The 280563-nt window shown below is 51.8% G+C and overlaps 4 protein-coding genes, 3 long non-coding RNA genes and 1 other non-coding gene across 22 annotated transcripts; 3 read left to right on the top strand and 5 right to left on the bottom strand.

Annotated features, from left to right (window-relative positions):
• Window positions 1–3877: 3877 nt before the first annotated feature.
• LOC114108578 (uncharacterized) lies at window positions 3878–8737 on the bottom strand. The gene is made up of 3 exons (XR_003585501.2): window positions 8669–8737; window positions 7873–7925; window positions 3878–4020 (listed from the first exon to the last, which is right to left on the bottom strand). It is a non-coding gene; the product is annotated as an uncharacterized lncRNA (long non-coding RNA).
• Window positions 8738–8813: 76 nt separating this feature from the next.
• On the top strand, window positions 8814–49711 carry Fbxl18 (F-box and leucine rich repeat protein 18). Of its 4 annotated transcripts, XM_027919730.2 has the most exons (6): window positions 8814–8915; window positions 15517–15561; window positions 16782–16997; window positions 19428–20971; window positions 30049–30267; window positions 45287–49711. In XM_027919730.2, the coding sequence occupies exons 1-6, from the start codon at window positions 8898–8900 to the stop codon at window positions 45441–45443; spliced, it is 2199 nt and encodes a 732-aa protein (XP_027775531.1). In that variant the 5' UTR covers window positions 8814–8897; the 3' UTR covers window positions 45444–49711. The 4 variants fall into 4 exon arrangements, with proteins under 4 accessions (XP_027775531.1, XP_027775532.1, XP_071461357.1 ...); XM_027919731.2 differs by lacking the exon at window positions 15517–15561; XM_071605256.1 differs by lacking the exon at window positions 30049–30267.
• Window positions 18765–18837, bottom strand: Trnaa-ugc (transfer RNA alanine (anticodon UGC)). The gene has a single exon. It is a non-coding gene; the product is annotated as a tRNA-Ala (tRNA).
• A 37694-nt stretch (window positions 49712–87405) lies between the features above and the next one.
• LOC114078681 (uncharacterized) lies at window positions 87406–89711 on the bottom strand. The gene is made up of 2 exons (XR_011705458.1): window positions 89675–89711; window positions 87406–89251 (listed from the first exon to the last, which is right to left on the bottom strand). It is a non-coding gene; the product is annotated as an uncharacterized lncRNA (long non-coding RNA).
• LOC139702914 (uncharacterized) lies at window positions 88386–89333 on the top strand. Its single transcript, XR_011705459.1, has 2 exons — window positions 88386–88478; window positions 89185–89333. It is a non-coding gene; the product is annotated as an uncharacterized lncRNA (long non-coding RNA).
• Window positions 89712–89965: 254 nt separating the features above from the next.
• Tnrc18 (trinucleotide repeat containing 18) lies at window positions 89966–181751 on the top strand. 6 transcript variants are annotated; one of them, XM_071605516.1, is made up of 30 exons: window positions 89966–90342; window positions 92255–92684; window positions 115588–115743; window positions 118197–118322; window positions 118841–120460; window positions 129236–129338; window positions 129571–129776; window positions 130177–130323; window positions 130840–131030; window positions 132170–132596; window positions 133697–134689; window positions 139373–139548; window positions 140116–140252; window positions 140474–140602; window positions 142448–142619; window positions 144066–144426; window positions 147378–147653; window positions 152389–152631; window positions 162319–162749; window positions 167245–167397; window positions 168087–168228; window positions 169968–170085; window positions 170507–170582; window positions 170697–170805; window positions 173231–173347; window positions 174042–174206; window positions 174615–175993; window positions 179510–179746; window positions 179956–180030; window positions 180400–181751. In XM_071605516.1, exons 2-30 carry the CDS (start codon window positions 92498–92500, stop codon window positions 180604–180606), a joined length of 8859 nt encoding a protein of 2952 aa, XP_071461617.1. In that variant the 5' UTR covers window positions 89966–90342; window positions 92255–92497; the 3' UTR covers window positions 180607–181751. The 6 variants fall into 6 exon arrangements, with proteins under 6 accessions (XP_071461617.1, XP_027775540.2, XP_027775543.2 ...); XM_027919739.2 differs by having other exon boundaries at window positions 132167–132596; XM_027919742.2 differs by lacking the exon at window positions 115588–115743 and having other exon boundaries at window positions 132167–132596.
• A 1363-nt stretch (window positions 181752–183114) lies between these two features.
• Slc29a4 (solute carrier family 29 member 4) lies at window positions 183115–196769 on the bottom strand. 3 transcript variants are annotated; one of them, XM_071605487.1, is made up of 12 exons: window positions 196625–196769; window positions 194291–194590; window positions 193177–193365; window positions 192434–192562; window positions 192117–192230; window positions 191557–191685; window positions 189466–189540; window positions 187920–188164; window positions 186529–186664; window positions 186209–186396; window positions 185140–185380; window positions 183115–184216 (listed from the first exon to the last, which is right to left on the bottom strand). In XM_071605487.1, the coding sequence occupies exons 3-12, from the start codon at window positions 193352–193354 to the stop codon at window positions 184080–184082; spliced, it is 1572 nt and encodes a 523-aa protein (XP_071461588.1). In that variant the 5' UTR covers window positions 193355–193365; window positions 194291–194590; window positions 196625–196769; the 3' UTR covers window positions 183115–184079. The 3 variants fall into 3 exon arrangements, with proteins under 3 accessions (XP_071461588.1, XP_027775550.2, XP_071461589.1); XM_027919749.2 differs by lacking the exon at window positions 194291–194590; XM_071605488.1 differs by lacking the exon at window positions 194291–194590 and having other exon boundaries at window positions 189466–189535; window positions 191585–191685.
• Window positions 196770–237208: 40439 nt separating this feature from the next.
• Window positions 237209–275765, bottom strand: Wipi2 (WD repeat domain, phosphoinositide interacting 2). 5 transcript variants are annotated; one of them, XM_027956210.2, is made up of 13 exons: window positions 275524–275765; window positions 273251–273304; window positions 268582–268664; window positions 253770–253939; window positions 252833–252929; window positions 252302–252399; window positions 251789–251881; window positions 246628–246698; window positions 244296–244403; window positions 243068–243232; window positions 242181–242288; window positions 241058–241215; window positions 237209–240148 (listed from the first exon to the last, which is right to left on the bottom strand). In XM_027956210.2, exons 1-13 carry the CDS (start codon window positions 275595–275597, stop codon window positions 240036–240038), a joined length of 1392 nt encoding a protein of 463 aa, XP_027812011.2. In that variant the 5' UTR covers window positions 275598–275765; the 3' UTR covers window positions 237209–240035. The 5 variants fall into 5 exon arrangements, with proteins under 5 accessions (XP_027812011.2, XP_027812012.2, XP_027812015.2 ...); XM_027956211.2 differs by having other exon boundaries at window positions 241085–241215; XM_027956214.2 differs by lacking the exon at window positions 241058–241215.
• Between the last annotated feature and the right edge of the window lie 4798 nt (window positions 275766–280563).

Genomic DNA, 280563 nt, shown 5'->3' with positions numbered 1-280563 from the left:
CTCCTGCTAGAACAAAAATCTCTGGCCTGGCCTTCCCTCACTATGCCAGGTTACCCTGGGTTGTGAGATGCTTCTAAAAGGGTAGGGAGCTATTCTCCACTTTGCTGGGATGGTGGAGTGACAGCTTAGTGCCTGCTATACCTGGTGATGGATTGATTCACCTGGTGGAGGCTCAATTCTTGTAACATGGAGTGGGTAAGGAGGGCTCCTGGGCTACATCCCTTTACCACCCTCACCAGTTTCTTGGAAGAGTCCTGTCCTGGTGACTGACTTGGTCCCATCCAGTTCTGCACCAGCTACCTGCAGTATGGTGCTTTGGCTTAAGCTATCTGCAGATTTTGGTGGGCACAGCAGAGAAAGCCTGATGGGGTAGGGAACTGAACTGAGGTCTAGGATTCAGGAATGGATGGAGGATATCTGCCTCTAACAGTCCAAGGCTCATCCTCTAGGGCCCAGCTAATCCTCTAGGGCCCAGCTATAGAGGATGGGGATCACCTGGAGCTGCAGGCCGGCCTCCGACTTGGTACTGCTGCTGCTCCCCTTCTAAAGCTGATTGACAGCAAGGAAAGGGAGTGGAGTTGCAGTGCAGCTTCCGCTGGTAAGAGTAGCCTCACCCTGAGCAGTCTAGGAGGCCCACAGAAGGATTTAGGGAGATAGGGCCCTCTTGGCACTTCAGCTCTTTGAGGTGGTGAGTTTGCAAGGAAGTTCCATCTTGGGACCATTAACTGCCTACTATGCTGGACCTGAGGTTGCTGAGATAATCTGGCCTTGGAGGAACTGTCAATCAGAACAAGTACCCCACCCATCCATCCATTCACAAACAGATAATCAAATTTTTGTCCCAGATCTGGGGGTATACTGGAAAACAAATGTCCCCTGCCCTCATTAGGAATCCAGGGTAATGGGGGAAAGCATCAACAGGAATAAAAAAGTGAGTTCACAAATACAAGCTGTGATAATGAGAAGAGCAGAGGCTCTGATAAAGAATATAGCATCATGTCAAATGTGATTTCAAGGTATAGACATGCATCAGAACAAATTGTACCTCAATAAAGCTGACTTAGTTTTTGGTACTGGAGATTTAACCCAGGGGCACTTGACTACTGAGGAACATGGTACATCCCCAGCCTTTTTTTTTTTTTCTGCTACATTGCTGAGGTTGGTCTTGAACTTTTTTTTTTTTATGTGTATTTTTTAGTTGTACACAATACTTTTATTTTGTTTATTTATTTTTATGTGGTGCTGAGGATCGAACCCAGGGCCTCGCACGTAGTAGGCAAGTGCTCCAACCCCAGTCCCTGGTCTTGAACTTTTGATCCTCCTGTCTCAGCCTCCCTAGCTCACCTCATGGAAAAAACATTTTTTAAAAGCAACCATTTTGCCTTTTTTGGATAATAAGGTAACAAAGGACCATGGAACTGGGCCTTCTGAGATGGGGAGGCTCCTCCCAGGCTTCCTGGGGGAAGAATCCTTAAGGTGGCCTCAGGCCAGAGAGGGACCTGGGTGGTATCATTGCTGTCATAGGCATGACTTGATTGTGGACAGAGGTCTAGAGACTAGACAGCCCCCAGGGCAGAATGTCTTACCTATGCGGCCTTGGGAAAGAATCATCACTATTCAAGGCCCCCTTTGAGAAATGGGCACCTCACTAGCAGTAGGCGGGGCTATGGAAAGTGGTGTTCCAACAGTTTTTGCCTTTAAAGGCACCGGAAGTGCAACCCAGACACAAGACACTTTGGGCTTTGAGAATCCTCTGGCCCATCCCTTCCTTTCTGGGACAAGCAGCCAGGATGGCTATCTGAGTCTGGAAAACCCAGTGTCATCAGCATCCTCACCCACAGGGTTCAGAGTGAGGGAATGCCATATTGCCTCCCACTTCCTCTCTGCACCCACTTCACAGGTTAGGAGCCTGAGGCTTTGAGAAGACTGGTGGCTGATCTCAGGTTTTCCAGTTTGAAAGTGAGAAGCCTGGAGTCTCATAGGTTTGTCTTTGACCCTAATGCTTCTGAGACCCCCTCAGTGCCCACCCTACTCCGCCTTCCTGGTCAGGTCAATGGGCCTGAAGAACCAAGTTTTCCCACCCTTAATTCTTTGTTTTCCAGAAATGTGGACGCTCCACCCGCTGTTCAGCTTAGCTCTGCCTTGGCTGACTCCACAGCTGGGAAGGGAGGCTTCCCACTGATCTGGGTAGCGGGCGCCCCCAAAAGTTCACCTTTCTATGAGCTGAATCTCACCTCACCAGAAGGTCCCTCCTCCGCGAGGCATCCCTGCTTCTACAGAGCTGCACCCCCACAGACTGTTCAGAAGAGGAGAGTCCCAGCACATGCACGGATCCAGGATTTTGGGTCATCCCCCTCTGGACGCTTCTTAAAGGAGGGAGCCCAATGTGGTGGATGGAGGGAGCCTACTCCTGGTCATACGACTGTTGCAGGTTGGCTGTCTTCCCTCTGGGAAACTGAGGTTTGGAGGGTAGGACATTCTGGGGTGGCAGTGGCAGGATCTGAACACACTCTGGTGGAGCACAGGCTGTGGAGGAGTTTGCCTGCATTGCACCAGGAGAGGGGCAGGCAATGGGGCAGCACTGATGGGTGGCCACCCTGGGGATCCTCAGTGGTAAAGGCACAGAGGAAAGGATATCTTGTTTGGCTGGAGTCACCAAGAAACATAAGCTGGAATCATTCAGAACTCATGCCACTGACTGGTGGTCCTTTATCCATGCAGTCATTTTTCTTTCATTTTAAAATGAATGTCATTTATCGGATGTGCAACCTTTTTTTTTTTGTTCCAGGGATTGAACTCATGGGCATCAGCCACAGAGCCACAACCCCAGCCTTATTTTGTATTTTATTTAGAGATGGTCTCACTGAGTTGCTAAACTCCTCGCCATGGCTGAGGCTGGTTTTGAACTTGCGATCCTCCTGCCTTAGCCTCCCGAGCCATGCTGAGATTATAGGCCTGCACCACAGTGCCCAGCCCATGCAGTCATTTTTCATCCAACACACCTTTTTTTTTTTTGGTGCTGGGGACTGAACCCAGGGCCTTGTGCATGTGAGGCAAGCACTCTACTAACTGAGCTATATCCCCAGCTCTCATCCATATTATTATATAGTTTACTTTTTTTTTTTTCCTCGGGTACTGGGGATTGAACCAGGGTTGCTTTGCCAACTTAGCCTTGCTAAATTGCTGAGGCTGGCCTCAAACTTGTGATCTTCCAGCCTCAACTTGAGATCTTCTTCAGCCTCTAAGCTTCTGGAATTGCAGGTGTATGCCACCACACCCAGTTTACATTTAAAAAAAATTAATTTTTATTAGTTATTAATGGACCTTTATTTATTTACTTGTTTATATGCGGTGCTGAGAATCAAACCCCGTGTCTCACATATGCTAGGCAAGCGCTCTACCACTGAGCCACAACCCGAGCTTGTTTTGATATAGGATCTTACTAAGTAGCCCAGGCTGGCCTTGAGCTTGGGATCCTCCTGCCTCAGTCTTTTAAGTCTGCCATTGTAGCTGGGTGCCATTGCACCTGACCTAACATACATTTTGAGCAGCCCATAGTGCTAGGTGGGGGACCACTGTGACAAGGAGACATTTTTTCTTTTTTGGTACTAGGGATTGAACCCAGGGGCACTCAGACACTGAGCTATTTCCCCCAGGCTTTTTTTATTTTTTATTTTGAGAAAGGATCTTGTTTTGGGCCTTACTAAATTGCTGAGGCTGGCTTTGAACTTGCGATTCTCCTTCCTCATCATCCCAAATTGCTGGAATTATAGGCATGAACCACCATGCCTGGTTCCTTTTATATTTTTATTTTTTGAAACTGTGTGTGTGTGCGTGTGTGTGTTGAACTCAAGGGCACTTGACACTGAGCCATATCCCCAATCCTATTTTGTATTTTATTTAGAGACAGGATCTCACTGAGTTGCTTAGTGCCTCATTGTTGCTGAGGCTGGCTTTGAACTTGCAATCCTCCTTCTCAGCCTCCTGGGCAGCTGGGTATACAGGAGTACACCACCAGACCTAGCACAAATCAATATTTTTAAGAACAGTTTTATGCTTGTAGCAAAATTGAAGGGAAAGTACAGAGTTCCCAGTACTTCCTGTTCCCACGTACCCACCCACCCACCCACGGCCTCCCCTACTGCCAACACCCTGAGGCAAAGGGTTACGTTTGTTACAACTGGTGAAGATACATGGACACAATATTACCCAGAATCCCAGGTGTACATTACAATTCCTTTTTGGTGGTGCACATCCAATAGGTTTGCATACATTTCTTTTCTTTATTTTTGGTACCAGGGATTGAACCCAGGGGCATTTAACCACTGAGCGACATCCCCAGCCCTTTTCTATATTTTATTTAGAGATAGGGTCTCACTGAATTGCTTAGGCCTTGTTAAGTTGCAGAGGCTGGCTTTGAACTCACAATCCTCCTGCCTCAGCTTCTCAAGCTGCTGGGATTACAGATGTGCCCAGTTTAATAACATGAGTTTACCATTATGGTTTCCTACAGAGCAGTTTCACTGCCCTAAAAACCCTCAGTGTTCCACCTGTCCATTCTCACTACCCTCTGGCAACTGCTGATTCTTTGGTACTGGGGATGAAACCCAGGGCTTAATGCACACAAGGTAAATGCTCTATCACTGAGCTCTTCTCCCGCCCATTGATCTCTGTAATGTTCACAATAGTTTTGCCTTTCCCAAAATGTTCTACAGTTGGAATCAAAAAGTATGTTGCCTTCTCAGACAGTCTTCCTTCACTTAATAATATGCATTTCAAGGCTGCGGATGTAGCTCAGCTACAGAGCACTTGCCTAGCATGTGTGAGCATTTGCAATACCCAATATTGCAAATAAACAAGATAATGAAAAGCTCCTAAAACAAGACAAAAAAGAAAAGAAAGAAAAGAAAATCATAATTTCCTCCATCTCTCTCTCCTTTAGGTGCTAGGGATTGAATTTGGGCAAGTCAAGCAGTCTACCACTGAGCCCCATCCTGGATGTGTCCCCCCCACCACCATGGTACTGGGGATTGAATCCAGGATCCCATGCGCACTAGGCAAGTGATCCACCATTAAGCTCCACGTCTTTTCATGGCTTGAGAGCTCAAATCCTTCAGTATTGAATAATATTACATTGTCTGGAGGCACTATGGTTTCTCCATTCACTTAGTGTCATAGTTTGGAGCTGGAAGGTCTAGACCTCAAAGGTCTATGTGTTGAAGACTTGGTCCCCAGAGAATCATGCTATTGGGAGGTGGTGGAAACTAGGAGGTGGGGCCCGTAGGAGAAAGTTAGATAGGTGAGGGGCCCCTTGAGGGTTATGTTGGGATCTCAGCTGCTTCCTCTCTCTCCGGCTTCCTGGCTGGCATGAGGTGAGACTGGATGGAAATCCTCCTTTGTGTTGATTTATCTAGGTATTCTGTTCTAGCCACAGAAAGCTGATGAACATATCTACTGAAGGACATCTTGGCCACTTCTAAATGTTGGCAATTATGAGTAAAGCTGCTGCAGACATGGGTGTGCAGCTATTTGTGGGATAGGAAGGTTTCAACTCCAGCTACATAGTTTGCAAAGTACACTGTGCATTTGTGTGCTGCAGTGGGAGCTCAGGAAAGGATATGGGTCCTTCAAAATGGCTTTTGAGCTAGATGCGGTGGCGCATGCCTATAATGCCAGAGCTCAGGAGGCCGAGGCAGGAGGATCCCAAGTATCAGGTCAACCTCAGCTAGTTAGCCAGACCCTATCTCAAAGTAAAAAATAAAAAGGGCTGGGGATGTAGCTCAGTGGTAGAGCGCCCCTAGGTTCAATTCCCAGTATTGCAAAAAAAAATTGCTTCTATGGACACTCTGAAGGTAGAGATGATGGGGACTACTTTGGCTGTAGCCTGTGCCTAGCACACAAAGAGCCACCAAAGGGGAGGTGCAGTGGTTCGCTCTTCCAGCAGGCACTACTGAAAGCCCTGTCCCCAGACTCCATCCCTGGCTGCAGGCTCCCAGTTCCTTGAGCTTCTCTCCTCTCTACAACAGCTGAGGATGCTGAACTGGAGGGCTCTCTCCTTCTTGGGTGGGCTCCAATCCCTGCTTCGCAACCCTCAATGATCCACATTCTCCTCTGCAAGATGGGGATGAAGGGACTGGGGATTGGTGACATTTCCAGTGCCATCCCAACAGAAAGGGACAGTTACAAGCAGCAGCTGGGAATGTGGGCTTCTGTCATTTGTTTTTATTTTTATTTATTTATTTATTTTGTAGGTGCTGGGGATGGAATCCAAGGCTCGTGCATGCCAGGCAATGAATGGGAAGGGGGTGGGGATTTTCAGAGACCACCTGCTTCATTTCCAGCCTCTAACTGGGTTCTCAGTGAATTCCATGGCCCACTGCTTGGCCCTGGGCTCCAAGTTCTGTTCTACACTGGGGCCAGCCAGACACTGCTCTCAGACCATGATCTGTTGGGGATGCTGTGAAGCAGTGTCCCCAAACCTGTCCCTACGCCCCTGGAAAGGCCCACGAGAGGGTAGGAGCAACAAGCCATTGGCACCAGCTCCACTCTGGGGGTCCTTGAGCTCAATGCATATAGGTGTCCAACTTGAATATTCCTGCAATTGGGGCAGCCAAGGAAATGTTGATGGAGTGGGTGACTCCTTCTTCCCTAGAACCAGCAGCAGTAGTCTTAGTTCTAGCTTCTCTTGATGGACTTGCTCCTCTGCCATGGACACTCAGAAGCAGTATCTCATTTCATTAATTACTGATTTGGCCAACATCCCTGAAGGGCCGGCTAACTATCAAGCACTACTCTATTGGGGGACAGAAAATAAACAAGTTGCCATGGTGAAACACATACAAAATTACAGAAGGGATGGGTCCAGGAGGCTGGGAAAGAAAACATCCAGGGAAGACTACTAGGAGGATGTGACACTTGAGTTACTGAGAAGCACCATCCAGGAGCAAAGCATCATCCCCCAAGGATAACTCAGTACACTCGATGGCTGGGCAAGCATCTCAAGCTTTCACCATCACGGGACCAGGGAAGGTGAAAGGGTAGAGGGAGGAGCTGAAGGACAACTAGGGTCAGGAGGGCGGAGGCAGAGGTGGGCCAGAATTAGGTTCCAATAGTAAACAATGGGAACTCTCATGAACATGCCTTTTTTTCTTTTTGGTACCAGGGATTGAACTCAAGGATGCTTAACCACTGAGCCACATCCCCGGTCCTTTTCATTTTTTTTTTTTTTTTTTCTGAGACAGGGTTTCAGTAAGTTAGAGCCTCGCTATATTGCTGAGGCTGAGGCTGGCCTTAAAACTTGAGATCCTCCTGCCTCAGCCTCCTGAGTTGCTGGAATTCAGGCATGTGTCACTGTACCTAGCCATTAACACACTTTCGAAGAGACCTGGTCTTGAATGTTGCTCTAGCTGGCTTCAAGTAATCCTCCTGCCTTAACATCCAGAGTGGCTGGGACTACAGGTGTGTACCACTGAACCTGGCTACACCCATTTTTTTCTTTTCAATGTCTGAAGTTGTACTTAACTGTGGACTAAACTGGATGTTCTTTTTTTGGGGGTGGGGGGAGAGATACTGGGGATTGAATCCTGGGCCTTATGCACTCTAGGCAAGTGCTTTAACACTAAATTATATTCCCAGCCTTTTTTATTTTGCCACAGGGTCTGATAAATCGCCAAGACTACTCTCAAACTTTCAATTCTCACTCTCGTTAGTCTCTGGAATTACAAATGTGAGTGACCACACCCAAACCCAGCCCGCTTTTATTTATTTTTATTTTGAGACATGGTTTCAACTTAGGTTGCCCTGGCTGGCCTGGAATTTGCTATCCTCCTGTCCTGCCTCATCCTATCAAATAGCTGGATTACAGGTACTCACCAGCTTAAGGTAGGCTCTTGAATCCAGTATGACTGATGTTCTCAGGAGAGGACCTATGGGGACACGGAGTGGGGAGATGGCCAGGTGAAGACAGAGAAAGAACCTGGGTGATGCTGCTGCCAGACCAGACGCCAAGGATCTCTGGCACCCACCAAAAGCAGGGGAAAAAGCAAGAAAGGTTTGTTTCCTAGAGCCTTTGGAGGGAGCACATCCTTGTACCGATGTTATTTCGAACATGTGGCTTCCAGAAATACAAGTGGATACATTACGGCAGCCCTATAAAACCAGTGTCCTCATCCATACCCAGTTCTGACTCCAAAGCATGAACTTATTCCATGGAGTTTTAGCAGTAAGCTATTTTAAATGCAAGCACTAAGGGGGAAAGGCATATGTCCACCCATTCACGTACTCAGCAAATATTGACTCAGTGTCTGCTACATGCCAGAGTTAGTTCTAGGAATCCCATCCTTGCTTACCCGTTTATGGCGGTGGGGCGGGGGGGGCAAAAAGAAAAAAAGACACAGTAGATCGGATGGTGCCAAGAGCTATGAAGAAATGTACCACGGGATGGGGGCGAGTTTGAGTGGTGAAGGTGGGGAGCAGGCTATGCGATCTTTCGGAAGGAGACAGGTGGATTGCAATAGGGAGGACAGTGTAGACTGCTAATGCAAAAGCCTGGTGGTGGGGGCATGTTGGGCCGGCAGAAGGAGGCTGGGGTGGCTGGAAGGGAACAAGCAGAAAGCGGAGGGTTTGCAGAAGGCGCTCAGAAAGTAGGCGGAGGCAACTGGGTACCTACGAGGCTCAATGCGCCCTATTCCTCCGGAGGCGCCACACCCCAAATGGCGGCTCGAGGTCCGCTGTAGGCGAACGGAAGTGCGTATTGCGGACGCCGGAAGTTGTGTTCAGCCCCGCCCCTTGCCGGGTCTCTTGAGCCGCGGACGCGCCGGCTTCCAGCATCCTTGGCGGGGCAGACGGGAGGCCTCGAAGCTGCGGCTCCTGCGGCCGCGGCACGGCCGGCCGGCGACATGGCCAGCTCTGGAGAGGTACTGTCCGCGCCTGTCTCTGCTCTACTTCTGCCTTGGTGGTCTCGGCCGCTCTCGGTCCTTCTCATCCCACCTGACTCCTCCCTCCCGACCCTTCTCCCCGACCCTTCCCCTGCTCTTGGGCCCCTCCTCGCCCCCTCTCGCTCTCCTCCCAGGCCCCCGTCCTGCCTCCGAAGTCACAGATTATCAATTCCCGCTTGTGTTTACCATCCGGTTTCCAATCCCACATCCTTGATGGGCAAAGTGGCTCCCCTCATTCCGTCCCCTGAGTTTCCAGGCCCTTGCTCCAGGCCCCTGTCTCCTGCTTGGCCCTCGCAGCTCTGGGACGTTGCCCCTCCGTGCCCACTTCCAACCCTCTTTTCTGTTTCTGTTCAGTTGCAGTCCAGCCTCCTTCTCTCTGGAGTACTCTATCTGGAGTGTGTGACTTGGTGGAGAGTGATGGAGGGAAAGCCAGTTCACTTAGGGATTTAGGGCTTATCCTGGAATTCCTTCCCCAAACGCTCTACAAATCTGGGTCCGTTGGGGGATACCAGCACGATCTGTGATGTGGTGCAGGGTATTCTCTGCAGGAAAGGGCTAAACAGGGCTCATGAGCTGATTAGTAGCTTCTTTCTTATCTACATGTATACCTGGGTTTTTATCTATCGACTTCCAAAACTCAGCGGTGGGTTCACTTCTAAATCTTAGAAGCATATTTGAGTTCAAGCAGAGGTTCAAGTATTTCCCTCTGAGTGGATGGGACATGGGTATGTAGAAGATGGCTGTGCACGGAGGTGGGTAGGTGGAAGATGGCTGGGGTTTGCTGATAGCGCCTCTTTATTTGAAGTGAATTTGGCCAGAAGTGGCTCCTCTGGCCCCTTGATTGATGGGGAAGGGTGTGTGACCTAACTGCAGACTGTCCATTGAAAAGTCAGGAATCTTCAGTTCCCTCAAGAGTTCTGGGGTATCCTGCTGTATTAGCAGATGCCAATTAGCTGTTATGTGCTTGGGGGATCTGATACCTTGGTTTTATGGAGTGCTGTTTCAAAGGCCCCTTCTGTTCTTGAAATGTGGGGCTTACTGACCAGTGAGGCTGCTTTGTGGCAGCCTCCTCATGGGAGGAGAGGGGAGGTTGATTTTACCCAAAATATAGAGATCTAGGTCCCTTTTTTGAAGGGGTGGTCAAATTATTTATTGAGATTTAATTCATGTACACAAAATTCACTCTTTCAAAGTATACAATTCTATCTTGTAAAATAAAAATGCAACCTCTATAGAGTCTGTAGATTTTATGTCCATTTGTATACTTGGTATTCCTTATGGTATTTAGAACTTTGTTTTTTATAACTAGGGTTCAGCAAGTATTTATTAGTTGATCATTGTTGAGCATTTTTGCACATATTTCTAATAAAGTGTTCAATTCGGTGAATTTTTAAGAACTGTATTAACAAGGCTGTGTAACATCCCCACTATCTGATTCCAGGATGGGGTGTCTGACTTTGGAAGTCCTTTAAAATGCAGTTGCTTGAAGGGTGCACATGTGATCTCAGTAACTTGGGAGGCTGAGACAGGAGTATCGCAAGTTTGAGGACTGCCTCAGGAATTCAGTGAGAAAAATAAAAATAAAAAATAAAAGTGGGCGGGGTGGTGCATACCTGTAATCCTAGTGGCTCATAAGGCTGAGGCAGGAGGATTGCGACTTCAAAGCCAGCCTCAGCCAAAGCAAGGTGCTAAGAAACCAAGTGAGACCTTGTCTCTAAAATACAAAATAGTGCCGGGGATGTGACTCAGTGGCCTAGTGCCCCCGAGTTCAATCCCTGGTACCTCTCCCCACCCCCCAAAAACATAGGGCTGGGGATGTGGCTCAGTGGTCAAGTGCTCTTGAATTCAGTCCTTGGTACCCTGCCCCCCAAAATAAATAAAATAAATAGGGCTGGGAGTGTAGCTCAGGTAAAGCCCCCCAGGGTTCCATGTTCCATTCCTAGTACCTCTTTTCCCCAAATGCAATTGTCCAACACTGCACCACTTTCCAAGAACTAGGGCTCCTTTGTTTTTTTTTTTTATATATATATTAATTTTAATTACTTTGAAACAACATAATTTTTGTACCAAAGAAGCACCCATTATGATTGCTAAATTGTAACACCAGCATTTTATGTATCTGATCCAGCTGTGCAAAACTGATCAATTTTCTTTTCTTTTTTTGAAATGGGGGTGTCCTTTTGTTGCCTAGCTATTCTCAAACTTTTGGGCTCAAGGGATCCTCCTGTCCACCCACACCTGGCTTCATTTTTTTTTTGGACTAAGCTGAAGTAGAAATTCCAAAGATAAAAGAGAAGCTTAAAGGTCATGTTTATTAGCTAGCACCATAATTCTAGTGTTAGAATCTTTCCAGCAACCTGAAGAAGGATGTGGAAGAGTTGAGGTTAGGGGGATCTAATGGGTAGTTCTTAATTTGTGGCCCTGTTTGTGCCCCAGGGCAACATAGGGTCTAGCAAAGAAGAGTCTCTGGGGCTGGAGATGAAAGCAAAAGCTCTGGGATCAGATGGTAAAGTAAAGGAAGCTCCTCTGAACCTCAGAATCCGCGCATCCAGGGGGCACGCTGGAGTTGCTCCTGAACTGGGGGGTTTCTTCTTGCCAATTAGCTGTTATGTGCTTGGGGGATCTGATATCTTGGTTTTATGGAGTGCTGTTTCGAAGGCCCCGTCTGTTCTTGAAGTGTGGGGCTTACTGACCAGTGAGGCTGCTTTGTGGCAGCCTCCTCATGGGAGGAGAGGGAGGGTTGATTTTACCCAAAATATAGAGATCTAGGTCTTTTTTTGAAGGGATGGTCAAAACTACAGTAAAATCTTTTTTTGGTTTTGTTGTTGGTACTAAAGATTGAATCCAGGGATCTCTACCACTGAGCCACATCCCCAGTCCTTTTTATTTTTTATTTTGAGATATGGTCTTGCTTATTTGTTGGTGGTCTTGCTAAGTTGCTGAGACTGGCCTTGAACTTGTGATCCTCCTGCCTCAGCTTCTAGAATCACTGGGATTACAAACATGTACCACAACACCTGGTGCAATCATAGGTCCTCTTTTGGTACTGGGGATTCAACCCAGAGGCACTTAACCACTGAGCCACATCCCCAGCCCTATTTTGTATTTTATTTAGAGACAGGTCTCAACTGAGTTGCTCAGTGCCTCACTTTTGATCAGGCTGACTTTGAACTCGAGATCCTCCTGCCTCAGGCGTCTGAGCTCTAGAAATACAGGTATTTACCACCATGCAGAGCCCTTTCTGTGTTTTGAGACAGGATCTTACTAAATTGCTTAGGGCCTTGCTAAGTTGCTGAGTCTGGCCTGGAATTTGCAGTTCTCCTGCTTCAGCCTCCTGAGCTGCCGGATTATTGGTGTGTGCCACCATGCCTGGCCATATGGGTCCTTTTGTAATTCTCCAGGTTTTAGTCAGGTTTGGCATGCCATCTTAGTTCTGAGTCAGATCCATTTCAACCATGTTGCCAGAAGCAAATTTAAAGCCATTCGTGGTGGTACACCCCTATAATCCCAGAAATTTGGGGTATTGAGGCAGGAGGATCACAAATTTGAGGCCAGCCTCAGCAACTTAGTGAAACTCTGTCTCAAATTAAAAAAATAAAAAGGACTGGGGTAAAGTGCCCCTAGATTCCATTCCCAGGCCAAAAAAAAAAAAAAGGTAAGTCCAAGCAGGAACTGGAATATGATGTTGGGTGGGGATGGTAGGATGGTAAGGAGGGCATAAAGGAGTGGCTCTGCCTTCATTTAATAGCACTTCAAATGATTCTGCAGCAGGTGATCCTATGCCTCATCTGGTTCCGTGCCTCTTTCTCCTGGGCATTAAAAAATTCCCATTCAGTTGGGTGTGGTGGTGCATACCATAATCCCAGTGATTCCGGAGGCTGAGGCAGGAGGATTGAAAGTTTGAAGCCAGACTTGGCAATTTAGTGATGCCCTAAGCAACTTAGACCCTGTCTCAAAATAAAAAATAAGAAGGGCTAGAGATGTAGCACCATGGTAAAGTGCCAAAAAAAAAAAAAAAAGAAAAGAAAAATCCCTGTTCAAAATGGGCTGGTGTGGAGGTGCCAAGGACTCAGGAGGCTGAGATGGGAGGATCACTTGAGCCCACCCTAGGCAACATAGTGAGGCCCTGCCTAACCTGCAGTAAAATCCCTGTTCCAGGAGTGGTTCCTGGTGTAGTGGAGAAGCTATCACAAATTCCAGGCCAGCCACAGCATTTAGTCAGACCCTTAGTAACTTAGTGAAACCCTGCTTCAAGATAAAAATTAAAAAGGACTGGGATGTGGGCTGGGGTTGTGGCTCAGCGGTAGAGCACTCGCCTAGCACGTGTGAGGCCCTGGGTTCGATCCTCATCACTACATATAAATAAATAAAATAAATGTATTGTGTCCAACTACAACTAAAAAATAAATATTAAAAAAAAAAAAAAAAAAAAGGACTGGGATGTAGCCTACTGGTATAGTACCCCTGGGTTTGATCCTCAGTACCAAAAAAAGAGTTCAGTTAGTAGATTCCTCTCCCTCCCACCACCTGGTGCTGGGGATTGAACCCAGGGCCTTGGGCATATAAGGCAAGCTCTACCAACTGAGCTATATCCCCAGCCCCACAGTTCTTAGTTTGTGAAATAAAGCATGCACAAGGCCTTGAGTTAAATCCCCAGCACCACAAAACAAACAAATTGTGGGAGCCCATTCTTCTGTCTGGGTCCACACTCTTAGTGTCTTGCCTGTCCTAAGCTTCCTTTCTTGAGTGCATGGTGTGTTAACTTAGAGAAGTTGTCTCAGGAAGCCTGAGTTTGGACCAGGCTGTTGCAAACCCAGCAGCTACCTCCCAGGATGGGAGTGTTATGAACTGCTACCCAATGGTTTCTCCTCTCATCTAGGTGCATTAGTGCTGCTGAAGAATGTGGATGCTGTCCCCACAAGAAGCCTGAGGGGTCATGCTGTGGACTAACAGGCTACATCTTTTACTTGGGGTACAGCGTATGGGAAAGATGATCTGTGGAGTGTGCTGGGGCTGGTTGGAGGCAGTGGATTGCATTCCTGTGTACTCATGAGCACTGTTTATTTTGGATACTGGGGATTGGACCAAGGGGCCTTAACTGAGTCCCATCTCCAGCCCTATTTTATTTAGAGACAGGGTCTTGCTGAGTTGCTTAGGGCCTTGCTGAGTTGCTGAGGTTGGCTTTGAACTCACAATCCTCCTGCCTTTGCCTCCGGAGCTGTTGGGATTATAGGCATGTGCCCCTGTGCCTGGCATCATTTGAATTTCTGTGATTTCTAGATGGCTTTAAGAAAAATTCAGGGAGATGGGGATGTGGCTCAGTTAAGAGCACTTGCCTAGTATGTACAAGACCTTGGCTTCTATCCACAACACTGCAAAAAGAAAGAAAGAAAAAAAAAAAAGAGATTAACTATAGTAGTATGCCTGTAGGAATCTCATGATGCTGGCTTCCCCCCACCCACTACTAGGGATTGAATTCAGGGGCACTCTACCACTAAGCCATATCCTCAGGCCTTTATTAGTTTTTAAAATTTTGAGAGAGGATTTTACTAAGACTGGCTTTGAACTCAGCTATCCTCCTGCCTCAGCCTTCTTACTCAGGATTACAGGTGTGTGTTACCACGCCCAGCATTTTTTTGTTATTTATTTATTTACTTATTTTTAACAATGCTGGGGATCAAAAACACAGCCGTTCAAGTGCTCTGCTCCGAGGTACGTTCTCAGTGCTGAGGATTTTGTGATTTGTCCCTGTTCCCATCTCCCCATGTAAGCTCGCTGTGGCATTCTTACTTGAATAAGTCTATAAATTGGGTTTCAGGATGGGGGAGTCTTGTGATCTCACAGCCCCTCCCTCTTCAGCTTTGGCCCTCTCTGGAGTCTTCTTTGCTGATAGAGATTGTCCCTGCCTCAGGTGCCTGATCGGGGAATCTGGTCCTTTTCTTTTCCTTTTGGCTGAGGACCCTTTGAACCAGAGCCTTGTATGTGCCAGGTAAACCCTCTAACACTGGGGTTACACCCCCAGCAGGGAATCTGAGTTTTTAAGAGGTGCCTGGGTGATCCCCATGACTGGTCTAAATACTGTGCTAAGGGAAAGTCACTTGTGGTTGGAAACAGTAGGCCCAGAATACGACCTGGAGCATCAGTAGGCTTGAATTGATGGCTATCATCTACCCTTGTCACAGTGGAGATGGGAAGATGGGCCCAGGGAAAGGCTCCTCTGTCTGCTGCTTCCTGATATGGAGGGAAGGTGGAAGGCCTTATCCTGTCTTGATGAGTCCTTGAACTTTTGACCTTTGTGGTAGATGCCCTTCTGTACTGATTGTGTCCTTTGGTGTCCATTGTGGCTTCCTTTTCTAGAGGATGGGGGATTCTTCTTTGTTTGTAGGGAAGCTCAGGTGGGAGACCCTCTGGGGCACCTCTGGGGCCTGGGGAGGGCTGGGCAGGAGGTGAGGGATGGCACAGTTAGTTCCAGGAGAGCCGGCCCCAGTGCGGGGTGTGCAGTCAGGCTCTTCCTCCATGGGCTTCACAGTTGCCATGGCAGCAGCTGAGTTTCACAAACTCAAGGCTTCCCTCCCTACAGATGTGTGCAGGAAGCAGAGTGGAAGAAGGCCGACTACAGATGAAGGTTTGTGTAGACACAATTCCTGGAAAAGGCAGCAGAAGGGATGGTGGTGGGTGCTCTGCTGGGAGTGGTCATTAGGGAGGGGGGCTCTCAGCATTGGGAAGGGAAGGAACATGCTCCCCTTATGTAGTCTTAAGCACTCCTTTGTCCTTAATTTGGGAATTTCCTGTCACATTAGCAGAGGCTCAGCACAACCCCCTCCTAGTTGTACAAATCAGACAAGATTGGGCGTGTTCAGGGTGGTGTGGCCTTAGATGCTAGCTGGTTGTACAAATCCAAAAGGCCTTGAGCATTTGGACCACAGCCCCAGATTAGGGAAGAAAACCTTGTAGTTTGTCAGGTGTTTATAGCAAAGCAAAATGAAATGTGTGGATATCTTTTGGAGCTACCAAGATGAGTTTCTAACCAAGAAGTTTGAAAATTGGAGATAAGTTGTGCCCTCTTTATTATTTATTACTGTAAGATTTTTAATGTCATTAGTCTAGCCAGGCACAGGGATGCATGCCTGTAGCCCTGCCTACTTGGGAGGCTGAGGCAGAAAGATCTCTTCAGCCTAGGAGTTTAGCAACACAGCAAGACCTTGGGCAACAATAGCAAGACCCCCATGTCAAAATTAAAAAGTTAATAAAAATAAAAACGTGATTTATTCATCTAGTAGGTGCTGTTTTTTGGACTTGTATGTTTCTTTTTCAGTGATGGTTCCTCTGTTTTTACATACCCTAGTGATCATGCTTCCACAAGCCCTGTGGCAGGCATTCTGAGGACATGATATGCAGTGTCTCCTGTGGTCACCACAGCCCCCTGTGAGATTTAGACACGAGTGTCCTCTGTAGGCTTCTTGACAGTTCTCCTGGCCTAGGATCTGTAAGGGTAGAGCTTGACATCAGAGACTGGAGTTAGTAGCTTTCATCAGTGGGTCTAGGTGACTGGTCACATCCTTGAGTATAAAATATTTGAGAGTTGACTAGGTGACACCATTAGTGGAAAAAATCTCCTAAACACAGTGAACTTCTTTCTAATCTTTGATCCTGGTTTGCAGATCTAAAAGGGGTTTTTGAAGAATATCATTAATTCTTTGCTCCACAGTTATTTGGTTAAAGCACCTGCTTTTTCATGGACGGGGGGAGGGGTGCTTATTTGGGCTCTTCTCCTTAGCTGGGAAGGGCAGGCTGATAGTCACCCCTGGGGGTCCTGTAGAAATTTGATGTCCTCCTTATTTTTAGGACGTGTCCAATGAGGATGATGTGCCCCCAGCAGCGGCTGATGTGGCAGGTGGCGCCCACCTGCTGGGGTTTTCTGATGAGATCCTGCTGCACATCCTGAGCCACGTCCCTAGTATAGACCTGGTTCTGAATGTCCGTCATACCTGCCGGAAGCTCGCAGCCCTGTGTCTTGATAAGAGCCTTGTCCACACCGTGTTGCTGCAGAAGGACTATCAGGTGAGGTGGGCATCGGGCAGGAGGTTGGAAATAGCCGAGGTGCTGGTCTTTGGGTGCTGGCAGGGTCCTGTGCAGTTGGGAATTCCACCTCTCAACGCAATCTCCAGCATGCATTAAGTGACAGAAGCCAGGGCAGAAAAGTGTGGGAGGTAGGAGGCCTGCCTCCCATAGGGACCCAGGAGTGGACCTGCTAGGTGCCGGAGTGGTGCTGGAAGTCTGTGAAGCTGAACATGCAGCTCTGGAGGTGCAAGGTGTCACTGTGATACCCTCAGCAGTGTGAGGGAGTTGCAGTTACTTGTTAAAATTTCTGAGAAATCCCTGTGCTGTCCTGCTGAGTGTGGGCTCACCTGGGCGGGTCCAGGGCAACAGACATGGCCATACCCAGGCCATCTCACTGCACTGCAGCTGGAGGCCTTCTCCCCAGATGGGACTCGTGCCTTTTTTTTTTTGGGGGGTTCAGGATGGAACCTGGAGCCTTGTGTGTGCTCAGCACTTGCTCTCCTTTTTTTGGGGGGGGGGGTACTGAAAATTGAATCCAGGGGCACTTTGCCACTGAGCTGTATCCCCAATCCTTTTCTTTTTTATTGTGAGACAGGGTCTCATTAAGTTGCTTAGGGCTTGTTAGGTTACGGAAGCTGACCTTGAACTTGTGATCCTTCTGCCTCAGCCGCCCAAGTTGCTGGGATTACAGGTATATGCCACCATATCTGGCTCCCTGATTTTTTTTCCAAACAGTTTTATTGATATACGGTTTTAACGTACAATCTATTCATTTATTTAAAGTGTGCAGTTTAATGTTTTTTTGTATGTTACATTATTAATTTTGTTGAGTTGTGGCAAAATGTATGTAACGTATAGAGGTGCAGTGGCACACACCTGTAGTCCCACCTGTTTAGAAGGCTGAGGCAGGAGGATCACTTCAGCCACCCTGGACAACAGAGCAAGATGCCCCCCTGCCTCAAAACAAAGTGTAAGATTTGTCATTTTGATCATTTTAAAATTTTGATTTAAAATCCATAAAATTTACAATTTTAATCTCTCTCTCCTTTTTTTTTCTTGGCGATGGGGCCTTGTTTTGTGCCCAGGCTGGTCTCAAGCTTCTGGGCTGAAACGATCCTCCCATTGTAGACTCCTGTGCAGGTTCTGACTTTTTTTATTTTTGGTGCTGGGGATTGAACCCAGGGCCTGGCATATGATTGGCAAGTGCTCTGCCACTGAATTACACCTCTAGCCCTTTTATTCAAAATAGGGTTTCACCAAGTTGCTCAGGTTTGGGATCCTTCTGCCTCATTCATCCCCTTGAGTGGCTGAGATTGTATATGTTTGAATCTTTTATTTTTGTTGTTTTTTCCTTTCTTTGGGTACCGGGGGTTGAATTCAGAGGCACTTGGCCTCTGAGCCACATCCCCAGCCCTATTTTGTGTTTTATTTAGAGACAGGGTCTCACTGAGTTGCTTAGCGCCTCGCTATTGCTGAGGCTGGCTTCGAATTCGTGATCTTCCTGTTTCAGCCTCCCTAGCTGCTGGGATTACAGGTGTACACCACTGCACCCAGCCTGAATCATTTTAAAATGTATAATCCAGTGGCATCAAGTATACTCACAGCCTGTACAACCATCACTATTACTACCCACCTCCAGAATTTTTTCATCATTATAAACAGAAACTTTGGAACTATTACATAATAGCTTTTTGTCCCCCTTTTCTTAGCCTGTTTTTTAGCCTACTTTCTGTTTCTGGATTTGCCAGTTGTAGGTTTTTTTGTTTTTGGGGGTGCTGGGGATTGAATCCAGGGCCTTGTGCGTGCAAGGCAAGCACTCTACCAACTGAGCTACATCCCCAGCCCTGCCTGTTGTAGTTATTTCACATAAATGGAATCATATAAGAGTTGAGCTTTTGTGTGAGGCTTCTCTCACTCAGCATGTCCTTAAGATTTATCTACATTGTAGCATGTGTGAGAACTTCATTCCTTTTTATGGCTGAGTAATATTCCATTACATGGATAGACCACACCTTGTGCATCTTTCCTTTGTTGGTAGTCATTTGGTTGTTTCCATGTGTTGGCTGTCGTGGTACACGGTGCGACAAACTCACTGTGCAGGTGTCGGTTGGTTTCCCTGCTCCTTGGGTATATAGGTAGGTGTGCAGGTTCTCAATCATGGTAATTCTATGTTTAGTTTTTAGCAAAGTGCTTTCTACAGTGGCTGTACCACTTTCCATTCCCATGAATCTGGGGTCTCCTGACTACTGGCTTGCAGCAGGAGAGTTGGTAGGGAGGGGCAGGTAACTTCTCTTCCAGTCTGAAGCAGAGGGCCTCCACCGGACCCCCATGGCTCTCTGACGTTGTGGGGAGTGTGCACCTAGGGGCCAAGGAAGCACTTGGGTGCCTTTAGCCCCTTTCCTTCCTTTCCTGCCCATCCCTGTCCTGCAGGCCAGTGAGGACAAGGTGAAGCAGCTGGTGAAGGAGATTGGCCAGGAGATCCAGCAGCTGAACATGGCCGGCTGCTACTGGCTCTCAGGTTCCACCATTGAGCACGTGGCCCGCTGCCGTGGCCTGGTGAAAGTGAACCTCTCGGGCTGCCACCTGACCTCTCTGCGCCTCTCCAAGGTGCTCTCGGCCCTACAGCATCTACGCTCACTGGCCATTGATGTGAGCCCCGGCTTCGATGCCAGTCAGCTGAGCAGTGAATGCAAGGCCACGCTGAGCCGGGTGCGGGAACTCAAGCAGACGCTCTTCACGCCCTCCTATGGTGTGGTCCCATGCTGCGCCAGTCTCCAGAAGCTGCTTCTCTACTTTGAGATCCTGGACCGCACGCGCGAGGGCGCTGTCCTCTCAGGCCAGCTCATGGTGGGCCAGAGCAACGTGCCCCACTACCAAAACCTGCGCGTCTTCTACGCGCGCTTGGCCCCCGGCTACATCAACCAGGAGGTGGTGCGGCTGTATCTGGCAGTGCTCAGCGATCGCACACCCGAGAACCTGCATGCCTTTCTCATCTCTGTCCCTGGCAGCTTCGCCGAGAGCGGAGCCACCAAGAACCTCCTGGACTCCATGGCCCGAAACGTGGCCCTGGACGCCCTGCAGCTGCCCAAGTCCTGGCTGAATGGCTCCTCGCTCCTCCAGCACATGAAGTTCAACAATCCCTTTTACTTTAGCTTCAGCCGGTGCACACTGTCTGGTGGCCACCTGATCCAGCGGGTCATCAATGGCGGGAAGGACCTCCGCAGCCTGGCTAGCCTGAACCTCAGTGGCTGCGTGCACTGCCTGTCCCCTGATTCCCTGCTGCGCAAGGCAGAGGATGCTATCGATAGCAGTATCCTGGAGACGTTGGTGGCAGCCTGCTGCAACCTGAGGCACTTGAACCTCTCAGCAGCACACCACCACAGTGCTGAGGGCCCAGGCGGCCACCTCTGTCAGCTCCTGGCCCGGCTACGCCACCTGCGCTCCCTGTCCCTGCCTGTGTGCTCTGTTGCGGATGCGGCAGCCTGGGCTGACCGTGTTCCTGTGCAGCCGGTGATGCGTGCTGTGCCCCGTGGCTTTGGCAAGAAGGTGCGCATAGGTGTGCAGACCTGCCCCAGCCCCTTCCTAGGCCAGGCAGCCCCCCAGCCTTCCTCTGTGTTCTGGTCTCTTCTGAAGAACCTACCCTTTCTGGAGCACCTCGAGCTGATTGGGTCCAACTTTTCCTCAGCCATGCCGCGCAATGAGCCTGCCATCCGCAACTCCCTCCCACCCTGTAGCCGGGCACAGAACGTTGGGGACTCGGAAGTGGCTGCCATTGGCCAGTTGGCCTTCCTGCGGCATCTGACACTGGCCCAGCTGCCGGGGATCCTGACTGGCTCTGGGCTGGTCAGCATCGGCTTGCAGTGCCAGCAGCTGCAGTCCCTCTCGCTGGCCAACCTGGGCATGATGGGGAAGGTGGTCTACATGCCTGCCCTCTCGGACATGCTGAAGCACTGCAGGCGGCTAAAGGACCTCAGGTGAGGGGCCCTCGGCACCTCTGTGCCCTCTTCTGGCTCTTTGGAGGCCTTAGAGGCTGGTGAGAGGGAGCAAGGCAGCTCAACTGCAGGCTTGCAGCCAGGCTGCCAAGAGCACGCTTGGAGGTTCCCACAGAGGCCTGTCCCTGGGCTCAGAGCTTGCACACAGTGCAGGGCTCAGGAGGCTCTGCGCAGTAGCAGTCTAGCAGAGCCTCTTGGTGCTGGGGGCAGAGGTCTCTGCGCTTAGTGTCGCAGTCATTATGCTTGTAGTTTGAGTGATGGCCCCATGTGGGCTGCCTTGTGCACCATCTTATCCAACCCTCATGGCTGTCCTGCTGGGTGGGTGTGATTGTCCTCATCCATATGAACCACTAAGTCAGAGGACCAGGATTTGAACCTGAGGCCTTCTACCCAACTCTGTGATTCTTGGAGGATGTATAATGGTTAGTTAGGACCCGTGGGGTCAGGGCTTCTGGGGTGGTTGGCAGCATTTGTGGAAGCCCCAGATATTTGAAAATTCCCCCAAATTTATAGCAGCCAGGACCCTGCATGGAGGTGGGAGAAGATGAGGCAGGTGAGGGCTGCGTGCAGGTGAGGTGCTAAGGGACGTCGGCCAGGGGAGGGGGCCTACTGGCATCCCCCACAGACTAGAGGGGCACAGAATGGAGACAGTAGAGATTAACTCAGAAGCAGGACAGTCTCTAGGTGGAGGCCTGGGATAGAGTGGCAGGACCAGGCCAGGAGAGTGCGGGGAGGTAGAGGCCATAGGCCTCAGACTCACCTGAGGCCCTACGGGGCCGACTGGCACTTCTGGAGCCACCTGGAGTGGACCCACCCTGAGCAGAGCTGTGGAGCGAAGGGGCTCTTGTGACAGTTACTGACTTTTTTTTATTTACTTATTTTTTATTGACTTTTTTAATTGACTTATTTATTTTTTATTTTTTGACTTTTTTTTCTTCAATTGTTTGTTAGTTTTATTTTGTGTTCTACATCCTGTTACTTAAAGGATAAGAATTTGTTATCTTAAGACCTATTCGAAAATCTCAGCAGGTCTTATTTTGAAAAATCACCCAAAATGTGAAGGTAGCAAATCTAGTTCTACGAGGCCAAGAGGAGGGGGCAGGGCATAGGTAAATCAGAGGGTCCCTCTGCAAGTCTTCAGCTGCTGGGATGGGCAGGTGCAGGCAGCATGGGGCCATAGAGCCACGTCTTAGCCCATGTGTCATTGTCCCTAGAATGGTGTGCGCTTACTTCATATCTTTGCCAAGGGCCAGGCATCCAGCTGGTCATTCCCACAGTTGTCCCTGGAGGTTGGTGCCATCTCTGGTCCCGAAGCACGGCTGAGGCAGAAGTGCTGAGCTGAGTGTCTTCTTACCACCAGTCAAAAGCCAGAGCTTGACTTTGGCCCTCAGAGGGAAGACGGGGTGTCCATCGTAGACCTCTGCTCATTGCTCTGCTTGGCGAGATGTGAGCAGAAGCCGCAGGCGCTGTGCTGCTCCTGTCCTCCGCCTTCAGAACAGCCTAGCCAGTGTGCCCCGCCCTGTCACTGTCCTCTGAGTTCAGCCACGCTGAGGCTGTGTGTATCCCTGTGGAGTGAGAACCCAGGGCCGGGCCTGGGCCTGGGCCTTCCAGATGGCAGCGCAGGTTGCTCTGGGAGTGCGTATGGCTGGGTCTCAGCTTGCTCCTCAGCTCGCAGACGCCTGGCCCAGACCTGGGGCGTTGGGGGTGGGGTGGGGGGTGGGAGTGGGGCCTGGTACTCATGTTTGGGAATTGTGCATCTCAGGTGTGCTGACTCTGAGAACTCGGCTGCTAGGTTTCAGGCTCCTGTGGCTTAGAGTCGATGTTAATGTAGGTGTGGGTGTCCCCTTTTGCACTCAGGGAAAACATGGTGGCCAGGCACATGCAACTGTGCCCCCACAGCAGCTGACCCCTCCACCGCCTCTTGCCTTTGAGCCTTTTGGGCTTCCAAAAGGTGTGATGCCCTTCTCCTGTGCATCTGCCCCTGTGGTCACCAGGCATCCTGCCCTGTTTTCTATCTACTTCATCTCTGTCTAGTCTCCCACACTCGGATCTCGCTAGGTCTGAAACACCATGGCCTTGGCCTTCCTGCAGGAGCAGTGGCTCCCGTGGTCAGTGTGCCACGCAGGGTTGGAAGCTGCATATAGATGGCAGAATACATCCAGCAGATGGACCCCTGAGGGCGGCTGCTCTGCTACCCTTATTGCTTCTTGTGATTAGGTGTTGAACGGCTCCTACAGTCAGGGGCCCTGGTGAGCTTTGGAGTTCTGAATTGGCCAGCTCAGAGCTGAGGTCTTCATAGATCTTGTTTTGCCTTCTGCCAGCCCATTAAACTGCATGCATTTTCTAACTGGACTGCAGCCAAGCTGTTTGGTCATTATCAGGGAGTGTTTGATAAAAACAGAAACCAGCAAAAGTTAAGTCGTTCCAAGGAGTCAGAGCCCTAAAAGGCAGAGAATGAAAAGTGACAGATTTTCCCCAACCTGCTTCCAGAGCGCTTCCTGACAGTGGTCAGTGAGGTCAGGCCCGGGGTGCAGTCTGGCCCTGAGCAGTTGCTGTGGGGTCCTCAGCACAGAGATGGCAGGTGGCCATGGTGCTTGAACCCATAGACTCAACCAGGGTGGGGGGCCCCTGGTGAGAACTGGTCAGAAAGACGGGGAAGAAACAGCAGAGAACACTGAGGAAGCACATGAGGGGGACACATTGCCCAGGGGAGCAGCTGCCGTGGTGCAGCTGTGCCTCTGAGCTCATGTGACAGCTGCTAGTGCTTCTCACCTGCTTGCAGGTAATGACCCCTTTGAGATCCTCAACAGCCTGAATATAGTTTATCCTCACTTCACAGATGGGAAAGGTAAGGCCCAGAGAGTTAGGGAACCTGCCCAGCTTCACAGCTGCTCTGCATGCAGCTGGAGTGATTCCTGCAGAGGCAGCAATGCCACAGTGGTCACAAGGGCCTGTGGTTGAATGTCTTCTCCAGGATCAGGGCCATGTGTGCAGCATGAGAGGTGGCACTGGGGATAAGTGTTTTTTGTTTGTTTCTGAAGTCCCAGGGATTGGAACCAGGGCCTCCTTGAATATCCTAGCAGAGTGTGGTACCGCTGAGCTACATCCTCAGCCCTTTTGGTTTTTTGGTATGGGGATTGAACCCCAGGGACACTTAACTGCTGAGCCACAACCCAGCCCTCAGTAAATTGCTTCGTGCCTCACTAAGTTGCTGAGGCTGGCTTTGAACTTGCAATCCTTGTGCCTCAGCCCTCCCAAGCCACTGGGATCACAGTCATGTGCCACTGTGCCCACACAGCTCTCAGCCCCCCCCTCCTTTTTTGGCTGAGGATTGAACCCAAGGCCTTGTGCATGCAAGGCAAGCACTCTGCCAATTGAGCTATATCCCCAGCCCTCAGCCCCTTTCACTAGTTTCAAGACAGGGGAGTTCCCCAGGCTGTCCTTGAACTTGTGATCCTCTTGCCTCAGCCTCCTGAGTAGCTGAGATTACAGACATGTGCCACTTCGTCTGGCATAAACGCGTTTTGTAGGCCACCCTGAGAACCTCACTGTGGCTCATAATGGCATCTCTGTGCACAGACTCTAGCCTGTGCCCAGCAGCCGCAGAACCATGTCTGCTCTGAGCTGGGTACTGTCTGTTCAGAACAAACACCGGTTTCTGGCATGCAGCCAAGTGGCCCCGTTCCTCTGGATTCCTGCCTTCTGTGACAGGCAAGCCCAGGGAAGCTGCAGGGGGTGGAGCAGGTGGCACCTGCTGGCTGTGGGCAGGAGCTGCACAGAGGAAATGGTGTTCTGGGCTCATGGGAGGCTGGCACAGGCTCCCAGGGCTGCTGGGCACCTGCATTTCCCAGGGGAATGTTTTTCTGAGATGGCAACCCTTGGGATTCCAGACTGACCTGCTGGCTGCTGCTCCCCCAAGTATGAACATAAGCATTGTGCCAGCCTGGACTCCTGTTGGGAAGGAGGTGATGTGGGAACATGTTCTAACTGCAGAACGTGGCACACCTCCAAGGTGAGGGGGTCATGAGCAGGGCTCACAGGGGCACCTTCTTTCCCAAGACGTAGCAGGCCTTGCTTTGTGCTGGAGTATGGGTAGTGTTACCCCAGGTCACCATGGGTTGCCTGGCCTTGGAACCAGGACAGCATCTGAGCAGGGGCAAGAGAACCATGCCAGTGGCCCCTGAATACCTTTATGGTCTAGTGCTGCCCCTCACTTCTCTGGAGTGGACCTTCTTGTGTCCTCAGAGCTACAGGGAGACTCAAGACACCCCTCAGGAGGTGGGATTTGGAGGTCAGATCTTTTTGGCTGGAAAGGATCAGTACCACAGGCACCCTAAGACGAGGTCTGTCAGGAGAGAGACCTTTTCCTTACCCCTGTCTGACTCTGCACATGCCAGTCTCCCACCTTAGGTCAGTTCTCCCAGCCACCCAGAGCGCCATAGAAATGCCACCTGCAGGCCCTGCCACTATGCAGGGGAGGTGGGAAGGTGCAGATGTGCTGGCCCTGCTGTTAGGGGAGTGAGTGTGGACAGGATGCCCCCACTAGGCACATTCCTCCTGAAGACCTGTGACAGTGACACTCAGAGCAAAGAATTTGAAAGAGGCTGCCCAGTTGAGAAGTTTCAAAAGTACACAAACGTTGGCGGGTAGACTAAGGGCTGGCAGTGCGGACCTACATCGCCACCTAGTGGTCGACGTTACAAATGCTGCCTGGCCTCTTGCGTGGGAGGGAAAAGCCCAAGTTGACTGCTACCAGGAGTCAGAAAAGCCCAAGTTGACTGCTACCGGGAGTCACCCTGCCTCCGGGGTCTCTGCACCTTTCCCATTTACCTACTTTCAGATCTGCAGATGTTTATATATTTTTCTAGGGTATTTACTATATATTTATACCCTTGGACCACCCTGGATGGCTTGGAGAATGGACCTAAGGTGGGGAACTGGCATGTGTACAGTCAGGCAGGGGGTGACTTAGGATATTTGTTTTTTGTAGTGGGGATTGAACCCAGGGGCACTCAACCACTGAGCCACATCCCAGCCCAATTTTGTATTTTATTTAGACAGGGTCTCACCGAGTTTCTTAGTGCTTCGCTTTTGCTGAGGCTTTTTTTTTTCCTTCCCCTGTGGTGTTGGGGATTGAACCCTGGGCCTTATGCTTGTGAGGCAAGCACTTTACCAACTGAGCTATATCCCCAGCCCTGAGGCTGGCTTTGAATTCATAATCCCCCTGCCTCGGCCTCTGGAGATTCTGGGATTACAGGCATGCACCACCATGCCCGGCTCAGGTTTTTTTTTTTTTTTAAGTTGTAGTTGGATACAATATCTTTAATTACTTTTTATGTGGTGCTGAGTATCGAACCCAGGGCCTTGCCCATGCTAGGTGAGCGCTCTACTGCTGAGCCCCAACCCCAGCCCCTCAGGATTTGTTTTTTTAAAGATAAAACCAACATGCACAGCCCTGGGATTAATCCCTAGCACCCGCCCCCACCACATACACACAAATAGAACCAAAACCAAATAGTGTTCAGACATTTTCTCTAGAAAAATCAGCTCAAAATTCAAATCCAAAATTAGAGTGCCACTTATTAGCTGTCTGGACTCCACTGACATAGGTTACCCATGTGTCCTTGGGGAAGGGGACGAGAAGCCACATGGCCACGTTCCTGGGCTGGGTAGGTATCTGCTCTGTTTCTGGCTGTTGGGATTGGTCCTGTATCTCTGAGGACGACCCTCGTAGCATGGGACAAGGTTTTGTGGGGTGACAGAGCAGCCCTGCAGGGCTCCTTCAGCTGCACCTTTCCCATTTACCTACTTTCAGATTTGCAGATGTTTATATATTTTTCTAGGGTATTTATATATTATATATTTATACCCCTGGACCACCCTGGATAGCTTGGAGAATGGACCTAAGGTGGGGAACTGGTTGCGTGTATGCAGTACGCTCTTGCTTTTCCAAGTCATCCCCTGAAGAACCTGCATTTCCCCCAAGCTCAGTGTCAGCAGCAGCACCTTACTCATTTTCTAGGTGTTCAGTGGCTATGTAGGACCGGCTGGTGGCTCCATGTGGTGACTCCACTCAGAGATGGCCCTGCTCTTGGTAGTTGGGGCTTACTCTTAATTTTGCAGATCCCTCTCCTCTGTCCCTTGACCATGACCTGCTGGTGTTCCTGGGTGGTGGGATGGTGGAGGCTGTACAGCTTTGCAGACAGGGAGATGGGACGCTCACTGCCTCTTACCTGAGCCCTGGGGCCAGCCGTGTTCATGGTGTTGCTGTGTTCAGTGCAGTTCACACCACCTGAGTGAAGGGAGGTCTGATGGGGGCACACTGTCCCCAGTACAGGCTTGCTGCCATGTGGCAGTGTGGGCATTTCTCATCATGCCTTCTCAGGGATATCCCATGAAGTCATCCGCTTGGTCTGCTCTGTGCACAGTGAGACACGGGCCTCCTGGGGTCCCTGTGGGTCAAATTGTAAACAGTGGTGGGGTGATGGGGACTCTGTCTGCCCCATGACAAGCCTGAAGCTGTAGAGAACCTGTGTTCTAGGTCTGAAGCTAGGTGTTTGTAGGGAGATTGGTGCAGGCTTGGGCCTTGGGCACTTGCTAGCTGGACCTGCTTGACTGGACTCTGGGGCCTCAGAACAGCTTCCCCGTGATATGTGTAGTGCCCCCAATAGGGCCAGGCTTCAGCCGGAGTGTTGTCCTGCCTCCTACCATGCATGGAGTCTAGTGGTGGTGGTGGTGGCTCCTTTGGAAATGACTGATACAGGGTGTGGTAGCTTATGCTTGTAATTCCAGCAACTCAGGAGGCTGAGGCAGGAGGATTGCAAGTTTGAGCCAGCCTGTCTCAAAATAAAGGCAGTGGATGTAGCTCAGTGGTAAAGCACCCGTGTTCGATCCCCAGTACCACCAGGAAATAAAAAGAAAGAAATGACTGACCACTGCCCAGTGGCCTCCCTTTCAAAGCCCTCTTAAGACTTGGGTTTCATGTTCTCATGGTCAGACACCGGTGACCTCAGATGGATGAAGTCCCTTTTGGCAAAGGGAAGCCACTTCCTCAGGAAGTGTCCTGTTGTTTCCTTCTGCCTCAGCTTTCAGAAGGCCAGGGGTCTGGGTGCGCTGTGTTCTGGCCCAGCTCCTGGGGGCTGGCCCCCACCCTGAGCTGCAGCTGCCCACAGTCATCCCCAGGTACTGCCTGGCCAGCCTCTCCCACTCCTGCCTGCCTTGCACTGATGTCCCCTCTCCCTTTGCCACCTGCCTTGAAGCTGCTCAGTGGACCAGTAGCTCCCTCCGGAACAAACACAAGCTTTTTTTTTTCTTTCTGTTTTTGGTACTGGGTGTTGAACCCAGGGGCACTTTATCACTGAGCTACACTTTTTATTTTATTTTGAGACAAGATCTCAATAAGTTGCTGAGTCTAGCCTTGAACTTGTGTTCCTCTGGCCTCAGCGTCCTGCGTCTCTGGGATCACAGAAACCGGCCACCCGGACATAAGCTTTTGAAAGTGTGAGATGATGCACGTGCGTGTGTGCACGGCCTGCAGAGCGAAGGTGTCTCCGGCCCGCTCTCCAGAGACACTTGTTAGGTCTTCTCCCGGGACCGCGTTTCCTGTAGAAGGCACACAGGGGCCTCCTGAGGCTTCCTGGTCCTTTTACCATGAAAGGCTCTCTGTGCTGGCAGACACTGCAGCTCTGTCTCTCTTCCGTGTCTGTGTTAGTGTCCTGGGGCCACAGGAACACATGACCACAGACTGAGTGGCTTAAAATGGCAAACTCATGTTTACTCTTCTGAGGCGGAGTCTGGAATCCAGGTGCTGGCTCGGCTGGTTCCTTCTGAGGCTGTGAGGGAGAGTCTTTCTTGTGCCTTTTGTTTTTTTTTGTTGTTGTTGTTTTGTTTGTTTTTGAGTACTGGGGATTGAACTCAGGGGCACTCAACCACTGAACCCCATCCCCAGCCCTGTTTTGTATTTTATTTAGAGACAGGGTCTCACTGATTTGCTTAGCACCTCACTTTTGCGGAGGCTGGCTTTGAACTCATGATCCTCCTGCCTCAGGCTCCCGAGCTGTGGGATGCGCCACCGCGCCCTGCATGCCTCTTGTCTTTTGATGGTGACTGGCAAAGCTTGGTAGCTTGGTGCTCTGTGACTTGTAGACAGGTGCACTGCTCCAGGCCCTGCCATCTTCTTATTTGTATCTCTGAGCTTTACCTTGTCCCCCCCCCCCCGCCTTTTTTTTTTTGTGTGTGTGTACTAGGGGATCTAACCGAGGGGCACTTTACCACTGAGCTACATCCCCAGTTTGTTTTATTTTTTATTTTGAGACAGGATCTCACTAATATGCTGAGGTCTGTCTCCTAAGTGGCTGAGGCTGGCTTCAAACTTGCAGTCCTCCTGTCTCGGCTTCCTGAGTAGCTGGGATTACAGTTATAGGCGTGCATCTGTGCACCTGACTTTCTTATAAGGAACCAGTCATTGGATCTAGAGCAGACCTCACCTTAATTATCTGCAGAGACCCTGTTTTCACACTTGTAGATCCTGGGCTGGGACTACCCAGCGCACACCAGTTTTCCTCCCCATCTTCCTGGCTCTCAGCCTTCCTCACCCTGGTGCTCCTGGCAGCCTGTGAAGTGGCTTGGGTCATCAAGCTCCCCTCTGTCATGGCTGGAGCAACCCACCCCCACCCCAGCCCCTTAGGTTCCCACCCTTTCTTGCGGTTTGTTCATCTGTCTTTCCATCAAACTGAGCCCTGAGGGCCGGAATCACAAGTGAGTTCACTGCAGTGCATGAGGAAGGGAGGGTGCTGAGGGAGGCCAGGGATGCCCTGAGCCTGTCTGCACTGAGGGCTGGTGACCTTGGGTTGTCAGCAGTGCTGACTGCACTGGGTCACCCAGTTCTCCCAAATCAGGGTCTCCAGGGGAGCCCTGAGGCTCTGATCGCGCCCCCCCCCCAGCATCCAGGGACTGAGGTTTCGTGTGGGTGCTGGGGGGACCAGCAGCTCCCACTCAGTGCGTCCAGGAGCTCCGGTGGCAGTGCCACCCTGTGGTCCTCACGCCGCTCTCTCCCGCAGGCTGGAGCAGCCCTACTTCAGCGCCAACGCACAGTTCTTCCAGGCGCTGAGCCAGTGCTCCTCGCTGCAGCGTCTGTGCCTGGTGTCCCGCAGCGGCTCCCTCCAGCCCGAGGCCGTGCTGGCCTTCATGGCTCGTTGCCCGCACGTCGTCGTGTGCCACATGTTCACTGGCGAGTCCCTCGCCACCTGCAAGAACCTGCAGCAGTCGCTCCTCCGCAGGTGAGTGGCCAGCAGGCCTCTGACAGCACCGCCCTCCACAGACCCAGCGTCCCCAGTGCCCAGCACTGTTTGATGGGAACAGAGAGCGCCAGGCTGTGGTGGGTGGTCAGAGGGCCCGGCTTCCTTCTGCAGGGAGGACTCCTCTCTCTGGACATCCTCTTGGCCACAGGGTCAGTTTTCTAGGAGGCTCCACTCCCCTCTGTCCCCAGTACAAAAGCTGCTATGTTTTCGCACACATTTCGCCATAACTGTTTCTCTGGTGTATAAAATATACACCCCTGGGTTCTCTCTTCTATCTTTTATTTATTTATTTATTTATTTATTTGGGTACTGGGGGTTGAACTCAGGGGTGCTCAGCCACTGAGCCACGCCCCCAGCCCTTTTTATATCTTATTTTGAGACAGGGTCTCACTGAGTTGCTTAGGGCCTCAGCCTCCTGGGCTGCTGGGATCACAGGTGTGTGCCATCACGCTACGCCCAGGCCAGCTTTTTATTTTAAAATAATTTTAGGTAAGTAGTTAAAATAGGGTTTCTGAAGAGCCTTAATTCAGCTTTCCTAATGCGACACCCCGTGTGCCCCCACAGTTATCAGAACAAGGACGTCAGCAGGGCAGGAGCCATTTGAGCCACCTGAGAATTTGGTCCATTTCCTCCTATGTCCTTCCTCTCTCCCGCGATCCTATTTAGGGTCCAGTCCGGAGTCTCTGGTTGAATTGAGTTGTCTGTCTCCTTAGGCTTCTTTCTCCATGGCTATTCCCCCGTTGTTCCTTGTCCTTCATGACCTTGACACTGGGAGAACTGGTGGGTCATTTTGGAGCATGTCCCTCAGTTTGGGTCTCTCTGACATTTTCTTATGATTAGATTGAGAGTCGGCATTTTTGGCAAGAAAACCATGGAGGAGACTGGGCTTCTCGGTCTTGACACCTGGACGGCGTGGTGTTCTCATACCTTACCTCAGGCTCCATTGGCCTCCATTACCTGGGAAGGTGGTGCCAGTGAGGCTTCTCTGCTGCGAAGTCACTGTGTTCTTTCTTTTTTTTTTTTAAGTATTTACTTTTTAGTTGTGGTTGGACACAATACCTTGATTTTATTTATTTATTTTTATGTGGTGCTGAGGATGGAACCCAGGGCCTCGCCTGTGCTAGGCGAGCGCTCTACCGCTGAGCCACAACCCCAGTCCTCACTGTGTTCTTTCTAATGAACAAACATGTCATGGAGGGAGGCCTTGAGTGCAGATCCCGTGTTTCTTACCCTGCTTGACCCCCCAGTTTTAGCATCTGTGATGGATCTTGGCCTTAGTCCACTTGGGCTGCTATGACCGGGAAGTCACATGACAAGAAGGCTCGGTGGCTTAAATAACAGGTACTCAGTCTCACAGTCCTGGAGGCCACCAAGATTATGGTGTCTGGTGAGGCCCAAGAAGGGGGCTGCCTTCTTGAATCCTATCCTCACTTATGGTGAGGGCTTCTCCTCATGGCCTCATCTGGCCCTGCCACTTCCCAGTGGCTCCATCTCCTCACACCATCCTCTGGGGCTTCAGGTTTCACTTTGGAGGACACGAACATAACAGTCATCACCATGACTAATGATGATTTTCTGTGTCCTTCATTTTACGTTTAATTGGAACTCTACAGTGAGAAAGACCTTTCCCCCATTTTATTTACTCAGTTATTATGTCATATACCAGTGTCCACTCAGTGATTCTTTTTTTTTTTTGTAGCTGTAGATGGACAGCATACCTTTATTTTATTTATTTTTTTATGTGGTGCTCAGGATCGAGCCTCGGGTCTCACGTGCTGGGCAGGCGCTCTGCCACCGAGCTACAGCCTCAACCCGACTCAGTGATTCTTATTTAGTCACTGGGTTGGAGCCCACCGCTGTCACCGTGTGTGGCATTGTCTAATTGTCCTGGGGGTGCTCTCTTGTTTGGTGGATTGAGCCCAGGGCTTTATGCATGCCAGGCAGGCATCTCCCACATCTCCCAGTTGAGCTGCATCCCCAGCCCCTGGGGGTATTCTTTCCGTGGGTCTGCGCCCTCTTCATCTGACCCTTCCTCTTTTGGAGCACTCCCTGGCTCTCCGGCAGCTTGGATGTTCCCGCTCCTGTGTGCTTCCCTGCCTCAACCTGCTTGGCCATTTCTCTAAGGCTTGGGTTCCTCTTCCTGGACGGTATGTGTAGAAGCCAGGCCCTGGCAGCAGATTCGTCACCACTGCGGTGCCCTGCCCGGAGGGCTGAGTGGGCACAGCTACTTGTGTATGCACCCGTTACTTTCTTTCTTCCTTTCTTTCTTTTTGGTACTGGCGATGGAATCCAGGGCCTTGATCATTCCAAGCAGACACACCACTGAGCTGCACTGCGACCTTCCATAAGCAGTTTATTTTATCTCTCTCTTTTTCTTTTTTTTTTTTAACTTTTTTTGGTTGTTGTTTAGGTGACAGCATGCCTTCATTATATTTGTTTTATTTTTATGTGGTGCTAAGGATGGAGCCCAGTGCCTTTCATGTGCTAAGCAGGCGCTCTGCTGCTGAGCTACAGCCCCAGCCCTTATTTTATCTTATTTATTTATTTATTGGTGGTACTAGGGATTGAACCCAGGCCTCGTGTGTGGAACCCAGGGCCGTGTGCGCTCGGCCACTGAGCTCTGTTTCCCAGCCCACAAGCACTTTCATCTGAGCAGGGGTGTTGCCGTTTTGTTATATCAATGGGTAAATAGAAAATGTGCATCACGTTACTGTGTTGTCCAACTTCTCCTTGCTCGCTGTGTTCATTGCACACCGTGCACTCTCATGTCCATGAAGATGAGCCGTGCACACTGACCTTTCTGATTCTAGCCCAGGGTCCAAGCTCAGCACCACCCTTCCGCTTCCCGGCTCACATAACTTCTCTCCAGCAGCAGAAAGGCCTGGCTCTTGTCACCCACAGCACGTTTACCGATGTGTTCAGTCCCGGTGTGTGTGTGAAGTAGGTTCAGAATTGCTAACCACGTACCTGTGGAGAACATATTCGTGAACTGCAAACATATTTGTGTAGCATTTTGTCACCAGTCGTCCCGTGTCCAGTCAGAAGCTGTTCTCTAGGTACTTGGTGTTGTTCTTTGGTGCCTGCTTCAGAGCCGTCTCTACTTGCAGTAGGTGCCTTTGTTTCTGTTCACCATTCTGTTTGGTGTCAACTGCACATCATCGTTGAATGTGTGTAGCTGTTTGGGCCTGGGACCCTCACCGTATCCTCTAGCCCGTCAGTGCTGCTTGAGATGTGGGTGGCACAGTGGGGCTCCACCCTCCTCCTGCCGCCCCTCGCCAGGACACCAAGTCTCCGTCCTTTCTGTTTCTCTTGCACAGATGAGTCTTTTCTCCTGTCCCCTTCTTCCCTGTGTGCAATTTCCCCCTAATGCTCTACCACTGAGCTACATCCCTGTCCCAACATTTATTATCTTTTTCTTTCTTTTTTAATATCTTTATTTATTTGTGGTGTTCAGGATTGAACCGGGGTCTTGCACATGCTAAGCAGGTGTTCTGCTGCTGGGCTGAATTCCCAGCCCTAACGTTTATTATCTTAACCACTCTTCTTGAGACTTGGTCACACAATGTTGCCCAGACTGTCCTCAAACTCCTGGGCTCAAGTGGTCCTCCTGCCAAGGCCTCACGAGGGCTGGGATGTGACAGGTGTGCTACTTTGCCCGGCTCTGAGGTTTCTGCTGTTGATGGGTGTTCTGTTGTTTCCAGTCTTCCTCGGCCCCCACGAATATCTTTATGTGGGTTTCCTGTGTACACCTGTGCACCGCAGGTATTTTTGAAAATTTACCAGATTGGCCTCCAAAGCAATTCTCCTAGCCTCCACCCTCCCCCTCCAGCTGACTGTGGAACTCTGTCCACACCTCTGTGTCCCACCCTGCTGTGTCGTCAAGTTTTCAGGTGTGCCCAGTGTCCTGGGGGAGTGTGTCCTCCCATTGCCTGCATTGGTTCCCACTGAGCATCGTTGGATATGTTTTTTGACCGTTCATGTCTCCTTGTTTGTGATTGTCCCTGCAGATCTCTCAGGTACATTTCTGGCGGGTTTCTTTGAGTAAGAAGAAGGGAGCAAGTCCAGGGTAGCCATGCTTGGCTTGCGGCAGCAGTGTGGGTGCTCCCGTCAGGTGTCCTAGGGGTCCCTGTCTCCTTCTGGTGCTTCCTGCCTGCTCTGTCGCCATTGCTTCAGGTTGCTGTCCTGCAGTGGTGACCCCCTTTTACGCGAATCTTCCAGTTGGCCTTGTCCTTAGGCAGGTGTTAAGGCTGCTGGTTTGGATACAAAATGCAACTAAATAGGCTTTGAGCAGCTTTCTGGGTGTCTCACCAGAGGCTGCGGCTCACACTTGACTGTAGGAGTTGAGAAGGTTAGGAAACTCCCTGTAAACCCCACCCTGCTTGCTGTTGATGAGAGGAGCCAGGGCGCCTTGGGTCACGTCCCTGAAGCAGGAAGCAGGCACCGTTTGCCTGTGATTCATAGGAAAGCAATTGAATGAGGCAGGGTCCACAGGGCCCCCAATCAGCCATCTGCCCCAGGCTCCAGGACCCTCTGCTGCTTGTGCCTGCGCGAGTCCTCAAGGTCCAAGGTGCACTGTTTGAGGACTGTGAATGTCAAGTGCAGAAACTTAGAGTTTTGGAAATTCCAACTCGTAGCTGGAGAAGCAGTGGAATCTAAATGTCAAAATAATTGCCTGAGGAGCTGGAGCTGGGGCTGGGGCTCCGTGGTAGAATGCTTCCTGTGTGAACCCCAGGGTCCCATCCCCAGCCCTGCAAAACAGACAAGCAAACAAAAACCCTTTTACATTGTTTTGTACCCATTACTGCCATCCATCCTTAGACCTTTCCCATCTTCCCAAGCAAAAACTCACACACGTGAAGTAAGAACCCCACGTGCTCCTCCCCGGCTCCCGGCAGCCACCACCCTGCCACTCCTATGAGCTGATTCAGAGTCTCCTGAACAGGACTTGCACATTCCCCACACTGTGTTGTTCAGCCTGGGAGCAGGGCCTCCGGGAGCTAGCGAGGGTCTTGGTCCCCGCAGCTGGCATCTTCCTCTCCTGCCTGGCTGTTGTCCGGCCCTCTCTGGTGGGGCTGTGTCACTCACTGTGGTCCCTGCAAAGCCTCATCTGGTACTGTGCCGTGGAGCAGGACTTAGGCGAGCAGGTTATTCAGGGGAGTGGAGCCTTTGGAGAGACCACCTGAGGGATGCCGCCGGCTAGTGCATCGGGCAGAGCTCCTGAAAGAGATTTGAATGTGACCAAAAGGTGTGGCCTCCCTTCCCTCCTGTTCTGTGGAGAGAGACAGGAAGGAGACCCCAGCTGCTCCCAAAAAGAAGAGCCATTAAGGCTGGGTGCGCTCTGTGGAGTGAGGCCTGAGCTTGTCCCCAGTGCTGCGAAAAGACAAGATGAAAAGAAGAGCATCAGCCAGGAGGCCTTGGGTCGTGGGGCCTGGCAGCCCTGCTGGCTGGACTTCATGTTGGTCTTTCTTGTTTTGCGGTGCTGAAGATGGACCAGGGTCCTACACATGCTGGATGAGTGCTCACCCTTGAACCACATCCTTAACCCATGACTTTTTGGTTTTGTTTTTGGTGGGGTTCTTACTGTGTTGCCCAGGCCGGCCTCCGGTCCTGGCTTAGGTGATCCTCCCACCTCAGCCTCCCATGTTGCTCAGACTCCTGGCACACTGTGCTGGGCTCCTGGCACTGTGTTTGTGTTTTTTGTTGTTGTTGTTTTGTTTTACTGGGATTTACTTCCAGGGGAACTTTACCACTGCACTACATTCCCAGTTCTTTTAAATCAAACAAACAAACAAACAAACAAACTAATAAATAAATAAATAAATTTTTAAGTTGTAGGGGCTGGGGTTGTGGCTCAGTGGTAGAGCACTTGCCTAGCATGTGCAAGGCACGCGAGGCCCTGGGTTCGATCCTCATTGGACACAATGCCTTCATTTTATTTATTTTTATGTGGTTCTGAGGATTGAACCCAGTGCCTCACACGTGCCAGACGAGCAGTCTACCACTGAGCCATGACCTCAGCCCCAACTTAAAAAAATATTTTTTTAAAATTTTTTTAGTTGTAGATGGACATAATACGTTTATTTTATTTGTTTTGATTCTTATGTGGTGCTGGGGATCGAACCCAGTGCCTCACGCATGCTAGGCAAGTACTCTACCACTAAGCCACAATGCCAGCCCCAATTTTTAAAAATTTTTAGACAGGTCTTGCTAAGTTGCTGAGGGCCTCATTCATTTGCTGAGGCTGACCTCTAACTAGCAATCCTCCTGCCTCAGCCTTCCAGTCCACTGGGATTACAGATGTGCGCTACCATGCCTGGCGGTCTGGCACTACTTTTGATGTCCTTTTGAATCCATTCTATGAGTTCTGTATGACCTTCTTTTGCTTTAGACCTTGATTCTCCAGCTGTGGAACCTGGGAGCGAGGCATTGGCCAGAATGTTACGGCTCAGCCCCATCCATCGCGCTCCACACCTGGGCTCCTTGGGTCGGTGTTGGAGCAGATGTCTGAGGTGCCTTTTTGGGAGGGTCCAAGAGAGGGCCCAGGCTCTACCATGCTTCTCCAAGTGGGCCAAGGGTTTGTGGTGGCTGAGAACAGGGTAAGCAGGTGGCACTGCTGCCTGCTGGGTGCTCTCCTGCTCTGCTTAGTGTGCCAAGAGGCAGAGGCTGCGTTCTGGGTACCAGGTGCAGCCAGCCCTGCCCTCAGCGTGGGAGAACAGGGTGCCTCTGCCCCTCATCAGCTTGCAGCCGATTTCCACGTACTGGGTGTAGCTGGGAGGGAGCTGCCACCACAGCCCCAGGCTGACACCTCCCTGTCGGGTGTGTTCTGCTGAAGGGGCTTGGACCAGCCTCCTGGCTCCGTCCTGTTGCCCATGAGTGTGCCCTCAGACCAGGCTATGTGGACACTGTCAGTCCTGAGGGGTGGCTTTCCTGTGGAGATAGGAGCCTGCTCTGGGAGTTGCTGTCTTTCTTGGCCGTGTGTGCTTGGGAGTTTCCACAAAGCGCAGGGAGTATCCACGATCACCAAGCACTGTGGAGCTGTGCTTGTGTCAGGGACAGCCCTCGCGTCACCAGGGTCTGAACTTCCCCTGCTCCCTCGCAAAGAGGCTGCCTTGTCCTTCCGCTCCCCGGCTTCCTCCTTGCAGTGGACTGGAGCCGGAGCGGGTGCCAGCCCAGACCCAGGCTGCCGCCTCTCTCTGTTCGCGCCGTCCTGCTGCCTGGGCCTGCCCTCCCCTCCTGGCCTCCCTCAGGGCCCCATCTCCTGTGGCGCTCTTTCAGAGAGCACAGCACCTCCCGCCATGTGTCAAGGTCTTCGCCCCTTTGCACAGCTGGTTTTCGAGGCGCTTCCTTCCCGAGGCGCCCTTGTGCACTGCCAAGCACAGGCCTGGTGGTGGCTCCTGGGTGCCTGGGGTGCTGGTCTTACAGGGGCTGACAGCTGGAAGGGCCGTGATTCCTGCTGCTTGGTGCTCAGTGTCTGAGCCCAGATACAAGGTCGACCCTGGCCGAGGGGACATTTGGGTGAAACTGAGCAGGGCCTGTCAGCCCCTGTGTTCCGTGTGTCCCTGTCCTGCACCTGGCATGGTGCCACAAACCCATGGAATACTCGCTGCTGATGCAGAGGGTGAAGGCCCCTCCCGCTGCCACATCCCAGTGTGATCCCAGGTGCGCCACTTGGATGAGATCCAAGCACCTGTCCTTCCCCTCCTGGAGACTGGGGCCATGTTAGGGCTCTGGGCCAGACACGGCTTCACCTCTGTCCTTAAACCTCATGGAGAGCTGAGAGGTGAATGCCTCAGCTCTGGCGAACAGACGGGGAAACAGGCTCTGAGAGGTGAGACACGGTGCAGCCAGTGGTCACCTCGAAGGACAGCTTTCACACCCACAAGGAGGGGTCCTGCAGGGCCAAGTGTGCTGGTCCAGGCCCAGGTCTGCCCTCCTGCCTGCTGTGCTGGTGCCCCGAAGACAGTGGGAGAGACCTGTGGACGCCTCTGCTGCGGCCCCACTACCTGCAGGGCGGCCCCACAGCGGTCCCAGCTGCACCACAGGGTGTGCGCCAGCCTTTCCAAATGGGCTCCGTGTCCCCCCTGCCGGGCACCAGGGTCAGGCCCTCCCCGACCTGTCTGCCCGCCCCTGTGGCTGGGCTTCCTCCCTCTGGCACCAAAGGTGCAGAAGCTACAGCTGAGCCAGGTACTTCTCCGTGGGGTCCCAGTAGGTGGCGCTGTGGCTCTTGGCAACTGCACCCTGCTGTCCCGGTGCCTGCCCCAGACCCACTCCTGCTGGGGGACCCTGCGTAAAGGAGGAAGCAGAGCTTATTACTTTTTCTGATGCTTTTCTTTTTCTCACCCTTTTCTGCCTCAAGAGCTCAGAATTGCTGACCAAGAGAAGCTTCTCGCACCAGCTACTCTGCCATTTCCCTGTCCCTTTACCTAGTGGTGTGTTCTTGCCTTTATCCATGACTCCACAGCAGAGCCGACGTCCCTACAGCTTGTCACTGGCAAAATTGCCTCTTGCCAGGGTGGCGCCATCCTGCCTGTCCCCTCGCCATCTCTGGCTTCCCTCCTCACACGGCTTGGCTGAGGTGCTGCTGTGGTTCTGGTTGCGCTGTTTGCGGTTTGGTGCCAAACGCCAGCAAGGGCCTGCTGGTTTCTGGGTTAGGGTCCCACCCTGCCCTCTCAGGAGGCAACTCCCGCGGGTTGTCTTGTTTTCCCTGGTTGTGAAGCCACTTTCAGATGTGCCCTGGGTGGTCACAGCGTGGGAAGGCCCTTGTGTCAACGCTGCCCAGTGCCTGAGGCCATGCTGAGTCTGTTTTGCACTGGCCTTTGCTCTCCCAGGTTCGAAGCTCCTCCCCTGTGCCTTCTCCTGTCTTCCCCACCACGTGGCCCACGGTTTGGGGTTGCTGTGGCGGGTTTTTTCTGCCTGTTCCCCGCTCTTGGGCTTTCTCAGGGGCCCCAGCAGTGTGTCTGGAGGTGGGTTTGTGCACGTCTTTGTCAACAGGACTCTGGTGGCCACGGAAGGTTTCACGTCCTCCTGGGGGGTCTAGGCACACGAGGCTTTCCTGCTCCCACCCTAGAACCACCCCAGACCCCATGGGGTGTTTGCCTCCACCTCTCTTCTGGCCTCAGTGACACCTGCCTGGTGGCCGTGCCAGCCTTCGTCTCTTCTGTTCCGTGTCTGTCCTGGAGACTTGGTTCCTCTGGCCTGGCCAGATCAGTGCCCAGCCACCTGGCCTGCTGGCCTGGCCTGCGGTGTGGCGGGAGGTGGCCCCTTGCTGGAGCTGCCCTGACTCTGCCCCCCACTTCCCAGACACTGTGCTGCATGGGGCCCACAAAGGGAAGCTTCCGTGGACTCTCACTTGTGACTGTTTACTGTTGGGCCTCCTGGCTCTAGGGTGGGGAGGTCCCTGTGTCATCACCCCTGGGTTTCTTGATTCCTGATAGAGAGTGGTGACACTTTGGGGTGCTGGTCTGCATGGGCCACTGAGGTCTGGTGGACTTGCACCCCAAAGCTCACATGCCAGGGCATAGTCTGGACCTTTAACGCTGGCCTGAGGATCCTGAGCAAGTCCCACGTTAGAGGACTGGTGTGACTCTGGTCAGGGAAACAGTGACAGCCAGGTGTTCTGGGACCTTCTGGTGGTAGGGAATCACTGGCAGCTCTGTGCTCATCCTGGGTGAACCGTGACATGAGTGAGGCCACCAGTTGTCATGTGATGGCCTTCTCCCTGCCAGGCTTTGGTCTGGTTTTCCTCTGCAAACTCTCCTTTGGGTCTATTCATGGTGACTCCCATGTGTTTCTGGGCAGGGCAGTGTGGGTACTGGGGCAGCTGGTTGGCCTTCAAGTGGGGGCCTGGGGTCTTGGAGAGTCATCGTGAGCATCTGAGATATTCTGCTTCTTGTCTCCAGATCCTGCAGGAGAGATTGAGCCCAGAGTGTGTTATAGGCCTTGGAACTTCAGCCCCATAGCTGATGCAGTCACAATGAGGACATGCCGGCTCTGAAGCTGCTCCCAGGAGCACATGGGCTAGGCCCTCACAGGTGTCCAGATGCCTGTGCTATCACAGGGTCCTCACCCACTCGTCCCTGATGGCCATGGGTTCGATAGCCCTGGAGGCCCATGTGATCCTGCAGCCTCCTTCCTCCAGGATGCTCAGGAATCCCGTTCTGCCAACAGGAGGAGGCAGGGCCCACAGGCTGGTGTGACTCTGATCTAACATTCATATCACTCTGTCTCTGAGGCCCAGGTAAAAATTCTTTTCCCCAAGTGGCCCTGGAGTGTGTTCTCAGCCTGGCCTTTGCCACTGAGGCCGGAGGCGCTAACGTCACTGAAGGCCATGTTCCCTGCCTTCCCGGCAAGGCCTAGCTCGGGGCAGCCCTGGAGGCTGTACTCAAGGGCCGCCTGCTCTGACTCTGGGGGGAACGCAGAGGACTCTGTCTAGGTCTAGTCTGCAGCTGTGTTGAGACGTGAGTTTATGGGGGGGAGGGAGTGGATTATGTGGCAAATACTGAGGGCTTTAGAATTGAAAGTGGGTTTTAAAAGTGGAATTAGCGCAGTTTTTCAACTTCAGCTCTCCTGTGAGCTGCCTGGAAGGCTGATTGCACGTGCCCTGGGGAAGGACAAGGCCAGCGGGGTGCTGGGCCCACGGGGTGCTGGGCCGCAGGCTCAGCCAGGGAGCTTAGATGCAGAGCAGGATGCTACTGAGCTCTGGCTCCCTGGAGCATCCTCAGGAGGCCAGGGCTGGCAGGCCTCTAAGGGTGGCCGGGTACCCAGACCCCCCTGCAGCAAAGGCAGCATGTAGAGGCCACAGAGTAATGCTAGGCCTGACCGCGGCCCCTGGTTGCTGCTGATTCAAGGGAAGATGTTCACCAGGGACCTCCCATGGGGCCCCCGGGCCAGTGTGGCCATATCTGGTATTCTTCCTCAGCCACCAAGGAGTCAGTCTTCTGCAGTCTGAGTGTGGGGCCACAGAGGGTGGCCTGGGAATTCTTCCCTTGTCACTGGAGCCCCATTTTCCAGGTAAGGGACGGTGGGCTGGGTTGGGTAGAAGCCAGGTCAATGGTGACCTGGCTGCAGCAGCACCAAGTGTCACCAGAAGGTGCACCTTGGACGAGATGCAGGGGGCTTCCTTCAACTATCCTCCCTCCCCTGCACTGTGTCCCTCCTTTCCTGGGGTGTCATGAAGGAGTAACTCTGGGGGTGGTCTGGGAAGCTCCAGGCGTGGGTGGGGTAGGCGCAGGCTCTGTGCTCTCAGTGTGTGAAGTGTCTGGAGGGACACTGCCTCTCAGTGGCCTGTCTGGGTTGGGGCCTGGGTGAGAAGGTCCAGGTGGGAGTTGGGGGGGTCCCTGAATCTGCCTCACCAGCCCACGGCCCTCGGGAGGCCCCATCCTGGGGACATTTGCTGTGGACGCCCCGAGTCCAGCAGTTCCAGCCTCACGCTCTTCCCCGCAGCTTCCTGGCCATGGGCTCTCGTGCACAGTACCTGCTTTTCTGCTCCAGGCACCATGCATTTGTGACTGTTGGTGTGCAGCCTGCCATTTCTCCCTTAGTATCCAGGACAGGTCGTCGTATCTCATGTGGCAGGACAGCGGGGACCCACACGGTGTTTCCCCATGTCTCTCCCTCCCTTTTTTCTTTGCATGGACAGAAAAACTCCAGCTGGTCATTTTGTCACCGGAGGGACCGTTGGGCAGAAACCAGGGTATGGGCTGATTGAAGGTGTTCCTGACAGGATCCTGGGGGTGCACCGAGGGCCCAACGTTCCTGTCTGAGCTCTGTCTGAAGGGGTGCCGACAGGTGTGGTGTGTGTGCTGCTGGCCTTGCGTCCCCGCGTATTCATTCCTGAGTGGCCTTCTCTGGGCCCAGGCGGGAGCTGTGGACTGGCCTCCCACTATGGCCCAGCAGTGCCATCTGAGTCCCTTGTGGGTTGTCTTTTGGTTGTAAAAATCTTCATGCTCTTTAGACCCCAGTAACCCCATTTCTGGGATTTATTCTGAGAAAACACCTCAAAATACAGAAGAAATTATACTGTATTGAGTGGTGTTTATTGGTAAGAGTAAAAACCAAGTCCCTGTCCTGTGTTTGTATATGAATACACGACCCGTGGAACTCCGCATCCCATACAACACAAGAACGGGACTCTGCTGGGCACAGTGGCGCATGCCTGCCATCCCAGTGACTCAGGAGGCTAAAGCAGGAGGATCATGAGTTCAAAGCCAGCCTCAGCAACTTAGTGAGACCCTGTCTCAAAATAAAACATAAAAAGGGCTGGGGAGGGGCTGGGACTGGGGTTCAGTGGCAGAGCACTTGCCCAGAACACATAAGGCACTGGGTTCGATCTTCAGCACCATATAAAAATAAATAAATAAGTGAAAGTATTGTATCCATCTACAACTAAAATAATTAATTAAAAAAGAAATAAAAGGGCTGGGGATATGGCTCATTGGTTAAGTGCCCATGGGTTTAATCCCTGGTCCCAAAAAGAAAAGGAAATGGGATCCTAATTTGGATAAGTTGTGTGTGTATAGAATTAGGATACTATGTGTGTGTATATCTAATATGTCAAAATATACTCTACTGCCATGTATATCTGAAAAGAACAAATTTTAATAAGTCCTCAGATGGTTGGGGTAGTGGCTTGGTGGTAGAGCACTCCCCTAGCATATGCAAGGACCTGAGTTCGATCCTCAGCACCACGTATATAAAAATAAATAAATTAATTAAGGGTATTGTGTCTAACTATGACTAAAAAATAAATATTTAAAAAAGTCCCCAGACTGTGTCCAGCTAGGGCTTTGGCTAAATAGATGTGGTAGCCCTGCCAACTAGAGCACTAGCTACCAGGAAAGGCAGCCTCCAGGCCCTGGTGAATGCCTGGGTGTTAATTTCGGAGACCGTGGGGACCCCGCTGCAGGCGTGGTGTGTGGCTTGAATGGGATCCTGAAGGACGGCAAAACCACGAAGCAGCCGCAAGTGGTTTGTACTTTGATGTGTCACATAAGCCACAAGACAGAGTGGATGAGGAGACACAGGCGCCAGCTTCTGTGTCCCTGGGAGACACAGCCTGAGCTGTGTGCCACTAGCCCACACCTTCACGTGTTGCTGGTGATGTTTTCTTTCTAAACTAAATAGTGAGCTTAAGACAAACCCTGCATCTCTCAGCAATCATGGAGTGTGCAGGGAAGGCATTTTGGAGGGTGGCTGAGTGCTCTATTTAAATGGCCTGAACCCAGGGACACTCTGCCACTGAGCTGCACCTCCAGCCCTTTTAATTTTGAGACAAGGTCTTGCTAAGTTGCCCAGGCATCCCCTGGTGCCAAAATGGGTGGGTGGGTGGGGGGGGTTACGAGTATCTTTCTCGCATTCCTCCTGCCTCAGCCTCCTGAACAGCCAGGATTACAGACCTGTGTCACTGTGTGTGGCTCCCTGGCATATTTTTAGTGGCCTTAGGCAGAAGTTTTTCTTCACCATGATGCATCCTTGACAGGTATAATAAAGGGCAGAGAGAGGTGTGATTGAAGCTTGTCACACTGTGTCTGCCCGCACCTCACTGCATGTGGGGAAGGCTGGGACCTGCCCAGCTCAGCTGTGGCCGGGATTCCTGGAGGGCTCCATTCCTTACCTGTGAGGAACCAATCCTGTGCCCTCCCCCCACAGCAGCTCGTTCAGCACCCCAGTGACTCAGGGGGTTGGAAGGCAGGTGCCTTTAAATGCAGGTCAAAGGTTGGGGAGGGTTGAGGTCGTGGCTCAGTGGTGGAGTGCTTGTGTAGCATGTGTGAGGCATTGGGTTCGAGTCTTAGCTCTGCATATAAATAAATAAAAGGTCCATTGACAATTAAAAAAAAAAAACCATTAAAAAATTATTGGGTTGGGGAGATTTTGTTTCAAATGGGATAAGTTGCATGGTGGGTTTGCAGCAGGGACAACTGCAGTGTCATCTGCAAGGTTGGATCATGGACGCTGCTGCCAAAGAAGAATGCTGCATAGAACCGGGAGGTGTCCCCTGGTGCCAAAACGGGGTTTACGAGTATCTTTCTGGCAGGAATTTACAGAAGTCAACACTGTGCTGCCTCAGGTGGGGCCGTGTGCAGAGGCCACGGAGCTCCTGCCTCTAGGAAGGAAGGCGCTGGGGCTGCAGGGGCCTCGACTAAGTTTTGGCAAACGCCAAGGCTCTCTATTGCATGGGTTCCTTGTGCCCTGACCTGCAGGGTCATCTCACTCTGTGGACCCTGCAGTGTTCCTTCTTCTAGCTTGAGAGCCGTGTCCACACTGGGGTTGCTTTGTGTTGCCTTCGTGGGGGAGGGAGGGAGGGAGGGAGGGGTGGGGCAGGGAGGACCTGGGCCTGGCCTTGCTCCCGCTGGCTAGGGCCCCACTCTGCCTCTGGCCAGCTGAGAGTCCACCGTGGGCCTGTGGGGCCGTGGAGAGGGTCTTATCTGTCAGACTCAGCATGGTGCTTGGCACACAGTGGACACTCTGAACCTCACATATGAGTCTCCCCACGCAGTGGGCAGGGAGCAGGGCTGCTGTGGTCTGCCGTACCTCCTGTGGTTCTGGAATGGTGGCCCTGGCTTCACTTGTCTCAGAGCCTGTTGTTGCCTCACTGACCTCAGATCATCCTCCCTTGAGGGTGCCCCAAGGCTGTGTGGATTCGGCCATCTGTCCCTTCTTTGTCCGAGCAATGAGTCCTCACTGGCTCTGCAGAGCAGGAAGGGCCTCCCTGGGCCTCTGATCTCAGGAGGTCCTCTTCAACACCCAGAGAGTGTGCAGCTCCGGGCCCCTCCCTCTGGCTGGCTTGCATGCTCCTTCCCCTTCCCAGATCTGGCTGCCCCCAAAGGGCCCTCACAGCTAGTGTCTTTATCAGCTATGTCAGGGTGACACCAGGGGCCAGAGTCTCAGGGAGCTGCACGGAGCTTGTGTGCGGAGGGCAGGTGCCGGCAGCGCCCCCTCTCCCCCGCACCGGGCCCCTAATCTCCCACCTGCCCCTTCTAATGGTTTGCCTCTGGTTCAGTTTTCAGGCTGAGAGACCCGCGTTGAACGTCGTCATCTTCCCTCTGCTCCACGAGGGCCTGACAGATGTCATCCGAGATGTGCCCATGGTACACCTGGACGAGATCACCTTGTTTAAAAGCCGAGTGGCTGAAGAGCCCCCAAACCTGTGGTGGTGAGAAGCCCAGCCAGCACCAGTCAGCTTCCCTTGGTCTCAGTTACCACAAAGACGCCCTGCTGCCCCCTGCAGGCCTCCAAGGAGCCTGTGGACACTGGGACCCCGTGGTTTTTCAGAGGAAGAAAGTGTCTCTCAGGCCACCCCGCGGCAACCCCCTGGCTCCCCGTGTTTCCTCTTGCTTTCCTCTTGCATAGTATGGTTTACGTTGAGGGTTTGCGTTCTGGATGATGGAAGGGGACAGGCAGCCATCAGCAAGGGCAGTGGTTGAGCCGTGCTGGCCTGGGGCCTGGCCAGTTGCATCCCTTCCCGGGGCCTGCCTTGCTAGATCGTCCACTCTCCACGCCTGCCTGCATGCTGGGGTGCTGGGTGGGCTGCTGGCCCTGCCCATGCTGTACTTCAGCCATAGGAGTGTCCTTGCTCCTGTGTTAGTGTCCTCAGCCATCGGGCCCCATGGACAGGTGACTGCCCATCTATCGGGGGTAAGGTGGCATTTCCTTGAGGTGGCGGGATGTCCACAAGTTTGGTGGCTGCAGAATTGGGGTGCTTTCTACCATGAAGACATTAAGGCTGGGGTGGCTCAGTGGTAAAGCTCTTGCGAAGCATGTGCTGAGGCCCCGGGTTCCATCGCCAACACCACGAAAAAAAAAAAAGATGCCCAGCTATGTCTGAGAGGTGTTTCTCTAGGTGATGCCTGTACCCAGAGGGGACCCCAGGGCAGGGCTGCTGGGTGGGGCTCTCCTGGGCTAGGCCTTGGGAGCTGAGCTGTGACCCCAGGGGCCACGATTCGTGGCACTGGCTCTAGAAACTTTAGCTCCCCTGAAGTGCTGTGTACCTCGGAGGAAGCACATGCCCTTGGCTTTGTTAGAATAAACCCCAGATCGGATGCTTAAGGTTGGAGTAGTAGTCAGATCCCCCTGCTGCAGGTGACCTTATTTAGTTTTAGAAACAAATCCTACAAAACTGTTCCAGAAATGAAGAAGGTCCCTCCGGTGTCTGGGGCCTCACACTTGACTGGCTGGCCGCTGCGTTTGCTCCTAGGACTCCTGGCACCATGTCCCATGGCCGGGGGTTTCGGAGGGGCCCTGGTTGAGTCCTGTCTTCCTGGACTCCCACCCCAGCCGCATCCAGGATTGGTCCCCTGCAGCCCTGGTGTCACCTGATGCTTCCATTCTGGCTGCGGGGGTCTGTGCAGTGGCTGCTTCCCGATCCCCTGGGCTAGGGCTGCAGAGCCACCAGGCCCCCTCATTGCGGAGCTTCCACCCACACCCGCCTGCTCTTTTCCTCTGGGTTTCTGTTGCAGCAGGTTCCTGCACAGTGCAGTGGTGTCCTGCACGCTCCCTGCTGATGCAGAAGCAGGTAAACTAGTCCCTGGGTGGGGGCCGGCCTTGCCTAGGCCCTCTGGGCCAGCTGCTCAGAAGCTCTGCCCAGCCCAGGGATCCTGGGGCCCTCCCGTGTGGCTGGGGCCCAGCCTGGCACTTGCACTGATCCTGGTCTCCACAAGGTGTGAGTCCGGCCTCTCCCCTGCTCTTCCTCCTGTCTGTCCCTGCCCTGCCCCGGCAGCTCACTTTTGTGTGCACAGGTGGGTCTATGTCAAAGGCCCTCTCCCTCTGCACCGTTTTTCTTGTGTGAGGGAATCCTCACCCCTCTCTAGAGCACAGGTCCCCCCTATCCTGTCCCAGGCTACAGTCAGCCAAGGGACCTTTGCCTGCTGGCTAGACCTGGAGCCTTCACCCTGGGAATCCTGACCTAGCCTCTGAGAGCTGCAAACCCAGCCTGTCCCCTCCTGGCATTGCAGGCCATAGGACAGGCTGCCTGGGGACCTGGGGGCAGGGCCAGGGTCTCACACAGCTGTAGACAAGGGTCGGAAGGGTGGTGACAAATCCCACCCCACCCCGTTACTGGACATTTCTTTAGAACTTTAAACTGGCACCTGAAGGCCACTAGTGAGGGTGTTCAGGTTACATGCTGTGGGCCCCTGGGACTGGTGGCTTGTCCTCAAAGTGAGAGTGTGGCTGGTCATAGCCTGACAGGCCCAGGAGAGAGGCAGGTGACCTGGAAGGTCCTGGAACCTCAGAGGCCCTGTGACTTTGGGCTCTGACTGCCCTGGCCTGAGCCCTTCTTTGCTCTGCAGCTCAGCAGAGACTGTCTTTCCACTAGGAGTTTTTCTAAAAGGCTGAAGCTGTGTTGGGGATGTTGCCCGGGTGGCCTCTCCTTGGCAGCAAGCCACGTACCCAGCAGCATTAATTCATTCTCATAAAAAGGGCTGGGTGGGGCGGGGGCTGTCAGGAGCCGCTGGGGGTACAAGCAGCCTCAGAAAGCGGCGCCCAGGCAGTAGACCGTGTAGTGTAGTGTCCCTGCAACAGTCCTTTGACTTAGAGTGAGAATTTTCACTCCTGCCCCGAGACAGGGTCACAGATGTCAGCAACGGGCTTACTCTCTCTAAGTGCTGTTTTGGCACCGATATTAATTGCGATCAATATTTGGTAGCGTTTTACACTGGGAAGAGGACCCACCCTAATGTCCCCAGTTGGCAGGACTGGGCTATTCAGTGGTGGACCGTATGCTGCCTGCCAAGGAGCGTTGCCTGTGAGCCTGTGCGTGTGTCTGCACCTGCACACGTGCCCATGTGTTCATTGGTGCCCGTCTGTACGCATCTGCACACGAGTCTGCGTCCACTGTGTGCATGTATGTGCACGTGAGTTTGACTGGGGAGGTGGGCAGGAGGGAGGAGGTCAGTGCGTTTATTTCTTTGTTATTAAGAAGAGAAATCCCATGATCTGTGGCTGCCACCTCCGCCTCAGCCCAAACTGGCCACCCTGGTCTCCTGCCCTCTGGCAGGCCGTGTGTCCTGAGGCCCTGCAGCCTGCTCGGCATGGCAGCGTGCTGGCCCTGGGCTTCTGAAGGGAAGGCATTTCTGCCCCCAGATCCCCTTCCTGCCCCGGGGTGGCTTTCCTTATTTTTATAGCAAGTGATCTTGTCCAGAGACAGGAGCACTTCAGTCCTTCTTACCACAGGGATGTGGTCACCCCCTCTCCCCCCAATAGTGCCCTGCAGAGACCGTGCAAGGACCTGGGCTGGGAAGCTCGGGCTCGGGATTGCGGCCAGTCCAGCTGAGCTCCTCAGGCTGAAAGTGAGCTGGGCTTGTGCTGAGGGCCGCAGCTCCCTCGCCTGCTCCCTGCACCAGCACCCAATGCTGAGGCCCACTCGCTGGATGGTGCAGGGCTGGCCCGGGTCAGTCTGTTGGGCAGTGGAGCTGTGGGAGTTAAGGCTGAGCCTCTGGGGGTCCAGGAGCATGTCCCCAGCTGGGACGTGTGTGGTGGTGCTCCCTTAGGGAGGATGGGGGCAGCCCTCACCCCGGCTTGTGCTCCCCTTCATTGTGATCTGCCCCTCTCAGGATCTAAAACTCCCATGCTCCTGTGGGGGAAAGGAGACAGACCTGGGGTGAGCGGGGCAGTGAAGCCCAGAGCTGAGGCGCACCGTGCCCCCTGCGTGTGGCAGGCCTTGCTGCCTGCCCTTCTCGGAGGCCCAGCCACAACACCAGGGGCTCTTTGTACTGGTGTCATTTGCATTTGGGGGCACAGGGTTCTAATGAGCAGTTACCAGGGTCCATGGGGCACAATGAACAAGTATTCCACAGAAGCTTCCGCCTGGCGTCAGTCCCACGCAGGCTGAACGACATCGCCACAGTCACTCTGCTTGAGAGCCACTGCCACAGGCCGGGTGCTGACTGGTTGCATCTGCCACAGAGCCACAGAAGCTGCTGCTGCTGCGAAGCCCAGGGTGGCATGTGAGCGGAGCCCTGGCCACTGTGCTGTGGCCACGGCCTGTGTGAGCAGGGACGTCCGAGGCAAGCAGGAGCGTGCTGTGCATGTGCGCATGTGTGTGCTGTGCGTGGGTGGCATGCGTCCCACAGTGGCATCTCCCCAGGCTCTGCGCTGCCACCTGTGACCAGTACCAGGACCTGCCTGCGTGCTTTGCCTGGAACCAGCTGAACTCAGGGTGGATTTTGGGGGGGGGAGGGGCTGAGGCCTGTCCCTGGCCCAGGGGTCTCCTAGCGTCTTGTGGCCAGGTGCTAAACCACCACTCCTGCCTTCTGATGACCAACTCCCCTCCCTGCCCAGCTGGTGGAACTGCCCATGTGTGGCCTCTTACAGTGACACCCACTTCTAAATTTGGTGTTCTAACAAACTACATTCTGAATGGGTATTTTCATGTACATTTGTGGCATGTGGAAAATTTCAAATAAAGTGGACTTGATTTACACAGCCAGGCAGCCGTGTGGTCCTTCCAGTGGGGTGAGCTTTCACCTCAGACCCTCCCTCCCTGGGCCCGGGGGTCTGTTCACTTCTATGGTGGAAGGTGGATATGCTTGGGGGCCAGGGTCCCCAAACAGATGCATGGACAGAGATCAGAGACCCACAGCCCAAGGGTGGGGGCATCCGGAGGTGATGACTTGGCCCTGGCAGGCCAGGGATGCTGAGAAGGCGGGGAGGCCACGCTGTGCCAGCAGGACGGGCACCGGATACCGCACTGCGCAGGATCCACACTGCACAAAGGCTCCACTGGCGGGAGAGCTGAAAGGCAGGGCCAGGTCAGCTGCCCCCAGGTTAAGCATGTTTATTCACTTGTTTTATTATGTATATTTAAAAAACAAAGTCACCATTCAGTGACTTCAGAGGTATTAAGCACATTTGCATTACTGTGTGTTCACCACCACTCGCTTCCCGAACTTTCTCAATTTCCCCGAAACTGCAGCCCTGGCCCCGTTTAGCACCAGCTCCACTTGACCTGTTACCCCAGCCCCTGGCACCCCCGTTCCACTCCACCTTGTGACAGGGCTAGGATTGAACTGGGAGCTTCAGGCTTGCTGAGCAGACATTCTGCCTCCAGCCACCCCCAGCCCTTCTACTTTCTGTTTCTGAATCTCATGCTCCAGGGCCTCATGTAAGAGGCTCCTTCGCTGTGGGTCCCCTGGAGAGGGCAGATTTGCAGCATCAGTCTGAAGCAAAGCACCTTCACCAGACCTGGGCCCTTAGGAGAGGCTCTGGCCAGCACAGGGAGGAAGCGGAAGGCCCCAGGGCTGGCCCATAACAGAGTGACTGCAGGGATGTCAACGCATACCTTCTCCTGGCTTGTCCTCAAAGGAAGTGCTGCCCTCAGTTGAAATGGTGGCGCAGGGTCAGAGGCTGCTGTTCTTCCCAGTCCCATCCAAGATAGTTCTCCGAGCTCACCACGCTCCGCACAGCTCACTTCGGCCTGGGAGGAAACTCCAGGGAGACTGGGACTGGGGAATTGATCCCTGGGAAGGGTGGCTGGCACCGGAGCCCAGGCTGAGAGCCGCGAAATGTGCTGCCTGTTGCCTTGACAAAGTGGCCCCCAGTTCACAGCAAGAGAGCCATTCTGAGATGCTTCCAGCTTCTTCTTGGAGCTGGTCCTTGGGCAGCGTTGGCACCATGGATTGCCACTTCCACACTCTCTAGAGGTCCCACCAGTAGAGATTCAACAGTTGGGGACCTGCTGGGTACAGTGGCATACACCTGTAATCCCAGTGACACAAGAGACTGAGGCAGGACACGGCCTGACCTCAGAGCCAGAGTCCTGGTGGGCTGCTACGGCCCTTTGTTTAGCAGGTGACATGGGGAGGCCTTAGGGGTCAGCACCCTGCCCAAAGCTCAGGGCCAGGGTCCAGTCAGGTCTCCTGCAGTCCTGGAGTAGTCCCTGGACCTGAGTGTCACCTCCTTTCCCAGAGGCCGAGGGTCAGAGCCAGGCCTGAGTGAAGCCCAAGCTGCACCCCCGCACCCCCCAGAATGAACGGGAGAGAGAGGTCTTGCTCTATGGTGTTGGCAAAGGACACAGTGGCACGAGTGTGGACGGGTCACCTTGAAGCCCAGTGGGCCCTTCCCAGCCCCTCCATCTCCAGCCTCCCTGAGGGGACAGAGTTCCCATGGCTGAGGCTGAAAGGGTGTAGTGGCATCCCTACACAGGCACTGTGACCACCCCACCCCGTGTCGTGTTTCCAGGCTCAGTAGGTGGACATGCCACCCAGGGGTGGGGAGCGTGAGGACGCTGGGGAAGGGCTGTCGTCTGGATTGAGCTCGAGGCGGGGGCTTCTGTGGAAGGAGCACGGGGTCCCCTCCTCTGGGCCTCCCTCTGCTGTTACGTCTTATGCTTGTCTGACTTGTGGCACCTGGTGACACTCAGGCAGTCCTGGCAAGGGATTCGCTGTCCCCACTCCTCCCTATGGTTTCCTCTGTGCAGCTCAGAACCGCATGGTTCCCAGGGCTGGTGGCTTTCCTGCTTCCGCAAAGCTCAGGCTCCCTCTGTCTGGTGTGGGAGGGAGCAGGTGTCTTGCAGAGATGGGGGTGAAGGGTCCAGGAGTGCAGAGGCACGAGGCTGGCCTCTAGGGGGGCAGATGACATGGGCTGGTGTGTGAGATGCTGGGCAGAGATGGCCCAGGCACGCGGGGGGCATGCAGTTCACCACACGGGGCTGTCAGCAGCTGTGGCTCAGCCACAGACCCCCTGGAGGGTGACGGGTGTCCTCCACTCTGGCCGCCAGCCCCTGATCAGCTGAGCCAGTGGATCCCAAGAGAGGCTGCGGCCTGCTCAGGGAGGTAGTGTTCACTACTTCGGTCCAGGCCTGGCCGGGTCCCTCTTTGGGTAGGACCTGGAGTGGAGGCCAGGCCTGCCCGCAAAGCATGCACCCCTCTAGTCACACTCACACTCACACCCTCCTCCCATTCACACCCACCCACACATGCAGACACACCTGCTTACACATCTATCTTCACCCACACCCCCCCTCACGTAACATACACACACACACACACACACACACACGTTCTTCTTCACCCAGTCGGATGGGTTCAAATACACATCAGAGGTACATTCACAACCCCCACCGCTCACACTCAGCCTCATACATGTAATCCCACACCCATGCTCACACTCAACATGCACACACACACTTGCACACCTACACAAAGGAACTGGATGGATTTTTCACACCACAACCAGTCCAGTAAAGGTGAACTTTTCTATTATGTTCTTTCTGGAAATTCGAGAAGTTCAAAGTGATACCAGAAACACCCACATTTCCACCAGCAGACAGAGTGCCTGTCAATATTTTATTTTTTATTTTTTCATACCAGAGATTGAACCCCGCGAGTGCTTTATCACAGAGCCACATCCCCAGCCCTTTTTGTATTTTTATTTAGAGCCAGGGTCTCATTAAGTTGCTTAGGGCCTTGCTAAATCACTGAGGCTGGCCTCGAACTTGTGATCCTCCTGCCTCAGCCTCCCGAGTCCCTGGGAATACTCATGTGCACCATCACACACAACTGAAGTCTTATCCAGAATTCCCTGTCCACCCTTTCCTTTTATGAGTAGGTCTTAGAGGCCTCTCCGCCTGGGTTTTGTTGACCTGTCCCCTGATGCTGTCAATTCAGCTCAGAGATACAAATAGTTTGAAAATAAAATGACAGAAAAGGAGTCCTGGGGGTGTGGCTTGGTGTCAGAGAACTTGCCTTAAAAAAAAACACCCAAAAGACTTTGTGCATGAAAGGCCACTGTGTAGAAAGTAAGCTGGGTATAGCAGCTCAGAGCCTTCTTGGTTTTTGGTGAGCCTGGGCACAGCCTTGGGCTTGCATGTGGCCTTCTGGATTTCTAGGGCTATGGTGGACTTTTGCAAGGTCTCTTTGGACATCTTGTTTCTCAATTTTTTTCTTTTTGGAAAAAGTTTTCATTTTTAGTCTATTATTTATTGTCTATGTATTTATCTATTATTTTAGTTAGTCTATTTTGGGGTTTTAGTCTATTCATGACCTCTGGCAGTTGCAACATTAAAACACCTGCCTGTTACTGTGTTTTTTTGTTTGTTTGTTTTGGTACTGGGGATTGAATCCAGAGGCACTTCACCTTTACCATTCAGCCACATCCCCCGTCCTTTTTATTTTTTTATTTTGGGACAGGCTCTCACTAAGTTGCTAAGGCTGGCCTTGAACTTGTGATCCTCCTGCCTCAGCCTCCTGAGTTGCTAGGATCACAGGCTTGCTCCACCACACCCGGCCTGTAACAGTTTTTGATAAATGCACTTGGGAGAGGCTTTAGCACTGGAGAGTTCTGAGTTAGTTCAAATAGAGACAAAATTTTTGAATGAGGTCTTTCAGGGACCCACCAGACAGGCCAATAAGGCTTCAAAAGAACCCTAGTGCTGTCTTTCCTGGGAATCAGAACTGAGCCAGAGAGCCAGGGATTGGCGAGGGCAAATTACATCTCCACCAATCTCAGGGTACTTAACCAAAACTCCACTGATTTTTTTTTATTTTATTTATTTTTTTAGTTCTCGGCGGACACAACATCTTTGTTTGTATGTGGTGCTGAGGATCGAACCCGGGCCGCAAGCATGACAGGCAAGCGCGCTACCACTTGAGCCACAGCCCCAGCCCAGCTCCACTGATTTTATTTTCTTTCTTTGGTACCAGAGATTGAATCCAGGGGTGCTTAATCACTGAGCAACATCCCCAGCCCTATTTGTAACTTACTTAGAGACAGGGTCTCACTGAGTTGCTTAGTGCCTCGCTTTTGCTGAGGCTGGCTTTGAACTTGGGATTCTCCTGCCTCAGCCTCCCGAGCTGCTGGGATTACAGCCGTGCATCACCGTGCCTGGCTCTCAACTGTTTTTGTTCAATAGATGTTTGGCTTGATGCAATCCTCTGATTAATTTCCAGAGTTCTGAAAAAGCTGATTTTGATCAATCTTCACAGTTCTTCGGTTGCTTTTATAGAGGAGTGAATTTTCAAAGGTTCTTACTCTGTCCCTGCTGCTCACATCTCCTCTTCAGTCAGATTTTATAGTCCTAATATTCCTCTGGATAGATGGATCATAATTTATTTAGCCCATCCCCTGTGGTTGAGCATTTTGATTATTTTCAGGTTTGCAATTATATAAAACATGGCAAATTAATAACTTGTATATATTTCATCTTGCACATGTGCGAGGATCTGTAAAGTAAATTCCCAGAAGTAGAATTGCTGGGTCAGAGGGTACACAAGTTTGTGATTTTGATAGCTACTGCCCAAATGGTCTTCCAAGGGGACTACTGAACCAATTTACATTCCCATTAACAACATAAGAGCATGTATTCCCCCCATTTTCTTGCCAATAGAAATAGAGGGTTTTTCTAAATTTGATTTTACAAATTTGGTGGGCGACAAATAGTATCACAGTGTAATTTTCCTGAACATTTCTTTTATGGGCCAGAGCAAGCATTCTTTAATATGAATATTTTAAGGGTCATTGGGATTTTCTTCTTGATTTGTAAGCATTCTTTTTTTTTTTTTTTTGGTACCAGGGATTGAACTCAGGGGCACTCAATCACTGAGCCACATCCCCATCTCTATTTTTTTGTATTTTATTAGAGACAGGGTCTCACTGAGTTGCTTAGTGCCTCGCCATTGCTGAGGCTGGCTTTGAACTCTGATCCTCTTGTCTCAGCCTCCTGAGCCGCTGGGATTATAGGCATGCACCAGCATACCCAGCGATTTGTAAGCATTCTTCATTTAAGGGAGGCAAAGGAATTAATTTTTTTTTAATTGTTGGTAGATCTTTTTTTTTCTTTTTAATTTATTTGTATGTGGTGCTAAGAATTGAACCCAGTGCCTCACACATGCCAGGCAAATGCACTACTGCTAAGCCCCAGCCCCAGGCATGAATTTTTGTATAAACAAATGTATGTTTTCTGCAGAGAGCACTGGCCCATGTCTAATCCAAGTGGCTCAGGAGGCTGAGGCAGGAGGATAGAAGGTTCTAAACCAGCCTCAACACCTTAGAGACTGTAAGCCACCTAGTGAGAATCTATTTTTAAAATAAAAAAATAAAAAGGCCGAGGATGTGGCTCAGTGGTTCAACATGTTCCCTACGTACCTTAAGGAATCAGTTCTGAGGATGACTGCTTTAAAGCTGAAGTTCTCCTTAGGCCTGTAATTCCAGCACTTGGGAGGCTAAAACAGGAAAATTGAGAGTTCAAAGCCAGCCTCAGCAACTCAGTGAGGCCCTAAGCAACTCAGTGAGGCACTATCTCTAAATAAAATACAAAAAAAGGGCTGGGGATGTGGCTCAGTGGGTAAGCATGCTGGGTTTAATCCCTGGTACCAAAAAAAAAAAAAAAGCTGTGGTTCTTCCTGCTGCAGGGGCTGTGCGGGGAGGGTCCCAAAGGTCAAAACTATTTTCTCTCTGCCATTGAGATGTTGTTTGCCCTTTTTTTTTTTTTTTTTTCTTTTTTCTTTTTTGGTACCAGGGATTGACTCAGGGGCATCCGACCACTGAGCCACATCCCCAGCTCTATTTTGTATTTTATTTAGGGACAGGTCTCACTGAGTTGCTTAGTGCCTCCCCATTACTGAGGCTGGCTTTGAACTCCCGATCCTCCTGCTTCAACCTCCTGAGCCGCTGGGATTATAGGACATTGTTTGCCTTTTTGACTCTCAGAAGTTCTCCAGAGGCCACATGTCAACAGCGCCCTGTGTGCCTGGGCCTGGGTTTCTAGCCATTTCTTGCCTCCGATTATAGTAAATATCAGTCATCACAATCTGGGAGCCTGGGTCATGTCTAAGTGAGCAAATGCTTCCTGCAACCAAGGGCCTGATGTGCTGAAAACAATCTGTCAAACTCAGTTGGTGGATTCAGGGAGACTGGGGCACCCGACTCCCACAGAACCCAAGCAGAGGCCTTCACCCTCCCGAGCCTCACACTGGCCGGATTCCATCTCCTCCAGGATGAACATGGGAGAGCAGAGGTGGGTTATCTCCCAGCCTGCCAGGAGTCCTGTCTTCAGAGTCGGTGTCATCTGGCCTCTGGCTGGGCGACCTGACCCTGGGCCCTGGGCATGCGAGGGCTTTTGATTCCCTCTGTAAGATGGGCAAAGGAGGGACCCACCAGCATACAGTAAGTGCTCAATAAAACGAGCTACTGCCCTTGTGACCGGCCACGGGGCCACTGAGCTGGGCGCTGGCCAGCCTGCAGCTGTGGCTCCTCCATCCGAGGCCCCTCCTGGAGCCCCGCCCCCACGGGGTCCTGCTGTCCCCTCCCTGCCAGGGCCACACCCGCTGCAGCCCGAGGCCAGCGGAGGGTGGGCGGAGAACCCTAGCGGAATTCAGCAGTTGATGGCGTCATCGCCGCTCAGAGTGGACGGAAAACATTTCTGTGAACAACCCGGACTCCCAGCCCCGCTTCCCAGAAGCGCGATTATCTCAGGACAGCGCCGCTCCCAACCGAGAAGGAGCCAAGACGCCGTCCGCGCAGCCGCAGTGTCGGGGCGGGGCGGGGCGGGCTCTGCGCGGGGGACCTCAAATTCCTGGTTCCCGGGGACACTAATGGGGCACTAATGGGTCATCTGGCATCGAACGCTTTGTCCAAATAGCCTGTTGGGAAGTACAAACAGATGCCCCTCCCAGGAGATTTTTTTTTTTTTAACGCACAGCCACCAATTTATGGTCACATCTATGTGGGTGCTTGCCACGTGGCCCCAGGAAGGTCTCCCACTGGGAATAAAATGCCACTTTCTTGGTGTGGGTCTAGGTCCTGCCTCTTGGCACTCCGCCAGCACAGGTCTTTGTGGGGTTCAAACACACCTGGTGCGCTAGGCCTCCCCTGCCTCCCCTGCCAGCCTCCCCACCAGGCCTCCCCTGCCAGCCTCTCCACCAGGCCTTCTGAGGGGGCTGTCTCCTCTCTGCGTCCCTCCTGTGGTCCTCCTGAGGGTGGGCAGGGTCCACACTGACCCCAGGGCTGGGTACACTGTCTGGCTCGTGAGGATGCCGCCATCAGCATGGGAGAGCCTGGGAGAGCAGTGCCTTGGGGATTTGGCCTGTCCCTGCAGAGGCTGGGCTGGGGACACAGAGCTGGGCTACAGCTTCTCTCATTGGTCCACGTGGTCCTCGGGGTCTGAGGGAGGGCGGAGGTCAGAGGAGGCTGGGCGGACAGAGCCTCTGAGGGTCCTGGCCCTGCCCTGTCTGCTCAGAGAACACCCCCCACTGGGTGCTCACCTGTCCACGGCAGGCCTGCTGGGAAGCCCTGGGGACTCCACGACCCGACCCAGGTCCAGTGTCTGGCTCCTCAGCACCCCCCGGGCTTCACCCTGTCTGCTCCCCCCCCCATTCAGCTCTTGGGCCCAGCCCTGCCCCGTCAGGAGTCACCTGCTCTGGGCAGGCAGTGAGACCTCAGGGAGGCCCGGTCAGTCCCTGTGTGACTGAAGCTTGTGGCGGTGGAGCTCCCAGGGGACCGAGGGGCTGACCATCACAGTGAGGAAGGGACAGGGACAGCCCCAGGCCCCGGCTCCCTGGTTTGGCTCACAGCAGACCCACAGGGACACACACGGGAGCCCCGCTTTTCAGATGCAGCTCTGAGAGGCCTCCTGACAGGGTGCTTGAGGCTGGGCAGGACTGACCTCAGGGTCTCTGGCCCAAGTTTCTGGAATGCACTCCTGTGTGTGTCTGAGAAGTCGGAGGCCTGACAGGCCACGGGCAGCAGGGCTGGGCGTGCGGGGCCCTTGGGGAGGGGAAGGCCTGCAGGCCTCCGGCAGCCTCTGTGCCTCCGTGGGAGCCAGGACCACCAGGGTCTGAGGCTGGTGAGGATCCTGGCAGGACCATCCCTATCCGCTCCTGGAGGCAGCCTTCCCTGCCAGGCCACGCCCGCGGCACAAGGGAGGCAGAGAGGCCTTGGAGCTCAGGGCTCCAGGCTCCGGAGGTTGGGTTCCAATCCAGCAGCAGCACTGCACAGTGATCCCACACCCAGTGTCCCCATGTCCCCCTCAGTTTACCCAGCATTCCTCCTGAGGCGGGCCATCCCAAGGATTACCAGAGACTCTGCATTCATTCTGGGTCTACCTGTCTCAAGTCAGGTGTTGGGGGAGAGGGTTCTTTCTGTTCCAAGTGCTGGTGGGAGCATTAGGGACCGTCCCCAAAGTGACACCTTTTGGTGGACCAAGGAGTAAGAGGGGACAGGAGAACCCTGCCTCACACCCCAGCTCTGGAGGAAAGTGCACACGTGTATGTACATGTGAGAGAGAGAGAGTGTGTGTGTGTGTGTGTGAGCGACCTCCCCTGCGTGCCTGGGAGCCACGGCATGGCTTCTGGGTGTGAACAGGTGGACACCCTGACTCTCCCCCCTGCCCCTGTCCAGGGCTCACTCTGGCACCAGGTCACAGGCTGGTGCCCTGGGGACTTCATGGAGGCCACAGTGGGTGGATGGGCTGGGCCAGGTGGTCAGTTCCAGGTGAGCTCATGCTGGGTGTGGACACGACCCGTATCACCTACTGGACTGGACACTACATTGCTGCTATGAGACCATCCAGGCCTCTCTTCCCCTTGGTGATTATGTCCAGACAGTGATTACTACATAAGGCTGGGTCCCCAAGGCTCACGGGGACATGAGATGGACCTCCAACCAGTCCTGTATGTCCCTTATAGCTGGGTGCCGTGATGCGTGCCTATAATCCCAGCAACTCAGGAGGCTGAGGCAGGAGGATCACAAGGTTGAGGTCAGCTTCAGCAAATTAACAAGACTCTGTCTCAAAAATCAGAAAATAAAAAGGGACAGGGGTGCAGCTCAGTGGTAAAGCACCCCTGAGTTCAATCCCCAACGCACAAGCATGCCCACACACACACACACACACACACACACACACATACACAGAGAAAAGAAAAATCCCCAGTGGTCAGCGCTTGGGGGAGCAACAGGGGCGCCCCGGAAGCAGTGTGCACTTCTCCCTGCCGGTTACCAGGCAACTGGCTGCTGCTTATCAGTTTCCAGACAAACTCCAGCCAAATCCTGAACCGGCCACCTGTTTTTCAGTTTGTGGTTTAGGGGTGTATGTGTGCGTGTGTGTGTGTGTGCATGTGTGTAATTTTAGGAAGTGGAATGAACGTCGCTCGCTCTGGAAGAGGAAGATAAGGCTCCAATCTGCTGGAGCAGCGTCGTCTGTTGGAAAGAAATCTCTTTTAACGTGTGGGCAATTTTCCAGGCGGCTCTGTGGCCAGAGCGGGCAGCGCGCTCAGGGAGCAGGCGGGAGAGGCCCTTCTCCCCCGCAGGCCGGGCACCCCTCCAGGACGTGGCCTGAGACCTAGCCAGCCAGGAGGCCTGGACCCTGACCTGAGGACAGCCACCTCCCCCTACTGACCCCTCCCCACCCAGGGGATGCCATCCAAAGCTGCCTTTCCTAGACCTTCTGTCACTTTGGAAAACAATGGCTTGATCCTCGCTGACACTGGGAGGTCATTCCCTGGCTGAGTGCCATCTGGAAACTGCTCTGTCTGGCTTCTGAGGTGGCCTCCCTGCTCCACTGAGTCTGCAGGAACCCACTCTGCCTCCTGTGTCAGGATATGTTTGGTAGCAAAAATAGAAAACCTAGCTCAAGGCCGGGCACGGCGGAGCCTGCCTGTCATCCCAGCAGCTCGAGAGTCTGAGGCAGGAGGATGGCGAGTTCAAAGCCAGCCTCAGCAACTTAGAGAGGCCCTAGGCAACTTAATGAGACCCTGTCTCTAAATAAAATATTTAAAAAATGGGCTGGGGATGTGGCTCGGTGGTAAAGGGCTCCTGTGTTCAATCCTTGGTACCCAAAGCAAAAACCAACCAATCAACAAAAATGAACTCAAAACAGCTTAATAATAAAGGGAATTTAGTGTAATAGGAAAAAAATGCAACAACAGTAAGTAGACTTCAGGTCAGGACTGATCCAGCAGTTCAGTAGTATTTTTAAGAACTCAATTTAGGATGGTACCAGGCAAATAAATTATAGGGCCATGCCTATAATCCCAGCTACTCAGTGGATTAAGGCAGGAGGAGCCTATGTTCAAGGACAGCCTTAGCAATTTAATAAGACACTATCTCAAAACAAAAGATAAAAAGGGTTAAGGATATAGTTCAGTGGTAGAGCACCCCTGGGTTCAGTCCCTAGTATTGAAAAAAAAAAAAAAAAAAGGAAAAGAAAAAGAAATCACAAATCACAGTCTAGATGGGAAGACAGATACCATGCCAGTCCTGGCCCAGTGGCTCTGGAGGTGTATGCACACAAGATCATTACTGAAGTGAGGAAAGAAAATTATAGTAACACTTCTACTTAATATTTATTTATTTTTTTAGTTGTAGTGGACCCAATACCTTTATTTTATTGACTTGTTTTTATATGGTGCTGAGGATTGAACCCAGAAAAAAAGAATGGCCAGGCGTAGTGGGGCACATCTGTAATCCCAGCGGCTCAGGAGGCTGAGGCAGGAGGATCCTAGATTCAAAGCCAGCCTCAGCAACTAAGCAAGGACCTAAGCAACCTCAGCAAGACCCTGTCTATAAATAAAATCCAAAAAAAAAAAGGTGCTGGGATGTGGCTCAGTGATTAAGCACCCCTGGGTTCAACCCCAGGTACCAAAAAAAAAAAAAATTATTTTTAAAGCACTGGACGCCCAGATTGGGGCACATAAATGAGACGTGGGCTGCGAGGCCCTGCTCAAGATGTCTTTTCCCTCAGACCTCAGTTTGCCCCTCTGTGAAGTGGGACGCAGCAGCACCATCGTGGGCTCTTGGAAGGAGACTCCAGATAGGCCAGGAAGCAGGAAGCAGGCAGTGGGCGTCAGTTGGAGGTAGGAGCTCAGCATGCAGTAGGTGCTCTTCAAGTTGTGGCTGTCAGTCCCACAGGAGGGGGGACCATTGGGGAAGGGGGAGGTGAGTGGGTGCTGGGGCGCGAGGAGCCCCGAGCGGCGGCTAAATGGATCTGCGGATTAGCAGCACTAACCCCCCTGAGCTGGTGCCTGGCTGAAGAAGATCCCTGTCCCCCCGCCCCACCTGATCCACCTGCGATTAGAGCTGAGCAGGGCAGGCCTGGAGCCCAGGAGGTGACCCAGGACTGTGCGATCAACCCTACTGGCCGATGGCTGAAGAGTGCCACCCCACTGGCCCTGACAGGACGCTGAGCCAGGCCCCCAGGAGAGCCTTCTGCATCTCCCGGCCTCTGCGGTCACCTAGCTGGGAGGAAATGTGGGTGCACGGTGCTGCCCAGGGATGTCAAGATAGGGTTATCTCCCCTTGGGCCTTCTCGCTTCCCCCGGTTCTTTATCTTTTATGCAGAAGCATGAGGCTGTCCATCTCTGCGTGCCAGTTGTCACCATCCATTCATCCAGGGACATTTACACTTCAACGGATGCAGGGGCACATGTGTGAGCCGAGGCCTCGTTATCAATGCCAGCGACGCCCTCGGGCAGGGCCCCACCTGGACCGGGTCCTCCTTCTGCACCCCACCGGGCACTGCGAGCTGTCACAAAACAAGGAGAGTGGGGAGATTCCCCAAGCCACGCTCAGGGACACAAGCATGATCTCATGGTGGAACCCGCCTGGCCATGTCAAACTGTCCCCTGAGTCCCTGGTCAGGGAGCTCTTGAGGTGGCCCCAGAGAATGATGGGCACGTGCTGTTGTGGTCAGAGTCCCAGACCAGCCAGGATTCTGTTGTCCCTTCCCCATAAGTGGGATTTTATCGGAAGGACCTAGAGGACAGGACCCTCTGTCAGGGACCCTCCCCATGCCAGGGTCTAACTCTGTCTTTTCTGCAGCCTCTTTCTCCGACCTCGACCTCCAGGATTTGAATCTTTTTAAGAAATTTGGGGGCTGGGATGTGGCTCAAGCGGTAGCGCGCTCGTCTGGCATTCGTGCGGCCCGGGTTCGATCCTCAGCACCACATACAAACAAAGATGTTGTGTCCGCCGAAAACTAAAAAAAATTAAAAATTCTCTCTGTCTCTCTCTTTCTCTTTCTTAAAAAAGAAAAAAAAAAAGAAATTTGGGAGCCGGGCGTAGTGGGGCACATCTGTAATCCCAGCGGCTCTGGAGGCTGAGGCAGGAGGACGGAGGGAGTTCAAAGCCAGCCTCAGCAAAAGCAAGGCGCGAAGCAACTCAGGGAGACCCTGTCTCTAAATAAAATACAAAATAGGGCTGGGGATGTGGCTCAGTGGTTGAGCACCCCTGAGTTCAATCCCTGGTACCCCCCCAAAAAATTGGTAACAAATTATACACAATGTAAATGTCACCAATTTAAACTTGGTTGTGCGGACAGTTCGGGGACATGAAGCACGTTTACATTGTGCAAACCTCTCCGCTAGATCCATGAAACTCTCTCATTTTCCCAAACTAAAGTTCTGTCTTTGCTGGATACAGACTCCCATCTTTTCCTGGGCCCTTGACTCGCAACATGCTAGGAATCTAACAGCTCTCGGGACCTCATAAAATGAAATTCTGCAGTAACTGTCCTTTGGGGCTGGTTCATTTCACTTAGCTTCATGTCCTCAGGGCTTATCCTGTGGGAGCAAGTGTCAGGACGGATTCCTTTTCAAGGCTGAGTAATATTCCACCCTGTGGATGGACCACATTTCATTTATCCATTCATCTGGCAGTGGAGAGGATTTTAGTGTTGTGTGAAGCAGAATAAATCAATCTGAAATCATCTTCCATATGTATTTCTTTAAAAATTTTTTTAGTTTTATTTTTTAGTTGTTGATAGACCTTTATTTAATTTATTTAATTTTTCTATCTATCTATCTATCTATTTATATGCAGTGCTGAGAATCAAACCCAGCGCCTCACACATGCCAGGCAAGTACACTACTACTAAGCCCCAGCCCCAGCCCCCCATATGAATTTCTGATGCTTCAAGACTTTGTTTTCAAGCCAGTGGTGCATGCCTGTAATCCCACCGAGTCAGGAGGCTGAAGCAGGAGGATCACAAGTTTGAGGCCAGCCTCAGCAATTTAGAGAGGCCCTAAGCAACTTAGCGAGACCTGGTCTCAAAATAAAAAATAAAAAGTGCTGGGGATGTGGCTCAGAGGTAAAGTGCCTCTGGGTTCAATCCCCAGTATGAAAGAGAGGAAGGAAGGGAGGGAGGGAGGGAGGAAGATGACTTTGTTCTCAATACTCAAAACCAAGCTTTTCTCTCAGATGTGTCAAAATCTTCAAGTGGTTCTTCTCTGCAGTGTCCCTGCAGGAACTGCCCAGCTGGTGGGGCCAGTGCAGGCCCCTCTCCTGGGATAGGATGTTCTAGAAGAGAATCCAGAACATGGCCCCTGGGGGCTGGGCCTGCTGTGTCCAGTGCAGGGAAGCTGGACGGTCTGTGCGTGATGGAGTGGAGAGGCCAGGGCTGGAGGCTCCAAGTGTGTGACTGAGGCTGGGTCCCACCCCTCAAGGATGATACAGGGAAGGCTCCTGTGTCCCTCGCTGTCCCCTGATCACTGTACAGTCCAGGGAACTAACGTTGACCTTGCCCACACAGCCGGGTGGAGCCTGGCGGAGCTCTGTGGCCTGAAACAGGGACATTTCCTCAATGGCCGTGACGCACCCCAGCTGCGGGTCTGGCTTTGTGTTGGTCAGGCACTGGCCAGGGCCTGTGGCCACGGGGGCTCCCTGGGCAGGCACAGCAGCAGCAGCATCCCGAGGCCAGGCAGGGGAGCCACTGAGCCTCACCAGGCCCCCAGTCCTCGGCTGCCTCTGCGGGGAGCCTGGCCTCAGCCAGATGATGCAGCTCAGCCTGGGCAGAGCCCAGCAGCACGGGCCCTGGTCCCTCTTCTTGGCAGAGACCTGCAGAGGGCAGAGACAGAGAGACAGAAGGAGAGACAGAGACACGGAGAGAGAGAGAGAGAAATACGAGCACATGGAGCTGGACTATTGTCCCCGGGCAGAACCCGGCCTGGCACAGCCTGGCAAGCCTGGCCGGCGGCTGACCTGTCCCTGAGCCCCTCCCAGCCTGATGTGTGGCCACTGCTTACCTGACTGTGTCTGGACTTGACCAAACTCTCCTGGTGCCCTGGCCCCTCTGGTGGGGCGGGGCGGGTGGACACTGAGCGCAGGGAGTCGAGGGCAGGCTCCACCCCTCTGTCCTCTGTGGGTCCAATCTCTTTGATGTCCAGTTGAGGTTTGGGGCTCTACCTGGGGGATTCCAGGCACCTGTGCAGGGCTGACACTTGGCTGCTGGGAGGAGGGCCCAGGACAGGCGCTGGACCAGCCACCACTAGCACTGAACTGTGCCCAGGGCTTGTGGATGGCAGAGGAAGGGCTTGTCACACCCCTGGGCCACCATGGGCTGGCTGGGCATCACCCACTTGTCAGAGTGCCACAAACCCAGCCTGTCCAGGCAGATGGGGTGGGTGAGGCCCTGAGAGGCTGCGGCCAGCCCAAGACCACAGGCCGCCATGGGGCGGACTGGGCAGAACAGGACTCTGGCTCCTGAGCTCTTCCTCTTCCCAATAAATCAACAGAGAAGGTGACCCAGTGCCCCTAACCAGCCCCCTGCCACTGAAGACCCCTTCTGCTCCCCCTCCCGCATCCTGTCACAGGTTTAATTTAAAGCCACGAGGACAGTGGACCAGGCTGTGCTGGGCAGGACACCTGAGCTGTGCCAGGACTGGCTTGAGCCACCAGTCACTCGGCAGCTTTTGCCACTGCTGGGCACAGGCAGGGACAGAGTGGGCCCTGCCTCTCCCTGGGGACCCCGGGAGCAGGGGCGGGCGGGGGAGGGTCTCCTCTGGGTCAGCACTGAGGCCTACAGAAGAGGAAATGCCGAGAGGGACACAAGGTGGCCCAAATCATGACGGCACAGGCAGGGGTGAGAGAGTCCCCAGGGGACGGCAGCAGGAGAAAGGCAGAGCAGGGCTCTGGGAGGCCACAACCGCAGAATGTTCTGGAAGGCTTTGCTGAGTGGGGGTCAGCAAGACAGCGGAAGCTGGGAAGAACGTCCTGGGTGGGAGGAGCATGTGCAGACCCCCATGGAGGCCTGGACCTCCCGGGAGGGGCGCACACACGGGCAGTGTGACATGTCCAGGGGACAGCTGCCCAGGGGAGAGCCAGAGGCTGGGGGTCAGGGCGTAGCTGAAGAGGTGCTCAGAAGGGAAGACCGAGGAGCAGGACGTGGGGCCCTCCCTGGCTTTGGTCAGCAGGCCCGAGGGCGGTGGGGTCACCATAACCGAGGCAGGGACGGGGTGGGGGGAGCTGGGGCCTGTGAAGGGCACTGGGGGCTGGATGAGGCCCCCTACCCCAGTTCTGGGGTGACACAGGAGGGGTGGGGCCGGGAGGAGGGAGGAGGGTGGGTGTTCCGGAGGAGACCTGGGCCACTGTGGCTCCAAACCTCCACCATCCCACCTGGGAGACCCCACCCCACCCCACCCAAGCCTTGCTGGGGGATCTAGGAAGCCCAGGCGCAGTTGCCATGGTGATGGGACGTGTGGCCAGCAGGTGTCACCAGAGCCTGCAGAATCTGGAGGAACATGCATGGATGGGCAGGGGCACCCAGGGCCCCTCTCCTAGGACTCCTCTCACTGTGCCCAGAGGGCCTGCAGCCTCCCCAGAGCCAGGGGGGCCCTTCGACCACCTCTGCTAGGACTTGGGGACAGCAGCCCTGCTGCTGGGCATACAGCCAGGGCAGCCAAGGGCCCGCAGATTGGGGCAGAGCTCCTGGGGAGCGTCCCCTCTCCAGGCCAGGAGAACCCTGCCCACCACTGTGGGGCTCTGAGCAAGGAACTGCCCCAGAGCCTCAGTCTCCCCATCTGTGCAACGGAGGGCACACCCAGAGCAGGGCCCAGAAGAAAGGGCTTCTTTGGTCTACCCTCGGGGCTCGGAAGCATCTCTGGTCAGCTGGCACTTGATCCAGGAAGCCAAACACGGGGCGCAGGCCTGTGAGTTGAGCCCTCTGCAGAGGCCAAGATTGCATTTCTCACCCAGGGTCCCTGAACCTCCTCTCACGGCTCCTTGGTCAGAGCCTCCATCTAGAAAGTTAGTCTCCTGTACCGTCACGGGGACCAAGGGAGGTGGGAGGCCCCACCAGCCCTGGCTAAGAAGAAACTGGAAAGCCAGCCAGTCTCCGTGGCACACGCCTGTAATCCCTGCAGCTCTGGAGGCTGAGGCAGGAGGATTGAGAGTTCAAAGCCAGCCTCAGCAACTTACTGAGACCCTGTCTCAAAATAAAAAATATAAAGGGCTGGAGATGGGGCTCAGTGGTGATGTGTCCCTGGGTTCAATCTCCAGCACCAAAAAAAAAAAAAAAAAAACTGGAAGTCACCCCACCCCACTCTGGGCCCTTGTTGTGCATCCCTCTCTGACCATCAGGTGGGTGCCTGGCCTGGGGGCTCAGCGAGGCACCTTGGGTCCCCAGGAACCTCTTGACCCCTCCCCCAGATGAGCCCCAGGGCCAAGGCCCTGTGACTAATAATGGGAAAACCTTAGCTGGGCTGGGCGGGGCCGGGAGCCAGCTCACCCTGGAATTAGGGGAATCCACAGGGCTCCCCTCCCTCCTCCTCCTCCTCCTCCTCCTCCTCCTCCTCCTCCTCCTCCTCCTCCTCGAAGCTCTTCCTCCTCTTCCCCCTCCGCCTCCCGCCTCTCTTCCCTCCTCCCTGAAGGCTGCCAACCCTGAGGCCTGAGCTTCTCCTAGACGAAGGCCCTGCTGCCTCCATTAGCTCATTTTCTCCAAAAAGCAAATTAAAGAGGCCACAGAAGGAAGTGGGATGACAAGGGCCACTTCCCCCAAGTCACCGCCCCGGTCCAGGGTGGTGCATCAGACCCGGTGGCCTCTATGGCTCTGTCTGGGGTCTGGCCTGGGGGAAGAGGTCCTGGCTCTTGACCTTGAGGACCCATCTCTGGATTCCAAGTGCAGGAACTCAGAGGCTGTCCCTGCCCCAGCCACAGGAAGAGCTTTGGAGAGGTGATGGGGGATTGGCGCGGGGTGTCCCCACCCAGCCTCCTATCTGGAATGCCCCTCCTCAGCCCCTGCTCCTGCAGGTACTGCTCTGTCCCAAAGCCCCACTGGCCTGTGTTCCACACAGAGCATTGCGGTGGCTTTCTGCCTGACACCCTGTGGGCTGTCCCCTTGAAGGAACAGCGTGTACTCAAGACTCACTACACTTTTCCTAGTCACCGTATGACAGCAATCATTACCCCGGTAGAAATGCTGGAAAATACAGAAACATAAATAAATAAGAAACTAGAAAGCACAGGCACCCACCCCTGCCTCGGCAGCTCTGCATGACCCTTCCCCCAGCTGGCGAGAGGCCCCTGCAGGCCTGGGGAGGAAGCGGCACCTTCTCTCTGGACTCAGCAAATTGAGGCCCACAGTGTGTGGAGGGAGGCCCACGGGGAAGCCATGTCCTGGGCCAGACCCAGAAAAGACCCAAGGAGCTCTCATCTGTCCCCTGCCATGGAGGAGGTAGGAAGACAGGATTCCTGGGGTCGCAGAGTTTGTCTGGCTGGGGAAGTAGCTTGCAGACCAGGCCAGGGGACAGAAAGTGCAGGTCCACCCACCCACCACCCATCAGGTCCACCCACCCACCACCCATCCACCAACATGGCTGACAACCACTATGTGGGGTCAGAGCCCAGACAAGGGTTCTTGTGCACAGCGGGGTTCTGGAGGGAGGGCCAGAGGGGACAGCCCGTAGCACAGTGAGGGGAGCCAGACAGGGTCAGGGAAGAGTCAGCCAGATGTGACCTCAGCTGGAACCACCCTCAGCCTGGGCCCATGGGGGGGTCCTGGTAGGGGCACCTCTGAGCCGACGGCCTGGAGGCTGGTGCTAGTTTTGTGAGATATCTTTTAGTCCCTCATTGCTGTCTGAGTGTTCTGTGGCTGCTGTAACAAAGTGTCACCCAGCAGGTGGCTTACGTGGCAGAAAGGTACTCTCACATTTCTCGGGGCCAGAAATCTGGAATCAGCTTGTCTGTAGGGCCATGCTCCCTTGGGGACCTGTAGGGGAGACTCCTTCCCTCCTCTCTCAGCATCCCGGGGCTCCAGCAATGCGGGGCGCCCCCTAGCTTGCGGGTACATTACTGCAGGCTCTGCCTATGATGTTTCCTCCCCTCCTGGACCTGGGTCCACCCTGATGGCCTCATCTTAATGGGGTCACCTCTTAAGCTATGTGTGTGGAGCCTGCCTCATGGGCACGGGGCAGCCCCACAGAGCACGTGTCGCCTGGGCCAGGATGGAGTGGGCTGCTCTGGGGAAAGGGCTTCCTTTGTGCCTGGTGCTGAGATGAATGAGCTGCCCCCAGGGGACAGAGTAAAGACAGCGGTTCCACAGGGAAGGGCCAGGTGTGGCTGGAGACCACTCGTGGTAGAGCAGCCCCCTGGCCATCCCTAAATCAGCAGCCACTGGTGAGTGCTGGGCCCCCCACCCTCCCTGAGCACAGTGGAGGGACCACAGTGTCACCAACCTCCTGGGCTCTGCAGAAGGGTTGTCCTGGGGGTAGCTCCAGGGAAGGCCCCTTCCTTGCCAGGCCTTAGTGAGCCTGGGAGGGGACAATGGGAGGACCCAGTCTCTGGGCACCAAGTCCTGGGCACAGGTACCATCTCTTCTGCTCTCAGAGCCCCCAGCGCTCTGGGGACAGGGACCCATTTTCAGATTCCATTTCCTCCTGGTTTAGTAGAAGGAGATCAGAAAGGACAGAAAGTGCCAGAAAAGAAGGAAGAGCCCTGGATGAGCCACCCGAACCTCCCCCTTCCCCGGCTCCCCACCCGTCTGGGCAAACTCTGGCCATCTCTTTTCTTGGGTGAGAAAAAGAAAATTCAGTTCAAAAAAAAAAAATGTTTATGGAAAACAGATTCTGCATCCAGCACTGGTGGAGCCCGGGAGGCAGTTCCTAGAGGCCCAGTCCCTGTCTACCAAGCAGGAAGGGAAGGCTCAAGGTCATGCCAGCCCTGTCCTCTGAGGGCGGTCAGACCTCCTGGGAGATGGGCCTATGAGTGTCCCAGTCCTGCACACCTAGGTGGCTTCCAGCTATAGGAATTCACAGTCTCTCGATTCAGGAGACCAGAAGGTGGGCTGGTCCCTTAGACGGCTCTGAGGAAGACTGTGGTGGCAGCCCACCCTCTCCGTGCTCTTTGGCTGTGACTGTGTCACTCTGTTATTGCCTCCTTTGCCACACAACCTTTCTCATAGTCTCTGTGTCCTTTCCTCTCGTAAGGACACCAGTCATGGAATGTAGGGCCTGTCCTGAGCTCGTGGTGATCACATCTTGAGATCCTTAGCCAATTACATCTGCAAAGACTGTTTCCAAATAAGGTCACATTCTCAGGGCTGGGGATGGAGCTCAGTGGTAGAGCAATTGTCTAGCAGGTACAAGGCCCTGCGATCCATCCCCAGCGCCACATGCACGCTCACACACAAAGTATTATGCAAAGAAAGTCACAGGTGCCCAGCTGAGGTTCCAGCTAGATAGGAAGTTTTTGGGGGACACCATACAACCCTTCACAATGGAGAAGTTACAAGCGCCTTTCTAAGTGTCTGTGTCAGTGCCTATTGGGTAGAGCTGGGTACCCGCTGGCCCAGCAGCCACTCCCTTCTGTTAGCAGTGCTCCTAATTTCATTGCCGGAGGCTTCCTTTTCCCCTTCCTGAAACCAGACAGACATGAATCTGGAACTGCCTGGTCCAACTTGCCAGTCCTAGGAAGCTGAGAACCAACCCAAACCACAGACCAGCAGAAGATGGAGAGAAGCTGGGTTTGGATGACGTGTTGAAGGAGCTGGATCAGACTGTGCCTGAAATCTCCTTAGTCTTCCAGATACATAAGCAGATGAATTCCCTTTTGAAGCTGTTTCATGATGCTTGGCTGTCGCCTGTATTTAAGAGAGTCCCTACTGGCTGGGCCCAGTAACAAACACGTGTCATCCCAGTATAGGAGGCTAAGAAAGGGGGATCTCAAGTTTGAGGCCAGCCTTGGCAACTTAGGGAAACTTTGTCTCAAACATTAAAAATAGCTGGGGCTGGGGATGTGGCTCAAGTGGTAACGCGTTCGCCTGGCATGCGCGGGGCGCTGGGTTCCATCCTCAGCACCACATAAAAATTAAAAAAAAATAAAAAATAAAGATGTTGTGTCCACCGAAAACTAAAAAATAAATATTTAAAAAAATTCTCTCTCTCTCTCTCTTAAAAAAAATAGTTGGGGAGGACTGGGGCTGTAGCGCAGTGGTAAAGCACTTGCCTAGCATGTGTGAGGCACTGGGTTTGATTCTCAGCACCACATATAAATAAATTAAATAAATGTTCATCCGCAACTAAAAAAAATTTTTTTTAAAGTAGCTGGGGATGTACCTCATTTGTAGAGTGCCCCTGGGTTCATCTCTAGAATGGCAAAAAGAAAGTCCCTACTAATGCCATCGAGAGTCCCCTTTTACAGATGGGAAAGCAGACTCGGGGTGGTTAAGTTAAAGACCTGCCCCATGCTATAGGCAGAAAGTGACAGTTCCCCACTGGTATCTCTTTGGTTTGCTTGGGCTCTGGGAAGCCCAGTTCTTGCTGTTGGTAGCACCTGGATGTCCTTGTCTCTGGCTTCCAGGATTGGAAGCTTCTGGCAGGAGGTGAGAGAGGTCCATGCACATCTCCCCAGGCTCCTGACTGCCTGTACTGGTAACTTCACAGCCAGGAAGTTGGACTGAACTCAGGGGCACTCTACTCCTGAGCCCCATCCCCAGCCCTATTTTGTATTTTATTTAGAGACAGGGTCTCACTGAGTTGCTTAGCGCTTCACTTTTGCTGAGGCTGGCTTTGAACTCTCAATCCTCCTGCCTCAGCCTCCCCAGCCACTGGGATTACAGGTGTGCACTACCACACCTGGCTGAGGGTGAGTCTCGATGGAGGGTGGGGGGAGGAATTTTAATGTTCATCTTGAATAAAACAAGTGTGTTATCTGCTTAAAATAAATAAATAAATAAACAAACAAACAAATAAGCCAGGTACAGCAGAGCACACCTGTAATCACAATGACTTGGGAGACCGAGGCAGGAAAATCATAAGTTCAAGGTCATCCTTAGCAACTTAGTGAGGCTGTCTCAAAACAAAAAAAGTAAAAATGACAAGGTGCAGTGGCACATGCCTGTAATCCCAGAGGCTTGGGAGGCCCAACCTTCTTCCCCTACTGATTTTTAAAAATTGAACTAGAACATATACAGAGTAGAATGCTGAATCTTCAAGGTGTAGCTTGGTGCACTTTTACATATATGTAAGTGTGTTTTAAATCCTTAAACCAGCTATGGGGTAAACATTATTGTAAAACCAGCTAGTAGATAAGAAAACCAAAGAGGCACAGGGAAGAGAAAGACAATGAGGAGCATGCTGGTCAGCTTTCCATTGCTGTGACAAAATACCCGAGATAATCCATTCATAAAGAGAAAAGGTTTATTTTGGTTCACAGTCCATGCTCTCTTGGTTTCCTGTTGGTTTGGGCCTGTGGCAGCACAGTACATCATGGCAGGAGCACATGGCAGACATGGCGACTCACCTTATGGCAGCCTGGGAGCAAAGAGAGAGTCAGAGCCCAGTGTGGTGGCACATGCCTGGAATCCCAGCGACTCAGGAGGCTGAGGCAGGAGGATCGCGAGTTCAAAGCCAGCCTCAGCAATTTAGTTTAGGAGTTTGCTGGATTATCTTGTTTTCTCTTCTCCTTTCTATGCCTGGCACATGATAAGAGCTTTGTATAGTGTTATTATTGCTACTAAGTCATGAATCAGCCCTCTCTCCAACCATCACTCATTCATTTATCATCCATTCATTTCACAGAACTCTGAGTGTCTGCCCAGCCAAGGGCCAGGACAAAGACAAGCCCTCGGCCACTGAGTACCCCTCAGCTAGTCAGGGACCTGAGCCCCTTGTCCTCTCCAGAGCCTCCCTGTGAACAACCCAAACCAGCCTGTCGAGGCCATCAAGTGAGCTCAAGTTGCCTCCCTCAGGAAGCCCGCCAGTCTTTCTTTTTTTTTTTGGTACCAGGGATTGAACTCAGGGGCCCTCAACCACTGAGCCACATCCCCAGCCCTCTTTTTGTATTTTATTTAGAGACAGGGTCTCACTGAGTTGCTTAGGACTTCACTAAGTTGCTGAGGCTGGCTTTGAACTTGCCATCCTCCTACCTAAGCCTCCTAAGCTGCTGGGATCACAGGCGTGCACCACAGTGCCCGGCTAGCCCTCTAGTTTTTCCAGTGGGGTGCAGACCTTGGGCAGCAGGAACAACCCTACCTACGGTGCTCAGCCCAAATTGTGGGCCTCAGAACATGACCCTCAGAACATGCCATCGGGATAAAATGGTGGACTGTCCATGCTGCCATTCGGGTGGCTTGTTAGGCAGCAGTAGTACCCAGAATCCTCACCTCACAGAAGGGTCCTAACCATAGGAACTTAGGGGAGCCCTGAGCAGGCTCCAGAGGAGGAGGGAATCCAGCACAGCAGCCTCTCAGACCCTGGCCCCTGCCTGCGGCCCTTGGGTAGAAGCCCCTTCCCCTGGTCCCCGCCCCTGTGTGTGCCAGGGCTTGGAAACAAATCACCACGGCCTAAGTGGCTTCAATGACAGCAGGGCCTGGTCTCCTAGTTCAGAAGGTCAAGGTGTGTGCAGAGCTGGCTCCTTCCGGAAGCGCTGAGGGAACCTCTCCAGGACTTTTTTCCGAGGTGGCCGCAAGGCCGGTTGGCCTGTGAGCGAGCTGGGCTCTGGGCCTGGTCATCACCCCTGTGCTTGGCTGTTCTCTGTCTCCTTCGAGGACTTGGCCTTTGGATCTAGGGTCACCCTCCTCCAGGCCTTTCCATGATCCTTACCCTGGTGACACCTGGAAAGACCAATATTGAAGGCAAGCTCCCACCGTGAGTCGCCAGGTGGACGGGTCTTTTTTTTTTTTTGGAGGGGGGGACACCGTTCAGCTTGCTCCACCCCCTGGCTGTGGGCAGTAGGGTGGCCAACAGGGCCTGGCAGAGAGATTTCTGGACCGAAGGTGTTGAGAGAGAAAACCGGGGTAGTCCCCAGCAAACTGGGCCTGTGGGTCCCATTGACACTGAGGGAGGGTGGAGACCCCTGGAGGTGAGGACTGGGCTCCAGGTGGGCAGGGCCCTGCCCCCCACAAGGCCGCCTACCCGTGGAGCCTTGGGGAGCTGCGGGCTCCGAGTGCCGCAGTCTGTCTGGGCACACAATAACCGAGCCGCCACAAAGCCTTGTAGGTTCAAACAGCAACTCTTTATTCCCCAACTCTCACCGGCACTCCAAAGTAGCGGGTGCCCGAGGCAGCAGGATTGCCCTAATCCTAGAGCCGCCCTATTCCAGGGTCACCTTTCAACCATTCCCTCCAGCAAAATGCCAGGGTCATTCCGACTAAACTGTGGCTCTCAACATCCGAGTCCAGGCCTGGCTGTCTGTCCTCCTAGGTGCTTGGAGCTACTGCCTTCCCCTCCCTGGGCCTGTAGAAGGGGTGGCTGGTGGGGGTGTTGGGGGCTCACATGGTAGGCGCGTGTCATTCCTGGGGACATCTCCATTCCTGGGGAGATGTCAAGGGGTCTTTGGAAGCCTCTCACTTAGAACCAAATGTGGTGGCAACTAAAGCAGTAAGCTGGCGCAGCTGCTCGTCACCAGGCTCTGCCCAGGAAGCTGTGGGACCCTGGGGGAGCAGGGTTGGGCCAGCCTTGGCCAAGGGCAGAGTGCCCACCCAGATAAGTCTTTTTTTTTTTTTTTTGTATTTGAAAAAATTGTGCTGCAGAGGTTGAGATTGGAGGATTTAAATTCAAGGCCAGCCTGAGCAATAAAGGGAAATGCCATCTCCAAACCAAACAAAGCAAATCAAGACACCCACAGTCGGGCACAGTGGTGCCTGCCTGTAATTCCAGGTCCTCCCTAGTAACGTCGAAAAATAATAATAAATACAAATAAAAGAGCTAGGTGCGGGGGTGAGGTGGAGGTGGTGGTGATGCATGCCTGTAATCCCAGTGGCTTGGGAGGCTGAGGCAGGAGGATTGTGAGTTCAAAGCCAACCGCAGGCGCTAAGCAACTCTGTGAGACCCTGTCTCTAAATAAAATACAAAATACGGCTGAAGATGTGGTTCAATGGTTGAGTGTCCATGAGTTTAATCCAGTACATCCCCAAAATAAAATTAAAAATAAATAAATAAAAGAGCTTTACATTTTTTTTAAAAAAAATATTTATTTATTTTGGGTACTAGGGATTGAACTCAGGGACACTCCACCACTGAGCCACATCCCCAGCCCTATTTTGTATTTTATTTAGAGACAGGGTCTCACTGAGTTGCTTAGTGCCTTGCTTTTGCTGAGGCTGGCTTTGAACTTGCCATCTTCCTGCCTCAGCCTCCCAAGCCACTGGGATTACAGGCGTGTGTCAAGGTGCCCGGCTGAGCTTTTTGTTTTTTGCCCTCCCACGTTGCTGGGACCACAGATGCTTACTTCCACACCCAGCATGAGGCCCTGCTTTCCACAAGTGTCAAAGCACTTTAGGCTGGGCTGGGCTCTGCCATGCTCAGCTGGCCCCTCTGTTGGCTCAGCATTCCTGTTCCCCTTCCTTGGAGGCTGACACAGGGCACCCATGTGCCCAGGCTCACCCAGGCATGGCCCCACTGCACCAGGGGACCGTGGATGCTTCGGCATGTCACTCATAGAAATGCCCATTCTCCAGGTGAGAAGACTGAGCCCAGAGATGACAGGTTACCTGACAAGGCTACCTAGGGGAAGGGACAAGGGCGGGCCACTCTCCTTCTCTCCCATCGTGTAAGGGCTGGGCACAGCCACTAACTGACAGTGAGTTAAGCTGACATGTAATTTGTACTTTGGGTACGAAGATGTGGTCATTGCCAGCAGAGAACCGAAACCAGCCATGAATAATTCCTGCACTTTCAACAAAAACACCAATAAAACGAAAGTTTGAATAAATACCACTCAACCCAACCAGCCGTGAAAGAGGAAAAAAGGAACCTGGAATCATCTCAGCGAGGGCTGGGGATGTGGCTCGGTGGCAGGGTCTCAGTTTCCAGTACTGCAAAAAAATCAAATCAAATCATCAGAGCTAGGCTCCTGGGGGTGGAGGGTTCTTCTTGTGCGGACTGGACAGGCCTGGGTCCCCAGGAGCAGGTCTGCGAGCCACTTGGAGCTTCCTGGGGCCACTGTCCCCTGTGCTGTGGACAGAGGAGGGTCTCTTTGCCTGACCTCATGCAGGACTCTCCCCACTGCAGGCCCCGCATCCCACCTGCAAGCCAGGTAAGTCCTGCGGGAATCCTTTGGACCTCAGCCCAGCTGATGAGGCTGCAGGTTCCCACCCCTCCCAGGGGGGAGGGTGACCCTAGGGAGGAAGGAGGAGGGAGGAGGGGAAGTAGTCACAGCCAGAATGTGGTATTTGACAGTCATTTGCCACAGTGAGGAGCAGGGCTTAGACCCTTGGAAACCCGGCCCAGGGCCCAGGAAGCGGAACTGTTTCTCCACTCTGGCCTGTCTTTGGAGGAGGGTGCTTGGGTGCGGTGGCCTTAACTTCTCACAACTTCTCCTTCTCTGGCCCTGGCTAAGGGAACGCCTGGAGTCACAGCGGCTTCTAATTGGAGGCCTCCAGAGGATGACAAAGGAGGGTATATTCTTTCTTTCTTTCTTTTTTTTTTTTTTTTGGTACCAGGGACTGAATCCAGGGGTGCTTAACCATGGAGCCACACCCCCAGCCCTTCTTCTTCTTCTTCTTTTTTTTTTTTCAGAGAGAGAGAATTTTAATATTTATTTTTTAGTTTTCGGCAGACACAACATCTTTGTTTGTATGTGGTGCTGAGGATCGAACCCGGGCCGCACGCATGCCAGGCGAGCGCGCTACCGCTTGAGCCACATCCCCAGCCCTAACCCCCAGCCCTTCTTACTTTTTATTTTGAGACAGGGTCTCACTGAGTTGCTGAGGCTGGCTTTGAACTCACAATCCTCATGGCTCAGCCTCCCAAGCTGCTGGGATCACAGGTGTGTGCCAGCTCACCTGGTGGGAGCGATGATTCTGAGAGCACCCGGGGGTTGACATCATGCCTATCTACAAGGCTCAGTCTTCATTCTGTGTCGTGAGACCCCAATCTTTCTATGGAAGGGCTTCCTGTTGCATCCTGATGCTGGGTCAGGGCGGAGGGGCAGAGCCTGAGGTGGGTGTCATGGGTTGGGTTGGGGGACCTCAAAAAGATAAAGCCCTGACTTTTAGAAACTCAGAATGTGACCGTATTCGGCAAGAGGCTCATCGCAAAGTGTCTAGTTAGATGAGGTCACACTAGGGTCGAACACGCCTGTTAACCCTATGTGGCTGGCTGGTGTCCTTGTCAGAAGAGACACAGACCCCTGATGTGGTGCACACCTGTAATCCCAGTGGCTTGGGAGGTTGAGGCAAGGGGATGGCGAGTTCAAAGCCAGCCTCAGCAACTTGGTGAGATGCTGTCTCAAAATAAAAAATAAAAAGGACTCCCCAGTCCTCAGTAGCTCAGTGGTAGAGAAACCTGGGTTCAACCCCCAGGACCAAAAGGAAAAAGAGAGAAACACACAGAGACACACACGGGAAGAGGTGACACAGAGGGAAGAGGACCCTATGGTGGTGGAGGCGGAGACGGAGCAGAGCAGCTGTAAGTCCCAGGATGGTGGCATCCCTAGAGGCTGGAGAGAGGCCTGGAACAGCTGGCCCCTCAGAGCCCCAAGAAGCAGCCCACCCTGCTGGCACCTTGAGTTTGGACTTCAAGCTTTTAAACTGTGAGAGAAAAAGTTTCTATTGCTTAAAGCTGCCCGGTTTGTAGTCCTTTGTTACAGTAGCCACAGAGAGTGACATAGTTATCCTCTGTCCTGTCCTAATTGAGAAATGTCTGGGCAGTGACTTGGGGACAAGATTGATTATGGCCCATGCCATGCAGGTTAGGATACTATCCCTTGCCTCTCCCACCCCTGAACTGGTGACAGGAGGGAGAGGGGTCACCTGGGACCTCCAGGGCCCTCTGCTACCTGGACACTTGCTGGTGTCAGAAGACAAGAGCCTCAGCCACCCTTGGTAGGAGCGATGCAGGTACAGCACCCTCTCACTTGATCCCAGAGGAGGAGGCTGGCTGCACCCTACTTTATAAATAGGCGAATCAAACCTCAGAGAGGGGCAGCAGCTGTGCAGATCACACAGCAAGTGGGTGGCAGAAGCAAGGTGTAGACCGTGTGGCCCCACTGTCCTTGCTGGTCCCTTCCTGAGTCATTTGATCAACACTGCTCAGCAAGCGCAGCCTGGTTGGGATGCGCAGAACTGAGTTCAGTCCTGGCTCGGCCACTCCATGTGGCCGGGCATCTTGGGGCACCTGTGTCTCACTTCACCGGTCTCTGCAAAGGTTCCTCCTGTTTCCTGCTGACTTACATCCAATGGGACCCTGCTACCCCCACACCTGCACATGACCCTCCATGGCCCAGGCTTCCTGGAGCAAGGTGACCTCTTCCTCGTGGCTCCAGATTCCATGTGTGAATATCACAGGAACGACCTTGCTTTGGAAGTCACACAGTGTTACCTAATAAGTTTTTTTTTTTGTACAGGGGATTGAATCCTGGGGTGCTTAACCACTGAGCCACATCCCCAGCCCATTTTATTTTATTTTTTTATATAGAGGCAGAGCCTCACTGAGTCGCTCAGGGTCTGGCTAAGTTGCTGAGGCTGGCTTTGAACTCTCGATCCTCCTGCCTCAGCCTCCTGAGCCTCTGGGATTACAGGCGTGCGCCACTATGCCTCGCTCCTAATAAGGTTTTAAGACACAATTCCAGCTCCAGTTGGGGCAGTGTCACTTGTCACATTGTTATGTTGTGGAAGGGGACATTGCGTGGCCATCATTGAAAGATACAATGTGTAATAGCAGCCACTGGACAAGGCCAGGTCCCATGTCCCATGTGTGTTATTTTATTACATCTGGAAGTGGAATTGTGGTGTGGGTGGAGAGTTGAACTGTTCAACAAGACAGAAAAAAGAAAAAGAAGAAGAGGAGGAAGAGGAGGGAGGGGTGGTGGGAGAGGAGAAGGGAGGGTGGGAGGGAGGAGGAGGAGGGAGGGGTAGGAGGAGCAAAGAAGAACAGGTTTTAAGGGGCTAGATCCACAGCCAGCAGAGAGCTGCGGTGAAGTTCTGCCTGCTGAGCAGGGCCATGTGATGAATCTCACCATCAGCCATTCTCCATCCTGCAGGTCAGATCCCAACCTTGGAGCAGAGCTTGATGGGCAGAGAGATCCTCTGCAGTCTTTTTTTCTACCCAGCGTTACTCTTTTTAGTACTATCCCAAATATCCCTCTGGGGAATTGCCCCTCCTTGCTGTCAATGTGAAGCTAACCATGTCCCAACACAGACACAGGAAACCCAATTTTATAGGAGAGAATGGGGCCAATGGAAAGGGGAGTTAAATTGAGAGCAAGAGCCAGAGTAGGACCGACTGGTATGTCCTTGATCCATCCATTCCTGAAGGTGTTACATTTCTCGACTTTCAGCAGCTCTTGTTGAAAACAATTGTTTATCAGCCAGGTACAGTGCCACCAATTTGGGAGACTGAGGCAGGAGGATTGCAAAATTGAGGCCAGCCTCGGTAAGTTAATGAGGCCCTAAGCAACACAGCGAGGCCCTGTCTCAAAATAAAAAATAGGGGCTGGGGTTGTGGCTCAGCGGTAGAGCACTGGCCTAGCACGTGCGAGGCCCTGGGTTCGATCCTCAGCACCACATAAAAATAAATAAATAAAGATATTGTGACCAACTAAAAAATAAAGAAATGAAACGGGCTGAGGGTTTAGCTCAGTGGTTAAGTGCCCCAGGTTCAATCCCAGCACCGAAACCAAACAATAACAAAAACAGTTGGGGACCATTTATTGATAACACCCCTTTTTTCCTCTAGCCTGTAGTCCTAGAGGATTTGTCCCCATGCAGTGCTCCTAGGACCCTGTCCTCCTCCTCCTCCTTGGTGACACTCATAACCATTTTTTTTTTTTTCTTTTTCGTTTTCATTTTCTTCTTTATCTCTTTTAGTGGTACTGTAGCTCAAAGCCAGGTTCTTACACATACTAGGCACTATGGTATGCACTGTGTCCTCAGGCCTTGCATGGGAATTAACTGTCAAACAAATGTGAAAAATGAGGCTGAGGCAGGAGGATTGTAAGTTAAGGGCCAACTTTGGCAACTTAGCAAGGCCGTATCTTAAAAAAAAAAAAGATAAATAAAAATAAAAAGGGCTGGGATGTAGCTGAGTGCCCCTAGGTTCAATCCCCAGGACTGCAAGAATAAAATAAAAGGACTAGGAGTGTAGCTCTGAGTGGTGGTGGAGTTCTTGCTCTGGATTCAATCTCTAGTAACACACACACACACACACACACAGAAAAATAAACTCTGGAATGAGACACAGCCATAGGGAACTGTTAGCCAGTACAGTGAATGATCTGAATGCCGGGCTGAGCAGCATCTACATAAGGGGACAGCAGGTGGCCTGCTCCTATGCTTTTTTTTTTTTTTTTTAAATATTTTATGTACATTTTTTTAGTTTTCGGCAGATACAACATCTTTGTTTGTATGTGGTGCTGAGGATCGAACCCAGGCTGCACGCATGCCAGGCGAGTGCGCTACCGCTTGAGCCACATCCCCAGCCCCTCCTATGCTTTATTTTGGTCTGCAGGGTATTAAAAATAGTGCCAAGGGCCGGCCATGTAGCTCAGTGACAGAGTGCTTGCCTACCATGTGTCAGGTTCTGGATTTGATCCCCAGCACCGAAAGAGGTGGGGCAGGCAGGAAAAGAACTTGAATAGGCATTTTTGTTTTGAGTGCTGACGATTGAACCCACTGAGTTACATATATCTCCAGCCCCACTTCCTTTTCTTTTTTGAGTCAGGGTCTTGTCAAGCAGCTGAGGGTCTTGCCAAGTTGATGAGGTTGGCCTGGAAATTGTGATCCTCCTGTCTCAGCCACCCAAGTTGTTGGGTTTACAGGGGTGCACCTCAACACCTGGTGTGAATAGACATTTCTCCCAAGAAGATACACAAAAGTCTCATAAGCACTTTAAAAGAGGCTCAACATCACTGATCATTAGGGAAACACAAATCAAGGATGGCTACTATCAAAAACCCAGAGAAGAGCTGGACCTGGTGGTTCACGCCTGTAATCCCAGTGGCTTGGGAGGCTGAGGCAGGAGGATTGAGAATTCAAAGCCAGCTTCAGCAAAAGTGAGTTGCCAAGCAACTCAGTGAGACACTGTCTCTAAATAAAATACAAAACAGGGCTGGGGATGTGGCTGAGTGGTCAAGTGCCTCTGAGTGCAATCCTCAATACACCCTCCCAAATAAACAAAAAGGACTGGGGACATAGCTCAGTGGTACAGCACCCATGGGTTCAATAGCCAGTACTGGGGAAAAAATAAAGGAAGGTCATTTGATACCTGCTCCAACATGGATGAATCTTGAGGACATTATAAAATAAACCAGATACAAATGGACAAATATCACGATTCCACCTCTCTGAGGTCACTAGAGTCGTCAAATTTCTAGGGACAAAATAGAACTGTGGGTGCCAGAGCCCAGGGTTGGGGGGAACTGGGAGTTAGTACTTAATGAGGATAGTTTCAGATTGGGGAGATGAAAAAATTTTGGAAGTGGATGGTACTGATGGTTTCATGACAATGTGATTGTGTTTAACTCCCTGAGCGGCATTTCAAAACAGTCAAAATGGTAATTTTTGCTCTATGTATTTCACTACAGTTAAAAAAAAAAAGTGTCAAGGTGAACAAATGAGATGTCAAGGTGCAACTGTAGCAGACATCACCCAGATTCCCTAGTGCCTGACTCTCCTCCCCTTGGTCACAGGGAAGACTCTACTCCCCAGCACCCTTTAGTTGAGTATGGTCATAGCTATGGACTCAGGGCACTGGAGACATGTGACTCTGCACTGATCTGCCCTTGCCCTGCGATGGCTTTGCAATGAGGTAGACAACTTGTGAATTCTAATGACTTGGGCTGCTCAGACCAGCTGTCCTGGAAAGTCAAGCTCAAGCTGAACAGAGGACAAGCAGGGGACAAGGCATCTTTGTTTTACATTAAGCTGTTGAGATGTTGGGGATGTTTGTTACTGCAGCACAACACATCCTGAAACAATAGCCTCTCATGTGCAGGGGCAGATCTGATACTCCTGGGGGCGGTCCCAGGCTGGAGCTGCAGGGAGCCATTCCCTGTACCTACCTGTTCTCCGGTGTTCCTGCCTCTTTTTTTTTTTTAGTTGTAGGTGGACACAATACCTTTATTTTATTTACTTATATAGGATGCTGAGGCTCGAACCTAGGGCCTCACACATGCTAGGCGAGCGCTCCACCACTGAGCCACAACCCCAGCCCCTCCAGCCTCTTTTTTTTTTTAAATATTTATTTTTTAGTTTTCAGCAGACACAACATCTTATTTTTTTATTTTTTATTTTTATGTGGTGCTGAGGATCGAACCCAGCAACCCGCACATGCCAGGCGAGCACGCTACCGCTTGAGCCACATCCCCAGCCCTCCAGCCTGATTCTTGCAGGCACTTGAATCTGGAACGGTGTAGTAATCTGTTCAGGCTGCCATAATAAGGTACCACAGATTGAGTGGTGTAAACAATAGAAACTTATTGTTTCAAGTTCTAGAGACTTGAAGTTCAAGATCAAGGTGTTGGGTCTCAGAGGGGCTGGTTCCTCCTGAAGGCTGAGAGGGGAGGATCTGTCTTGGCCTCTTTGGAGTGTAGATGGTGGTCTCTTGTCCATGTTTTTCCACATCGTCTTTCCTCTATATCCGCCTGTCTCCAAAATTCCCCTTTTTTATAAAAAGACACCAGTCATATTGGATTGGGGCCTACCCCACTCCAGTATGACATCATCTTAATGAATTACATCTGCAATGACCCCATTTCCAAATAAGGTCACATTTTGAGGTATTGGAACTTATTGAGGTATATGAACATGAATTTTGTGGGGAGATCACTCATCCCATAAGAGACCACCTCCCAGAGGAAGGAGCTGGGCCAAGTGGGCAGGTCTGGGCAGGGATGCCCTGGGGGCAGCAGAAGGAATCAAGTGAGCAGGTCTTTTTAGCAGGAGTGACTCTTGAAGGTTCTTCAGAGATTTCCTGTGTTCACAGGAATTGGGTGTGCAAATGAGTGCGTGTGTGTATGTTGCAGGGGGTGGGTTCTTGCCTCTTGCTCATCTCTAGGGACAAGAGAGCAAGACAAGAAGAGACAGTGCAAGGACCCTGGGAAGGGGCTGTCAAGGTCTGATCTTTGGGGTTTGTTTTTGACTTTCTGCTGATTGTAGAAATGCATTGATGTGGGTGGGGGTGGGCACAGAATGGAGGCAGGCAGGAAGGCAAGCTTTCAAAGCCGTAGCCATGGGAAATGTTTTTATTTTCTGCTTGAAAGAAAATGCCAAAGAAGGATAAAAGGAAAAAAAAATAGGGAGGGAGGTGAAGAGAGTGAATGTATGTGAATGCTCGCACACGCACACGTGTGTGTGTGTGTGTGTGTGTGTGTGTGAGAGAGAGAGAGAGAGAGAGAGAATATATCTGGGAGCCCATTGGCCCAGCAACCTGGGAAGGGTCAGACCCTGCCATTCCCTCCTCTGACATGTTCCCACTGGCCAGGGGGCACCAGCCTGCAGAAGGGAGCTGGGCAGAGCCATGGCAGGCCTAATTGCTGCCACTCTGGCTGGGTGGCCTTAGGTTCCCCCACTTCTAAGACACACTCGGACCCGGAATGTGTGCAAGCAGTAGGGAGAGCCGCTGAGGGACACCTTGTGCAAAATCAGAAGGCCCCGAGGGAACCCCGTAATCCCAGTTACTTAGGAGGCTAAAGCAGGAGGATCCCAAGTTTGAGGTCGGTCTGGGCAACTTAGGTAGGACCCTGTCGCAAGATAAAACTTAAAAAGGCGGGGGCTATAGTTCAGTGGTAGAACACTTGCCTAACAGGATGGCCGTGGTCCTCCTGAACTCCAGAGGAATGCTGCCTTGGGTTAGCCAGACCTCACCCAATCTCTACTTGCCCCAGGCCAAACCAGGGACTCCCACCAATCTCGGACCTCCGTTGCCTCCCCTCCCCCCACCAGGGGTAGGAGAAATTCCACAGTAGCCAAGAGAGAGGACTGAAAGGATATAGGTGGGGGTGGCAAGGCAGGTGGTCAGCTTGTTAGGTGTGCTGAGGGGCTGGGAGTGTAGCTGACCGGTAGAGAGCTCAGCTTTAACACATATGAGCTAGGGGATCCATGCCCAGCATACGCACACGAACGCGCGCGCGCGCGCACACACACACACAAAAGTGGGGAGATGCTGGGGTTTCACCTTTCAGACACTCTGCCTGGCTTGGTAGATGATGCTTGCTGCCACTTTCCAGCTGTGTGATTGTCCCTTTTCCTTTCTGCCCCTCAAGCAGAAATGGATAGGACAGTAACCAAATCACAGGTCCAGGGGAGAGATGCCCAGGACATCCCAGGGAACTTTCAGAGACAGGAAAACAGGGGGGAGGGCTGGCAGCCCGATCCGGAGGCACCACGTGGGTTAGGGAGGTGGGAGGCGAGGAGGGCCTCTGGGGGCCGGGTTGGCAGTGGAATTTGCTCCAGAACCCTTAGCATGTACGGGCCTGCTGGGGAGGTGCAGAAGCCAAAACAAAGCAGGGACCAGGGGTGGGGGAGGGGAGTGGAACTTCTGAGAGACTAGGCAGCCCCCTCCTGGGACACGGACTCCCCACCTAGGTGCAGTGTCCCTCCCCAAACACACGTGCTGCCAAGCCCTCCATTAGTCACCCTGGCACTGACATACATAAATCCCATTAGTCACACCCCACACAAACTCGCTGCGGAACACACCCAGTCACACCCAGACAAAGACCGAGGCCCCCTAAGACAGAGGCCCGGCATGTCGGTGGGGGTTGGTTCCCCAGGGCCTAGTACAGTGCAGCGAAGCTCAGGCGCCGGACACATCCTTCCCAGAGTAGCCGATCCTCCTTTTCCAAAGCCCCACAACCCGCACACAGCCCCCAAATAGTCACAGTGCCCCACCCCCACCACAGATCGTCCCCATCCCCTGTGGGCACACATACCACAATAAACGCCCTTGGCCACCCCCTTCTTGTGTCTCTGGGGTGGGGGTAGGGCTGACTCTGGCCCCCTCCCCCAAGCCTGTCCTCGGACGGGTCTGGCAGGAAACATTCCCCAAGGTCACCCGAGCTCTTCAGCAGGCGGCCCCGGGAGCTGATTTATTGGCGGTTTATTTGGAGAAACGCTATCGCTCTCAGATTCCGGGGGGGGGGGGGGGGAACGCTCGCGGTGGACTTTAACCTTGGGCTGAAACCGCAGCGCTTTGTTTTCCGCGGCGCTTCCTGGGGCCTAGCAGGGGCGGCTCGGGCGGAATGTGGCTCTGCAGCCTCTCCGCTCCCAGGCTGCCGCCGGGGCGAGGCTCAAATTCCTGTGCGTCGGGCCGGAAGCCTTCAGTCCCTCCGAAAGTGCTTCTAGAAATTCTAGGAAGAAGCCGGAGCTCCTTGGGTGAGGGCAACCTCAGAGCCAGGTTTCCAACCGCCTCCCCCTTTGCCATCGCTTTTTGGGGTCATGTCACTGTCACCGTGAGACTTTGGGGGGGGGGGGGCACCAAGGCGGGGATGAATGCTTTTCTCTCCACGATTGTCCCCACCAAAAGCCCCCAAAGCCTCTTCGGTGGTGGTCGGGCTCTGTCGCGCGACCGGATTGCTCGGTTGATGTCGGGCACCCGTGGAAAGGCCTGTTCCTTGCCCCTCTAGCAAGAAAAAAAAAAAAAAAAGATAAAACTCTGACGACATTAAACGTTATTGTTGGAAATGTACTCTCTGGGGCTGCCTCCCTGACTAGGATAGGAAGACCGTCGCCCCCACCAGGCTGCCACCAGCGCAAACGACCGATTCCTGCTTTCTCCAAGGTCTATTTGCACCAAGGCTGAAAAGGGGTATCCTCGGCAGGGGGTGGCATGGCGCGGGGTTGGGAACCCGATAGGTCTCCGACACCGCGCCTGCAGTCATCCGGCTCATCTCAAGCTCCCCGCTGACCCCAGGCCCCTCTAGCGCCAGCAGAGGGATCCCGGGGTGCAGGACTAAGCAGGGTCCGAGGAGGTGGGTGGTCGCCTGAGCTGAGAAATCGCTCAGTCCTTGGCCCTGTTCTTGCTCCTCAACGACTGCAGGCGGTCCGTGCACCCATCCTTCATAGGAGGGTAACCGAACCTTCATAGGAGGAAGTGTCAGGCCGGGAGGGGGGGGTCCCCACCCCAAAGATGATCGGTGAAGCTCGGGCCACCTTGGGGTCCGAAACTCTGGTGATGGATGGTGGTGGCACTGAGTGGGAGGGAGGCCGTTCCCTCTCTGGCGAATGGGGAAATTCTGGCATGATTCCCTACGTTGAGTCGGGGCCTCCAGGCCGTGACCAGGAGAGCAAGGCGCTTGGCTTGGCGCGGGATGCGAGGCCAGCCCGGAATACCCGCGCATAAACAGCAGGAAGCAGGGCCGGCGCGAAGATTTATGGCAGCAGCCGGCCTGCGGCGCACCAAGCGCGTCTCAGTCCTTTCTGAGCCAGACAGTGGAGTGGAAGACCCGACCAGGGCCATAGGAAGAGGCCAGGGACGGAGGCGGGGCCGAGAAGAGCCAGAATCCGCTGCGGCCAGGCTTGGCGCAACAGCCCCGGCTTTGCCCGCCGTGCGCCCGGGTCTTGGCTGCAGCAGGGCTCTAGCGCCGCGTCCCTGGTCTTCCTGGTGGGTCCGGGCGTCCCTCGGCCAGGCGCCGAGCCGCTGCTGGGCCAGACTCAGCTACAGACAGCGAGGATGGCTGTCCCCAGTGCGGCCTCTCCGGGTTTTAGTGGCGCCCTGGCTGAGAGCTTCCCAGTTGCCGAATCTAGGACCTGTGGAAACTCTGGCCGAGAACACCCTGCCCCGGCCTCCCGAGCCGGCAGCCGAAACCGGAAAGCCTCGGGGCCCCTTTCTCTGTGGAGTCTGGATGGGCTCAAACCTTCCCTAGTCCTCGGGAAAGGCGGTTCGGGGCCAAGGGTGGGGCAGCTAGGGTGTCCGCGTTTTGGAAAGGATCCGGGCTTTTTTCAGAGGGTGTAGAGAGAACGTGTCCATGCTGCGACACCAAGGTGCTAGAAGAGCCAGGTTCAACCTTGAATTGGGCAGAATTGGGAGGCGAGGGCTCCCACGAGTCGGACCTGCTGGCGGCTGGCCCCGGTGCGGGGCTTGTTGCCTACAAAGGCACCGCAGGGGAGACAGCGGGCTCAAGGTTGGCTTGTCCTTTGGCTTTACAACAAAGGGGGAGAGTTTTGTTAGTTGGGAAGCGACCTGGGAATATACAAAAGGTCTGGACGGCCAGCCCGGGCCGAGGATAACCGCGCTGAGCCAGGCTCGCCTAGGTGGGTTCTCCCGGAATGGTGGTTTGAGGCTGCGTGGAGGTCCCCTCATCCCGGCCGATTTTCCGCCCAGTCAGTACAAAACACACACACACCCACTGCGTCAACACAGTTTTTGGCCACTGATCCCGCGGGTAAACAAGCTAGAGGGGGTGGGGCGTGGAAGATGGCGCCTGGACTTGTGGCCTGGGCAGTGGACACCCGCACCGCGCGCACCCGCATTTCACTTTAAATGTGGCCTACCAGGGCGGCGGGGGTGTATTTTCCTAGACCCAGAGGCCCAGCTAGGGTTGCACCCGAGGCTCCCCTGTGATGGAGCGGGTCTACGAAGGGGCCGAGGCTGCAGCCTCTACTCCTCTTGGGATCGGTCCCACGCCCCAAGATGGCTCCCGGCAGCTGTTTACTCAGCGGCTCCGGGGCACCAGGGCGCAGGGCCGAAGAGGGGGCAAAGAACAGGGCACGCAACGGTTGGTTCCAGCGGGCCTGCCCGCGTCCACAAGCGAGGCAGCCCCGGAGGAGCAGCGCGGGCAGGATCAGTCCTGTGTGCCCCGCCCCGCGGCCAGGATCCCGGAGCGGTCGCGACCCCAAGCCCGGCGCCTGGTGGCTAGAGGGCCGCGTGGCAGCTCGCGAGGGTGAAAGAGTGCATGGGGAGGGCAGCTCAAGGGGCTGGGGCGCACACATTCCAGCGGGGAGGGGGCCTCTTCTGTCCTGAATCGGGCCCTAATGAAATGCCAGCTCGCTTCGCCAAGCCGACGAGGCGCACACACTTGAAAAATGCAAACGCCATTGGCAAATCCAGGGCAAACAGGCAGAATTTTTATTAGCAACTAAATGATTTATGGCACACATACCCCGCCGTCACAATTACGGCGTCTTGGAGCATCCAGGGGTGAAAACATTAAACATTTATAAAAATAGGCCTTTGTTTTTTTCCACCCCGCAAGTCTTTTGTATTATTCCCCACCCCAACTCTCGCAAGATACATATTTTTTTCTTGAGCTATATTAAAATAAAACTATTCCAGATCCCGGGCGGGCTAAGAGGGTGGGGGAATCAGGGCCTGCACTCCTAATATTGGAGGGCGATGGGGGCGGGGGAAGCGCTGGGGACTCGGGCGTGGGAGGGCTTACTGGGAACCCACAAAGGCCTCAGGATAAGACTCAAGGGCGCTGGGCGCCCCCACACACGGCCCCTTCCCTTGCTCTGGCTTCCAGCAGTCCCGCGCAGCTCAACTGCATTTATTTTATTTCTGCAGTCGCCCCCCTCCCCTAAGGCACACAGACACAATACCTCCTTTCTCTAACCCCCCTCTCCTTTCGGTCTTTGCTTCTGGCCGTCCTGGGGCTGCACCGGGCATCTCCCGCCGCCCCGGTTGCCACTGAGACCCGCACGCCCAGCTCCAAGCGCGGACACCGCAGCTCGTTCCCCTTGGCTCCGGCTATTTTCGTTCCTTTCTCTCTTCACTCCTCCCTCCTCCCCCGCGGAGCTCCAGCTTCCAAAAGAGGGCAGCCTAGAAACCAGCGCAGGAGGATCCAAGAAGGGCAACTTGAAACTGCCCTCCTGAGGCCGAACTTTTTTCCTCAAATTTATCCTGGAATTAAATTAGACACCCCCAGTTCGCTCTCGAACCCTTCCCCCTTTTTTCTAAAAGTGGAGAAAAGAAAATAGAACGAACGGGCGCTAACTAGCTCATTTCCCCCCCCTCCAGAAAAGTTGCCTTAAAAATGGATTAAAAAAAATAGGAGCAATGCGAAAACGCTGAGTCCGCAGCGCGGGCTTCTCTTGTTTTAATTAAAATCCTATCACCACGGTTGCTCTCCGAGGCAGGATCAGCAGGATTTCTGCCCCTTCAAGCTTCCTTTCGAGGGTACGTAATGCCTAGCTGGACTCGGGTGCCTGCCGGGGCTGCGGAGAGGGTGCGGGGCCCCTAGGACTGTCCCTCCGGCAGGGTCCGCATTCCCTGCGCCTCTAGCCAGGTAGGTTTGCCGCGGGCAGCTCCCGGCTACTCAACCCAGAAAGGATTTTGCTGAAAGCGCAAAATAAAGTACAAAGTCTGGGGGATTGGGGCTCCCCTCCCCCTCTGGCCGCCGTGGCCAGCCTAGCACTTTTGGGCTTGGCTGCTGCTTCCTCTGAGCTCAACAGATTTTTTTTTTTTCCCGGTCTCGCCCTCCCTGGAGGGGGCGCGGCGGATGGAAGGCGAGAGAGGCCCCCAGCCAAGAGGTTTTTAATATTACACTTTAATAGGTTTCAGAAGGCCCCGTGGAGAAATGCTAATAGGCTGAAATGTCAGAATCGAGAGGGATTCAGCTTGCGCTCAGCCGATCTAATCCTTTTTTCTGCTCTGATTTTTTTTTGGGGGGGAAGGGGGAGGGGACCGCCCACGCCAAGAGGGGCTTCGGGGAGGGGCGCGCGTTGCAGAAGCACCGCAGCCCCGGCCGGGGCCAAGAAGGGGGCGCGCCCTGGCCCGCGCGCGTTTCTATAGGAACCCCCTTTAGGAGATTAGACTCACCCGCTGCCCGCCGCCGCGGCCTCTCCAAAATATTAATCAGTAACCATCTGACACTGCTTTTCAGGGAGGGACCCGCAGGCCGGGACAAGGAAAACGGCCTTCTCGCCTGCCCATCCCACCCGACTGCGCTCCTGGGGGAGAGGGAATGAATCGCTGCTTTGTTTTAAAAGGAAGGAAAAGGAAAAAAAAAAAAAAAGAAAGAAAAAAGAAAAAGCAGCCCTTGTCTGTTTTGGCGTCTCCACCGCGCGTTCTAGAGGCGCACCCAGGGGAGGTGGGGGGCCGGGGCGTGGGCACTGGGTGCAGTCCGCCGGGCCCCAGGCCCTTCCCGGCTCGCTCGGCTTGTCACCTCCTCCTGCGAGCAGGAAGCTGACAGCCGGCCCATTAAACCGCGCCTTGCAAAGCCCTGGATTGCGGCGACAACCATCTTCCTCTATTTTGATCACTCAGCCCAGACGCTGGAGGAGGGGGGAGGAAAAGGGAGGAGAAGGAGGAAGGGGGGGCCCGAGCTGGTGGAGGGGGAGGGCTGCCTAGAAACGGCCCGGAAAAATTCTCACCACCAGTTTTGATCATTCAGCCCCGCCGAGGGGAGCCTGGAAACTGCTGGAGCCCTGAGGTCCGTAATTGGTTTTATAGGAATGGCTGAGGGCCAAGGTGTTTACATGCGCGTGATGGGCGGCGCGCGCGGCCAATGCTCGGCGGCCGGGGGCTGGCCCTGGGGGGGGGGCGGGCGCCCGGGAACAATGCGTGTTTCTTCGCCTGCGAGGGCTCCCCTCCCCCAGCCCCCGCCCCCCCCCCCGCGCTAGCTTTTTTTTTTTTTTTTTTTTTTTTAGATCCAGCGAGAGGAACTTGAAAGGGGGGTTGTGTAATGTACCTTTTCCAATCCCGGGCTGTATATGGAGATTTGGGATTCTTTAAACCGGCGCTACCTGGATTTTATTAAAAAGCGGGGAGCTCGGCGGGAGGAAAGCTGGCTTTTCCGGGTGCTGCGGGAGCCGGGCCGCGGGAGGGCGGAGGAGTTGGCGCGCCGAGCGCTCGGCCCGGGGAGCGGTTTTCTACCAAAAAAAGGAAAGGCGGGCAAAAAGTGTGAGGCGGCTGCGGGTGGCGGAGGGGAGCGGCGGCCGCGGGATGGCGGGCAGCACCGGCGCCTAGCTGCGCCGAGAGTCGGGGCTGCTACCGGAGTCGCTGTCGCTGGAGCCCGGAGCTCGGAGCCCCGCCGCGCCAGGTACGCCGCTGGTCCTCTGGCTGCCCCGGCCGGGCGCGAGGGTCTCCAAACTTTGCAGTTCGCACCCCACCACCCCATCCCGCCTGCCCTTTGGGTTGTGCGAGGGTTCCCGAAGCTGTCCGGCTGATGGGGACGAAATCGGGGGCTAGGGGCAGAGGGCAAAGGGGGCCCTGGGAAGGTGAGGGCTGACTGCTGTTCCTTGGGCGCCCACCCGAGCCCCCAGTCCGATACAGCCTGCACCACACCGCCGAGGGGCGTCGGTGCCCGGCAGGCGGCAGAGGCGGGGGAGCCGGGGACGCCGAGACGTTTTCGATTATAGGCTGTTTTTAATTAAAAGCCGGAATTCAGCCATTTTAACTGCATTTAAGAGGGGGAGAGAAGTAGGGAAAACGCAGCGGAGCCTGCGGTTGTCCACGCCAGCTTCTTTACCATTGCCAGGGTGTTCCGGGGAGCTTCACCCCGACTCCCTCAAGCTGGGGCGCCTGGGCATGCTCCGAAGCGCTGGCTTTTAAAATAAAGCTTCCCTAAAAACATTATTTTAAAAAATCATTGGAAGCTCATCGCCTTCTTGAGACTTGAATCCTCGGATGTGACGATCTTAGATTTTTCCTAAGCAAACGCGGATCTGGTAACAAGAGCTTGATGCAAGGGAGCGAGGGGGTGTTTGAAACCCAAACCACGTTAAAATAGCCACCCTTAACAAAGTGGAGGAGGAGGCCGGGGGTCTGCAGCTAAGAGGGTCTGCAGCTTGAGAGGCTGGGCGCGGAGTTGGGGCGCGGGGCTGGTACCCAAGAGCGGGCGGCTTTGGCGCGATCCGCGGCTCCAGAGAGCCCCGGCCTCCCGGAATCGGGAATCAGAGCTGCGGCAGGCGGGCTGACGGACAGCGAGGGAAGGGTGGGCTCCAAGATCCCCTCCCGCCCCCACGGGAATCGGCAAACGACAAATCTTTTAAACAAACAGCTTGAAACTGGAACTACAGGGGGATTTACCCAACGCTGGGGGAGGCGCCCCCCAGCCGGCCCGCGCTGCGAAGGTTTTCTTTGTAGATTATTTTTTTGGGGTAGGAGAAAGCTAGGGTAGGATTGAGATCCTTGATCCCCTTCTTTCCCCTCTGACGCCCCCAAATCCCCCGCTCCAGGTCAAGTCCTCGGGCCACAGGATTCCCAGGCTGGGGCGTTGGAAAATGAAACCAAAGCTTGTTTTGAAGGATTCTTTCCAGTCCTCAGGCGAGAATGCCACGTCTCGGGTCCTCGGACTCAGGCTCTGAGACTCACGGTGACTGGACAGGGGCAACAGGAGGGGGCAGCGGGCCTCCTTAGAAATAATAAACCCGCTTCGCACCCTCCCTCCCGAAACAACAACAACAACGAAAAGCTCCAAACCAAACACTCATTTGGTGGCTCACAGGGCGAGCTCAGGAAAATCAAACTCAGAAAAGGGAGGCGAGGGCCCCAAAAGGTTAAATATTAAACTTTCCGGATTAGATAGTGACTTAGTGTTCAGGGAAACATTTCGAGCCGCTCATGAAAAGGTTTCACAGTTTAAAACCTCGAAGCATGTGACGCTCGGGAATAAAACACTTAAGAGGTTTGTATTTATGCTGTCCGGGTGCGGCTGGCCGAGTGGCCTTCCCCAGTTTCGGGAGGACCCAGCGGCTGCCGTGGTAGAGTCGGGTCTAGGGCACAGTGCTCCACCGGTCACTTTTCTGAGCCAGATCACCGGAGCCTGAAGCCGCCGGGAGTCGGAGCATGGAGTTTTACTTTTCGTGGAAAAGGGGCTACTCCCGATTTTATTTTTGGCCACCAGATCAGCAGCCCTAGACCCCGAAGGGCGAGGTGACTTTCTGAAACTTTTTTTTTTTTCTTTTTCTCCCCCCCTTGTCTTCCGTGGCCCGTCTCCTCTCCCTGCCAAGACGCCGTGTGCCCGGTCTCTCGAAACTCTTCCTGGCCACCCAAAGGGGCCCCACCACCGGTCGTCTGTGCGCCTCGGGCCACCGACCCGCTTCCGAGCGCAAGCCCCGCTGGCCGCCGCCATGCACACCGCGGAGCCCCCGCCACCCGAGGACTCTGGGACTACATCGAGGCCGAACTTTTAGATCCCACTGAGCAAGGCCGGCAGGCCAGGTGGGGGGCTGGCCGCGGCACTCCCGCGGAGGATGGATGGCCGAGACTTCGGGCCCCAGCGGTCCGTGCACGGCCCCCCGCCGCCGCTACTGTCCGGCTTGGGCATGGACAGCCACCGCGTGGGTGCGGCTACTGCCGGACGCTTGCCCGCCTCGGGCTTGCCCGGCCCGTTGCCGCCCGGGAAATACATGGCCGGCCTCAACCTCCACCCGCACCCGGGTAAGTGTCCCGCGCCTTGTCCACTCTTCCTGACTTCCTGGGATCCTGGGGAGGGAGGCCTGGGAAGATCATGGCCTGGGTTGGGCACCTCTCGGCTGGCCCATTGGTGCTGGCGGGCTCAGCTCTCAGTACGGGGGAATCCCTGGGCCTGGGGCAAGGCCAGTTCCGAGGCCCCGACCAAGAGGTGCTCGTCTGGTCTCCAGCGCGCCGGACCCGCTTGAGATCCAAGCGTCTGCCGAAATCATAGCCACCAGGGGCCATGCCAGTCCCAGGCTCCTGTGGCACTAGCCTGGGCTGGAGTTTGCGAAATCTGGGCGAGAAAAGAACAAGTCAGCCCCCACGGCCCATGAGACACCCGCTCCCCGAACTCGGATCTTTTTTCTTGGCAAACGAACGCCTTTCCCGACGCCCGTGGGCCCAGAGTTCTGCCCGCGACTCCACCACCAGTGCGGAGCCGCGGCTGGGAGATGCGGGGGGGCGGGCGTACGGTGAACCCAGCTCTGGGACCCCAGTTTCCTGTTGGCTTCTGCGGGTCTCTCTTCCAGGAGTGGGAGGGCAGTGACCCTGCGCCCAAGGGCTCGCCGCGCAGCAGGAACGCCAAGCCTGGCTGCTGCCTTTCTGAGCTTAGGGGAAAGAGGTGGTGCAGGGAGTGGATCCGCACGGAGCCTGGGCAGTGGAGGGGATACCAGGGGTCCAACAAGGAAAGGTGGAGGAGTTGTCCAAGAAGGCCCTGCAGCCTCCACCATCTCCCAAGAGGGACTCTTGGGCTGCGGCGGAGACTGCACTGGGCGGGCGCCGGGCAGGGAGTAAGCAGTTTGCCGAGCCGGGAGCCGGGCGCGATGGGAAGTGTGACGCGGGGCCGCAGACTTGCCCAGCCTGGGTGGGGGAAGACGGGTCCAAATTGCCCGGCTGTTTTCTGTGCCTGATGTTAAGGGAAAAAAGTCCACCTCTTCTCCTTCAAACTGAAGTTTAGAACTTTTACGATTTCCCGGGGAACTCCTGAAGCTCCTCTGGTCTTTGGTTTCTTGGAAGAGACACCTCGCCCCCCACCCCCACCACCGCCCGCCCGCCCACCCGTCTGCTCTCACCGATTTTGCTTCTCTCTTTGATTTTTCTCCTGGAACTTTTCAGGAGCTGGAGTCGCAGGGGCTCGGCGGGACAAAGGGCCTTTGTGAAGCCTCCTGCGGGGGAGGGGCAGGCGGAGATCCCCGCTGTCGGGGCACAAGGACCTGGCCCCCCCACCCCCCCACCCCTGCTGTGTGCCCCGCCTGGGTGCAGCGACGTGGACCAGGGTTTTCTTTTGAGTAGTGAGCTGCGTAGAGCGTGGGGCGCTGGGCACCCCCGAGACAGGAATTGGGGGTGGCCTTCCGGTATACAGGCCATCTGGATCATCCCCTTGTGTGCGCCTGGCAAAGCCATGTTGATGCGTGTGCAAGTTTGCCTGTCTTTTCCATTCCTCGGGTCATGCAGTCCGACCCGGGGTGCTGGCAGGCCCTACGGCCTGGCAATCTGATCTTGGATCTCCCTGGCTGGCCTGGCTTTTGCTTGTAGTGCCGGCCGCGGGAGATCTGGCTGGGACCTGGTGGAGGCAGTGTCCTCTTGAGAGTAGTGTAGCAGTCACTACTCTGGGAGCGCCTTTTGCTCACACTGTTCTACGGCAGCGCCTGACCTGGCCACTGTAGTCCTACCGCCAGACGCTCATTTGGTGGATGAGGAGGCCAACGTGAGAACCAGCCGAGGAAGTCCAGCTAGAGGTGACCACAGAGTCCTGCATTGTGGCTTCCTGCCCTTCCAACGGCTGGACTTCTGTAGGCTTGGCCGCTGAGGTCATGCAATAAAGGCGGGAAGGCCACCCCCATTCTTGAGGCCTTGCTTATCTTGGAGGGAAAAGTGGGATCCCATGCCCCACATCTCCAACTCTAGCAGTGGAAGGGACACTTGGACCCCAGGCCAATGCCCAGAGCTGAGCCCATACTAATCCCATTAGCTACCAGGTGGGAATTGTACCCCATTCACTGCTTGGGGTGGAGCCTGATTAGAAATTCCTCAACCCAATGCTCTCCCTCCCCTTTTTCCTTGTGGGGTGAGGTGCTAATTTTTCTCTTCCCCAGAACACCACCTTCTCTGTTCTTTGGCTGTGTGCTCCTTAGGTCTTGCCAGCATTATCAGCCCCATCTTTATTTGTTTGTTTTTGTACAAAAAGCTCAGAGAAGCTGAGTGATTTGCCCGGTGAGGGAGAGGCTTTGCTGGTTCCCTCGTGGAGTTCGGTGGAGGGGCAGCGGCCTGTAACCCTGGTGTGCATTCCAGGTTATTTGGAACTGCCCCTGGAGACCTCTGGAAACAGGAGGTGCTTTAAGCAGATTGGGTTTCTTCCTCTACAAGAGGTAAAGGCAAGAATGAATGGGGTTTGGATCAAAGCAAGGTGGCATTTTCCTTTCCTATAACCTTGAGTATTGATACAGTTTGAGCAGTAAATATTCACAGACTGGTCAGTGAAATGGATAAGTAAGTGACAAGCACCTGGGGGGCTGGGCTCTTTGCTCTGGGGTTGGGAGGCAGGTCACTGAGTCCTCATGCATTGCAATTAAAGAGCCATTAGCAGGATTTTGTACTTGGTTATTTATTCTCCCTGCCCCCACACCCTCGGCTGAAAGGGGGGTGGAACTCCAGTATCAGGATGGGGGAGGCCCTGCACTTTGGCCTGGCCAATGGACAATAGGGGGCCGTGGGCCTTCTGCAGGGCCCATCAGATCCATCTCTGGAATTCAGCCTGTCAGCCTACTGGGATTGATTTAGAAAGATTAATCAGGACTGGCTGGTGGAGTGATGGGATCCTGAAGATAAGGGAGATTGGCTGAGCTCTTCCTTCTCTGGTTAGAGGCATCAAGGGAGGTCTGGGGAAGGTTCTAGAAAATGGAAGGGCCTCTTGAGACCCCTGGCTCTTGCTGCCTCCTGGTTTCTTTAGTTCCCAAGCACAGTGCTTTCCTCTTTCCTCACTTGTTCATTTACTTAGCAAATAAATCCTGAGTGCTTCCTGTGTACCAGCCTCTGCTTGGGGACCTAGGACGCGGCAGTGAACCAAACAGAAGTCTTTGCCCCCGTTGGAGCACATTCTAGGGTGGGGGGGGGGCAGGCAATAAACACACAAATCACTGGAGGAAATAATTCTAAATAGGGACACAGGCCACAAAGAAAATAAAATGCCGAGGGTCTGGTTTGGCCCAAGGGTGAGGGGCAGGGTCAGAGGGCCTGACCTGGGTGATGGAGGGAGTGATCCTTTTTGTGTGTGTGAAGAGCTGAAGAGTTCTGTGAAGGTGACAGAATGCAGAATTCACAAGCCGAAAGCTTGGCCCAGGGAGAGTGGTTGAGAGCCGTCAGAAGACAAGATGGGGGAGGTGGGTCCTGACTCTCCCTGAAGGCCTCTAATGAGGTCTTGGAATTTTAAACTGTAGGAATGAGGAGGGACTCAAATGGAGGGACATTTCACAGAACTGGCCTGTACTCTTAACAAATGTCAATGGTATGCAAGACAAAGGAAGGCTGAGAACTGCTCCTGATTAAAAGACTAAAAAAAAAAAAAGTGACAGCTAAAAGCAGTTTACTGCCCTGGATTGGATCCTGGATCAGGGAAGAAATGGCTGTCAAGAAGATCATTCATGGGGGCAATTGACGAAATTGGAGTATGGACTGTAGATGAACCGATAGCATCAAATCAATAGGTTCCATGAAGTTGATAACTGCCCTGGTTGTGTAAGAGAGTGTCCTTGTTCTTAGGGAATAAGAATGCAGAATCATTTAGGAACAAGGGACACCATACCTACAACTTCCTTGCTAGTTCAGGAAGAGGAAAAAAAAATACCACTGAGATATACGTGTATGGATATGGGAGACGGTGGAAAATCAAATAACAGACCCGTTCACAGTTGTTGGATCTGGTGAAGGTCATATGGTAGTTCATTGTACTATCTCAAACTTTTCTCTGAATTTGAAATTATTCCAAAATAAGCATTTTAAAAAATTAAGCTGGCCACAGGCCAGATACTGATAGACAAGGAGAGAAGTGGGGTGACTAGTTTGAGGCGAGGAGATTGCAGATGAGAGTGACCAGGGAGAGGAGCTGGAGATAGCAAGGGTTCTGTCTGGTGGCTTGTGGAGGTTGGGCTGCTTCTCAGACAGTGAAGGGCAGGGAACAGGAAGGCCAGCCCCTGGGTTTTGGTTAGAGCTGCTCATGGGAGGGATGGGAGGAACAGTTTGGGGAGAGGGTGGGATGGGCGCATTCTTTGGAATATGGCTGGGTCAGGATGCTTTTGTCTGGTAGATTAGTCTGCATTCTAACCTGATTTTACTCCCACCCGGCCACATAATCATCCACTCAAACTCCAGCCCATCATCTGAGGTGCCCCAGCCCAGCTGTTAAAGGGATCAGTTAGAGCTGCTCTCTGGCCAGGTCTTGGGCTTCCCCAGGGCCTGTCAGGGCCCTGACCAGCAGTCAGTCAGAATCAGGGTCCTTTTATTCTTTTTCTTTTTGCAAATACTGGGGATCGAACTCAAGGCCTTGCCCCTGCTCTGCCTTTAAGCTACACCCCTACCCCAGGGCCAGGGTTCTTCATCACACCTGCTTCCTGCAGAGGTCTGGCATCTAATTTTGGAGGAAGAAAGGCCATCAGATTGGTAGCCACTAAATCTCTTTGCCACCTGTCCCAGGCCATGAATGTACCCACTGTTAAATCTGAGGTTCCTCATGAGCTAATGAAAGTGATCAACCCTTAGCTCAGGGGGAAAAAAAACCCCCAGAAAACAAATACCCGACTCATACATCCTTACTAACAATTTTACATATTTCTGAGCATGAGCCTGCTGACGCTCCTAACCCGCAATCCCTGATAATAGATTGCTTCATCAGGAGGCAGGCTGGTCTAGGGTCTGAGGTTTATGTCCTGCTCCTCCACTTACTGGGCATATATAGGACTCTGTAAGCCTCAATTTTCTCATCCATAAAGTGGGTTCATCAGTCCTGTTGAATTTGTTTGGTTCTTGTGAAGTTTGAATGAGCAAGCTCAGGCGAGGTCCCTAGCCCAGGTAGGGCCCTCTGCAGAAGTTCCAGTAAAAGTGATGGCTGTAATTACAGTGATCATTAGCAGATGATTCACAAATCCCTCAGGCTAGTCCAGACCTCTCTAAGGGCCTCTGGCTGGAGTACAGGTCTTAGACACAAGAATTCCAAACTGAACTCATTTTTTTTTTTCCCCTTTTCTGTTGCTGGGAATGGAACTCATGACCTTACACACACTAAGCGTGGGCTTTGCCACTGATCAACACCCCACCCCTCATCCTTTTTATTTGGTTTGTCTCCTTTTTTTTTTTGTACAATAGCTATACTCTAAAATGCTCCAATTTTGAGTGTTCAGTTCACTGAATTTTTACAAAATGGACACAACCCTGCAGCCACCAGCCAGCTCAGGTTTCTAGCCCTGGGGCGACTCCTGGGTGTTCCCTCTGGTTTACTACCTGACCGCCTGCCCCCAACCCCAACATCACTCTTATTTCTAGTACTGTAGTTTAGTTTTGCCTATTCTGGAACTTTCTGTAAATGGAATGATGCAGCTTGATCTCTCTCTCTCTCTCTCTCTCTCTTTCTCTCTCTCCCTTTTTTATTTCTGACTGCTTTCCCCCAATATTTATATTTGTGGTATGTAGCTGTACTTTGTAGTTTCTCATTGCTGTTTAGTATTCCACTCTATGAACATAGCACAATTTATCCAATCCCCTGTTGATGGACATTCAGGTTGTTTCCAGTGTTTTCTATGAGTAATGCTTCTGTGAACGCATCTTTGGGGACGTATATGTACACATTTCTTTGGATGTATAACTAGCAGCTGAGTCGCAGGGACAGGGGGTGTGCCTGGGCCCAACTGCAGTGGCTGTGGCTTTTCAGGGGGTTGTACATTTTACACTCTTGGCAACTGTGTGTGGGTTTCAGTGGCTCCGCATCTTTACCAATCCAGAATATTGTCACTCCTTTGAGTTCCGTCCACCCTGGTGTGCGTGTATTAGTATCTAATTGTGTGTGCATTTTAAAAAACTTCCTTTCCATTTTTTTTTGTTTGTTTTAAACTTCATTGAAGAATATTTCACATCCTGTCAGATTCACCTGGAGAGTGTATAGTCCTGCTTTGTGTTTAATATTACATTTTAAAATAAAAGTTATACATCATTTAAGAAGTCAAATAGTGTTGGAAGGGTTATAAAAAAAAAATGAGCCAGTCCGCATTTCCTCTCCTCACTTCTTTTAACTCGTTATTCAGTATTAACTAGTACTCTGGAAGAAGAGGATTTTGCATAGATTGCCTGACTGAATCCTGATTCTCTCATTTATTATGTGTGAGACTAGTTTCTTTGCCTCTCTGTCCCTTGGTTTTTCTCATTTGTAAAATGGGGGATAATAATAGCATAGTCTGTGAGATTGTTCTGAGGGTAGTTCCTGCAGGTAAAGCATTTAGAACTGTATTTGGCATATGATAAGCATTTAGTAATGTTCATTATGATAATTTTTTTTTGGTACCAGAGAAGGAAACTGGTGCCACTTAATCATGAGTACATCCCAACCCTTTTCGTTTTTATTTAGAGACAGGGTCTCACTAAGTTTCTTAGGGCTTTGCTAAGTTGCTGAGGCTGGCTTTGAACTCAAAATCATCCTGCCTCAGCCTCCCAAGTTGCTGGGATTATAGGCATGTGCCACGGTGCCTGGCCCACTATGATAATTATCGTCGTTACCGCCTCTGCCATTTCTACTGTACCGTCCTCCCAATGCTTATGAAATATGGTTTTGTTTAAATCAGTTTTATTGTTATGGCTTTGTAAATATTGTTCACATTTGAGCCAAGTGGTGTAATAAGATTAATTTCTTTTTTCTTCTGGAGTTATTAATTGCTTCTTTTAAAAAATTGGTTGGGGCTGAGGATGTGGCTCAGTGGTGGAGCATTTGCCTAGCATGCATGAGGCCCTGGGTTTGTTCCCCAGCACTGCAAAATAAATAAATAGAAAATTTGCCAGATGTGAGCAACTTGCCAGTTTGACACAAGCCTCAGCAACTTGGGCCCTAAGCAACTCAGTGAGACCCTCTGGTATGCCCCCCCCACCAAAAAAAAATTGTTGGGATTATTATTATTATTATTATTTTTTAAGAGTCTCTGGCTTCCAGTCTCTTGATATATTTTACATTTGGTCATATTTATTGGATCTCTGCCCCTTCTTTTCTTGGAGGTACCCTTCCTGGAATTTTCCATCTTCCTTCTCTTCTGGTTGGTTGGTCCTTGGGCCTGCGGCAGAACCATCCTCCTTCCAACTCTCTTTGCTCTGCCGTCATGTTGGACTCCTTATTTCCTGATTCCCACGCCTTCCGTTTCCTGTTTTACTTCCTGGTGTCCACTGAGCACACTCTGCAGGAGTTTTCTGTGAAAGAGGACGTGGAAAGCAAATCCTCATGGCCTGGCATGCCTGAGAAATGCCTCAATTCCTCCTCCACACTTGAGTGACATTTTGGAACTAATTTCCCCCAAGGATTTTTTTTTTTTTTTTTTTAATATTCCCCAAGGATTTTGAAGGCACATCCCAACAGAACTCACCTTCCACATTCCTATTTTTTAAGGAAGATGATACTATTTTGATGCTTTGTGGTTGTTTTGATGCTGCAGATGGAGCCCAGGGCCATTTTGATTCTTGATCTTTTTAGGTGAACTATTTTTTCCCCGTTTTCCAAATGCTTAACACTTTTCAGAACCAAATATTAGTGAAGAGCACAGACTCTGAAATTCCTGATTTGTGCTTCAGCCCTTCCTGGTATGTGGCTTGTATGGTTTAACCTAACTGCGCCTTGGTTCTGTCTGAAGTAGCTGCACTTGATGGTTGTCAGGTCTGACTGAGTTTGTATATCTGGAACGTTGCCTAGCACAAAATACGCCTCACTGTTATTATTACTGTTTTTCCTTGTACACTGTTTTTTAAAAAATATTTATTTTTTTAGTTGTAGTTGGACACAATACCTTTATTTATTTATTTTTATGTGGTCCTGAGGCTCGAACCCAGGACCTTGCACATGCTAGATGAGCGCTCTAGTGTTGAGCCCCAGCCCCAGCCCTGTACACTATTGTTTTGAAGTTTGTGCTAGGGGGTCCTTTTGCATTTGCTGTGTTGGGTGCTACAAATGGCCATGTCAATCTGGAATTTTTTTTTTTTTTTTTGTACTGGGGATTGACCTCAGGGGTGCTGTACCGCTGAGCTACATCCCTATCCCTTTTTATTTTTTTTATTTTTATTTCTCACTAAGTTGCTGAGTCTGAGTTCAAACTTATAATTCTCCTGTTTCAGCTTCCTGAGTCACTGGGATTACAGGTGGGTGCCACTGTGCCCAGTTTGACATTTTTATTGAATTATTATTTTTATTAGCAGTTTATAATTTGTACCCCCCCCTTTTTTTTTTTGCTGCTCTCTAGTACTACTAGTTAGATATCCTGAATCACCTGGACTGACCATTGAATTTCCTGTTTGTCTGCTTTCTAGATGTCCTCTATGATATCTTCTAGCTCTTTGATTTAATTTTTTAACTTGGCTATCATATTTTTAATTTCTAAAAGTTTTCATAACGTAGGTGTCCGTCCTTCCTCCCTCCCTTCCTTCATTCTGTAGTGCTGGTGATAGAATCCAGGGTCTCATGAATGCAAATCATGCATTCTCCTACTTGTTAGAAATACCCAGGTGTCACAAGAAACCAGACATGTGCTTGGAAGTGGGTTGGTGAGGCAAACATCATTCTTCTGCAGAAGGGCATATCCCAGAGGCAATCCGTGGAGCATGCACACCCCCGGCAGGCAGTCTGCCTGTTTTTATCCCCAATACAGTGCTCCCCCTTACCTTGACTGAAGGAGCTGGGATACAATCTACCCAGTTAGCTAATTTGAAAATTGAGGTAGGCAAAAGGAAGGGCTGTAATTAAAATGGCTACAGTTGGTTCCAAATTAGGCCAATACTATATTCTGAAAATGGACCACTGGACTTTATTTTTCATACACTGAATTATATCACCAGCCCCCCTTTTGTTTTTTATAACATCCTATTCTTGTTTCATAGATACATTAATTCTCACCATTTGAATGATATTAATTTATTTTTTTTCCATGGAGTTTTCTCATGATCTATTTTTTCCAAGTCTGTTTTTCTTTTCTTTTCTTTTCAAAATAGCAATTTGTGTTTTTTTTTTTTTTTTTTTTAACTTTTATTTTATTTATATGTGGTGCTGAGAACTGAACCCAGGGCCTTACATGTGCTAGGCAAGTGCTCTACCACTGAGCCACAACCCCATCTCTTTTCTGTTTGGTTTTTCATGTCAGAGACTTCAGTGGGTATCTACTAATTGACTCTCAGGTGTTTCATTATATTTAAGAAAGGGGCAGGGGGCCAGGTTTGTGGCTCAGTGGTAGAACGCTTGCCTGGCATGTGTGAGGCACTGGGTTCGATCCCCAGCACCACATAAAAATAAAAACAAATAAAAAATAAATATATTGAGTACATCTACAACTAAACAATATTTTTTTTTTTTTTAAAAGAGAGAGGCATTACAGGGCTGGGATGTAGCTCAGTGGTAGAACACTTGCCTAACATGCACATGGCCAGTATCTTCCAATCCCCAGTATCTTAAAAAAAAAAAAGGCACCACAAAATAGGTGGGACTTCTATTCAGGTGTGGGGCTTATTGACCGTAAAGAACTTTCCAAATATCTGTCTCTATTAAAAAGGCATTTTCTTTTTTTAATATTTATTTTTTAGTTATAGGTGGACACAATATCTTTCCTTGTTTATTTTTTATGTGCTGCTGAGCATCGAACCCAGTGCCTCACACATGCTAGATGAGCTCTCTACCCCTGAGCCACAACCCCAGCCCAGAATTTTCTTTTTGATTTTGTAAATTTCAAAGGAGATTCCTCCAGTTCCCAGCATGCCTAGCTTTCAGTCTGACTGCACCTCTCCCGAGAGCCGAGTGTGCCTGTTGGTTGAAGACATGCTTAGATCCCCGGCTGGCTATCTTTTGGTCCCCACGCCAGCTCTGAGAATTCATGCCCCCAGTGACTTTATCTTTCCTAGTAAGCAGAGGGCTCAATTGGGGGTGGGGGAGCCTCTAGATTCATCTGTGGGTGGAATCCGCTCCCTTGACTTCAACCACTGTCTGTGTCCTGACCATTAGAGGTGCCAGGGACTCTGGGTTGAAGTCTCAGGAATGGCTTGTTTCTTGATCCAATGCTTCAAGGACCATTTATTTATTTATTTAAAACGGGGGATTGTATGCTTAACCACTGAGCCACATCCCCAGCCCTTCTTTTCATTTTTTATTGAGACAGGGCCTTACCAACTTGCTAAAGCTGGCTTTGAACTTGCAACCCTCCTACCCCAGCCTCCCAAGCTGCTGGGATTAGAGTGTGCACCACTGTACCTGGCCTGCTCTTTCTTTTTAAAAATTATTTGAGGTACTGAGGATTGAACCCACGGTTGCTCTCCCACTCAGCTACATCTCCAGCCCTTTTAATCGTTTGAGACAGGATCCTGATACATTGCCCGAGCTGACCTGGAATTTGCGATCCTCCGGCCTCAGCCTCCCAAGTCGCTGGGATTGATCAGAGGCATGGGTGCACCGTGGCCCTGGCTGTCCCTTCCCCTCTCTAGGGGAGTCCTTCTTAGGGGAGAAGTTCAATCAGTGGGGACATCCTGTAAAATGGCGTTAGCATTGAGGATGTCTGGAGTCCGGGGGCTCAGGCAGGTGGGGGTTTTGCATGCCAGGCCTTGGGTGCTCCCTGGTATTGTTGTGATACCCTGTATTTAAATCTGAGCACCTATTTTGTGTGAGGCCTGGTATCTGGTAGGAGCAGAACAAAGTCCCTGCACGTAGGGGGCCCAGATTTGGTGATGGGAGAGCGACCGGACCTGAGCTGGGTTGCCCAGCTTGTGAGGTGGGTCTCTTCGCGGAGGAGCTGGGAGCTTGGCTGGAAGATGCTCACTGGGGGGTCGGCAGGGGGACTGACTGGAGATGCCCCATGGGTTGGGGAGGCTGGGTTGGCTCCATCTCCCTTAGGTCAGCCCCTTAGCCCTCCAGGGGGCCAGGTTGGCTGTCATCAGGCTTGTACAGTCAGCCCAGTCCCCTCAGACACCATCTTCTTGCTTCTCCGGTGGGAGCTTTGGATGGTGGCAGCAGCCACAGGTCCCCAGCCACAGTGCCAATGATGTGCAGGGTCAACCCCCCTTTACTTAGGGGGCTACCATGAAGGCTATCGGTGAGGCACTGGGCCCAGTGTCTTATTTGCTGCTTTTATTTTATTATTATTTTTGATACTGGGAATTTAACTCAGGGATACTTTACCACTGAATTTTGAGATAAGGTCTCACTAAGTTGCTGAGGCTGACCTCTATCTTGTGATCCTCTTGCCTGAGCCTCCCGAATCACTGGGATTACAGGAGGGTGCCACCGAGCACAGCTGCTTTCATTTTACTTTAGTAGAAAGTAAGGCACAGAGAGGTTGGGTCACTTGCCAAGGTCACACGGCAGCCGGCAAGTAAGGCATTGAAAAGCAAGGCCTGTTCTCTCTGCCAGAAAGCTGGGGGGGCTGTCTGGGAGAAGAGGCATTGGTAGGAATTTTTTCTTGCCTGTTCCCTTCATTGGCTCATTGTTGTTTATTTACTTGCTTTGGTTTTCGTAAATATGTCAATGTCAGAGTGCATGGAAATTACACGGAATGTAATGCTTACCACACTTGTTGCAGATTAGCTCTTGGCAGCCCTTCCCTTTGTTTTGCAGCATTGGGGATCAAACCCAGGACCTCCCACGTGGTAGGCAAGCACTCTACCCCTGAGCTACATCCCCAGTCCTTTGGAAAACCATTGATTGATTGTACTGGGAATTAAATCCAGCGGTGCTTTACCCCTGAGCTACATTCCAGCCCTTATTATTTTTTATTTTGAGACCCGGTCTCCCTAAGTTGTTTAGGGTCTTGCTAGGTTTCTGAGGCTGGCCTCAAGCTTGCAATCCTCCTGCCTCAGCCTCCCAGAGTCATTGGAATTACAGATGTGTGCTACCTCCCTCAGCTACAGTGGCTTTAAAAAAAAAAAAAAAAAAAAAAAAATATATATATATATATATATATATGTATATATATATGTATATATATATATTAGTTGTAGATGGACACAATATCTTTATTTTTATTTATTTATTTATTTATTTTTTAATATTTATTTTTTAGTTTTTGGCGGACACAACATCTTTGTTTGTATGTGGTGCTGAGGATCGAACCCGGGCCGCACGCATGCCAGGCGAGCGCGCTACCGCTTGAGCCACATCCCCAGCCCTATTTTTATTTATTTTTATGTGATGCTGAGGATGGAACCCAGTGCCTCACACGTGCAAGGCAAGCGCCCTATTGTTGAGCCACAACCCCAGCCCTACACTGCCTTATTTATTTATTTTTTTTAAGAGAGAGAGAATTTTAATATTTATTTATTTTTTTTTAGTTTGTCGGCGGACACAACATCTTTGTTTGTATGTGGTGCTGAGGCTCGAACCCGGGCCGCACGCATGCCAGGCGAGCGCGCTACCGCTTGAGCCACATCCCCAGCCCATACACTGCCTTATTTTTTTAAGGAAACTCATTATTGGTATTTAAACTCCCCATAATGCACAGATTATAAGTGTATGGCTCGATTAGTGTACCAACTAAACTCACCTATGTGATCATCAGCCAGGTTAAAAACCCCAGAAGCCACCTTTAATTAAAGACTTCTCCCTGGGGAGCCCCTAGCCTGATGGGTGCCCAGGGGTCAGCCTGTTCTTAGACTGAGGGTCAGTGGAGCTACACGGTACCATCTCTCACGTCTGGAGTCTCCCGCTTGGTGGTGTCACCCTGGGGAAGTCTGTCCTCTGTGTTCTGTGTGACCGAAGTTCATTCCCTTAGGGAAGGGTGTCCCATCAGATGACTGTGTCACTGTTTACCTTTCTGGCTGTTTGTTGTGGTTGTTTTCCACTTTTGACTGTCACTGGTAGGAAAATTCTTGAATTCTGTCTTCAATGCATATCGTACGTTAGCAGCAGTCAGAGTGTGGCTAGATGCGCAGGACTGTCTCCTGAGTGTCGCACCAAGTTCTCCTCTTTGCAGCTGTGTTTTAATATTTTTCCATCTTTTTTTTTTTTTTTTTTTACATTTTAACTATTCTGGTGAATGTGTGGGAAGTTTTCTTTTTTTGAGTGGTCCTGGGGATGGAATATGGTAGGCATACACTCTACCTCTGAGCCACGGTCCAGCCCTGTAGTCGTTAATTCACATTTCCCTGGTGGTTTAAGAAGGTGAATACCTTGCCATAAATTTACTAACTGTTTGGACTTCCTTATTTATGACCATCCTTTTCCCATTTGCATATCAAGTTGTATTTTTTCTTTTTTTAAAAAGATATCTTTAGCTGCAGGTGGACCCAAGATCTTTATTTATTTATTTTTTAATGTGGTGCTGAGAATTGAACCCAGTGCCTCACACATGCTAGGTAAATGTTCTACCACTGAGCCACAACCGCAGCCCTCAAGTTGTATTTTTCTTATTGATTTGCAAGAACTCTTTATCTATTCTGGTTACAAGCCATATTAATATAGATCTTCCATGCAGTGACTTGCTTTTTCTTTTACCTAGTTGTGTCGTTTGATGAATAGAAGTTCCTAATTTTTATATAATCTAGCATATCAGTATTAACTTCATGGTTAGTGATGCTTTTATGGTCTTTAGGAAATCTTTGCCAGTGGGCTGGGGTACAACGCAGTGATAGGGCACTTGTCTACCATGCGTAAGTCCCTGAATTTCATCTGTAGCAACATAGAACATTTATAGCAACACAAAACACACACACACACGCATAAATGAGTAAATAAAAAATAAGAAAGAGAAATCTTTTTTGGCACTTATAAAGTCTATTAGAATTTTTGTTTTATTGGCTTTTTAAAATTTTGTTTTTTAAATCCACTTATTTATGTGGACTTGATTTCTGTGAATGGTGTGAGGCAGTGGCCAAGATTTATAGCTTTCCCTTATGCACGAGTCTGTCTCTGGGCTGCCCTGTTCCGTAGGTCTGACCACACTGCCATGTGCCAAGTCCAAGTTCTGACTGACTCCACTATTGCAGGTATCTGTGTGTTGTGTTTTTTTCTTTTTTCTTTCTTTCTTTTTTTTTTTTTTTTGTGTGTATGTGTTTGTGCTGGGGGTTGAACCCAGGGCTTTGCACATTATAGGCATGTGTTCTACCACTGAGCTACATCTCCAGCCCCTTTAAAATTTTTTTTTTTTTTTTGCAGGGGCTGGGGTTGTGGCTCAGTGGTAGAGCGCTCGCCTAGCACGTGTGGGGCTCTGGGTTCCATCCTCAGCACCATCTAAAAATAAAATAAAGGTATTGTGTCCAACTACAACTAAAACAAAATATTTAAAAAATTTTTTTTTGCAATAGGATCTTGCTGAGTTGCCAGCCTGGCCTTGAACTTGTGAACCTCCTGCCTCAGCCTTCAGAGTTGCTAGGGTTACAAGTGTGTACCAGTGCGGTGGGGTCAGCAGTGTGTTGATACTTAATGGCTTGAGTCCTTGAACTCTGTTCTTCATCTTCAAGATTGCCTCTGCTATTCTCAACCCTTTGGGTTTCTGGAAAAAATTGTGATAATCACATGACATATTTACCACCATCATCATTTTTAAGCAGAGAGTTATCACCACCATCCATTTCCAGAACTTTCTCATCGTCTGGAACTCTGCACCCATTCCACACTAACTCCCACCCCTCCTTTCCTGTTCCCCTCCCCGATTTTCCCTCTCAGTGAATTTCACCAAATCCTCCTCTAGGTGGAATCATGTAGTATCTGTCCTTTGTCGTAGTTAGTGGTAGAACCTCCTTCCTTGCTGGGGTGGAGTGGCATTCTGTCGTGTGGACGGGTCGCATTGTGTTTCTCTGCTCATCTGTGGATGGGCACTGGGGTCGTTGGCAGCTTTGGGCTGTTGTGAATAGCGCTGCGGTGGACGTGGGGGTGCAGATATCTGCTCAAATCCCTGCTTTCAATGTCGGAGTCATTTCTAGAGCTTCTCCGTTGGTATGTGTGTACACACGCTCACACTCCGCGGGGTCTTGATCAGCACTGATTTCCCTGTCCAGATCAGCGTGGCTGCGTTGAGCGTCTCAGGCATTACCCACATGCTAATTCCCCCCACGAGGGCTGAGCATCTTCAGGCCTGGAGAAGGCCTGTGATTTACCTTCCTGAGGCTGGGACCGAATAGCTGGCTCTGTGCTCCCCATCGCTGGGCTGCTTCTCACTCTCACCCTCCACAATCAGCTAAAATTTTGCTGATTTGACAGATGAAGGTGACATCACCATGTTTTAACACTTCTTTGTGAAGCCAACGTCATTGAAGTGTTTCCTGATTTCGACCCTGTACAGGTCTTGCCCTATGGATTGCTTGGGATTTTTAGGAAGGACAAGCCAGAACATGGGTCCATTCTCTGGCTCAGTTTCTAGCAGTGTCATAGAAACATCTAAGCCAAGTGTCGGTGTTTGGCGGGAATCGGCTCTTTCCTGAGTAACAGCCCTGATTGGGTCATGCTGAAGGGTTCTCTTAGTCTTTTCTGACATCTTCAGGGATGTTCAGGGTGTAGTTGCTTGGAAAGGCCAGATCATTTTTTTTTTTTAAGGTGTACCAGGGATTAAACTCAGGGGCACTTGGCCACTGAGCCACATCCCCAGCCCTATTTTGTATTTTATTTAGAGATAGGATCTCACTGAGTTGCTTAGCACCTGGCTTTTTGCTGAGGCTGGCTTTGAACTTGCGATTCTCTTGTCTCAGCCTCCCAAGCTGCTGGGATTACAGGTGTACACCATCCTGCCTGGAGAGGCCAGACCATTTTTAAATGTAAAAGGCTGGGGCTGGGGGTATGGGTCATCCATAGAGTGCTTGTCTAGCATGTGCCCTGGGTTCCATCACTAGCATGGGGCAGGGGGTGAAATATATTTGTTCTGTATTTGGTAACAAAGGGGCCTTTGGGATTGAAGATAGGCAGCCACAGCCTAGTGGACGCTCCATGGCTTGTGTCTGGTGGTATTGCTGAGTAGAAAAGTATAGGTGTTGGAGTCAAAGTCTCTGTTTCCTTTTCCATAGAAAGGACAGGGGAAATGAAGCCCTTGGCAAGCCCCATATAGGCCTTGTGACCTTGTGGCTCCCCCCATTCTTAGATACTAATTGATCACTTACTGTGTGCACTGAGGATGAAGTCAGCTAAGACCCACATGGTAATGCAAACTAGGGCTAAATCCGGCTCACTTCCTGCTTCTGTAAATAAAGTTTTATTGGAACACAGCATCACTCAATAGCTTATTGCAAGCTGCTTTTCTTGGGAGCGGAGCCAATAAATAGGGAACTGAGGTCTCATCAGCAGTGGAAAGCACTGGAGAAACACATTCTGGGAAGGTGTGCAGTGGGTTGCAACTTAAAATAGGGTGGCTAGAGATGGCCTGGTGTCGCCTGAGCTCTGGAAGAGGAGTGAGGGTGTGTGTAGTAGGGTATGTGTATTTGCTTTCCTGTGGCTGGGTCCTTACTGTTTACCAAACCTCCATACCCACCACATCCTCATCCGGCTCCCACCAGCAAGGGCTGCAGGAGCCCAGTGCGGGAGTCCCACCTTCCCATGGTGGGAGACCCCCAGTGGATCCCTTCCCATGGTGGGAGACCCCCAGTGGATCCCTGAGACTGCAGATAGCAACGAACCCTACATAGACTAGGTTGTTTCTTATATATTCCTACCTGGGACAAGTTTTAATTTACAAATTAGGTACCCTAAGAGATTAAGAATAGCTATTAACAAAATAGAACAATGAAAACAATATACTAGAATATATTGTTGGGGTGAATGTGGTGTCTCTGGAAGTTCTGCACGGTACTCACCCTTCTAGGATCTGCATGATAAGGTGAAGTGAGGGGGACGGCGTGAGCACTGCGACCTAGTGTTAGGCAGAAGCATGGCTGCACTAAGTGATTGATGGGTGGGTAGCATATACAACCTGCATACGCTGCACAGAAGGATGATTAAGCTCTCCGTGGGAGTACAGCTAGATTGCAGGAGATTTCATCATCTTATTGCTCAGAATGGCATGCAGTTTAAAACTTATCAACAGGGAGTGGCAGTGCATACCTGTAGGCCCAGCTGCCCGGGAGGGGAGGCTGAGACAGGAGGATCGCTTGAGCCCAGGAATTTGAGGTCATCCTGGATAACATTGTGAGACCCCTCCCCATGTCAAACAGATAAACAGACTTATTGTTTCTTTCTGGAATTTTTCATGTAATATTTTTTGGGCCTTGGCTGAAACTGTGGATAAGGGAGGATTGCTGTATATAGCCTAGCTTGTGGAGGGGTCCTTAGTGGCCCCATCCATTACAAAGGCAGGATTCCACGGGCCTACGTCAGTGCTGTCTCACCACTTCTCTGCCAGGGACCTGGCATCCAGCAGCCCCTGAGAGAGCCCCAGCCCCAGCACATGAGAGCCCTTGCAGGGGGGAAGCACCTTGTCTGGACTCCAATTCCACTCCCTGGTCACCTGGCCAGCCCTGAGTCTCTGCCTGTGTCCCTCCTTGGAAATGCTGGACACTGTGACTAACTCCTTCCTTTTGTGGCTATGAGAAGGACACAAGCCAATCATGAGTGTGCTTGGCTCATCACCTTGCGTATAATGAAAGGGCTCCAAAAGTTGGTTGTTATTTTATTTATTTATTTAGAGGATTTTATTTAATATTCATTTTTTAGTTTTTGGCGGACACAGCATCTTTGTTTGTATGTGGTGCTGAGGATTGAACCCGGGCCGCACGCATGCCAGGCGAGCGCGCTACCTCTTGAGCCACATCCCCAGCCCGGTTGTTATTTTTATTGTTAATGTTATTGAATATTTGCGCAGGAGCAGAGACACCCAGGTAGATGCCCGTTGTGTCTGGGAGTCGGGGGGCCCTTGTTTGCCCCCACCTTGCAGAGCCCTTGGGTGTTGCTGGATTCATGTTCGTGGTGCACGGTGGAATGTTTAACTCCTGACTCAGGAGCTCCGTGAGTACCTGGTGCTTCCTTTCTGAGCCTCAATTTCGCTCTGTGTGATGCATTGACCTGTTTAGGATTAGAGGTCGTCCGTTCGATTGAATTTGGCCAAATGTGACTTGTTTCTGGAGCTGAGACTTTTTTATTTTCATACCAGGGAATGAACTCAGGGGCATTTGACCACTGAGCCACATCCCCAGCCCTGTTTTGTATTTTATTTAGAGACAGGGTCTCAATGAGTTGCTTTAGCGCCTCGCTTTCACGGAGGCTGGTGATTCTCCTGCCTCGGCCTCCCAAGCCGCTGGGATGTCAGGTGTGCGCCACTATGCCCGGCTGGAGCTGAGACTTTTGAGGGAGGAGAATGGTGACTTCTTTACTCCAGAGGCCTTGGCTCCGTGCTCACCCCTTAAAAAAGAGCAGAGCTTTTCTTTCCTGCTACTCACTGAAGTGGCCCCCACAGAGAGGTGATCAGATCCCTCCTGGGGACCTTCACAGTTAGGTGTACCTTCCCATCTCAGGGGGCCACAGTTGGGGGCTGTGGTAGGGAAGAGGCAGAAGCAGAGCCCAGGCATGGATGGGGGTGTTGTTGGCGTGGGGTCCTGAGCCTGGTGCTTGTGACACTGTAGGTGCCAGGCTCCATACTGACTTGGTCATTGGCTCAGTCATCCTGGACAGCCTCCTGAGTCTCAGTTTCTTCTTTTTTTTTTTTGGGGGGGGGTACCAGGGATTGAACTCAGGGGCACTCAACCACTGAGCCCCATCCCCAGCCCTATTTTGTATTTTATTTAGAGACAGGATCTCACTGAGTTGCTTAGTGCCTCACTATTAATAGCTGAGGTTGGCTTTGAACCCATGATCCTCCTGCCTCAGCCTCCTGAGCCGCTGGGATTACAGGCATGTGCCACTACATCTGGCCTCAGTTTCTTACTCTGTAAAATAAGGGGAACAGGAATTCCCAGGGCTGCAGGGGTGCGTGTGAGCCAGGATCCGGGAAGAGTTGTGAGGGCTCTGCGGGCAGTGAGATGTGGCTCTGGAATAGGAAGCCGGGCAGCGGTTGCATTTTATTTTTTGATTTTTTTTTTTTTTTAACAGAAAGGAAATTCACATAACACGAAATTAACTGTTGGGAAAATTGTACAGTTCAGTGATATTTAGTGCTTTCATAATGAGCAAACACCAACTCCCTTGTTTCACAATTGAGTTTTTCTTCTAAGCGAGGACAAATGGCATTTGGGTGGAGAAAGTGGCCCCACTTGGACCCTGACCTTGGAGGAGTTGCTTCTCTTCTCTGAGCCCCAGGTTTTGCCACCATAAATAAGAAGAATAACAATAGTGGCTGACATTACACGGCACTTGGTGCCAGATGATGTTCAAAGCATTTTACTGAATAGGAGCTCGTTTAATCTCGGCATCAGCCCTGGGGGGGCAGCTGTTACTACAATATCCACTCCTCACAGCCTGGGGAAATTAAGAAAATTACCCCAAATCACAGAACCAGTGGTCCTGAGAGCCAGGATCTGCCTCTCTGCTCTCTCCTGGTGATGACCTCCGCCGGATTCTCCCCGTGGAGACGGTGTCCACTCCTGCCCACTGTCTGTACTTTACGGCTCCCTTTACTTTACCGGAATGTTGCTAAATGAAACCTAAATTAATTAAAATACAATGAAATAAAAAAATGCAGTTCCTTCGTCTCCCTGGCCACATTTCAAGTGCTCAGTAGCCACACGTGTGACCAGTGGTTCCTGCATTGCAAGCACAGACGCCGAGCAGCTGTGGGCCCTGTCGGCCTAGCACTGTTGGATGTCATGTATGATCCCACCTGATGGACACAGAGGTGGTTTGCAGTTTGTGGAGGATGACAGGCAGGACGGTGGAGAAAGGGAACGCTGTATGTGTGTGTGTGTGTGTGTTTTCATGCATGCGTGTCGGGGACCCTTGTGTGACTACTCAGAAGGAGGCATTTAGATTTGAGTTGTTGGGCTCTGGAGCTGGTCTGAGTTCCTGTCCCAGCTCTGCTCGGGCTCTGTCCCCAGATGCATGCCTGTGTGACCTTGGGTTGTCAATCATCCCCTCTCCACAAAAGGCCTGGGTGAGGATTGGGTGAGTTGCTTTTCCAGAGGGGTTAAGCACCTGTGGTGCCAGGTGTTCATGCAGTTAGCTTGGCTGTTTTCTCTGCCATCAGTGGAGAGGGACAATTTGTTGTTGCTGGGTGTTAGGTTTTGACAGCCATTGGTCTTGGCTCTTAAGGTGTCAAGTAAGATAATTATGGTGAGCAGCTTGGCAGGAGGTCTGCAGTCACCAGGGGGCGGCCAGGGACCTCCATCAGGAAGCCAGGCTGGAGGGAAGGAAACCCCACCTCAGGGATTCTTTGAGAGGCCACTGAGCTCTGGTCCTGTCACTGTCCCCTAGACCTCTGCAGCCAGTAAACTGGAGGTGGCCACTGTTCGATTCCGTGGCAGGGTGTGAGCAACTGGTGGTCATGGGTGTTGGTACCACAGGCTCCTGGAGGGCTCCATTGAGAGTCTGGAGACACTGGCCACACGTGGCCAGGGGCAGCTGCCATCCTCACTCCAGCCCGGGGAGGCCAGGTAGAATGGCCCAGGGTGGCAGGTGGCCTTCAGGGTTTGTGGAGTCCCTCTGTGTGTCAGGGGCTGCCCTGACCTTCTGTCCACATCCTAATGTGTGTCTGGGCTCTGGCCCTGGGGGCATTAGATATAATGCTCAGCCTGTTGGCCCAAAGGGGATGTCCCTGGGGGGCCTGGCCCTGGGCACAGGATGTGTGGGAAGCAGAATATGTCCCACTGTCAATTAGGGAGCTGCTTGGTGGGAAGAGATGGGCATGTGACCGTGGTCAGATGACACAGGTGGTTCTGCTTGGACTATGTGGCTGCCGGAGGTCTTCTTGAGGCCCAGGGAAGGCTGAGGGAGGCCAAGGGAGGCTGAGGGAGGCCGAGGGAGGGCCGAGGGGCCAGGGTGGGTACCTGGGGTGTGCAAAGCCAGAAGTCTCCCTGATTGACATCCAACTGTGGTGGTGGGCACTTGCTTGTGCCAGAAGTCCCTGACCTCACCCTGCTCCAGTCGCAGCAAGCCGGGCGGTGGGCCCACCTTAGAGCTGCCCAGCCCTGGGTTTCCCCAGCTGCCTCCGCCCAGCCCCCAGGGAGGGAGTTGGGGCACGGTTGAGGCCGTGTGGCAGGCAGGAGCCGTTGGTGGCATCCGGGCCCAGTGCCTCTCCAGCCCGGGGCGCTGCTGGGCAGGTTTCACAAGCCCAGGCAGGGGCAGGCCTGGCCGCTGGGCTTCCGCGAGCCGGGGCAGGAAGAGCTGGCGGCTGATGTAAGCCCTTGCGCAAACCTCTGGCTGCTGGCTTCCGGAGCCTTCCACCGCCCGCTTGTCACGCCAAGGAGGAAGCCTGGGGCTCGGCTGGGCCACATGGATGGACTGAGTGGCCACCATGGCTCTGGGGCCCGAGGGTGTGGCGCTGGAGTCTGGTGAGGGGCTGGGTTGGGGCGTGGGGGGCTGGACACAGGCTGCGGGGATGGGCCTGAGGCCCAGGGCCGCCCCCGTGGCTCTGCTGCCGCTCCCTCCACTCTGGGGGACCCCAGCGGGGCCTGTGGCCCTCATGACCTGTTTCTATACATGTACCCGAAGGAGCTGGGGTGGACCCTGGGATCTGTGCCACTGGGAGGTGGCAGTTTGCACTGGTCTGCAGACCCTGCAGGGGGCTGCGGCAGGACCCGGGCCCTCTGGGCACCTGAGCCAGTCATACTCTGCCTGCAAAGTCACTAACTCTTCTGTGCTGCCCGCCAACGGTGCCCAACTCCCAGGGACGTAGGAGGGTTCCTTGTCCCGGGTTCGCAGGCCTTCCTTTCACCTGTGACCTGGAGTCCTGCCAGGTCCTTCCCGTGGAGGGCAGGATGCTTGGACTTGGGGCAGAGCCACTGGGTGGCAGCAAAGAGGCCTCCTGTCTGGTGTGGGCCTGGCAGCCGAGGCACGGCATGGCTGGGCTCCGTTTCCCTCCAGGCAGCCGCAGTTCCCCTGGCTGGAGCCCTGGGACTGCACGGTCCTGTTTTCCAGAGGGACAGCCCCGGCAGGACTCCCTTCCACCTGTCTGAGCTGCCATATTCGCTGTCCCCATTTGTCCCGATTCATGCCCTGTTCCCCCGTGGCCCTGTGGTGCCAGCGCAGGCTCTGGGATGCCCACTGGTGTGCACGACTAGCTCCCTGGCTGTGTGACCAGGCTCCTCCCGTCTCTGAGCCTTGGTCACGCGGGGGCGGCTGAGCACCTGGAGGGCCCTGGGCACATCCAGGGCTGCTGTGGGGTCCTCAGGGAAGTCGATCTTCTGGAGGGTGCCCTCCTTGATTCAGGAGCTCCACTGAGCTCAGAATGGGGACTCTCCCCCTCCAAGCCTCCCACTTCCTTGCTCTGTGGCTTTGGGGGGTCTCCGCTCCTTTCAGGCTTCCATCTGCAAATGGGGAGAACGGTGCCCCTCAGACTGGGCTGGGTCTGCAGCAGGGAGTTCCTGGGTGCCCTGGTGGGATGTGCTGAGGGGCTCTGTCCCGGGTTCCTTCCTGGGGCCTGCAGCTTCTCTCCAGCCCCGGGTCTGGTTGAGCTGCCCTGGGTCCATTCGGGGACCAGTGTGGGGTGGGGAGGCCTCTGTGGCTTCCTGGCCATTGCTCCACCGAGCTCGGTGGGGCAAAGCTGGAGTCTTGGGGCGGTGGGTGGGGGTGGCAGCTGCCTGGCTGGCTGCTTGAAAGCCCCCCTTCTCTCTGCAGGCGAGGCCTTCTTGGGCAGCTTTGTGGCCAGCGGGATGGGGCCCTCGGCCTCATCCCAAGGGAGCCCGGTGCCCCTGCCCTCTGACCTCTCCTTCCGCTCCCCTACCCCCAGCAACCTGCCCATGGTGCAGCTGTGGGCCGCCCATGCCCATGAAGGTAAGGAGCGTGCCAGGCGGGCGGGGCTGAGGGCTGCTGGGCTGCTGTCCCCACCATTCTGGCAATTTTATGTCCCTAGCACTTTTCAAGTTTGCCCCCACCCCTCCACCTCCACCTCCACCCTCCTTATGGCCAGTGAGCCCAGCCCTGGCCATCTGACCTCCCTGTTGTTCCTCAAATGCCAGGTGCTTCCTCTAGTTGCTGTCACAGGGCCTTTGCACAAGCTGTTCCTTCTGCTTGCAGCCCCTCACCCCTGCCCCCTGGACGTCTCCTGCCTGTGTCCTTCAGGGCCTGGCTCGGATACCTCCTTTCTTCAGTGTTCCCATGGTAACGGCAGATTTACCTGTGTGATTATTCCCTAACCATCGGCTGACTTGGCCACCAGAGCGAGCTCTGTAGGCGGGGCCTGGTACATTCTGCTTGTGCCTGGTGCACAATAGGCTGGTGACTAATGTGGGAGCCGGGGACTGGGTCCACCAGCCTCTTTGGTTGCAGCTCTGCAGGGGTGCTTGATGTGGGGTCTGCGGGCCTGGCTTGAGGCCCACCCTGAGCAAACTCTGGACCTCCTGGAGGCTTCGTCCTTCCATCCATGAAGGCAGGGGCCTCCCCACCCCGGCTCTGGTGGGTTTTGGATGCTGATACTCTGACCTCCTCCATCCTCCTGGGGAGCCTGTGCACTCCCCCAGATCCTAGAAGCTCTGGGAGTCCACCCTGCATGTTGAGGGCTCTCTGGGTCTTTCCCAGCTCCCTGCCTCCCCACTTCCTCCTGGGGTCTCACATATGGGTTATGAGCACTCACCAGGATCCTGCATCCAGCCCTGGGGCTGCGGGAGGCGACATGTTCCTCAGGAGGCAACAGCTGCAGCCAGAGCTATCCCCAACCCCAGGGCTCCTGCCAAGCCTTAAACCACACGGTCCTCACTGTCCTGGGGAGGCCACTGAGGCCCCTCCTGCCAGGCCCCTCAGGGCAGGCCTCTGTATCTAGGAACAGGGTTGTGTGCTCTGCACGGAGGGGGCCATCCTGCCTCACCTGGGTGTTCGCTGTGGGCCTGGGATGCTGGGTGGCTCTGCTGGCCAGCTTGCTCCTTGGACCTCCTGAGATTTTTTTCCTCTTCTGTCAACAAGTCTTGGTGAATAGTAACACTAAGGATGGCAAATACATGGCATGCTTACCAGGTCCCAGGTGATGCCTACTCAGGGTCACTTTATCCTCAGCCATAGTCTTGGGGTGGGGGCTCTTTTGCCCATTTTACAGACAAGAGGACAGAGGGATCTGCCCCTGCCCCAGAGCACTGATAATGGGATAATGTGCATCAGGGACTCCTTTGTTTTGTGATTGTTGTTAATGTCGTCATCAGATGATGCCAGGGGAAGAGCCATCAGCCCATGGGCTAGTGACAGGTCCTGGCTCCCTGGCCTCAGAGGTAGCAACTAGGACACAGGGTATCTGGGTTCCTTAGGGACCTCCAGTAGGACCCCAGGCTCAGGCAGAACATCAGGACTGTTGCCCAGTGCCACTGTCGGCCTGCCTGGCCTCCTTGCACCCTACCAGGTGGCCTCTTGTCCTCATTCCTCTTGGGCTTCTTGATTCTCTTGTCTGTGGCTGCCCTTTCCTCTCTTTGTCCTGTGAGGCCCTGAGTCTGGGCATTGATGGTGGGGAGTCCTTTTGAAAGGCTGGGGGGACCAGTGAAGGATGGGAGATCTGGCAGCCAGAGATCCTGGGTCCAGTAAGGTTCCAAAAAGGTGAGTGACCAGCCCTGAGGCACATAGCAGAGAAGGGGTCCATTAAAACTGCTCATCCGGGGTCCACATTAGGCTGAGGGGGGGTCTAATGACCTCAGTTCAAAGCCAGACTCCTCTGCTGTGTGACCTTGGGCAAGTGCCCTTCTCCGAGTCCTTTTTTCCTATCTGTAAATGAGATTTTAAATGAGGTGTTTTTTTGCTGGGTGCAGTGGTGCACACCTGTGATCTCAGAGGCTTGGGAGGCTGAGGCAGGATCACGAGTTCAAAGCCAGCCTCAGGAATGTCGAGGCACTAAGCAACTCAGTGAGACCCTGTCTCTAAATAAAACAGAAAATAGGGCTGGGGGTGTGGCTCGGTGGTTGAGAGCCCCTGAGCTCAGTCCCTGGTACCAGATTTTGAGGTTTCAAGGGTAAAAACAGCAGCAGGGCAGGCTATGATTTGTGGCCGTCAGCGTCCCCTCCTGGGGGGATCCATTCTGACCCTCTTCCTGGGGGTTTGAGGAGCCAAGCCCTGCAGGCTGCCTGGGACTGGAGGGAGGCCTACAGTGGCATGGCTGGGAGAGGGACAAGTGTCTCTCTGGAAGCTGGCGTTAAACCTCGGATTCCCTGCACCAGGGGGTGATGGCCAAAATGGTTTGTTTCCAAGAAAACGCTGGGAGGAAGCTCCTGTGAGAGGCGTAAGTGATGCAGCCTTTTTTCTTTCTCCTGCAGGCTTCTCCCACCTGCCCAGCGGGCTGTACCCATCCTACCTCCACCTGACCCACCTGGAACCCCCCAGTAGCGGGAGTCCCCTCCTCAGCCAGCTGGGCCAGCCCAGCATCTTCGATACCCAGAAAGGTCAGGGAACAGAAGTGGGTGGGACTGTGGGGGCTGGGGGGGTTGGACTTTCTCAGGGGCTTTTCTTGGGCCCTCACTAGTACCCTGGCCAGCTCCCCAGCTGTTTCCTTTTTTCATGGCTCTTGGGACCCCAGGACCTTGTGCATTCCAGGGAAGTGCTCAACTTCTGAGCGATGCCTGCTGAAGAGGCCTTTTTGGGACCTCAGCCCCTAAGGACTCCTGCAGGTGTACTGGGTTGCCCACAGCCTTCTGGCATCTTCCAGATGTGGTCTGCCTAACCATGTTGCCCTCTGGGCAGCTAAAATGACCGTTGGTATCTCTCCATTTTACAGGGGAGGATACTGAGGCTCAGGAAGGTTAGATGGCCAGCTGGAGATTTCAGGAGCCTACCCTCCCATAGATTGCCCCAGCATGCTCCTGCTCATCCTGGGGACACAGGGCCCTGTCCCCAGTCAGTACATGGCATCCTGGTGGGGGGTGGGCGATGACCCCTGCTCACTCTGTGCTCCTCTCTGCAGATGGCTTCTACCTACCCACGCCAGGACCCCCAGGCGCCCTGCATTCTCACGCGCCCTCCTCCAGGACTCCTAGTGGTCACTCCTCAGGCACCCCGGCCAAGTCGTCCCGGGAAGGTGCAGCCAAGGAACGCCGTGGCGGGGAGCCGCCCCCATTGTTCGGCAAGAAGGACCCACGGGCACGCGAGGAGGCAGTTGGGCCACGTGGTGTGGTGGACCTGACCCAGGAGGCGCGGGCTGAGGGCCGCCAGGACCGTGGACCCCCGCGCCTAGCTGAGCGCCTGTCGCCCTTCCTGGCCGAGGCCAAGGGCAAGAGCGCGCTGCAGCCCTCGGCCCTGGGCATGTGCAACGGCATGGCGGACACCGGGCTGCCTGCGTTGGTGGTGGAGGCCGGCCGCAGTGGCGCCAAGGAGGTGGCCAGGCCGGATGAGAGCTCGCGACTGCTGCGGCGCGCAGAGGCCCTGCTGCCTGCGCCACGCCCCTGCCCCTCGCCGCTGCCCCCACCGCCACCCAAGGGGCCGCCGGCGCCTCCAGCCCCTGCGCCCGCCGGTGTCTACACCGTGTTCCGCGAGCCGGGCCGCGAGCACCGCGTGGTGGCGCCCACCTTCGTGCCTTCCGTGGAGGCCTTCGACGAGCGCGCGGGGCCCATCCAGATCGCGTCGCAGGCGCGCGACGCCCGTGGCCGGGAGCGCGAGGTGGGCAGGCCTGGGGTGCTGCAGGGGCCGCCGGGCTCCCCGCGGCCGGAGCGGCCCGAGGTCCTGCGTGAGAAGAGCTCCGTCATCCGCTCACTCAAGCGCCCCACGCCCGCCGACGCCCTACCGGCCCGCGCCTTGCGCGCCTCCCCGGACTCACGCACCTACCTGCCGGCCAAGGAGCTGCCCAAGCCCGAAGCTGAGCCAAGACCCTGCGAGCGCACGCCCCGCGGCCCAGCAGCCGCCCAGCAGGCCGCCAAGCTCTTTGGCCTGGAACCGGCGAGGCCTCCCGCGCCCACCGGCCCCGAGCACAAGTGGAAGCCCTTTGAGCTGGGCAACTTTGCCACCACGCAGATGGCCGTGCTGGCAGCCCAACACCACCATGCCAGCCGTGCCGAGGAGGAGGCCGCTGCCGCCTCCAAGAAAGCCTACCTGGACCCTGGGGGCGCCCTGCCCCGGGCCTCGACCACCATTGGCCGGCCTGGGGCCGACCTGCATCCCTCAGCCCACGCCCCCGGAGAGGCCTCCGCCATGCAGAGCCTCATCAAGTACAGTGGCAGCTTTGCCCGGGAGGCGGTGGCCGTGCGCCCAGGTGGCTGTGGCAAGAAGAGCCCTTTTGGAGGCCTAGGCACTATGAAGCCAGAGCCTGCCCCCACTACCATGGCTGCCTCCCGCTCCCAGGCCCGGCTCCCCCATCCTGGTGGCCCAGCAGCGGGCGGGACCCGGCAACTGAAGCGGGACCCAGAGAGACCCGAGAGTGCCAAAGCCTTCGCGCGGGAGGGCTCTGGTGCCCAGGGGGAGGCTGAAGTGCGACACCCACCAGTGGGCATTGCTGTGGCTGTAGCTCGACAGAAGGACAGTGGCGGCAGTGGTCGACTGGGACCTGGGCTGGTGGACCAGGAGCGCTCCCTGTCTCTGAGCAATGTCAAAGGTAGGTCTTGGGCCCCACCCTGGCCCCTTCTCACTCCTCGTTGTATCCCTGGTTGGGGGTTGGCCTCCTGAACCGCTCTTTTTGCACCCTCAAGTGCCTGCCTTCCCCGAACTGTTTGCTGTTTGTCCCACTTGTGTGCTTGGGCACTTTTGAAACTTTTATTGCTTTTATTTTGCACATGGAATGGTGTATAAGGTGCACAAAAGGGGAAACAAGAAAAAGGACCAGTATATTTTTCCCAGTGCCTTGAACACTTTCATATCTTTTCCCGAAATCATTTTCCTGTGCATTTTGCTTCGGCCTGCAGAGCTCCTGGTGCACACATGATCTTGGGCCTGTGCGTTGTTCCCATATTACAGCTTGGGTTGTTTCCCCTGCTATTGCAAACTCTATAAAGTATCATTTTTTATGGCCTTTAATATTCTGTGGAGAGCGCGCACCAGCAGGTAGCACAGTTCAGGTCTCCATTCCCTGGTGGGCATTTTAGTTTTTCCCTGCTCTGATGTTTTGTGTTTAGAACGGTTGCATGGAATATTTTTGTGCATTGCACCTTGGTGATATTTTGAGTCATTTTTCTAAGAATAGAGGTTCCTAGGAATAGACTAGCCTTAGGCTTTGGATTCCAAGTCCTTGAGGGAGATAACTCGGCCTTATGTATTTCAACATCCCCCAGCATGGGCCTGGCGCATAGTAGGTATTTGATAAATCAGTGAATGAGGGAATGTGTGTGAGGGATAGAAACTAGTGTCCTAAAGTTCTTATGGATCTTGACTTTTACTACCTCAGGTACTGTTCCCCTCCCTGCTAGAAGTGGGGATTGAACCTGGGGTGCTCCCTCACTGAGCTGCATCCCTAGCCCTTTTTTTTTTTTTAATATTTATTTTTAGGTGTAGATGGACACAACACAATGCCTATATTTTTATGTGGTGCTGAGGATCAAACCCGGGTCCCGCCCGTGCTAGGCAAGCGCTCTACTGCTGAGCCACAATCCCAGCCCCATCCCTAGTCCTTTTTATTTTTGATTTTGAAACACAATCTAAGTTGTCTAGGCTGACCTTGAACTTGTGTTCTTCTTGCCTCAGCCTGGGTAGTTAGATTTTAAGTGCCTATTGGTCCATTGGTAGTATATGAGGGTTTTTTTAATATTTATTTTTTAGTTATAGGTGGACACAATATCTTTAATTATTTATGGTTTTGGGGATTGAACCCAGGGCCTTATGCATGCGAGGCAAGCACTGTACCAGCTGAGCTGTATCCCCAGTCTCTTTATTTTATTTTTATGTGGTGCTGGCAAACATGCAAGGCAAACGCTCTTCCTCTGAGCCAGAATCCCAGCCCCATAAGTTTTTTTTTTTTTTTTTTAACCTGTGGTGCTGGGGATCCAACCTAGGGGCCTCGCACATTCTAGGCCAGTAACTACCACTGAGCTACCCTCCCAGCCCCATCTGTTTTACTTTCAGTGCCCCAGCATTGTGTTTTAATATTTACAATTAAAAAAAAAAATTGAGCTGGGGTTGTGGCTCAGTGGTAGAGCGCTTGCCTAGCATGTGTGAGGCACTGGGTTTGATTCTCAGAACTGCATTTAAATAAGTGAATAAAATAAAGATTCATCAACATCTAAAAAAATATTTGAGTGTCATGGAGGCAAAGTAAGGATTTCTAATAGAAATCCAACTATGTATGAAGTGTATGAATACATTAAAAACAATAAAATAGAAACAGGAGCTGGGGTTGTGGCTCAGTGGTAGAGTGCTTGCCCAGCATATTTGAGGCATTGGATTCGATCCTCAGCACCACGTAAATATTAGTAAGTAAAACAAAGGTATTTTGTCCATTACAACTAAAAATAAATAAAATAAAATAACAACAACAACCAAAAAACCCAGTGGTTACTTAATTCATTGGTGAAAAAAGGTGCATGTCTTTTAGCAAGTTCAAATGTTTTCTGGAATCTGGTTGTTGGGTTTCCTTGTGTTTCTTGCATATTTTGCTGTTGGGCTTCTTCCTGGGATTGTGGAGATCTGATGTTTGTTGAAACTCTGGACTTGTTCTGCCCAGAACAGAGCCTGTTGTTGAGCAGAGGGCCCGGCCTGTGACCCAGGGACTGAGACCACATGAGTGGGCCATGTTGTGTGGTGTGCAGGCTGGGCGAAGGCTGGGAAGGCCATGTCCAGCTGTTGCTTGCTCATGTGACTTCTCAAGTCAGCCTCTGTTCCCAGCCCTAACCCCAGCTGGATGCCCATCCTCATCCCTGACCCATAGTCAGGGACCTGTCTGGGGCACCTGCAGAGCCCCTTCCTGCAGCACCAGATGTGACGGCAGTGGCTGTATAGATACCTTGTAGCACATCTGCATCTCGGGTCCCTACCCTTCTGTTGTGGACTTAACTTGGGTCCTAGATTCGCTGTCTCAGCCAAACCCTGTCTGAATGCTGTGGCCGTATGGGTGACCTGTCCCTCTGCTGCCCTGCTCAGAGCCCACCAGACTCGCCCTGGGGAGGGGTCCAGGGCCTGGGTTTCTCCAGCTGCATCTCCCAGGAGTGCTGTTTTCAACACCAACCTAATGCCCCAGTGGGTCCCCCTGGGTCTCAAGTTGTATCTTCCACAAGCCATGTCCCTGCTCCTGTGTGGGGATGTTCCCTTACCCTCGGTGCCAGGTGTCACTCCCCTGGAGCACCTTTGGTGGTGCGACTCCATCTGCTCTCTGCTGTCCTGTGTCCCAGGACAGCCCCAGCGCCTTTGGATGTTGGGTCCAGAAGTAGGTTCTGTGTGCTCCTGGAATTTCCTTTCTCCAGCAGAGATGGCTGAGAGAGGGCTGCCTTCTGAATGTTGGCTGACTGACTGAATGAGCTGATTGCTGGGGGTGGAGATCCCTGGAGCCAGGGAAACCCCACGCTTGTGACTTTGGGGGTGTCTGTGGTAGTACCTGCCTTATTTGGGGATTGAAGCAATGAGCAAAAGCCTTCTTATTGCAGACGGTCAGCTGGGTGGTGGACAAGCCTCTGCTTAGAGGGTTTAGGGCTGTGGACCCCCCCCCCGCCCCCCGCCCAGAGGCAGCCGAGCATTTGGGTCCTGTGATGCAGTGTGGTACCTCTGTTGGCTCATGGTCTTCAGAGCCCATCTCAGAGTCCAGGGCACCAGCCTGTAACTGGGAGGCCTGTGCCCGTGGGGTCATGAGCATGTGTATTCAAGAGAAGAGTATGAGAGAGAGGAAGGGTGTGGCCAGGGTTTGAGATGGCACTCTGGGGATTTGCCTTTTCCTTTTGGTGCTGATGGCTGAAAAGTAGGTGGCTGGATTCTTTGTGTCCCTAAAAAGTCCTGTAAGCAGGGGTGCTCTCCCTCCAGTCAGCCTGGCCACGGGTGCTGAGAGGCCTTGCAGGGAGGCTGGGCCCAGGGCACCCATGCACCCGTGAGGGCCTGGGCTGTCCCCCAGCCAGTTGCCAGCTGGCTTCCAGGCACCTCGGCCCTGGCCACTCTGCCTCTTTACTTTTGGGAAGGAGCTACCTTGGTACTACCCCTTGCAGCTCTGTGGCCTTGGATAAGAGGCTGAACCTCTGGGGCCCCTCAGGTCATCTCTGTTCCTGGGCGCCAAGTGTGTGCTGAAGGGTACCCAGTAGGCGCTTCATAAGTAGCCTTCCTTTGCTCAGACACACGTTGGGGTCTTGGGTCATCTGATGGTGCATGCAAGTCTGAGCTCCTCCTGGAGGACACGGGGCCCTACAGGATCTGGGCTTCCTTCCAGGGCTCTTGAACCCTGAGATGGACTAAGAAGGCCATTCCTAATTCTCAGCCCAGTGTGGCCTGTTCCCGCGATGCCCGAGAGGCCCAGCAAGTAAGAACCTTTGCTGCTGTTTAGCAGACCACTTTTACTTGCCAGCCACCCCATGAGGACCCTGTTGTCACCTACTGCCTTGCCAAGGAGGAACTGTCACTGTTCTGCGCACAGACGGGCGGGCGGAGGCCTGCGGGGATGAGGTGGGACCTGCCTCTCCACCTCTGCGTCTGCTGTCATCTCCTTGGTAGAGGCAGGGTGGCCAGGCCTGGGTGTGAGGGCCGTGAGACTGTGCCACCCTGCTGTCACACTGTGCAGAGCTGAGGTTGCAGCAGGTCTGAGTGGTGCTGGAGACCAGTTGGTGAGACGCTCAGATGGTGTCCAGGTTGGGGGTTGCCCTGGGAGCTGGTCTCCCTCTGAGCCCTGCGCATGTAATGACCAAGGTATGGAGCACGTGACATGGGAACGGGTGTTGACTGCCAGTGGTGGCCTTTGCCAAGGGACACCCCGCCCCTGTCAGCCCTGGGGTGGGACTGGGCTGCCAGACAGGCCTGCAGCAAGCAGTTGCTGTGACATGACTACCAAGGGCCCTTGTCACCCATGCCCACCCCGGGCTGGCTCCATATGTGGTGGACAAGACCCCCTGAGACCCTCATTCCAGCTGATGTTAGTTGTGGGACCTGGGCAGGTTTTATTGTCTCCCTGTTCCTCAGTTTCCTCATCTGGAAGGTAGGGGAGAGGATTGGGACCTGCCTTCTGGGCTGGTGACACTGGAACGTGCCTGGAGTTCCCAGGAGGCAGCTTGTAAATGCCCTCTGTTGGGCATCATGCTGGGGAGGGAGGGGGCTGCTTGAACCAGGGCGGAGTCCGGGTCTGGCGGAGCAGAAGACAGTGAATGGCAGCGCTGGCTGCTGGAGGGAGACAGCAGGGGAGTGGGAAGGAGGAGTGGTTCAGGGGAGGCTTCCTGGAGGAGGTGGTGTTTGTAACCGAGGTTGAGTCGTCCAGGGAAAAGGTGCTCCAGGTGGAGGGAGCCGCATATGTGTGGCCCCGAGGTAGGGAAGGGATGCAGAGATGCTGCGGGCACGTGGGCCAGGGCAGGGGATTGGTTCTTTGAGGGGTGACGGAGGGGAGCTGGTTTAGAGGCCACTGGGAGCCATAGACTGATGAGGTTGGACCTGGGGCCAGTTGAGCTCAGCCTGTTTCTTTGGGAGACCAAAGGGTTTGAAGGGAGTAGCCTGAGGCTCTGTCCTAGGGGCCCTGAGGTTGGGGGGTGCTCCAAGGCGGATCTGGCAGACAGGTTTCTGGTGGCAGGTGGCACCTGGGATGGGAAACCCCTGAGACCATGGGCCGTTAAGCTGGCAGTGGAGAAGGCCAGGGAGGGCAGAGGCCCCAAGGCAGAGCCCAGGCTACACTCCAAGTGCCTGCCCTTCTGGGGACACCAGGAATACTGTGCCCACAGCATGTCCCAGACTCCAGAGACCAGTGGACATGAGGGCAGCCTCCTCAGGTGGCCGAGCCCCTGCCACATGCTCTGATTTCTTGGCTCAGCCGTGGACGCTGGGACGATTCTTCCCGGGCCTGTCGCTGCCTGTCTGGGCCACGGCTGCCCCGTGGAGTCTACAGGCAAAGACCTTCTGGACCTGCCATTCTTCCACTTGGTCATCCTGCTTGAGGGGGTTAGGTGGGCTCAGAACCTGCTTTGGTGTGGGAACTACGTGCCCTGCAGGCAAGGGTGCCCTGGCTGAGCCTCACCCCAGCTGCCCATGGCGCTGCCCTTCCACTTCCACAGTCCCTTTCTGCTTCCTGCCTGTCAGTGACTTTGCACTGAGTGAAATCTGCTTAGCGCCCCTGCTGACTGTGGCCTGTGCAGAAGCGATTCAGTGGGAGGCCAGGGATGCGCCTTGCCCTGGTCATGCCTCCTGGGGCTTCTCACAGGGTGGGCAGGGAGGCAGGCAGGTTGGGGACAGATGGGCTCCCTGGCCTGCCCTACCCATCCTCATCTATGGGACACTCACTTGCTGCTTAAAATGCAGTGGCACAGTGCAATCTGAGCGACTGGGGGAGTGGGGGTGGGGCAAGGTTTGAAGCAGAAGGATTGCAAGTTCAAGGCCAGCCTCAGCAACTTAGTGAGATCCTGTCTCAAAATAAAAAAAGGCTGGGATGATGCTCAGTGGTAAAATGCCCCTGGGTTCAAAAAACAGAAAGCACAGTGGTTCCCTGCAGGGCCCACCTCCAGAGCTGGGCAGCCTCTGAGGCTCGTGCCAGGGGAGCCCATCAGCCCTTCCCCAGCTGCCTCTGATGATGGGTCCCCTCCCCACCTGAGACCGTCTGGCTCCCCAGAAAGCTTGATCCTCAAGAATTGGACTCTCGTGATTGTGCTGCTCCTCCTCTGCTCTGGGACTGGTGGTCCCCTCCTTCCTGGAATGAAGGGGATGGGTTTGACATCCCTGTCACCTGAGGGCTCTGCTCTTTGGAGGTACAGAAAGAGGGAGGTGAGGGGGATGCCTGATGGCAGTGTCCCAAGTGGGACTGTTGCCCACGAGAGTCCTGAACGCAGCTGCTGTAGACCCTGGTGACAGTGCCTCGGTGGAGTCCCCCTCTCCGCCACAACCCTGAGGCCTTTGCCCGAGGGGCTGGGCCCCCAAATCGGCTGCCGATGCTCCCGGCTGGGTCCTTGGGACCAGGGCTGATGGGTGTCCAGGTTGAACATGGTTTCTGGTTCTGTGTCGGATTTTACGATGTTTCATTATGGTCTCCATGGCTGTTGGTTTAATTCTGGTCACAGTTGTCTGTCTGCGTCCAGGACAGGCTTTCGCAGGGTGGAAGGGGATGGAGAGGAAGTTGCCAGGCACAGAGGACTCCGAGCCGGGTTGGAGGGAACCCCGTGAGTCGTAAGGAATGGCATTCTGGGGAGAAGGAGCCACACAGATGGTCCTGGGGCGTCATTGGGGGGTCTGAGGGTGTTGTAGGCCGGCTGGCTGGGCAAAATAACCAGGGGGTGACGAACGACTTGTGTTGATTGATACAGCAGGAGTGGGAGCCGTTTATTGCAGGACAGGAGCAGTATTTATACATTCCACAGAGCTTATCTAATTAGCATAAACTAGATACATCAGTCAACCAATCAGGAATCTCTACACTTAATGACTCGCTTTTGTTACTTCTCAAACCACTCCCTCTGGCATTTTGCCAGGCACCATCCAGACTTGTTTACGAACTCTAACATTCCCCTGGCTAAATGCCAGGTGTTATTTTGACTTGTTTACAGACTCTAACATTTCCCCCTTTTGTTTAATTTAAATAAGGACCATAGTGGTTTTTAGAGAAACACCATAAATAACCTGCTACAAACAGAAAGGGAGGATACAAAATGCCACAATACCAAGCCACTTGATGGCTCCATGCAAGAAGCCCTTGGAAAAATTATACCAGCAATGACACCTTTAGCAAAGATACCGAGTTACAATTTGTTACAGATTACAGTTTGTTGTCTCAGTCCAGGTAAAGCAGTGTCTCAATAGATTAACTCACAGTCCAGGTAAATCACAGTCCAGGTAAGTTCTGCAGGCAGCTAGCTTAAATCACAGTCCAGGTAAGTTCTGCAGGCAGCTAGCTTAATCCGAAGTCTCCTCTGGTTCTCAGCCGAAGTCTTGTCCGGTTTTCAGCAACACTGGAAATTCTTCCACCCTCATCCTCACCGGCACTGGGACGAAGGCAGGAACTCCGGATGGCTAAAGAAAATCCTGTAGCATTCTACTAAGAAAACAACCTTCTGAACAATTTAGTACATTATCTCAAGGTTTTTTACATTTGAAATAGGCCTTAATGGCGCTTATTACTCATCAGCCTCCAGGTGTGGGAGAAACATTGTAGTTTAGTTATTGGCACTGAAAATGACCAAACATCAGGGACACCAGTAGCGTCTTCTGCTGGCTGTAGTGCCTGGGCAGCCCCAGATGGCCCTGGGGAGTGTCCCGGTCTCAAACTGCTACTGGGCACAGGGAGCAAGAGCCTGCGAGACTGTGCCTCCAGGTCAGGACTAGATTTGGGCTCACGGCAGTGGAAGAGCCAGCTCCCCGGCCAGGAGGCGGGGAAGGGCCAGTCGCCGCTGCCTCTTGGAAAATCCTTGCTGCGCTATGACCGGCTTGCACACTCGGCAGCCGCCTCTCCGCTTCACGCACCCTCCAGTAACGAAAAGTATTCAGTAATAGCCTTTTGCTGCAACTATTTTTCTGATAATCTTTTTTCTTCTGAACTTTCTTTTTCTTTCTGACTAGAGTTCCTGGGCTTCCATCAACACATGCCCTAACTATTCTTGGTTTCACTGGGGTGCCTCCTTCCCTTATCAATTTACTTAACACCCCTTCCATATTTTCATCACAAAGACAATACAACATTTCAAGACAAAACAAGACACAAACATACTGTATCAATCTTTTCCATTTTCTCGAAATGGCCATTTTTCCTCTCGCCCTATCTGCCTAGGGACGAGCAGATTTGCTCCCGTCCTATCTATGGACGGGCAGCTTTTTTCGTCACTTACCCCCGAGTGTCCCGGGGCTCCCCGTAACGGGCCACCATCTGTTGTAGGCCGGCTGGCTGGGCAAAATAACCAGGGGGTGACGAACGACTTGTGTTGATTGATACAGCAGGAGTGGGAGCCGTTTATTGCAGGACAGGAGCAGTATTTATACATTCCACAGAGCTTATCTAATTAGCATAAACTAGATACATCAGTCAACCAATCAGGAATCTCTACACTTAATGACTCGCTTTTGTTACTTCTCAAACCACTCCCTCTGGCATTTTGCCAGGCACCATCCAGACTTGTTTACGAACTCTAACATTCCCCTGGCTAAATGCCAGGTGTTATTTTGACTTGTTTACAGACTCTAACATGAGGGGACAGGAAGGGCAAGACAGGTGGGAAGAGAGGCCCATGGGGCAGGGCAGAGCCTTAGTGCTTGGTGCTGGGGGGTCTCACTGCTGCCTGGACCTCCCCAGGGCACGGCCGGGCTGATGATGACTGTGCGGATGACCGAGCTCGGCACCGAGAAGAGCGGCTGCTCGGGGGACGGCTGGACCGGGACCAGGAGAAGCTGCTTCGGTGAGGACTTGAGGGGACTGGGCCTGGGAGTGAGGGTGACTGGGTGACCCAGGTGGGCTTGGCCCCTTGACTACGGGACACTGTGGTGGTCCTCAGAACTGGAGCTGGTGTGGTGCAGGACCCATGTTGGGCCCCCTTCCGAGCCTGAGCAAGGCTACCTCACATGCTCCCCTTCTCTGCCTCGTGTTCCTGGGCTGCCTGCACTGTCTCCAATGTGTGTTTCCCCTTCCAGAGAAAGTAAGGAGCTGGCTGACCTGGCCCGCCTGCACCCCACCAGCTGTGCTCCCAACGGCCTGAACCCCAACCTCATGGTCACTGGGGGCCCGGCGCTGGCTGGCTCTGGCCGCTGGTCCGCTGACCCTGCTGCCCACCTGGCCACACACCCCTGGCTGCCCCGCTCGGGCAGCACGTCCATGTGGCTCACCGGACACCCCTATGGTGAGTGAGGGGCAGGGGTACTTCTTTCCTTGCCTGGGGGAGGGCAGGTGGTGGGCGGGTGGTGGCTGGATACAGTGCTCTGCACTGGCCCCTGCCTTCCCTTGGTGGGGGCCTGGGCCAGGCTTCCTCCCCTCCCTCAAGGGGTGTAAAGGCCGCTGCCCAGAGGGGTTCATCTGCCTGTCTGCTGGGGAAGGTGCCCAGGGGGGTGGCTCTGTGGGCCTGTTTGCATTGGGCTGCTCTTCTGTCCCTTGGCTCCCTCTTCGAGATCTCAAGAGACTTGGAGACTAGGGACCTGGCCAGGGTAGGGGCTGGACTGTTCCCTGAGGACGGGATGGGCGAGGGTGGCCTTTGGATGAATTAGTCTCCTGGCACTTACGTGGGCCTGGGTCTCTCCTTCTAGGCTTGGGCCCCCCTTCTCTGCACCAGGGCATGGCTCCTGCCTTCCCACCCAGCCTCGGGGGTTCTCTGCCGTCCGCCTACCAGTTTGTCAGGGACCCCCAGTCAGGCCAGCTGGTGGTCATCCCTAGTGATCACCTGCCTCACTTTGGTAAGTGACCCCTGTGTGGTGGGAGGGGCTTTGGCTAGCCTTGCCCAACTGTCCCTTATGCCAAGGGCTGTGGCTGGGTGGCCCTGCACAACAGGGCGGGGAGCAGACAGGCCCAGAGACAACATGGCAGCCTCAGTGGTGTTCATATTACAAAGCCTTGAGGTTTTTGTTTTAATGGCTGCAGACCCAGAGACCCCACAAGTAGATCCCCCATCTCAGCACCCCCATACCTTTGGGGATCCAGTTTGCAGGCTACTGGGCAGAGTCCCCATGGTGGCCCTGGTATAACTGCAGATTTGAGGCCCTGTGAGGCCAGGGGACATCCTACCTGCAAGTGTGGACAGGGCCTCTGTCCCTGGGTCTGTAGTGTGGCTTTCTTGCTCCCAGAAGTGACCAGGGGCCACAGCTCTGCTCATCATGGCCGCTGCGTCCCCCTCTGGGAAACAGGGAAGGGCATCCCGGGCGCAGTGGGGAGTCAGGCCGCCGATGCAGCCCTCCATGGTCTGTTTCCTGCAGCGGAGCTGATGGAGCGGGCCGCCGTGCCACCGCTCTGGCCCGCCCTGTACCCACCGGGACGCAGCCCCCTGCACCACGCCCAGCAGCTGCAGCTCTTCTCCCAGCAGCACTTCCTGCGGCAGCAGGAGCTCCTGTACCTGCAGCAGCAGGCGGCCCAGGCCCTGGAGCTGCAGAGGAGCGCCCAGCTGGTGGTGAGTCCAGGGCCGCCTGGGGGGGAGGAGGACGGACCAGAGACGTCAGTGAGGACGCAAGAGGTGGCCTCTGAACAGGGAGGGGGCAGCAGCCCTGGTGTGGCCCCCCAGGGAGAGGGAATAGTAGGCCCAGAAGTGGACAGAGCCTGGCGGAGTGCACAGGAAGCAGTGGGGAAGCCACTGGGTGGTCACTGCCTGCCTGGTGGCTCTGGGCTCCTGTTTGGGGGTCAGAGCAGGCTGCTGCTGGAGTTCCTGGTCCCATAAGGTAGAGTGCAGGAGGCGTCCCCATGTGAGGCTGGACTCCCTGAGGTCCACAGTCCTCTGTCTCCCTGAGGCGTTCTGGAGTGTCTGTTCTCTGCTTGGCATTGTCCCCTCCTGTCTCGGAGAGTGGCTGCTTTGAAGAAGGAAGCTAGGTGGTCCCCAGCCTGGGTTTCAATCTTAGCTCTGCTGGGCCTGGCTGAGTGTCCTTCAGCGAGTGGCTTCATCTCCCTGTTTTGCAGAACCTGAGGCGCTGGGAGTTGCTGTCACTGGGTTGTGGGTGGTGCTTTGGTGATTGTGGGAGTGGCCAGGACGGGATGCTGTGTGCTGCTGGGCCCCCAGAACACTGGCCAGTGTTGGACCTGCTTCGTCCCTCCCATTTGTCATAGAACGGAGGAACAGGCTCCTTCTGCCCTTTGGGTGTTTTTGGGACCCAAAGGTGATAATGCAGTGACGTGCCCAGCAGGTAGCGGGCGCTCTGTCACGGCTGACGCGCTCAGCACTCAGGTTCCGGGCACAGGGCAGCCCTCTCATCCTGAGGAGCCTCAGGCCCTCACCCAGCTCTCCCCGGCCAACCGCGAGGGTCCCAGCAGGGCCAGAATCTGGGTGGAGATCCCTACCAGCCCTCGTGGGAAGGGACTTCAGGCCCACAGGGCCCCTCAGCCAGTGGCTGCCCACCTGCACCCGCCCAGCTGCCTGTCTTTGGAGTTCAATGTAGAACCCTGCATTGTTACCCAGGTGCCCGGCAGAACGTCCATCTCAGGCCTGGGAAGGGGTGGGTGGTCTGGCTGAGGTTCTCTCTAGGCTGGGGACTTCGGGCTGGCAGGTACTGGGTGATGGCTCCTGTGTGCTGACCCTGCTTGCGGCCCCCTCCCCAGCAGGAGCGGCTGAAGGCCCAGGAGCATCGGGCTGAGATGGAGGAGAAGGCGAGCAAGAGGGGCCTGGAGGCTTCGGGCAAGGCCAGCCTGGCTACTGCTGGCCCGGGGCTGCTGCCGCGGAAGCCCCCTGGCCTGTCTGCTGGCCCCGCGGGCACCTATGGCAAGGCCATGAGCCCACCACCATCTCCCCGCGCCTCTCCTGTGGCTGCTCTGAAGGCCAAGGTCATCCAGAAGCTAGAGGATGTGTCCAAGCCACCCACCTACGCCTACCCTGCCACGCCTAGCTCCCACCCCAGCAGCCCACCGCCTGCCTCCCCACCGCCCACCCCCGCCCTAACCCGCAAGGAGGAGGCCCCTGAGAACGTGGTGGAGAAGAAGGACCTGGAGCTGGAGAAGGAAGCCCCCAGCCCCTTCCAGGCCCTGTTCTCAGGTAGGCCTGCCTCCTGCCTTCACTCTGGCTGCTGTAGCACCTGCCCTCCTCTGTTCCTTTGTTTGCTCATTCACTCATTCTGTCTCTGTTGAGCACCTACTGTGTACCAGGCCCACTGCTGAGACTCTGGGATGAATTCCTGTGCACACAGACAGACCCTGCCTCTCCAGGCTCCCCTCAGAGAGAGCCTGGGAAATGGCATCCTATTAGGATCCACTCCAGGAAGTTTTCTGAGCATTAAGCAAAACAAGACCTGTAGGCCTCTTCGCACACGTTGGTGCTGAGTTGTTGCACTGATAGTTCAGAGGCACCTGTTTTTGAGCAGCAGTACCCGCTGTGCTGGGTGCACTCACACACTCTTCCTGTGACACCAGAACCTATAGTGTGTGGCTTTAGGGGCTGAGACCTGTGTCCCCTGCCTGGGGGCCATTTACAGCATGAGCTTGTGCTTATTAGAAGGACTTGGTGTGTAATTCAGAGTCTGGAGCCAGTGCTGTGTGGGCCTGGGCAGGTGTCTGCCCTCTCTGGGGTAGTTTGGTCTGATGCTGGTGTTAATGCTGAGCATGTGCCTGGCCCCGGGAGTGCACTGATGCTCCTTCCCCTTTGTCCGGTTCCTGGGTGTCCTGGGTCTGCTGTGGAGAATCACCACATGTGGCTCCTGTTCTGAGGGAGCATGCATGTGGCAGTGGGGACTGAACAAGGTCACTGTTGTGCTCTGAACAACTACATCGTTGGTGTGGACCTCAGGGTCTGCTGGGCTGGAGCCCCTGATGCCGCTCAGAGTTTGGGGCCTTCCACAGCCTTGTTCAGCATTTGTTTCTGGTGCAGCTTCCCCCGGGGTGTGGAGGGGAGAGAGGGAAGGCTGCGGTTTCTGCCTTGGAGACAGCAAGATCCTTGGGGACAAGGTGGTGACGGGTTTTCTCTGTGTGGCCCAGACATGTGGAAGGGCCCTGGGATTTCTCGGGATCACCTGGAAACGCTCCCAGGCTGCAGCTGGCCCAGCAGGCGTGCCTGTTCTGCGTAGTGAGTAGGTGTTGGTGAGGACACGAGGGCTGTCCGAGCCCCGGTGGCCTCCGTGCTGACTCCTGTGTCCTTGGCAGATATCCCACCCAGGTACCCGTTCCAGGCCCTGCCACCACACTATGGCAGGCCCTACCCGTTCCTGCTGCAGCCTACAGCAGCCGCCGATGCGGACGGCCTGGCCCCTGACGTGCCGCTCCCAGCTGACGGGCCTGAGCGCCTGGCGCTCTCCTCTGAGGACAAACCCATCCGCCTGTCCCCCTCCAAGATCCCAGAGCCCTTGCGGGAAACCCCTGAGGAAGAAGCACTGGCTGATCGGGAGGTGAAGGCAGAAGTGGAGGACGTGGACGAGGGTCCCGCAGAGCTGCCCGCCCTGGAGTCACCACTGGCCCTGCCTGTCCCAGAAACCATGGTGGCTGCGAGCCCCGCAGGTGGCTGCGGAGGTGGTCTGCTGGAGGCCCAGGTGCTGAGTGCAGCTGGACCGGGCTGCCCCGAGGGCTCTGAGCACCCAGACTTTGCAGACAGCGCCGAAGCGCAGGTGGAGTTGCCGGGCAGGACAGAATCTGGTGCGGTCACCCTGGAGCTTGGGGGGCGGTTGACACCGGAGCCGCTGGTGGAGGCTAAGGAGGAGCCAGTGGAGGTGCCCCTGGAGGTGCCCATGGAGGTTCCTGTGGTGGAGGCAGAGCCAGAGGAAGGCCTGGCCCAGCCGGCCCTGAGCGAGCCCCAGCCCAGCCTGGAACTGCCGGACTGTGACCTGCCCACCAGGGAAGGACAGTGCCCAAGTCTGGAGGACCAGGAGGCTGCACCTGTGCCTGGCAGCACCTGCTACCTTGAAGAGGCAAGCTCCGAGCAGTTCCTGGCTGGCCTGGAGGACCCGCTGGCTGGCATGAATGCCCTGGTGGCCGCAGCAGAGCTGCCCCAGGCCAGACCTCTGCCCACCCTGGCTTCTGGAGTTCAGGCCTTGGAGAAACTGGAGGTGACCCAGAGCCTGGCCCTGGAGCAGAGCTTCCTGCAGGGCATCACCCTGCTGAGCGAGATCGCGGAGCTGGAGAGGAGGAGCCAGGAGGCGGCAGGTGAGCTTGCTTGGCAGGGAGGTCTGGGGCTCTTTGAAAAAACATTTTTACTGGGGAATGAAATCCATCAAATTATACTGTTTTATTATGTATATGTATGAATATATTTTCACAAATCCCCCCTCTACCCCCCAAAAAAAGTTTTCATGTTTTTTTAGTAAGATGTTTTAACACCCCCAGAACATGGCTTATTCATTTTCATTTTTTAAGAATTATGGTAAGATACACATGACCAAATGTGTCCTCTCCAGCGTTTTCAAGTGTCCAGTTGAGTGGTGTTACATACGCTGGCTGTTGTGTGCAGCCAGTCTTTGGGTAGGTTTCCTGGTGGTAGAATTTTTCCTCTTTCCATCAGTGGTGTGTTTTGTATTAGCAGGATTCTTTGTGTTGCAAGGGACAATTCTCATTTAAATTGGTTTAGGCCAGGTGTTGTGGCCTACGCCTATAATCCCAGTGACCATGACTGAGGAGGCTGAGACAGGTGGATCACAAGTTCGAGGCCAGGCTCAGCAATTTAAGGGCCTCACTAAGCTGGTGTATGTAGTTATTCTAAAGTTCATCACAGTTTTTCTCTCACTAAAATAGTTCAATTCCTTTCATCTCTTTCGCAAAATAATAAATTAGAAAAGGACTGGGGATGTGGCTCAGTGGTTGAGTTCCTCTGGGTCAATTCCTGGTACCAAAAAAAAAGGGTGTGATACTGTAATCACAGCTACTGGGCTACTTGGGAGGCTGAGGCAGGAGGATTGTGAGTTCCAGGCCAGCCTCAGCTACTTAGACCCTGTCTTAAAATTTAAAAAGATGGGGATGTGGCTTTGTGATAGAGTGTTTACCTATTTGCCTAGTATGTGCAAGGTCCTGGGTTCATTCCCTAGCATCACACACACACATTTAAAAAAACGGGCAGGAGAGAACTTATTGGCTTATGGAATCAAAGTTGAGCAGCACTGGGTAATTTCAGGTATGGCTGGATCCAGGTATTCAAACCAAATTGTAGCAGTTTCTCTTTTCCTGTGTCCCTACTTCCCCATCTTTCTCCTCCTCCCTCCCTCCCTCCCTCTCCTTGTTCCACTTTCTTCTCTGTTGGCCTCATTCAGGGCAGGCTCACTGCCCTCATGGGGGCTCCAACAGTTCCTCCCAGCTCAGCTCAGCTCAGCTGCCTTTCAAAAGAGGCCACTCCTTTCCTGGCAGCTCTGGGGGAAATGCTGAGACTCTCATCTCATCTGTTGCCTGGGGTTCATGCTCTCTGCAGCAGCAGCAGATCCTGTGGCTGGGGAGATGGGCCACACTGGCCACGCTTGGCCTCTGACCGGAGATGTCACCTCTAGGGTGTCAGGAAGGGGTGGTCCTCAGAAGAGCACACAGTGCCTTCAGGAGGGGCCGTGAATTCTGGGCCGGGCACGAGGCTGAAGCAGAACAGGAAGCCAGGTGCTCCAAGTGTGTGTGGCTGGGGCGCTGGTGGCCGTGGCCTTGCTTGCAGGGAGCCGCCCCCCGCCCCCAGCATCCTTGGAGAGAGGATGAAGTCCTTGCCAGGGTTCTGTGTATTTTCTCTGGAACTTTTCCTGCACACCTGTACACGTTTTGCTTCTAAAATTAAACAGGACTCTGAAACCTGCCTTCTTCATTTAATATATTCTTCACGAAACGTTTTTCAAAGCTGTGGTTTTTAGAAACTTTTTTTTTAATGGGCTGCCTGCCCAGTTTTCTGTCTAGTGAAGGCCCTGACCTTTGACCCAGTCCCTGCACGGTAGCACCTGGTGACCTCACCCTTCACTGTCAGGTATTTTCATTTGCCTCCTTTTCTTCTTTCCAGTTATAGATAACGTGATGATATTCCTTGTAGGAGAGTTTCTGTCCCTATCTTGGATTTTCTGTGGGCTGTCTGCCCAGAGGTAGAATCCTTGGGTCATGACGGCCACTTTTTTTGCACATGGAGCCGGGGATGGAGCCCAGGGCCGTACGCATGCTAGAAAAGCGTTTTGCCAACTGAGCTACACCCTCAGCCCAGGTCAGGGCACATGTTCAAGACTTTTTGATCCTCCTGGTCCCTAGGAAGCTCAGACAAGTGGAACCTCTCTGGGAGCGGTGTCCCTTTCACATGGGTACCTGGCATGTGCACCTGCTGTGTGGGGCTGTTTGAAAGTCCAGCACTGTTTTCCATTCACTAAAATAGTTAAGTGGAATTTTTTTTTTTCCCCTGGGGAAAAAATGGAAATTCCTTTATCCCAGTCACTGGGGGTGGGCTTTCTTTCAGTAGCACCTGAGGAAGGGCCAGAGGGTCAGGAAGTCGGGAGTTGTCAAGGAGGGGGCCACGCCTGGGGTCCCTGGTTTGGGGGCCACTGGCCACCTTTGTCCTCTTAATTTGTGCACCTGGCCTGGTCCCATTGGGGTCTCAGTGCAGATCTGGCTCCTGGGTCATCTCTGTGGTCCTAGAGCCATCCACGGGTACGTTGGTTTTCCGGGGCTGCCATCAAGATCTACCAGAGATTGGAGACTTTCTTGTCTCAAAGTTCTGGAGGCCAGAAATTCTGAGATCAGGTTGTGGGCACGGCGTAGGAATGGTTCCTGCTGAGAACTTGCCAGAGAACTGTTGGCTTTTCTCCTGGACTTAGTCTTCTCCCTGTGTGTCCCTGTCTTCACACATTCTCTTCTTATAAGGACAAAGTCCATATTGGATTAGGCTGCACCCTAATGACCTCACCTTCTTATTTTGTGGTACTGGGGTTGGAACCCAGGGATGCTCTACTTCTGAACTACATCCTCAGTCCTTTTTATTTTTGAGACGGAGTCTTGCTGAGTTGCCCAGGTTGGCCTCAGACTTGAGATCCTCCTGCCTCAGCCTCCCATGTCTGAGGGATTACACATGTGTGCCATTGCACCTAGCTAATGACCTTACTTTAACTTGATCATCTCTGTAAAAACCTTGTCTCCGTACTGTGGTACTTAGGGTTAGGGTCCAACATATGGAATTCGGGAGCACGCAACAAAATTGCAAACAAAAGAAGTGGGGGAAAAAAGTAGAAAGGAGAAAAAATAAAGTACACTGAGGAACACAACTGAACCCATGATGCCTGGCCTAGAGGCCACTTGGGTGTCCCTTGAATGTTGGTTGAGAGCCTAAGCAGGGCTGGCTTGTTGGAGGGAGGAGGAGGTGACAAAGTTGTAAAATAGCAACTGCCCCTTCTTTCCCAAGGACCTGGAGGGGGGTGGGCAGTCTCAGAGGTGTCATGTCAGGTGCCCCCCCCCCACCTGCTTCAGTGTGATACCCCTGGAGCTGGTGGAGTTTGCACCTGGAGGCCTCAATTTCCCTGAGTGTATATAAGAGCAAAACCAGTGATTCTTAACTAGGGGCCATTTTGCTCCTCAGAGGATGTTGGGGGAGCGATGCTGACATCTAGTGGGAAAAGGTGAGGGACGTTACTGAACATCCTGCAATGACAGCCCAGCAGCAGAGACCTGTCCCACCAACCCGCAAGGTGCACAGGGCCAAGGGTTTTAAAAAGGCCTGATCTCAACCCTGTGCTCCTTAACTTACGTCTGTGGAGCGCTGAACGGTGATGGAGATGGAGAATGTGTTTTTTCCTCAAGCACACGTGGAACATTCACAAAGATCTGATCATGTTTGAGATCAAAGGAAAAATGTCAATTTAAAAATTAAAGTCATTTTAACTTGGTAGAGACTAGAACAAGCTCTCCTTTCCTGATGCGGAGGTGCTGGGTTAAAGTGGCCTCTGTCCAGGGTGTTGAAGTATTTTTTAGGGAAAACTGCCGTCCATTCATGTGAATGACCCCAGTCACATGGATCACGCTGGCTGGAGTTCCCTAATGTATAAGGTCAAAGCTGTGGGCCTCTCTGTCTACTACAAAGAGAATTGGAGACACCTAAATGCCACCAGTAGTGATTATTCAGATTAATGAAAACTCGTGAATGCAAGAGAGTTACCCTGCTGCGGTTAGGTTTGTCTATTAAATTGCTGATATTTTAGGGTTTTTGGCCTTCCAAAATGATGGTGTTGGTAAGGGTCAAGGTAAGAATGAGGTATGGGGCTGGGGATGAGGCTCAGTGGTAAAGCACTTGTGTAGCATGTTTGAGGCCCTGAGTTCAATCCTACCACTGGGGGAAAAAAAAAAAGAGCTAGGCCTGTTTGTTATGTGCTAATGTAAAAAGATGTTGAGCAGAAAAAAAGCAGAGTGTGACATGTCGTGTGTATTGATGGGTTCTATTTTTATCTTTATATAGGAGTGATGTATGTTAGGCTTATTTGAATATGCACAAATATTTCTGTAGGAACTGTATCAACAGTGGCCTTCCCCAGGGAAGGACCTGTGTGTCGGGGAGAAGGGGCTTTTGTTCACTCCTAGAAAGAACCTCTGTGGGCTTCTGGCCTCTCTCCTGAAGTTCTTCTTTGCTCCCCCACATTATGGGGACAGGATGGTCCTGTGTGTTATTCTCACCTGTTCTTTTCTCTTCATACTGTGTCCTGCATCTCAGTAAGGCCCTACTAGGTGCCTTGTGGCTTTGTGGCCTGGGACCTGTGCTCACTCTGGGATCAGGGAGGGGGTTGGTGGCAATGCCCACAAGCTGTCCCTGCCTCAGGAGTGCTGGAGAGGGTGGGTGCAGCAGCCTTGCTGGTGGCCCCGGCCCCTCCCTCTGCACGGGCTCACCTACCTCCCTGTCTGCAGGGACAGAGGCAGGCCTGGCAGTGCGGCCCTCCCTGGAGAGCCTGCTGGCGGCCAGCAGCCACATGCTGAAGGAGGTACTGGACAGCCCCTTGGTGGACCCGCTCAAGAACCTGCGGCTTCCGCGGGAGCTGAACCCCAACAAGAAGTATAGCTGGATGCAGAAGAAGGAGGAGCGGGTGAGCTGTGCGGGCCCTCCTTCCTGCCTCGTGGCCTGTGGGGTGGAGGTCGGGGTGGGAGTCCCACCACCAAGGTGCTGTCCTGCTGGGCCATGGCTGGCTTGGAGCCAGCAGCCAGCCTCCTCCATGGCCTCTCCGTGTGGCCCTGGGCAAGGCTTTCCCTCCTGGCTTTCGTTATCCATCTGCTAACACATCAGGCACGTCACATGGTGGCAGCTTGATGAACTGAGAATAGAACCGCCTGGGAGCTAGGCCTGGTACTGCCCTCTCTACCCTGTGCTCTCCGATAACATGCTCGGCCACATCCACTGCGCCCTGGTGACGGCAGGCTCTGTGCCCCACTCCATCGTGTGCCTTGGTGGGCAGCACTATGTAGACTCAGCACTACAGTCCAGCATAGAGACAGGGCCGAGGCCACAGCGAGGGGCAGTGATGGGATTCAAGCTAGGGTCCCTGCAGCCCCCAAGGGCCTGGCTCTCACTGTCCCTATCTCTGAGAGGGGACACTGACAAGTGGGCACCCTCGGGGCATCCTCATTCCTTGGCCCTCCTCCCCTTGCCCCTCCAGATGTACGCCATGAAGTCTTCCTTGGAGGATATGGATGCCCTGGAGCTGGACTTCCGGATGCGGCTGGCCGAGGTCCAGCGGCAGTACAAAGAGAAGCAGCGGGAGCTGGTGAAGCTCCAGCGACGCCGGGACTCCGGGTGAGTGTGACCCCAGCCCCTGTGTGGTGGGGCTCGCCCTGCCAGCTGGTCAGGCAGCAGCAGGCGGGTGCCCGTCCCCTACCTCGCCAGTGCTAGTGTTGGTAGGTCGGCTCCGGCAGCTGTCAGGTGTGCGTGGACCCAAGTGACGCGCGTGCAGCCTGTGCCCTTCTCTGTGCCCCGCCCACCCCAGGTTCACAGCCAAGCCTGTGATTCTTTTTAAGGGACAGGCACGAGGATCCCCATAGAAGCTTGGCACGCAGAGGCCCTGGCAGGCCGCGGAAACGGACCCACGCCCCGAGCACCCTGTCGCCCCCCCGCAAGAGAGGGAAGAGCCACAACAGTAGCGGAAAGTAAGGCTGGCCCCTCGGGGGTCGGGGACTGGCTCTGAGCTCAGAGGGGAGGAGCAGGGCCCCCATGGTGCCTGCACCTGGGCGCTGGGGACCTTCAGTCCCTGGGGCTCTGGCCCCCTGGAATGGCGGCTCCCAGGAAGCGCAGTACACTACCAAGGCCAGGAGCACCGAGCTGGGAGGAGCATCCCGGAGAGAGGTCTTCTGTGGCGCGACCCAAGTGCTTGGCCTGTCTTCCTGCTCTGCCCGCTTCCTCCGTGGATAGGGACTAATTCCTGCTCCTCCCCATCCCCCTCCTCCCTGTGGAGGGACCGCTGTGCCACCAGCCCTGCTGGACTGGCTCTACTTGAGCTGTTGCTGGGTCCTCTCCATGCCGGATATCTCCCCATTCTCCTGGCCAGACCTGATGGCTCGTCCTGCCCGAGACCAGGGCTGCCTACTGTGAGAGGGCTGCCGCCTCCGTGTGCTCTGGGGATGAGATCCTCCTGGGTGGCAGCAGAGCAGCTTCACATGGCACCTCTGGAGGCTGAGCTGAATGCTGGCTGGTTGAACTGAAGCTCTCTCTCCAGGGCCAGGCTTTGGGGTCCCTCCCCCATCTGTAGACAAACCAAATGAGGTCCACTGAGGAAAGGACTTGGGAGTGTGCTGCAGCCTGGGACAGGCGGGCTGGGTGGGTGCTGGGCACCCTAGCTTGTGGAAGCTTCAAAGTGCAAAGAAAAGGCAGTGGGGTGTCCACAGGTCTTCTCGGTAGAAAACAGCCCCACGGCCCCCACATCTCACATTTGACCTCCTTGAATATTCCTGCTGAAGAAAGGGTGGAGAGGAAGAAACACCCTGCAAGCAGCCATCGGAGGGTAGGGAAGAGGCTTCTGGAGAAGAGAACAAGTGGCTGGGGCCACCAGCAGCACAAACCTAGCAGTCAGGAATATGGACCCTTCGGGGGCAGGGGCTGAACTCTCTGCTTTGAGTCCCATCTCCACCCTTTACTGTGATCTTGGGCCAGGTGTTAGCTTTCCCAAGCCTCAGTTTTCTCATCTAAAAGCAAACAGTACGGCTAGGCATAGTGGCACACTCCCATGATTCCAGTGACTAAGAAGGCTGAGGCAGGAGGATTGCAAGTTCCAGGTTGTCCTTGGCAACTTAGTGAGACCCTGTTTTGAAATAAAAAGGACTGGGGATGTAGCTCAGCAGAAGATTGCCTCTGGGTTCAATCCTCAGTGCTGGGGGTGTGGGGTGGGGGAGAGGAATAAAAAATGGAATGATGTGTTGCTTTGTGGCTAAAATAAAAGGCACGAACAGCGCAAGAGACAAAGGTCAGCTCCTCCTCTATCACTTGGGAAGCTTCAGCCTAAAGCAGCAAGACAAGCCTTTGTCACTGTCCCAGCTGCCTGTGCCCATGAGGAAACCAGAATTCAGCAAGTGCTTCCTCCTTCACATGAGTCTTGATTTAATTCCCTCCACCCCCCATCCTGGTGGATTCCCTTGTTCTTGGAGCATTTTGGTAAAGAGGTATTTTACCATTTAACGATGTGTGTGTGTGTGTGTGTGTGTGTGTGTGTGTGTGTGTATGGGTCAAAGCACGTAAGAGAAAGGCCGGCAGAGGATACTGACTTCGAGGTATTTTTTTCTTCTTTTACATTAGAATTTCATTCCGCCTTATTCACAAATGTCCCAGCATTCTAGCACTGTAGTTTTAAAAGGTCTGTCTCCCCAGACTGGTCACTCTGGTATTCATCACGGTCTGTGCTTCAGCATCCAGAGCCCAACCCTTCAGGGCCACAAGGGTGGTCACCAGCCCTCCAGTGTGGCCTGGCCAGGGTGCTGACCAAGGGTGTTTTTTGGTTTTAGGCTGAGCAGCAAGTCCCTGCTGACATCAGATGACTATGAGCTGGGAGCAGGGATCAGGAAGAGGCACAAGGGTCCTGAGGAGGAACATGAGGCCCTCATCGGAATGGGGAAAGCCAGGGGGAGGAACCAGAGCTGGGATGAGCAGGAAGCTTCATCTGACTTCATGAGTCAGGTCAGTAGTACAGTCTTCCAAGGGTGCTGTGGCCCTGGGATCAAGAACCTAGAGGTTATGCCCAAGTGAATGCATGTTCCCCTTGCAAGTCTGTTGGCCCCTCCTTCTCTGTATAGAAACCGAAGGAATGATTGCCTTGGTGTATGGTGTATGCACAGAGAAATAAAGCCCAGAGGTCAGGGACTTACAAAGTAACACAGCTTTAGAGGTGGATCCAGAACTAAAAGATACATCCATTTGAGTGCACCATGACCCTTTGTTGAAGCCAAACAGGGGAGACTGCAAGTTCTTAACCAAATAATACAATTACTCTGTTGTTTAACAGTATAATTGTTTAATGAGCAGCTTCACCAGTTCCATGGTTCTAAGAAATAAGGGCTTGATGCCATTGTAATTTCCTCTGTGAACTCTCCAGGGGTAACGGGGTGAGAGCCAACTCCTTGATTTTTCTTATTTCTGCAGAGCATGGAAATCATCCACTTAAGGCCCTCATCTCTAAATGCTAATGTACTTTGTCATCCCTCCCCATAAAGCCCTGTGCAAAGGGGATGTTTTGGTTGATTTGGCCATCAGAAGGGAATACTCTCACAGGGAGACTGGGTCCAGGAAGAGAAAGATTGTCATTTTGTACATCAGAATTCTTTTCACTCTGAAATTGTGGCGAGGGATGCTTTTGTTGTTTAAATGACACTGTCCCAACTTCTTTCCTCCTTCTGAAATGCTACCTGATTAAAGAAAATAGAGATAACATGTTGAAATTCATGGCATTAATGGCTTTGAAAACCGCACATTTCACTTCCACAAATGACTACAGTTGACGATAGATGTGCAAGCAGGAATTTGAATCTGTGAAATCTCTAATCATTCTTTATGCTTCAGGCATCCAAGGCACACTCCAGGCATTTTCTTGGCAGCTTTGGCCCATTTAGTTGGACAGGCTGGTTTAGATTGTGCAGCAGTCTCTGTCAGCTGTTGTAGGTGGTTGAGATAAGCAGATCAGCCATGCTTTGATCTAGCTTTTCAATCTTGGTTCCCTTCCTCCTTTCGTAATCCGGCTACCTTCTCCAGGCCATTGGAAGCTCTCCTTGCTTAAAAGTGCTTCTCTAGGAGGTACCAGAGTGTGCCATGGAAAGCCAAAGGGGAAAGACCAGTGCCAATGACAATTGTGACCACAGTAACAGCTATTTGATAAGTGTTTACTTTGGGCCATTCTGATAAGTGCCTTCTGTGCCTTAAACTCGGTGCATCTTAAGAACAACCTGGGGATATCCAGACATAAATATCCCCATTTTACAGAGTGTAAGGATTGAGGCGGAGAGGAGTTAAGTAACTTGCTGGAAGTCAGGCATAAGGCAGGACTGGAGCCCAAGCTCTTGAGTTGTACATAGAAGACGACTCTCCTGTTTTGCCAAATGTCTTAACTTGTGACCCAACTTCTCTCTCCAGCTAAAGATCAAGAAGAAGAAGATGGCCAGCGACCAGGAGCAATTGGCAAGCAAACTAGACAAGGCCCTGTCCCTCACAAAGCAGGACAAGTTGAAGTCACCCTTCAAATTTTCGGACGCCTCTGGGGGGAAATCCAAAACTAGCGGGGGCTGCGGCAGGTTCTTAACTCCTTATGAGAGCCTGCTGGGCAAGGACAGGAAGGCACTAGCCAAAGGCTTAGGCCTGTCTATGAAATCCTCCAAAGAAGGTAAACACAAAAGGGCCGCCAAAGCCAGGAAGATGGAGGTGGGGTTCAAGGCCAGAGGCCAGTCCAAGTCGGCCCATTCCCCGTTCGCCTCGGAAGTGAGCAGCTACTCCTACAGTAAGTAGCGGCCGTCGCACCGCCTCTCGGCCACTGTTTCTTTTCTTTCCTTTCCTTTCCTTTCTTCCTCTTTTCCTGTGAGGAGATCCAAGGCCCCTTTTTGACTTTGCGCCGCGTCAAAGTCCGCAGCGGGTGCGCCTGAAGCGGAAACGCCTGTGATTGGCTGGCGTGGTGCTGAGTAGGCACCTGTAGTTGGTGGGCGTCAGTGATTGGCTGGTGGAGGCGGAAGGCCGCCTGCCCTCTTTCCGCTTGCGGTCCGGAAGCCGTCCTTGTGGAGGACTTTTCGTGTTATGAAGTTTGCGCCGGTCAGCCTAGAGAGGCTGGAGTACACTGCTTTTATGAGTGCTAGAGATGACGGGTTCTCCTGCCCGCAGGAAGCTCGCGGTCCTCTGCGGAGAATCAGGCCAGGTGTTAGTGGAAACGGAGGTTGTGGAGCGCGCCTCCGAGCGCTTCACGGGCGTGTTTTCGATGTATCTGTGACAGCCCTACCATCGGTTTTGTTGCTGAGGATGCGCCTGGGTGTGGAGAATCGAGCCGGGGTTAAACCCGGTTCTCTCCGACCCGCCTGCCCGCTGGCGCTTCTTGCCGCAACGGACGTTACCATTTCGGCCCTGTCCACTGTGTATGTGGCTCTCCAGCCCTTGACGTGGAGCAGCCAGTGGGGCTGAGGGACGGAGTTTGTTCCATTTGCGTACAGACTGCCGCCCTGGAGCTGTTGTGGTTTTCCTGAGTGAGTTGGCTTTCCGTGGTCTGCAGCCTGCTATGTGGCAGGTAAAAGGTGCTCACTCGGTACTCGCGGGCCGAGTGCCTCATGTCGCAAGCCTAGGGTGGTCAGGTGCTCAGGACGTGGCTGCTGCAGGAAGATTTCTTGAGTACGGAGTCCCTAGGTCCTGGCGAGACTGGGCCTGGGTTGACCCCTACTAGGTTTTGTGTGTCCTTGGCTTTTGATGGGGTCCGTCCTGGTGTGTGTGTGTGTGTGTGTGTGTGTGTGTGTGTGTGTGTGTTTGAATGCCACGTACAAAAAAAAAAAAAAAATGAACATGTTTAATGCCAAACTGTGTTTTTGTAAGAAAATAAGAGCGTTTATGGACTTACTGCCACCCATCCCAGGGCTTTGGGGGAGCCTTAGGTGAGCCCACGTGGTAAAAAGGGGAGAGTCTGCAGACTCTCATGGATGAAAGACAGGCAGACTGGTGAGGACATGAGTGAGAGTGCCATAGCTTTGGTGCTTCTCAGTCTGGATGGGTGTGATCACACAGCACTGCCCAGGTTCCTGACTGTGTGGGAGCGAGGACAGACAGACAGTGACAGACTTATTTGACTGAAGGGGAAGGGAAGGGCTTTCCTTTGCGTTGTCCACCTTGTTCCTTTTGGAATAATGAAAAGGGGGAGGGAGGGAGTTGCTCCTCCTTGAGTGGTTGCTAGAAGAATTCCCACATGCCTTCACTTACAGGGGGACAGGGGTTGGGTAGAGGTGGAGGGCACAGATCATCTCAGTTCCCAAGGTCTTTGGGGCCCTTGGTGCTGATGAGTCCATTGCAGCAGGAGCATGCGTGTTCTTGCGAATATGAGGACGTGTTTTAGTTGTCCGTCTGATTCTGTTATGCCTTGTCCCACAACTGTATTGCCTGGGGAAAGAATCCAGCTAACATTGGAACAGGGAAGTCAGTGGGCCTGTCTTCACCTAGAAATGACTGCAAGAGACACCTGGTTGTAGAGAAAGCTCTTCTCTTTACTTGGTTTGTTTTTCTACAGTTTTAGGACAGTGGAAGTTTAGGGCCACAGAGGTGGAGGTGTGTTCCAGCAGGGATACCAGCAGAGTGGTCCCTTCACTTTTCCAGTTTGTATTGTAGGACATGGGTGGCATGCCTGGGAAGGCAGGTTTTGTCACCTTCTGGCATCTCTGAGTTGGGATGTGTCTTCAGAAGGGAGAGATTGGTACACAAGCAGGAGAGCTATGGCAAGAGCTAATGACTTGGTAGGACAGCCCTGTCCTCCAGATTTGCCAGACAGTCCTGAAGTTGGGGTCTTGGTTGGAGTGGAAAGGGGAGATGTTGATAGAAGCAGCCAGAGGGCACCCCACCCCCCATTTGTGTGGTTTCTCTTGGACTTGATGGCAGGTTTTGCCAGAATGATAGTTGCATGTGTTAATGTTCCTCTTGTTTGGCATGGGCTTTACTAGATCAACAGATTACAGTCTTTGGCCATGGAGCTGTTTCTTCCTGCTCTTGCTTAACAACCCAGTGTGTAAAATGGAACAAAATGGTATATATTTGGGTTGAAGTTGGAAGGGACCAGAGCTATGCTCCTCCTCCAAGCTGGTTGGTCCTCTCCCAGGAGGGTTGGCAAGTCCTGGCCCTGTATCATGTAGTAGGGCCACAGGCTCTAGGAAGCCATTGGTGGTGTACTGGTGGAAAGGGGTGGGAGACCTCCAGTGAACTCATCCATCAGTTTCCCCGGTGTGAACTCTCCCTAGGGCCCATTTCAAGCTGTCTTTGCAGCGTTGCTGAGTGGGGAGTTGGGAAGAGATGAGTTCCATTGGCTCGCCTGAGCCCTTCCTCAGGGGTTGTGGCCCACCCCTGCAAGGAGCCTGTGGGCTGTGCGCAGTGCACGGGTGGAAGGGAACCACATGGCAGTGGCCCCAAGGCCTGGGGAGAGTTCTCTGTTCCCGAGAGCAGGGCTCCTCCATCCTGCCAGTGCCTGGGAAGGCGGAGTGACTGACTGGTGGGTGATTCCAGCAAGCCTAAAGAGGGCCCGGATCTGGCACCTGGGAAGTGCCTGAGTGTCTGAGGCTAGCACTCGGAGGGTGAGGCGCCGGCCAGGAGCAGAGCTTTCCCAGAGCCAGGAGGCATTTGACTTTGTTCTGGCCCCCCAAAACAGTGAAAGCGACACCAGCCCGCTCCTCGCTGTGCCCTGTGACTTATTTTTATTAAAAACTACTTTGACTGCAGATACGGACTCAGAGGAGGACGAAGACTTCTTGAGGGATGAGTGGTCTGCCCAAGGCCCTTCCAGCTCCAAATTGACCTCCTCTCTCCTGTGCGGCATGGTGGCCAAGAACAGCAAGCCCCCCGTGGGCCCCAAGCTGACCAAGCGGGGTCTTGCGGCCCCCCGGACTCTGAAACCCAAGGCGGCCGCCAGCAGGAAGCAGCCGTTTTGCTTGCTGCTTCGAGAGGCCGAGGCACGCTCCTCCTTCAGCGACTCTTCGGAGGACTCGTTTGACCAAGGTTACTAGCTCCAAACGCGAAATACCTTCCATGTTTTAGCGCGAGAGAGTGAGTGCGAGAGCGAGAGCGAGAGCGAGAGCGAGAGCGCGTGCGCACAGCAGATGGCGACGCTGCGGCCGTCCACTCGGATGGCCACAGGAGGAGCCGTCTTGGTTCTTGGCAGCGTAGCCTGCCGTATCAGCCTATTTTTGTTTTTGTTTTTATTGGTACTGTATCATTGTGATAATATCATTGACTGGCTCTTTTCGAGCTCTTATACGGACTGGTTTTTAGTCTCTACTTTTCTCCGCCCTCCTCCCTCTGCGCCCTGTCCCCACCCGAGGCCCTGCACCTTTCCTGTCCTCCCAGACCGCAGGCCTGGGCTGGGCGCTCTTTTGGCGTGGGCCCCGCAGAGGCTTCCTGAGGAGCATTTTGTAAATGGACTTCTGTCGTGTGGGCGTGTGACTTGATGTTTGTACTGCGATTTTGGTAATACCAAGCTTTATTAAACATACCGAGTTCATTTTTAACTAAACCGTGTGCCTTGTCTCTCTTGCTGTGTCCTTACTAGACATCAGGTTGATGCTTCCCTTCATTTTGTTCCTCCTCCCCCTCCTCCCTCCTGCTCCTCCTCCCCACCCCAGAAGGAGTAGACGGGTGGCACCGTTCTTCTCTATTATTCAAATATCCCTGGTGGCTTTGGCATCCATCCCACTGTTCAGGTTGAGTCAGCCGCTCTCACCTCCAGCATCATCTTTTTTTTTTTTTTTTTAATCTGCTTGTTTGTGTTTTATTTTCTTAAAGCTCTGCTCTTACTCACCAGTGGTTAAAAAATATTAACTTTTAGACACTTGTCTTCTAACACATATTTCTGTTTTGAAGGGCATGTAAGCAGTGCAGGGTCAAGGCTGTGTGCTGTCCCAGGTTTTTGTTGTTAAATATGGAAGTGTGGCCTCATTGCCACATTGAGGGACAAAAGGCAGGCCTAGAGCACTGGCCTGTGAGTCCTAGGCCTGGTTTGGTCTCAGCTCAGCCAGGGGTCCTTAGCCAGCTCTCTAAAAAGAAGGTCAGACTCCATGACCTCTGAGATTATGCTGGCTCTGACTTCTCTAACCTCAGAATTGTACTCTGGGGTTAGAAACATCCGAGTCCTTCAGGCCCTTCAATCAGAAATGTCCCAAGAAGGGGAAGCAAGTAAAAATGTTTCCTAGCCCTGGTTTTAGGGTTTGCCTCAGGGTGGATTTCCTTTAGGGTCAGACCACAGGGATCCCCAGAACCCTGAATAGCAACACCCAGATGTCAGCTGCTCCCTGAGGAAGACCTGGGGTGGGGTGTGTCATAGCAGACCTGGCCATGACCTGGCCCAGGCCCCTGGAACCGGAAAGCTGCCCCCACTTTCTAGCCTTGCTCCAGTTCCCCTGCCTCTGCCACCTCCCCTCCAAATTGGCAGAGATGGATTTTGGGTGACCAGGCGATGGCAGTTAAGGAGGCTCATGTTCTCCTGGGCTGCTGCCGTGTCTGAGATACTGTGCCCTGGGCTAAGAAGAGAGGTCACCAACTGGCTGGCCAGCCTAGTTTTCTGAACCCTTCCCCACCGCCCAGCTTCTATGGATGAGTCTGGTTGACTTGCTATCCCCTTTCCCCCCTCGCCTCCTGCCTCTCCCCAACCTGGGCTGGACCCCCTCCTCTCTGCTTATACACCCTTAAACCCAGGGTTCTAGCTCCCAAATTTTTGAGCTCTGCTGCCCCAGCTCAGATCCCACAGAGAAACAGGCAGTCTCCCAGACCTCTCAGGAGGGGCCATGTGCCCTTGGGCCCCAGGACTGGACCCAGTAATGCCAGTGGACAGAGACCAGATAGGGGAGGACAGGGGTGAGGGAGGGGCTCAGCTCCTCACCTTGCCCACTGCAAGCAAAGCAGCCGGTGAGGTCTGGAGAGGGACACCTGGGGATAGGGCCTCACCCACCCTGGTACTAAACACTTATTGGCTTGGCTTTTCTAGTGTGTCTGCTTTCTCCTCCCCGCAGCTTGACCATACCTCCACCCTTGACCCCTACCCATGATGCTTTGAGTGTCTGTTTCGGTCTCTTGCATTTGCTCTCACGCTGCACTCTGGACGCAAAGCGAAGGCTGGGAGTAGGGCAGACGGCGCAGCGGGTCACTGAGCTTGGGTCCGAGCCTGGCTCGTTGCTCCGTAGGTAGGCAAAACCCTTTTCTTTCTGTCCTCTGTACACCTCCCCTCCTCGGGGTCTGCCCCCACCGGGTCTGGCAGCAGCAGATTCCTTGGCGTTTATTGGGTTTTGGGAAACCAAACCAAGTTATTAACCCCTTGCCCTGAGCCAAGATTTTTTTTTTTATACATATGTATATGTATGTATACAAAGTTCTCTGCAAATTTACTTATTGGGATTTTTCTCCCCTTTTGCCCTTGGCAAGCTCTGTTGCCTCAGGTGTGGACGATTCCAGAGAGGCTTTCTTGGCCCTCAGACCCCCATTGCTCCTCTGCCCCCATGGACCTTGACCCAAGCAGACCTGCCTTCGTGGGAGGCTGCCAGCCACATTCATCAGGCAGGCGGGGAACCGGGACCACAGGAGTCCGCAGGACCACAAGATGATCCATGTCCCTTTTGTAGAAAGCACCTTTTCTGGGCTTCTGCCTTCTAGATGTTCCTCCACTTCAAAGTGCTGGGACTGGCCTGCTCCTGGCTTTCTGGGATCTGATAGGGCCTCGGAGGGCTCTCAGAAACCCAGAGCCAGCCCTCCTGCCCTCCTGCACCCACGCTGCCGGCCCGAGAGCCTTCTGGAAGGAAGATTTCTGGAGTTACAGAGTCCACACCTGAGTGGCCAGGGCAGTGTGTTTTTAGAAGGGAAATCTCCTGGTCCCTTGCCAGCCCCATGTCCCCATCCCAGCCAGCCACCCATGTGCCACCCTGCCCAAATTGACCAACCCCAAGGAGACCTGATGTGGGGGACCCAGGTGCTGTCGAAAGTCTGCCTACACTTAGCCTGCTTTGCCGCTGTGGCCCACTGGGGCGGAGACAGAACCATGTGACGTCGCAATGTGAATGATCGCAAGTGTGCACTGCCTGCCTGCCCCTGCCTGCCCCGCTGGCCTCCCTAGCCTGCTGCATCCATCGCTCTGGAGCCAGTCTCCCACTCACACCCTCTTAACAAACCTACCCTCTCTGCCTTCTCCCTCGATCCACCCCTGTGGACTCCTCCAGCTCCTCACCATCTCCCTCTCCCAGGCTGGAAAATCGCAGCAGAAATCCAGGCTCCTTCTGATAAATGGATAGATGGAATCTGTTCTCCTGGGACTGCTGGTTTTGGCCACTAGTTGTACTTAACCAAATGGTGGCTTGGGACGTTGGCAGGAGAACGTGGACTTGGCCATCTGTCTTCCCTCATGCAACCCCTGAGCCAGTTCTGGCTGGGCAGTGCTGCCTTCCATCGTGCCTAGGCCCTGCCCTTGGCCGGCAGCTCCCGGTGCTCTGGCCTTTTGAGGCAGATGAGTCCCTGCTGCACGTGCCCTTCTGCAGCTCCTTGGCTATGGTGAGTCAGGTGTCAGGTGCCTCCTCTCCACCCTTTTGGGTCTGCAGGGCCATCTCCCTGGGAAGGTCAGAAGCAACTCTGTGCCACAAGACAGTTTTTTTGGTGGAGGGTTTGGTTCTTAGGCAGGTGGCATCATCATTTCCTGCCAGCTTTGTCACCCAGCCTGCCAGTGTTCTGATACCCAAGCTGGCCTTGAGGGACTGCTGGCTCTCAGGCTATCAGGACCAGTGGCTGGGGAGAAGCATGTCCTTATTCTCCTACCAGAGAGACAGGTTTAGTCAGCCAGCCAGCCCCACTGCTGCCTGAGCACTTGGCCCCTGGGAGCCTTGGTCTCCAGATGCAGAATGGGTCACCTCACCTGCCCCAAGTGTTCCTGTGAGTTGAGAGCCGTGGCCCACTGTAGCTTCTGCTGCAGTGGGGACAGCATGGTTCCTCTGGAGGCCCTGATTCTTTTGATCCTTCTACATGGGATCCTGAATCTATAGCCTGTCTTTTCTCCTACTACGTGGGATCTTCCCCTTAGCAGGGCTGCAGGGCAGGAAGATTATCTGGTGCCACAGATAAGAAAACAGGGACTCGGGGGGAGACTTGGCACCCAGGCCCCTCAGCAGGGGGTGCTGCTGAGAGTCAACTTTGGACTAGAGCCCTATTTGAGGCTTGAAGTATGGGGGCCCCAAGCCCTTTAAAAGAGACCATACTCCACCTTCTCCTGTCACCGGCCCCCAGGCTTCCAGCAGTTTGCCACTAGCTCCTTGCCTGGACCCCTCAGCCTGAGCTCCATTTCCCCCTCTTCTTTCTACCTCCTTTTTCTTCTCTCCTGCCTCCTTCCTCAGCCTCCGTGTCTATGTCGGGGCGTGTGTGCGTGTGTGAGATGTGGTGAGCGCTGTCTCCAGTCCTTGTCTGTGTGTCTGTCCCCTGCCCACAGCACAGGTGCATGTCCGTGCTCCCCTCTCAGAAGCCCACCCTGACACCCAGAGCCGCTGGGATGCCCAGGATGCCCATGTGCTGGGCTCTGATTGATGGAGGCCTTGGGCCATGGGTGGGTCTGTGGGATGGTTCTGGATCCTCCCCCAGAGGCCCCCTGGTGAGGATGGTGGGGAGGCTGGAGCCTAGTGGCTGCTCTGGCCCCAGGGGTTGGGGGTGGTGGGGGGCGGCATGTGCCTAGGCCAGGGCCCTGACTTGCCCCCTGTTTTCTGCACGCCAGATGAGAGCTCCGAGGAGGAGGACGAGGAGGAGGAGCTGGAGGAGGAGGAGGCTGGTGGTGGCTATAGGCTGGGCACCCGAGAGCGGGCCCTGTCGCCAGGCCTGGAGGAGAGTGGTCTGGGCCTGCTGGCCCGGTTTGCAGCCAGCGCCCTCCCCAGCCCCACGGTGGGGCCATCTCTGTCGGTGGTGCAGTTGGAGGCCAAACAGAAGGCCCGGAAGAAAGAGGAGCGACAGGGCCTGATGGGTGAGTGTGGGCAGGTGTGCCACCAGGCGGTGGGTGCCTTGGGCCCCATCCCACAGATGAAACTCAGAGCTGGGTAGGAGCAGAGCTGGGAGTGGGTGAAGCATCTGCCCTGTGGGCCAGCCCTGAGTGGTGCCAGTGCTGGTGTTGGTGTCATGGACCCTGGCCTGCTGTCCTCTTGGGGGGTTTATGGCCACCCAAAGATAGCATCCTTTACTCTCATGCTCTGAGCAAACATGGCCCTATGTCCAGTATCCTGGAGGCTATAGGAGCCTAAGGGAGGCCCTTGACCTTCTTAGGGACAAGAAGCCACTCCAGATTAGAATACCAGCTGGCCTGTGAGGGACATGGGAGCTGGCTGAGAAGGAGGTTCAGGGAGAAGCAGCAGCCTAGGTATAGCGAGGAGGAAAGGGATGCCATGCTTGGGCACTGGAGGGGTGCTCTCGGTGAGTTTGAGGTGGAGGGCTAGGCCTCGCAGTGCTGGGACTGGGCCTGGAGAAGTGCAGGGGCCTTGGCAGGCTCTGTATTCTGTTGTCATTGATCTTGAGGCTTCTCTGTGAGATCAGGCTCTCCCTCCCACTGCCCCAATGGGCTAACTGAGGCCACAACACTAATACTTGGGCAGGAGACTTGGGCTCATCCTGGTCTCACTTCCTTCCTGTCTGATCATGTTGTTGTATCAGGGTCCTGTGTCCCTGGTGATTCCCCAGTCTACTTTTTTCTTAGCCTTAAGAGGGGGGCATGGGATCCTCCTGGTAGGTGCTGGGACAGGGAAATGGGCACCGTGATGCTACCCTGCGGCTCTCTGCAGGCCTCCTCTGAATGACCCCTTTCCCCAGCTTAGGGACCAGAGCCTCACTCTCAGCCTGCAGTGCCTCCTGAGGCCCCATTTCTGGCCATGCCAGGCTCCAGGCCCTGACCCTGCCTTCCCCCTCCTTCCTTTCGCTTCCTCTCACCATTATTCCCGCGGCTTCAGACTTGGCTTTCCTGCAGGGTGCCATCAGCGCCCTCAGGCTTGCTCCTGTCAGGATGCGCCTTGCAGAAGCAGCTGAAGGACTTTTCCCCAGAGCCCAAACTTGAATAGGACTCTTTTCTCAGAGTTTGTTCCTAGTTGCCTCTTGGTGGGATTCCACCTGTTCCTCCACCAGCCTCCTGCCACACCCCCACCCCAAAACTTCAGGTTACTGGCTCTAGTGCCTTCAGCTTTTGTACTTGCTTTTGCTGAAGGAGCAGACATCCATTCCGTCCAAATTGCCCAGTGGGTTGACCCAGGGTTCGAATTGTTCCCTTCTTATATTTTTCACGTCTGAAGGGTCTGGAGTGATGTTTCCTTTTTAATTTCTGATATAATTTCCGCCTCCTTTTTCTCACCTTCCTCATCATTCTGGCTAGAAATTACCCACTTCAATGATTTCTGCTGTTATTTCCTCTCTTCTGTTTTCTTTGGGTATAATTTGCACCTGCTTTTCTTAGGGTAGAAGCTTAGGTTGCTGCTTTGGGATCTTATTCTTTTCCAATACAGATATTGAAAGCTCTATAAACTTCTATTAATGCTGCTGTAGTTGCACCTCACATGTTTTGATATGATTATTGTATTTTTATTATTCAGGATATTTTCTAGCTTCTCTTTTGATTTCTGCTTTGACCCAATGATTATTTAGGAAGGTATTTGTTTTCCAAATTTGAGAAAAGTTGCCTGGTTATCTGATTGTCGTTGATTTCTAATAAAACTCCATCGTGGATTGAGAGCATAGCTATACTATCATTTCAATCTTTTATTTTACTTAAGTAATTTATTTTTGTGGTACTGGGGATTGAACCCAGGGCCTTGTGCATGTGAGGCAAGCACTCTACCAACTGAGCTGTATCCCCAGCCCTCAACCTTGTAATTTTTACAAAATTAAAAAATATCTGGCATTTTCCCAGTAGGTGCACACTTAATATATGTTTTCTGATGTTGTTACGTAATTATTCCACAAATATCACCCACATCAGTGTGATCAGTAGAGTTCATATCTATGTCTTTGCAGTTTGTTTCTTGTCTAGTTCTCTCAGTTGCTTAGAGATAGGTAAAATCTCCAACTATGATTGCACAATCTTCTCTTTCTTCTTTTAATTCTGTCAATTTTTTGCTTCATTTACCTGCAGCTCTATTATTGGGTGGAAACATGATTATGATTGTTGTTTTCCTCTTCACTTTGTTATTAAAGAAGTGTTCCTTTCTACCTCTAGTAACATTTTGTTTTGAAATTCATTTTGTCTGGTATCACATAATCACTCCAACTTTCTTATGCTGACTATTTGCTTTGTATCTCTTTTCCCATCCATTTACTCTCATTTTGTCTATATCTGATGTAAGTCTCCTGTAGATGCCATTTAGTTGTTTTTTTTCATCCTTTAATTTCTGTCTTGTGTGTGTGTGTGTGTGTGTGTGTGTGTGTATGTGTTTGGTTGTTACTGGGGATTGAGCCCCGGAGTGCTGAGCTATACCTTCTGCCCTTTTTAGAGAAAGGGTCTCACTCACTAAGTTGCTCAGACCGGCCTCCAACTTTGAGTCTTTCTGCTTCAGTCTCCTGAATAGTTGAGATTATAGGCATGTGCCTGGCTTGTTTTTGTTTTTTCAGTGTTGAATCTATAATATTTAATGTAATTATTAATATGGTTGGGTTTGAATCTACTTTAAAAAAAGAAGTAGTATTGATATAGTTTATATACCATAAGATACACCTTCAAATGTGTGATAATTCAGTGGTTTTTATTGTATTCACAGACTGGTGCAACCATCACCACTACTTTATATCATTCTCATCAGTCCCAAATGAAACGCAACACCCATTTGCACTCTCCCACCAAATTCCCACCAAATTCCAGCCCTAAGCACCACTTCTTTCTGTCTTTAGAGATTTACCTGTTCTTAATATGCCACATAAATGAAATCCTATAACACGTGGCCTTTGCACTCATTCACTTTGCATAGTGGTTTCCGGGTTCATCTGTGTTGTAGCATTATCAGTATTCCATTTCTTTTTATGGATGAATTCCAGTCCATTTTATATAGTTGTACCACATCTTCCCTACTCCTCAGTTGAGGGACATTTAGGTAGTTTCCATTTTTTGAATTTTATGGATAATGGGTCTATGAATATGTGTGTACAGGACATATATTTTCAGTTCTCTAGCGGTGGAATTCTGGGTCATTTGGTAACTTCATGTAACCTTTTAAGGAGTTGCCCAACTCTTTTTCCAAAGTGGCATTCCACTAGCAGTGTACGAGCTTCCAGGTTCTCTACACCCTCAGCAATACTTGCTATTATCTTTCTTTTTTGGGCTGGGGATGTGGCTCAAGCGGTAGCGCGCTCGCCTGGCATGCGTGCGGCCCGGGTTCGATCCTCAGCACCACATACAAACAAAGATGTTGTGTCCGCTGGAAAAAAACTAAAAAATAAATATTAAAAAAAAAAAAAAATCTTTCTTTTTTATTACAACCACTTTAGTGGGTGTGAAGTATGGTATCTCATTTTGGGTTTTTTTGTTTGTTTGTTTGTTTGTTTTGTGCTGGGAATGGAACCCAGGGTCTCATACATGCTAGACAAGCATTCTACCACTGAGCTGTACCTCCCGCTTTTTATTTTGATTTGCATTTCTCTCATAACTAATGACGTTGAGCATATTTTTAGTGGCCAGTTCTGAAACTTCTTTTGGGAAATATCTCATTTAAATCCTTTAGTCATTTACAAAACTTGTGTTTTTGTATTGTTGAATAAAAATTTTTAAAAAATATATTCTGGTTACAGCTCTCTTATCACATAAATGATTTACAAGTATTTTCTTCCTTTCTTTTGAGTGGTTTATTCACTTTTTTGATAGTGTTATTCAAAAACCAAAATTTTTAATTTTGATGAATCCAGTTTATCTGATTCTTTTCTTGTCACTTGTGGTTCTGGTGTCATATGTAAGAAAGTATTGCATAATCCAGGGTCATAAATATGTATTCCTGGTTTCTCTTAAGACTGCTATAGTTTTGCTCTTTTATTTATGTCTGTGATCCATTTTTAGTGAATTTCCTTATGTGGAATGGTGTGGGGGACTTTTGCATGTGGATATCCCATTGTCATTTTGTGTGTTATTATTATGTGTTGAAAAGTCTATTCTTTCATTGGTCTTGCTGCTTTTGTTGAAAATCAATCAATTGAACGTAAGTGTGAGGGATTATTTCTGGGCCTTGAGTTTTATTCCAGTGATCTACTCTTCCACTCTTATGCCAATACCACACTGTCTTGATGACTATAGCTTGTGTAATTGTTGAAACTGGGAAGTGAGGGTTCCCTATCTTTGCATCCCCCTCCTTTTAAAGTTTTCTTGGAGCTTCTGAGTCCCTTATACTTCCATATGACTTTTAGAATCAGATTAATATTTTCGGCAAAAAAAGCCTACTGGGATTCTGATGGGAATTGTATTGAAGTTGTAGACCAGTTTGGGAAATATCGTTATCTTCACAATATAAATCTTTGATCCATGAACATGGGATGTTTTCCCCTTTATTTGGATCTTCTTAAATTCATTTTAGCAATGTGTTGTGGTCTCCAGTGTTTGAGTTTCACATCTCTTTTGTTGAATGTGTTCACGTTTACCCTTTCTGATGCTATTGTAAGTGGAATTATTTTCTTCTCATTTATGGAGTGCTTGTTGCTAGTCTGTAGAAATACAATTGATTTATTTTATGTCGATCTTGTGTACTCTGCAAACTTGATGAATTCATTTATTAGTTCTAGTGGATTTTTGTAGACTCCTTAAGATTTTTTTGTATACTAGAATCCTGTCTTTTGCAAACGGACATAGTTTGACCTCTCCCTTTATGTTATGTGTGCCTTCATTTATTTTTCTTGCCTGATTCACCTGCCAAGAGCCTCTCCAGTAGAAAACTGAATAGAAGTGATGAGAGAAGACATCTTTGTCTTATTTTTGACTATAGGGAGAAAGCTTTCAGTCTTTTACCATTAAGTATGGTATTAACTCTGAATCTTTCTTTCCATATGAATTTGGAAAAATTCCTTTGTCAGGTTAAGGAAGAAACTTCTATTTCTAGTTTGCTAGTGATTTTATAATGAAAGGATATTAAGTATTGGCAGATGCCTTTTCTGTGTCTATCAAGGTGTACATATAATTTTTGTTCTTTATTCTATTAATAATGGGTATTGAATTGCTTGATTTTTTTTGGTGGGGGGTATGTTGAACCAACCTTGCATTGCATTTCTGGGAGAAATCCCTTTGGTCATGATATAGTCTTTGTTGTTGTTATTCTTTTTAGATATACATGACAGTAGAAAGTATTTCGACATATTATACGTACATGGAATACAGCTTATTCTAATTAGGATCCCATTCTTGGGGTTGTACATGATGTGGAATTTCACTGGTTCTGTAGTCTTTTTTTTAATATTTATTCTTTAGTTGTGCATAATACCTTTATTTTATTTATTTTTATGTGGTGCTGAGGATTGAACCCAGGGCCTCGCACGTGCTAGGCGAGCCGTCTACCGCTGAGCCACAACCCCAGCCCTATAGTCTTTTTTAATATGTTCTTAAATATTTGGGAAATATTGTTATCACAGGTTTATAAGTGTTCTTTCTAAAGGATTGACCCTTATATCTGTTTTTGTCTCTAATAACAATTTTTTTCTTCAAAAGTTTATTTACATTAGTGCAGGCACTCTAGTTCTCTTTTGATTACTATTTGCATGATATATTGTTTTCATCCCCTGACTTTTAATTTGTTTCTTATCCTTTTGTCTATTTTGTTGTTGTTATTCTATTTTGCTGCTTTTTTCTTTTTGTTGGTACTAGGAATTGAACTCACCTATTGAGCTACATCCCCAGCCCTTTATATTTCATCTTAAGGTAGGATATTGCTAAATTACCCACAGTGGACTTAAACTTGGTATATTCTTCCTTCAGCCTCTTCAGTAGCTGGGATTACAGGCGTGTGTCACTATGCTACCATGCTTTGCTTGTACCCGTGTTTTTCTGTTTGTTTAATATGTTTAGGATTCCATTTTAATTTTCCTATTAGGTTTTTCAGTATCTTTGTGGATTTCTTTTTTTGTGCTACTGAAGATTAAACTCAAGAGTGCTTTACCACTGAGTCATAGCCCCAGATCCTATTATTTTGAGGCCGGGTCTCCCTAAGGATGGCCTTGAATTTGTGATTTTCCTGTCTCCACTTCCTGAGGAGCAGGCATTATAGATGTGTGCCACCATGCCTGGTTGGAATTTTAAAATAGAAAATAGAACAATATATATTCCAAATTATTCACTTTACAGCTGGTAATAGTCCATTTTTAGTTGATAATGTGTTATTTCACATAAAATACAGAAATCTTACAACCTCATAGATCCGTATCACTCTCCATCTTTTAAATTATACATGTTACATGTGGTACATGTACATGTCATCAACCCCAGAAAAGAATGTTATTAATTAAGTGGTAAACACTTATATGGCTTATAAATTTAGAGGAGAAAAAATGTTAAAGTCATCCTTTTGCATTTATTCAGGTATTTACAGTTTCTGTGCTTTTTCATTCTTTTCTGAAGATTATAGAGTTTCCACGTAGCATCAGCCTGAGGAGGTTCATTTGGCATTTTTGTATGGTAGGTGTGCTGGTGGTGAATTTTCTTAGTGTTCTTTTTTTCTGAAAATATTCCCATTTTCACTTTCATTCTTGAGTGATATTTACCCTGCGGGTACAATTTTGTGTTTACAATTTTTCTTTTAGCACTTTAAAGGTGATCCACTTAAACTCTCCTCTGGCTTCTAGTTTCTGACGAAAAGTTACCCATCAATCTGACTGTTCTGTAAGAGATAGGTCATGTGTGAGTCAGCTTTCGGTTATTATAACAAATACCTGAGATAATCAACTTAAAAAAGAGGAAAGGTTCATTTTGGTTCACAGTTTTGCAGTTTAAGTCCATGACAGATTGGTCGCGTTGTTTTGGGCCTGTGGCAGCACAGTATGCGCAGTACATCATAGCGGGAGTGCACAGAAGAGGAGGACATTCATCTCCTGGCAGGAAAGAAGAGAGGGTGTGGGGAAGAGACTGGAATCCCCCAATCCTCTTTGAGGCCATGCCCCCAGTGACCTAAGACCTCCAACCAGGCTCCACCTCCTGAGTGTCCCACCACCTCTTAGTAGCCATGCTAGAGGGCAAGCTTCTAAACCCTGGGGGACATTCCAGATCCAGACTCTGGCAGGGTGGATTTCTCTTGCCGCTCTCCAGGTTGTCTTTGACTGTCAACCCTGGCTGGGACGCGTCTCAGTGGACTTCTTGCACTGACACTCTTTGGCAGTCATTTAATGTCTTGAGTCTGCAGATATCTGTGGCCACCAGCTATTAACACTCAAGATTTTTTTCCTTGCCATCAAAGAGACCTCAGATTCTGTTGCTTTGTTTTAATTATATCCATTCAGGTCTTAGGTCCCTTCAGTGAATCTCTTATTTCCAAAATTGTCAATTTCAGTTCTGCAGTTTCCATGTAGTTCTTTTCAATTTTATGTTTGTCTGCTTGCCCTTTTTGTCTCTGGTAAAATTTCCAGACGTTGAAAATGAGTTTTGATTTACTCATTTGAGATAGGTGTGGCATCCTTAATAGAATCTTCATCTGCTCCAGCATCAGCTTCATCTTGGGGTAATGCAGTTGGTTTTCTTTACTTTCTTGAATGTTGTGCGTCTTCTTGGTTCTTGTCTGTCAAGTGATTTGGGTTGTGTGCTGTACATTATGAAGGTGAGGTTGTGCAGGGTCAGAGTGGCCTTGTTTTGCTTCACTGAGGGATATTTCCTTTCCATGGCAGGTGTTGCCCTGGTGGGACTTGAGCTCAATTTTTGTTTCCCACCATGGACTCTCTTCAGATAGGGCTACGTTGGGCCTGTTCTGTGTGTGGGTGACTTGGGGCTAGTTAGAGCTACTTAGAGGTATGAATGGGCAGATAGAGGTCATTGATCCCCCTTTCTCCTCTCTTCTGTGTGGTGAGTTCCCAGGATTCTCTTCCCTGCTTTCTGAGATCAGAAGGACTCACTGTTTCCCCACGCATGCTGGGCCCTCCCTACTGTGTGCACCAGGAAGACTGTGCCCAGAACCAGGTAGAAGTGCAGGGATGAGGTCTCATTGCTGTAGCTCCAGTTCCTTGCTTCCAAGCCAGCCTCTCTTTGCAACTCCATTCACTCTCCACACTTGCTTCTTACACAACACACCTGCAGTGCGTGCGCCCCATGCCTCCAGGTGTTCTAGTGGTTTTCCAGGGGCCTGTCATTGGACCGGACCCACCTGAGCACCCCAGTCACATTGTTATGTCTAAAAGCATAACTCTCAAGCCTGAGTTTTACAGCCTGGACTGCCATCAACCATGAAAATCCCTAGCTCCCTCCCCATTCAAAACTGTTGACAAACATTCCATTAACAAATGATGAGTTAAAACTAATGGCATCATTAAACTCTGCAAGTGACTCCCAGTGGGTGACCCCTGTCTCTCCCTGCTGTGGCTGCCTCTTTTGGGGCCGGTTCTACCCCTTCCCACAAATCCTTGTGGACAGGCCCCCAGCTGCGGCATGTGGGATTGATAGGGTTGATAGGCAGGGTTGATTGAGCCCTGGTCTTGGCTCCTGTGCTTCTGGTGGTGGTGGCGGGTGCTGGATCCTAACAGGCTGTCTCAAATGTCTCATCTCTGGGCTCCAGCTCCCTTTTCAACCCCTGTCCCAGGGGGAAGTGCCTGGAGCCCCTCACTTGCGTGCTTTGCCTGTGTACTGGGCCTCAGGAGAATTCCCAGCCACCTCTGGGAGGTAAAGCAGGCAGGGTGGGCTGAAAGGTGGACAGAAACGCTGTGCTGTGGTGGTGCCATATGAGGGAGCTGTGGATACACAGGATGCCTGAGGGCCAGGGGCCGGGCCGGGCGTGGGCGGGGCGGGGAGGGTGTCAAGGGACCTCCTTACAGTGGACTCAGGGGTTTTCCAAGTTGAGGTTGGAGCGCGATGGTGCTTCAGGCGGAGGGGACTGCGGAAGCAAAAGCCAGGAGGTTAGAAGGGGTAGAGGACGATCATGCTGAGCTAAAGCCGGTAGCTCTGCAGTTTACTGGAGTTATGTGACAAAGGAGCCCCAGAGTAGGTCCCTAGGCTCTTGGAAGGGATGCTGGGCCTCCTGTCCAGGAGCGGAGGGGCTGGGCCCCAGGGCTGTGGGGGTTCTGGTGAGGCTCCGCCTTCTGAGGGTGTCGGGGCACAGCCACTGGAGGCTTCAGGGAGCCTGTGAGAGAGGCCCTAGGGGTTGGGGCTTTCCACGGGCTTTCCCAGACGCCTTGCAGGTGTGCAACCTCCCCTCCCCTGCCCTGTCTTCTGGGGTTTCCAGGGGCCACGTTGGAGGTGCTGGGGGGCTCAGGTGGGTCAGGGACCCAGTTCTCAGTGGAGCTCTGGGGCGGGGTTGGAGGCAGCACCTGGTCAGCCAGGGGTGGGGATAGGAAGCGGCCTGGGCAAGTGCCACTGCTTTCTGGGCCTCAGTTTCCTCTCCTGAAAACCGAAGAGTCCCTCCAGGAGTACAGTCCCCGGGAGAAATGGGTCTGGAGTCTTCGTGCTAGCGGCCAGGGGCAGAGTGGCTGGGAGAAGGAACCCCAGACCCTGGCCACAGCCCCCCTCCTCCCTGTCCAGGCACAGAGTTCGAGTACACGGACTCGGAGAGTGAGGTCAAGGTGCGCAAGCAGTCGCCTGCCGGGCTGCTGCGGCCCAAGAAGGGGCTGGGGGAGCCGGGCCCTTCCCTGGCTGTGCCCCCGCCCAGCGCCCGAGGCCCAGGCCCCACCAGCCCGGACAAGGCCAAGCTGGCAGCGGAGAAGGGGCGCAAGGCGCGTAAGCTACGGGGCCCCAAGGAGCCTGGCTTCGAGGCTGGGCCAGAGGCCAGTGACGACGACCTGTGGACCCGGCGCCGCAGCGAGCGCATCTTCCTGCACGACGCCTCAGCCGCAGCTCCTGCGCCCAGCAACGCAGCGCCCGCCCCCAAGCCCAGCCGTGGTGGCAAGGGCGGCTCCGCCGTGAGCCCGCGCAAGGACACCGGCCGTGCCAAGGACAGGAAGGATCCCAGGAAGGTAGGGGCTCAGCACAGGTGTGGGGCCTTGGGAAGGAGGCTGGGGTCCCCTAGTCTTGGGAACTGGCTCTGAGTTAGCCTGTGCTGATGAAAGCCCTGCTTTGCTGCCCCTTCCTTACAGAGCCCTTCATCTCTGTCCCATCTCAGGATGACGCTTAAAAATATGGATAAATACCCGAGGCCCCACATTGTTTGCTTTTCACCATGATAGCAAAAATACCTGAGATAGGTAGTTTGGGGAGTTCTGAGCCATGAGGGATTGGCCCCAGTGTTCTGAGCCTGTGGTGAGCCCCACGTCATGGCAGGAGCCTGTGATGAAGCAAAACCTGCTCACCCAGCCAGCCAGGGATGAGGGAGGGCAAGGAAGTCCCCCAATGACCCATTGGCCCTACTTCCTAAAGTCCTACCACCTCCCAATAGACCAGCCTGGGAATCAAGCATCCAGCCTTCAGAGACTCTTGTCCCATCATAGCAGACCCCAGGGAAGATATCCAAAAAACCCATTGGTGATCTGGTGCCAGACCTGCTCCTTTGTGAATGTATTTAAAAAGGGGGTGTGGCAGCAGGTCTAGTAAGGACTTTTCAGGGTGCCTGTAGTAATTGTCGTGGGCTGGGGACCCTGGTGGTTTCTGTTGGTGGCACTGGCACTAGCACTGCCAACATCATGGTGGTTTGTGGCCTCCAGTCTTCACCTGCAGGAAAACCTCATTTCTTCAGAGGTAAAAACGTGAGACAGAGATGGGATTTGTGTGTGTGTGTGTGTGTGTAGATTGAACCCCGGGCTTCATTCATGCTAAGCAAACACTCTATCACTGAGCTACATTTGCAGCTCATACTTTCCTGAATTGTCTCCATGGATACTCTAAATTAAGAAAACTTGCCTTTCAAGAACACCAGGATACCGGACATGTTCTCCTTTTGCATTGGCTGCTAGGAAGTGCATGGTCAGTGGCTCCTTGCTTAAATAATTGTGTTCAGGTTTGATGGCCAGCTCTCTACAGTATTCAGTACCTTTATTCTACCTTGAGTCCCTGATGGAGGATGTGCACTCAAGTAGCAATGACCTTTTAGGAAAAAATGATGAAAAGGGATTACAATCAGAAATTTATTTTATGAGTGCATGGTAGTGCACTCCTTAATCCCTGCGACTTGGGAGGTTGCGGCAGGAGGATTGCCGAGTTCAAGACTGCCCTTGGCAATTTAGTGAGACCCTGTCTTGAAATAAAAGATATGAGGGGCTGGTGGGGAGAAGGGGCTGTGTTTGAGCATCACCCACAGGCCTCTGGGGTTTGTGCTCACCTCTTTTCTCCTCCGAGCTATCTCATGTTTTTCAGGGCCTTAGAGAAAAAGTGCAGGGTGAATAATAATATTAATACCAGGTAACCCAAGATAGGCCCAGACACATTCGAACTGCTTACCATGCAGATAGTCGCACTCCCTTTATCTGGGGGGGAATTGTTCCCAGACCCCTAGTGAAGGCCTGAAACTACAGATGGTCCCAACCTCTGTGCTGCTGTACCGCCACTGTTGTCCTGAGGACTGAGATGGCTGCTGAGTGGCCCAGGGCAGGTGGACATACAGCATGGACATGTGGACAGAGGACCACCCGAGTCCTGGGGGGCATGGAACAGGATACCTCAGGGCCTCACAAGCTTTGGTCATGTTACTCAGAGCGGCAGGTAGTTTGAGGCTTATGAATTGTTTATTCCTGAAACTTGGCATCTAGCATTTGCAGACTGTGGTTGACTGTAGATTACGGAAACCACAGAAAGTAAGTGCAGGTAAGTGGGGATGGCTGTGTTTCATTTATTGAGTGCTCCACCATGTGAAGTAGGTTCCTCATGTTAACCACACTTCCCAGGTGGCCCGCAAGATGGCAGGTACCTGCTGGGACTGTGGCCACACTCCCCAGAGCTAAGCTGTCCACACTGGGTATTTCTTGCCAGGGCCTGGGCCTGATCACCAGTCCACACTGCCCCTTTGGCCTCTCCCAGGATGGCGCCTTCTGTTGGAGGCCCTGGAGTCCCATTCCTGGCATCTGCATATCTGGGGCTATTGGGGGAGAGGCCAGCCTTTTGGTGGTGGAGCAAGAGACCAGGTAAATTGTCAGTAGAAGGAGACTCTACCCAGGAGCCACCCAGGAATCACCATGGTTGGCATTGCTTTGAGATCTGCTTTTGTGTCCTATCTCTTATTTAAACTTTTAAAAAAATTTTTTGTAGTTGTAGATGCACAATACCTTTATTCTTATTTTCATGTGGTGCTGAGGATCAAACCCAGTGCCTTCCACATGTGAGGCGAGCATGCTACCACTGAGCCCTTGCTAAATAGCTGAGTCTAGCTTTGAACTTGTGATCCTCCAGCCTCAGCCCCCTGAACTGCAGGGATTACAGGTGTGCACCATGGTGTCTGGCTGTTGCTGACACTTTGCTAACATACACGGGGCTGCCTGGAAGAGCTCTGTACTAAGCCCATGTCTGAGTCCCTCTGTGGACCAGGCCCAGGCGTGGGACCTGCAGGTCCAGCCCGTGGATTCTGACCCACTCTCCCTGAGGTACAGCCTCCTGAGTGCTGGGATTACAGGCATGTGCGACCTCACCGAGTTTAACCTTATGGACTTTTATGTTACTTCGATTTTTTTTTTATCAATATTTCTAGCTGGCTGTGGGTCATGGCACTGTCTGGGTGTCCGTCCCATGGTGACATCTCCTTCCGCCTTCACCTTGCTGGCTGCTGGTGATTTGGTAGCTGATGGACTTTTGCCACCATAATTACTGAAGCAAAGAATGTCTCCATTTGGTGTCAGAACCTCTGTCATTTTGGGAGATATTTTCTTATTAAAATAAAAGGGATTGGGGGTTCCCAGAAATGATTTTACTGATCAAAGGGGAAAAAAGTTATTGGTTTTTATCTGTTAATGACAGTAATTAGGAAGAAAAGGAAGAAAGGAAAAATCCACTCAGAAACATCCCCCCGCCCATGAACAGCTGCAAAGCCATGTGCTGTAAGATAAGGTGTCCACGCCAGAGGAGGAGGCAGCATGGCTGTGGACATCCTTGTCACCCTGAGAGGCCCTGGGCTTTCAGGAATATGAATGGGATTACAATGTGCATCAGAAACAAGAAAATACAGTGTGTAGGTGCGAATGTCCAAGAAAAGGACCAGGACAGTTCCCTTTTTGTCCTTTTAGTGCACTTTGCTTTGAATTTTAGGTTTGATGTGAATGTTGTGACGGTAGTATCTCAGTAACATCTGCCCACTGTTACCTTTTCCTGTCTGAATTTTCAGCGACCTAACAATGCAGCCTTGGCCATTTGGTTTTCGACAGGTCTCTTGTGGTTTACTGTACTTACTTATCTTTTGTGGTGCAGGGGGTGGAATCAGGACCTGGTGCATGCTAGGGGAGCACTGAGCTACACCCCTAGCCCGACACGTCCCTTAAGAAGCATGGAGGTGCGCCCCCACTTCCACCACCTGTAGCCTCTGGCTCATGCCTGCTGTAGATCTCGCCCAGCATGGGCATTGCTGGTTTTGGCTCCTGGTTGGAGCACAATGTGACATTAGCAGCTGGAACAGAGGCTGTCACTGTGTTTGGAGGCACCAGTTTCAGTGTCAGGCCACTGGTCATCCAGGTTGTTTCCGGGTCTTTGCTTGGATCAGCAAAGCCGCACACGATGTCTGCTTCAGAAGGGTAGGGCCAGTTCCAGTTCAGCCTCATCAGCGTAGGGAGGAGGGCGAGTTCCTCCAGGCTGGGCACCATGAGGTGCCAGGAGGGCACACCCCTCACTACGGGGACTCTGTGGAGTAGCATGGGTATTGTGGAAGTGACTTGGGTGGCAGCTAAGTGGCTTTAAATGCCTTTCCAGGAATAGGTACTTCAGATCTAGCTGGTCTGTAAGCTAGGGTCTTTTCTCTCTTTTTAAATTCATTTTTGGCATTATTTGAAAAAGTGACAGAGTAAGCCACCTACAGGTGTGTGGTTGGAGGGGGCGGAGTGAGTGCCAGCCCCCACTCCGTGGCACACCCGCAGCTGTTATTTAGCAGAAACGGGGCTCCCGCCCTGCGTCTGAGCTGTGCACGGGAAGAGTTCCAAAGCGGGGCTTTGGTCACTCCCAGCTGTGTTTCAAACACCATGTGGGCTAATGTGTCCGTGTGGCCTTCTTGTCTGCCTGGTTGTATGTGCTCGTCCCTCCAGAAGGCGCCTTGTGTGCTGTCACCAGTAGTGCTGCTGGAGAGGAGTCACTCGCCCATATGCAAGTCAGGTTGTCCTCTTGTTTGGGGGCAGCATGGAGTGTGCGATAGTGACGAGGTAGTCGAGATTACAAACAGAAGTGCTGGCAGAGAACAAGGTGTTCTGATCTTCTGGGTGTGGCACTCGGGTCGGGGGACCTGGAAGGGCTGAGCCAGGGGAGAGCAGCATGGGGCCCTGTGTCCCCACCCAACCGCCTGGGCTCTCCCTCCCCCCTGAGCATCCTGCTTGTTCCTTCCTCCTCCAGAAGAAGAAAGGGAAGGAGACTGGGTCAGGAGCTGCACTGCCACCACCCCGTGTCCCCGCCCTGCCCTCCGAGGCCAGGGCCCCTCATGCTGGGCCCCTGGCGACCGCCAAGAGGAGCAAGGCCAAAGCCAAAGGCAAGGAGGCGAAGAAGGAGGTGAGCCTTCCCGGAGGGTGCACACAGAGGATCAGGCCTGGGCCAGTCCACAGTGTGGGGGCAGCACTGGAGCCCACTGCGTGGCCCTCTGTGCTCCTGCAGCAGGGGTTGGTACCAAGACCCAGGGTCTTCCACGTGCTACTCTGTGTTTACTCTAACTGCAGCCAAGGCTCAGCAAGCCAGATGACCAGCTATGGTCCCCAGGCTCTTAACAGGGTCAGGAGACACCTGGCCACCACCATGAGGCTGTCTGGCAACAGGAGCACCTGCTCAGTGCCAGGTCCCCTCTGGGATCCACAGGCTTCACGCAGTTGACAGGGGATGTGCCTGGGTGTGCCCCGTGCCCATTAGCTGCTGCCCAGGCTGTTTCCTCAAGCCTTTGCATGTGGCTGGAAATGCCCCCTCAGTCTCTCTAAGGAGGAAACCATGGTGTCCACTGTGGCGTTGAGTGTCAGAGTGGTACTGAGTGCTGAGTACTAAGTATCATGCTGAGTGTGCACAGGCCGTGGACAGTTAGTTGCAGCCCATTTCATCTTCCCTCTGGCCTTCAGGTGTGCCCGGTCCCTTGCCATTGAGCACATGGCAGATGCCACCCCAGCCTGTCACCCAGGTTTCCAGAGAGGGACCCCAGCAGGGCAAGAACCCTGTGCTGTGTTCTAAGCTGTTGGTCTGCTGTGTTCCATCCACAGAACCGGGGGAAGGGGGGTGCTGTGAGCAAGCTGATGGAGAGCATGGCGGCTGAGGAGGACTTTGAACCCAACCAGGACTCAAGCTTCTCAGAGGATGAGCACCTGCCACGAGGCGGGGCTGTGGAGCGGCCTCTTACCCCAGGTGGGTGACTGTGAGGCTGTGTGTGTTGGGAGGAGCTGCAGGGGTTCCTGAGGATGTTAGATTTAAGTCCTGGCCTGACACATAGCTGGAAAAAGCATGTGCAAAGCCCCTGAGGCACTTGAGGCAAAGGAGGCCTACTCAGCTCTGGCTTAGTACGCTTGGGTATGTGGGGAGCAGCCTGGGGACTTTGGAGGAGGTGGGAGCAGATCACCCACAGTCTCTGAGACCTTGGCCAGGGGTGTGGTGCTCATCCCAAGGAGCACAACTGTCCCAGGGTATGGGAGAGCAGTGTGGTCAGGGTATTGAAGTGAGCCCCCCGCCTGCTGTGTTGAGCATCCTGCAGGCCCCAGGGAGGCAGGAGACTGTAAATATCTAAGCAGTGCAGGTAGGACCTGGGCCCCTTGGGGCAACAGTGGGGAGGCAGGCAAGTTTGAGTGTTAAAAGGGAGGGTGGAGGGCGGTGGGAATGGGGCCTGTGACCTGGAGAGATTAGGGCTAGTGATGGGAACACCCTGAGGAAGTCATGTCCATCAGGCACAGAGACCCTGGTCTGAGCTCAGAGGAGGGATCCCAGATACAAACTGTGGGGAGCGAGGACAGGGCTGTTCCGAGGGGTGTGCTCGTCCCTGCTGCTCTGGAACAGCCAGCTGCATGACCATTCTTGGGCTGGGGTCTGCAGGGGGTGGGGGGCTGTGTGATCAGTGCAGTGGGCTAGCCCCCGTGTGATAAAACGACGGGGCGTCAAGGGTCTGGGTTGTGCACTCAGCTCTGGGTCGTGCACTGTGCTGGACCGTGGCCTGGTGGGAGCAGTGGCCCCCGAGATGCAGCCAGAGGTTTGCTAGGGCCAGAGAGAACAGGAGGCCTCTCAGGCCTAGGGACAGGCATGCCACCCCTTCTGCCCTTGGCCAAATCAAGTGACACAGCCACCCAGTCTCAAGGAGTGGGACGTGCCCTCTGCCCAGGAGGTGCATGGAGAAATGGGCCCTTTGTACCTGAACCCCAGAACTGTCTGGGTCTTTGTTTTGGTTTGGTACGAGGAATTGAACCCAGGGCGCTTAGCCATTGATCCACATCCCCAGCCCTTTTCATATTTTATTTAGAGATGGGGTCTTGGTGAGTTGCATAGGCCTGGCTAAGTTGCCGAGGCTGGTTTTGAACTTACCATCCTGCCTCAGCCTCTTGAGCCACTGGGATTGCAGGCATGCACCACATCCCACTGTTGGTCTTTTTGACATATGCTAATGACAGGGGACTAGGTAAAAAGGTCCCCACCCAGAAAGAAGAGCAGGAAGAAGACAACTAAGGAGAGTTTGGGTGTATGACCTTAAGGGGGCTCCTGAGGACTGGGGCAGGGGGCTGACGGCTCAGCTGGAACATTTTCTGTGTCCACCAGAAAACCTGTCCCAGATAGGAAACTGGACAAAGCCCCAGCTGTCTGGCTGAAGCAGCAGCACTGGACGGCAGGATAGAGGGGGGCTGCTGAATGGGGGAGGTGCTGATGGCCCAGAGCTTGGCGAGGTGCACACCCACTGTCCCTCCCCCACCCAGGTGTGCACTCAGTACAAGCCAGTTGGTACAGGCCACATGTACTCAGGCACACCCAGTGTGTACCCTGCAGACTCACCTGGCAGGGCCTCTGTTCCTAGAGGTGACTTGGGGGCCACTAGGTAGACCTGGGGAGGAGGCTGGGTCTCCCCTATGCCTCCCGCTCCAGCCCAGCCTTGCTGCCCACCCCTGCAGCCCCGCGCTCCTGCATTATCGATAAGGATGAGCTGAAGGACGGCCTGCGTGTGCTCATCCCCATGGACGACAAGCTGCTGTACGCCGGGCACGTGCAGACGGTGCACTCTCCGGACATGTGAGTTCCTTGCTGTGCCTCCCTGGGCAGATGGCTTCTCCTTTCTGGACTATGCCTTCCCTCCACAGAAGGGGGAAGGGACATGAGGGCTCTGAAGACGCCGCCAGGCCACCACATGTGGAAGGTGTGCCCTGGTGGGCCCTGCCAGGGAGGGGGCTCCGGCTGGGCATGGCCATGCCGCAGTGGCGAGGGGCTCACAGGAAGGCACCAGAGTGTGTGCTGGCCTCTCTCGGGGTCGCATGCTCAGCAGCCCCTCGCTCCATGGATGAGGAGGCTCGGCCAGGAGGGGACATAACAAGTCAGCCAAACCGCCAAGTCCTGGTGCTGTGTCCTGGCGGGCTGGTGCTGTATCGGAGCTGGTGTGGGGCTGGCTCAGGGTGTGTGGCCTCTGTCACCTCACACACGTTTGCCCTGCCCCCAGATACCGCGTGGTGGTGGAGGGCGAGCGCGGGAACCGGCCCCACATCTACTGCCTGGAGCAGCTGCTGCAGGAGGCGGTGAGCTGGGGCGGGAGCGGGAGGCTGGGCTCCAGAGGCCGGGGGAAGGGTCACAGGTTGCAGCCACATCTCGGTTCCTGGTCACCTCCTGGTGCTCATCCTGTGCTCTCTCAGATCATAGACGTGAGGCCGGCCTCCACTCGCTTCTTGCCACAAGGGACCAGGATCGCAGCCTACTGGAGCCAGCAGTACCGCTGCCTGTACCCTGGCACTGTGGTCCGAGGTGAGAGGCCCCTTTCGGCTGCTCCCCCGTCTCCTAACAGGCTGCTGTGGATTTAGTTGGTCACCGAAACCCGACTGTATTGGACTTAATTGCAGAGATTTTTGTTGGCTCACATGACTGAGAAGCACAGGGCTTTCAATGGTGTCCCCAGCAAAGGCAGGATGTTGGCCGCAGAAGAGAGGAGGAAGAGGGACAGACATACAATAGGCACGTCTGGAGGTGCAGACAGGGACGTAGGCAGATAGAGGAGGTGACACTCAGGGGATGTTGGTCAGACCAAGTCAAAGTCCTACGTGCCTGATGCGCTGACCCCTCGGCTCCCTGACCTTTGTGACCAAGGGAGAAGCAGGGCCGGGCAGCAAAACTGCAGGCGTGAGGTCCAGTCTGACCGCAGGTTTTGCACTGGAAGATTTATTTTTCCCATTTGTTATCATTGAGCATCAAAACCCTGGAAGTCCTGTTACTGTGGGAAGAGTTTGTCTTGGTTTCCAATCTCCGTGCTCTTGACCTCTGGTACCCTGAGGGCTGGCTGCCTTCCAGGGTCACCTTATGGTGCTGCTTTGAGTCTTGGGCCTTCCCCTGGCCAGTGTTCTGGGGCTCCTCTGGGCTTCTGTATGGCATCCCACGTCTTTCTAGGCTCATACCCTCATTTTAGTAGAGGATGTCGGTAACTTTCTGAGAGAGTCCCTAGAAAACGAGTTTTTCAAGCTGGGGAAAACTTGTTTGTGCACGCCTGTAATCCCAGTGGCTTAGGAGGCTGAGGCAGGAGGATCATGAGTTCAAAGGCAGCCTCAGCAACTTAGCAAGAGTCTAAGCAACTTAGCAAGACCCTGTCTCAAAATAAAAAAGGGCTAGGGTCAGTGGCTCTGTGGTTAAGCACCCCTGGGTTCAGTCCCCAATATTAAAAAGAAAAAGAAGAAAACAAGTTTCTCAGATTCTTGCAAGCCTGCAGTCTCTTTACCCTTGTTCTTTACAGTTGAGTTGGGTGTAAATTCTAGATCAGAAATATCTCCTCTCACCACTTCAAAGTCATTGTTTGATTTTTATTCAACTTCTAATGGTTGGGAAATTAGCTGCCATTATAATCCCCAGGTCTTTGTAGGAGACCTACTTTCCCCCTCTCTGTGGAACTTTCAAGATCTTCTCATTATTCCTGGATCTGGAGCTCTGTGCGGGTTTTCTCTCCTGTTTTTTTATGCCAGGTATTTGGGGACAGTGGGGCTTTGATTCTGTAGCTCGTCTCTCCAGCCCTGGGAGCTCTTCTGCTCTGTGCCACTTGGATAGTTTCTCCATCTGTGGTCCTTGGAACTTGCAGTGGTCTGGTGGCTCTTGATGTGTGAATCTCTTCCTCGTTTATTGTCTATTTCTTTCTTTCTTTTTCTTTTTTTGGTTCAATTTTATGGGAGATTTACTCCACATTATCTTCTAAATCCTTTTGTTCTCTTGAATTTGAAATTTTCTGCTCTCATTTAAAAAATCTCCAAGAGTTCTTTCTTATTTCCTGAGGTTTGTTAGAAAAAAAAAAAAAAAAAAAAAAAAAAAATATATATATATATATATATATATATGTATTTCTGCTGCATCAACACGTTATCTTTTATAAGAAAATTTCTCACGGTGTGTGTCTGGGTTCAGTCTGTAGCTCTCTTTCCCTCGGGGCGTCCCTTCCCCATACAGGCTCTGTGTCACGGTGCCCTTTTTGGCTTTGGTGATCCTTGGCAAAGAGAGAGGATGAAGAGATCAGAGGCCCTGGCTGAGTGAGGCTTGGTGGCGTGAGGCAGGTGGTTGGTTAGGTCTCTTCTTCCCGCCAAGGCTTGTGTCCTTGGGGATACATATGGCTTAGCATCTGCATTTGGGAGGGGGCTGAGGTGTCGCCCTTCAGTGGCAGATGTTGAGCTCCCCCCTTGCTTGGAGTGGCCCCCACCCTTCTCGCCTGCGCCCGCATCTTTCAAATCAGAGCTGTGCAGCCTCCTAGCCCATGCTGCTCAGGTGGCCCTCAGCCCGTTCAGGGCCAGGGTCCGGGGACCCCGCCTTGGCCTTTCCTCATTGCTGTTGTCTCCTTCAGTCACCTGACAGCAGCAAAGCTGAGTCCCGAGTTGGTTCCCCTGCGTTCGTGCCCTCTTCCCTCTCTGTCCTCTTTACTGCTGTGTCGGGGGTCTTGAGAGTGAGCAGGCACAGGTGTGTGTGATCAGCTGCCTCATGGCACCTGAATTCCAGGACATGCTCTGCTAGAAACGGGGGAGCCCCTGCCCTGACTGACTAGTGCTCACACCCACTTTCACACTACAGTACACCGACTCCCTGTCCATTTGCTGTGCTTTAATGACCTGGGATCCCTGCATGCTGAACCCCACTGTCCCATCATCCTCATGCCCCAGTACAGGGCTCAAGCTCTGGGACCCCCTGAACTGCCCCTCCCCCACAGGGCTACTGGACCTGGAGGACGATGGGGATCTGATCACCGTGGAGTTTGATGATGGAGACACGGGCAGGATCCCGCTTTCACACATCCGCCTCCTGCCACCGGACTATAAGATCCAGTGTGAGTGCCCGGCATGTGAGGTCGGGGTCCGGCTGTCCTGGCTGCGTGCCACTCACCCGCACCCTCCCCGGCAGCACAGACTTCTGCCCATCAGCCTCTAGGTCTCTTCTAGGCTGAGCCTGGACACTGCCTGCCATTTGGACCATTGGAACCACTGGAACCCACGGGGGATAGAAATGGCAGAAGCAGTGGATGGGGACTCCCAGAAGGGGGCTGGGGAGTGGGGAATCTTGGGGTTCCCAGATGGGCCCTGTGGCCTGTGAGGGTAGCCGCAGGCCTGGTTGTCCAGGCTACGGAAGGCTGGTCAGGTATTGTTATTGATTGTTCCAAGCTCCATATAGGCACCATGGCATTGAATCCTTGCCTTGGCCTTCATGGCCTGGGGTTCAGAGGTTGTGACTCCTCCAGGTCCCCCCTTTAAGAGGCAGCAGCAAGTCTTGTTCACACTGTCTGGCTTCTTGGGGTGGGTGACCTCAGAGGTTCTCAAAGTCAGCGCCTTTGTTCAGCCCCTTGAGCTTTGGTGTGGTCATTTGGGGGCCCCTGCTGAACTACTATTTGCCCGCACCACCTCCCACTGTTTCATGCAGGGGAGCCCAGATTGCATGAGCCACATGGTGTCCCTGCTCCCCACTCCAAACCCTGATCCAGAAAGTCAGAGCAGAGAGCCAGGCCTGAGCCACTGTCTGCCTTGCAGGTGCTGAGCCGTCCCCAGCCCTCCTGGTGCCGAGTGCCAAGCGCCGCAGCCGAAAGACCAGCAAAGACACCGGGGAAGGCAAAGAGGGGGCCCCCACAGGGTCAGAGGAGTCGGGAGCCAAGGCGCGAGGGCGTGGGCGGAAGCCCAGCACCAAAGCCAAGGGAGGTATGTTGGCCCAGGCCCAGGGTCGGGTGGGGGCTACTTGGGAGCCAGAACCTGGAGCCTAAGGTTCTGCAGTGACCAGGCATCATCTCTGTGAGAACTCTGCACTGTTGGGCAGAGAATTAGGCAGTGGGCCAAGGAAGGGGAGCTGGTGGGCAGAGACAGAGCCCAGCTTCAGCCTGGTGCGTGTCACTCACTCCCAGTGGAGAGGCTTTGGGCTACAAGCCAAGACCATCTGAGGACCACTTAGGGCCAGCACCCCCAGGGTGATGTGCCAGAGCCGCCCACCTGAGGCCCAGGCAGAGATGCAGACCTCCTGACCCAGGAGCCCCTGCTCTCCCACCAGGAAGCCCCACCCAGACTGGCAGCAGGCCTCACTCCGGCCTCCATTTGTCGTCTTCTCTTTTCTAGACAGAGCCACTGTTCTGGAGGAGGGGGTCTCCACAGATGAGGTCCCCAGTACCCCTTTGGCCTTGGAGCCTATCAACACCCCAAGTTCCAAGAAGAGCCCCCCAGAACCTGTGGACAAGCGGGCCAAGGCCCCCAAGGCTCGCCCGGCACCTCCCCAGCCCAGCCCAGCGCCACCCACCTTTGCCAGCTGCCCAGCTCCTGAGCCCTTTGGAGAGCTGCCAGCCCCTGCTGCAGCCCTGACCCCGGCCCCCCTCATCACAATGCCAATCACCATGCCCGCCACCCGCCCCAAGCCCAAGAAGGCTCGGGCCACGGAGGAATCGGGTGCCAAGGGTGCTCGGAGGCCAGGGGAGGAGGCTGAGCTGCTTGTCAAACTGGACCATGAGGGAGTTACATCCCCCAAAAGCAAGAAGGCCAAAGAGGCTCTGCTCCTCCGGGAGGACCCAGGGGCTGGAGGCTGGCAGGAGCCCAAGAGCCTGCTGGGCCTGGGTGGCCTGGCCCCGACAGCAGGCAGTAGCGAGCCCAAGATGGCCTGGCCCAAAGCCCTGGAAGGGGACCTTGCCCAGGAGCCTGGGTCAGGGCTGCCACTGGAGGACACTGGGAATCCCAAGAGCCCGGACAAGGCCCAGGCTGAGCAGGATGGGGCTGAGGAGTCGGAGACCAGCAGCAGCGGCAGCAGCGGCAGCAGCAGCAGTAGCAGTAGCAGCAGCAGCAGCAGCGGCTCAGAGACAGAGGGCGAGGAGGACGGCGAGAAGAACGGGGAGGATGGCCGGGGCACGGGGGGCCGGAACTGCAGCGCCTCCAGCTCCAGGGCATCCTCCCCTGCCTCCTCCTCCTCCTCCTCCTCCTCCTCCTCTTCCTCCTCCTCTTCCTCCTCTTCTTCCTCCTCTTCTTCCTCCTCCTCTTCATCTTCCTCCTCCTCTTCATCTTCCTCCTCCTCTTCCTCTTCCTCCTCTTCTTCCTCTTCCTCTTCCTCCTCCTCCTCCTCCTCTTCCTCCACCACAGACGAGGACTCTTCCTGCAGCTCTGATGATGAGGCAGCTCCTGCCCCTGCGGCCGGCCCCTCTGCCCAGCCGGCCCTCCCTGCCAAGGCTCCCAAGCAGGCTGGCAAGGCGCGCTCCTCAGCCCACTCCACGAGCAAGAAGGCGCCCGCTGCCCAGCCCCCGGCCCCTCCACCCCAGCCCCCTCAGCCTCTGCAGTCCAAGGCTCAGGCGGGGGCTGGGGCCAAGAGCCGACCCAAAAAGAGAGAGGGTGTCCACCTGCCCACGACCAAGGAGTTGGCTAAGCGACAGCGCCTGCCGTCTGTGGAGAACCGGCCCAAGATCGCCGCCTTCTTGCCTGCCCGGCAGCTCTGGAAGTGGTTCGGGAAGCCCACCCAGGTACCAGGCTGAGGTTCCAGGTCTTTCTCTGGCTACTTCACGCCGGGCCCCGCCTTCCCCTCAATTCCCCAGCATTCCCAGGGAGGAGGGTCCAGTGAGGCGAGGCCATATCCCACGTTACAAGGGAGGCAACTGGTTTTAAAGGTTTGTCTGACTCCAATGCCCAGGCCCTTTCCAAGTGGCCCTGCCCTCTAGTTGGTGGGACCAGAGCTCCCTGTGTAGAGAACATGAAGGTCCACACAGGCTGTCCTGCAGGTGCTCAGGACGGGGTCTGCCGCCGCCTGGCTTTCTCTGCTCTCCTCCTGTTTCCAGCATGCTCAGGCTCTCGGCCACCAGTTGGTGATCTCGGTGGGAGGGGCCACTTCCCCTGGCTTGCCAGCAGAAGTGCAAGGTTGAGTCTCCTTGGCCTTCCATGGACCCTGGAGCTAACCAGTGCAGCCCAAAGAGAATGTTCTGGTGGGCTCTGGGCTGTGGGTCCCATGTCTGCCCTGACAGCAGGGCTTGGGTGTCCAGAGGAGCCCTCCCACCCAGCCTGTGCTGTGGATTATCCACACACACGCATGCTCACACACCATGTACATGTGTGAACGTGCTGCACACACACAATGTGCAATACAGGCGCACACACATTTATACCTGTGCATACACATGCACTTCTCAGTGGAGGAAATTGTTAGCTATTCAAGAAGCTTCTATGTGAAGGATGGGAATAGCCCTCATGGTCACGAGTCCATCCCACACCCCTGGGAAGAGCCAGTGTGTGAGCTTTCTGTTACTGTGACAAAGTACCTGAGAGGACTCACTTATTCAGGTCTGTTGTGCTGTGGTTTAGAGGAAGCAGCCCATAATAGGGAAGACCCTTTGCATTTAGGTCTGAGATGGGAGTGTTGGAGAGCAACTACTCACCTCGTGGCCAGAGAGGGGAAGGGGCTCAAGCCCACAGGACCCCCAAGGGCACTCTCAGTTACATAAAGACTTCCCACCAGGCCCCACCTTCCAGAGACCCCACACCTCCCCACAGTGCCCCCTGGGACCACGTCTTCTACACATGGGCCTTTGGGTGCTTCAGAACCTGCCATAGCAGCCAGGCCCCTTTGCTTGGCATGTGTGGGAGGGTGTCCTCATCTGCAGGTATAGCCAGCCCAGGTTTTGTCCCCAGTGTCCATGTCCCTAGACCAGGGTCCTCCAAGACTGTGTGGAGACGGGCTTTGAAGAGATGCCCCTGCTGAGCCAGTGCCCCTGTAAGACTCTGTTCTCATCAGGCGAGTTCAGCAGCTTTGGGGCTGGCAGGGACAGGCTTGGGGTGTCTGGCACACCTCCTCAAAGCCTGGGAAGCTGCTGGCACGTGTGCAGAGTGTTGGCCGCTTACGAGGCCAGAGAGGCTAGGGTGTCCTGAGTCGGCTCTGGAGGTCTGTCTTCACTGCTGCCTTCTGGGGATCTTGGCGTGCTGCCGAGGCCCATCAGAAACCCGCAGGAGTGGACAGCAGCTTCCTCTGCCCTGGGCTGCACCCCATCAGTGATTCTTTAGAATGGGCAGGGTGCAGAGCCTGCAGCAGGTGGGGTCTGGACACTTGGGCTGTAGCTCCAGCAAACTTAGTGCCCTAACCTGAGCCTGGCCTTCCTGATCCCACGGGGGCAGGGTCATCTGACTTTCACTCCTCATGGATTGCTGGCTACAGCTGAAGGGCCTCTTGGCCAGGCCACCACCTGAGGCCAACTTGAATGCTAGATTCTTATAGAATCCTTTCTGAAGGCTTCATGGTCAGCACTCTAGAGCCCTGATCCCTGCAGGTGCTTATCTGAGAGGCACAGAAGGGCCGACTGAGGGAGGTGCTCTTCCTGCCCCGCCATGGCTGCCTGAGCGCATTCTGGCACCTGCTGTATGCAGTTCCAGGGCTGCGCCAGGCTCAGCTCGCAGAGCTGCGGAGCCAAGAACCCTAAATGGCTGACTGAAACACAAGCTCAGACCTTTAGGCCTCTTCAGCAGGAAGGTTCAGGGGTGCAGCTGCAGGCACCGCTGAACCTGGGGCTCGAAGGCATCTCCAGACCCACTTGAGGTCTGTGCTCCACTCTTGGGTTCCCTCTCCTTCCTCTGCACTGTCTCCTTCTCTGGCAGCTGCTCTCTCTAGGCAGCAGAAGTGACAGAAGGAAGTGTCTCCCGGGGGTTTAAACTAAAGCTGGTTAGCTGTCTGGCTGGGTCCTAGGTTCAGCCCTGTGTCAATCACAGTGGCCAGGAGGGAGTTAAAAAGACCAAGTCTTGTGCCCACCAAAGGGGTGGGAGCAGCCTCACAGGGGACCTCATTGGATGATGGGGGGCGTCCTTGAAGGGGAGTAGCTGCCTGATGCCCAAAACCATAACTGCTCTCAGAGAGTTGCTTAGCAACCATGGCGTCCTCTGAGCGTGAGTCTAAGGCACTCTGAGCATTTTACAGCACATGCAGAGAGGTGAGTGGCCTGGCTGAGGAAAGACTGTGGCAGGGGATAGAGAGGAAGGGACTGTGGATGAGGCAGGGGTCAGCACACAGGCTCCCGGCTTAGGTAGAGTGTGACTTCGAGCCTGTTGTCCCCACCAGGAGGGGGAAGGAATGTGGATTTTAGTTTGAGGTGAGAATGTGCTGCTTCTGCCAAGCCTTGCGTAGCCTCCTCTTGAAGGACTCTCTGTCCAAGGGATGGCACCAGCCTCTGAGAGTGGCCTGTGGTCCTGGGGCCCTGGGGAAGTGTTTCTTGAGTGAATAAACAAAGCCTCAACACATTTGGCAGGTGCTGGGTCAGTGGGCAGCCATGCTGGTGGAGGGCGGGGTTCACCCACACCCCAGGGTAGCATGTGACTCCCAGCCCCTCAGCCCTGATCAGCCACACAGCAGGGGCTGACATATCTTGAGCCCCGGCAGGGCTTGGTGTGGCATCTGCCCTTAAGGTCCCATTTCCTGCTTTTGCTGGGCACATGTCCAGATAAATCCCTTTCACCCCACATTCTCTCTCCTAGTCTGTTCCTGGGACAGGAATCCTCTTTTAACCCCAGAAGCCACATAAGCCATGCCCGGGGCCACACTGCTGGAGGCTTGGGGTTGGAGGTCATGGTGGGCAGGGACGTGCTGTGACTCCTCGGACTGGCCCTCCCTCACCCTGCCCTTGAGTGGGGATTGTAGGGCCTTAGGGCTGTGGCAGGACCTGTGACGGGGCGAGGGCAGTACAAGGCTGGGCAGCCCAGGGAGTCTTGCGTGGCTGGCCAGTAGTGCTGTGGGACAGAGTTGAAGTCCCTTCAGCTGCAAAGCTCCTAGATTATAAAGTCCCTCTTGCTCCTGGCATATCAAAGAGCTGAAAGGGACTTCCCCAGTGAGAGCGAGACCAGGGGTGGTCTTCTCCTCTGTCCCTTTCCTGTAGCACCCCTGAGACCGATGGCAGGTGACAGGCCAGGGATGAGGGCTCTGGGTGCCAGGACCAGCTGGGGCAAGGGTTCTGCAGTGTGGTGGGCCACAGGCTCCTGGGCCCTCGCCTGACTGGCATCTCCTACAGCGGCGCGGCATGAAGGGCAAGGCCCGCAAGCTGTTCTACAAGGCCATCGTGCGCGGCAAGGAGATGATCCGCATCGGAGACTGTGCAGTGTTCCTGTCCGCTGGCCGCCCCAACCTGCCCTACATTGGCCGCATCCAGAGCATGTGGGAGTCCTGGGGCAACAACATGGTGGTTCGAGTTAAGTGGTTCTACCATCCTGAGGAGACCAGCCCGGGCAAGCAGTTCCATGAGGGCCAGGTGAGCAGAAGGCCAGCTAGGTGTCCTCCTTGTTGGGTCCATATGGGTGCCATAGGGTGGACCTGAGGTCCCCTCTGGGGCCAGGCATTCTGGGTGCTGGCAGCCATGGTCTGACCAAAAAGGGAGGCTGAGGCTGGGATCTAGTCTGCTACTGGCAGCAGCCCCGCCGTGGGGCTGGTGTCACCACCGTCCTGGTTTGGTCCTGACAGCACTGGGACCAGAAGTCTGGCCGCAGCCTTCCTGCAGCCCTGCGGGCCTCCAGCCAGAGAAAAGACTTCATGGAGGTAGGAGGGCCTCCAGTGGGCGGGGGTGGTCGCCTTCTCCCAGCATGGCCGGCGGGGTCCCGCGCTCAGACCTAGGCTCTGCCTGCACCACCCTTCGACCTCGCTCTGGCCTCCGGCCTCGCTCTGGCTCTGAGCTGCCCGGCTCTCAATCTGTCTCCTGGTCTCACTTCTGTCTGTCTGGTCCCCTGTCTCTGTCCCTGAGTCTCAGGACTCTGTCTCTCCTGGTCTCTTGGTCTCTTGATCACCTCTGTCTCTCGATCTTGGCCTCTGTCTCTGGGTCTCCACCTCAAGGCAGTCCCAGGTTCCTCGGGTCTGGGAGGGGTTCTCCCGACCCTGTGCCCATACCTGAGGCCCCACCGTGCCCCACAGCGTGCCCTGTACCAGTCCTCACACGTGGACGAGAACGACGTGCAGACGGTGTCGCACAAGTGCCTGGTGGTGGGCCTGGAGCAGTACGAGCAGATGCTGAAGACCAAGAAGTACCAGGACAGCGAGGGCCTCTACTACCTCGCAGGCACCTACGAGCCCACTACAGGCATGATCTTCTCCACGGACGGCGTGCCCGTGCTCTGCTGAGCGCCGCCCCCCGGGCCCAGCTGCCTCGTGCCCTGAGGGCCCACAGGGACCCTCACCATCACTGCCACGGCGCGGGACCATGTGCGTTGTGTGCATGCCAGTGTGCCCGTGGGCGTGTGCATGTGGACAGGTGTGCACGTGGATGCCCCGGGCAAGTGAGTGTGTGTACATGTGTGTGCCCGTATGCATGCACGTGTGTGCACCCATGTGCACACGTCTCCACCCCAATCTCCCAACCCCCTCAGTGCCCCAGGACAGGGGCTCCTCTCTGCTATCAGGGTGTGGCTCTGCTGGCCACCCAGGGCAGTCTCAGCAGGGACAGGCCTTGGCCTCCCCAGCACCTCATAAGCACTTGTAGAGGCAGGCCCTCCAGCCCCAGTGGGGGCCAGGTGCCCCCAGGCCCTGAAGACTGGGGGCTTGGTGGGAGGGGGTTTCTAGGAACCCAGACTGAGGCTCGCTCTGGGTTCCAGCCACCCTCAGCATGGAGTCCACCCAAACCTCCCGCCATGGACGTGGGCACCTGGTGCCAGCCAGCCTCACCATCCACCCCAGACTGCTGAGTGCCTGTGGCCTCCACCCTCTCAGGATGGCCTGGGCTTGGGGAGCAGAGCAGGGCCAGGGGGAGCCCAAAAGCATCGGCAGGTGGCCCTGGCAAGGGCCTGCCCCCCAGCCCAGACCCTCACACTACAGAAAATCCCAATGGTGCTGAAACCCTCGCTCCGGCCATGCCTGGCCCTCCCTGCCCAGGAGGGAGGCAGCAGTTCTTAACCTGTACAGTTTTATTGTACCAAGAGACTCGCCCCGCCCCTGTATCATAAGCCTTTAAATGGAGTCAACTTTTTAATTATATATATAAAGATAAATATATATAAATATATATAAATATAAACTTTTTAAAACTGTGAAAAATAGCTATGAAATTATAAAAAAAAAGCGAACACATTCTGACGTGCAGAATATTATTTTTTATTTCCTGTTAGATTGTGAGTGTCTAGCACCCGGCTTCACTGGCCCCCCAGCCCCTAGCACACCCCCCAGCCCACTGTACTGTACTCACCCCCAGCTGAGAAGGAGTGAGGGAGAGGGAGGGGAAGGAGCCGCAGCCCCGCCCCCCGCGGGCCCAGCAAGCACTTACCCAGGCCCCCCCCCCCCCCCCCCCCCCCCGCCTGGGAGCCGAGGCCTCCAGCAGACAATCTTGAGGGAAGGAAAAGCCAGACTTCGGTTTTGTTTTTTGGGGGAATTGTTTTCCTGTTTTTGTTTTGTTTTGTTTTGTTTTTTAAGTTACTTTTGGAATTTTGTTGGCAAATTCTGTGTGATCTTTTTCATAAAAAAAAAAGAAAAAGAAAAAAAGATTTAATTGGAAAAATAGCATCGCTTGGAGTGGTTCATTTCGGGAACTGGGCTGGGCTGGGGCCCTTGGTCTGTGGGAGTCCACTACGGGACAAGGGAGGGCACAGGGAGTTTGGAGGTTGGGCTATTAAAATTCAGCTAATTTAAATGAGGGAACATTAAAAGCTGTTTCTCAGTTGCTCCAGCCGCCTGTCCAGGGCTTGGCAGTGCGGATGGCTAGTGGCTGTGGTATTGGGCAGGACACGCAGTGCCCAGTGTTTCAAAAGTTCTGTGTCCACACCTGGACAGGGCTCTGCAGGTCCGAGTGGCCGTGAGCCTGCCTTGAACCTCTGGGCCTGGAAAAGCTGGAGGCGGTGGGGACATTGCCTGCCCAGTACCCTCTGGCCTGGGTCAGCTGAATGGCTGCAGATGTCATTCGGGCTTTGCTGTCACGGTTGTGGCAAAGGGCGGGACAATGACATGTTAACACTGAGGGCAACTGGTGTGACCTCTGTGGTGGGAAGGGTTTGGCAGGGCTCTGAGGGCCTCGCTGCAGTGCAGACACCGAGTCCCACAGGTGTGGGGGGAGTGGTGTGCCACCGCCATCTGGTGGCTGCGTCTGGCATTGCCCCTTGGACTTGGCCCACTTGATTGCCACTTGACATCCCCCAGGGGATGCCTGCAGGTTCCTGAGGCCATAGGTCCAGAGCTCAGGTGGCCCTCCATCAAGGGGCCAAATCCCAGTCCTACACCTTGGGGGAAACTGAGGCACAAAACAGTACAAGAATTTGTCCTAACTGTTTAGACGAGTTAGAACTGGGGCCTGAGCCCCCAAGGCTCAGATTTGTGTCACCTGGCTTTGAGTGCCTGAGGAACAGGGGCCAACCTGCCTCCGTGATCTTTGTGAGGCTAAAGGGGCACCAAGGCATGTGACAAACCCCAAGGTTTCCAGTTCCCCACCCCACATGTACAGTCCCCGCCTCCACACCAGGGCCACCAGACCACCTCCCACAAACATCGGGCCCCGTGCAGGGGACCCTTTCCACGGTGAAAAGACAGGTCCCAGCACTGTGGGGCAGCCTCGTCCCTTCAGCACCCTCCTTCCACTTCCAATGGCCCAGATGGCTGTCCTGCTCCCACCTCCATCCCCACCCAAATGCTTCTCGGGAGGCACAGGGAGGCAGTCTCTGCCGTCATCTTTTAATGGCCAGTGCGGTACAGTTAGAGGACACACAGGTGGACAGGACACAGCAGGGGACAGGACAGGGCAATTACAGCTGGGGCCAGGAATGTGGAAGGACTGGGGACCTCCCCTGGGAAAGCCATCCTTGGCAGGACATCCCCAAACCAGCCTGATGACTGAATGACCCCCCAGCCCTCCCTACTTGCCAGACTCCTGGGCTCCACTTGTCCCTCCTTGAGCCTCCCTAGGCCAAGAGGTGACTTCAGTCAAGAGGGCCTACTTTGTGACCCTCCTCTGTGTCGTAGGTAGGCTGAGTGCAGCCCCTGGCCTGTGCACCAGGAGGGTTCAGAGGGAGACCTCAGTATGGGGGTGCTGCCCAGGCCAGCTGTGCGGTGCCCATGAAGAGGCCAGCGCAGACCAGAGGTACCATCCCCCCAGCAAACACACTGTTCGGGGGAACAGGGTGGACGACAGGCCCACGGTGAGAAGGCTGGGGACTGCTCCTCTCTTTTGAGGTCCTCTTATGTCCATCGGGAGGGGTCCCCCACCCCTAACTGGTGCCATGGACAGTGACGAGGACCATGGGGCCCCTGAAGTAGACCCTACGGTGGGGTCGCTGTGAAGGGGACACCAGGCGGCTGGCTGCCATCCTGGGTGGGGAAGGCTGGGTCTGACCCTGCAGAGTGCTGGCCTGGCTAGAGCTGGGGTCACGGGCTAGATGGAAGGGGAATGCAGGTGTGAGGCTGGACGAGGACACAGTGCTGGGCAGAGCCCTGGGTCACTAACACGTTCCAGGCTGGTGTGGCCGCTGGACCCAGACAGATGGCGTTAGTGGTATAGGAGGAGGCTGGGGCCCCGCAGGCACTGCAGGCAGGGAGGGGGTGGGGGCCTCAGGGCCCCTCGTCAGCCTGAGCAGCCCTCCCTGGGCAGCAGGAGGGCCAGCAGCCTGCAGTGTCCTGACTCAGGGGCCGGCAGAGATGGAGCCGTTGGCGGTGCGGAGGCAGCTGCTGTGGGCATCGCGGGTGAGGCTGTAGGTGCAGTAGGCCACGGCGGAGCCCAGGGTCAGCCCAGACATGTAGGACACCGTCATCGTGTTCCCTGTGGACAAAACTGACCTGAGGGGGGCGGGGCAGCAGCCAGGCCCTAGGACCACACATGCTGGACAGACCTAGTGACCACTGCTCAGGTGTGATGTGTAGTGACAACGGCCAGCTCCCAGGGAGCCACCCTGCGTGAGCAAACCTCCCCAAGCACCTGCTGACCCCTCTGGGTCTTGCCATCCCTTAGCCAGCTGTTCCTTCTCCCATGAGGGGACCAGGCCTCACCTGCTTCTCTGTCCCCCACCCATTTTGGTGGGGAGGGTACTGGGTATCAAATTCAGGGGCACTCGACACATCCCCAGCCCTTTTTTAAATTTTATTTAGAGACAAGAGTCTCACTGAGGTAGTGCCTCCCAATTGCTGAGGCTGCCTTTGAACTCGCGATCCTCCTGCCTCAGCCTCCTGAGCCTCTGGGATTACAGTCCCGGCCCCCCACCCATTTTTGCCTCCAGCTTCTGACCTCCAACTGCCTCCTCGTCAGGGATCCTTTGGGATGTCTGTTGGGCACCTTGAAGGTACCATGGCCCAAATCTGACTCCAACACCCCGACCCGTGGGCCTCCTGTATCTCAATCCATGGCAATACCAAACTTCCTGTCCTGAGCGGTGGCCCCGAACCTTGGGAGCCCCATGACTTTCTCACACTCCCTCTCCCAATCTGTCAGTCCCACAAGCATGGAAACGTTGTGTCCCTGATGCCTAGGCACTGCCACAGAGGAGGGCCACCAAGTAGTTGTGGAAGAAGGAATGATCGGCAAATGTCCCACACCTACCACCTCCCGGGCGTTGTCTAGTCCCCTAAAACCCAAGTGCATGCTCTTGCTGTCTGGCTGTGGCTCCTGAAGGCCTCGGTGTCCTCACTAATGGGGGGCTGGGCTGCTGGGAGGGAGCCCCACATGTCCCTCTGGTAGGCAGTTCTTACCTGCCAGCTCGCGCTGTTTGGGGCTCACTTTGCCCGCCGCCAGGATCATGGGCACACTGCCAAAGTAGCCGTTGCTGATGCCCATGAGCAGCGAGAAGATGCAGGGCCAGGCCGGGTGGCGGAGGGCCGGCGTGCCACTGGGGTAGACGCACAGGATGAACAGGGGAATGAAGACGACGCGCAGGCAGGAGCAGGCCAGCAGGTGGGTGCCCCGCCAGTCCACGGGCAGGGCCGCCAGGATCTGCAGGGAGCCAGGTGTTGGGACCCCGCTGGCCCCTGCCCTCCTCAGCCTACCTCCTCTCCTGTCCATCTCCACTATAGACTCTGGCCACCCTCTTGTCCCTAGACACTCTGGGTCTGTCCAGAGCGGCATGGTCCCCAGCCCTCAAAGATGCACCAAAGCCCAACCATCACAGCAACAGATGGTCCTTGTCGTGAGCCTGACCCCAATCTAAACGCAATACCCTCAGGATGGGACCTTGACCCTATTAGAGAAACGAGGGTCAAGCCACCCGTGTCACACACAGGACAGTAGCGGGCCAAGGGTCTGGACCCGCTCTCTTGGCCCCGCTCCCTGGGAAGCACAAACTCATTCCTCAGCCCTCTCAGCAGTGTGACCCCAAGAGAGTGGCTTCCCCATCCATAAGACAAGGCCCGTCCCCAACCTGCGCGAAGCATCAGAAACCACAGCGTGGACCCCACCCACTGCAGGTGAGGCAGATGGTGTGCTGCGCAGGTCATTCTGGTCCCTTTGGGTGGCTTCTGGGTGCTTCTGCCCTCTCCGTGTACCTCGAGGGCCTGTGTCTGTGCTCATCCTGGGAGGACCACCCCAGAGACCCACTGACTAGTGACCACGGAGCAGGAAGACTGGGCAGAGGGACCGCGGAGACGCAGCAGGCACTCGGAACCACCTTGCGGGACCAGGCAGGGGCCGCCCTGGGGGGGTGCTGTGGGGACCTTGACGTTGCATGGCTGCCACACTCCTGCCTGGGACCCGTATGCATCCTCGGCCAGGGGATCTTCCTGGGTGGGCCCGGGCCACCAAGGGCAGGGCAGGCAGGAAGCCCACCTTGCCCACGAAGTCCGAGAGGTTGAACACGGCCATGACCAGGATGGGCAGCCACTCGCCCAGCACGCAGTGGCGGATCTCGGATTCCAGGCCGGGGAACAGGCACAGCGTGATGAAGTAGGTCACCGCAATGGAGAGCATGTCGGCCCAGATGACCCGTGCCACCACGTAGCGGTGCAGCAGCAAGGCTGTTGGGGGGGTGGGCAGGGTCAGAGGGCAGCACCCCCAGGGGCCCTGCCCGCTTCCCACCGGGGCACCACCCATCAAGCAGCCAGGACAGTGGGGTCCATGGGGCCGTGGGGGCGGGTGGGCTCGCTCACCTCTGAAGGTGGGCCAGCTCCGCTTGACTCGGGGCCGAGGCACGTCGAAGCGCATGTAGGCCCCCCCGCCGCCGGCCACCTCATGGGCCGGGCTGTCCAGGGAGTCGCTGTGGGCCACCGCAGGGGCCTGGTGCTCCTGGAGGGAGGATGGAGCGGGATGGTGTTTGGAGGACGGGACAGAGCGAGGCACTGACCAGGCATCGGAGCCCAGTGAAGGAGAGCCACATTCAGGCTAATCTTCAGTTAGGCCTACTGTGTACCGACGCCCTCCTTCCTGTTCACCAAGAGCCCTCTGACTTCAGAGAGGGCGAATTCCTTCTCAAGACCCTCTCCCCACTTCTGACGGAGCACGGCACCCCACCCACATCTTGCCCAGAGGCCCCTCAAGGCCTCCCACCACCTCTTGCTTCCTGTTGTCCCAGAAACACCCCCAGCGGCTCCCCGCCTGAGTCTCTGCCCAGGCTCCCCCGCCAGCCCCTCCTGGTGGCTTTGCTACTCCACTTCGGGGGAGTCACTCTCAGCCCGGAAGTCCCTCCTCGAGCCTCTCTGATGGAGGGGTCCCCCAGATGGCTCCCCATGGGCTCCGACAGTCCACTGCTGTGTCCCCAGCCAAGGATCCAGGTGATTCCCTACACCCACATCTGCAGGACCATCCTGGTGAGGACCCTTGGTGGCTCCCCTTGCCCTGCCTCCCCCGGTGTCCAGCACTCCTGGCCTGCAGTGTCCTCAGGCCAGATATCTGCCAGCTGCAGGCCAGGGTCGCTATGCAGCATGTGGCCACCAGAGGGCACCCCAGCTTTCCAGAAGGTCCTCTGCCCCGTCCAGCCGTGATATCACCCAGAGAGTGATACCGAGGCCACTAGCTGGCCTGAGTCCTTGTGCTGGGGACCCTGCAGGGGAGGTGCCTCTGCTGGGGTTATGAGGCCAGCAGTTGGCCCTGACCTCAGCAAAGCCAACAGCCACAGACCTGAACCCCCATTTTTGGCTCCTGCCTGGGGCCTATGATTCCCTGGCTGCCTCTGGTGTTCTCCTCTGTGGGGATTCTTGGGGTTTGTCCCACCTCCTGGGTCCTTTCCCTGACCCTGGACAGGAACCCAGGGCAGAGGTGAGCCTTGTTGCCTTCCTGGGAGTCTGTCCCAACCGGATGGGAACTTCCATCTACAGTATGTGGAGTGTCACAAAGAAAGGGACCGTGTGCACCCCACTTTGCAGGATACAACAGCTGAGGGAGCCCCAAGCCCCACAGAATGGAGATGGGTGCAGCCTGAGACCCTGGGGCCAAGGAGGGGGTCCAGAGAAGGAACTCGGCCAGGATGTGGGCTGGAGGCACATGCCCAGGGCTGGCGGCGGGGATGGACACCGACCAATCCGCACCTGGAGTGCGCACTTACAAAGTGGATGTCCCCTGCGGCGACGTCGTGGTGTACGCGGTAGCCCGCCCGGCAGCCTCGGCTGTCCCGCGGCCGCATGGTGTAGTAGAGCACAAAGCGGCTGCGCCGCACCAGCAGATGCAGCAAGAAGCAGAGCAGCTCCAGGCCCACGGAGACCAGGAAGAAGATGAGCGTGCTGGCGCGCTCGTCCGGCAGCAGCAGCTTGGTGAGGATGCGGCTCAAGGAGATCATCACCCCCGCGGTGCCTGGGGCAGGGACCAGGGGCTCGGGCCTGACCCCGCCCCCAGCCCAGCCCCATTCCACCGAGCCCCTCCCAGCTCTAGCCCGTCCATTAGTCCCCCACCCAACCCCCGAGGAGCCCACCGCAGAGGGACAGTGCAGGCTCACTGCCTCCTCCAGCACTGTCGCCTGAGCTCGGGCCCTCCACGTGTGTCCGTCTCTCAGCATTTCCTGAGGGCCCAGCATGTCCAGCCCTGAGGACCTAGCGGCAACACACAGGGCCCTGCCTTCTCGGGGCTTGTGGAGACATGTTCAAACAAGTCCCAGAAGCACAGGTCGCAGATTGGGGTCAGGGAACTGTATCAAGTTTCCCACTGAGCACAGATGTGGGCAGGGGGTGTCAGAGAGCTCCTGTCTCAGGAGGGGACTGAAGTCTGCAGGACAAGGGAGTCGGGCATGGACTGGAGGATCAGTGTCCCTGGCAGGGGGCTGGTAGGGACCATGTGCTCCTGTGTTAGAACAGAAGGAAGCCTGGCCCCGTGGCACACCCCTGTAATCCCAGCAATTTGGGAGGCTGAGGCAGAAGGATGGAAAGGTCAAGGTCAGCCTCAGCAATCTAGCAAGACTCTTAGTAACTTAGTGAGAGAGACCCAGTCTCAAAATTAAAAAATAAAAGGGGCTGGGTTGTGGCTCAGTGGTTGAGCATCCCTGGGTTCAATCCCCGGTGCTACAAAATCAAACCAAACCAAACCAAACCAGGAGGCCGGAGGACACATGGAGAAGGGGCCTCAAAGCACCGGCTCCAGTGCATGGCAGGCCAAGAAGCAGGTGGCAGGACAGCCACTGAGACCACGCACTGGTGCCCAGAAGGCCAGCCCACAGGCTCTGGAGCACTGGCTGCTGGGTAAAGGACAGGCTTGAGGGCAGGGTCTTGGTAACTGGGCAGCTAGCAGGAGGTGGTTGTGTGGCTCCGAAGCTCTGAGAACAGCTTGGTGCTGAAGGGTGATACCCAACGTCACAGGAGTGGAGGGACTGAGTCCCCGACACACATACACACACACACACACTTGGGCACACTTGACATTCCACATGCAGCCTCGTGGGCACTGCCACACTCCAGCCACCACACCCCAGAAACGGGGTGCACACACGTATGCACGCACATCCACCCTCCGGTGGGGAGTGTGTCCCACTCCACCCCTCCCCAGCCAGGTGAGGAGATAAATCCCTAGCCCAGCATTCTCAGGGCGCATGTTTGGGGGTCCCAGGAAGAAGCTTCCAGAGCCCAAGGCAGCTCAGTGCCCCCCCGGGGGTCTGCGATACTCACTCTCCCCGGTCATCACCCCCTGCGTGTACCTCTTGGGCAGCATCCCCGTGTACCCATAGAAGCTGGATTGCTGCACTTAAGAGAGAGAGGGGGAGACCGTGAGACACCAGCTGTCACCTACATCGCGCTGCGACCCGAGCCCCCTGGGGTGGGAGAGGGTGTGTGCAGAGAATTCAGCTCCACCGCTGGCTGAGAGGGTCGCCTTGTAGCTGCCTTAGGAACAGGGATGTCCCCTGTAGTGCCCATAATGCTGTCCACATCCCTGCCCGTGGGGCTGGTCAGAGGCATTGAGGAGCCCTGGCCAAGAAACAGGAGCAGAGAGGACATTGCCACTTGAGGACGAGGCAGTGCAAGCTCCCTTGGCTTTTCTGTCTTCCTCCAATAGTGACCCAGGAGGCCACCTGGGGGAGGCTGTCAGACTGAGAACCCCAGTCCCCACGAGACTGTATGGGACACAGCTGTGCCCAAGAGCAGGACGTGCAGCAACAGCAAGCAATGGTTTCATTACGCAGCCAGGGGTTTCGGGGGCCCCTTCGTTAGTACAGCATAGCTGCTCTCATCCCACCCAGCACCGAACTCCAGCAGCATCCAGGGAAGATGTGTTGACTTGGACCCCCACACCCACCGAGTCCCAGAGAGCCCACTGGCTCTGTGCCAATCCCTGCCCCCCATAGTACTGAGGATTTGACCCGGTTGTGCTGTGCCACTGAACTACATCCCCAGTCCTTTTTATTTTTCATTTTGAGACACGGTCTCCCTAAGTTGCTGAGGCTAGCCTCAAACTTGAAATCCTCCTAGGGCCTAAGCCCCCCTAGTAGCTGGAATCATAGGCATGCACCACCACGCCCAGCTCAGCATTTGCTTTTTGACAAAACAGACCAGACCTGGGCACACTGCCTGCATGGAGACCATGATTTCATGACAACATACACATATGTGCGTGCGTTTATGGGGTCATCTTGTCAAGTGCGTTCCTTCCTGGAAGTCACAGTAAAATAGGCTGCGGCTGGGGCTCAGAGGCAGGGCATTTGCCTAGCATGTGTGGACACCCTGGGCTGCATCCCTGGTGTTCACTGCCCCCCTCCCCCAAGCAAAAAGTTTGAAAGCCTGCAAAACGATCATCGTGGACCCTCACAATGTCACTGCCGTGAATGACAGAGACATGCCGAGGAATCACCCCGGATTAAAGGAGATGAAGAGATGGGCCTGTACACGCAGCGTGTGACACTGGAGTGAATCCAGGTCAGGAAAAAAGTGATACCAAGGGGCTGGGGTTGGGCTCAGCTGCAGAGCACTAGCCTAGCAGGCAGGCTTGAGGCCCTGGGTCCCACCCCCAGCACCAAAAAACAAAACAAAACAAAGGACTGTCATTGGGGAGTCACTGAGAGTTAAGTCTAGATTGTGGCTTCCATAATAGTACCCTTATGTGTGAAATTTCCAGATTGTGGCAATTGTAATGTGGTTAAATAGAAGAAATATCTAAATTGGCCCCAGTGACACACACCTGTAATCCCAGGCTCAGGAGGCAGAGGCAGGAGGATACCAAGTTCAGGGTCGGTCTCAGCAACTTAGCCAGACCCAGTCTCAAAATCAAAAGGGCTGCGACTGTAGCTCAGGGGTAGAGCACCCTTAAATTATTAATTACCGAGTACCAAAAAGACAAAAAATATATATATATATATAGAAAATACACCCTGAAGTCTTAGCGTTCAGGCAGCAAAGGTGACTACTGTGTGCGGGGAAATGAATTATTTTATATTTATTTATATTTAGGGGAAACTGACGTACAGGCGGGGTAGGGCAGGCGCATAGGGCAGCTCCTCATCTTATCTTGCAGGCTTTTTGTTGGTTTGCAATTTTTTAAAATAAAAGACTTTAGAAAAATTTGAGAGCCTAGCCCAAGAGGAACAGTGACACAGACAGGAGGGTCCTTGCATGCCGGGTCACATCTGCGGAAGCCAGGGAGCTGTCCGGGCTCTGGGGCCGCGTGGGGGCCGGCTCTGCACACAGGCGGGTGGCTGTTTGGCCTGGACGCTCAGCCCTAGGCGCCCCCAGCGCGGCCGGCCCTGCCCGCCCCAGCCCCCTCCCTACCTGTGCAGCCGAAGGCCACGGTACCCACCGCGGCCAGGTTGATGGCATAAGCCTGGTCGTGTGCGAAGAGCTGCAGCCACACGTCACAGACACTGATGAAGAGCAGGGGGCCCAGGGCTAGGAGGTAGCCTGTGGGGAGAGGCTGGTGAGGAACCCACGGCGGGCTAGGCGGCCCCCTCCACCGCCCCTCCCCTGGGGTCAGGTCGGAGGCCCCCTCCCCCTCCCCCTCCCCCTGAAGCTGGACACGGCCTTGGAAGGGGAAGGAAGAGCAAGGTTGAGTCAGGAGAAGAGCAAGTGCTGAGGCCTGGGAGACAATGTGGGGGCCACAGAGCCTCTGGGGGTGCAGGGTATCCCATGGGTTCCCAGAGGCCCCACTAGGATCTGACTCTGTTTCCCCCCCATAGAAGCCCATGGCATCCTTAGGAAATGTGCCCACTTCACAGACAAGTAGCATGAGGCTCAGGGAAAACAGGGGTTGGGGGACGGGGTGGGGGGTCGCGGAGGGACTGGGGGGTGGTGAGCACTGCGCAGGCGCGTGCGCTGGGAGCCGGCGGGCGCACCCGTGGTGATCCTGGTGTGTAGGTTCAGCCTCTCCACCAGGACGTTGTTCAGGAGCACAGCGGCCAGGGCCACCAGGATGTAGGTGAGGCTCATGTCGAACACAATGGAGGTCCCTGGAGGGCCAGCGACAGCAGGTACTCAGAGAGGGCCACCCTCTGCCCATCCTCGCTCACTGCCCAGAGGCCACTCAGCAATTCACAGTGGAGCCAAGATCTGAATGAAGAGGGTCGCCAACAGGGTCCTGGCCCAGGGGGTTTCTGGAAAGCCTCAGTCACTGAGCACACCCTGAGGGCTGGGTGGGCTGGGGAGCACCCACCTGGGTACTTGTGGTGCAGGTAGTCAACGTCGGTGATGAAGCTGTTGTAGGGCAGCAGGAAGCCCACGCCGGCCAGCAGCATTGCGAAGTAGATGGCATGGTAGCGGTCATCGGGCACTGGCTCCTCCTCTGCCAAATCCCAAGACCTCAGGTGAGGCGTGGGTGAGCCCACTCTTGCCAGGCCACAGCACCAAGGCCACTGTCCACCACCAGAGCCAGTGTGCATCCCTAGGGCCACAGCTGCTCAGGTGCCTCTCATCACGGCCCAATGCCACCCTGCGAGTCTGATCTCCTAGTCACTTGGCCCAACTCCTCAAGTTAGGGAAACTGAGGATCAGAATCGGAGGGCCCTTACCCAAGGTCACACGGCTGGGCTGAAAGCCAGCTCTTTGAACCTCACATCCAATCTTCCAGGCTCCTTTGCAGTTAGGCATGGCTTGATTTGCCCAATGAATGAGACCAATGTCACTTCAATATAAAAGCCTCATGGGTCAGTGCATGATTCACATGTGCCCAGTGAGCATGTAGGACCAGGGGAAGATAGAACCTCCTCAGCTCTGACCTTGGCTCTGACCTGTGGGTGCAGAAGGCTCTTCTGCATGGGACCCCAAGGCACAGGGCAGAGGCTGAGTCAGGGTGCAGGGCTACCACATCCCAATGGGGCCTCCCCTCAATGAGGACCCCAGTGTCCTCTGCCCTGGGCTGACCAGAGGTCGTGAGGCCAATTCCCGTCTGGGACTCACCAGAGTCCATGGACGTCAGGATGCCCCTGGCCCTAAGGCCTTGCTCCCGAGCTGCCTCCGCCGCTGCGGCCCTGGCCTCCAGCTGGAGGCCTTCGAAGCCGAAGCTGGTCACCACAGTCCTGTCAGGAGTGCCCGCTACACTGGACTCCTTGAGGCGCTGGCTTCCGACGGAGCCCATGGTGGCCTGTGCTGTGGAGGAAGGAGATGAGCAGGGGAGGGGACAGGATGGGAGGACACTCCTGACCCCAAGTCCCCAAGCAGTACCCCAGGGGACCATCCCTTCCATTCATTCCTCCTTCTTGATATTTCATCACGAAGGACATGGACTTAGCAGTGAGGTGATGTCACCTTGTGTGTCCCAGGAAGCTCACTCATGTTGCCATGGAGACGGGGTGGGAAGGGTAAAGACACAGCCCAGGAGATCAGCTCAAAGGCTGAGCAACCGCGGTGGTCTCTGGGCGTGGGAAGAGATGGAGAGCAGGACTGTTTTGGAGGTGGAACACCAGCACGTGGTGAGCAATCAAACAGTAGGGGACACCATGGAGCACTTTGTGCCAGCACCAAGCTAGAATGCCTCTCCCGGTGTCCCTTGTCCCCGGGAGGGAGGTGCTGAAATTCATTCATTATTCAGCCAGCAAAAGGGAGAGTTACGGGGTGAATAACTCCTGCTCTGGCCTCTAAGGCAGAAAGTGGTAGAGTCTGGACCCAACATCAGTCTGTAGGTCACTTAGAGCCCCCATGCCCCTCGGGATTCTGAGGCCAACCACCTTCAGTGGCAGGCAGTTCTTTCGATGTTCTTGCCTCAGTGTTTCTTGCTTCACTTTGGATCTGCTAGCCCTTGCCTTTGGGGGAGAAGGAAGGAGTTCAGTGTTCCATGATAGTGAGAAATGGGACACCACAGCACAGGCTCCTAAGAGTGGTACCTCAGCATCCCTGGCCCCACAGACATGCGGGATTTATTGCGGACGAAGCGGGGAGAAGCCAGCCCCAAGGGATCTGCGTGCCACAGTTATTCCCATTATCCCTGGGGCTGACCTGTGGCAGGCCTCTTGCTCTTGCCTGCCCCTTCCCATCTCTGGGGCCCCATAGCTCCAGCTCCCCTGCCTCAGTTTACCCCATTCCCAGCCACCAGGTGGCCTGTGCAGACTTGTCACCAAGCTCTCCTCCTGGCCCCTGTTCCCCTTCCCTAGGTCTCTAGCAAGTTTTATTGGAGCCAGTGATGAGGATGGGGGCCTTTCTGGGGCCAACCCAGGTGATTGGTAGCCATGGCCAGTGGAGACGAGGTCAGGGTCTTCTCCTTCTGGGGACTGGGAAACCGGGCTTTCCTCCCCTCCTGGCTCGAGCCTCTCCTGACAGCCCCCTCATCAGTCTTGCTCCTCCGGCCACATCTGGCACTGGGGGAACTCAGCAGCGTCTAGAACAGAGATGGCCTAAGCTCGAATGTTGGTGGTCCTGGGCACACCCTTGTCCTTGCCTATCAACTGGACACACCAGCCTGACCTCAAGAGTGGTGGCTTGGAGACCCTTGCTCAGGCCCTTCTTGGGTCCTGGCCCACCCATCCTCCTCCCTTAGACATGAAGAGCCAAGGGAAGGGGACCAAGGGAGAATGACAGTCCACAACAATGACAGTCCACTCCTGCCACCAGCCCCCTTAGGATGGAAGTGCAGCCCGATGGGCATCCAAGTCCTAAGAGGAAGGGCTTCTGAAATGCAGCACCGGATCCCACAGTGTCCTGGATGTGCCCGATCAGCATGTGAGGCTTCCGCCTCACTGAGGCCACCCCACCAGGGAAAGCGGACGTGCTCAGCGTCAGGCCGGGCGGGGGGGAGGCCCCTCTGCTTCCTCGGGCTCATCAGTGTGGCAGGCAGCTGCCACCTACACTGCCCGCCTCAGCCACCATCCCATGGCCTTTAACTCTCTCCTCCCCCGACACTCTCACTCACACCAGCTGCCCAGGGCTTCAGATTGTTCCTCCTCTTATGTCCCCTTTACTTAAGACTTAAGGACATAAATATAATACAAACTCGGTGTTTATAAGACTCTTCTCTGCTCCTTCACCCTGAGCTACTAGGATTCCTCTGTCCCAGCCCCACAGAGCCGCTCAAACGACACAGGTCATTTCTTTGGCCTTAGACCACCCCTTGGGCCTCAGTGTCCCCACCTCCTTATTGTGAGGACACAATAGAGAAAGAACAAGGGGAGAGACTATTTCATAAATGGAGAGGGCTGGGTGGTTAGTAGAGAAGGTGTGGCTGCACACAGTAGGTGTTCAATAGTGGCATAAACAGCCACCTAAAGAGCACCATGTGGGCCAGAGCTCTCCTGATCCTCACAGTTCGGCAAAGGATGGCTCATGCCCCCATTCTGCAGAAAGGGTGACTAAGGTGCCCAGAGGTCAAGTCCAGGGTCAGGCAGCTCAAACTGGAGCTGTGCCTGACAGACCACCTTTGGCCCCACCACAGCAGCAGGGACTGCATGTGCCTCGGGGCAGTGTGGAGGTGCTGAGTGTCAGTGCCAGGCTGACCTGGCTCTGAGGCTGCTGAGCTCCACTTCTAGCCAGCAGAGGGACAAGGGAAACTGAATTTCACTTGGAAAGCCAGTCTGCTCACCCTCCTAGGCCTTGAACTTCTGGCTCCGCCACAAGTCCTGCTTAGCTGGATGCCCTTGGATGCCCTGTCCCCTGTGGCTGTTCATCCCACAGCCCAGCTTCTGGGCTGCCCAACTCACAGCGGCAGGGTTGTGGGTTTCAAGACCCTCAGGCCACCCCCTTTCTGTAGCACCCAAAGGACAAATGAATGCAGGGGCCACAAGCTGGGCAGGGCCTGGGATGGAGAGGCTCCAGGCTGCCCAGGCCCACCGCCCTCCCGTACCTGGGTGTGAGCACGTTCCCAGATGCTCAGCAGCCCCAGAGGCTCCTTCTGCCTCCCAGGCCCCAGCAGCAGCAAAGTTGGATCCCAGGCCCGGGTCCCCAGGCAAAGGGGAGACCCCTTGGGCAACACGAGGTGACCCCTGGGCCCAGGCCCCACCTCTTTCGGCAGCTTTCCCAAGAATTAGGAGGCGGCTATCTGGGAAAAGGAGTGAGATGGGCGAGGGAGGCTTAGGAGGAACTTGGGGTGTGCCCGAGGTCGGAGGGAGCGCCAAGACCCAGCTTGGCCTGGGCTCCGGGCGCTTGTCACCTTCCTGGGTCCGGGTCCCGCGCTCGCAACTGGGATGCTGGCCCGCTCCAATGCTGGACGGGGCGGGGGAAGACCCCGCTTTCCGCGACAGGGGTGCGATGGGAGGGAGACTCGGGGTGCGGTGGGAGACTCGGCGTCCGGGCCGGCGGAAAGGAGGGGACGCGAGTGGGGCCGCGCGCCGCAGACAAAGGCTCCGACAGGTCCCCGCCGGCGTCTCCCCGCGCCGCAGCTCGTCCCCGCCCCGCCCGCCACCCTGGCCGCCAAGCTTACCTCGGCCGGGCCCGGGGCTGGGGTCTTCGGCGCCCCGCCGGTGCCCCGCTCGGGCCGGGCGCGGCTGGCGTCCTCCGAGGGTGCCAGGTCCGCCCCGGCCCCGGGTCCGCGAGCGCGTCCGGGGGGCGCAGCGGCGGCGGCGAGCACAGCCGGGCCCGCGCTCCGCCCGCCGCCCCGCCCTCGCCGGGCCCGCCTAGGCCCGCCCCCGGCCCGCCCCCGGCCCGCCCCCGGCCCGCCTTCTCTCCCTCTGGCCACGCCCCTTCCCTGCCTCCCTCCCCGCTGCTCCATCTCCCCTCCGGACCCGCCCCTCCTCCCCATCCTCCCGGACCCGCCCCTCCTCTTATCCCTCTTTCCCCCTCCGCCCGGCCCAATTCCTGCCCCGGGTCCCGTCTTCTCCCTCCCCTCCGCTTGGCCACGCCCCGTACCATTCTGCCCTCCCCCTCCACCCGGGTCTACCGCCGGCCCCGCCCCCTCAACTAGGCCACGCCCCAAAGCCCTCCCCCTCCTCCATCCCGTCGCACTCGTAGGGGTGGGTGTAGGACCCAGACCGAGGTCGGGATCCCCAGATCCCTGACCCTTGAGGCAGAGCTTGGTGGCTTTGGCGACCTCAGGGTGGCTTGCGGCTGACCTAGCCCACCTAAGAATCAATCGCAGCCAACCCCCTTCACCTTGGTGCCAAGCCTCCTCTCCTCCTCTCCCCGGCAGGATGACCAGACTAAAATTTTCCAGGTTGAGTGAGGAGTTGAGAGAGAAAGTGTCCAGCGCAATTCCAGACCGGCCAGGGAGCTTGGGTCGCTCCTCCACCCCCGCTCCCGTGCGGCGCTCGCTGGACCCCCACTTCTTCCCAGCCTTGGATCCCACCTGACTAGGTCGCTTCCCATCTCCGAGCCTTGTTTTTCTCCCAGGTCAATGGAATTCCATCCCTTCCTAAGCCATGTGGCCCAAGCGCTCGTGCCTTGCTTGAGCGTCAGTTTACTGTCTGGGACATGTCCCTGAGAGAGGCCATTGAAGCTCAGGAGACAGTGTGGGTTGCTGAAGAAGACTCCACACTGGTCCTATCATTAGAAATGAGCCCACCATTGGGGCAGGTAGAAGGGCGGTGCCAGAGGTGAGGTGAGGAACCAGGTGGGAAGCAGAAAGTGCCCTGGGTCTCTCCAGTGTAGGGCTGTACTGGAGGATCAGGGAGGCCTCCCAGGACCAAGGCACCAGCTGGGATTGGCAGAGGTGCCAGCCAGGGAACCTGCCAGGCCCCACCTGGATGCCCTTCCCCCCCCCCCCCCGCTTTCCAGGAGACTAGGCTTCTGCCTGGAGCCCCACCTTGACATCTGCCCCTCCAGGGAGCCTTAGGGTTGCTGTTGCCCATAGTTGGGATTTTCCCAGGGCCTCACCCATGAGAGGTGAGGTCCCTGAGAGTAGGGACTGCTTTAGGGTCTCAGGGTTCTCATGCTCCGTGGTATACACTCTCCGGGGTGAGTTCATCCCCCTGGCCTTTCTCTGCCGTGGTTTGGGCCAGGGGCTGTTCCTAAGAATCAATCACAGCTAGAGCCTAAACAGGTGTTCTTGGCCAGCACAGGAAGACAGACCTTGATGCCCAGGGTGTGAGAGGCTTCCAAATCAAACAAGTCCGAGAGCGTGAGACGGTTCTCAAAGCAGGGGACACACAAGGTTTCCTGACCTGATGGGCTTCCATCTGATGGAGGACACTGGCAACAAATAGCATGATTCCTAGAGCATCAAGTGCTTGAAAGACAAGAACACAGAGTGATGGTGTGGACAATAGCATATGATGGTGGAGAAGCAGGTGGGCAGTTGTCCAGGTGGTCAGCAAAGGACTCTATGAAAAGGTGACATCTGGACTGGGAGACTCACATGATGGAAAGAAGCCGGTAGCAGGAAGTTGTGGTGAGGGTGTGCTGGGTGAGGAGAGCAACCTAGGGAACATAGGCAGGGAATGTAGCCAGGGACAGAGGAAGGGAGGATAAAGGATAGGAGGTGGAGTCAGGGACAGAGATAAGCCAAGGAGGGTCTTATTGGCCACCAGAGGAGTTGGAGGCCTATAGAGATTTTATCAGATGAAGGGAGAAGAACAGATCAAGGTTTTATTTTATTAAAAAAATATTTTTTTTGGTACTGGAGTTTGAGCCCAGGGACCTCTACCACTGAGTCACATCCCCAGCTCACCCCCCTTTTTTTGAGTTAGGATCTCACTAAGTTGCTAATGGGCCACACTAAATTGCTAAGGCTGGTCTCTAATTTATAATCCTCTTGCCTCAGCCTCCCAAGCAGCTGGGATTATAGGCGTGCATCACCACACTTGTTTAAAAAGTTCCCCTTGCTGGGTTGCTGGTGCGAGTGCAAATTGGAACAACCCTTCCGGAAAGTGAATTGGCCTAAAAAAAAGACATGCTTTTTGGTCCAGAAAATCTAGCCCAAGGAAATAATTCTAAATATAGAAAAAGTCTTTATATCCAAAGATGTTTGTCATAATAGCTAAACACTGAAAGGAGCCCCACACAGGTCTCATTGCTCCCTGAAGTGATTGTTACATTTGAAAAACCCAAGACAATCAATGGAATCATGTGTAACCCTACAGAGAAATCTTGTCACCAGGATATGTGGTTAGGAAGGATTTATCTGGAGAGTTGGCAGAATGAAAGTGTTAAGTGACACAGAAATAGGAAATGGCAAGAAATGCAAAAGATATCTTCTACTATATAAAAAAAATTTTGAGAAGCTGGATAAACGATTTTTTTTAAACTACAAATGAGCAGGAAAGCTGCTATCAGAAGAGTAAGAAACTTAAATAGAAACAATCCCTGGAGAAGAAAGAATTTTGATAATACATTCCTACTTTACTACTCCCCAACACCTGGCTTTCACAGTTTCACAGAATGATAGAATCTGATCAAATTTTTAAAGGTGGGAGAATTCGAATGCTAGTTAAAATATTCCAGTGCACAGGGCAGGGGCCGGGGTGTGGGGGAGACAAGAAAAGCTGCCAGATCTGACAAATATTATCCAAGAAAAAAAAAATAGACTTGTCTTGCCTATATCAGTAGAAAATCCCAAGTAAATCAGGCACTATGGCACACAACATAATCCCAGTGACTTGGGAGGCTGAGGCAGGAGAATTTTATTTTTTTGTGGTGATGGGGATTAGAACCTATGACCTTGCACATGCAAGGCCAGCACTCTACCAACTGAGCTATATCCTCAGCAAGGTAGGAAGATTTTAAGTTCAAGGCCAGCCTCATCAACTTAGTGAGAACCGGTCTCAAAATAAGAATAAAAATGATTGATGATTGTAACTCAATGGTAGAGCACCCCTAGGATCAATCCTCAGTATAGGAAAAAAAAATTCCCCAATAAAACATTAGCAAAGGAATAAAAAAGATATTAAATTAAGAATATCCTATAACATTCCAAATGAAAGGACAGTCTCATAAGGAATGTTATTAATATATTCATCACATTCAGAGGTCGGAGAAAAAAAACAATTATCTACATAGATATGGAAAAGCATTTGGTAAAAAATAATATGCATCTGTAACTTTAGAAAACTATAATAAACTAGAAATCAGTAGATGTTTTATGCATACTGCAGTGTCTAAAAGTGCAGCCCATTAAACACAAAAGCATGAGTTGGATGTGTACTCCTGCCTCTATTGTTTCACCTCCTCTCTCTCCCCTTTGGAATCCTTGCTAAAGTTATAAGACAAGAAAAAGAAATACAACATATAAAAATTGGAAAAGAATGAAGTGGGGCTCAGGTTGTAGCTCAGTGATGGAGCACTTGCCTCGCATGCTTGAGGCACTGGGTTCAATCCTCAGGACCACATAAAAACAAATAAATAAAGATATTGTGTCTATCTACAATTTAAAAAATACTAAAAAAAAAGAACGAAGTGATTATCTCTAGGTGACAGGATTATATAGCTGGAAGATCTAAATGACATGAATAAAATACTTTTAAGAGATTTCAATAGCTTTTCCTCCATAGGTGCAACAGACAATTAAAATCAAATGAAAGAAAACCTTCACAATGCCAACGACATAGAACACTCTGGAATAATCTTAAGTAGAAGTGTTCAATATCTATAGGGAAAATTTAAAAGAGGTTTTAAAAAATGCTTGTGAGGGACTGTGTAGAGAGAATGAACACAACCCCAGTGTCTCCCACTATGCACCCTCAACACAGATCACTTCTGTGACCCCCCCCAAAGGTGGTGGGGGTTCTCTCCACCAGCAAGCAATCAAGAAATTCTGCAGGGTGTCCTCTAATCCAACTCGGTTCTGACACTATCTTCCTGGAGGTAGCATCGGATGCAACAGGTTGAGGTCTCAGTCCCCATATATCCCTTGCTTCAGATGCCAATCATAAGTCCCAGGTGGTCTCACTGACTGTGCTTCTGACTTAGCTGCTATAAAGAGGTGTCTCCACCCACTTCTAATAAGTTTGATTGACTTGTTAGGATGGTCTAGAAGTGTGATTGCCTACTTGGCACAGGCTTATGCTGTGGGAAGGGGCTGGGGGAGTGGGGGACAGTGGCAGCAGAAATGGGTGCATTCCCAGAAGCAGCCAGGAGGGCAGGCCATGCACTGTGGGCTCTACATATGGGAACCCCATCTTGCAGAATCACTTGCCTGGGGGTGGGTGGCTCTGGCTTGGTGCAATTGACAATTGGCCGATGGGATGCCCATTGCGTCATCAATCAGAGATTTGAAAATGGTTTGCTTGGACACCTCTGCCCTCCTGGAGAGCATCTGCCAGAGTCAGGTGCTCAAAGATGGGAGGTGTGTGGACAGAGCCACACACAGAGGCCATCCCAGCTCAGCTGGCAGCCAGCAAGCTGCACCCCAGCAAGGCCTGGCAAAGTTGGCAGAGCTGCTGACTGACCATCCAAGATGGGAGAGCCACATGCACCACTGTCAGGCCACCTATGTTTGAGGTGTGTGTCCTGCAGCATCTCACAGCAGAAGATGACCAGGAGGTGGACTTATGGATGCAGGCAGTGGCTCCCTCAGACCTGCCGTCATTGCTGATGATGCCGAGGCCACGGGTCAGCACCCTTGCTGATAGCAGCCAGGGCTCTGGAAATTGATGTCTGTGCTTCCTCTTCCCATCAGCAGCTGTCCTTGGAGAAAAGCCATTACTAGGATGAAAGACACAGTCACAAAGGCCCATAGACTGAGTTGTGGTAGGACTGGGGGACCTGCAGCCAGGCCTGTTTTGGACTCTTGCTAGGCAGCAGGTTGCTTCTTGCAGAGGTTGTGATGGGGTCTGTCCCTTAGGGTGCTCAGGGGCTTCCTAAGTCAAGGCCCTGCTACTTTTTCACTTGATGAGTTCCAAGCACTGTTTTACATACATGGCCTGTGATGCTCAAAAGATAAAGTAAAATAAAAAATTATGTCTTATTAGGATGACTTCCAGGGCCCCCTCTGTGGTCTCTTGTCTTCCCCTACTGTGTCTTCCAATATGGGGTGAGTTTTCTGAAAGTCTTGCTTATTCCGCTTCTCAATCCCCACAGGATTAGAACCTAGAGCCCACGAAGCTTTGTCCCCAGATGACCTCACCCTCCTGTTTCCTTCTATACAATTTTGAAGTTTTGAGGGACAACGTTTCATTTCCTGTGCCTTAGATCCCACCAGCAGGGACTCAGCTTAGCTCTGCCAATATAGTTCCTTTAAAAACTTCATGGGCTTCCTGTATGTCAGATTATAACATTCCATTAGGAAAAAAGCCACACCCAGACATCTTCTCTGTGCCTTGGGCTGTGGGACAAGGCCCTTAAGATATTTTTCTTTTACTTTCTTTCTTTTTCTTTTTTTGCAGTGCTAGGGATGAACCCAGGGCCCCAAGCATGTTAGGCAAGTGCTCTACCACTGAGCTATACCCTCGGTCCAGCCCTTAAGATTTTTAGAAACTCTTTCATGTAGCAGAGAAAGACAAAGATACCCACTTTTAAGATTCTAGAAGCCCTTTCACCTAAGAAGGTTTTGAGGCACCTTCTGAAGTATTTCTTAACTCCAAGGCATCCTGAGATTTTGCTGGACTGGACGCCGTGTTTTGATGGCAGCGCTCTGGGTCTGATCTGTGCTCTGTGGGTAAATCATCCCCAGGGGGCTCTGGGGTTCATTTTTCTTGGTGGTCCATCCAGCCAGCCCTCCAAGGGGGCCGCTGGTGCACCAACCTCAAGGGAAGACACTTGGGGCTGAAGCTGAACTTCCTAAACTTTGATGACAGCCACGGCCCACACCCCGTCCATTCCAGAGAGCAGGAGCCCCCAGATGGCCACATCCCCTCTTGATCATCAAAGCAGTTCTATTTGGGGGAGATGTGCCCACCACAACCATGGACTATGTGGAGCCATTCTGTCATCTCCAGCTGGAGGGTGGGCTCTGTAAGTGGCAGAGCTGTCTCATTTGGGGGATGAGAGGGACTCAAGCTAAGTTTAAAAATAAATTAAATGTCCACAAAAAGACACACAGAGCCAGCTCTGCGATCTGTGAGTTCTGTGTTCAACCAACTACAGATTGAAAAAATATTCAGAAAAAAACTGCATCTGTACCAAACACGTACATCTTTTCCTTGTCATTATGCCCAACATAGCCTTTATATTGTAACGTGTATTAGTGTCACTTAGAGATGATCTACAACACATGGGAGCTTGTGGGTAGGTTCTATGCAAACACTACACCATTATATATAAGGGATTCGAGCATCCCTGGATCTCAGTGTCCATAAACCAATCACATGCAGATACTGAGGATGGCTGGACAAGCTTAATTCATAATAGTAAAAACCTTAATCGCTAGGTGCCGTGGCACACTCCTATAACCCCAGCGGCTTGGGAGGCTGAGGCAGGAGGATTGCGAGTTCAAAGCCAGCCTCAGCAACTTAACGAGGCTCTAAGCAGCTCAGGGAGACCCTGTCTCTAAATAAATAAATAAATAAAATACAAAATAGGACTGGGGAGGTGGCTCAGTGGTTGAGTGCCCCTGAGTTCCTGGTACCCCCACAAAAAAAAAAAGAAAGAAAATTCTGGAAACAGCCCCTGTGTTATCAAGAGGAGATGGTTTTAAGAGCCAGTATCACATTCAGGCTATGGAATTTATTCAGAATGCAAAGCAAGGAGCCATTGATACAGCATGGCCTGCTGCACCTCACATACAATATATTCAGTGACAAGACAGATATGAAAGAACACATATTGCATGGTTCCATTTCCATGAATTTCTAGAAGAGGCAAGAGAAATCTCAGGGAATCAGATGGTGGCTGCCTTGGTAAGGCGGGTGGAGGGAGCCCTCTGGGGATGGTAATGCTCCATCTCTCGGAGGCAGGTTGGCTTACGCAGCACGTGCATTTGTCAAAACTCAGCAAAAGTCCACCTAAGATTTATGCATTTTGAAAATAAAAATTAAAAAGCTGTATGCATTTCAGGCTGGGGCTGGAGCTCAGTGGTAGAGCAGATGCCTGGCAGGCTTGAGGCCCTGAGTTCCATCCCAGCACTGAGGGAAAAAAAAAAAAACAGTACGCATTTCACTGATGATAAATTTTGCCTAAGAAAGTAAAACAAAACCAAAACCAAGTATTGACCTGTACCTCATGAGATGAAGGTTTAGGAGTGAAATGTCCTGCAACTGTGACTGCCTTTGAAGCAAGATGGGTGGCTGGGTGGCCAGCCAGGGAGACAGGAAGGAGGAGGGTGGACAGTTGAGAAAGCAATCCAAGCAAGGCACATAGCCAGCACAGGATTGTTCACATACAATTCCTTCCACTTTCTTTTATGCATAAAAATATTCACAATAAGCTGGGCACGGTGGAGCACGCCTGTAATCCCAGCAGTTTGGGAGGCTGAGGCAGGAGGATCATGAGTTCAAAGCCATCCTCAGCAACTTAGCAAGACCCTAAGCAACTCAGGGAGACCCTGTCTCTAAATAAAATACAAAATAGGGCTGGGGAGGTGGCTCAGTGGTTAAGTGCCTTTGGGAGGGGTATGGGGCATTTAATCCCTGTACCCCCAAAATAACTTTATATGATTTTGGGGGGGGGGGTGGAAACAGCCAGCAGTACCCCTTCCCCACCCAACCCTGTGCTGCTCCGTGGGACTTGTTCCAGGTCCTGGCTGTGAGCCATCTGTTTCCCAAGAGCACAAACCTAATTTATTCCCAACTTATTAACTTAAAGCCCATTAGAATCTTTCCCATCAACCCAGCACACAGCTGAGATAAGCAGAGACCGCGTGAGAGGCCGCTCAGGACACCGGGAGGGAGTGGCTGTCCGGGTCTGGAGGGTGAGGATCCCCCAGCTCCCTGGCTCCCAAGGTGCAGTGTGGCCTTCACATCTGACACCTCCTCTAATTCTCACAGGGATCGGGTGCCCAGGGAGCCCCCTCTGCAGACAAGGAGGCCAGCTGGGAGGAGGTGAGGCTGGGTGGTGGGTCTTCTAATGACAGTGACAGGTCACAGGGACACGGTAATTGCAATTATGCTTGCAGAGGTTAATTTAAAGCCTGAGGGTGGGCCCTCAGGCCAAGGTGTCAAAACCTGATCTGGACAGAAATGCCCCTGCAAGCTCCCTGAGCCTAAGCCCCCTAGGAAGACCCTGGCTCCATGTTGGCTCGCCGGGACGCACTGATTAGCCGTCTCCACTGGTGCCTGGGCAGGACGCTGCCTGCGCTCCTCCACCCAAGCCCGTGGACAGACTCCCAGGAGACAATGAGAGCCAACCATGTGGGCAGGAAGGGCAAACTGAATAAACCAGCAAGACCTGGGGCTCCCTCCCAGGAGGGTGAGGATGGGGGGGAGCCTGTGGTGGCTGTGCAGGCGGCTGAACCAGACAGGCTGGGGTGGTGCTCATCCCAGCCGCCACGTGCCAGGCTCCGAGCCAAGTGCATTGTCTGCTCACATCATCACGGGCCTCTGGGAGAGGAAACTGTTGCAGAGAGGCGGAGGGGTTTGCCCAAGTGACACACCCAGCCAGAAGAAGCCTGTCCCTCCCCAGACCCCAGTGTGTCCTTACATTGCTCCCCAAGGACTCCCCATTCCCACCCCAGATCCTAGACCTGGTGATCCGTCAGCTGCATCCCAGGCCTGGCTCCTAGGACATGTGCCTCAAGCCATATGTGGCCTCCTGCGGCTTCATCTCCCAGGACAGCCCAGGCCACAGGGTGGGTGAAGACTCTCATAGGCTGCAGGTGGCTGCAGGTGGCTGGCCTGGGACCAAGGAGCTGCCTGGCTTGGTTCCGAGAGCTTCTAGCTGGAAGCAGCTCTTCATTACTGGCTGCTGTGGATGACATTGGAAGCGCGTGGGCTGGGAGGGGAGCCTTCTCGGACCCCAGGCCTGCTGCTCCCTAGAGCCCTGACCCCTCCCTCTCAGCTGGCTCTAGCCCTTCATGCTCCTGCACACCCACCCCTGGGTGCCTCCCTCAGTCTCCCTCAAAGCATAGCCACGCCCAGTTACCTGGTACCCCCCCCACACACCCACGAGGTGTGGTTTTTACCCATGAAGTTTCTGCCACGTGGAGGGCCACACACTCACACACATTCTCTTCCTCCACAGACTCCTGTTCATCCCGAAGGGGCACCTAAGTGCCACCGTCTCCTCCTCCAGGAAGCCTCCCATGATTTCTAAGTGGCAGGGTTGACCCTGGGCCCTCACTGAATCCTCACCGTGGCCTGAGAGAGGTTCGATGACAATGACACCCCACTTTGCAGGTGCTATCCAGAGGCCCAGAGAGGTGAAGGCCATTGCCTGAGATTGCACAGCAGAAAAGTTTGGAGGCATCACCTCCTTTCTGGGCCTCTGGGTAAGGCCAGGCAGAGGAGGGCTGGGTAAGCGTCACTGAAAGAACGCTGGTCAAAGAGGGTGGGTGGACTGTCGGGGTGGGTGGCCGTCACCCTGGCCCAGGCTCTACCCTCCCTGACCTATCCAGATGCTGGAGACCAGACTCCCCCCAGACACATGCAGTTCCCACACCTCCAGGGCAGTGTGGGTCTCGCTTCTTGGCAGGCCATTTCACAGATGTGGAGACTGATGCCACAGAGCCTGAGGCTGGCCCGAGGCTCCCAGCCAGGCTGGAGGGAGTGGCAGGACCAAGACCAGAGCCCAGGTGCCTCTGGGCCCAAGCCAGTCCCCTTCCCAGGACCCATCGGTCGGTGAGGCTCAGCCTTACCTGGGCCCTACCTGGGACTCACCTGTGCTCCCCGGGGGCTCTCCTCGCCGTGTCAGAATCTGCTGTCAGCCACGCTGTGCGCTGTGCGGAGGAGCCTTTGTACTCTCTATTTACAAGAGGAGGCTGGTGAGCAAATTAGCAGGGTAACCAGGGAAAATGTTTGGCTTCCGTGGGTGGGAATTGGAGCCATCTGTTCCCAAGTGCTGAGAAAACACTGGAGCCACGGTGCCCGGCAGAGCTTTGAAGCCTGGTACCCTCGAGCTATGTGACCCTGGGCAGGGCCCTCACCCTCTCTGGGCCCCAGTATCTGTTTCCATGAAGACCACAGGACTGGCCAGTTGTGCGACTCCAGGACTCCCCCACCGCCCTGTGCCCCCCACCTCCCAGTCCCGGTTCCTCACCTCCTTTCTGCATCCCTGCTAGACCCGAGCCCCTCCTGGACAGAGGAGGCTGCTAGCCTTCACAGCAGGATACTGGCCTTCCCGGCACCGGCCTCTGGGGTTTTATTACAGTTGGACTCATTTGTTCCCAGGCTGAAAATAGCTTTCTTATTTTCTCTGAATATATAGATAATAACTCACCCGACCAGAATGTGTGCTGTAGGGAGCTAAGCCAGGACGGCAGCTCCAGACACTGTCTGTCCACTCAGACCCCTCTGCAAGCAGCTGGCCATGCTGGGGGCCCAGGGGTGAGAATGACAATTGGGATATTTGAGGGGGGATTACCCACCCTCACTCCAACACCCTCCAGCTTCTTTTTTTAGGGGGGAGGGTACTGGAGATTGAGCTTAGGGGCACTCAACCACTGAGCCACACCCCCAGCTCTATTTTGTATTTTATTTATTTATTTATTTTTTAAAAGAGAGAGGAGAGAGAATTTTTAATATTTTTATTTTTTAGTTATCGGCGGACACAACATCTTTGTTTGTATGTGGTGCTGAGGATCGAACCCGGGCCGCACACATGCCAGGCGAGCGCGCTACCGCTTGAGCCACATCCCCAGCCCTTGTATTTTATTTAGAGACAAGGTCTCCCAGAGTTGCTTAGTGCCTCACTTTTGCTGAGGCTGGCTTTGAACTTGCGATCCTCCTGCCTCAGCCTCCCAAGCTGCTGGGATTACAGGAGCATGCCATTGCACCTGGCCTCCAGTTTCTTGACAGGGTCCCTGGAGACTGTGGCCTCAAGGGGGCGGCTCTTTGGAGTCTTTCACTGCTGTCTATGCTCTCAAGGCCATTTCCATGCGGAGCTTGCAGAGTGGCAGCTGACCTTCTCTCCCCAATTCCAAGTTCAACGGTGCCACGCTGGCACCTTGCGGTCGGCCATGGTGGGAGTACTGACACCATAGAAATCAGCTACGGCTATAAAGCAGGGCTTTTTCTGCCAAAGAACCTAGGGTTAGTGCATATCAGTTTGTCCCTGATATCCAGAGGTTTCTGCAGTCCTCCCCTCTGAGGGTCCCCCCAAATGTCCCAGACCCACCATCCCCTCCATTCCAGCCTGGGCTCACATCTCTGTTACATCTTTTCAGAGCAACTGCTGTAGTCTCCTTTCCGGCCTCTTGACAGCTCTCTGCTCCCTCCAGCCCTTTTCTCCCCGCAGTATCTAGAAACACCTCTCCCAGGACAAAGCTGTTCATGTTGCCCACAGCTCCAAATCCTTCCATGGCTCCCACCTGCTCTCAGGATAAACCCGTTTCAAGGTCTTGCAGGGCTGGCCATGGCTGACTTCACCGACCCCATTATTCACCTCTCAGATTCTCCCAAATGGACACAGCTGATACGAACCACTAAGCCCAAGTTAGGGTGCCCCTACCTTGGCCCCCATTCTGGTCTACCTTGGGAGCCTACATTCCCTGTCCAAGAAGTCCCTAGACTCTTCCAAAGCCTGTGTGGGTTTTCCTCCTGAGGGGTGCCTACACGGCTGGTCCATGCACCCCCAGAGGCTTGGCAGTGTTATTTGTGAGCCTTAATCTGCCTCATCTGGGTGGCCAAAGGTGCATATTGGGAAGGAACAGGAACAGAAGGGGCTGGCAGGGGTGGGAAAGAAGGGAAGAGGGGCTGGGGTTGGCCAGGCCTAATTAGAGGTCAGAGGTCAGCAGGGATGCCACCTGCTACCACCTTGTCCTGGAAGGAAGTCATCTCATACTTGGCCTTCAGGGTGTTAGACAGACAGGAGACAGGTGCACTCACTCAACAGTCCGCTTGACCTATAGCTCTCAGCTAAGGCACAAGGGCCTTTTTACCATTTGACAGTCACCCAGACTTGCAAACTGAGGGGTGGATCTGAACCCAATTTCCAGACTGTCTTCGTTCATGCTGTTGCGTCTGGACACCTTCCTGAGCTGTTGCAATACCCCTGATGTTTGCAGCTGTTACAAATATGGGCTGTGACCACCATGGTGGGGGGGCAGTCGTAGTGCTAGTCCCAAGGCCCAGGATCCTGAATCCGAGCCTGGAAGGGGAGCAGGGTTGGCGGAAGGGGAGGGCATTAATCTTGGCTGACTTTTAATCCTCTTGGAGGATTAAAAAACCTCAACGTCCTGGCACCTTGATGTCGCCCTTTCAGGACTTAATAGGCTTTGGGGTTTCCAAGGGAAAGCCCCAAGGCAGGATTGCAACTTGCTTAGGCTCCTGACTCCCTAGTGACCTTGATCTGTGACTCATTTCTCTCCCTGTAAAGAAAAGGGCTGGTGGTGGCCCATGGTCCCTTGCCTGTTGTGTGTCTAAGGGGGAAGGTTGTGGTTGCTAGGCTGTGTGTGTCACTCTGGAACATTTTCTGGCCCCATCTGTCCTGGGGGGAGGAGGAGGCATCTCCAAGGCCGGTCATGGGACAGCATTCCCTGGAGCACGTGGTGGGGGAGGGCAAGGGGGAGCCTGGGCCACCTCAGCCTCCCTCGGGTCTACTTGAATGGGTTTCTTTTCCTTCCTTCTTCTTTTCACGGAGCTAGGGTTGGAATACCAGCTAGGCAAAGGCTCTACCACAAAGCGACACCCCCCAGCTGTGGCTAGATTTCTTTCCTAGCTAGTCTTAACCTGGGAAGACAAGGTCGAGCTGCTGCAGCCACCTGTCAGCCACACACTTCACACTAACGTGCAGAATGCAGACCAAACAAACAGAACAAGAGGCGGAGGCTTGGCAGTGTTATTTGGGAGCCTTGATCCTGCCTCATCTGACATCTACACTGTGAGCCACCAAATTTCCTTTTTGGAAGAAAGCTGTTTGAGTGTTATTTTCTACCACCTGGAATCAGAGGGGTGTGGATGTACCTGTTTCCAAAAAGAGGAGCCTAAGGATTCGATCAGATCTTCAAAGGGGTCAGGGACTGGGGTGTCTCTCAGCAGTAAAGCAAGAGTTTAGCAAGAGTTTGATTCCACCAAAGACTAAGAAGCCCTGAGGTTTTTTTTTTTTTTTCTGGCTCTGGTTGAGGATTTGAAAGGTGGCACTACATCTGTAGACTCCTGCGTCTTATTTCTGATTGGGTTTGGCCAATGGAGGGCACCAGCAGGCCAACAGGAGTTGGAGGAGGCAGGAAAGTGGGATCAGGCGTGTCCTCCTAATTCCCTCCCTGTAAGGTCACCTAGGCTGGCTGTGTCCCTTGACCAGGGGCAGAGCTTTCCAAGGTCGCGTCTTGTTCTGGGTACTGACGTTGGTTCCTTCCCCACCACTTCAGGCTTGGGGGATGGTGACAGCTCCTTGGCTACTACCCAGGTGACTACAGTGTTCTCACGGTTTCTGATCCCTGCCATGATCGCATCAACCACTCCTTATGAATGGACTCTGCTTGAATCGCCCTGATCCGAATGTGCCATCTGCCTTCTGTTCGGATCTGGAAACTCAAGAGCTATGAAGACAACCTATGATACAGAAGAAAATGGTGCCCTCAGGAGAACCCTGCAGACCCTGAGGTGGAGCAGGAAAGGTTGGGCAGGCACCAGAGAGTATTCAGAGAGCGTCCTACCCTGGGGTCAGCTAGAGCGTCCTGACTCTGCTTTGCCATCAGCATCACGGGGAGACCATCTCATGGAAGGCCAGTTTCCCTCTGGTCCTAGGTCCTAGAGTGTCCTGAGGGCAGCAGGTTGCAGACTTGACTGTCATACTATGTATCACCATCAAGTGATAAGAACTATTCAGTGGGACACCCAGTGAGACTCAGGGAAAGGGTGGCCCCCATTTTGCTGGTGGGCAGCGATTTCCAGTGGCCTTTGTGGAAAGTCCTTCGGTTACCCAGAACTGCATGGCAAACCCCCCCTAAACCTGGGGTCAGGGACTGGGGTGTCTCTCAGCAGTAAAGCAAGAGTTTAGCATGCATGAGGCCCTGGGTTCCATCCTCAGCATCCAAAACCCCTTAAAAAAAAAAAAAAAGAGTGTTGAAACGGTATCCGCCATTTACTTTGCTCCTGACTCTAGAGGAGGCTTGGTCTTGGTGGCCCCCTGCTCTGTATCTCATGTGGTCACACTTGGATGGTGGCTTCTGTGCTCCCACGTCCGAGCCTGGAGAAGGCTCGTGGTCGTGGCTCCCTGGTCATCTCTCCCTGAGGTGGTCTCTCCATTGGTGGCCTCCCAGGGGCCAAGTTTCATACGTGGTAGAATATTCTGAGTTGCACTGGGTCCCCCAAAGCATATGATGAGGTCTAACAGCCGCCACCTTAGAGGGTGGCCTTATTTGGAAGTAGGGTCTTTGCAGACACAGTCCAATCAGGATGAGATCACGCCTCCAATAACGGGTGTCCTTGTAAGAAGTGGGCCTTGTGGACACGGATACCATGTGGTAATGGAGGCAGAGTGAGGTGATGAGTCCATAAGCCAAAGAACACCACAGGCAGCCAGGGGAGGCTGGGAGGATCCTCCGTCAGAGCCTTAGAGAGAGCACGACCTGTTGGCACCCTGGTTTTGAACTTCTGGTGTCCCCAGAACTGTGAGAGAACCAATTGGCTGGTTTCTGGAGGCCTCTCTCCTTGGCTTGGTGTCACCTTCTCTCCATGTCCTCATAGGGCTGTCCCTCTGTGTGTGTCCGTGTCCTTGTCTCCTTAAGGACCCCAGTTAGATGGGATTAGGGCCACCTTAAGGACCTCACTTACTTCTTCAAAGACCTTCTCTCCAAATACAGTCACCTTCTGAGGTTCTGGGGTGGGGACATGATTTAAGCCACATGGGTTGTGGGACTGTGTTATGATGGCCACAGCGAACTCATATGTGACAACTTGGACCACAGAGCAGCTTGCCCCAGAGAGGCTGGGAGTTGCTGCGGGGGTGGGGGTGGGGGGTCCTATTCCAACCATGTTGGGTTGGTTGTCGGTTGTCAATCACTTCAATCACTCACAGGGATGGCTGTGAGGCCCTGCCCCTAGAGTTCAGTGGGGACACAGACTCCACCCCTTAATAGGAGGACTGGCAAAGAGTTTGCAGATCTCTTTGAGTCCAGCAGGGGTGGATGGTTTGTGGTTAAAGGGTGGTGATTAGAAAGGAAAGCGGGGGTGGGGGGGTGCGATCCCCGGGCATGGTGGCGCATGCCTATAATCCCAGAGGCTTGGGAGGCTGAAGCAGGAGGATCGGGAGTTGCAAGCTAGCCTCAATAATTTAGCAAGGCCCGGTCTCTAAGTAAAACATAAAAAAAAGGGCTGGGGATGGGGGGTCAGTGGTTAAGTGTCCCTAGGTTCAATCCCCAGGGCACCCGGTGCTGCCGGGGTGTAGACCACCTGGGAACCCCTCTGTGGCTCCCGCATCTTGTACTAAGGGTGGCTGATCTCCCAGGAGGCTCCTGTGACTTGTAAGCTGCCCCCCCCCCAGACGTCATTTTCCCTTTTTAGTCCAAGGCTGGGAGGGGTCTGATGGCTTCCAGTGGGTCCCATCTCCATTTCTTGGGCTGTTCAGGTGGTTTAATAATTGACTATGCAGCTGACTTCCAAATCTCTGGGAGCAGAGGGTGCTTTGGCTTTCAGTCCTTTGACCCGCAGAAGGAAAGGAAGAGGCTCGGAGAGCTTCTGTGGGACTTTACCTCGGGGCACCCCTGCCGTGGCCCAGGTCATCAAGCCTAGGAAATCTGGGTGCTGGGCCAGAGCCTGCCATGGCGACGGCGACTTGTTGACCAGAGATGTATTTCCAGTAAGCATGCGCAGGGGAGGTGGCCATGCCAGCCCAGGCCTCCGTCTCTGCAAGGCGCTCCTGCTCTCCGGCCACCGCTTCCTGGGCATTCCTTCTCCCTGCCGGAGTCTCTCCTGGTCCTTGTGCTGAGTGGCCTGGAGCCTTCCTGGCTCAGCCTGGGAGCCTCTTCTCTTGGCAATTGCACCCGCTCTCCAGGGCGTCCTCCAGCCACAGCGTCCACGCTCCCCACTCCAGCCTGGCCTCGCTGTGAGCTCCTGGGGGGCAGAGCCTGGGTAGGGAGAGTGGGGGTCCAGGGCTCCCAGCTTCGCACACTCCTGTCAACATACCTTCTGCGGTCTGGGCCTCAGGTCCCCGGCTGATCCCGATGGTGTGGGGTCACCGCCCTCACTTTTAGCACTGACATTTCCCGGGGTGGGTGTCGGGGGCACGGAGACGGCCTCTGGGTCCTGCTTAAGGGGTCTTCAGTGAGAAACTCAAAAGGGCTAAGGCGGGGCTGGCTGTGTGTTCCTTCCACCACCCATCAATCTTAAGTGCCTTTTAGTATCACTCTGCAATGGCAATGGGACACGGTGATCAATCCCATCACTGCAGACTGTGTGGGTATCCTTCCGCCAGAAGACCCCCTCCCTGCCAACCCATCACCTTGCATTTCGCACCCCAACCTACCAGACTGAGCCACTGCAACACTCCAACCCCATCCATGCGATTGGCTCCTCTGTGATTGTGACCCCCAGCAGAGCCAATCAAAAGCTTCCCTGAACTTTGCTCTGCAAACGCGGGGAAAGAGGGCTGGCTCTCAGCTGTGCAGAGGAGCCCATCAGAGCCACTGAGGCCAGGAAGCCAGCTCTCCTCTGGACCTCCCCAGCTATCCGCCCAGCAATCCCCTTTCTTGCCTAAGGCAGTCTGAGTGTCTGAGTGGGACTTCTGAAGCCTGCAGCGGAGAGAGTCTTGATTCATCCAGACAGACTAGGTCCTTGCCCCCGCAGTATTTGCAGTAATGGAGGAGTCGGCCCACCATATATAATTATAACTAGTGACAAATGTGAACACAGAGACAGATGAGGAAGCCAGCTGGGGAGTGATGGGGTTCATTTAGGTGGGGCGGCCACAGAGGGCTTTGGAAGAGGTGATGTTCAGATCTTGGTGAGACAGAGGCAGCTAGAAAGGCCAGAGAACCTGTAGATGGGAACAGGCCATCCGCTCCTCCTGCAGCATGGGAATGGTTGAGCTGGGGCCTAGACCAAGACTTGGGGAGCTTCTAGAGACACCAACCCAATCAGAGGAGTTTAGACCCAAAGGGTGGGACTGAGGTGTATCTCAGGGGCAGAGCACTTGCCTAGCATGGTGAAGCCCTAGATTCCATTCCCAGCACTGAAAAGCAAATTGTAGACACAAAGGGCAGTTTAATAGCTTGAAAACCAAATCAGGGATACAGCCAGGGTGAGGCTGGACCTCAGGAGGGGCTAGAACCAGGAACAAGAATGTCAGAGAGCCTTCCATGTCTCTCATCTCCTGGTTCACAAAAACGCCCTTCTCCTAGGAGGGCCTGACCTTTGTCTCTTGGTTCCAATGTGCAAAAACCCAGGGCATAATTCTGATTGGCCCAGCTTGGGTCACCTGGCTGTCTTGGCTGGGAGGGCAGGGCAGCTGGACAAGTGGCCATATGGTGGGAGTGCTTGTCTAGGGGGATTGGGGCGCCTGGCATTTGAAGTGATGGAGGGCCACAGTGCAGCCCCTGGAATGTTCTTTAGAGAGAGGACAGAGCCTGAGGATCAGGCAAAAGAGATTCCGGGAGTTTAGCAAGAAACTGACTCCGCAGTCTATTCTGGTCCCTTTGATCCTTATCAGTATTGTCAATTCCATGACAACGGGAAAAGAGTGCTTTGAAGCCCTGAGTGGTTTTGTAAGCAACAAAAGTTAATATTTTTATCTCTGTGCAATCCTTCCAGACAATTGCTTTCTGAGGGCTGTGGTCAGGGTCTGGAAGGATTTCTGTAAGGCCCCTTTGCCCACAGGGCGTGACAGTCCCAGAGGTCTTGGGCCCCTGTCAGGTGCCGGCACAGCTGCCTTGGTTTCCTTCCCAGCGCTCCTGATGCTGAGCAATGCCTCTACTGGCTCTGTCCCCACCTCTCCTCTCTTCTCCCGTCCCCACCCCTCCTTTCCTGTCTCCTGTCTCCTTTGCTTCTTGAAGGACATTTGCAAGCAAATCAGAGCTTTGAAGCAGAGTGTCACCCACATGCTCAGCTTTGATTGCACTTGAAACTGAAATCATAGGCTTGGGAGGCCACATGCAGTGACAGGGACAATCATAGTAACACAGAGACATATGCTAATTCACACACAGACAACACCAGCAACACACAGAGACACACACTGATTCATAGTAATTCACACACACAGTGGTACACATGAATTCACACACAGACACCCTGATTCACACCTGCACTTAGTGATACACACACACGCTCTGCTGGCAGGTGTCTCCACACTGGTGTCCTGGCTCTCCTGACTCAAAGTTGGTCTCTACTGTGTCTTTGATCGCTTTGCTGAATCTCTCTGATCCTTAGATTTCTTGCAAAACCACAGAAGCCCGTCCATGCTGATGGAAGGACAGTGGACATGGAGGAGTCTGGTGTGTGGTAGCTGCTGGGTAAAAACAGGGCTTGGTCTTTCAAGGAAAGAGAGAGGGCCCTGGGGATGGCCTGCTCCTAGGGTCCAGGTACTGGGCTGCTGCAGACACGTAAGCATCCAGGGTCACCTCTAATGTGGGTCCACCAGCCGCTCAGGGACCTTGGCCATGGATCTCAGCTGCTCTTGGATGGGGTCTCAGCAGGACTCAGGATACAAACCCTGGTGCCAGTTGGGAACCCCCAGCCTGTGCAGCCCACCACTCCCCACTCCTCAGGTTTATGCCCTGGCCCTTTGCACAGTTGGTCCCTCTACCTGGAGGGTCCAGTCACTCCCCGACTCAACTACCCAGGCTAGCCGTCTGCCTCCCTCTGGGGAGCCATCCCAGAAACCACCTGTTGGCCTCAGCTCAGGGGCTGGGAATGTGCTCATGACCAGAGTTGTCTCTTTTCTGTGTCCCCATGAATCCACCAGCTGCATGCAGGGGACAGAGCCTGGCGCTGTGCTGGAGGACAATATTGTTAGGCTGGGACAAATGGAATCCAAGACCCAGTGACCTGCGAGCTGCTGGCAGGCTGGTTGGAGACTACGCTGGTTGGGTGGTGGCCAGGCAGCCTACAGAGGCCCAGAGAAGTAGCATGTGAGGTCCCAGAGGGGCTGCAGCCCCCAGGGATCAGGTGGATCAGCCAGAGCGGCCTGCATTCCAACACCCCCTGGGCAGAACATGATGGGCGCCTTGCAGTTCCCCACCTGCTGGGCAGCTGTGGTCCCCTGAGGAGGAAGGCCCTCCCAATTTACTCTGATGGGGGTGGGGCCATGTGCCGTGGCCAGGGGTGGCTGAGTTATTGAGGGGTCTGTCCTGTGCTCCCCAGAACTGTAGTCACTTGCCACACCTGGCTGTTTAAATTTAAATGAATGAGAGGTGAACTAGAACTTAGCTCCTCCCCCACACATATTTCCAGTGCTCAGTAGCTGTGTGTGGCCAAGGCCTCTTACACAGGACAGCACAGCCCTCAACTGTGACCACGGTCACAGAAAATGCCATGGATGGCTTTGAGGGGCTACAGAGGAGCAGTGTGGGTACTGGGCAAGGAGGCTGTCCTCAGTCTCCCACCCTCCAAGTAACCCCCAACCTAGAAAATGTCAATACCCCTTGTCTAGCTCATTTCTTTTTCTTTTTTTTGGGGGGGGAGGGGGTGCAGGATACCAGGGATTGAATCCAGGCTGCTTAACACTGAGCCACATTCCCAGCTTTATTTATTTATTTTCTTGAGACAGGGTCTCACTAGGTTGTGTGCAGTCTCCCTAAATTGCTGAGGCTGGCTTTGAACCTGTGATCCTCCTGCCTCAGCCTCCCGAGCCACTGGTTTACAGGCATGCACCACCGTGCCCGGCATCTCCAGCTCATTTCTCAGGCACTCTCTGCTCATTTCCCTGTTGTCATGTCTGAGCCTTCAGGTCATGACTGCTCTGGTGGGTTGGGCTGTCACAGCCTCTTGTGGTTGGTGATCCCCTAGGGGCAGGGGTCACATTGGGGACAAACTGATGGGTACAGCCATCTCTGGTCACCAGGGAGAGCGCCTGGCTGTGGGTTGTCTCCCGCCAGGACTCTTGCTCCTGCCCAGCTTTTCTACCACTCCACGATGCCCTCCAGAGCCTGCTTGCCTACTCTGTGGGCAGTGGTGCCCAGAATAAGAGCCATTTTTTTAAGCATAAATATTTTTCAAATATTTTTTTTAGTTATGGGTGGACACAATCTTTTTATTTTATTTTTATGTGGTGCTGAGGATCGAACCCAGAGTCTCACGCATGCCAGGCAAGCGCTCTACCTCTGAGCCACAACCCTAGCCCCACAAGAGCCATTTTAATCATGAAGAGGCTGAAGAGGGGCAGGCAGAGTCCGGGTGGGGTGTGTCCGGTGGTGCATGAGCTCACGGTGTCCATCGGCAGAGCTGTGAGTGCTGGCCTCAAGCCCAGGGTTCAGCTGCCATCCTTACCCCACATTCCACCACACTGGCCCCCCTCTTGGGGCAGGGTGGAAGGAGGGGTGGCAGAAGCACCATCCTGCCTTCCCAATAAGAAGTGCCTGAGAAGTTTCCAGAAAGATTCCACAAATTGCTTCTGAGTATGGAGGCCCCCGCCTGCCTCAGGCAGCCATAGACGGGGAAGGAGGCTGGTGAGGAGCGAGGGGTGAGCTTCTGGCCTTTCCTACAGTCCCACAGCAACCCACCTAACCCGCCCTGGGGCAGGCACAGGGCTTCCGGCCCCAGAGTTAAAGCCTTAAGTGCTGTGGTCCATGTGGAGGGTGGGCTGGCTGGGACCACCCTCTGGCCCCCTGCCTGAGCCTCGGTCTTTTGCAAACAGTCAGCCACCCTGGCCCTGAGGAGCCCTTCACGGGTCAGGTGCCCTTCACAGGTCACGACCCACCATCTGTTGTTTTGTAGGCCTGCTGTGTGGGGACCTCATCCTGTTCCCTCTCTTGGGCCTGGGGAAATTGGGGTGAGGTCCTGGGGACCAGCCAGGTGGCTCCATGTGGTGGCCTTCTCTTCTTGCACACGGTGTCCAGTTGACTCCAGATAGGTGACTTCTAGGAGTCTCACCTTCCTGAGATCCTGGAGGCTGGGGCGGAGGACATTTCAGAGTCTGGGAGGCCTCTCTAGGGACCATCATGAAATGTACCCAGGTCCCCTGGGGGGTGAGGCACAGTCAGGGATTAGGGGAAGGGTGGAGGTTGGAGTCTCAGGCTGTGGGACCAGATTCAGCCCTGGATGGGCAGGTGGGCTCGCCACTCCCTTCCTGGACATTCTACTTTCCACTCGCCCCTGGAGGGACTGAGGCTAAGCCACTTCCAAACGCTGGGCACTTTGTGAAATCCCAGAATCAGAACGCAGGGCCCCTTATAGTAAGTGTGAATTTTCTGGCAAGTGGCTCTTACCAGCTCTAAGGGACCCCTGACATTTAAGGTTCCACAGCCCTGCCTTGGAACACAACAAACCTTTACTGTCTGCACAAAAACAGCTTCTGCCCGTACAGCCTCTGAGGCTGAAGGTGCAGGCCTGGGCTCCATACCCGCTCTCTGCCGGCCCATTGAGCAAACCTGGACTGTGGTGCACCCATCAACCAGGGGAAGTGTCCATCTTGGGACAGACAGGTGAAGACCCCAAAGCAGGTGTTCGTTGCTTCTTCTAGACAATAGGGCCACAACATCCCAGGAGGGAGGAATCAGTGTTGTCCCAGCACAGACAGGTATGAGAGGGCAAGGGCCAGGTGTCAGGGTCTTACTGGCCAGGTGACTTCCATACCCAGGCCAGCAAATAAGCCTGGGAACTGCCATGGTGTCCAGGTGACCAGGGAGTGACCTGGAGCAGGTTGCAGTGACTGGAAGGAGAGTGGGCGACGTGGGGGCCTTCAGGCCTCACCTGCCCCCCACCGTTGCTACAGCGTCTGCCCTGTCCCCCTCCCTCCCTGTCCCTCTCCTCTCTCCATCCGCAGCCCCCACTCTATCTCTGTCTCCCTCTTCTCCCCTCCTTCCTGGCCACTGAATTTTGGGACAGCATCCTATCGTAGGTGTTTCGTCCACCTCAGGGCACTCAGCCTGGGCACACAAGTGGGGCTGGCCCTGCCAGGCAGCTAATGGTGGGGAGTGGTCCTAGTCCATGATGGTGGATAAACTCTCAGGCTTCCTTGTCCCCAGGGAGGGACAGCTCTGAGTCATGTCCTACAGCACCAGAGGCCCTAATAGGGTGGAACTCCAGCTGCCCACTGAGTGGGCTTTTCTGGGTTCCCACAGACATTCTCAGATTTGTCTTGTTTCAGGAGCTGCTTCTGGGGCATCTCTCTTCTTCTTTTTAGAATTTTTTTTTGGTACTGGGGATTGAACCCAGGGGTGCTTATCCACTCACCACATCCCCAGCCCTTTCTATTTTTTATTTTCAGACAGAGTCTTGTTAAGTTGTTGAGGCTGGCTTTGAACTTGAGATCCTCCTGCCTCAGCCTCCTGAGTCATTGGGATCACAGGTTATAGGCTACCACGCCTGGCTACTGGAGAGTCTCCTTGCCAGGGCTCTTGCTCCTGGATGGTTCCTTCGAGAAAGTGCCTCAGAGTGAAGCATCTCAGTCCTAAAGTGCTCTGCTTAGGACAGAACATCATGCAGTGATAACAACTCTAAGGACAGTGGCCTCTGCCACCTCTCGGGTGAGCCCCAGGCCCAGGCCAGGGCTGTGTTAGGGGTTGCTGTGCATGCCCAGTCGATGGGCAGGCCCCTGCGACTACTGAATGGTTCTACTCTTGCTTCTACCCCACAGAAGAGAAAACAGAAGCGGGGAAAGGCCTAGATTGTGCGGTGTGGAATTGCAGGAGATATAGTCCCCTGCCCAGTGCTCAGCCACTGAGGCTAGGGATGTGTTGGGAGAGTTGACCTGGTGTCACCTAAGACTCACAGACTTGCCATGGATGCTCCTGGTAGTGCAGCAAGCCAAACGCCGAGGCCAGGGGGTGGGGGACACAGACCGGAAGAAGTTCCTGGGAACTGGTACCTGCTGGACGTGACTGATGTCTGTCACCATGGAGCACACTGATTGCACACCCTAGGGTCACAGTAAGCACTGGAGCATGATTAGGTATGTTTGTGTCAAAGATGCTGCAGCAAGAGCAGAGGTGGAGTCCCCGGGTGACCTGTCACCCCACAGTCAGGACTCCTTTCATTCAACACACATGGACACTCACTGTCCTCCAGGAGCTCCAGGTGATGGGGTAGGGGGAGGAGTCAGCAGGCCTAGATTGGGAAGAGTCTGGGGGCAGGTCACCTGTGGCTGCGTTGAGTTCTTCCAATATTTTGCAAGTTAGCTTCTTTCCCTGTGCCTCAGTTTCCTCATCTGAACTGAGGAAATAATACCACCCACCTTGAGGGATGTAGGGAGGCGTAAATGAGTCCGTTCATGTAAAGCAACAGAAATGGTGCCTGGCATGTGGTCAGTTCCAAATCACCGTAAGTCGTCAGTTTTAGGAGCAGAGAGCATCCAGAAGGCAGGGAGCTGGGACCCCAGGGAAGGCCGTGGAGAGTGGGCCTGCCCAGCAGAGGGCTAGGCATGGTGAACCTGAACAGGAGGTCACTGCCACAGAGCCAGACTGATCAGGAGTTGACCAGGTTCTCAGAGAAACCATCCCCAGTGGGTGGTGGGAAAGGGCAATCAGGTAGAAAGAAATATTTTAAAAATATTTTCTTGGTTGTCAATGGAATTTATTTTATTTATTTATATGCAGTGTTGAGAATCGAACCCAGTGCCTCACACATGCCAGGCAAGTGCTCTACCACTGAGCCACAACCCCAACCCCAAAAGAAATATTTTTTTTTTGAAGAGAGAGAGAGAGAGAGAGAGAGAGAGAGAGAGAGAGAGAGAGAGAATTTTAACATTTATTTTAGTTTTCGGCGGACACAACATCTTTGTTGGTATGTGGTGCTGAGGATCGAACCCGGGCCGCACGCATGCCAGGTGAGCGCGCTACCGCTTGAGCCACATCCCCAGCCCAGAAATATTTTTAATGAAATGAATTTCTCCTTTTTTCTTGTAGTGAAAACCTACTAAGGAGCTCAGATCTGCTCTATGATTTTCTGAGAAACATGCTATTGTGTGTGTGTGTGTGTGTGTGTGTGTGTGTTTATTTCTGGGCTTTCTATTCTGTCCCATTGATCTATTTGTCTCTTCTTTCAGCCATATCATACCATCTTGGTGACCATAACCTTACAGTTAGTCTTGAAGTCAGGCAGTGTCAGTCCTCCATCTTGGCTCTTCTTCAATATGGTGTCGGCTGGATTTTTTTGGCCTCTCTCTGTAAATTTTAAAATTAGTTTTTCATTATCCACAAAATTATTTGCTGAGATTTTGAATAGATTTTGTTGAATCTACAGGTAAGTAGGGAAGAGTTGACCTCTCAACAATCCTGAGTCTTTCTATCCATGAACATGGAATACCTCTCCATTTATTTCAATCTTCTTTGATTTTATCATTAGAGTTTTGTAGTTTTCCTCATATAGATCCCGCATACGTTTTGTTAGTGTTATACACATTTAATTTTGGGGTGATAATATAAAGGGTATTGTATTTTTAGTCTCGAATTCCAGTTGTTCATTGATGGAACAGAGGAAAGAAATTCCTATTTCAAGGTTGTACATTAACCTTGGATCTGGAAACCTCCCTATAATTGTTATTCTGGAACTTTTTGCTTTAGTATTTTTCTCATAGGCAACCCTGTCATCTGCAGACAAAAATGAAGTCATTGACTTTAAAAATCTTTTTATTATACAACAATCAATAGAATAAGGTAACAAACTTCAAGGGCTTCAGCAATTTTCAACTCATAGCCAGTCTTGTTTCATCTACACCTATACCTCTCCCCCTATTCCATTCCAGATTTGAAAATCCAAGATATCATATCATCTGAATATATTTTAGGACATACCTTTAGAACAGTAGGGTACTGTTTTTATTTTTTATTTGTTTGTGACTTGAATTGAAAGCAGGGATGCTTAACCATTGAGCCACATCCCCAGCTCTTTTTTTAATGTTTTATTTTGAAACAGGGTCTCTCTAAGTTACCTAGAGCCTCACTAAGTTTCTAAGACTGGCTTTAAACTTGTGATCCTCCTGCTTCAGCCTCCTGAGCTGCTGGGATTACAGGTGTGTGCCACCACACCAGCCCAATTATTTCTTAAACTTTTTTTTTTTATTTTGAAAAACAAATCAGTCTTAAAAAATGACTTAAAGAGCAGTATAATGAATACCTATGGACTTCTTACCAGGATTCACTAATAGTGGGTCGGGAGGCTGAGGCAGGAGGATCGCAAGTTCAAAGCCAACCTCAACAATTTATCAAGGCCCTAGGCAATTTAATGAGACCCTGTCTTTAAATAAAATATAAAATAGGGCTGGGGATGTGGCTCAGTGGTCGAGTGCCCCTGAATTCAATCCCCAGTACCCCTTTTCCCTCCAAAAGCATCAATAATTTCATTATTGATGTCTAGAGTTTCATAATTAGGCATATGTTGTTTTAAACCATTCTAAACAAGTCACTATTACTGTTTTAATTTTTTAAACAGTTAGTCTTTATATGTACCAACAGGTTTAGCAATGTCTTTGCTAACTATTATTTTTTTCCTTTTAATTCCTTATGCAGGGTAAATTTTTTTTTTACAAATATATCTTGAGCAGCTCCAGACATGTAGCCCCCTTGTATATAAACTCTGCTCATTTCATTCAGTTAATTACTCTGTGTTGTATGTCTTACTACTATTGTGACTGACCATCTGTTTCCATCATTGCAGTTATCCTTCGCTGCTGTATTTCCTCACTAATTATTGCTGGCATGTTGAAACCATTGATTTGGGAATAATGCTTTTATTGGTCCTAATGGTTTCCTGTGGGTTTTCCAGGTAGACAGTTATATTATTTGCAAGTAACGATAATTCTGCCTCCTTGTTTCCAATATGTGTTGTTGTTGTTTTTTTTTTAATTGTGACAAAATGTACACAACATAAAATGCACGGTTTTAACCATGTTGAAGTGTGCAATTCAGTAGCATTAAGTACCTTTGCCATGTGGTGCCACCATCTGGTTACAGAACTTTTCCATCATTCCAGACAGAAATCCATAACACCCTAATACCCATTCCATAAGAGTCTCCCTCTAGGCACCCCCAGTCCCTGGTGAGCACCCAAAGACCCTGAAAAGAACACATATTCTGAGCCTTTTTTGGGTCTGGAATCCAGGGTTGTGCTGTCTCCTTCACTGGGCAGCTCTTCAGTGATTTGCATTCTGAGCCATGTCTGGTTTTGCTCAACTTCTCAGATTCAAGGTCAAGTATTGCCCGGTTTGAAGGTTACCTCTCCAGTTGCAACTGGGGGGCTGCACCCCCAGGCCAGGGTGCTCTAGCCCAACCTTCCTGCTCTGTCCGAGAGTTCTTTGCATTTAAGAATTTGTCCTTCTTGGGCTGGGGCTGTGGCTCAGTGGTAGAGCACTCGCTTAGCACATGTGAGGCACTGGGTTCAATCCTCAGCACCACATAAAAGTAAAAAATAAAACATAGGTATTGTGTCCAACTACAGCTAAAAATTATAAAAAGAAAGAAAGAATTTGTCTTTTTCACCAGGTGAGAAAACTTGAGAGGCTGAGGAGGATCACAAATTCAAGGCCAGCCTCAGCAATTTAGTGAGGCCATAAGCAACTTAGTGAGGCCCTGATTCTAAATAAAAGATAAAAAGGACGTGGGATGTGGCTCACCACTGGGTTCAGTCTGGGTACCAAAAAAAAAAAAAAGAAAGATTTTTTTTCTCTCTTCTGAGCTCAGCCATGCTTTGTTAGTTAGCTTCTTGTTACTGTAACAAATAAGCTGAGATAATCTGTTTATAAAGAGAAAATGTTTATTTTGGCTCACAGTTTTGGGGGTTTCAGTCCATGGTCAGTTGGTCTTGCTGTTTTGGGCCAATGGTGAGGCAGCACATTGTGGCAGCAGCATGTGACAACACTGTTTGCCTCCAAAAGAGAAAACAGGGAGGAGCTGGGGTCCCACAGTTCCCTTCTACGGAGTGTCCCCAGTGACCTAAATCTTCTCAATAGACACTGCCCTCTTGAAGACTCCACCACCTCCCACCAAGCTGGGGCCAAGCCTTCAACACCTGGGCCTCTGTGGGACACTCATCCAAACCATAGCACATGTATTTGTGTTTATAGCCAGGGAGTCTGTGTCCACCAAGTTCATTCCTATTGCCAAAACCCACACTTTCTCCCTCACCATCCCACGTAGCTTCTGACGACTGGGTCTCCATTTATGGAGCAGAAAGAATGGAGCCTACCTCCCTCACTCAACACCACAGGCTCTAGGCTGGGCCTGTTGCTTTTAACAAGTGCGTGCTGTGCACATCGGTGACCAGTTTGAACATGAAGTCAGGTGACCACTGGAGAGGACTGGAGTCTGGACACAAAGTTCTGATGGCTGCAGGGTCGTCACGCCTCCTCTCTGGCCTCTCTCTTTTCCAGGGTCTATTTTGAGTGCTTTGGAGCATTTGGGCTGCCGTGCCAACCTTGCTCACAGCTCTTTTGCAGCCAGCTCTCCCCCAGCTTATGCAAATGTGAAGCCCCCACACCGACTGCCAGCCATGGCTTCCCCGATCCTCTGGAGGGAGGAAGCCTGGAGGTAGGGCTGGGTGGGAGACAACCAGTCTCCCCCTTGGGTTGCCCTAGAGCCCTTCTGCAGCAGAACTGGTGCTTTCCTTGGGACAGAGTACTGCTGTGTGTGCTTCTGGGCTTGCTTGCCAAAATTCTGATTGTGTGGAGGATGTTCTACAGGACTGGGGAGGATGCAAATACCCCCGAACTCTCACACATGGTAGGTGGAGGCAGAGAGGGTATACTCCTGGGGGCCTCCAGAGATGGCTCTCGTCCACTGTCCCTTCCTGCACAAGTTGCTCCGCATCAAGAAGTTGGTCTGTCTCCCCTTCCCTTGAACCTATCTCATCAACCTTCTGACTTGTTTTGGCCAAAAGTATGAAGTCACTGTGGCACTGTGCCCATTCTGGGCCAAGGCTTTAGGAAACCTGGCAGTGTCTGCTTTTTCTCCTTGAAAGTCACCCACCAAGTAAGAGCAACTGCTGGGATGCCACCATGTTGTGAGGAAGCCCAAGCAGCCAGGTGGAGGGGCCCAGGCACCTTGTAGCTATTCCGATCGACTGAATAAAGAACATTTTTTTTTTTTTATGTTATAGCCAACAGAGAGTGCTGGGTCCAGCCAGATTGTATGTGCATAAGGAGCAATAAAGTGTTGTTTTGAGCCAAGCTGTAGGGTGATTTGCTATGCTGCAGCAGACCTTTCAAACCACCCCTTCGAAACCACTTCACTGCATCTCGTAAAGCTAAATTTGTGCATGCCTGGGTCCCGGCAACTCAACTGAGAGGTATTGTCCCCAAACACATTCAAGAATGTGCATAGTTACACTATTTGTATTAACCCTGTGCTGCAAACTCTGCAAAATCACATGCCTGTGAACAAAGAGCATGCATGAACGAACAATGTCACCTTCACAACAGAAAAAATACACAGCAATGAGAACACACAAGCTACCCACATGCACGAGGGTGAATTTCATAGACATGAATGTTGGGTGAAAGCTGGACACAAAAGAGCACCCCAGGTGGGAGGTGGCAGGATCAAGGTTATCTGTGGGGGTTAGGGATCGGGCAGGGGCCTACAGGGCTTCTCAGAAGCCAGGTGCTCTGTCTCCCTCTTTTCGGCCCTGGGAGCTGGCAACACAGGGTTTCCACTCTGAACACACAGCAAGCTCTGAGCTTATGTTTCAGATTCTTTTCTGGTTTGAGTGTTAGGCTTCAGTGAAAAGTTTTTTTTTTTCTTTTGGTACTGGGAATTGAACTCAGGACTGCTTAATTACTGAGCCACAACCCCATCCTGAAAAGTTTTCTTTAAAAAATGTGGAATATATTGCCAGGCATGGTAGTGCACACCTGTAATCCTGGCAACTTGGGAGGCTGAGGCAGGAGGATCACAAGTTTGAGGCCAGCCTCATGAACTTACTGAGGCACCAAGCAACTTAGTGAGACCCTGTTTCAAAATAAAAAAATAAATAGGGCTGGGGATGTGGCTCAGTGGTTGAGCACCCCTGTGTTCAATCTTGAGTACCAAGAAAAAAAAAAAGGATTATATATCTCTATATATTCTACATAAGGCAGGACTGCAGAGACTCATATCCTCATTCTACCCAAGTCTTGGGGCCACTGGGCATCCCCAGGAGTCAGCATCTTGGGCTCTCTGGAGAAGGGCCAGAAGTAGAAAGCATCAATTTTGCTTCTAGTTCCTGCATGCTCCATGCCCGGACACTTTCTTCTGCAATGTCCCATGATATACCTGAGTCACCTGGCCTTGGCCTCTGTCCCCTTATCATACTCTACCCTCCACAAGAAGGTGTCCTCCTCAGGGGAATGTGCTTCTCAAATACAAATCAGTCAACCCAGAGCCCAGTGGGCTGTCACACTCCTGGACATCTGCCCTAGTCCCCCAGGACCCAAGGACAGCCCCTCAGAATGTTGAAATGACTCACACTGGACAAACCTGACCCTGGTGACCCCACCTCACCTGCCCTTCCCCTGGGACCACATCCAGGGCCTTTGAGCACTGTGACCCTTGGACCAACCTAGAGCTTCCGTGGGGCCCTGTGGTGTGACACATCCTCTTGGGATCTGTGAGGAGAAGTTTCAGGGGAATCATCTCCTACTCTGTTGCTCCCTCTGTACCTAACATGGACTCTTAAGAAATTTGTTTTGTGCAGTGTTGCAGACAGAACCCGGGCTTCATGCATGCTAGACAAGTGTCATATCATTGAGCTGCACCCCAGGCACCTCAAATTTCAATAAAGCAGCCCCGAGGGCCGGGGCTGGGGCTCAGGGGTAGCACACTTGCCTGGGTTCAGTTCTCCAGGGATAGCTCTGGGTTTAGGGTCATAGTGAACTGGGTCTGGATGCAAGCAGAGTGGTCCCTGGGATCCTGAGGTGAGGTCCTATTTGATTGGGACAAGCCCTCAATTCCATAACTGGTGTCCTCATAAGAAGAGAACCGGAGGGAGGAGGCCACATGGGAGCAGGGGCAGTGATCAGAGGGACCTAGCTACACTCCATGGAATGCCTGAAGCCCCCAGAAGGGGAAGAAGCAGGATGGAGGCCCCCGACCCTCACCAGCCTCCAGAGGGCGCACAACCCTGCTGCAACTCGATTTTGAGCTTGCTTTCTCCAGAACTGTGGAAGAATAAGTCTCCGCTGCTTCAACTGCCCGGTCTGTGGCACTTGGCTGCGTTGGCCTCAGGACACCAATTGAGCTGATACGTGGTTTGGTGGAGTTGGGGGTTGAACCCTGGTCTGTCACATCAGAGTAGACACAAGTCCCCTGCTCCTCAATGCTGCAAACCCTGAGAATCACACTGCCTCCCTCTGGAGAGCCTTATACAAAATTCTCCTCCTTTTTCAAATACCCGGGGCCCTCAGCCATCAAATACCCTGTCCCCTGGGCCATCTGGGACCTACATAGCAAGACCAGAGCACTGTTGCCCAGGGTGGGGCTGCCCGGCGGGGAGGCTGAGGAAAGCCTGCTCCTAGTTTAGGCTCATGTCCCTTGGCAGAAACGGGGGACAGGCAGGCAGGGGTGCAGGATGCATTTGGGTTTCCCTTGCACTCAGGGCCCCGCCTGGCTTCTTGGTGGGGCTGCAGGGAGCAGTATTTTTGGCACCATGCAGGTGGACGCGGCCAGCAGGCTCCCAGGAGGGCCCTGTTAGAGGGTGCTTAAGCAAATGATAAATTAGAGAGGACAGCTTTTATCGATCCTGCCTGTGGCCTTGCAGAGCGGGAACTGTCTGGCTCTGTTGCCTGCCTTGGGGGGAGGCTTTGCCTCTGGGGAGCAGTTGTCATTATCATAGCCGCTTCCTCAGCCCCTCCACCCCAGGCCTGCCACGGTCACCGGTCACTGCCACAACAGGGCAGCACCCAGGCCTCAATATGCTCAAGGGCTTAGGCCACCAGGAGTCATGTGACAGCCACTGGTGCAACCCCTCCTCCTCCTCCACGTGGGGACTCTGGCCATGAGCATCATGCATAGACCCGGAGTGGGACTCAGGGCCCCTGCTTGACCCTGCTCTAGAAAAACTTCACCAGTAGGACCCATGTCCCTGAGGTGTGGCCTTCACACTTCTCTCTCTTAAAAAAAAAAAAAATATATATATATATATATACACACACACACACACACACACACACACACAGCCGGGCACCGGGGCACACACCTGTAATCCCAGTGGCTCAGGGGGCGGAGGCAAGAGGATCACAAGTTCAAAGCCAGCCTCAGCCATTGATCAAGGCACTAAGCTGCTCAGTGAGACCTTGTCTCTAATAAAATACAAAATAGGGCTAGGATATGCCTCAGTGGTCCAGTGCCCCTGAGTTCAATCCCTGGTACAAAAAAAAAAAACCCCTATACCACACATCCATATGTCCATCACTACAGTAGTTTCTAGAACATTTCCACCACCCCAAACAGAGACCCAACAGCTGGTCCCTTCCCCTCCCCGGCACCCACAGGCCTGCTTTCTGCCTCAGGGGATTGGTCATTCTGGACACTTCATATCAAGGAACAATGCAGTCCCTGGTCCTTTGCAGCCAGTGTCTTTCCCCAGCATGACATTCTCAAGGGTCAGCCCCGCCCTGTCACTTGCGCTGGAAGGTCGCCCTCTGTGGAGCTGATGTCTCACTGCACAGATGGCCCCCCACTGTCCATCCTTCATCTGTGGGGGGCACTTCCCACTGTCCACAATCTGCCTGCAGCTGGCCAGGCACACCCATGGGCGTGTCCTCATGAGCGAAGTGGCCCCGTGTGGCTTTTCTAACCCTCTCGACATTGAGTAGAGGGAGGAAATGGGAGGGAGAAGGGAGCAGTTGGTGAGAATTTTCTGGAGGCTCCCTGGAAGGCCTCTTCGTCTTTGTATTCCGAGGTGCTCCGGGTGTAGGCTGGTCCCATCTAAGACAAAGCCACCATTGTCATTGTCATTTCTTTAACTAGTGCTGTGAAGGTACTTTCCACAGTCCCCTCCCGCTCGTGGTCCCCACTGAACAGGACACTGAGGCTCAGGCCGTGGGCAGCACAGGGAGGTGGCTGGGGCTGGGGGAGGGGATTGAGCCCTGTTTCCCTGGGCTTAGGTGATGGTGCCACATGGTCACTCACAGATGCGCCTCCACACCTAGGCCTGTCCTGAAGTTCCCAGGGGGAACATGTGGCTCTCAAGAGGACATGAAAAGGACGCTTGTTCATAGCACAAGAGCCGAGCCAGGAAGGCAGAGTGGCCCTCTGTGTGACCTCAGCGGGAACATGCCTGTTAGGACACTCAAGTTTTCAACACTGTGTGTCTGCAGGTGACGTGAACATGCTGGGGAGGACTGGGTTAGGGTGAAGAAAAACTGGTGAGTGTGTTAATTCCCAAGGCAGAATCCTTGAGTTCCGAGGCTGGCCCCTGCTTTCTCTGGGACCTTGGCCTCCACACTGTACACTGGGGGCCAGAGCATTCTATTGTGGGGGATCAAGCAGCATCCCTGGCTCCTGCCCCCCACCTGCCAGTAGCCCACTCTCCCCTTGGCTGTGACAACTGCCATTTGTAGACATCATCAGATGTCTCCTTGGTGGTGGCAGGGATCACCCCACTCCCAATCAGAGGAGCAGGCCCCAGGACCTCGGCCTGTCCCCTGGCCAGCTCAGAGCCTTTCTCACCAAGAGCTCCCAGAATCCTTTGCTAACTGGCTCAGGAGCTGCACTTGGAACTTTTGAAAAGTTTACTACTTGGTGTCCAGAAAGGAAGGGTCAGATTCCCAAATGGCACCTTCTTCCTGAACCACGTGCCCTCCTTGTGGGTGGGCAAGGCTGTGTACTTGGAATTGCTAGCTGAGAAGAGAGGATTTGGAAATGAGGTGGAGAGCAGAGCATCCAGGGGGCTTCTCATGGCTCAGCTGTCTATCCATCATCTATCATCTATCAATTTATCCACCAACCAGCCATTGATCCTTCCATCTCCTATCCACCATCATTTATCGACCCATCCACCCACCCACCCAGCTTCCCTGTATCTATCCATCCATCCAATCATCCATCATCTGTCTGCCATCATCTATTTATATCTAGTTTTCTATTTATAGATATATCTATTTAGAGACAGGGTCTCACAATGCCCAAGCTGGCCCTGAACTCCTGGGCTCAAGTGGTCCTCCTACCCCAGCCTCTCTAGTAGCTGGGACTGCAGATGCCCAGCCCCCACACCTGGCTCATCTTAGCTATTTAAGCAGAGTGACAGAAAAATTGTGACAGGGACACCCACGGGGTCAGATGCCCACAAGCCTATTTCTGCAGTTAAGGAAGGTGTCAGCTCAAACGGAAGAGAAAGAAAATTGAAAGTTTCTTGGGAAATGACTGCGTTCAAAATAAAACAAACCACACTAATCAAAAGGAAGAGAGGGCATCGGACGGGGTCAGGCTGAGAGGGTTTAAAGCCAAGCTCAGCGGCTGCTCGAGCAGATGGAGTTCAAGGCCATGGGCAAACTGAGCTCTGCAGTCATCCAGGGCTGATTAGAGGAATTCTCTGAAAAACCCAGGAGGAAAATGTACGTGGGTGTCATATTCTAAATGTGTCCTCTGGGCCACCACGACCCCGTCTGCAAAACTTGACCAAAGTCTTCGAATTCCCTCATCCACCCAGAGTGCGGTCAAGTATCTGCAGATCACGGATAAAGTCCCCCACCTGCAGGACATCAGAGTGGCCCTTCCCTTGCCTCCTTGCCTCCCTCATCCACACAGAGGAAAGCCGTGGACCAACTGCGGGGCAGTCCTAGGAGGGAAGAGCCCAAAGGCTGAACGAGGACCTGAATGAAAGCCCAGCAGCACCCTTAAACATCAGCCCACGAGAGCCGAGGACATGTCAGGACTCCTGGGACATCCACACAGCGTCCACATTAATGCAGGAAGAGGTGGCCTGCATAGCTGCTACCTCCAACCACCGACGGCTGCGTGGACACTTACAGAGTCCAGTCCAGACCCTGGTTGGGACAAAGGCCAGTGATTTCTCCAGCATGGCACGCACACACATGCACACGTGTAGACACGTAAACCACACATGTGAGCGCCTATGTGGATTGCATAGGCACACACATCATACACTGCACATGGATGCACACGCAGTGCACACGCAAATCACACATCATGCACACACGCACACACAGGCATGTTCCCCTCCGTGATGCCGCCGCCCCCGACTTGCCAGCTGGCGGGTTCGGTGCTGTTTCAAGCCTCCAGCCCTGCATTCCTACCACTCAGCACCCACCCTTTCTAGGCGGCCCCGCTCCCCCAACACACAAATCCTTTGTCAGGGAGCATATTTCAATTTTGGCATTGGAAAAATAAGACTCTCATTAATAATGCAAGCAGAACAGAGTCATTGTGGAGCTGCATGCTAATTGAAGAAATCAACTCAAGTCTGGCTCTCTGCTAGGAGCCTAGCTGGAAGGACACACGCCACAGTATTAACCCTGCGATGGCTCTGGCAGGGGTGGTCACCCGTGAGCATTCTCCTATCCCTGTTTTTAAATTTTTTTTTTCAGAATTTTCTACATTGAATCTTGTATTTATAGCGAGAAAAAATGTTATGAAAATTTATGTTTCAGCTGGGCGCGGTGGCGCATGCCTGCAATCCTGGCGACTCTGGAGGCTGAGGAAGGAGGATAGTAAGTTCAAAGCCAGGCCTGAGTGGCTGGGGTTGTGGCTCAGCGGTAGAGCTCTCCCCTAGCATGTGGGAGGCCCTGGGTTCGATCCTCAGCACCACATAAAAATAAATAAATAAATAAAATAAAGGTATTGTGTCGAACTACAACTGAAAAATAAATATTAAAAAAAAGTCAGCCTCAGCCATTTAGTGAGACTCTAAGCAACTTAGCGAGATCCTGTCTCAAAAAATAAAATATAAAAAGACTGTGGATGTGGCTCAGTGGTTAAGCACCCCTGGATCCAATCCCTTGTACCAAAAAGAAATTTATGACTTGGGGTTCACTCCTGTGACAGTGGTCAGCCTGTAGCACTGTGCTCAATAAACAGGCAGGTGTTATCGGGTCCCCAACCACTGCTTCTTATTCCAGTTGTCCATGTTGGCTGTGGGTGGCGGGTGGCTGGGGCCGTGAGGCAGGCAGGAGGCCAGGTCATCAAGCAAGGGGCAGCCTGGCTGGGTGATGAGCAGAGGCCACATGGGCATAGCATGGTGCAGAGCCCCATTCCTCCCGCAAGCACCCTCCCAGCATTCTGTCTGGGGCAGTGTCTCTTGTGTGCACCCGCAGGCACAGGACTGGGCTGTGGACAGGACAGCTGCTGCCATAGGACAGTCCAGGGCCCCACCCCCTTGGGTTCCTCCCTGCAGGAGGCGCTCTTCACAAGGCCTGGACCTGGGACCCCTAAAGCCGACACTCAACCTTGATTCGCAAGCCCCTTGCTGTAGAATCTTCCCGACTATCACAGAAAGCCCTGCATGTCCTGGTCTCCCCCAGGAGCCCAGTGGCTTGTCGGGATTTGGAAGCCTGTCACCTGCTCACTGACAAACGCCCTCCCATGTGTGGGACCCTGAGCCCTGGAAGCTCCGCCTTACCCTGGAGCTGGGAGGGAGGAGGCTGATCTTCCCACGGGAACAGGGGCAGGAAGCCAAAACTACCAGAAAAGCTGATCCATGCCTTAAGCACAGGGGATTGAAGGGACTATGGTGACACTGTAGCGGTCACCCCCAGCCCTGCTGCAGGGCCCACTTTAAGCAAATGAATAACTCTGCCAGCCACAGTATACTAAGGATCTCTATGGCTTTCAGGATGAAATGGAGGGTCCCAGGGGGAGTCGCTGCTGTGAACTAGGCCGTAAATAATGGCGGGCTGAGCGGCAGCTGGAGGGACCGACGCAGGCCAGGGTTGGTGTAGTGGCCACGTCCCTCCTGGGAGCCATTAGAACTGAGAAAGCTGCTCTGTCCCCACCAGCCGGCCTCACCCTGGAGAAAGTGTGGCAGGCTGCCTGGGCAAGGGACTATGAGATGTCTGGGTGGATGGTGGGGTGACGGTCACAGCACTGGGAAGGGGATCACAGAAGCCGGAGGGAGGAAAGGGCGGGGGCAGGAATGAAGCACTGGTCGTCCTCTCTAGCCACTGTGGTCCACACCCGACAGCAGCAGGGACCCCCTTGTGCCAGGAGCCTACAGGCCCTGCTTCTGGTCATCAGCACCCTTCTCAGGGCACTTGGACCTGGTCTCTGTGGGGACCAGACGGGTAGGAATGTACTGTGAGCAAACTTCCCCAAAGCCAGGGGCTTGCTGTCCACTTCCACCACGTGTCCTTCATTCTGTCACTTAGTTCTGGACTTGCCAGGGACCAGCAGCAGATGTGACTGTGCATGGGCAGTGAGACATGCTCATTCCACACACATCAGGACGGGAAGACATGGTCTTTAAAGAGCCACCTCTGGCCGGGGCTGGAGCCTTGCAGTTCAGTTGCCCCTTCAGCCTACGCCCCGTGTGCCACACTCCCTGGCCCCCACTGGAAGAACAGCAGGTCACGTCTCCCGCTGGGAAGATTTGTGTTTGCTCCCTGCCTTCTTGTTTGGGAAGCATTTTCTTCTTTTCCTCAGACACTTGTGGGTGGGCTCTGCACAGAGGACTGCCTGGCCATATTCCTCCCATGGGGACACCACAACCGTGGAGTTCTGGCTTCAGACTGGACAGCACTTGCTAGTGGGGCTGACAGGGTCTCACTAAGTTGCTGAGACTGGCCTTGAACTTGTGATCCTCCTGCCTCAGTCTTCCAAGCTGCTGGGATTACAGGCGTGCGCCAGGCAACTGGCCCATTGGCAATTTTGATTGGTGATGAATGAATCCCATCTCCCTCCTGGGAGGGGAAAGTGGAGGTGAGGAGGGGTGGCCGAGGGGAAGGTCACCTTGTATCTGACAGCCGAGAGGTAGCAGAGACAAAATGGGGTGCGGTACAATTGTCTCAATGCTCCTCTCCTGAGGGCAAGGCATCTCAGATACAAGCCCCAAAGGGCACAGGAAGTGACAGGTTCCCTGTCACAGGGCAGCATTCTCCCTGTTGCTTTCTGGCACTTTGTGATTGGGAGCTCTTTCAGACCTGGCCAAGTTGCTGGGGCTTGACTGCCGCCCTGTGAGGATGGTCCAGACTGGCTGGGGACCCCCGTCACGCCAACCTGGACAGCTCCTGGCGTGTGCACCTTGTAAGACTCCCACCACCTAGTGGCTGGGAACACTGTCCCTCCACTTCAGTCCTAAGACTAGGGGATCTCCTGGGTCCTCTGAGTGCCCCTGGCAGTGTTCCTCCAGATGGCCCTGGAGAGTGCCACCAGCCTGGCCTGCCTCCTCACCGAGCTGCAGAGGGCGCTACACTTCCCGCAGCCCAAGCATCTGGCCTCCCCACAGGGAAAAGCTCCCCTGCAGAATTCCAAGGCACAGGCTGTGGCTTGATTGTGACCTAGCACAGGGGTTATGTATTTTCTCATGGTAGCATTTTTACTTTAGTTGGCCCTTTTAGAGGCCATGGCCTCCAAGATGCTCATCCCTCATGAGTGTATGTAGCGATGGGGCCAATGTGCCCTGGCATTTCTACTCAATGTGCCAGGCCACGGGATGAGGACAGCCCACAGAAAGACGGGTTGCCAAAACTTCTGCAGGGCAGCCAGAGATGGGCTGTATGCAGAAGACAGTTTCTGCCGCCACCATGTCACTGCGGTACTGTGGGTTCCGCAACCAATACAAGGGCAGGAGGAAACCCCCCCGGGCGCCTTTCAATTCTATATCAATTATGGGATTAGTTTAGGGCTGGCATGAAGTGAACTTCTCAAAGGCCTCATTTCAAAAACCAGTGGCTGGAGCTGAGGACATCCGCTACTGAACATGGCCTTGCCTTGTTCTGGCACATTCCTGCAGCCTCGCAGGCTCAGCTCCTTGCAGACATTGTGAACAGGACCAGGGTGCTTCTGCTGGCCTCTGCTCTGAGTCTCATGTCTTGGGCTCAGGTACTTGGCACCAAGCAGACCAGGAAAATCAGTAGCAGGGGAATGGGGGCTCCTCAAGGGAGACAAAGGCAGCTGAGCACCCCACCTTGTCCTGCTCTCCAAGTCACCACATCTTCAAATTCCCTTATGGAAAAGCCTGGCTGATCCAACAAGTATCTCTTTGTTGATCCACCACAAAATAATTTAATGTAGTAGAAAAAAACGTTTCGAAAAGCAGCAACTGAAATCTGTGCACTTTGTAACTACAGACTCCTGTGTACAGTGCCTTGGCGACTCCTCTGGTGGTGGCCACAGAGCTGGCGGACTGACCTGACAGCTGCTCTGCGGATCTCAGCCTAGGAGCTGGGTGCCTGCTAACACATGGCGGGTTGTTAGTAGACAGGACACAAGACAGACGCCGTGAGGCCTTTGATACACAAACCCTCCAAGCCAGAGCAAAATTGTGGATGAAGCAATTCAGTGGATGGAGGGTGTGCTTTCAGAAGAAGCTGCCAGACCAACACTGCATTAAAGAAGCACTTTAATCAAACCTGGTACACAGACAGATGAGGCTGCTGGGTGGCCCAACACAGGCGGGCCAGCCTTCCTGACCAGCAAAACCACACAGCCTCAGGGCCACCAAGAGGATTCACCTGCCTAATCCTGCCCATCCTGTCAGAGCTTTTGACCTCCCAGGTAAGGCCAGTGTCACCCACTTCACAAAGGATAAACATTAATTCTGGATGAAAAGCTCTAGATTTCAGGTTTCAGGATTCTGATTTCTTCCTGTAAAACTTTTGGAATTATGGTGCAATACGGCATAAAACAGATGTTTAGCCTGCAAGTAGACAATGATCGGTGAAAAAAAAAAAATCAGAATACAGGCTTTAATTTCTTAATGTAGCTATGAAGTGCCCACAGAAGGCAAACCAGCAAGCACATCCACCTGAGGTCTTGATGCCTCTCTGTCCCCTTCCTCCCCACACATCTGGAAACACCTGCAACAGCTTCACCTACAAAGGAAATGTAAAACAGGAACATGTTTAAATTATGACTCAGTACTAAGAATGAAAAGTTGAGGGGCAAGGAATCAAAACAGTCCATTTGTTTATAAATATTTAATTTTTCCAAACCAAAAGATTTTCCTAGCTCGATACCAGGGAAGGATAAGAGCTGGTTGCGCCTCAAAATCCAGAGTTTTTGTGCTTCACGAAATCCACGGAATGGAAATGTACAGCATAGGCCAAGATTACACCTGGGGCAGGAACTAAAATGGACACTAGAAAACTCTGCTGCTCAGCAAGTGGCTGTCATTATATATTTTCAATGAGAAAAAATCATTTACAAAACGAGAGAATACTGCATGAAGTGCCCTTCCCAGGCAGAACACCAATGGCTCAAACACGTTCTCTACTTCCGCCCTACGTGGCCTCCTTGAGTGTGAGGACAGCACACTTGTAAAATAACCATCTGATTATCTGGCCAGTGTCAGGACAAATTTGAAGCAAGTGATTTGGTCTTTCCTGCATGCAGAAGGCAGGATCTAAGAGTTAAGGCAGGGGCTAGACAAAACAAACACGTATCTTTATGCCAACACCATTATGAAAACCATGAGTGGCAATGGGAACCGGTAAGGAACACATTTCCCATCCCCAATAGTCCCATTTTCTTGTGTTGGGCCATGACCAAAAGCATTTCAGCTTCTTCCACGTGGGCCACTGCTGGCTGTGGGGAGGAGATGAGGATGTGGAGGTCCCCAACACCCCTCCCTGGCAGGCAGTGGCAGCCATGCAGTTCCTGGGCCCTAGGGGGCAGGGCCGGTCTGCTCTAGGTGGTAGCTCCAGCCCAAATTGTGCTTTGCAAGACTAAGTGGTGTCTCCCAAGTCACTATCCCCCAGACCACCCATGCTGTCTGCTCTTTATTCTTGGTCTGAAGGAGCAGGGAAGGCAGGCACCCAGGCTGCCCACAAAGTCACCAACAAGAACTGTCTCCTTCCCACCTCCTCCCATGAAGCTCGAAAAGCCAGAAAGTGGAGCTGAACAAAAAACATGCGTTTCACTTCCAAAGATGTTTCAGTTTGAGCATTTATTGGGCGCCAGGCATCGGCCAGGCACCATGCTGGGCGCCTGCAGGACACGCAGTCACATGATACCTCACAACAACCCTGTGAGGTAGGGGTCGTTCCTACATACAGTCCAGCCCCAGGGCTCAGCGCTCTCTGCCTCTGGCATTGCTAGGAAGGTGGCAGGATTGCGACTGAACCCAGTTCTTCCTGACTCCAGGTTCAATCCGACTCTTGGTTCCATTATTTTAGAAAATACAAAATATTTGGTCCCAATCTATGCGAATCCATGAAGTAAGTTTCTGGGTTTTGTTTCCAGTACCCACCCCTGTAATCTTTTCTGAAGTTTGGGAAGATATTTAAAAATTAACACTTGTGTGTGGTTCGGAGTCCAGTTGAGTCTGAGTGTTCTGAGGGTCAGAGCCCCTCACAGCTTGGCTCCTGGTGTGGTCGTGAGAGCTCCACCGATGACCTCCTCACTCCCATTTCCTCCTCTCCCCACCCCTTCTATCAGGCCCAAGGCCTACAGAGACTTGGGGACTTCGTTTCATGATGGAGAAAAAGGGGCTCATGGAAATGAGGCAAAGGAAAATCGGAGGGCAGACAAGTCTCTCCCAGCAGTCAGCAGAAGACGTGAATCCTTTTTGTTCTGGAGAACCCCAGTCCTCCCTCTCTGGGGTGCACAGGCCAGATCCAACCCAGGCAGGCAAAGTGTTCTGTGCTCTGGGAGGAAAAGCACCTGCCAGCCCTGGTGGGGGTCGGGGGTCCCAGAACAGTGGAGCCAACTGAGGCCAAGACGGAAGTCCATTCCCAGCCTCTCCTAGGACTACCAATCCCAAAGAAAGGTGAAAGAAACCAGGTAAAACAGACTGCAGGTTCCCAATCCCTACGAGCATAAAAGTCAATAGCAGGCACCAAATAATGGTGACATAGAGCCCAAAAGGCAGTTCTTTTTGGTTCCAGGAAACCCAGCTTAGGTTTCCAAATCAATCCTACATACCTTTGACAATCTCTTCCCATGAGCACTCACCCTGGCCTGTGTGCCTGCCTCTAAGGGACAGAACCAATGGCTTGTCCTGGAGAGACCTTGAGAAACCCTCCAGGTGACCACGAGACTGGGTGCAGGGAAAGCCTGTCCTGCTAAGGCCCTTCCACGCACTCATGACACCAGGCTGCACAGCTGGGAGTCCCATTTTGTCAAGGGTCCAGGATAGACAGGCAAGGATTTTAAGGAAAAGTTCACCACATGCCCAACTCTCACCTTTTAATAAAATCACACTCTGTGTGGCTGACCAACCAGCTCCCCCAGAGATTTCTGCTGCAGCCAGAACTGGCTCCGGGACACTGGCATTTAGGATTTCCTCAGAGCTACCCACTCTGTAAACAACTCCAGGAACACCAGGGGTGCTTGCCTTGAGTGGGTCAACGTGGCTGGCAGTTCCTGCCACGTTGTTCACCTAGCACCACCATGGCTCGACCGCCTCAAGATGGTGCCTCTGGTCCCTGCTGTCCTAAGACCTGGGCAGCTCCACAGGCTGGTGATGCAGTATTTCTGTGCTTTTACCTACATCCTTAATGCTCCTCACTCCACAGGCCCTAAAACCATATTCCGTGCCGCCGACTCCACTTAAGTGCCCTCAAAATTTTAACTGCTCTGGGCCTCTGTTTGGAATGCAGAGTTTGAGGTATCTGAGGTTGTTTTAATTCTGTAAAAATGAAAAGGGAGGCTAGGCAAATGCTGCAGCTCGTGACCACAGCCTCTTACCACTCTGCTGAACGACTGCTGTGAAGGACTGAAACAGAAAAGGCACACGTCATCCTGGGCAAGGAGTGTCCACAGCCACTGCCTCCTGCCTCTAACGCACTTCTTTGAGGGGAAGACCCCTCTGACAATGAAGCCCAAATACAAGGACAACCAAATACCCACTGCATTTTATGTTTGTGCTTTCTTGGGCATGAGCAGCTACAAACTCTCCTTAAAAAAAAAAAAAAAGTCACAGTTATTTGACAGGAGTAAAGGAGGAGAAGAGAGAATTTAATGACACATCTGAACTCACTTCCCGTGGCTCCAGGCAGCCCAGGCATGCTGTCAGGTCCACCTGCTGTCAGGAAGGAAGGTTTTAACATCAGAGAGAACCTCTCTCTCCTCCAGTATTCACAGAGAGAACAAGGTCAGAAACAAAGTCCACCATGGAGGAAATCCCAGAATGATCCAATTTGGAAAAAATTTAATTAATAAAATAAAGTGGAGGGAAATGGTCTAGGTGGGGCTGCAGGGCTAGAGGATTCCTGTCCAAGGCTGATGTTGGCCAGCACCCCAGTGGACCCCAGGTGGGCAGCACTAGGACCTGTCTTGGCAGGAGCAGCCTTGACAACCAGAACCATTCTGCAGACGTCACGCCTTCCTCGCTTGCCACGCCCATCGCTATGCACAGACAGTAAACACCAGACAACTGCAGTTTGTTATAAAGTGGCTTCTAGCTCTCCTACGCCGGGCTTGGCACATCATGCATGCAAAGCAAGGAGACTTCGAGGGCTTCACCAAACAGTTAATTTTGGCAAAAAAAAGAAAAAAGAAAAGAAAAGAAAAAAAAAAAAAGAAACCAAAAAGCTAAAATTCATAAGCAGGATTAAAAGCCACTGAAGTGAAAACAGTGTATTTTCCCAACAGTTTGGAGTTAGACTATCACTACAACCACCCCGCCCTTTGTTTTTTTAAAAAGTCTCTGCCATCCTCCCTCAATTCAGGTCAAAGTTCATAGCAGCAATGCATAAAGTCCTCTGTAAAGCCTGTGTTCTCTGCTCCTAGGGTCAGAATTCACAGGTCAAGTTCAGTCAGTCCGAAGAATCATGGGAGGATGCTCACTGTCTTCATCCAGGCGCAGAGCACTGGCTTCGTCCTCAAGACATGCTCCACCCACGGCACCTAGGTCGTCTGAGTAGGCTGCAAAGAGACAAGGAGGTCCAACTCAGTGGGTAGGGACAAACTACAGACCCCACTGAAACCAACCAGAGACTGAGCTTTGGAAACTTTGCCATGTATCTGAAGTACAGCCCACTCCGAGAACTTCTGAATCTTAACTGCTTTTTTGAAGCTTTAGGCAGCTCAAAGATAAAGCTGCTTATTTTCCAAAATTCATCAATGTCCAAATAAGGCCTGCAAAGTGAGAGCTTCCAGAACAGCTGCAGATTTTCTCTACTGAATGGAGAGCAAAAATGATTCTCACACTGGTTACACAAGATGTTCAAAAACAACACCGAGAGACATTCAGCGTTTTATGTAACTGAAAGGACATTCCAAGGGGTTACGGTGAGCACGTACGACCTCATGTGTGAACGAAGCCCCAGGTCTCCCACTTGAGTCCCCTTGGACTTTGAGGAAGTCAGCTCATACTGAGAGAAAGGGTCTTGCCAGTGACCTCAGCTGTCTGTGTGCTGACTGACCAGCTGCTGCAGCCAGGGGGAGCCTTAAATATGGCCTGACAGTGTCCTTCCCATCTCTGCCCTTACAGGCCACTGATGCAAAGGAGTCCATGTGAAATCTGCCAAGTGATCACTTAGGTGGGACAGGGATCCAGGACAAACACCTGGCAGTGCTCTCCTGAGGGGCTGCAAACTGGGGCACGACACATGTGCACCCAGAGTCACCTGGGCTCTGCTAGTTATTTTCTTTGCAAAAATGAAGAAAATAAATTCAATCTTGCCAGGACCTGGGAACACCAGTACACAAAAACTCGCCTAGCAAGAAACAAGCCTTCCTTTTCCAGGTGGCAAGCAGGAAGCGGGCAACTCTGGTGAAAGCACAGTGTGCAAGAACCAACCCCTGCCCCCAAGGAACCACCGCACAAATTACCTTCTAGGTTTGCGTCCTGCCCCTTACCAAGTCTTGTTGGAGACGAGGGCACGTAGGCACCTTTTGCGGCTGCTGCGCCATACGTCTGAGTTACTAAGGGGCAGTCGTGGGAGGCAGAGTCTACAATTTCGCTGGTCGTCTCCATGCTGCCATCCAGCCTGGAGAAAAGGGAACGACCAGGACAAACTCAACGCTTCCAAGATGGACGAGTGCGGTCACGGCACAGCTGGGCCTGAGGCGCCAGACCTGTAGCGAGGGGGCAGCAGGCCACTCCCTAGATGGAGCACCACGCATTCCTGATGCCATGGCGATTTTGAATACCCCCGCCCCACGCTGGTGGATGTTTCACTGGATTTTTATATGGGGCGAGCATATTTAACTTTTAAGCCAGATGATCATCAACAGAATTCACGTTAAAAAAAATAATTTCTGCTAGGCACGGTGGGACACGCCTGTCATCCCAGGCTGAGGAAGGAGGATTTCAAATTTGAAGCCAGCCAGGGCAATTTAGCAAGACCGTGTCTCAAAATAAATAAACAAAACAAAACAAAAAAACAAAACAAAAAAAACCAAAACCAAAACAAAACAAAACAAAACAAAAAAAAAAGGGGGGGGGGGATGGGGATGTAGCTCAGAAGTGGAGTGCCCCTGGTTCAATCCTAAATACCTCCCCCTGCCTCCACATCCCACTTCTACCTGTCTGTAAATGTGTTACAATAACATTATTAGGACACTCCCCCAAAGGAAAACAGGAAATCAAACTGCACTCTCTCCCAGTTAATGGAGACAGGGCACGTAGGCATCCCATAGCAGATGCTGGCATTTGGGACCCCATGTTGTGGCCTTTCTTGCTTTTCAGACAAAGTCCCCACACCCTTAGGAGAGGCCTAGATGTCCGGTTTGCAAGCAAATGCAGCCGCACCCCAGCAGGAGGTGCCCCAACCAGCAGCCATGACTCCCTACCCTGGAGCAAAATCAGTTTAACCCGGGAACAGGAGCACCTCAGCGGGCAGCACAACCCAACATGTTGGAATCTGTGCTTCACGCCACTGGACTGGAGGAAACGTACAAACCTACTTGCCACTAGGGAGAGGTAGGCAGTGGCAGGTTGGAGCAGCCTCACCTGTGCTGTCGCATCAGGGCGCACTCGCCACCTTCCTGGGGGTCCAGGTTGTACATATACAAGTAGCCGTCAGAAGCTCCCACCAACAACCGAGGAATCTTCTGAATTCTAGTGAGAATAAAAATCAGTCCAATTCTAGGAGCATGATTCTCACAAAACACATCTCCAGTTAGCTGCCTGCCCACCACATAGCACAGACCAAGCCTCCTGCACTTGAGCTGGCGCCTACGCAGAAGAGGACCAAGACCATGCTGTCTTCCTGGGACTCAGCATGGCAGGGTCAAGCATGGCCTGAGGGTGAATGTGTAAAGAATCCAAGAAACAGCAGAACAGGATCAGGCCCTGGTTTCTGATTGTTAAGGGTGATGTTTTCTGAGAGCTTTAGAGACTATGCTAGTCTGATAACAAGGATGGAAAATAATGTTTAAAAGATTCACAGAGCTGTAGTCTGCTCCTGCTGAATTTTCTAAACAAGCCTTCCCATGAAGCCATGCTGTGGACAGTCCCAACATAACTCAGGAGAGTGTGCTTGAAGCTGTGCTCTGAAGCCACATGACACCTCCCACTGTGACGCTGCTGTTTTTATGATCCCAAAGGGCTGAGCACCAGCAAATCCCTTCAGCATGACGTAATCAACACTAAACACTCAACGAAGATGGAAAAGAAGAAATGTTTTTGGAACAGGAACCTCAGAGAAAGCCATTCAAGTTGTGTGTCTGCATCAGAGTAGTCTGTGGCTCTTCCCTCTGTGCAGCTCCTGATGAAACCAAACCAAACAAAGGGCCACACGCCACCTCTGCAGCTAGTAATGAGCACTGGGACACAGCACCCTGTTGGGATGCACACACAGGCAGAGGGCTAGGGAGGCAGTGCCCATCCCCACTCACGTGGCTAATGAGCAGATGTTCTTATGGCCACAGAATGGCAGGCGGACGGTGGCAAAGGCTCTGCCCTGGTTGAACATTTCTGTCACTTGAGAGGGCAGGTAGCTGGTGGATGCCATGAGCACCTTCCCAAAGTAGCCAGTCCAGGTGGTGGGCTCCTCTGGAGGCCTGGAAGGAAACAGCACTAGACACGTGAGGCTGGTTCTGAGTTGGCCATGTCCCACTCACACACACAGCCTGAAACCAGAATGAGAAATCCTCCACTCTTCACAAAAGGGCTGTGGACAACAAACTACGGCCCAGGCCTGGGGACCCTGAGGAGTGTCCTCAGGGGGGGTCAGGGGCTGCTCAGTCAAGCAGGAGCAGCCACGTTATCTAATCAGGACCCCATTCTGGATCCTTGTAGCAGGAGTGTACAGAAACCTTCAGTGTGAACCTCAAGTCACTTTCTTGTAGCCCATTTGGTTGCTGTTCATCTTGTGTGTTTTCAAGGTGTCTTAAATACTCCTGTGACTCAGTCATAGTCCAGTAAACACTGCCACGAGTGGGGTTTATCCCCCCCAGTGCTGGAATTGACCAGCAACGCTGGGAATTAAGACAGGGTCTTGCTAAGTTGCCAAGGTTGGCCTCGGACTTGTGATCCTCTTGCCTCAGCTTCCCCAGTCACCAGATTACAGGCGTGTAGACTAAACAAACAAAAACCCCTTCACGCACATTCACTACATCAACAGAATTTAAGCCAACTGCTATAAAGATGGAAACCACCCCCTCTCCTCCTGACCTCTGGGTATGTTAGAGACATGGTGGTCATCCCAGAGGCAGTCTAATTCTAGCTGCTTTTGTCTACAAGGGTGTAGAGAGGGGACACAGGTACTTATCAGGAGACACCCATCTGGATCCTAGGTCTGACCTCACTCTCCTGTGTGTTTTCCACATAATAATATCAGTGGGACAGGGACAACTTTTTGTACTGCTGGGCCTGGACTTAGGCTGGCTGTGGTGTGGACTGGCAGATGCTGCCAAAAGCAGGATGGTTCTGTGCTACTCTCATCCAGTCAACAAGTGGGGACAGAGTGTTTTATATTTTTTAAAAAACAAATGAGGGATCTGGGGGTGTAAGTCCGTGGCAGAGCGTGTGCTTAGCGGGCACGAGCCCAGGGTTTCATCCTCAGCACTGCCCTCCCAAAAAAACACTCGGAAGAGAAAAACAAATGTTATCTATGCGACTCACTTTTCTTTCACAGTCTCGAGTTTGAAGATGTGCACTGTCTCAGTGTTGCTGGATGCAGAGAGGAACATGCCGTCCATGCTGAAGGCTAACGAGCAGATGCTCACACACCTGGGGAGACAGCAAGCACGTGAGAGGTGGCAACACGGGGGCAAGCCCGTTGTCTCCAGGCGTTCCTAACTGAGGGATGGAGCAAAGCCCCCATCATGGGCACACTGAGGTCACTGATGGCCTTTTTATTTCTCTCCAGCAATTTTTCAAAACTTTGAAGGAAAAATGTAGCCAGCAAGAAAACATTCTTTAATACATCCTTCAACAGTCCATCTTCTTTGTGAATACAAACAATGAAGGGAATCAGGATTGTATTAAACATTTTTAGCTGAATTAGGATAAATCCGTAACACTGAAGTTAGTAAAAGAAAACGCAATTTAAAATTAAGATTTTTAACACTCCAGCAAAAATAAAATAAAATAAAATCTCAAAACATTAAATAAAAAATAGGAATTTTCTCATAACATTAGAAATAAAGTTTCTGTTACCCCTGAATAATTTTAAGGGGTGGATTTTCTACAATTCTTCACATTCATGGAGTGCTTACAACGTAACTGGCATCATACTTAAGCTCTGGGGGGTGAACAAAGCAGAAATGGTCTCTACCTACAGGGCTGGCAAGGTACAGCAGTGCAGCTGCTCATGTAAGGGGCAAAGAAAGGCCACCTTGAGGGAGGGGGACCCCAGCTCAGATCCAAGAGTTCACACAAGTCAGCCGTTACAGGGAGCAGCACGTGTAAGACCCCCAACCCCTGGAAGAGAGAGATTCGCTCCACTGAGAACCTAAACATGCAGCAAGGCTGGAAAAGGGGAATGTGAGGGACAGTGAGAGAAAGGTAAGGGAGGATGGGGGGCGAGATCCTGGAAGGCCCGTGGGCTCCATGAGTGTGCTGAATGCTCCAGGAGCAGGAGGGCAGTGAAGGTTTTAGGTGAATGGTGGCTGTATTATATTCACATCAGCAGCCAAACCCGGAGTGAATGGGGTCTAGGTGATGTGAACCAGGGGTGGGATCATTTGGGGGAAGGAAAGACTCAGGGGGAGGAGTGATAGGCAGGAGCTGTCTGGAAGCGTGAGATGGGAGGGAGGAGGAAAGTCAAGAGTCTCTGGCTGGGCCCTGGGGATCATCTGGACCATTTACCATGACAAAGAATTTGAGGAATGTGAGCAGACAGGCACATTCTGGCCTGCTGCCTGAGGTGCAGGGGAAACAGGTCCATTTCAGGAGAGGCTGGGCTCCATGTCCAGACTTGGGCTCAGCAGCACACGATGGCAAAGCTTAGGGAGGGGGTGGGGTTTATAGCATGGGTGGGAAAAAGCTCCACCAGAAACTAGACATAGGGAAATGAGGCAGGATCACACAGAGAAACACCTAGAAAGGTGTGATGTGAGGAAGACTAAGGGAAATGAGGAGTAGACAACCAAGGAAGTAGTTCCTAGCACTGGAATTTGGGCTTTGCCTTTCAAAAGGGGAACAGTGAGTCTGTTCCATGGGTGGGGGCATTCTGAGGAGAGGGAAGTGACTGCAGACTACCCAGGTCCCCAGACACATGCGGCCTGGAGTGCAGTCAGGAACTACTGAACACTCTCTTCGAAAACATGGCTCCTGGTTACTGGGAAGCCCTGGGGAGGCTGATACCATTTACCACATTCCCACCAGAGAGGGAGAAGTGGGGACCCAGGGGCCAAGTAATGCTGCCCAAACCAGCTGCGGCAATGGCCAAATGACCTGAGTAGGATGCTAGGCTCCCACAGGTGGAGAGGCGCATCTGCTTCTAAAGCAGCTACAGGGAGGGAGCACCAAGTGCATGGCCTGGTGAGACAGCCAAGGGACTCCAAACACAGTGACTCAGGGGTTTTAGAAGAGCCAAGGCCACCTGCTGTGGGGAAGACGAGCTGGGCATGAGGGCTCTGAAGGCTGAGAACACGTGCTCAGTAGGTGAGGCTGCTGTCCGGCACCTTGGAACAGGATGGGTGGCCACAGGCCCCAGGCCCTTCCTGGTCATGCGAGTTTTTCCAAGCCCTCAGGCTCTCTGGTTCTCATTCTCCATTAGGTGGGATCATAGACACACGGAAACCTAGTCTGCTTCCACAATAATGTTCTTTACGGTCCACGAGGAGACTGACCTCCATATCTGAACTGCTGATCCAGGTGGGTAGAAAATTCTTCCATATTTAACTGGAATTTCTCTGATGTTTAAGTTTACACCTGTTTGGTCAATGATGATAGAAACTGAAATCCAATGAAACCTCCAGAGTTGACTTGGAGGATTTATATATTTTACCTTTTAACTCCTCTCCGGAACTCAAAGAGTTTTTGTCCCTCTGGAATGGAAAACACCCTAATCACGGTCCCCTGGGATAGGGAAAGAAAAACAGAAAAAAGAATTTTAGCTGGGTTAAAAATAGTCTTTTTCTATTTCTTACACACCAGACTACAAGTGAACCTTGTGGTCCATTTTCAGCAACAGCTCTGTGTGGGCCAGGAGGGAGCCTTGATGCCCTCTCCACTGCACCCGATTCCCAGGGGGCCTATACACACCACTGTCACATTTTCTGCTATAAGCATATCAGAAATTCTCCTGTTTTATTTCTCATCACACATTTCCTACTTTATTACTATTATATACACTAATAACCCTGAAGCCAAACATGGAGTATTAATACTCATTTAAAGTTTGAACTATTAGAAATAAAACCCTAGAGCCAGGGCTTGCACGTGGGGAAGCACTGCTTAAATCCAAGGGCTGATGAGGGTCCAGCACCCAATGAGCAACTTTCCTGCCACTCTGAATTACAGATCAAAACAACTCATTAGCTGGAAACCTTATTTAATTTCCTTAAAAGGAAAAGCCCAGATTTAGAAAATGGTAAGACTTACATTAAAACTCTTCCCAAGAATACAAAAAAACAAAACAAAACAAAAAACCCAAATATTGGTGAGCTACAGCATTTCTCTGCTTCAAAATGAAATATGTAAATAGTTGTGAGAACAGTGGAAAGAGAGCCAAGGAAAGAGGAAAAAGCAGGTGGCTACTGAACCAATGCTATAGAGTGATGGTATGAAATGGTGTAAAGAGAAACACGCTGGGACAGAACAGAAGCCTTCACAAAGGTGGCACTTCAAATTTGTGGGGTAGGAAGAATTATTCACCCTCCCATCTCATATCAGACAAATTTTAGAAGGTTCAGATTGTTCAATATGATAATTGTTAAGGATATCTCACATGCTCATGAACAGTTTAAAAAAAAAATCTACAGGTGTTTACATAACTTCTGGTCCATCTACTCAAGGGGATGCCATGCCATCATCAGCACTCAGGTAACAGGTTCATTTGAGAAAAGGTTACTTAACATATGCATTCACTCTAGATGCAAGGATACCAGCTGGGTTTGTAATTCTTGAAAATTAGAGGGATAAAATGGTTTATGCACACGTATACAAAAATAATAAAGGCAAAGCCTTTGTCCTTTTGTCCATCACACCCTAAACTTTTGAGGTGTGTGTGTATATATGTTTGTACTAGGAACTAACTGAGCTACTTCACAAAACCTTTCATTTATTTATTTATTTTATTTGTAGATGGACACAATATCTCGTTTTTTTTTCTATGTGGTGCTGAGGATTGAACCCGGTGCCTCACACATGTGAGGCAAGCACTGAACCACTGAACTACAACCCCAGCCCCATGAACCCTTTTTACTTTTTTTTTGAGACAGGGTCTCACTAAGTTGCTGAGCTGGTCTTTAACTTATCATCCTCCTGCCTCAGTCTCCTTTGTGGATGGGATTGGAGGCACACACCACTGGTCACACTTAATTTTTGATGGCATATCTGGCTGTTATAATAGTGACAAGGTGTTGAGACCATGAAATAGAAAGTTCCTTGAAAGCAAGATTAAGTCACATGTCTCTGGAACATAGGAGGGTTGGGAAGGCCTAGTTGTTCTTGGCCCACAGACAAGAGGAATCTGTCTAATCACAAACAAAGCCTTTGTTTTATATTTATGTGTGTGTGTGTGTGTGTGTGTGTGTGTGTATGTGTGTGGTGTTATTCTATTTTCACTAGTCTTGAAATTCTAAACTATGATAAGATTCCGGCTGATCAATGGATAACAATTTCATTTTTACACTCCCAAGGGAGAAGAAAGAGACAGTGATGTTGGGACAGCCTTGCAAAAATTTTAGAAGCAAAATCAGGAGTAAAAGCTCAACCTCTCCTCTGCTCAGCTGGTCAACCCCTGGACACATTACTTAACTTCTGTGAGCCCTTGGTATAAAATGAGAAATATTTACCTTGCTGAAGTGAGGGGATCAAACAGGTAATGAATTAAAAAAAAAAAAAAAAAAATCCATGAGAAGTTTGAGGAGAAAGAATTCAGAAGAGAAAATGTCTTGTTTCTGAACTGCTGCTCAGAGAGACAGGAGAGCAAATTCATCTCTACGAGGCAGACAGGAGGACAAGCATTGAGGCAAAGAGGAACAACAAAGGGACAAGAGGCAGCAGGGTAAACCAGAAAGAGAATGAGGAGGTGGAATTAGAGGGGCTGAAGGCCCCAGCTGGCCACTATGACCTATGCACAGATGGGCTTTAGAAAGGCCACACCTGTTGTCGTTAGTCCTGCTCAAAATAAAGCTATTTCTTAACCATACTTGTCTGTCCCCCCTGCAGCAGCCAGGGCTACTGGGTCTCATACATGTTGATAAAATTAACAAAAATGGACTCGACTGGTGGCTCTTGAATTAAGGTTTGTTAATTTGCAGCATGGTGATGTGGACCAGGAAGAGATCCACCATGGGGAGTCTTACTTGGGTCAGGCTGTGTTCTGATCACTACTGACTTGCTGGCTCATGGGACTGATGTGCAACAAGCATCTTTGGTTACAGACTCTAACCCACCTACCAGCTGTGCAAAGGCTTTGGAGGAATGGTGTGGCTATAAACTTTGCTGCTGAAGACAAGGGAATTCTCATGACATTTTCTACATGAATATAGAAAGTCTCTGATCTGATTCTTGTGAGAAGGACAGTTTTGTTTTGGGAGGGGGGACTGGGGATTGAGCCCAGGGGTGCTTTACCACTGAGCTACATTCCCAGCCCTTTTTATTTTGAGAAAGGGTATCCCTAAGTTGCTTAAGGCCTTGCTAAGTTGCTGAGGCTAGCCTCAAACTTGTGAACCTCCTGTCTCAGCCTCCCAAGTCACTGTGATTAAAGGAGTGCACCACTGTGCCTGACATGAGACAAGATGGTTTTGAAGGCAGTACATGTGCTCACAAGTGCACTCTTCAGGAATGTCTGAATCTTGTCTTAGAGCTCATAATGGATTGGAAATACAGATTTTGATCACAAAGCAACATTAGTCATGAGCTCTTGTGAGGCAATCACTGGCTTTATCTCTTTAGAGTAGAACTGGGGAGGGTATAAATGATGGGGTAAAATCCTTTCTAGAAATTTATTTCCCAGCTCCATAGAGATGTATTAGATACACTCTATCATCTAGTAATGAACTGTGGACTAAAAAACATAAGTGCTGTATAGAACCAGCCATTCCTATTAAACTAACCTACCTACCTTTACTGTGTTTGTCATTAGTCTGATGAGACAGGTCTTTGAATCTGATTACAAAGCATCTGTGAATGAATTTTGGTTGGAATTGTATTCATTCAATAAAGTATTTATTCAGTGCTAAGTGTACTAGACCCTGTTGCAAAGTCCCAGCAGGCAACAGGGTTAAGCCCCAGTAAAATCCATATTGAACATGTCTTAAATGAACTTTGAAAGTCAAATAAATTACATGCTCACTTAAAAAAAAAAAAAAAAAGGCAGCCAGGAATGGTGGCATATCCCACAGTCCCAGCTACTGGAGATGCTGAGGCAGGAGAATCACTTGAATCTAGGAGATGGAGGCTAGTCTGGCCCACAAAGTGAGAATTCATCTCAAAAGAAAGAAAAAACAAAATTAAACAATCCCAGTGCCTCCTGACCCAGTTAACCCAAAACAGTAACAAACCCCCCACCAAACTCCAAAAGTCTATATCCTTATAACCCAGCAATATTACTGGAATCATTTTTTGGGGGTACAGGGGATTGAACTCAGGGGCACTTGACCACTGAGCCATAACCCCAGCCCTATTTTGTATTTTATTAGAAACAGGATCTTGCTGAGTTACTTAGCGCTTTGCCGTTGCTGAGGCTGGCTTTGAACTCTTTGATCTTCCTGCCTCAGCCTCGCAAACTGCTGTATTATAGGCGTGCACCCTGCACGTGATTATTACTGGAATCTTTTAATATTAAAAATACACATAAAAGGGGCTGGGGCTGTAGCTCAGTGGTAGAGCACTTGCCTAGCATGTGTGAGGCACTGGGTTTGATTCTCAGCACCACATATAAATAAATAAATTAAAAGTCCATCAACAACTTAAAAAAAAGAGAGAGAGATGCTAATGGATTATATTACAAAAATACGCATAAAAGATTATACATGACTTGAGGCTAAGGTCGTGGCTCAGTGATAGACCACTTGCCTAGCATGTGAGATGCACAGGGTTCGATCTCAACACCACATATAAACACATAAAGATCCATTGACAAGTAAATATATAATATATACATACAAAATACATGATTTAAATATACTACTACTTATAATAGCAACATATTAGAAACAATGTCCCCCAAAGGGTGATGTTTAAGTAAATCACAATCAAATACTGTACAGCCACTAAAAGTGTTTGAAATGCATTCAGATCAACCAGATAACAGAATTGTGTCTGATTTTTTATACTTTTCATTATTTTCCAAGTTCTCTATCATAGGATATATTAGTTGCTTAATTTGAAGACCCTGGGATAAGCATCTTCATGGCACATTATTTTCTACCACAAATGTGTTAACACTCTTGTCAGACAGTGGCAGAGGGTTAAGGTTTGAATCTTAAATGTGTTCCAAAGGCCATGTGTTGAAGGCTTGGTCACCAGCTAATGGTGGTGGTGGGAGATGGTGAAACCTTAGAAGGTGGGGCCTAGTGTGAGGAAGTTAGAACACTGGGGATCTTAAAGGGGACACAGTGACCCTGGCCCCATCTTCTCTCTGCTTCCTGGCCTCCAGGAAGGGAGCAGTTATTCTCTGCCACAGGTTCTGTTACAGGCTTCCTGCCATGATGTTCTGCCAACACCTCAGCCAAGAACAGACTGAAACCTCTGAAATTCCTTTCCTCTTCGTAAGTTATTTATCTCAGATATTTTGTCACAGTGATAGAAAGTTGCCTAACACTGTGTGTGTCACTTACTTCGCAGAAGCACACTGACAGCTGACTATGGGGTTGTTAGTACCTTGTTTCTCTGTGAGTTGGTTGATATGAAGAAATGTTTGAAAACTGGCTGTGTGAAAATAACTGAAGGCCTACTGAGCCTTCAAGCTGGTTTTCTACCTGCTGCAGCAGACATACCTTCTCAGAAGCCGTGGCAAGTTTGGTTCCACTTGCGTCAAAAGCCAGTGCTGCTAAAGGGCTGTCATGAGCTGGGATCATATTTGCAGCTCTCTGAAAAGGGGAAACCAATTAAACTTGACTGCCATGTGCCAAGAGCCCCTGCCCCTGTGCTATCACTTAGCCATCAGGCAGAAATGCCAATAGCTATCACCAAACCACCATTATGGTCAACACAAATACCAAGTCCCCTTGACTATCTGGGGATGGGACCTACAGAAACACTGCTCAGACTTTCACGAAACAGAATAATTCATCCACAAGTTCCCTACATTCCTTCAGACACGCACACTGCCAGGAGCTCAGCACCTGTGAGAGCACAGGGGCAGGTTTAATAAATCCTGCTTTAACACGAGGGTAGAGAGTGAAGACTGCTGCTGTGCTGATGGGGTTAGGAGGCCGCACATGCCAGGGCACGCACATTTAGGAAAAGACACATTTTAAAGGGTTATCCAAGCACAAAAGGAACCTCACCAAGTTAATGGTGTCGAAGACCTGAACCTCTCCGATGGTTGCACTCCCTGGATATGCCAAGTAGCAATTGTCGTTGTTTATTGACAGTGCACACAAGCCTGTGAGTGATGTAGATAACAAATGCAGGTTAAACCTGAGAGTTCCTTCTTGGTTGTCAGATATAATTTAGCATTTACTTAACATTAGACTTGGCATTTTAGAAATAAAAATTAGTTCTGATAAACCTAATGGATCTTTTAAAAGTTCTATACCCCCACGCCACCATCTTGATACCAGTATTATATACAGATTAAAGGACATTGGTTGAAAATGATCAGTAACCTCAGAATTGAAAGTTAATCAAACCAATGAGCTTATACAGTCACAAGACTGTATAATGTAGCCTGGTTTAAGATGGATACTTTTTAAACCTGTCCCATCTGTGCAACCTATAAAGAGAAAAAAAAAAAAAAAATCTGCCTCATGAACATTAAACTATCTTTTAAAGGCAAAATGAGAAAAATAGGATTCTCTCCTCACAAAGCAATTTACCTGCAGGGTTTGGGGGGGTCTCCCTGATAGTGTGCAGAACCTTCATGTCCCGAATGTTGTGTATATAGAGAGACTCTTCCAGGCACACGATGAGCCTCTAGAAAAACCAGAGAAAACCAAATGTGAAGAAACACCCAGAACCCATTTAACTGACTCTTCAACTAAGATGCTCTCAGTTCCTTCTAGAACACTATGTAGACTGAGGCCTGAAGCTCAGAGAATATAGCTGGCTTTCTACCACCAGTCAGGTGGTGCCCAGAGGCAACTTTCTGGGAATCCTAATGAAGGTGATTTGGTTTAGGATCACAAACTGATGAACTACAGCTAAGTGAAGCGAGCTTTAGAGAGATTTGGCAAAGGCATTGCTTTAAAAAAACAATTCTGAATGAGGCATGGGAAAGACAAAAATAAAAGCCTAAAGACTTTTAAAAAATATAAATTTCATTCAAGGTGAAGGTAACATTTTTATGTCTTCAGTTAAAAAATGTTCAAGATATTGATATAATATCTAACATCTATATATATAATATATAATTTCCTAGTTTAACCAATTTTTGTCAGTTAATTATTTTATCCAGTCACATGTCAAAATCTAGCTACTAGTTATGAAGCGTACTCTGTAACTGGCTGCTGAGTCAGCTTTCCCTGCAGAGCACACAGGCTGCTGTAAACGAAAAATGCTAAGCATTTTATGGCCTATGCTGCTTTATTAAGAACTAACATTTAAAAAGCAAAAGAAGGTAATAGGTAAATAAAGACTATGACATCTCTGGCTAAACAAGGGTGTATGTCATAAATGGGACAGTCTGAGCAAAGCTGGTGAAATGAGCGCACACAGCAATGCGTCTGGTAGAGTGAAGATGCGTCCATACAACATGGGAGGAGGGCCACGGGCCAGGCCATGCTGGAAGCACTCTTGCGGTTCTGACTCTCTCACCTGCCTGTTGAGCTTCACAGCCAGGATGGTGTTAGAGTAGCTGTAGTTGCAGATCTCGGTCCCCTTCTTAAAGTGGCAAACCTTTAGCTTCCTGGGAGCCTTGAGACTGACGATGGCCACTAGGCTGCTTGAGAACAATCTCTCTACGATGCACACATCTTCAGTGTCAGCTGCCATCAGGAAAGAAACAAACACATAGATGTATATTTCTCCAAGTAAACAGGCAAAACCTGCTCTTAAACAAATGCACAGCGAAGTGGCCCATGAGGTAGAGCTGCACAAGACAGTGGGGGTGGGTGGAGTGGCGTTCTGATCATCTGGAGCCAGGGAAATGCTGTCACTATATGTGAGGACCATGCCCCTATGTGAAAATTCACACAAAAGGCAAATTACAGAATTATTTAAAAGCATTCTGTTGCTGGATGTCAATGGTGTGACTTAAAAACACACTAGTTAGTTTAGAAAACCAAACTATAAGATCAACTGAAAGAGGGCCCACCTCATTAAGACACAAACCATAGAGGATTTTTCTCTTCTTTTTTTCATATGGAGGACTGAACTCAGGGGTGTGGTACAGCTACCACAGAGCTACATTTCTAGCACTTTTAAAATTCTTTTAAATATTTTGTTTTAGTTTTAGGTGGACACAAGTCTTTATTTTTATGTGGTGCTGAGGGTCAAACCCAGTGCCTCACCCGTGCTAGGCGAGCGCTCTACCACTGAGCCACAACCCCAGCCTCCCTAACCCTTTTTATTTTGAGACAAGGTCTCATTAGTTGGCCTCAAAATTGCAATCTTCCTGAAATCAGCCTCCTGAGTTGCTGTGAATAGAGGCATGTGCCAATGTGCCTGGCTTAGGGATGGCTGTTAACTTAAAATGGTTTATCTTATGTTTTTCAACTTTACAATGGTGCAAAAGTGACCAGCAGTTGGGAGAACCTACACTTCTAAATCTTGAGTTTGGATCTTTCCCTGGATTAGTGACATGTAATATATTTTGTTGTGATGCTGAGCATCAACAGCAAGCTGCAGCTTCTAGTCAGTTCTATGATCATGAGAGGAAAGAACCCACCCCTATAGGATGCTATGTTGCTTAGTTCAATGTTCAGTATGTCAGATGTAGTCATGTGGTCTCAATGGCTGGTATTTTCAACTTAGGCTGGCTTTGTGGAGAGGTAATCCCGTTGTTAAGTCAAGGAACATTAGTATCGCTCTCTCTTTTTTTAAATGTTTTAGTTTTGTTTTTGTTTTTTTTAGGTGGATACAATATCTTTATTTTTTATTTTTTTATGTGGTGTTGGGGATCGAACTCAGCACCCGGAGCATGACAGGCGAGTGCACTACTGCTTGAGCCACATCCCCAGCCCGAACATTAATATTTCTAAGAAAGCACATAATATCAATCATTTCAACATGAATTTAACAGTCAAATGTGCTGAGCACTAGCTTAGGCACTAACATACTGGATGTTAGCTAAAGAGCCAGACATATCCAAAGTGGCATAGCACATATTTGTAAAAACAACAACAAAAATTAAGGGTTTGCCATTACTCAGAATAAATGGGCAGTAAATTCAAGTACACAATTCTGAGCTCTTTAATAGTTGATTCATGGTTGCTTTTACCTAGCCAGCTGACATACAGAACATATTTACTTCTTTCCTACAGCAGTAAGAAAACCTTTCTTCCTAAGATCAAACCCAAAGGACTGCCACCACTGGGGAGAGCCCAGAGCTATGAATCTGGGGTGCAGAGGTACAGCCTATGACGTCTCTGCCTGGCTGCAGCCACAGAAGGTGCCAACTCTGCCAGGATCTGACTTGCAAGGAAGGGCAGAGCAGACGCGACCCTGCTGGCTCCTGGAGGCTGGATCTTCCCAAGGGCCTGATGTACAGCAGCATCCAGCCACTAGACCAGACAAACTCAGAAGAGACAGATGCAGATGCCAATTATCTGCAGCACAAAGAATCTCTGAGGACCAGAGGCTCAGGTTTGGTGACTGGCCTCTTCTCTCCCTCAGGAAACCAGCAGGGATGCTAGTCATGACAATAAGTTGCTGGGAAGGTAAGGTATTAGGAGGGTCAGGAAGACAGGTCTCCAGGGGCGGCCCCAGCAGGCCACAACCTTTGCATTTGCTCTAAGGCAGCAGCGGCATGGGCTGGGCTGAGGGCCTCCATTGCTACCAGCCATCCCTTTTGGACTCCCCCTTCTTATAGCTTACTCTCTTTGGAGTTTCACAGGTTGGCTACACTCAACTATGTCCATGACCTTGCTTCCAGTGTTTACCAGTCCTAAGAGCATTAAGGAACAGAGCTCCCGGCTGGGCCGACAGGTAAGGACCAGAGGACTGGCTGAGTGCAGGTCTAACATTGTCCAATGCAGTGAAGCAGCTCCTTAGATACTGGGTGAATGGCAGAAAGTGGACCTTGGGACTGACTGTGGCTATTTTCAAACTCTTCAAAGCATTTTGAAAAACAATCTCTTAGGGGCTTGAGGCTGGGGCTCAGTGGTAGAGAGCTCGCCTAGCACATGCAGGACCCTGGGTTTGATCCTCAGCACCACATAAAAATAAATAAAGGTATTGTGTCCTACTACAACTAAAAAAATAAACATTTAAAAAAATCCCTAAACTGCATCACCTCTAAAAATGGGCTAATCTGTGGCATTTAATTAGCAAAACTGCTTTTGGTGATGTTAGCTGCTTTCACTCTAGTATTTGTACTGGCCACGTGGCTGGACTAGGGCTCCATGGCGGAGCGCTTGCCTAACATTGTGAGGCCCTGGGTTCAATCCTCAGCACCACATAAATATAAAATAAAGACATTGTGCCAACCTAAAACTAAAACTTAAAAAAAAAAAAATTTTAGAGGCCAAGTGCCACTGCTGGATGTCTTGGTAGATACTGGGGATTCAACAGTGACCTGGGGAGGAGGCTCAGGAAAATCAGTGTAAAAATTAGATTCTTGCTTTTGGCTCCACTGTAACCAGCTGTGAGGCCAGGAATCAATTTCCTCAATGGTGAACTAACAGTCAGACTTCCAGCTTTATGAATGCTAGGACTAGGACAGATTATAGGAAACCCTACCCTGTTCTATATAAACCCTGTTTTTTTTTTTTTTTTTTTTTTTAATAAAGCTTCCCCCCCCCCTTTTTTTTAAGAGAGAGACAGAGAGAGAGAGAATTTTTTAATATTTATTTTTTAGTTTTCGGCAGACATAACATCTTTGTTTGTATGTGGTGCTGAGGATCGAACCTGGGCCGCGCGCATGCCAGGCGAGCGTGCTACCGCTTAAGCCAAATCCCCAGCCCAAACCCTGGTTTTTAATTAAGAGTAAATTTTATTTAAATTCACTAGCCCCTTAAATTATATCAGGAGAGAAAGAGCTCAGTTCCAAATTCAGATGATCCTCACAATTCAGATTCTGTATTTGTGATCCTGCCTCTTGCTAAAGTTTGTTTGTAAGCCAAACTCATGGGGCTTTTCAGTCACTCTCAAAGACAAAGTGGTGAAAAACCCGAGTCCTCTGATGGGCATGTGCCCATGAAAGCTGAAATGACAGCAGTGCAAAAATGGAAAAAGAGCACAGGCAGCCCCTGGAGAAGTTATGCTGTGCAGAAGCAGAAATGTGGGGAGGGAATGGAGGGACAGGTATGGTCAAGGGAAGTTTGTCTAGAGGAGCTACTGAACACACTGATAGACGCTGCAGTAAAAACAAGGTAACGGAGGGACCAAATCTCTGAATAAACTGGAAGGTGAAGGGATCTAGCAGAAGGATTGGTTTTAATACAATGGGAATCCCCTTTTCACAGCTGAACAGAGGGAAGGAGAGGAGATGGGACCAGATATAGGTGGGTGGTCACCTGGAGAAGAAAGGAGAAGGGACTCTCTGCGGAAGCACTAGCTCCTCTCTGGATCATGTATTTTTACTGGCTCTGAGGACACAAAGGTGGGAGGTTTTCCAAGTAAAGGTGGCCTGAGATGATCACCTCAGCGGGGAGTAGCAGATAGTTATCAGAACAACCCAGGGCCACCAGCAGGCATGGGCAAGTGTCCACTTGAGGTTGTAGTAATAAATTAAAATCCAATCATCCAGAGAAAAATCATATCAACTCAACAGATGCAGCAGAAGTGGGACAAAATTCAATTGCTCACTCACAGTAAAACTCTAAGAATAGAAAGAAACACTAATGTTATGATTAATGGTAAAAACACTGAATTCTTTTCTGTGAGACCGGGTATAAGGCAGGATGCCCTCTCCTTGCTTTCTACTGGGAGTCTTGCACATTGCAATAGGACAACAAGAATAAAAAGGTACACGGATCAAAAGGAAGATACTGGGTGTGTGGATCAAAAGGAAGATACTGGGTGTGTGGATCAAAAGGAAGATACTGGGTGTGTGGATCAAAAGGAAGATACTGGGTGTGTGGTGCACACCTGTAATCCCAGAAGCTCAGGAGGCTGAGGCACTAAGCAACTCAGTGATGCCCTGTCTCTAAATAAAATACAAAACAGGGTTGGGGATGTGGCTCAGGGGTCAAGTGCCCCTGAGTTCAATATCCACTACCAAAAAAACGGAAGATACCACAATACTCCAAAACATAAGCACAGGCAAAGACTTTCTCAATAGGACCCCTAAAGCCAAAGAAATATTACCAGAAGTTAATAAATGAAATGGCATTAAGTTAAAAAGCTTTTGTACACCTAAGATTTGTGAGGCCCTGGGTCCAATTCCCCAGCAATGCAAAAGTGAAAAGAGAACCTACAGAATGGGAGAAAAATCTTTGTTGATCTTCTGACAGGATAATATCCAGAATACATAGAGAACTCAAAAAACTTAGCTGGGCGCAATGGTGCAAGGATGGCAAGTTCAAAGTCAGCGTCAGCAATGGTGAGGCACTAAGCAACTCAGTGAGACCTTGTCTCTAAATAAAATACAAAACAGGGCTGGGGGTGTGGCTCAGTGGTTGAGTGCCCCTGAGATTAATCCCTAGCACCAGAAAACAAAAAACAACACCAAAACCCCCAAAAATCTGATAACTAAATGGGCAAATGAACCAACCAGATTCTTCTCAAAAGAAGAAATACTAATGGCCAACAATTATATGAAAAAATGTTCAACATCTTTAGCCATTAGAGAAATGCAAATCAAAACTACACTAAGATTTTGTCTCACTCCAAGCAGAATGACAGTCATCAAAAATATAAAAAATAATAAATGCTGGAGAGGATGTGGAGAAAAAGGAACTCTTTTAACTGTTTGTGTGACTGTAAATTATTACAACTACTGTGGAAATCAGTATGGAGGTTCCTTTCCTCAAAAAAGGCTAGGAACCACTCTATGGCCCAGCTGAACACCTTTACAGCATTTATCCTGAAGAATTAAGTCATCATACTATAGTGATACATGCTATACCATGTTTATAGCAGCACAATTCTCAATAGCCAAATTATGGAACTAGTATAGGTGTCCATCAGTGGATGAATGAATAAAGAAAACATGGTACATAAACACAATGGAGTTTTATTCAGTCATAAAAAAGAATAAAATTATGTCATTTGCAGGAAAATGGATGGAATTTGAGAATATTATGTTAAGTGAATTAAGTTAAGACCCTTATATGGAGCTAGAGAGGAAAAAGGAAAAGAAAAGTGGAGGAATCTCATGAAAATCCAAGGGAGATAGTAGAGAAAGGGGATGGGGGTGTGTGTGGTCGGGGGTAGGGGTACAACCTTAAGGAAACTACAATGTGGATGTGTAATCGATGTGATTCTGCAATCTGTATTTGGGGTAAAAATGGGAGTTCATAACCCACTTGAATCGAATGTATGAAATATGATATGTCAAGAGCTTTGTAATGTTTTGAATAACCAATAAAAAAAATAAGAAAAAAAAGGAAACTACAAAGCAACCATTAAAATTAATAAATCAAATAAACAAAATCACAGGATGCAAAATTAAAAAACAAAATGAATCTGGGGGTGTAACTTAGTGGGAGGGCTTACTTAGCATGCACAAGATCCTGGGTTAATCCCCAGCACCACAGAGAAAGAATTTTTTTTTTTTAACAAAAATAGAGTATATTTTTATGAGCTAGCATTAAACAACTGGAAATGAAATAAAAATTGCATCTGCACTACTACCTAACTGTAAATTATTACAAATAAATTTAATAAATGATGCAATACTTCCATACCAAAACGTACAATACATTACTAAGACGAAGAGCTAAATGATGAGAAAATATAACAGGCTTATGGACTGGAAACTCAATATTGTTAAGATATCAATTCTCCTCAAAATGATTTCTGTGTTTAATGCCATCCTTAGCATTCTGTAGACATTGAAAGCTACTTTAAAATTCTGTATGGAAAGGCAAAATAATCTAGATCTAGAACACATAAGACTAAGTTGAAAAAGAACAAAGATTAACAAATAAACCAATGGAAGAAAATAAAACGCCCCCAAATAGTACCACACTTACAGGACTGTAATATAGGTCCCAAGTGATCCCACAAGAAAAGAAAAATCTTTTCCACAAATGACGCAATAGGAATCCATAAGGAATTTAACCTTGATTTATACCTCATGACACACACAGAAATTAATTTCAGATGGATCACTGACCTAAACATAAAAGAAAACTCTCCATGCACAATTCCAACTATAGAACTTTCAAAGTGCATATAAAAAAAGAGCTTCATAACTTGAGGGTAGGCAAAGGTTTCCTAGATAGGACACAGAAAGCAAAAACCTTAAAAAAAAAAAAAAAAAAAAAAAGAAAGAAAAATCAAAATGTAAAAGATCTATTACAAAGCCAATAAAATTAAGAAAACAGGCAAACTAAGCTAGAAAAAAGAGTCACAAATCATTTTGAATGAAGGATCTTTATCCCCCAACTCAATAAAGCAACAACCAAATCTAAATAGGGGGTTTCAAAAAACATATGCAAATGGACAACAAACACACCAAGTGTTCAACATCGTTAGTCACCAGGGAAATTCAAAGTAAAATCACAATGAGGAGTGGGGTGCACTCACTGATAGAGTGCATGCTTAGCACACAGCAGGCCCTGGGTTCCAACCCTGGCACGTATGCACACGCATAAGAAAGACTAAAATCAAACAGTGATACAACACCAAATGTTAGTGGGCACAGAAACCGGTCTCTCAGCATAGATAGGAATACAGATGATGATACCCACTTGGGTGAAAGGTCTGGTAGTTCTATAAAACTGAATACTTTATCTACTCAACAATTCCAGTAAGACATTCACCCAAGATAAATGAAAACATATGCCCTAAAAAACTTGTACAAGAATGTTCCTAACAGCTTTATTCATAGTAAGTTGAACCGGGAAGAGCCCAGATGTCCATCAGAGAATATATATTCATATACCAAGCACCTGAGACATGCAAAAATATCAACAGATCTCAAAAAAACTTATGCTGAGCAAAAGAAATGTCAATGAAAGAGTAGATGGTACATTCTGTATGAGGTTCAAGGATAGATAAAGCTGAAGTGGTAGAAAAAACACTGGTAGCTTCTGGGGGCAGAAAGGAGCAGAACTCTACCGGGAGGGAGTCTGAATGGTGCCTTTTGGAGATGGTAAACCTCAAGAGGGCTTACCAAGGTGTGGGTGTGTGTCAAAACTCAGAATGTTTGCTTAAGATTTGAGCATACTATTGTGTGTAAACTTTACTTTTTTAAGGGAAAAAAAAAAAAAAAAACACCCAAGAAAACACTGAACTCCACTTGGTACAAGGAGCGAGGCAGTGCTTGGGTACTGTGATGGTGTCTGTGATGCACTCTGAAGCGCACACACACTGAATGAGTTGGATAATGGCCTGTGCTGATAGGACTAGTGACAAACTGTCACCAACGCAGTCTAAACTGAGGATAGATGGGTGTTTGCTGGAAAGTACTTTCAACTTTTCTATGGAAATTTCCATTAATAAAATCTTGGAAAAAGAAGAGGAAGTAATGTAGTCAGTTATCTCAAAGAAACACAGAGGGAGAGGATCTCTGGGTCGGGGTGTCTGCTCATCTTCTCATCCAACTATGATTTTGAAATGATTTTTCTGAAATTTTTATGAAATAAAGTAGAGGATATTTCTTTCAGAATTTTTAAAATGAGGAATGAAGGCAGGAAAACTCTTTAGCGATAAACATTCATAAGAGTAAAATGAAATAAACCTCCATCTGCCTACCACCTAGATGAACACATTAACTATTTTTTTTTCCTACCTGAGTTTCAAATAAAAGCTCATCTTGATCCCTCAGTGCTTTACTAAAACCCTCTAAACAAAGAAGGACACAGGAAAAATGTTTTTTCCAGGCATGAAATGAAAGTGGAAGACTTTGTAAATCAAAAAACCTGCAGGTGGATAGAGAATTCACTGTAAAACATGGCACCAAGGTACTGGAGGACAATGCTGAGAAAAGTCTTAACAGGAGTGGGAGGATGTTCTGGTGGTGAAGCCTTACAGGACCAGACTGAGTCATGCCTTGGAATGGTGAAGACAGGCATAAGTAAACAAGGTGAAAAACGCAAATGACACCCCAGAAAAAAGTATTTGCCAACCACAACAAATGGCTTATTGCTTTAAATCTATAAAAGACAAATAACCCAACAAAAAAGCAGGCAAAGAAAACAAACAGGCAGTTACCTAAAAAAAGGAAACGACAGCAAATGAGTACATGAAAAAAATAGTTCCACTTCCATTGACTGGAGAATTGTAAATAATGAAGGCAAATGGACTTTACAAACTTCAGAGTGTGAGTAGGAAATCGCATGGTGATGCCTAACCTGGGAGGGGTGTGAGGAAGCAGGCCAGTTCACACCCTGGCAACACGCACATAAACACTACCTTTGCTAAGGGCAGTGAGGCAGTGTCCTTCCATTTTAAAATGCATACTTCCCACTCCAGGAAGCTACAGTACAGTTATGCTCACAAGTGGGCAAAACAAAGAAGTCCACTTCTGCAGGTCTACTCAAGAGAAATGAAAACATACATTCACACAGGAACTTGTGCACAAATGTTCAAGGCAGCACTATTTACAATAGCCCCTAGATGGAAACAACCCAAATGTCCAGCAACAGATACACAAAATCATATATCCATACAACACTTCAGTAATAAAAATAAGTGAAGTACTGATACATGCTACAGCAGGGATGAACCATGAAAACATTCTAAATGAAAGAAGCCAGACACAGGATTCCATTTATCTCAAATGTCCAGACAGCAAATCTATAGAAGCAGAAAGTAGATTAGTGGTGATGCAGGGCTGGTGGGAGGAAACAGGGAGTGACTGCTAATGGACTTAGGGTTACTTTGGGGGATGATAAAACATTTTAAAATTAGATTATGGTGGGCTGCACAACTTAGTAAATATACTAAAACCCACTGGATTGTACATTTTAAACAGATTTATATACCATAAGAGATATATAAATTACATTCCAAAAGGGCTGTTAAAAAACACAATAAAAAAAAAACTTAGGCAGCCTATTGCAGAAATCTGAACTTTGGCTGATATATTAAGATCTGATGCAAGCAAGTAACAAGGGACTCTGTCAAGTCCTGCTGCTCATGAGAAAATGGGCCACACAGGACAGAAATTAAGTGTCAGAGCAGACCCTCCCAGAGACCACAGTCCATGACCTCAAGTGAATATCCTGGGAAATATCCAGATGGGTATCCAGGGTCTGTGAAACCACTGAAATCATACAATACTAGAGTTTTCTGGGGGGAAACATCTGCAACTACCATCAGATTTCCAAGGGAGTTTTTACCAGGAAATGGATGAAGTCAAATGGCGGAGGAACACCAGTGTTTCCAGAATGAACACAGAGCATAATTTAATTATTATATTAAATTTCACACTCAAGAGAACTTTCTAATGCACAAGCATACATGGAACCCACATACACAGACCACTTTCCACTAAACTACAGACAGCTTGGCCCTTCCTGGAAATAAAATGGTAAACAATGAATTGGGTTAATCATCAAAGATATGACAGTCAAACAGGAAGAAAAAGATACAAGGTTGTGTCACTGCTCAGGATGGCATGGTGCCAGCACACCAGTGCCAGAATGTACTCAGACTGACAAAGAGAAAGTATGTACATGAACTCCATGACCTCAAGTGGATAAGGCCTAGCTTTTAGGACTCATTCTAGGTGGCTTCTGTCACAATTTTTGCCAATGTTCTTCTTAGAGATTGCCTACCTGAAAATCTAACTTAGAAAATTAATTACTTGATTGAAGCAAGAACGTTGCTTTGCTTCTGCTGGCAGAGTTTCTAGCTGGCAATGATAAAGCTCCTAAAGTGGGAGGAACAAAGCCATTAAATAATTGATAGAACACACTTCCGCACAAGCCTGTTGGATGCCTGGAGCTCTATGGGGATGCAAGTTAAGAGCCCGATATTCCATTACAACAGATTCAGGCAATGAGGGGCTACTAGAGTTTCTCCATTACTATAAATCTCACTGAAATTAATATTCCAAACAGCACATGGCCTGTCAAATAGAAATGATTTCAGAAAGCACCATTTCTCAACCCTTAAGATGCAGATGATGGCTGTAAAGTAAATGATGATTAGTTTCTCGGCCAAGCAAGAAGGCTGATAAAAGGGGTTATATGTTGATGGATGCATTTCTATAATTTTCATAGGCTCCATTCACTTCTGCTGAGCTAAGTAACATTCTGCTTGTGTTTTGGAACTGAATGCTTCATGAGGTCTGCTTTCCTAGTTCAGAAATGTATAAAATGCAAAGAACATACAATGTAGAATCTGAAAAAGCTAACTTCTAAACTTTTATTTTATAAGTAATACACCCATATCTTTTATCTAATTTGCCTAATAATGGAGGATATTGTTGCAGTAATATTTTAGAGAAAAGGGACCACATATCTGTGTACTGTTTCTTTAAACAAGAAATGCATCTACAGAGAAAGAATGAGAAAACGTATGGAGCATACATCAACAATGGACAAGTTTATCTGAGAGTCTGCAACTTTCCCCTAAGTTTAAAATTATGATAACACAGGCAGCAAAAAAATCTTACCATGCTTCTGAGTAAAGATTTTAGTTTTTGTTTGTTTTCAAGAAATAAAGAACAAAAGCAGTTGTCGACCTTGCTTTTCCCCCAAACTGGTTCTGGCTCATTCTTTCTGTAATAGCAACAGACTGAGAGGAAAGAGTTGACTTTATGATGTATCACAAAGAGTTGAGAGTACAAGCCAACACTGAGCCCGAACTAAAGTACGGATATATGAAGCAAGATCCTTTCAGTTTACTTATAGAAGAATGCTAGAAAACAACCTTGATGTTCAGCAGAAAACTAACCTGTTTCCTGACAGACATTCTTTTCTCTACTCAAAGTGAGAGAGGAAAGGTAGATAATGTTCTAGGGAAAGAACAATAAAACAGCTTTAGTTTAAAGTATTAACTCCAAAAAATATATTCCATCTATTTTAAAGTACCAAAGTTCACTAGGTGGAATACAGAAACTAATATTCCTCCTTAAAAAGACACTACTAAGACATTAGATTCCACCAAAAGCCAGCAAACTTTATGTTGAGAAAAAATAAAAAATAAAGGTTTTTATACTCTTATACCCTTTCTAAGAATTGGGCCTCTAAACAAAGTCAAATTGAGAATTTCAAAACAGATGACTACAGTGACTATGGAAACAGTTTAATAGGGCATTTCATTTGGATACAGACTTAATAAATGTCCCAGCCATTCATAAAAGCCAGGGATCCACTTCCAGAGATAGGACTAGTCTTCAGGAGGGAAGATCACATTTGGAGAGGTTCAGGAATGCTCACATCAGCAATCACTGATTCACACCTATCTTATCACCCAGATCACACCTTCAGCTCTACCTAGAAGAAAGGCTTTTTGGGAAGATTTAATAAGCACCAGGAGGCAAGTCTGAGGACAAAAGGGAGTAAAGTAGTGAGACAGTCAACAGGAGCCAGGCAGGGATGAGTCTGAGGCTTGGTTTACTGCTCTCCCTAAGAGGGCCTTACCTTGGGGTAGCAAGAGGAACTGCAAGGAGTTGGACACTACACTGTGGAGGGGAGGACACAAAAAGGTTCACCTACAGAGAGGAACCAGGGCCCCTCACCTCCTAGTGGGCCATGAGAACACTCTACTTTCAAGTACGCGGCACAAAGCAATCCTAGTGTCTTCACCTTATTTAATAGGTGAAGGGGTGTTGTTTATGTCTGTTTGCTGTTGATTGCGTCCCCCCACCCAAGACTTGAAACAAACACTTCTGGTCCTCTTCCATTTAGATGCAAGTGTCATGGAGGTGGAAATGCTGTCATTCCTGTCTCCAACCACCAGAACAGGCTGGCTCATGCAGGTCCTCAAGACTAGAACATTCACTGAATGAGTGCACATGTGTGAACATGAGACATCTATTCACACAAGCTTGGCGAACCTCCCATTCTTGAGATAGTAATAATAAAAGTGGAATTCCATAATGGAACATAAACCACAGAGAAAACAAAGCTGATAATATTGGAACACTCAAAAGGAAATTCTGGCGGGGTCCGGCATTTTGGGGAACCCAGTTACCCAAAATCTTAATGTTCATTGCAGAGAAACAAAATGATAGTCAAGTCTCCCCTGAACCCATATCCCAGTGTGATAAGTTAGAAGTGGCATAGTGTGAATACTACATTCCTTACTTCCCCCAAGCAAGGAACCTTAGCTTAGGTCAGGGCCACGGCAGATTAAGGTCTGCCTAAAATGTAAAATACAGAGAGGGAGAAAATATTTATAAACCACATATCCAACAAAGGACTAGTACCTAGGATATATAGAGAACTTACAATTCTTAGCAAACACAAAGCCACACAATGAGATAGTACTGTACTTATCTATCAGAATGACTGAAAAAAAATAAAGGGGTAACACCAGATGCTGGTAAGGATGTAGAGAAATCAGACCACTTACTATCGGTAGGAATGTAAAATGGTACAGCCACCCTAGAAAACAGTTTGACAGTTTTAAAAAAATGTACACGTGCAATATCATATGACCCAGCAATTGTTCTCTTGGGCATTTCAAGAAATGAAAACTCACGTCCAAACAAAAACCTATACGTGAATGTTCACAGCAGCTTTATTTGTAGAAGCCCCAAACTGTAATAGCCTACATGTTCTTTCGTCAGGCGAATGGTTAAACTGTGATACAATCATACTGTGGAATACTACTGGGCTGCAAAAGGAAGAACTGTTGACATATATATAAAACAGCTTGGATGAATTCCTAAGAAATGTGCTGACCAAAAACATCAATCAAAAGATTATATTCTTCTGCTATGGTTGGATATGGTTTGAGTGTCCCTCATAGGTTAGTTTGTTGGGGGCTTGGTTTCAAGGTGATGCTTTTGTTAGGTGATGAATCCTCTAAGAGATGGTGCCTAGTGAGAGGTCCTTAGGTCACTGGGGGTCCTACCCTCAAAAGGCATTAAAATAGTTCTCTCAAGAGAGAGTTGTTATAAACAGTGCAAGCCTGGCCCTACCAAGTCTTTTTGGCTTCCAGGTTTCTAGATGTGATTGCCTGCTCCCTCATGTGCACACATCATTGTGTAGCCAGGAGAGCCTTCACTACAACTGAGCCAATGCAGTGAAGTCCTTTTCTTCATAAGTTAGCTTATCTCAGGTATTTTGTTATGAAGAAAAGATAGCTTATCTCAGGTATTTTGTTATAGTAATAAAAAACTGACTAATATCATTTTCAAACTTAAGAAACTAAGATCAGTAACTGCCAGGGATTAGTGATGGGGGATGGGGTTGTGGAAGGGAGGCTAATGTGGTTAGAGGGCAACTGGAAGATCTTTTGGTTTTAGAACTGTGCAGTATCTTCACTGTGGTAATACAGCAATCTCCACAGGTATTAGGAGTATACAGAACTTGAATGCAAACAAATAAGCACACGTAAAACTGGAGAGACAGGAACAGGAAAGAAGGACATCAATATTCTGACTATGACATTATACTAAGGCTTTGCAAGATGTTATCATTGGGGGAAACTGGACAAGGGGTACAAGGGATCCACATTATTTTTTGTAAATATACAAGCATCTCCAATTATCTTAATTAAAAAATCATTTATGGGGAAAGATTCAAACCTTTCCATTGTAGTCTCCCTGGGTCTATACCTATTTCTTCACCAAGTATTGTTTTACATATAGTCATTGTTTTCCAAGACTGAAAACAATCTTAGAGACAGGCCTTATTTGTTTTGGAAAAAAATAAAAAGAAACCGAGGCCTAGAAATGAAGTAATCCCCTAAAGCTAGATAGTAAGTGGCCAAACAAGCAAAGCACATGACCCTTCTGCTACTCCACACTACCTCTTTGATTCGTAGGCTACTCAAGTGCTATACAATGACAACTTGAGAAAACAAATTGTTCCTGCAGGAGCTATAAAAAATTTTCAATTTTCTGGAAGACCTTTATAAGAGTAAGCTAACTGTTTTAAAATGGTATTAAAAAGGGAAGAAATTATGGAATAATATATATGGTAAGATTCCCATAAAACAAAATTCTAAATGTACAATTTACATGTAAGTAAATGCACAGAAAAAGAGCTAAAAGAATATCTAGAGATTGTCACTAGTTGTCCCTCCCGGGAGACCAATGTGAAAGAAGAGGATTGGTCAAGGGGCATCTGAACTTTAACTACCCACAGTGCTTGAGTTTAAGTCTTCATTCAAATTCAGGTACAACTGGTCTACTTTTTTTTTTTTTACGAAGGGAAAAAAGAAAACAAACACTTACTGCATTCATAGATCTGTTCCAGCTTATCCACAGAAGAAAGGGAGAAAAATTTATAACCGGACTTACTACCAACAGCTAGGGACCTGCAAAAAAGCCAAATTCAGAAATAAGAGCTGATACATGTAGACAGTGATAATGCACAAACTAACTCCCATGTCAGTTAGTAACCAGCATTCCTACCAGAAATTAGCATAGTCCAAGTAATTTCATCCAGTTTATACCAGGTGTGTGGCAGAGGAAGTTGCTATAAAATCAATAAAATATAGACAATACTCTTATTTGAAAGTTACATACTTTTTCTGGATATCTACTGTACAGGACAATGGCTATAATAATAAAAATATACCACATACTCAAAACACTTCTCACTACAAAGAAAGTAACTATATGAGGTGATGGATACACCTTAATTAGCTTGATTACATCACTTTATAATGTATACATGTATTAAAGAATCATATTATACAATTTAAATATATACAATTTATCCATTAAACACAAAACTGGGGAAAAGATTAAAATAAAAATACTAAAAAAAAAAAAAAAAAAACAACTTACAAAACTCTCAAGTTTGAGATATGAATGAAAAAATGATCAGCCCTAAATTACTGATTCCCTCACAACAAACTGGGGATTCTCAAGGGATACATATAGGGAGTCCACTAGGGTCTGAGAAATAAAGCAAGCTGGCACTGCATTCTAAATTTTAAAGATGTTTACAACCTCTGTGGACTTGGCATCTTTCTGCATTTCAGTAAGCCCTTTCACAATCATGTCTCAATCACCTAGGTTGTATTATGGCTGAGCAACAGGGTGGAAGCAAAACAAACCAAAAAGCTAACTTAGAACGCTGTTGGCTTAGAAAGAGAAGGATCCCTTCTGACAGCTTCACATTTAAGATGCCATGTTAACCACCCAACAGTCCTGCTTTAGCACAGAGGCTTGGAAGAACCTCAGGAGCTCGCCCAACCCTCCCCAGTGCAGGGGACCAGTGACACCAAATGAAGGATTTCCTGATCAAAAAATCCCTCTCCCAAATGCAACCGACCAAAGAAAACAGAAAAGAGAAGAAAGCGCAGCCTTCAGAAACAGAAAGAATGAGCAAATAAAGCAGGAAGTGGTGGGATATAGGAAGAATCAGATACTAAGATCACTTTTATTTGTAATGTCTGGAAGAATGTGAAAACAAGTGGATAAACCAGAAGACCAGAAAGAATGAAAATGGACATTTCATACTACTAGCATCTGTACCCCACAATAAAACATGAGAGGTATTTTAATGATCATGTCATCTATTAAAAATCTTTTAGATTTCCAAGTCTTACATGCACATGTGGAAGATATATAAAATGTAAGAAGGAAGCAACTATTAATAAGTCACACTGGTTCAGTCACACTGGTGGACAGTAGGAACAAAAAATTTCTACCAGCTTATATGATTTTTCTTTGCAAAACACTTTTCTATATTGAATTATTTTTTAAAAAATATTTTTAGATGTCATTTATTTGTATGTGGTGCTGAGAATTGAACCCAATGCCTCACACATGCTAGGCAAGAGCTCTACCACTGAGCCACAACCACAGCCCTATACTGAATTATTTATTTCAGTGAAATAATCAGGTATTCATACCTGGTAAGCATTTTGAAAAGTAGTAGAAAAAAATATAAGCACTTTCAAGGTTAAAATTAAAATCTCAGCAACCCCAGACTTTCAGCAAATTGGTGTTTAATATATTCCAGATAACTATGGTTTGCTATGTTAAGCACCAATCCCTTGCCCCTCCACTATTTATGATTTTTTTAAAAAATAATTCTCAGCTGGGTACAGTGGCCCATGCCTGTGTTTCCAGCAGCTTGGGAGGCTGAGGCAGGAGGATCTCAAATTCAAAGCCAGCCTCAGCAACTTTAAACAACCCTGTTTCAAAATAAAATACAAAAAGTGCTAGGGATGTGGCTAATGTTAAGCACCCTGGGTTCAATCACCAGTACCAAAAATAACTAATTCTCAAATTATATACTTTCCTGTGTTCATTTTTTTAAAATATTTTTTTAGATGTTGATGAGCCTTTATTTTGTTCATTTATTTATATGTTGTGCTGAGAATTGAACCCAGTGCCTCACACATGCTAGGCAAGTGCTCTACCACTGAGCCACAACTCCAGCTCTCTCTCCTGTGTTCTTAAAGCAAGGAAAAGGCAAATTCTTTTGAACTGATGGTTTCATCTACCCAGTATCAAATGGACAGACTGTAGGGCTTTGATAAAAATATTTTCCATGGCTGAGGGTGCTGCTCTATGGTACATGTGCTTAGCATGCATGAAGCCCTGGATTCACTCCTCAGCGGCACGCACACATGCACGCGCGCACACATGCACACACAACTCCTAACTTTAGTTTTGCTGACAGCTGTCACTTTTCCTCATGACTATATCATCATTAGCAGCTCTTTCCTTTTCTAATTTGCTGATTTGGAAACCAAATCAGTTATTAGCATTACGTATAAAATAAGCTTAGAAAAGGCCTTTCCCATGAGCAAGATTAATGAGCCTTAGAATCTGATCCTTGAGTGTGAGTTACCCTGACTCTCAAGTGTGCTCCCCACAGACAGTTAAAACCAGGCTTTGCCAATCAAGCTTGATGTTCTTACAGATATTCAGAAACTGATTTTGAATACTAAATGCCTCAGCTAGAATCTTAATTCCAAAGCCTATAAAATTTATTGTGAACTCCAATCAGTAAGAAATTGAAGTAAAAAAATCCCAAGTACTTTTCTGAGGTGTAGATATAGTATTGTTGGAACATAAACTTTTATCAGTAAAGGTAGGCAGCTAAAAATGATGTTAACTGTAAGTTGGCTGGGAGTCTAGCTCACAGGCAGAGCACCAGCTGAGAATGAGCAAGACCCTGGGTTCACTGCCCAGCACAAACAAAACAAAATATTGCCAACACCAGTAATCAGGTTCACACACCCCTCACTGATTTTGCTTTTAATAATTTCTCTCCATTTGCCTGACCACAAAATGGCAGATATAATAATGAGAAAGGTAGAATAGGAAAGTATGAGATTTACTCTAATGAATAATTTTATTAGCAATAAATGTTTGTGTTTTTCTAAGAGTTAACAGAGTGGTATCTTTAGGATCTCATTGACAATGGGTAAATAAAAGCAAACACACATACAGACCTGTTTGTTTAGTGCTCCCCACCCCCTCCCACTGCATGCCTTCAACTGTGCCTGGTAACCAAATCCAGAGACCCTGACTTGGTCCTTTGCAGAGACTAGGCCTGTCTCTGTTAGAGAGGAGAAGCAAGTGACTGCATCTTGAACACTCTGAACCAATCCTCTTTACCTTCATCATCCCTCTCCTTCTTCCTTCACTTCTGGAGCTGCCCTAGACAGACATTCCTGAGCCTTTCAGGGATTCTGCAGTGATTCTTAGCTTTCTCTAATAGCCATTTAGGATATAGTTTCCTTTAACACTTGCTAGTTTCCCAATTTTGTTGCTAGCACCTCCTTTCTCATTCTTCCCACCCTATGAGTTGAGCCCTTTAAAATATCTTTTATGACATTTATGAGGATTTTGGGAGGGAGCCAAAATAAATGCTTGTGTTTGAGCCACCACGTTTAACTAAAAGTCTCTGTCACTAAATTTAAACTTGAGCATTCAACATCTAAAAGGTAGCAACTTCCACACACACACACAAAAAAAAGGAAATCAATGTTTTTTTCTTTAACTGCCTTATCTCTTCTCGAACCTGTTCTTACTCATCAGTCCATAAAGGCCTTTCCCTTTCATTATCTTCAAGAAAAGGCCATACTTGATTATGAGATTATGTGGACCAGGTCAACACTGTAAACAGAAAGCAGCTTGTCCCTGCTGCCAAGTGACTTGGTAGTCTTGGCACCCTCACTTAGGACCATGGCTGCTCAGAATTCATGGCAAAGACAGTACCCCTTCCCCAATGCACATGTCTCACCCCAGATGTGCACCTGGATAGCCCTAATGTCTTTCACACTCATTGGGAGACACACAAAATTCTTTCCTTCACTAAATTTTCTTCCCATGAACTTATCACTGTTCACCCGGAATCCACACCAGAAACTGGAAGTCATCCAGCTTCTCCCTTGACTGCACCAAGCATGACCTATGGGTCACACAAGTCCTGATGTCTAATCTGTCTCCTCCCCACTGGTCACTGTTGGCAGTGTCATTTTCAACTATATCCTCTGCACAGCAGGCAGAATGACCTCCAACTTTAGGGTGGAAGGAGCCTTACAAACCATCTTCAAGTTCCAGATGAGGACACAGTGGAGAGCAGTACCTCAATGAACAGTTAACTGTCAACTGGTAACATAAGAAACACAGTGGAAGGAAACAATCACTACCTCCAGACACTTCAAAACATCAGTCTACAAATACCAGGTTTGGGAAGTCAAGTCCCTTTATTCTATGTCTTTTAGAAATGTTTAAAACTGATTTGGCCACATCACTAACTTCCCACAAGCTGTTGTATCCACTGGAAAAATTTAGTCCCTGATATTTCCACTTAAGAGGCAAGTGACCCTCTTGACTCTTATTCACTGGTTCACTCCATTCTAAAAGCCAAGAAGTGCTTCAATATAAGCCCTCTGTAGCATCACTTTCAGAAACCAAGATGAAAACCTACCAAGCAAAAGAGAGGCGACCACAAACAGCTGCTCTTGCTGTCTCTTTCACTGCTCTAATTAAAAAACAAAAACAAAAACAAAAACCAGATGGTAAAAAGCAAATAAAACGTATTCACTTTTAGGATAAGAATCATGGGGAAAAAACCCATAATATTTGAAATATGACCAATATAAGAAGAAAGGAAAAGTTATAGTTTGTGTGGAATGAATATTGTGGTAAGCATTTAAAAGACAGAAGTCCAAGTGAAATTACTGTATGACATACATATATGCTATTAAGTGAAATGGCCTCCAAATGTCGTCTTTGAATACAGTAGATGTGGATTCTCAACAGGCACCCTTTGCCTTGCTAAAAACTGCATTCTTCAGTTAAAATAAACACTGGTGTCAGGAAGGGAGGGAAAGGCACGAACCACAAAGCCTTTCCACAAGAACTTTTCTATTTCTTTTTCTATTTCTTTCAAGTGTAGCTTTAAAACAAAATTATAGTCATGATAACCTAACAAACTTTTAGTATAATTCTAACTTACTATTCCCTCCAATTTATGTATATAAAGTACATCAAGGACTCTTTGGCAACTCAAAATTCTGACACCAAAATCTTCACTTGAAATAGTAACTTGGAGACTGAGGAGTGGGCAACATATGATTTCCAAGTCTGCAAAGGTTCTACTTCAGGCCAGAGTGACATCTCTTATTATGTAGGGAATCTGGCACTGCGTTTAAAATAACACAAGACAAAACACGTTCTTATATTTGACTTTCCTCAGGTACTTATAAGTAACTAGTGAAAAGCTGATAAAGTGGTAGAAAATGTTTTGGAAATTCTCTCATTTAGACAAGGCATAAAACTCCATGATACTACTTCTTACTGGTTTCAAAATATAAAGGCTTAGAAACCAAGATCAGAATTGGTCTGAAAGGTCCTCTTCCTTACCTAGATTACTACACAGTCTATCCCAATTATAACAAACTGCAACAGGTTGTCTACACAGTTTTTGCTGCACTGGATTTCAGTCATACACACAACACTACATATTTGTTACTTTTAATCTTTATAGATTACTACATCATTATTTCTAAATTCAACACCTTCAGAATTCTGCTCTGAAGGTGGAGAAAAGCAGAGTGGAAAGAATGCTGGAAGAGCGCTCAGGAGACAGGATTCTACTCCTGCCCTCATCACTGTTAACCAATCGTGAGACTCAGGCAAGCTCTGAACCTTTCTGCATTTCAGTTCCCTGATCTGTAGCTGAAGCAGGTGATCTGCCCCTTTCCAACTCCCAACACAGCCCCAATGTGTGACTGTCTTCCAACATCTCACAACTTTGGGAAGACGCTATTGGGCACCTGTGGCACACCTCGGACCTGATGTTTCCCAATCTACAATTAACTTTTAATTAGGGGGAAAAAATCTCTTTTTACTTTGCTAATTTCATTCTGCCAGGAGCAACCCACTATTTAGTCTGAGGCCAAGTGACCCACTGGCCTCCTCTTTTACATCACTTCCTCTTACTCACTTCCCAAGATGGCTTGCCTCCCTTCCAGGCCCATAACTCATCCTTCCTTCTCCAGTAACCTCATCTATTAACTATGCTCACAGGGCATCCCAGGCAGCCTCTGAAGAATCCGTTTCCGACCCATGTCAGATCTGGACAAAAGCATTCGGAATCCACGGGTTGGCATTAAGGTCTTTTCAAATTGCCCCAAGGAAGAACCACCCCTGGAAGCACTGGAGTCCCCGGGTACGTCTTTCTAACACTTCTCTGGGCTCTCTTTTTCCCTAGGTCGGAGGCTGGGATCATTGCTAAGCTTGTCTCTTGCCTGGAGAAGACGTCAAAGTCACCTGCCAAAAAAGAACAACGGGAGAGGAAGGAAAAGAAATCAAAGCGAGAGAAGGGGCTCTCGGAGGAGGAGGAGACCAGGAGAGAGGCCGGAAGGCGAGAGTGGGCAAACAGGGCTGAGCCAGGAGGAGGGGGCGGGGACGCGGAGGCCACTCATGCCCACCACTCCGCAGGCGGCCGCCACGGCTAATCGAGTCGAGAAGTTCGGCCCCAACTTTGTGAGAAGCGAGGTCCGACGTCAGCCTCCAGCCAGCAGGTGGAAACAGCCCTGCTCCATCCCCTCGTCGCCCGAGGTGTACCGCCAGAGGGTGCGCGTGGAGGCCCCCCGCAAGGCAGCCTCGGGCCCGCCCTCACCCCGACCCAGCCGAGCCGGCCGCGACCCCGGCCCGGTTCGGTCCGACCCAACCCAGACCCCGATCCGGCCTTACGTATTGTCCTGGTTGAAGTTGGCGAAAAGCAGCTGGCCAGCGCCGGCCTCGCCACTCTGGCTCGCCAGGTTCATGGCTGCGCGCGGCTGGGCGGCCCGTGCGGGCGCGCGCGGGGGCGGGTCTGGCTGCGCTCAGGGTCGGCGTCCGGCCCCGCTCGCCGCCACTCGCTGCTGCGGGATCAACCGCCGCCTCATCCCGGCCCCGCTCTTGTTTATGCTCCGGAGCCGGGGCGTCCTGCGCGCTTGCGCGGCTCCACCCCCGCAACGCACGTCCTCTCGGCGCAGGCGCACGGCCGAGGCCACGCCCCCTCACCTCCGGCCGGGCCAGGGTTCGGGTCAAACACGCACGCGTGGGACGCGCCGTGGCGTGCTGCGGGAGCGCATGCGCCTGGGGAGGAGAGGGTGAACGCTTTCTCGTGCGTGCTGCCGTCACCTTATTAATGCTGAGGGAGCCACCGGAGGCCTCTGGTGGTACAGAGGGCTCGTGCATCCCGTGGTATTTGATGCTCGCTGCAGCGTGGCGTAGAGATTGTCATATCCTCACTTTGTAGATTTCAGATCTACAAAATCATTTGCCAAGTGTTAGATCAGACTTTGGGAAACCACTCTGGGTTCCTGGGACAGGAGTCGACCTAGTCATTCAACAGTATTTAGGAAGAGCCCGGCGTGGTGGCACACACCTGTAATTCCAGCCACTGGGGAGGCCGAGGCAGGAGGATCGCAAATTCAAAGCCAGCCTCAGCAATTCAGCAAGGCGTTAAGCAACTTAGATCCAGTCTCAAAAAAATTTTAAAGGGGGATTTGACTCAGTGATGGAAAGCAAATGAAAGGTATTACAAAAAGAAAAAGAAATGAGAGACCTCAACGGACCAGTGATCTTTCATTATTCAGTGGAGGGGCACATTTTTGAAGGGAAGATGGGGGCGGGCTGCAACAAGGATCTGGGTTTTACAGGGTTTTAGCAGGGCCAGGTCATGGGAGGAGTTTTGTTTGTGGGCCCATGGAGGGCTTGTAGGGGAACAGTTGTAACCTTATCCCTTACCAGTCCCTGGGGCCTATGGTCCATATCTGTCAGTGATTAGGTGCCCGTAAATTCAGTAATCCCCAGAACCCCAAACAAAAGCAAAACAACAAACAAAAGCAATGTTTAGGAAGCGCCTTCCATGAGAACTAAAAAGCTCCTCCTTTCCCTGAGAAGTTCTAGGGGGGAACATATTTAAGTTACAATAACAAAACTGGGGTACTGTTTTTTGTTGTTTTTGTTTTGGGGGGGCACACGCTTGGGATTGAGTCCAGGGGCGCTTTACCACTGAGCCACATCCCCACTCTTTTTTATTTTGAGAGGGTCCTGCTAAATTGCTGAGGCTGACCTTGAACTTCCTGTCTCGGCATCCCATGTCACTGGGATTACAGGTGTACACCCCCCATCCTGGCTCACCTAAACCATTCTTAAGGGCCAGGGGCTGTGCCATCATAGAAAGCTTCCAGAGGAGAAAAAGCTGAAGTCTGAGTACCAGCCAGAGGTGAGGGACGCACTTAAATAGCAAAGGTCCTGGATGGGAGTGTGACCTGTTTAAGGAACCCCACGCTCAGGTTTGGGTGGGAAGATAGACAGGAGACAAGATTTGGCTGGAGGAACAGAAGATGACCAGATCAGGGTGGGTATTGTTAAGATCCACTAAACAAGAAATTGATCTTTTTCCCAAGAGCAATGGGCTGCCACCGATAGTTAGGCAGGAAATAGGATCAAATTTGTGCTTAAGAAAATTAATCTTAGTCATAGGGTCAGGAACAAATTACTGAGAAAAAGAAGATGGTTGAAAAAAGAAATAAATGTCCCCACCTCACAGCACACTCAAATGAATTTGAGCATGTTAGCCTGCACAAGGCCCTCTGCTGGATCCCCTGCACCTCCTTCCCTACCCCCCAAAAGGGTCAAGAAATTTATTTTAGATGGATCACCGACTTAAATTTAAAAGGTAAAAACAAATAAGTTTCTAGAAGCAAACATAAAAGAATGCCTTCATGATTTGAGGTACATCAAGTCTTCTAAACAAGAACTTAAAAAAAAAGTACCAACCACAAAGTAAGAGAGCTTCATCAAAATTAAGAACATGTCTGTAATTGCAGGTGACGGAGAGGCGGAAGGGTGGCAAGTTGGAAGCCTGGCTGGGCAACTTAGCAAGACTCTGTCTCTAAAATAAATTAAGGGATTGGGAATGTAGTTTAGTAGTGGAGCACCACTGCACTGGATTCAATCCTCAGTACCACGAAAAGAAAAAAAGAAGAAAGCAAGCATCCATAGGTTGAAAAGGAAGCCTCAAGATAGAATAAAAACATTTGCAAAACACACTTTTGACAGAGGACTTATACAGAATAGTTAAAGACGTTCTACAAGGAAAATAAAGGCAATTTAAAAAATCATATATATATATATATATATATATATATATATATATATTTATATATTTAGTTGTTGATGGACCTTTATTTTATTCATTTATTTATATGTGGTGCTGACAATCGAACCCAATCAAACACATGCCAGGCAAGCGCTCTACCACAGAACCACAACCCCAGCCCAATTATTTTTTTTTAATAGAAGATTTTACTGAGTTTACTCCTTGAACACCAAAATGTTTCTTTAGTATATATTAAAATGATTTTTGAAATATAAGAGGTTATTGATATTAGATAATCCTGTGGCATTTTACTTTGCCCTTTGGATTATATTTTGGTATTTTAAGCTTTAAAATGTATTTCTTAGATGGGGTTCCTACATCTTCTCACATGAGCGGATCAAGAAACTTTAAATTGGTTAAACTAGAGCATACAACAAATGTAGGTACACCAGTGTCTCACTGGTATGGAAAAATAAGAATATTTTTTTGAGCTGACCCCAGTTCACAGAATTTTCTTTGATGAGAAATACATGACACATTCCACTGGACTTTTATCACAGTTTTGTACTTATTAACTGGCAGGACAAATGGATGAATGGGATGGCAATTCTTTTTTTTTTTTTTTTTTTTGGATACAGCGATTAAACCCCGAGGTGCCTCCACTGAGCCACATCCCCAGTCCTTTTTTAATATTTTATTTAGAGTCAGGGTCTCACTAAGTTGCTAAGGCTGACTTTGAACTTGAGACCCTCCTGCCTCAGCCTTTGGAGCTGCTAAGATTATAGGTGTGCGCCACCAGTGGCAATTCTTTTTAACTGGGCAAAATACTTCTAAAAGTTGAAGTACTTTTTAACTGGGCAAAATACTTCAACACATGCGCTTCCCCGAATAGGGCCTCAGAAGGGCAAACGAGCACCCAAACATGTGGTCATTGTTAATATTCATCAAGGGAATGCAATTTAAAAGTGAATAAAACACCGAGTCTGGGGGCGCATGCCTGTAATCCCAGTGGCTCAGGAGGCTGAAGCTGGAGGATGAGAGTTCAAAGTCGGCCTCAGCAACTCAATGAGACCCTATCTCTAAATAAAATAGACCTGGGATGTGGCTCAGTGGTCGAGTGCTCCTGAGTTCAATCCCCAGTATTCCCTCAAAAAAAAAAAAAAAAAAAAAAAAATTAAAAAAAAGAGTGAATAAGACACCCTTGAGCACCTCCAAAATTTTTAATATTAAAACAACTGACAATACCGTTTCAGTCAGCTTTTTTTTTTTTTTTCCAGCACAACTCTAGAGGAGGAAAAGTTTAGTTGGAGACTTACGGTTTCAGAGGGCTCACTCCAGGCAACCAGGTCCATTCCTTGGGGATCAATCTGAAGCTGAATATCATGGTGGAAGGGTATGGTAGAAGGAAGCGCTCACAAGGTGAACAGGAAGCAGAGACAGAGAGAAGTTCCACCCTCCAGATATAAAACCTATGGCCACACCCCCAATGAATCACTTCCTTCAGCCACATCCCACCCAACACTCAGTGAATCCCATCAGGGATTAATTCACTGATTGGGTTAAGGCTAGAACCTAACCATTTTTCCTACAAACCTTGCATTGTCTCACACGTGAGCTTTTGGGGGCATCTCCCATCCAAACTGTAACAAATACCACTTGTGGGCAACACTGTAAAACAGTTGGAACTCTCATATGCTGTGGATGAAGGTGCAGGAATTTACAACTACTTTGGAAAACTATTTGGCAGTATCTGCTGAAGTTGCTGAACTCATTCCCTGTGGACTCAGCCTTATGGAGTCTAGGTACATTCTGCCCTCTGAATCCTCAGATTCAACCAACTGCAGGTTGAAAATATTTTGAGAGAAATTGCATCTGTATCTTATCATTATCTCTAAATAATGCAGTGCAACAACTGCTTACATTGTATTAGGTATAATAAGTAATCGGAAAAAGATCAAAATAGAAGGATGCTCAGATTATATGCAAATATCCCACCATTTTATATAAGAGACTTGAGCTTCTGTGGATTTTGGTACCTTGGGCAGGAGGGGAGGGCAGTTCCTGGAACCAGTCCCCCACAGATATTGAGGAGTGACATGTATTCTGAAGAAATAAGTGCATTTTTTTTAACCAAAAGACCTATACGAAAATGTTCATAACTCTTTTATTCATAATAATCACAAACTGGAAGTAACCCAATCATCTATCTACAATGGGAAAAACAAATAAATTGTGGTATGTTCATTCAAAACTGTACTGAACAGAAATGGACGACAAGCTGGACTTGGTGGTGCACACCTGTAATCCCAGCAACTCAGGAGGCTGAGGCAGGAGGATCATAAGTTTGAGGCCAGCTTCAGCAATTTAGTGAGGCCCTAAGCAATTTAGCAAAAAACCCTCTCTATAAATAAAAAAATAAAAAGGACTGGGGATATGGCTCAGTAGTAAAGCACTCCTGCATTCGATTCCCCATACAAAAAAGAAAAATAAAAGAAATACACAGACCACAAGGTGGATGAGTTCAAGGTTTGATATTGAGTGAAAGAAACCAGACATAAGAGTATATACTATATGACTCTGGTGGGGGATTGGTTCACCAGGGGCACCAGGAGTTCAGCTGGAGTGCTGGAGTTGTCCTA

Source organism: Marmota flaviventris, chromosome 19 (assembly GCF_047511675.1).
Source record: "Marmota flaviventris isolate mMarFla1 chromosome 19, mMarFla1.hap1, whole genome shotgun sequence".
Lineage (NCBI taxonomy): Eukaryota > Metazoa > Chordata > Mammalia > Rodentia > Sciuridae > Marmota > Marmota flaviventris.
Note: the sequence above shows the minus strand (reverse complement) of the source record. Positions and strands in the feature narration are given on the sequence as shown.

Coding starts and splice junctions, on each gene's coding strand:
- Tnrc18 (XM_027919739.2), top strand. CDS start 92,498: ATGGATGGCCGAGACTTCGGGCCCCAGCGGTCCGTGCACGGCCCCCCG. Junction 168,229..169,967: donor GGAGCGGCCTCTTACCCCAG/GTGGGTGACTGT, acceptor CCACCCCTGCAG/CCCCGCGCTCCTGCATTATC. Junction 175,994..179,509: donor GGTTCGGGAAGCCCACCCAG/GTACCAGGCTGA, acceptor CATCTCCTACAG/CGGCGCGGCATGAAGGGCAA.
- Fbxl18 (XM_027919730.2), top strand. Junction 15,562..16,781: donor AAGGCCGACTACAGATGAAG/GTTTGTGTAGAC, acceptor CCTTATTTTTAG/GACGTGTCCAATGAGGATGA. Junction 16,998..19,427: donor TGCTGCAGAAGGACTATCAG/GTGAGGTGGGCA, acceptor CCTGTCCTGCAG/GCCAGTGAGGACAAGGTGAA.
- Slc29a4 (XM_071605487.1), bottom strand. CDS start 193,354: ATGGGCTCCGTCGGAAGCCAGCGCCTCAAGGAGTCCAGTGTAGCGGGC. Junction 189,541..191,556: donor CGTGGCCTTCGGCTGCACAG/GTAGGGAGGGGG, acceptor CTCTCTCTTAAG/TGCAGCAATCCAGCTTCTAT. Junction 184,217..185,139: donor CAAACAGCGCGAGCTGGCAG/GTAAGAACTGCC, acceptor TTTTGTCCACAG/GGAACACGATGACGGTGTCC.
- Wipi2 (XM_027956210.2), bottom strand. CDS start 275,597: ATGAACCTGGCGAGCCAGAGTGGCGAGGCCGGCGCTGGCCAGCTGCTT. Junction 246,699..251,788: donor TTGCCACGGCTTCTGAGAAG/GTATGTCTGCTG, acceptor TCCCTATCCCAG/GGGACCGTGATTAGGGTGTT. Junction 241,216..242,180: donor GCCCTGATGCGACAGCACAG/GTGAGGCTGCTC, acceptor CCTTTTCTCCAG/GCTGGATGGCAGCATGGAGA.